This window comes from Lagenorhynchus albirostris, chromosome 18 (genome assembly GCF_949774975.1).
Source record: "Lagenorhynchus albirostris chromosome 18, mLagAlb1.1, whole genome shotgun sequence".
Classification (NCBI taxonomy): Eukaryota; Metazoa; Chordata; class Mammalia; order Artiodactyla; family Delphinidae; genus Lagenorhynchus; species Lagenorhynchus albirostris.
The window spans coordinates 19,023,400-19,311,757 of NC_083112.1; the positions used below are offsets into that span (position 1 = coordinate 19,023,400).

Genomic DNA, 288,358 nt, shown 5'->3' on the forward strand with positions numbered 1-288,358 from the left:
AACCTTGGTCATCATTTACGATCTACTTAAAAAAATTTCCAAAATGTTTTCCTAACTATACTGTTTGAACCACAGAACTTACACAGGCAATCGTTCCAACTGATTACCATCATGTAGGATACCAGTGCCATCCATTTGCCACTGGTACATGTTCTATTCAGCTGGCTTCTACATTAGTTTTCTTTTCCCAGCATGGAAAAAAGCAACAAAAAGACATGATCCAGCAACCTGTTCACCATTAATAGCAGTAATTCATTACCAAATATATTCTGCTATATGTAAAACGCAAAAATCTATGGCTAAGAAGCTAAAAATCTATAAAGACACCAAACATTTGTTTGCATTTTCTCTTGCTCATTTAAATCAGTAATCTGAATTTTATTTTCTCATTTGACTTTTCAGGTAAGATTGATACTATCTCAACTAGGGTGAGAAAGTTCACATGAGAAATCTTATGTCTGAAATGCAAAAAGGGAGCAGCTTTCAAGTGATTGGCATTATATGGATATTAATGTTACTGCATTATTTTACAGTTGGAATAGGGAGAGATTTTTTAAAAGAGAAACTAATCTAAAATTACAATGTCAGGACTTCCCTGGTGGTCTAATGGTTAAGAATCTGTTTTGCAATGCAGGGGACGCCAGTTCGAGGATCCCTGGTCAGGGAACTAAGATCCCACATGCCAGGGGGCAACTAAGCCCACGCCACAACTATAGAGCCTGCGTGCTCTGCAGCCTGCGCACCACAACGAAAGATCCCGCATGCCACAACCAAGACCCAACGCAGCCAAAACATAAGTAAATAAAATAAATAAATATTTTTAAAAATTAAAATAAATAAAATTACTAATTGTCTACAAAACCAATTTCTCATTAATGTCCTTTTTTGTTAACAAATCCTACGACACATAAGCAGCAAAACAGGAATAAAAAAATTAAAATTTTAAAGCCATTGCATAACAGTTCAACTACTGTGAGAAATATGAAATCTGAACCAAATTATTGGCATTATATAAAATTAGCACATGCCTAGGTTTAAAAAAAAAATAGGCCAGAACTATAAAAAAAAATTAGGCTGTAAATGCTTTTAGTGCTGGATTGTAATTTAATCACTTTTTACATCATTAGGGACAAGCAGAGTATCTGGTACATAGCAGAATATTAATATAGGAATACCTTAAGAGTCTTCTATTCTTTTTCCTACTTATTAATATTTTAAAAGATGACCATCATTTAAATATAGTGTTTATTCAATCTACACTGAAGAGAAGTGTACTAATGATAATACTTTTGAAATTTCATCAGGTTTTCCAATTCATATTGGTGAGATTAAACAACAGCATTATATACAAATGATATTTACTGTTAATAACCACCTTTACTAGGGATTGATAAATTGGTCAAGATAGATTTCTTCTGCCACTGGCTGAATCATGAGTTCATATTGTTCCTAATAAGAATATCAACTGTCTTCCTAAAAATTTTAAGTATGATAGGAAGGCTCTACTCTATAATTCATCATAAAATTATGTGTCAAGATTAGAGGGGGAAAAAAGCAAACCTGTTCTGGACTCATTTTTGTATAAATCTTGGATTTTAATGTCATTCAACGAGATAACTATACATTTGTATTCAAATGAGTCATTCCATGTAAAATGCAAAACTTTTGCAGAGAAAATTCCAAGTATATTCTTCTAAAAACATAAAGTAATTCAAATGTGGAAAGTTACATCGCCCATCCAAGTTTAAAAATTTGAAAGTTATATAAAATGACTATTAGAAAACATAATTCCAGTTCTTGAGATCAGAGATATTTGTCTCTCTAGAGTGAACATGTAAAAAGTGCTTTGAACCTATGCCTAGCACCAAATGCATGTACAATAAACACTGAATAGTCATTTCATCTTGCTCCCTTATTCTACCACTCTCCTCACCCTTGGATCCAGGGGGTTGTTTTCTTGTGAAAACAGACACAGATGTTTAAGTAGGCTGTGATTAATTTGGTTTACATGGTTGGTCTCTCTGAGTTACACCAGTGGCCTCCTGAAGGTTGAGGTGTTTAGTGAATTTTAAATCCCTAGTATATAGTCTGGCCATGCAGTAGTAGGTGCCTCTGAATATGTGATCAGTGTACTTCTCAGTAAGAAAAGCTCCTGTATGAAAGAGCCATGAAAGCTTATTTAGTCCAATACATCATTTTACAGATAAATATAATGAGGCCCAGAGAAGTTAAATAAAATTATTTGTGCGGTATCACCAAATAAGGCCTGAATATCATCTGACTCCATGTGCACACCTTAGGGAAGGAAAATCATGGAGCTATTAGGTCAATGACCTACCTAAATAATAGGTTAGGCAAATTAACTCTGGTAATAAGTGATGTGATACCATGTTACAACTGGATAACACTCATATCCAACCAGAAACATAGCCTAGCCTGAGTTTCTACAGATTTTTCCTATCGTAATAGGTTTACTTAAATTGAGCCACACTCCTAGTAAGCACTATGTGTATGTGTTAACCATTACAACAGTAGTGTTCGTATTATTAACATGTTGACAAAATTAATAGAATTTTTCTCTATTATTCATCAAATTACAAAGGACAGTAACAGAAAGTATTAAAATCATATGCACATGAAGGAAAAACAATAAAGAAAAATAACTCAGGCACACTAGCATATAAGTATTTCAAAATCAGTGAAAAAGGCAAGATATTGTTACAAAAATGAACCTAACTTAGAGGAATAAAGCCACAAGGCAAAAACCATGAAGTTGGTAGTGAGTGAGTTGCCTCTAATATTACTCATGAAGAAGACAATTTTGGAACATCAAAAAGGGAGACAAGAAGATGCCTCTTTTTAGGTCATCCTGTCTGACCTTAAACTGGTGTTAATAAAAATGCACATAGTTTCCATTATTATCTATTATTATCATTAAGCCCATTTTTAATGTTAAAGAAAATATTCTAATAAATCTTAAAGCTATGAAGACAGCTGAGTTGAAAGTTCTATTATTGATTTCCAGTTAAATGGTTATCTTTACTTCCTCCTGAAAGCTCAACAGAGTGATAGTAAAGGGATAAATAAATAAACCTTAAGCCAGAAAATGGATATGACAGAAAACAAAGTATGTCAATAACAATTATGAAAGCTGAAGGCATAAGGAAAAAAATCTCAAGCTTTTAGAGGAAAAACAAAACAAAACTGGTCATATTCAAAGAACCAGGAATCAGAATGGCATCAGACTAGACGATAACGGAGCAATGCCATCAAAATGCTGAAAGAAAATTATTGCTAACCTAGAATTTTATGCCCAGATAAATTATCAATTAAATGTGAAGACAGAGTAAAGACTCTCAGACAAGTAAAGTTTAAAAAAATAATTGCACTCAGATGCTTTTTCTTGGATTTATAAAACGTAAGATCCAACTTAGGATGGAGGCAAAGGCAGAACAATTCCAGGATAATAATTACTCCCAGGACATCGGTGTAGAAACATACCTAGAATACAACTAGTCTGGGTGGAAAGACTGAAAAATGACAAATGAAATATCGCCAAGAAAAATATGGAACTCGGTAAGTTATCTGATAAGTTTGTAGATACAAAAGGCAATTATACTGCTGTCAGAGAGTATGAGGATGAATTAGCAATACATAGAAAATTAAGCAATCCTCCCCCTTGACCCAAGAAGTCAGTTATCGAATTCAGGGGAAATAAAAATGGTTTTGTACAAGAAAGGAAGTAGAATAAGTTATACTACTTACTACAATGTAATGCAGTATAACTACATTAACTAGTAGTTATACTGCATTACTACTTACTCTGTGTAAGTTTCATGTCAATTATAATAAAACCATGGACTATCAATTTAACCAGACATTACTATAACTATACTAGGAGAACAGATTATGTATATACCACGTAAATATATAGAAAAGGCTAAATATTCACTTTCCATATTAGGAAGCCAGTAGGTAATATCTAAAATTGCAAAAAACACAAATGAAAACAAAAACCATGAAACAGCAAGTACTTAGAGTAGAAGTTCTCCAAATGTGCTCCAGGGACACCCTTTCAGGGGATCCACAATGTCAAAACTATTTTCATAATAAAAATAAGACAGGGGCTTCCCTGGTGGCGCAGTGGTTGAGAGTCCGCCTGCCAATGCAGGGGACACGGGTTTGTGCCCCGGTTCGGGAGGATCCCACATGCCGCGGAGTGGCTGGGCCCGTAAGCCATGGCCGCTGAGCCTGAGCGTCCGGAGCCTGTGCTCCTCAACGGGAGAGGCCACAGCAGTGAGAGGCCCGCGTACCGCAAAACAAAAACAGAAACAAGCTCTTGGGGTCCTCAACAATTTTTTAAGAGTACAAAGGGGTCCGGAGGCCAAAAGGTTTGAGAACCACTAATTTAAGAAGTGGGTTCCAAAAAAAAAAAAGTGGGTTCCTCAGAGATAGGGCAGGACTAGTATTTGCATTTTAAAGCTAAATTAATACTTTGATTAAATCCAAAATTAGATTTATAAAATTCTATTAACATCTATTACATAATGAGAAATATACTTTTATACAAAAATGGACATAGCTACTGAATGCTAAGGATTTTTAAGTTGCAGGAACAGCTCCTCACCAGAATACCTTGGGGAAACAGGGTGTTATTTATCAACAATCTTGTTATGTAACTGACATGTGAGGTAGGGATAAGCAGTAATGGTAACACAAGAAGTAATATTCCAAAACAAGCATGATGAGGGGGGGAAAAGTGGGACTTTTAAAACATGGGGATGGGGAAAACACTAACATTTAATTGAGTTTCTATGAACTAGGGACAGTTAATTCCATCACAAGAACACTATAAGGTTGGTACCACTATACTATTTTACAAATGAGGAAACTGAGGCTTGGGAGGTTTCCAGACTTGTCCAAGTTATCAGATCCAGGTAACAATATTAACTTTTGCCAGTAGGATCTAACACTATGTGAAAATAGTGTTAAGTTTGAGGTATTAGTTTATGAAAAACAATACAAAATGAATAAATGCTATGCTTCATTAATTTTCTACTTCAATCTTGAAGTCTACTTCTAGAAATCTTTAAGATGTAGTAGTGCCAAATAAAAGTTTGAATTGATAAAAAAAAAATGTAGTAGTAATAATAGCAGCAGATATCTATTCAGTCTTACTCTGTTCCAGGCATTGTGATCAATTTTTTACAGATTATCATATTTCCCAGTTAGCTGATGGAGAATCAGAGAGTTGGAATAATTTATCCAAACTAACACAGTAAGTCGTAGAGATAGGATCTAAATCCTAAAGCACAGACTGCATAGTCTGACTTCTCAATAAGTAGACAGTGTGGTTTCCTGAACTATACGCCTTTTTGGAGTGAGGGAACTAGGCCAAACAAGAGAAATTGATTATTTCCCCCCAACCATTTAAAAATATAAAAAATCATTCTTAGATCATGGGTTATACAAAAACAGGCAGCAGGCCACAATTTGGACACCTGGGCCATAATTTGCCAGCCCTGCTCTCCACTGTAAAGGAGACTGTAAAATGGTGGCCTATGTCAGTCTTCAGTGTTTCCGCCTGAAATTCTGGTATGAATTAGTTGTTAATACTGAAAAGTCAAGTTTTAAATAAAAACCCTGATTGTAGCTTGCCTTTAAAAACTGGAGGATCAAGCAACACTGGATCCTTTTTTTTTTTTTCCGATGAAAATGAAGAATATTCTAAGTTGTTTAATATGGGGGGGAAAAAAAAGCCTAGCTTCACTATATCATTTGCTTGGGCCCAGGAGTATTGAGTTTGCCGTCTCTGCTTAACATGCCTAGCACTGCCCTAGATGGGATTGGGAAATTTTTTCCTAGCACTAATATGAAAGCAAGGTAAAATAGATTGAGGAGAAAACTATAAAATAAAAAATTTTAAAAACTGACATGGTATATATAGTAGAAAAGAAATACTAGAGAGACTGGCTGACAAAATGAATTTTAAGAACTACAGACCTAGGGAATTCGCTGGTGGCCTTGTGGTTAGGATTCTGGGCTTTCACTGCCGTGGTGGCCCAGGTTCAGTCGCTGCTTGGGGAACTGAGATACTGCAGGCCATGCGGCTTGGCCAAAAATAAACAAATAAATAAACAAAATTTTAAATAAACAAATAAAAATTTAAAAAATAAATAAAAATTGCAGACCTCGGTGGACCAACTCTTAAAGTCATTTTTCCCAGCATAAAGAGGATCCTTCTTCTGGACATTGCAGTAAGTCATTTACTTAACAATGCAACTTACCTTTTTGGTTTTTATATTAAATAATTTTAAACATCATAATCATATTTAAAGCAGAGAAAACAATCTAAGATTTATGCTTTATTCTTAACTCGTTATGCAAAACATTTAAGTCTTGAAAAGTAATTTTGGCATTAAAAGTTAAAACATTCAAATATACAGAACTCCATTAAAACTTCTCATTTTTTAAAGTATGAAATTCAACTATGCCAAAAAAGGTTTATGCAAATATTTCAAAATCTTAAAGTATTAAATACCTAACGTCATACTTAGTGTCAATTTCCCAAATAAACTCCCTACATGTTTAACTTGAAAATGTTTAGGATTTATAAACTGTGCAAATTTAATTTCAACATTAATTTCTCTTCTGACAAATATATTTTAGCTTTAAGTCATATAATTACTGCTAGAAACTTATCAAGATTAAAAGATAAATATTAAATGAAAAATTAGAACATCCCTCTATCATAAAAATAGTAATATTTTCATTTCTGAAACTCAAGATTGAAAGTCTTCTGCATAAGAATAAAAAGTCTATGTTATTCTTACTTGCTTTTCCCCAAAATGGCAGAATTATAAAAATACTTCATTCTTTCTTTTCCTCTAATCAATTAAAGAGCTCAAAAAAAACTTCAATTGTTTAAAAACAATTTTGTTCAACTGTTGGTAACACATAAAATAGAGAATTATACTGTAGATTTCTCTAAAGCTATTAAGTACACGTATCATAAATACTGATTAAAAGGGATAATCACAATTAAATGATTTTTTAATGATGTTCTTAGGGTCATATCTACAATAAAATTTCTAATTTTCAACTTTCAGTTGCCTACCCTAAAAAACTTTCATTGTTAAGCTCTGTGCAAGAAAATGAGAGCCAAGGAAATAACTCTACACATAAGCTTCTTGAAAACATAGCTCCAGTGTTGCTACTTTCTACAGCATTTTGACAAAAACCACCACGTGCTGTCAAATCCTTTATTTTAACAGGCAGCAGTTATGGCCTGAAAAGTCCTTTGATGGTAAAGTCCTTAACTCCTTTAGTCTAAGCTCTAATAAAAAATGACAAGTTTACCGAAAAGTTTAAGAGGATGCATTCACTGATGTCATTTTGAAAAGACACAAATTTTTCTGGCTCTTCCTCTACTGACACTATGACATACAAAGGAGTCCAAGAAGTTTTAGTTATACCATGAATTCAGAAAGTGTTTTCCTTTTGGAAAAAAGAAAATGACTTTCAAGTAGACACTCCAGATATTTAAGTTATGGTATGAGAACAAATAAATAAAATGTCCCACCTTACATCAAGCCTTAGCAATACATAATGAAAACTTCTAAAGTTAAATTCTAAATCAATTTAAATAGGCCTGTACCATGTGTTTCAAGAGATATTTCTGATTAAAATAATACTTCCATTCACTTAAACCTCTTATATGGCAGAGCTGATATTCCATAACGTCTTACAGGTTTATGATTTTGCCAAGGATAATATACTTGCTTCTATCTAGTCCGGAGAAAATAAGTTTAAGATGACACTGGGAAGACCCCAAGCAGGTAACCTCCAACTGCACGACATGCAATTTTGTCCACCCTCTGCAGCTGCAGCAGCCCGTGAGGCGTGTGTACATAGGAGGTCCTGTCAAGTCACTTGGTAGGCACAGGGGCAATTAATTTGTCTCCCAGAACTAATCCTTCACTTCAGACATCAATATCCTCATGAAGAACTAAAATGCAGTGACTGTAAAGTGTTTGCTGGCCAATGTTGTTTACAGACACCTAAGTTACACAACTAGGTAATCATATGCACTTTTGTTAAAGGGAACCAAGCTCCCCATCCCTTCTGTAAACATCAAAACATTTCAGTAAATGTCATCATATTTTATGTTCCTTCTCCCCTCTACCTCCCCAAAACCAGAAAATACAATGAACACCAACACCACCAAAAGGCAAAATTACCAGTCCTGTTTATGCAAACAGAAATGCCAGAAAGTGTAAAGAATTAGGACCCAAGTAGCCATTTTGTGACGGGTAACTCAGAACTTACTGGGTTAGCAGTCCTTCACTTATGCTTCCATTCTGCCCCATCTTTTCCGCTCCACGAGCATTTTACTTTTCCTTTTAAGGAGGTCTGCAACTACAACTACGATGCACAGCAGAGAAGAGGCAACACTATTTATCAGCAAAACAACTTGCACGGATACCTATGAAGGAAACTTGAGCTTCTTCGATGCCTGAGATCGGGAAAGCCATTTCCTAATTAGGCATGACAACAGAAGTTGTTATTGACAACTACTGTTCTACAGTGAGGTAACCCAAAATGAAAATTGAGCGTATTACATAATACCTCTATCTATCTCCTTTCTCTGTGACCCATGGCTACTTAATATAAGGAAGGAATGTAACATGCTGAACATGGGGAGGAACAAAGGGAACAGTCTGATTAGGGTGAGGAGGTAGTTATTTTTTTTCACAGTTAAAACAATTTGATTCCTGCCAAATATAATTATGTAATTCTAGCATTTTCATAGAATTTTAAAACTGGAAGAGTCCTTTACAGACCATCTGCTCCTACCCTGTCATCTTACACATAAAGAAATCTAAAAACTTAAGCCCAAGATCAAGTAGTTGTGTAATGACAAAACTGGGACTTCCAACTCAGGACGTTAAGTATTTTCTTTGATATTTACATATATATAACAATTTTCCAAAGTTCAAAGTAGAAACACAAACATTCATGAATGAATTGCTGCCTCTAACATAAAACATGCATATAATTTCAAATTCACCTCTATTACACAAACATAGGGGAAAATGTAGGGCAAGAATAATAAATAGCAAGCTAGTTGAGGTAATATAATCAATAGACATGGCTGTTGGGATTAATAGCTACTGAAAAGACAAGACTGAAAAATGGGACAATGGAGCTGTTTCCAGAGGGTCCTCACCCAGCAGTGAGAAAAGAGATAAAGAAATAGCAAAGGACAGGAGCAGTGTAAAAGTACTGGAATGCGTGTTACATAAGCCAGCTGACTGGAGTGGTAAGAATTCTTCCAGCATAAGGTCTGAAGAATCTGTATTTTTAAACCAGAATCCCAGATGATATCAGGTGACCCTTAAGAGTACATTTTGAGAAACAATGGTTTTCGGAATATCATGGTCTAGGAGAGTTAAAGATACTCAAAATTCTTGTTCAGGGGTTCTGGCCCATTAACTAGCTAAACTGGATCCTCTCCACCAACCAGGCAAGGAAATGCCCCAGGCAAACACAGGAAGCCTGATTCTGTGCAGAATCCAGGGAGTCAAACTCAGTAGTTCCCCAGCACAGTCACCCCAAGGAGCCAGAGAACATTAAGGAATCACTGACCCAGCTCTAAGAGATCTTCCACAAATGTCTATTAAGTAAGGTTTTCATTTACTGTTAAGTGACTGATTATAAGGATTCTAGTTTTAATGTAGAGCAGTATTTTGTCACTCACTTAAGAAGTCTTTGAGCTTATAGCTAGAAAAAGAATGTCATTTTGTATCTGCCAATTCATCCATGACTGCTATGTGGTTACAAAGGAAGACTGGCCCTCACAGCTTTGTTCCAGTATTTTTCTTTGGCTATGGGGATCTGAGAAAACAGAAACAGAAAACATAGCACAGAGCTATGAATGGTTACTTTTTTTCCTGCTGCTATGACCATAATATTTGAATACGGAGAAATTGTGAGAAATTCTGAGAACCTGAAAACAGGGTCACCATTTCAGAAATGACAGTAAATGCCAAAAGTCAGATTTAAAGCTGCCCAGCAAATTATTTCTGATTTTTGTCCAGAGTTTCACATCTCTTTCACTAGAGGAACAGGGAAAAGCCATCTGAAGTGACATCATCCAATCCTTTCTCCCTCTCTCTTTTTTAATAGGAGGAGTTATATTTGTTCATAGGATTTTTAAAAAGACAAATAATAGGATTAAAATCTATCTAATCTCTATCTACGTATTTCAGTCTGTTATGACTGAGTACTTGACTATCAACTTATTTTAGGTACAATGAATGTTAGATAAACATAGAGCTAAGATAATAATTTGCTGCTGGAATTATCCTCTGTGGATTCCAAACATTTTCTCTTAAGATCAAGACGGTTTACAACGGATTCAGGAAAACAATACCAATACCAAAACTCTAATTCCTTTTAGGGAATCAGTCCACTTCCTATTTCAAGGCAAGACAGTAATTTAAAAGTCAACCCCTGACGTTTGTTTTTAACTAGAACATTTCCAAAAAATAAGTACAGGCACATCCAGATTAACGTTGTATTTTCAAACATTTTTTACAGTGTGTTTTCCAGTAGTAGTAATTTCCATTAGATCATATAAAAAACAACGATTATTACTCATACTTGCACAAATTATTAGTTTTTTTAAAGTTAGAACTAAGTTTACCCTACTTATAATAGGTCTTGAAGAATGCTAACGAAAAAATTACGCAACATAAATAACTTCTACAATTGATTTCTACAGGATTAAAATTTTGCAGCCTGAAGAAGATCTCCTAGAAAGAGGCTGTGAGTCTTTCCTTTTTATTCAACTTCTGAGACAATTATAATCATACCTTAAATGAGAATTATTGTAAACCACTAAAACTTAGCACAATCATGGTCCCTCTCCTGATTTTTTGCTTAGGGCTAAAAGGGGGATTTTGTAAAATAAAGGACAATTTTACAAGGGACGTAAGACAAGTTTGTTACGTTTAGTTTCACTTAGTGTAAGGGACTCTCGTAAAGATACTGATATCATTTAAAAGTCAATTGTCGGTTTTACACAGACATCCACATAGTAATTAGCGATCTTTACCGGGAATAATAGTTTTAATAATACAATTAACAGCCAGAACCTACTCTGAGCAGACCGTCACCTTGCTTTCTCCTCTCGCCCGCTCCCTCACCCCCCTCTCCCTCCCCAGAGCCCACGGTGAAGTTCACCTGCCAATACCGAAGGGCCGTGGAAAAAGAGGAGGTAAAGAAGAAAATGCTTTTAAAATTAACAGGCTTTTACAGTAGCCGGACTTAGTGCAAGGACTGTTCAGCCTAGAAACGAAAGTAGGAAGCTACAGAGGTGTAGGCTTGTAATGATGTCAGCCATTTTAGGCACATTATACTGGGAGGAAGTGCCAAACTCCGCTGTTGTTTTTGTTGTTTTGCGTGCCGCCGCCGGTCTCCAGATCGACCGAACCCAGTCCTGGCCCCGGGCACATTCCCGGACTGCACCAACGACCGTGCACTCGGCACCGTTCTCCAATCCTCCTCCCCGCAGGCCTCCCAAGCTCCCTATCCCGCGTCAGGCGCCGCTTTCCGCACACGCACTTTCTCACAAAGAAGCTGAGCCGGACAAGCAAGGGGAGCGGCCCGAGAAAAAGGAGAGCTCGGCCCTCTCGGGGACTCTGTCCCGCGCCCCGCGCCGCTTCGGGCGCAGAACAGCACCGGCCCCTCGCAGCTCACCCGCGGGCCCAGCGCCCACTCCTCCGACCCCCTGGCCCTCGGACCTTGCAGTCCACGGCGACCGCGTTGTGGGGGATGATGAGCGCCTCCTCGCTGCTCTTGGGCTCGCCCTTCTTGGCCTCCTTCTGGGCCAGAGCCGAGTTGAACGTCACCTTCACCATGGCGCGGTCTGGGGCGCCCTCGGAGGGCGGCGGTGGGCTCGAGACGCGGGCTGCGGGCTCCTGGCTGCGACTGCAGCTTCCTCGGCCGGGCTCCGAGCACGGCTAAGTGGCGGTGGCGCAGGATACTGCAGCACCAGCCCTGCACCCTCGCAGCTCCCGGACGAAGACCAAGACCGTTCGCTTTCCCCCGGGGGCGGGGCCCGAGGAGGGTGGACGGGGGTGGTGGGCGGGGGGCGGGGCCGGAGGAGGGCGGGGTGGGGTCCTGCGGGCGGACCCGATGTGCAGATCCGAGCCGAGTCAGACCCTGCTCTCTCCCCGGGTCGGAGGAGAGATGTAACCGGGAAGGGCGCTCCTGCGTGCGGGCCTGGATTTTGCAGTTTTGAATTAGCTTCCAACCAGTTTACCTCTGTGCACAATGTTGCAGCTGTGTAGCAAAATCGGGTGAACTTTACCGGTCTGTCGCGGATAATGGGTTAACCTCCGGCAGCGCCAGGCGGACCCTTCCCTGCCAGCTGCCCGCACCGAGAACCTAAAGGCCGTGGAATTTGGGGGCCTCCACATTTCCATTTTCTAACTTTATTATGGAACCGACTCGGTGGAGCACAGAAATGTTTAATGCTCTCTATCCTTGTGACTTGTGATCGGACCTCACCCAAGGGCGTTACCTGACTCAGACTGGCCTTGTCTTTCTTCCCCCGGCCCCCGCCATCGCACGGTCAACGGCTGCCCTGCCTAGTCCCAGAGCAGTTGGGAGGAAGTTTCTAGGCAGATTTGCATTTCATACATCTCACATTTCTAAAACAGAATGTTCCCCTCCCGTGTAGATTTGGACAAAATCCACAAGCACACGGGACTGATTTGCGATTCATATTCGATGATGAATCTTTAGTAGCTTTGTCCAAAATTTAAAAAAAATTATGGGTAAAGCAATATTATGTTTTGAAGAGATTTCGCTTTCACCTAATTCAAGAGAGGCTAATGGCCTGCAGTGTTACTGGGTTAATGACTGTGTCAACAGATGGCCCTTTGGACAAATGGTTGATCTTGAACCCTTCTTCCACTCGGCTGTGTCCTGATTCAACCAGAGATGTGGGTGCGCTCTAGAATGTTTCAGCTGCAGCAGCTCTGCCCTGAGTCAAGCGTGAAGAAAGTAGGTTGAATCTGAGTTTCTGGGGAATTTGGCCATGCTCAAGGAGGGGGTTAGGTCTCTCAGACCCTCCATAGAATCAAACCACAATTCCCTGCAAAACATCCCAAGATCTCAAAATCTTTCAGATTATATATTTCCAAGAGTCATACTGGACTGAGGTAGAAACCCAGCCTAAACCAGGAGTCGGCTTAGGCATTCTGAAATTCGAGTGAAAATGAATTAAATGTTCAATTGAAAATAACAGTAAGAGTTAGGTTCCAGTCCTGGTGCGTACTGATCCTAGCTAGCCATGTGACTTGCAGCAGCTTATTTAAACTCCCTGGGCCTCCCTGGTTCAGGGATCAACTCTGTGGGGTTGACTCTGTGAACTGGCATAGTGTCAGAGATTTCTTGAGACACTACAATTGAAGACTAAGAAATTCTGGAAGCAAGATCTAGATGATTATAAATGATTATACTATATCCTTCCTGCTCCTCTTTTTGTTATGATGGAATGGTGGGGAAATACCCAAGGCATTTTGCATTAGAATTAGTAAAGAAAACAAAATTATGAACAGCACTATTAAACAAATTAGGAAACTGAGACAAAGAAGGAACAAAGGAGTTTGACAAAACCAGAAATTAACCACCCCCCTCCCATTTCTAGTCTAAAAGACTCAGGAATAAAAGTCTACTCCTTGTTTTGTGTACCAGCAGTGAGCAACAGTTTAAAATCAGTTGGCAAACAGTCTGGGAATAATCTCCTGGTTTTGTTTCTCTACTTTATCTGGTGTGTCTACAAAACTGTGTAGTACACAACAGAAGAGATAATGGAGAAGCTGGATCAAGACAAAGCAAAGCAAATCCAGTCTCGTGATTTGTAAAGGGTCACCCAGTGACCCTGGAAACTGAATGGGGGAGGAGGAGAGTCAATGACCCAACCGAAGAAAGTTAAAAACATAGTCATAAGTTACCACTAACCACTAAATGTAAAGGGAGTCTTAGAAGACCTCTGTGTGCCTTTTTCATATTGATTTTGAGAGAGTAAGAAGATGGGAGGAAAACGAGTCAGAGAAATAAATTCAAGAATCTTAGATCATTTAGATTTGTGTGATGTGCTTGGAAAGGGATTTCTTTTTCCTGGGTTCTTTTTTTTTTTTTTTAATATTTATTTATTTACTTATTTGGCTGAATAGGCTCTTCGTTGCCACGTGTGGGATCTTTGTTGCGGCATGTGACCAGGGATGGAACCCGGGCCCTCTGCATTGGGAGTACGGAGTCTTCACCACTGGACCACCAGGAAAGTCCCTCTCCTGGGTTCTTTTACATCTCCATACTTTCTGTGCATTCTCCTTCAGATTTAGCAGGTTAATTGGGAAAACAATTTTGCAAATATGGGACCCTTAGTGAAACAACATCCCTGAATACATCCTTTAAAATGTGCTCTTGATACCTTCCCTCCTAACCCAGTGTGTGGCTATAGGTGGGCACATTGTGGCTTTGTCTCAGCTTTTATAAAAAAAAAGTGTTTCTTCTAGGCAAAAGGTGAATGCTTCTACTGAAGTTGCCTCCCTTCTGACTTAAGCAAGCACTGTTTTTCTCTCTCCTTCCTAACTTCAGATAGCCTTTATTGTTTCTAAATTTCTCACCTCCCAAATTTATATTTCTTATCACCTTCCTACCTCAATACTGTATATCTTTTCCAATTATTTTATTTTATACCATGTCACTATTTTCCTTGATAAACTGACTAAAATAGTTTTTTGGGCGATTGTAACATGCCAACCCTTTGGGAATTGTCCTGTTCATAAATGCAGTTCTCTCTCTTTTTTTTTTTTTTTGTACGCGGGCCTCTCACTGTTGTGGCCTCTCCCGTGGCGGAGCACAGGTTCCGGATGCGCAGGCTCAGTGGCCATGGCTCACAGGCCCAAGCCGCTCCCCGGCATGTGGGATCTTCCCGGACCGGAGCACGAACCCGTGTCCCCTGCATCGGCAGGCAGACTGTCAACCACTGCGCCACCAGGGAAGCCAATGCAGTTCTCTTTTGATTGTGACATTGGGGTTTTTACTTTGTTTTGATTGTGAAAAGAGTGGATATGTTCCATTCTGGGTGCTTTAGTTTTCTAGTTGCCATCTATTGGTTGCCCTCCTCCAAAGCCCGGCTTTCTAGTGCATCCATGCTTAGGATATGAGTCTTCACGTTTTAAAGAGAGGGAGAAAGAAAGAAAAGATAAGCAAGTTTAAAAAAAAAAAGAGAGAGAGAGAGAGATGACAGAAAGGCACAAAGATAGTACAACAGACAGAATCGCTCAGATCTGAACCCTAGTCTTGCTTAAATGTCACCATGCCTCAGATTTTATCAGTAATTCTCAACAAATAAACCAACTGTTCAGAGTATGACATTGGAGACTAGAATGACCTGGAGTGGCCTGGTAAGTTTTCAAAGAGGAGATGGGGTTTTAGTTGGAAGAATAGAAAGGATTTGGATGAAGAGAAAGGAAGGGGAAGAACACGTGAGTGGAGGAAACAGCGTGAAGTACACCAAGACCATGAGAGAGGACAGAGCCAGGGAAAGAGCAGCTTCTGGGAGAGGATATATGCTGAGTAACGTGGGGAATAACAGCTGCATAGGGCGGATGGAGCCATAAATCTGCATGTCCTGTTAGAACTAGTAGCGTGGAATTTTTCACGGAAGGGATTGCTGAACATTTCTGCAAATAACCTGTTTAAACAAAATTTCTCTATAAATGGCATTCTGAGCAAATGAGAAAGAAGGAAACACCAAAGACAGAGAAGTTTCCAGACCATTGAAACAGCTTCCCCTCTTTCTTTTTAAATGAGGACACATAAGTTTCTAATGTGTCATAAGTTTCTTTTATTTATGTTAGAAGAAAGGATACCATATAAACCAGCAACACTAATAATAAAGTACGATAGAATGTGTGTTTATAGGTCAAATAAGTTAAAAGACATGTGCACAAAGGCTGGCCAAATACCATAGAAAGCCTGCCCTACTCCAGTTAAATCTTACCAAGCGTCGTAGGGCCTTCAGCCAGGAAGGCTAAGGACTTCCAGGCAAATGGTGAAGAGGCACCGCTGTTGTCATAACCATTATTTTGGCAACATGGATTGTGGGAGAAGGCACTAATATTTCTCAATCGTGACTGCATATGTGCGTACCTCCACAAACACACACGCAGAGTGTGTATGTGAGAGTGTATGTGCACGTGTATAATCTAAGCTTTTCAAGGCCTTCTATTCACAAGCCAACCTAATGTCCCCAGTGAACTTTCTCTTCAGTCTATGCTGGGCAGCCCTCAGTGTAGGAATTTGTCCAACTTTTTTTTTTTTTTTTTGCGGTACGCGGGCCTCTCACTGTTGTGGCCTCTCCCGCTGCAGAGCACAGGCTCCGGACGCGCAGGCTCAGCGACCATGGCTCACGGGCCCAGCCGCTTCGCGGCATGTGGGATCTTCCTGGACCGGGGCACGAACCCGTGTCCCCTGCATCGGCAGGTGGACTCTCAACCACTGCGCCACCAGGGAAGCCCAGGAGTTTGTTCAACTTCTATCTTTATCAAAATTATTCTAATTAATATACAGAAGGCAGGTCGTCTGCCGTTTTGAATCCAATTTTGGTACAGCAAAAGAGGAATATAAAATCAGTACGAAGAAATTTCTTTCCATGAATTTCTTAGATGCTTGACTAAATTTCCAGAGAGTTAGTTCCATCTTTTCTGTGTACTTTTAAAAAATTAGACATTTACGTAGTGTTACTGACCCTTTTGAGCCCCAACAAAAGTTCTCATGCCCAGGGTCACTAGAACCAACAGAACAAAACCGAGTTTGGTTCAGGAGCAAAGGAAAGATGTTTTTTTCTTTCATCAAAGCATGGAGAGCAAGGGGCGAGCTCGGCCTCTGGAGCACTTAGCGCCACAGGCTGTGGGCGGGGCTGCGCCACAGGCTGTGGGCGGGGCTGCCTTCCAGGGATCCCTTCAGCGGGGAGGGGGCGGGGTTCTGGCGGGTGGTCGCGGCTGCCCAGTTCGCGCTCCAGGTCGCAGAGCCGGCGCAGCGTCTCTGCACACTGCCCGCCGCTGCCATTTTGAACTCGGGTGTGGAGCGTGGCTTCTGCACACGGCCCGCCCAGCTGAGGTGCCGGCACAGCCATTTTGCACCAGGAACTCTGGTCTGAAGTGTGGAGTGCGAGTTCTCTGCGCGCGGCCCTCTATGAGCAGGTGAAACTAGACTAAGCACAGAGGAAACAAAGGTTAGACTTTATTTTCTATTTTTATTTCCTAGGAATTGTTAATGGGCTTGGCCGGTGACAATAGGACATGTATGAGCACCTGAAGGCAGACTCCATCTAACACTGATTGATCTTTAATTTCTTTATTTTACTTATTTACTTTTGGCTGCGTTGGGTCTTCGTTGCTGCGCCCGGGCTTTCTCTATTTAGTGGTGAGTGGGGGCTACTCTTTGTTGTGGTGCAAGGACTTCTCATCACGGTGGCTTCTCTTGTTGGGGAGCAGGGGCTCTAGGCGTGCCGGCTCAGTAGTTGTGGCACGGGGGCTTCAGTAGTCATGGCGCACGGGCTCAGTAGTTGTGGCTTGCGGGCGCTAGAGCGTAGGCTCAGTAGTTGTGGTGCACGGGCTTAGTTGCTCTGCGGCATGTGGGATCTTCCCGGACCAGGGCTCGAACCTGTGTCCCCTGCATTGGCAGGTGGATTCTTAACCACTGCGCCACCAGGGAAGTCCCTAACACCGGGTTTTTTTTAATGTGTTAGTTACCCTAAGATCTAATTAAAAGTCCCCATGTGATCCCTAAATGTTTTTTTCTTCTTTAATTGTTAACCTTTTCCCCACAACTGAGACAAAAACGATGCTAACCTCCTGTGAATTCTGCTGAGTTATTTAACATTCTGACACTTCAGTGAAATAAAGAAAGAGATATCACTTAAGCCTAACTCTGAAAATATTATTTAAAGTGTAGGTGCATTCATTAGCAGAACATATGACAACATATGTTATCTCCTGGGAATATTTTCATAAACTTAACTTCTAAATAACTTTTAAAATTAATTTGTCTGGAAGCTTTATGAGAATGGCTAAGATAGTCTAACCATGGTTTGAGATACCACATCTCTAAATATTTTTGTATATTATACCTTATATTTCATATATACTCATTAATTACATTTAAGGCATATGTGCAGTTTAAATCTAGGTCAAAATAGAAAAAAAAAAGGGCTGGGCGGGAAATTTAAAAACTAACTTGGCTGGCTTGGGAAGACAAATTTCTGAAAACCAAAATGTGAAATCTCATGTTCTCAAACTAAGTAGCCAGTGGACTTTGCCTTGTGTTCAGTGTTTTACCTAACAGAATCAAAGTCCTGGTAAAAGATTTCAAGAAGTCTTCTGATAGTTCATTTTCTGCCTAGTCCAAGAACAGACTGCAATCCAATCTAATGGGAAGGTCATTCTTCTTTAGACACAACAAAATTACTTTCCTTATGATCATTTAAAAAAAAAGTATTCAAAAATCAAACAAAAACTTGAATTCTTTTTGTCTCCTACACAACTGCAGTCAACTGAGCTGTGGTCAAAAATCACTAAAGTGAACTTTCCAACTTGGGACCCCAAGATACATTGCATCTGACAATAGTTATTAAGCAAGAAAAACATTCATAAAGCAGCATAATTAATAGGCTAGAATCAGTAAGGGCTTTATTCCACACTTAGTCTTCATGGCTTCTAGGTGGTAGCACAACCCCTAGCCATAGATACTAATGAGGAGGCTATTTCCTATTAACGCAGGGATCATTTTCTAGATCACCGTGACAGTCTATGACTAGCTAAAACTGTCCCTGTATTCCTAGCCCTTAGTAGACACAAAGACCTGGGAAAGAACTTACAATGAGTTACTGACAAATAAACCCTTAGAACCTACTGGCACAGTTAACCTGTGTTGCCCAGCTCAGACTCCTTGCTGCTGTGCTCCTAGAGCAAGCAGAGGTAGGGCACATATTCTAGAGCTGTGGTTCGTAAACTTGGTGACAATTGCAAGATCTTTGGGCTGTTTTCTTCTCTTCGGTTCTGCCCCAGTACTCTCTATTTAAAAATATTTTAAGATTGTTGGATGCCAAAGAGGAGACTGTTAAAAATATATATCTTTAGCGAGGTAATAGCTGTAAAACAAATTAGGTTACAGCCAAAGGAGCTCCAGATGAGATAAAGTATAAGAAATGAACTGTGCTGTGTGGCCCATGCCAGGGACAAAAAAAGGTCTTAAAGAAGTATGTTTAAGAGCTCCCTGTTACAGATTGCGCCCTACAAAGCACTCAGATACACAAAAGGAATTATTCTATTCCCCAGTTGGGGAATATGGGTCCCAAACCACTTTAACTGCAAAAGAATATGGGAAATGCAAATAAGCCCACCAAAGCAGCAGAAATCTACTTGGATTTTTACTTTGAATCTGGTATAATCAACTTCCTTCTGCTTTGAATCATTGCATAACAGGGAGGCCTTATACCCAAGAGAAAAATTGTTTGTGCTTTGAGTCAGAGAGCGTCTAAAGAGACTGTTTCTGAGTAATCTTTCATCTAGTTTTCCTCTGGCTAAATTTAAGAAAGGGGGGAAAGTTTTGATTTATGAAAACTCTAGAGAATCAAGATCCAAATATTTATTTAAAACCTCTTTTTTATATTTATAATTTCCCTTAAAGGATGTTTCAGGCAGATAAAATAAGAATAGAGCCAGAATATACCTTTTGAAGGCCAAGAGAAATTTAGGCATGTTAATATACCAAACACGCAGGTTTCTCCTTAGGATGTGTTTGTGGCTGGTTGATCACACTACACAAAAGGCCTGTAATCCCTCTTGAGAAAGTACCTGACCTAAGCCAGAAAGTATTGCTTATTTAACTGCTCTTTGCTCTCAGAGACCACACAGAGGGAAAAAATATTATAAAAGAAAATCAGATAAGATGCTAAAAGATAGACTGAGGAAGTAGTCTGCCTTTGGTTTCATCAGCGACAACAGCAAAGGAATAAAAAATAGTATCTTCTTCCTCTTTCTAAGTGCTCACTCAGGGCCATTTTTTTTAGGCATAGAAAAATTGGAGGAACAAACACAATAAGACATTCCCCGAAAGAACAAAATCTTGGAGAACTGCAAATAAACCTCTAGTCAATAGAAAAGAAAAAAAATTACTAGTAGTTCAAGAAACGCCCGTATACTTAGGAATGTTCCTGAAGTAGCCTAATCTCAGTGATCACCCTTTAAGTTACTAAAAGGAGAAGCGGGGGTGGGGAGGTGATACCTCAGTGTGACTCTGCACTATTCAGAAGAGGATCATTTGTTCTTAACTCTTTCAACGCCTCTCAGCGCTGTGGGTCCAACCACCACCTATGGTGTATGCTGCTCCATATACACCATCCCTAGTTTTTCCTTTCTTTGGGTTATTCAGTTTCCAAACTTTGAAATTCATTTTTAGAGTGAACTAGTTACATTTTTGCAAAGAGAAAGATGATACTTTGGAGGCATAAGCAATTATTGTGTTATAGACCTTCCCAAGAAATAGTATGGCCGGCATTCTAAGACACCAGCTTTAAGTTAATGAAAATTAGAGTGCATGTAACAGACACAAATATATGTATACTGCAGACAAGGAGTCTTAATGGCATTTAAAAATTTTTATTTTATAGCTTTCTTTTCAATCTATTTTACCTTGCTTTCATATTAGTGCTAGGAAAAAATTTCCCAATCCCATCTAGGGCAGTGCTAGGCATGTTAAGCAGAGATGGCAAACTCAATACTCCTGGGCCCAAGCAAATGATATAGTGAAGCTAGGCTTTTTTTTTCCCCCCATATTAAACAACTTAGAATATTCTTCATTTTCATCGAAAAAAAAAAAGGATCCAGTGTTGCTTGATCCTCCAGTTTTTAAGGGCAAGCTACAATCAGGGTTTCTATTTAAAACTTGACTTTTCAGTATTCAATTCAATTCAGTTTTTTAAAAAGCCGTTTGCCACAGTACATATACACTTTATAAAAGTCACATCTAAAATAATGATGAGAAAAGTCCCTTGTTAATAGCAAGTAGGTCCCATGTTAATAGCTAGTTGATAGCAAGTTGGTTGCAGAAAACTGCAAAGATACAGAAATAAGGGAAGAGAGAATTGAGCAAAGAGGGTGAGGCGTATGAGAAGAAAGGACACATGTCATTAAGAACAAGTGGTTCTATGAAGCAAGAATTTGAGCTAATAAATCCTGTTGTCCAATGGAATGCATCCAAAAGGAAAATAAACAGCTGAGTTGAAGGAAGACAGATTTCCAAGGAGTCTTTCTAATGGAGTTCCCAAGGAAAGCCAATCTTTCAGAAGCTCTGGTATCCACGATCCAAATGGTATTTTTGAACAACTGAGGAGAGAGGCAAGACTAACACGCTTGAAGTCATGTCCCTTTGGGAGAAACCTGAGGAAAATCACACACACACACACACACACACACACACACACACACACACAGAAGAGGAAGCCAAAAGAATGTTTTTCGTCTCACACATCCTGTGCCCTTTTCAGCTGCTATTTTGAAGGATAAACATTACATTTGTGGTTGAGTTTTTACCTAGGTTAAAGAAAAACAAAACAAAGCAGTATGGTCGTGAAAAGAAGAGACTTACAGAAGGAGCTGGTGACCTTGGAAATGCAAGCTGCTTTCCTGGTTTTAAAAACAAAATAAAACAAAGAAACCTTAAAAAAAGAGTGCAGACCTTGCATCTCTCTCCAGTGCCCACGGGGCCCCCAGCCGGTAACCTAAGCACAAAGTGTCCATCAAGTGGGAATCTCTGAGCAGAGAAATGACATGATTTACCTGTATAGCTGCATTCCATTTTTAGGCTTCATTCAATTGGCATTTTATAAGGCAGGCCGTTTTGCTCAACTCCGGTTTTACTGAAGCTAGAATGTTTCCATATTCTTCTTAACTAGATAATTAAAGCCAATTTTATTTAGGAAGCTAGCAGAATTTTTTTCTGGGTTTGAAGGCATCCTGCTTTACCAGTGGGTCGCTTCCATATAATCCTTTGTTTTCAGATTAGATACCAAAGGTGGCTCTTACTACTATATCCAGAAACCCTGCTATCATCACACAGGACACCACTAAAGGCTATAGTTTCCTGATAGATTGGAGAATTTGACAGGTGGACAGATCCTTAGAGATCAACTTATATAGAACTGGTGGGGGCAGTGGGTGGGGGCAATGCAGGTCTACATATTACTGAGCCGCCTTGAAAAATGACTCAATGTGGCTGATAACATATGCATTGAAGGGTGCTGCAGAGTGGCTTCCTTAACACAGTCTGCAATGTGATTGACTTGCAATGGTGCCATTAGCTCAGTATTGGAAGATAAAAAGGGTTTCAGGGGACTTCCCTGGTGGTCCAGTGGTTATGAGTCCGTGCAGGGCGCCTGGGTTCAATCTCTGGTCAGGGAACTAGATCGCGCATTGCCACAACTAAAAGCCCTAATGCCGCAACTAAAGGTCCCACATACCGCAATGAAGATCCCGCATAGGGCAACAAAGATCCTGCGTTCTGCAGCTAAGACCCGGCACAGCCAAGTAAATAAATAAATAAATAAATAAAATATTAAAAAACAAAGAAAAGGGTTCAGGAACCCCCAGATGTATAATTCTTAAATCTCCCAATAACTGAAAAAGCATTATTGGATTGGAATCATATTCATTTCTTATGGCTGCTCTAACAAATTATCACAAATGTGATGGCTTAAAACAACAGAAATTTATTCTGTCACAGATCTGGAGGACAGAAGTCCTGAACTAGTATCACCAGACTGAAATCAAGATATTGGCAGAGCCACACTCTGGGAGAATCCATTCATTGACTCTTCCTGCTTCTGGTGGTTCTTGACATTCCTTGGCTTGTGGCCCCATCACTCAAATCTTCAAGTACAGCATCTTTAATCTTTCTCTGGTTCTTCCTCTCCTTCTCCCCCTCCTTCCCTTCTTCCTCCTTCTTCTCCTTCTTTTCTCTCTTTCTCCCCACAACCTTCTCTCTCCCCCCCTCCCTTCTCCCCCCCCCAACAAAAAAAAATCCCTCTGCCTCTCTCTTACAAGGGCACATGTGATGGCATTTAGGGCCAACCAGATGATCCAGGATAATCTTTGTACCAAGATCCTTAACTTAATCACATTTGCAAAGACTGTTTTTCCAAATAAGGTAATATTTATAGGTTCTAGGGATTAGGACCTGTTATCTTTGGGATCATTATTCAGCCTACTATAGGCATACACTTCACACTGTCACACACATGGTAATACACAGTACCCACACTATTCTAGGAATCACCTCTGGGCTACTTGGATAACTCTAATTAATTAATAAATACTTACTGGACTTCCCTGGTGGCACAGTGGTTAAGAATCCACCTGCCAATGCAGGGAACATGGGTTTGAGCCCTGGTCCGGGAAGATCCCACATGCCGCGGAACAACTAAGCCCATGTACCACAACTACTGAGCCTGCACTCTAGAGCCTGCAAGCCACAACTACTGAAGCCTGCACGCCTAGAGCCCGTGCTCCACAACAAGAGAAGCCACTGCGATGAGAAGCCTGCACGTAGCAATGAAGAGTAGCCCCCGCTCGCCACAACTAGAGAAAAGCCCGTGCACAGCAACAAAGACCCAACACAGCCAAAAATAAATAAATAAATAAATTAATTAATTTTTAAAAATGAGTACTTACTGAGCACCTACTCTATGCAAAGTTGCAGCAGCAAAACAAAAAGAGTGGGAGGGACTTCCCTGGTGGTCCAGTGGTTAAGACTCTGTGGTCCCAATGCAGGGGTTGTGGGTTTGATCCCTTGTCGGGGAACTAAGATCCCACATGCTGTGTGGTGCAGCTAAAAAAGAAAAAAAAAAAAAAAGTGTGAAACAAGATCCCTGCCTTGGAATAACACACAAATATGGTTGGGAAGATGAGAGTAATACACAGGTGAAAAAAATAGAAACTCTGTAAGACAGAGGATATTCAAATGATATAGATTATATATGCTATAAATGTTCAAAGAAAGATGTTTATTTCATTTTTTAAATTTTAAGCAATTTAAAAGCCTGCAGTTGTTCAGAGGTAATCCATATGTTTTTCACTATTTGGGGAACTCCATATAAAATCACTTGTAATGCATATAAAATACTGTTGAATAGAAAACTGGATAATAAAATAACCTTAGTGGCATTACTGACTTTTGCAAAAGCTTGAAGTGGTATCCTTATATAGAATTGGTCACCTTCATTTTTAGAAAATCTGATATTGACCACAATGATGTTGATGATACCCCGTAGTGAGTACAAATTGGCTTGTAAAAGATGAATTTCTTCAAAAATACAAATTTCAGGGGTTTATAGGCCCTCAAAGTTCCAGGAAATTAGAGTAAGAATAAAAAAATAAAATCAATAGCTATTTTTTGCTTTTCTGGCTAAAAATTGTTATTGCCATCATTATCATCAAAACAAGAATTAGAAGGCTATCAAGAGACGGTCTTAGTTTCAGCATGTTTGTCCAAAAACAAAACTGAAATAAATGAGAGAGAGTGGAAAGAGAAGGATAAGCAGAAGCAGAGTTACTATATGATATTAGGTAAAAAAGATTTGGAATTAGTACGAGAAACAAGATTGCTATGTGATGGTAAAGCTATATTAACACATAAAATATTAACAACATTAAATCTAAATGCCCCAAGAAATAAGGCAAACATCTAAAACAAAAGCTAATACAGAAATACAGGAGGAAATAAATAGAACTATATTTGTAAGTGAAGACATTAAAAACCCACTGTCAATAGCAGGTTAACCAATTAATTAATTATATAGCTGAACAAAGAAACAAGGAATAATTAACAGACATGGAGAGAAATGAATAGATTTTCTCCTTGAGAAATAAAATGCGATTCAAAGATGCATAATAAACACAAAAGACCATAATTCTACATGTCATTTTGTCTACAATACAAAAATAAAGGTAGAATTTAAAAGTAATCAACCACCTGGAAAGCATAGAACAGTGGGGTCAGAGAATAAATCAGAACTATTGATGAAACAGGGTATATTACCAGAAACAAGTTGTATACTCTTGAAAGTGTTCAATGAACATTGTAGTTGACAGTCCAACACCTGTCCCACTCAAATCATATTGAAGAGATTTGGTTATAAATTGGATACATACCCAGTTTTTGCCAATGGACATAAGTCTGTGAAGAAAAACTCTTCCTTTTATGAGAGAACCAAAAGACGAGATGACCTGTCTTCTTCCTCTAGACTTTGCCATATCTGGATATGACTTGGGATTATTTACCTACTTTGTTACTAATAGCAAATCTAAAAGCTAAAGGAACCTGGGTCTTTGATGGCATTATTGAAATAACATACTGACCCATTGCTGATCTTGCCTTACCTCTGATTAAGTTAGTTAAGCTATTTCCTTCTTAAGTCAGTTTTTATTGAGTTTTCTGTTACTGTACTGAAAAGAATCCTGGCTGATACCAGGTATAAAAATAAAGAAAATGTGTATCAGTGCAATTAAAAAAAAAAAAAGGAAGAAAGAAAGAAAGCAACACAATAGAGTGGCTAGCACTTAAACAGGGTTTGCTGTTGGCTGGGCACTGAGCTAAATACTTTATATACATTAACTCATTTTATCCTCAAAATACTCCTAATGAGGTGATTACCATCATAATCCCATTTAACAGATGACAAGCTATCTGTTGACAATTTGTAAGTGATTGGCAGAGCCAGAATTTGATGCCAGGCAGTCTAATTCCAGAATGCTCTTATATGCTATACTGCCTCTCACTTCTCTGTGTTTCTCTCTGATTTTCTTTTAAGTGGTTCTTCCAAATAAAGAGCTAAACAACTACATATCAACATTCCTAACTGCACTTGATAAGTGGTTAAAGGAGATATGCATACTGTATCAGTTATCAATTGTTGGGTAACAAAGCAGCCCCAAATTTTGTGGTTTAGAACAAAAACAATTATGGGGACTTCCCCAGTGGTCCAGTGGTTGAGAATCTGCCTTCCAGTGCAGGGGACGTGGGTTCGATCCCTGGTTGGGGAACTAAGATCCCTCATGCCGCGGGGCAACTAAGCCTGTGTGCTGCAACTACTGAGCCCGTGCGCTCTGGAGCTGAGCACCACAACTAGAGAGAAGCCCACCCACTGCAACAAAAGATCCCGCATGCCGCAACTAAGACCCGACGCAGCCAAATAAATAAATTAATTTAAAAAAAACGAAAAAACGCTCCATATCCACCAGAATAGCTGTGAAAAAGACCAGAAGAGGATGTGTGAGGGTGTGGAGCAAAGAGACCTTTAAAACAAAAACATTTAATTTGCTGATAAATCTTTAATCTGGGCAGCACTCAGCAGGATTGCCCTATCTCTGCTCCCCCTCACAGCGTTAGCAGGGGTGGCTAGTTTGAGAACTAGTGAGTCAAGATGACTCACTCACACGGCTGGCAAGTTGGTGCTGGCTTTGTACTGAGCTCAGCCAGCACTGTGGGTTGGGGACCTCAGTACTGCTCCACCTGGGCCTCCTCGCAGCGGCTTAAGCTTTCTCACAGCAAGATGGCTCACTCCTAAGAGCAAGTATATAATCTGACATACTTACTTTGAACCCAAGCAGACACTGTATTGTATTTTTTTTGGTGGGGGGGAGGTATGCAGGCCTCTCACTGTTGTGGCCTCTCCTGTTGCGGAGCACAGGCTCCGGGTGCACAGGCTCAGCGGCCATGGCTCACGGGCCCAGCCGCTCCGCGGCATGTGGGATCTTCCCGGACCGCGTCACGAACCCGTGTCCCCTGCATCGGCAGGCGGACTCAACCACTGCGCCGCCAGGGAAGCCCCTTGCATTTTTTTAACTTAGCCTTGGAGGTCACATCATGTCACTTCTGCCAGAGTCATAAGGCCACCCAAAATCAAGGGGAAGAGCATAGAGCTCACCTCTCAATGGGAGAAGTGTGAAAGAAGAATGTGTGGGATGGTTTGGTTGTTAAAGACAGATTAGGAAAACACAGTCTGCCACAAACACTTTTATGCCTGCAACAATACAGACAGCAAGTCATTGAGCGGGAAAATGCAGTCACAAATGTTAAAAAAAAAAAAAAAGCCAATTTAAAGACTTCCAAAAGAATAAAAAATTTTGAACCCAGTGTTTGGCAAGGCTGAAGGTGCACTGTAAATTGGCACGCGTATTTGGAAAGCTGCTTGACAGTATTCATACTCTTTGACACAATATAAAAATATTCCTAGTTCTTTTTTTCACAATTTTATATATATATTGGAATCTATGTTTGCCAGGATTTTAAAACAGTAATCAGAGAGCATTTTTCTTCACTGCAAATGATTAAACAAAGAAAGATTAAGTGAAGATGAAATCAAAACTTCAGAGTGCATAATTCTGGAGACCACATAATCACACATACGGAAAAAAGTATTCTTAATTTTTAATACTAACAAGATGTCAGTAAATATGATGGTTTCCATCCTGTATGATAATTATATGAGTAGTAAAAATGGCAACTTTGTAGACTTGGAAATATAAGTAAACACACACACAAGACACACACTAATAAAACAGAACAAAAATAGTATGCATAAAATTTTAGAACAATGCAATATGTATAGATATATACACTGGCAGATTAAAAGTGAATATGGAGCAGTAGAAATAGAATTTAATGGCCTTTGTGGTGTCTTTTTAATAAATTTGCTTAAATGTATAGTATTGATATATAATTTTAATATAGTATGTAAATTAAATATATCACAAGCGCCAACAATCATAAATACAGTGCATTAAAGAAAGAACTCACAAACATAGAGCCATGCTACCTTATCATACATAGGCTAATACATACTACTTATTGCAAATGTTGAGTGTCTAGTTAAGAATAATTTGCTTGCCCTTTAGAATTTAGAAGAATTCTTGGGTTATAAATTGGAGGATTGCTGGCACAATGTAAAATAACGGTCTATGGAAGTTAATTACCACCCCAAAATTTCTTTTAAAATCCTGGTAGAACTCTCTCTCTAGAAGATTGACGTGAGATGAAGGACTATAAGGAAAGACCTCCCTACCCACCTGCCTCAGTCCCTCAAAATTACAAAAATTATAAAGACAAAGAAAAAATGCATACGGTTGCTTAAAAATAACAAAATATGCTACCAGTAGGTCTAAATTTTTGACGAATTCCAGACCTACTGAAAGCTTATATCATCTGATCAATAGAGCGAACATCAGTTTAAAACCTAGTGCAGATTGTAACCAGTGTTGCAGTGGGGATGCAGTGTTGATGGTGGGGAGGCTGTGTGTGGGCTGGGGAGGGAGTGTGTGGGAACAGTCTGTACTTCCTGCTTAATTTTGCTGTGAACTTAAAACTGCTCTGAAGAATGAAGTCTATTCATAAAAAAGACAACAACTAGACACCCTAGTGCATCAGAGATTCTAGAGGTAGGAATAACTCAAGTTATGTTGGAATGTTCTAAGCTTATCAAGTAAGACCCCTTTCCTTTCCTTTCCATTGTCGTGCTATTGCCTTACCATGACTAAGATTGTTTTTTCCATTGCACATCAATAAGCAGGTTTGAAATGATGCAACAGCTTTCTCTAATTTTATTGCGCAATGGTAGTGAGTAGAGCACTGAGTCAGTTGGAGAAAAAACAGCATATCTTAAGTCAGGTGAATAAGACCACTTTAATAATAGTAGCCCTCAAACTGCGTCTTTACTGTACTTTACAATGAGTAGTTAATTGTAATAAGCTAATTGTCCACATATTATAGCATAGCAAAGTAGAAAGCCAGAAGTTGCATGACCTCCCCAAACCTGTCAAACAATAGAACAATTGGAATATCTCATAATTCCTAACTTTCTGATATTCCCTTGGACTTCTAAGAGGGACTTGAGGCTCAGATAGACTTAATTAGACTCTGATAATGAAAATAGCTTAACACGTATTGAGCACTATTATATTCCAGGTACTATGCCAAGTGCTTGATGTGTATTACCTCAGAAGATCCATCCACAGGACAGCTCTATGAGGTAAGTATTACTATTATTATTCCCGTTTTACAAGTGAGAAAACTGAGGTCCAGAGATGTTTAAGCAATGTGCTAAAGTCTTACAGCTGGTTAAGTGGCAGAGTCCAGTGTGACTTGGGCAGTTTGGCTCCAGAGCCCATGCTCTTGATTTTATGTGTAGGGGAGACACTTTGGGGCTATGGACTGGAGGGATGGAGAGCTTTGAAGAGTTTTTATGGGGTGGGAGTCGAGAAATGAATCATACTGTTGGGCAGTCCAGACGCTTCAAGAGGAGTTGTTGCTGCCTGGAAGTAAATGCTGATTCTCCTTCCAACAGGTTATTATCTTACTCGATTACTCTTTCTCTAGACATCTTTTCTTTCTTTTTTTCCTGTGGATTGATATCAAGCTTAAGGAGGGGTGGCCACCAATAACAAGCCAGCAGTCCTCATGTGCAGAACAGTGTGTACACATGGAAAAGCAGTTTAGGCATAGCAGAGGGAGGCTCACGTATGGTGATCTTTCAAATTTCAAAGCAAAATATGGGGAGCATAGTTTCATTCGTTTGCCACGTTGATGTGTTTAAAATTACGTCTGTTATTGGTTTTGTTTTTGTCAAGATTTTCATAGAAAGCTATATATCTGTACTGTACTAACTGGTGACCATATTCTTAAAACTGTAATACTTATATAGGCTCATTGTAACAAAAAAAATCAAAGAGTACAGATTTGTATAGAACAAAAACTTTTCACTTGGATCAGAGACTTAAATGTAAAGATGAACCTATAAAATAACTGGAGGAAAACATTGGTGAATTTAAATAATAATCTTGGAGGGAAGGAAGAACTCTAAGTATAAAACAATATCCTGACATGATGAGGGAAGACGTCAACACATTAGATTGCATAAAACTTTTTCATGAAAAATGTACCATAAACTACAGTGATTAGCAAAAGCAGGAACACAAAATTTAACACCTATAATAAACAGCTATTTGAAAAATATATACAAAGAGCTACTTCAAATCAGTAAGAAAAATAAAATTAAGTAGAAAAGTAGGCAAAGAATATAGTTTACAAAAAAAAAACCATAAAAATGCTTTGACCTAACTCATGAATAAAATATTAATGCACTAATGAGATGTAATTTTCATCTGATTACCAAAGGTTTAAGCTTTTTATAATACCCAGTATTGGCAGGGGTGTGAAGAAAAAAGTATGCTCACATATACGTATAAGAGTGTAAATTATTGAAACCTTTTAGAAGACAATATAGCAGTATTTATGACCATTTAAAATTCTCAGTCTTATAGACCAAGCAATTCTATTAGGAATTTATCGTACGTACATATTAATTCAGACACTCCAAAATATGTGTCATTGTGCCATTGTTTGTTTTTAATAGGGAAAAGCTGTAATAACCTAAATGTTCTTCCGCAGGAAAGGATAAACTCTGACATTTCCCTTTGACAAAATACCATCCAGTATTTAAAATAATGAAGCAGGACTAAATGTGCTTACTTGAAAAGGTGTTTAGAATACATGATTTAGTGAAAAAAGCTATTTGCAGTATAATATCTATGAAATGATCCCATTTGGGAATGTGTGTTTTGTAGTGTATGCATGTATTGGTTAGGATGCTTTTGTTGTAAGTAAACAGATAATCATGAAATTGATCAGATCCCATAATTTGAAGTGTAGAGGCTGGTTGGGTTTACAGTTTAGCTTTAGTGGCTTAATCTGCTGTCTCAGCTCCGTTTCCCTGATTCTCCTGGCTCAGCCTCCTCTGCTGACTTCTCAGACTGGTTCTAGCAGTTCTGACCCTCATCTCCAATCATGGTTCTCTTGAGAGGAAGCCCTCCCCCCAGCAAATTTCCCCTTGCATCTCATTGGTCTGAACTGAATCATAGCAGTGACTCGGGAGCCCATTCTCAGCTGGATCCCCCGGACAGGGAAATACCCTGCATGGATAGCTTAGGTCTGGCTTTCTGAATCAGGTACCAGCAAGGGAGGATTTAACATGATTGTCTGAGACCCATTAGAGTTCACCCAAGAGGTGAAGTCAAGGTCATCCTACCCCCACCCCTCCCCCCAAAAGTCCCAAACAAATAAATGGCAACTGAACGTGAAATGGAATGGAAGGGAATTAGGGCTATGGGGTAGAAAGCGATTTCTTTTTTTATTTCTTAGCCTTCTACACCATTAATTTTTTTTTTTAACATAGCTGCATGTGTCTGACTCAGGATCACAGCAGGAATCCTGTGAACAGATGGCATACTCAAAAGAGTTTAATGAAGAGACTAATAAAGAGATGATTTACCAATGCATGGGTGAGGTTAAAGGAACAAAAAATGGGATGGGAAAGCTTGCAGGGACTAGCAACAGCAGGAAGTTGTGCCTAGCCCTAGGCCTGCAGGGGCCAGGGGTGTGCAGTCGGAATGGGGAACGGTGTTAAGGGGGCCTAGAGTGAGCTGGTGCTGAGGAAGAGGAATGAAGAGCAGCCGCTGCCTGAACAGTTGTGAGGCAGGAAGGTAGTGCTTGTGTGGGTGATAAATGAATACCTCATGACCTTCAGTCTCCTGATGGTGCTTTCCATTTGCCAACCCAGCTGCAACCAGAAACCAGAGGGTGAGGGGAAGGCAATCTGTAGAAGTCCGCCTCCTGGGACTCAGAGCAGGGAGTGGTTAGGGAATGGCTGACTAGGGACAAGTGGAGCAAACAGCCAGCACAGCATATATTACCTAATTGAAAACATTGATACTTTTTTAAAATTAAAAAAATGTGGGAAATCCTACACATGCTACGACATGGATGAACCTTGAGGACATTATGCTAAGTGAAATAAATCAGTCCCAAAAGGACAAATACGATTATGATTCTCCTATATGAGGTAACTAAAATAGTCAAATGCAGAGAAACAGAAAGTAGGATGGTGGTTGCCAGAGGCGGGGGTGGGGTGGGGGGTGGGGGGTGGGGGAGGGGAAATGCAGAGTCATTGTTCAGTGGGTATATGGTTTCAGTTTTGCAAGATCAAAAGAGTTCTGGAAACTGGTTGCACAACAGCGTCAATATACTTAACACTACTGAACTGTACACTTAAAAATGATTATGATGGATTACGGCCATTTTAATAAGTATGAAGGGTATCTCATTGTTTTAATTTGTAACTCCTTCATAACATACTAAGTTGAGCATCTTTTCATATGCATATCTTCCATCTCTACATCTTCTTTGGTAAAGTGTCTATTCAGGTTTCTTCCCTATTTTTTGATTGGGTTGTTTGTCTTATTATTGTTGAGTTTTAAGGGTTGTTTGTATATTTTGGATAACAGTCCTTTATCAGATATATCTTTTACAAATATGTTCTCAGTCTGTGGTTTGTCTTCTCATTCTCTTGCAAATGCCTTTTGTAGATCAGAAGTTTTAAATTTTAATAAGGTCCAGTTTATCCATTCTTTCTTTCACTAACAATACCCAAAACTAGGAGCAACAGGAATTCTCATTCATCGCTAGTGGGATACAAAATGATGCAGCTTCTGGAAGACAGTTTGACAGTGTCTTGCAAAACTAAACATTCTTTTACCATATGATTTAGTAGTCATGCTCCTTGATTTTACTCAAATGAGTTGAAAACTCATGTTCACACAAAAACCTGCACACAGATGAGCAGCTTTATTCATAACTGCCAAAACTTGGAAGCAACCAAGATGTCCGTCAGTAGGTGAATGGCTAAATAAACTGTGGTACATCCAGACAATGTAATATTCGTGCTAAAAAGAAATGAGCTATCAAGACATGAAAAGATATGGAGGAACCTTAAAAGCATATGACTAAGTGAAAGAAGCCAATCTGAAAAGGCTACCTACTGTATGATTCCAACAATACGATATTTTGGAAAAAGCAAAAGTCTGAAGACAGTGAAAAGATCAGTGGTTGTCAGGGGTTAGCAGGAAGAGAGGGATGAAGAGGTGGAATACAGAGGATTTTTAGGGCAGTGAAACTAGTTGGTGTGATACTATAATGGTGGCTACATGTCATTGTACATTTGTCTAAACTCAAGGAATGTACAATACCAAGAGTGAATCCTGATGTAAACGATGGACTCTGGGTGATGATGATGAGTCAGTGGAGGTTCATCAATTGTAACAGATGCAACAGTCTGGTGGGAGATTTTGATATGGGAGAGGCTGTATGTACATGGCAGGGGGAGGTATATGGGAAATCTCTGTACCTTTGACTCAGTGTTGCTGTGAACCTAATACTGCTCTAAAAAATAAAGTCTCTTTTTTTAAAATGGTTATGATAGTACATTTATGTTATGTGTTGTTAACCACAATTTTTTTAGAATGTGAGAGTCTTTTCTTTCTTCCTCACTCCCTAATCTCACCAGCAAAAAAGACCGTCAAAGTGTTCATATTTTTAATCAAGTTTTAAACTTCACACTCTTTTATTTTCTGGAGATGATGATTTTAAAGCAATACTGTGCTCAGAGAGGGGTCCTGACTACAGAAATACAGATTTGTGAGTTACCAGCATGGGTGTGATACTTCTATCATGGACATGGATGAAATCTCCAGGTACTATGTGCAAAGAAGGCAGGAGAGGCTGAGGAGGAACCCAGGGAACCCAAATTAAGGAACCCAGGGAAACTCAGAGAGAGAAGGAGGAGTCGGCCAAGAAGAATGAAAAATTAACAAAGAACCAATATGAAGGCAGGAACCAAGGACAGAGAGCTTTTTAAGTATAAACGCATACATCCAAGTCACAGTGAGATGCCACTTCACACTCTTTAGGATGGCTATTATTTTTGAAAAGAGAAAAACACGTGCTGACAAGGATGTGGAAAAAATGCACTGCTGGTGGGAATGTAAAACGTTTTAGCCATGTGGAAAACAGTTTGGCAAGTCTTCAACAAGTTAAACATAGAATTATCATATTGTAATAGGGAAGAACTTTTGTATTCTATTGTAAGTTAATCACTAAAGGGATGTTGCCTATAAGCCTGAAGTATACATAATGGCCCATCTCTGGGAACCCTGTCTCTAAGGTAATAAACATTAAGCTAAAATACCTTTGTTTAGCTGACAGAAAACATCCTGACCAGGCCCACCTATTGAATGACTACAGGAAAGAAGAAATTAATACATCTCCTCCTGAGTCTGGCTGGGACCAGGACTTTACCCCCTTCCCTTTTAGTATAAAAGAAGCCTGAATTCTAACTTCAGGGAAGGTGGTTCTTTGGGACACGAGTCCACCATCTTCTTTGTGTGCTGGCTTTCCAAATAAAGTCGCTATTCCTTGCCCAACAACTCATCTCTTGATTTATTGGCCTGTTGTGCAGTGAGCAGTATGAGCTTGGACTAGGTAACAATACGATCCAGAAATTCCACTACTCAAAAGATTGAAAGCAGGGACTCAAACAGATATTTGTATATGAGTGTTCATACGGCATTATTCACAATAGCCAAAAAGTGGAAACAGCTAAAAAGTGGAAACATCGTAAATGTCCACTTTTGGATAAACAAAATCAATAAACAAAATGTGGTATATACATACAATGGAATATCATCTTAAAAGGGAATGAAATTCTGCTACAACATGAATGAATCTTGAAAACATTATGCTAAGTGAAATAAGCAGACACAAAAAGGCAAATACTGTATGATTCCACTTATATAAGGTACCTACAATAGGCAAATTCATAGAGACAGAAAGTAGAATAGAGGTTACCAGGGGCTGGAGGGTAGGGGAGACTGGGGAGTTATTACTTAGTGGGTATAGAGGTTCATTTTGGAAAGGTGAAAAAGTTCTGTGGATGGATGGTGGTGATGATTGCATGACAATGTGAATGTATTTATGCCGCTGAACTGTATACTCACAATGGTTAGAATGGTACATTTTGTTATGTATATCTTACCACACAAAAAATAATAAAGGCATGAAAGGAGCCAGACACTAAAGAGTACACACTGTATGAGTCCATTTATATGAAGTTCAAGAACAGGCACACCTAACTGGAGGTGGGTAGGGTCTGAGCAGCAGCTACCTTAATATATGTGTGTGTGTGGGGGGGAGGAAGGAAGTTGGAGCAAAAGAAAAACACAGTGTACATTTCAAGGAGTTTTGAAAAGGGGGCAAATCGGGTAATGTTAGCTAGGAAAGCCTAGAATGAAGTTTTTTTTTTTTAGGAAAAAGAAAGTCGAATATATTTTTAGTTTAAGGAACAGATGGACAGGGAAGGATGACACAGAGGGGAAGAGACGGATGACATTCTGAGATATGAGGGGAGAGGATGTGGAGGGGAATGTCTGGGGCCATCCTCGGAAAAGCATAGGGCACCTCTCCCACTGTGACTATGGGACAAAGGGCAAGGATGGGCAAGGATTAGCCAGGTGAGGATGTAGAAGAGAAGCATAATAAAGTTGCACGGTCTTTATTTCACTATACTCAATGGGCTTCTCCTAGCCTGTTTAATATCTCCAACATCTCTCCAAATTCTAACCATTCTAGTCTGTTGCTCTCTCTAAAACTGAGCTTGATCAGTATCCACCACCTTAAAATCATTTCTGTTGAAGTTTTCCTTGTCTGAACGTATAAGTATTTGATGAGAAGACCTCTACAGTTTATTCAAGGCTCATGATTTTGTTTTAACATGGATGTGAATTTTAGAATAAAACGGTTGGAAAATACATGTATTTTTTTACATCTTTATTGGACTATAATTGCTTTACAATGTTGTGTTAGTTTCTGCTGTATAACAAAGTGGATCAGCTATACATATATCCCCGTATCCCCTCCCTCTTGCAACTTCCTCCCACACTCCTTATCCCACCTCTCTAGGTGGTCGGAGAGCACCGAGCTGATCTCCCTATGCTATGCAGCTGCTTCCCACTGGCTATCTGTTTTACAGTTGGTAGTATACATGTCAATGTTACTCTCTCATTTCGTCCCAGCTTACCCTTCCCCCTCCCTGTGTCCTCAAGTCCATTTTCTATGTCTGCATCTTTATTACTGTCCTGCCTCTAGGTTCATCAGACCATTTTTTTTAGATTCCATATATACGTGTTAGCATATGGTATTTGTTTTTCTGTTTCTGACTTACTTCAGTCTGTATGACAGACTCTAGGTCCATCCATCTCACTACAAATAACTCAATTTAGTTTCCTTTTTTTTTCTTTAATAAATTTACTTATTATTTTTGGCTGCGTTGGGTCTTCATTGCTGCGTGTGGGCTTTCTCTAGTTGCGGTGAGTGGGGGCTACTCTTCATTGTGGTGCGTGGGCTTCTCATTGCAGTAGCTTCTCTTGTGGACCACGGGCTCTAGGTGCGCAGGCTCCATAGTTGTGGCTCGCAGGCTCTAGAGTGCAGGCTCAGTAGTTGCAGCGCACGGGCTTCATTGCTCCACAGCATGTGGGATCTTCCCGGACCAGGGATTGAACCCGTATCCCCTGTACTGGCAGGTGGATTCTTAACCACTGCACCACCAGGGAAATACTCAATTTCATTTCTTTTTATGACTGAGTAATATTCCATTGTATATATGTGCCACATCTTCTTTATCCATTCATCTGATGATGGACACTTAGGTTGTTTCCATCTCTGGGCTATTGTAAATAGTACTGAAGTGAACATTGTGGTACATGACTCTTTTTGAATTATGGTTTTCTCAGGGTATATGCCCACTAGTGGGATTGCTGGATCATATGGTAGTTCTATTTTTAGTTTTGTAAGGAACCTCCATATTGTTCTCCATAGTAGCTGTATCAATTTACATTCCCACCAACAGCGCAAGAGGGTTCCCTTTTCTCCACACCTTCTCCAGAATTTATTGTTTGTAGATTTTTTGATGATGGCCATTCTGCGTGGTGTGAGGTGTTACCTCATTGTAGCTTCGATTTGCATTTCTCTAATGATTAGTGATGTTGAGCATCTTTTCACGTGTTTGTTGGCAATCTGTATATCTTTGGAGAAATGTCTATTTAGGTCTTCTGCCCATTTTTGAATTGGGTTGTTTGTTTTATTGATATTGAGCTGCGTGAGCTGCTTGTATCTTTTGGAGATTAATGCTTTGTCAGTTGCTTCATTTGCAGATATTTTCTCCCATTCTGAGGGTTGTCCTTTACTGCTTTTTTATGGTTTCCTTTGCTGTGCAAAAGCTTTTAAGTTTCATTAGATCCCATTTGTTTATTTTTGTTTTTATTTCCATTGCTCTAGGAGGTGGGTCAGAAAGGATCTTGCTGTGATTTATGTCATAGAGTGTTCTGCCTGTGTTTTCCTCTAAGAGTTTTATAGTGTCTGGCCTTATATTTAGGTCTTTAATCCATTTTGAGTTTATTTGTGTGTATGGTGTTGGGGAGTGTTCTAATTTCATTCTTTTACATGTAGCTGTCCAGTTTTCCCAGCACCACTTATTGGAGAGGCTGTCTTTTCTCCATTGTATACTCTTGCCTCCTTTATCAAAGATAAGTTGACCATAGGTGTGTGGGTTTATCTCTGGGCTTTCTGTCCTGTTCCATTGATCTATATTTCTGGTTTTGTGCCAGTACGATACTGTCTTGATCATTGTAGCTTTGTAGTTTGGTCTGAAGTCCAGGAGCCTGATTCCTCCAGCTCCATTTTTCTTTCTCAAGATTGCTTTGGCTCTTCGGGGTCTTTTGTGTTTCCATACAAATTGTGAAATTTTTTGTTCTAGTTCTGTGAAAAGTGCCATTGGTGGTTTGATAGGGATTGCATTGAATACGTAGATTGCTTTGGGTAGTATAGTCATTTTCACAATGTTGATTCTTCCAATCCAAGAGCATGGTATATATCTCTCCATCTGTTTGTATCATCTTTAATTGCTTTCATCAGTGTCTTACAGTTTTCTGCATACAGGTCTTTTGTCTCCTTAGGTAGGTTTATTCCTAGGTATTTTATTCTTTTTGTTGCAATGGTAAATGGGAGTGTTTCCTTAATTTCTCTTTCAGATTTTTCATCATTAGTGTATAGGAATGCAAGAGATTTCTGTGCATTAACTTTGTATCCTGTTACTCTACCAAATTCATTGATTAGCTCTAGTAGTTTTCTGGTAGCATCTTTAGGATTCTCTATGTATAGTATTATATCATCTGCAAACAGTGACAACTTTACTTCTTCTTTTCCGATTTGGATTCCTTTTATTTCTTTTTCTTCTCTGATTGCTGTGGCTAAAACTTCCAAAACTATGTTGAATAAAAGTGAAGAGAGTAGGCAACCTTGTCTTGTTTCTGATCTTAGAGGAAATGGTTTCAGTTTTTCACTATTGAGAGCGATGTTGGCTGTTGGTTTGTCATATATGGCCTTTATTATGTTGAGGTAGCTTCCCTGGAGAGTTTTTATCATAAATCGGTGTTGAATTTTGTCAAAAGCTTTTTCTGCACCTATTTTCTGCACCTATTGAGATGATCATATGGTTTTTGTCCTTCAGTTTGTTAATATGGTGTATCACATTGATTGATTTGCATATACTGAAGAAACCTTGCATTCCTGGGATAAATCCCACTTGATCATCGTGTATGATCCTTTTAATGTGCTGTTGGATTCTGTTTGCTAGTATTTTGTTGAGGATTTTTGCATCTATGTTCATCAGACGTATTGGCCTGTAGTTTTCTTTCTTTGTAATATCTTTGTCTGGTTTTGGTATCAGGGTGATGGTGGCCCCGTAGAATGAGCGGGAGTGTTCCTCCCTCTGCTATATTTTGGAAGGGTTTGAGAAGGATAGGTGTTAGCTCTTCTCTAAATGTTTGATAGAATTCACCTGTGAAGCCATCTGGTCCTGGACTTTTTTGGAAGATTTTTTTTTTCTTTTTTTTTTTTTTTGGCGGTATGCAGGCCTCTCACTGTTGTGACCTCTCCCGTTGTGGAGCACAGGCTCTGGACACGCAGGCTCAGTGGCCATGGCTCATGGGCCTAGCTGCTCCGCGGCATGTGGGATCCTCCCAGACCGGGGCACGAACCCAGGTCCCCTGCATCAGCAAGCGGACTCTCAACCACTGCGCCACCAGGGAAGCCCAGTCCACGCTCCCTTCTTTTGATCCCCTGCCCTCCCAGTGGTTCCCCAATTTCCCCCTTCAGGAGTGGGATCCCTTCCTCTGCCACAGCCACCCCTCAGGGGCGCCGGTCCCGTCCCGCCTCCACTTCTCCCCCTTCACTTCCCCCATGCCCCACGTCCTACCCAGTCACTGGGGGTTCTTCCCGTCCCCTTAGGTGCCTGGTAGGTGCCCTAATTGTGCAGAGACGCGAATTCCATGTCCTCCTAGTACACCATTTTGACTCTGCCCCCCAGTATATGTATTTTTAATTTCCTCTGTGTCCTGAATTTAATAAATGCAGCTAAGAAGTAGGCACATTTATGCCAAAATTATGTTGGAGGTAGAGAGCTATCTTCCTTCCTCACAAAAGTTTGGTTGTTTTATTACTATTTTTTTGAAGTGAGAACTTTCTTTTCATTCCACAAAGAAAACTGATTTCAGACTTAGATAACTAAATTAAGTATATCCACATGTATTTGATGTATCAAAATTTGTTAGTAGGTGATGATAATTGGACAAGTTTGTCTATTCAGAACTGTGAAGACTTCATTACAGTTTGGCAGCCTGTGATAAGATTCTGGGACTGCTCTAAGATGTGTGGTCTCATTAGCTCAGAATAGAGGCCTCTGTTGAAAGGCAGGCAATATTGCAGTAGGAGCCTGGCTAGAAGACTACCTCCTAAAAATCATTCAGAAAAGCCCCTTTCAAAAGGCACACAGACAATTCAAAAGGCAAAATTATAAATAGCTAATGCATAGAGGAAAATGGAAAGCTCCATTAATTTTCAAAGGATGAAAATTTAAATGCCACTCAAGATGCCATTTTATCTTATCATATTAATAACATTTGTAAAATCATACTTGAGGGTAAAGTGATGGCAAATCTCATGGATTTCTTGTGAGAGTATAAATTGGCTTATCTTTTCAAAAAACAATAGAAGAATAGGGATCAAAAGCCTTAACAATTGATTCAAATGGCCATACCTTTTGAATCAATTATTGCAGTGCTAGGATGTCATCCTTTAAAGACTTCAGAAAAGTGGATAAAAGCGTTTTTGCGCAAAGAAATTCACTGCAGTGCTAATTATGATAGAAAAAATTAGAAACACCTGAATGTCTAACAATGGGGGCTTCAATTATGAAAGATATACCTGATATTACACATTTTATAGTCATTTAAAATGTTTATGAAGAAGTTTTAACTCTGGGGAAAATGTGACATAGGGTAAGTGATACAATATTATTTTACTGTATTGAAATATGTATGTGTGTGTGTCAAAACTTAAAGTGGTTATCTCTAAGTGGCAGGGTTTTAAGTGATTGTTTTCTCCTTTTTTTATACTGCTCCCTATTTTTCACAATGGATGGGCAGCATTTTTAAAATCAGAATATAAAGTTATTTTTTAATAAAGGGAGAAAGTTACTTCTGATCATTTTTGGTAATAGTTACATACCTGTACTCCAGTAAAATGGGCCAAGATATCCAGCTGCAGTCAGCTATTCATTCAACAATATTTATTAAGCACCTGCTGTGCAGCAAGCTCATGATATGTGCTGGGGATACAAGGGTAGAGAAGACACCTGGACATAGGCTGGCCCTTGCCAAGCTTACAATCTGGTGGAAGGTATAGTGCAGTAGTTTGCCAGGGTTGCCATAACAAAGGACTGCAGACTGGGTGGCTTAAAAGAACGTAAATTTATTTTCTTACAATTCTGGAGGCTAACAAGTCCAAGATCAAGATGTTGGAGGGTTGGCTTCTTCCAAGGTCTCTCCCCTAGGCTGGTAGATAAGCATCTTCTCCCTCTGTCTTCACATCTTCAAACTGAGTGTGTCTGTGTCCACATTTCCTCTTCTTACAAGTCATATTGGATTAAGGTCCACTCTCATGACCTCATTTCAATTTAATTACCTCTTTCAAGACACTATCTCCATTGCCTCTCGGCCTTTTGACTAAGAAAAGAAAAGACCCTATCTCCAAATAGAGTCGTCTTCTGAGGGGTCACCTGTACTGGGTTTAGGACTTCAGCATATGAATTTGGGAGAGACACAGCTTAGCCCATAACATAGGCAATGGCAGTAAAACAAGCAATTGCATCAGGAAGAAGAACTGGAAAAGCTGAGACCAAAGACTAGACACTATCATCACACTCCAAGATCTACTGGTCATTTCTAGGGAAAACGTTGTGCTTACTCTATTACAACACTTGCTGCTTTCAGTCTTCTTTCTCAGTGTGTCTGTATGTTTTGGAGCTTCTTTATTTAACAGGTTGACAGGAATGAAACAAATTTTCATCTAGTTAGGATGAAATGCAGCTGACATTTAAAATTTATCTTCTCTTCAGAGTGTCAGAAAATGAATATTCTTTGATCCTGATATTACAAAGTCATTCATTATCTTTCAGGGACCAGATTGGGTTGTGAATTGATCCTGCTGAGTTCCCAGATGAGCGTATGTCATGATTCCCAAGATGGGCTTGGCTGGTTCTAAGTCTCTAGAGCTGTAAACAAACAGAGGTCTGGGGAATAAACTCTTTACTTCTCTGTGACTCATTTTCAAAATTCAAAAGAGCATTTTTTTTATCGTATCATATATAGAGTCTGCCTAATTCACAGTCCACTTCCTATAAACCTGTATTTCTTTTGGTCTCAAATCCTTCATGGCATGTGGCAGGCTAAAAGTAAATTTATTAAATTCATTTTAAGTTCTTTAAAAATAGAGCAGATTGTCGAGGCTGGATAGATCACGGCTGCAAAATGTTTGTTAGATTGCATTCATATATACAACTCATGGCCGTTCCATTCCAAGAACAGACAGAATTTCACATAATCATTTGAAAAGCAGTAGAAGGTTGGTGTAGCCTAGTGGTTAAGGGCCTGGGCTCTAGGGGCAGCAGCACCACTTTCCACCCCCAGGAGGATTGTGAAGATGAAATGAATGAGCCCTTGGAGAGCCCTTGGAATCGTGTCCAGTGCACAGTGACCTGTGCAATCTGCAGGAGCTGCTATTATTAGACTTTGCAGAGCAGACTTTCTATCTGATGGGATCTCTTTCATACACTGAGTCCAGACTTAGCTCTAGTCTGATACTCAAGATCGAACTCCGACTCAAGAGTGAGTGCTCTATGACAACTTTGAGCCCCTTCTGATGGTTACTTTTTTTAAAAATTTTATTTATTTTTGGCTGCGTTGGGTCTTTGTTGCTGCACGCAGGCTTTCTCTAGTAGTGGTGAGCGGGGGCTACTCTTTGTTGCGGTGTGCGGGCTTCTCATTGCGGTGGCTTCTCTTGTTGCAGATCACGGACTCTAGGCGCATGGGCTTTAGTAGTTGTGGCTCGCGGGCTCTAGAGCGCAGGCTCAGTAGTTGTGGCGCACGAGCTTAGTTGCTCCGGCATGTGGGATCTTCCCGGACCAGGGCTCGAACCTGTGTCCCCTGCATTGGCAGGCGGATTCTTAACCACTGTGCCACGAGGGAAGCCCTGATGGTTACATTTTAATAAGGTAAATTTTTGACCTATTTGAAGGTCAGCCTTTGGCTAGCTGGATCCACACAATTACAGTGATTCCCCTTTCTATGACTAGCAACATTAAAATTCGTACAAATTTGGAAGTGTATTGTTAGGTGCCTTTCCATGAACTTATAAGTACTTCTTAGTCCCCTGAATTCCTCTAAGTCATCTGTGAATAGTCACCTTATAGGACAGACACTTTCATGCCTGCTTCCCCTTATAGTTCTTGTGCAGGCTTCTGGGACTTTGTTCCAATCTCTGGGGCTCTTTTGTTTTCAGTTTGCAATGCCCTTGTTCTTCTTCACCAACATTATCCCTCCTTTATTTCCAAATTGGACCCCAGACCTCTGGGATCTTATTTTTTTATTCCTCTGCTTGATCCCTCATTAATACTTATGTATTTTTACACTATATTATTTTATGAATTATTGCTTGAAAAATGTGTTTGTTTCTTATTTGTGCCTTTTGTCCCTCTGTTAGACCGTACAGTAGAATCCTTAACAATAAAGCACATGTCCTTGAATTCTTTTGTAGTTTATCCTACTGTATACACTAAATAACACTTACTGCTTACTGTGGTCATTTTATTATGTTTTCCTCCTAATCCCAATTGCTCTTCTCTACTTTGTAACCCAGCCTTTCTAGATGGTCTTCTTATAGTTAATGTATACCATCTAGAGGGTTTCCTGTCCTCTTGGATTTTATATTGTCAAGTATCTTCTGATAACTTGTTTTACTTTTCTCTATTGCCCAATCTATTTACACATCATACCGGTGAAATTAAACAGTTGATACGTTTCTCAGAATATACAAAGGAAAAAAATAAGCAAAGTGCCCTTTTTGCTTATTTTTTGCCCTTTTTTGCTCTGGGTAGAAGTGAGCCCTTCCTCTTTGTGGTCCCTACAGTATTGTTTGTCACACATTTTTGTGTAATAAAGAATTTTTATCTTTTCCATTTACCTCGACTAAACTCTCCAAAAGCCACGCATAATTCACCTGTCAGCTTTGGACCTAGTTTTGGGACCGTGAGTTTTTATCCAGATAGATTTAATTTATTCATAATTAATTTTTTTATTTTAAAAAATTTTGGGGAAAATGTACATAACATAAAATTTACCATTTTAACCTTTTTTTTTTTTTTTTGCGGTACGCAGGCCTCTCACTGATGTGGCCTCTCCCGTTGCGGAGCACAGGCTCCGGACGGGCAGGCTCAGCAGCCATGGCTCACGGGCCCAGCCGCTCCGCGGCAGGTGGGATCTTCCCGGACTGGGGCACGAACCCGTGTCCCCTACATTGGCAGGCGGACTCTCAACCACTGCGCCACCAGGGAAGCCCCATTTTAACCATTTTTAAGTGTACAGATCAGTGGCATTAAATACATTCACATTGTTGTGCAACAATCATCACCATCCGTCTCCAGAATTCTTCTCATCTTCCAAAACTGAAACTCTGTGCCTATTGGACAATTACTAACTCCTCATCCTCTTCTCACCTCAGCCCCTGGGAAGCACCATCCTGCTTCCTATCTCTATGAAGTTGACTACACTAGGTCCCTCATTATATTAAGAGGATTCATATAGTATTTGGCCTTTTGTGTCTGGCTTATTTCACTTGGCATAGTGTCTTCAAGGTTAATCCATGCTGTAGCATGTGTCAGAATTTCATTTGTTCTTAAGGCTGAACACAATTTTTATTTTAATGGTTGCAGAATGTTCCCTTTCTATTGTGTGTGTTTAGGTATTTCCTCTTTCTTAGCAACTCTTGCTAATGAAAGTCGAGCTCTGTCTTTAAATGTACCTATGTCTTTTGAGGCCTGAAATAACAGTGGAAAATTAAAAAGAAAAATAGACAAGTCTGGTATCCAGGAAATCTCATTAAAAACATGTCTTCTTGCTTTTATCAGAAATACATGTATTTTAAGATGCATTTAAGATTTTTCTTTAGAAGCAGAGGAAGCCAGGCGTTCAAATGTGTGACTTTCTTGTTGTGCTTCAGTAATGATTACCGCGTCATCTTGGTCAATGTATTTACCGACCATAAAAGGAGAAAAATGTGCATTTCCTTGATAATACTGAGAATGAGTTGGCAAGTGATCTCTGAGCTCTGGGATGGGCTGAAGGGTGAAAGGGAAGATGTTTTAACCTTCCAAGATTTGAGTTAAAGCCTTTAAAACTGTTTTTTTCCCAATAATTGCTAAGATTATTAAATGCAAAACTGGGTAAGGAAGCTTCTGGCATGTATTTATTTCAGACAGCAAGCTATTAAAACAGTGAGACATCAGGGACATAAAAGGCAAATTACATATAACAATCTTGGTAGTTTAAAATATATTTTTCAATATGAATGAAGTCTCTGATAACAAGCCTGGAACTTCACAGGGTATGGATGTTCTCTTTTTTCTTACAGGAAGGGAAACTTTAAATTGGATTTTATTTTATTACCCCAGGTGGAAGAAACATTTTTGCAGTCATTATTTATACCCTGCCTACTACAGAAATTATTTGAGAAAATATTAAAGGATGTATTTAAGAAATCTGAATATAAATTCTCCAAATATCTTTTCTTGTTCAGGCACTGACCTTTTCTTTGAAAAGATTAACGGAAATCTTAATGAAGAACATTAACTCTGATGACTGGGGAAATAGTCTAGCAGCCCTTCAGATGGTGTGGCTGTGTCTTGTCTACCTGGGGTCGGTTACTTCAGCCCTCTCTTGTATTAGGATTTTCTTGGCCCGTAAATAGAGTCACCATATGTTCTAGATTTTCTGGTACAGCCCCAATTAAAAATATTCTTTCCTGTTGTTAGACCATGTGTCCAGCCATACGTCCGGATATTTTTATGGAAAATGTGGTCAGCTTACTCATAATTTTCAGTATTTCTCTAACGGGCCTTTCCTTTCATGGTACCCAGAGGCCTCTGCGCCTGGGATGGGCTGTGCGTCCATCCTACTCAGTCTGTGAGAGCCAGCTGATGTCTCTGCATCTCTGTAGAGCCCAACCTGCCTTTTCCAACCATCTCCAGAAACCTTCTTTCTCTCATTTCTTAAACCGTTGTTACACTCTCCCTAGCATTTGATTGTATGTGGTCTTATAGTTTTCTTATTGTTATATTTGTGTTAGTTTCATCTCTTCAGCTAAATTGTACAGTCTGGAGGAAAGGCACATCACCTGAATTTCTTCCATAACCTTCACAGTGCCTCAGTCAGTGCTTGGCATGCAACAGCTCCTGTGAAAGAAAGAAAGGGAGGGAGGGAGGAAGGAAAGGAAGGGAGGAAGGAAAGAAAAGATTCATTGAATTTTTTTGTCATTCGAAGCAGAGACCCCTTTGAAAAAATCTCTACCTGAACCCTGCTGTGAAGCTCTCTATATATTAGGCTGTTGGTTAAACCCTTACTACATTCTTGTTAGAATTCACATGTAGATTTTTAGCATGAGATTTCTATTCTAAGGCATTTCATAATAAATATAGATACATATGTAGGGGTGGAGGGGATACAGACCCAGATCTTGGTTTCTCATATGTGCTGAGTACAAAAAGTAAATTTCATGACTCTATTAGGCTTCTCTTCTTTCTGTCCCCTTGATATGGGTGTCCTCCCAAGCCCTGGTGCTCTAGTCTCTAAACATTCGCTCCACGGGAGCTGCTTACAAAGGAGATACTATCCAGGTGATTGTATCAAATCGACATTTCTTGAAGGAGCTTTTCCCTGAACTCCGACCAGTGACTCACAAGCAGGCTGAGGGTGTAAAATGTGGGATTATGGGACTGGAGTGGGAGTGGGAAGTTTGGGGATACTTGGGCAGCATCAGGATTCAGGGAGCCTTTTTGAAATATTCGTGGTATATGAGATTGAGCAGGTCTGTGCTGGGGTTTGGGCATGTGTATGTTGAAGGACTCCTGTGATTCTAATTTCAGAGAACCTCAGTCCCAAACCTCTTAGTAACAGTTTCTTTCCTTTTGGCCGTGCTGCGCTGCTGGCAGGATCTTAGTTCCCTGACCAGGGGTTGAACCCTGGACCCTGGCAGTGAAAGAGCAGACTCCGAACCACTGGATGGCCAGGGAAATCCCACGTAGTACCAATTTCTTATGGCGCATCTTTAAGGCCTTGTGTCAGCATGCCTTTATCATACCACTTTCTCTTTCCAATTTCCCCATTTCTTTCAGTATTAACACTCTCCTTTTCTCCAAGTAAGTAAAATGCCTGAGAGAATTTAATTTGCCATATTTATGCATTTAATGCTTTTGATTAATAAGGGGAAGCACTCATAAGGTTATGAATTTGGTCTGCAGGCTTTTGAAACGTTTAAAATAAAAGACTCTATTAAATTTATAAATGCAGTTTAAAATGTTTAAGGAGATTTAATTATCCAACTTTGTACTTATTGTTTAATTTAATTTAGTTTCTTGACATGAGCAAACCAAATATTAATCAAAGAAAAGTGAGAGAAGAATTTGCATAACAAGATGACTAATGTAAACTCAAGGAAAAGTAGATTTTTAATTTTGTAACTTTAAATAATGGAATATCAATTTGATATCCCAGTAAGTAAATAGTTTTTTTTCTACTCCTGAAGATTCCCTTTCTGTCCAAGACATAAAAACAAACAAGTAAGCCTCTGTCAATATTAAAAGACAGACCCTAAATATGTTTAAATGTAAATGACCGCTTATTCTGCACAGTCTCTTTGCTCTTTATGATCCTGAAATTTCTGGAATATAAATGATCCAACAGCCTTCTTTAATCTAAGGAAGGGAATTATTAGCACTTTAAAAAATTTCTCTGCTAACTACAGTGTTCCTTCAACCATCAGGCATGTAATATGGAATATGTTTGTATTACAAAATGAATTTTGCTCACTTGGTTTGTAAATGATCTGTGTTAATCCAAGCCTATTACTAAATAAATTACAAAAACTCTTCTATAGCTGGAAAAAAATCTCAGACCTGGCACCTTCTCCTCTTCTCCCCCTGCCTGCCTTAGTTTCTCTTCTTGGGGGTAATTCAAGTAAAATAAAGAATTATGACGCCAGCAGATTCAAACATAAACGCAATGACTGTCTTTGATATTGGGAGAGCTGAAACTGTTCACTGCTCTTTTTTCACTGTGGACTGCGCACGTCTGCTCCGGTGAAACTGCAACCTTAGCCACTACTATGGCGCAGGCGCGCAGCGCTTGGTTAAACGCCTGGCCAGGCTCCAGAGCGTCTTTTCTGCGCTTGCTCTTCTCACACAGCGGTTTACTACGCTTTAGCAATCAGCCTACACCATGGCCCATCATGATAATCTCACACTGCAGGTGGCTATGTACTTATTCGCTTTGGAGGCTTCTGGCTCTTCATATTTTTGTTAAGAAAAAAAAAAAACAATCCTGCTACACTACGTTCTGGATTAGTGTTAATTGAAGAGCGCCCTGTGATTGCAGGCCAATTGTAAAATACAAAAAACCAAAAACAAAAATTACCATATTATCAAGTACTTGTCTCCGTAAATCATTATGTATCAGGATTTTCTTGCTATTGTAAAACCAGAATAAAATTCAGATATAAATTGTCTGGTTGAATGCTAAAGCTAATACAAGAAGCAACTCTCTTCCATCATCCCAGAATGAAAACTTTTGTGTTTATTTAATACACTTCCTTTATTTTCGTTTTGACATTATTATAAGCATGTTATATATTTAAAACCATAAAATAAATTCTCCTAATAAAAAGAGCACTTTTTTTTTTTTTTTTGCTTAGTATGTTAGGATTTCACATAAGATCTCATTTTTAGAAAGGATTCCCTGCTAAGGAAAGTTTGAAAAGCCACTGATTTGCATCAAGCTGATAGCTTCCTAGTTTTCCTCTAGGAGTCCAGTCCTTTCAGTCTTATGTCACACACCATCAACAATATGCACTTCCTGAAGATTTCCTGGTATTTCTTCCCTCTTCAATCATCTATAAATGCTTCTTGTGAACTACTAAACTAAGTTCAAGATTTTCCACCTGGCTTTGCAGGCAGAAATAATCTGACCTTACTTTAGCTACCCAAATATGTTTTTTCCAAGTCACACACAGATCCTCGAGTCTGGGAAAGGTAACGGTGGAGACCTGCCCCCACTTCCTAACCTCCTGCTCTTGACAGATCTTGCTAATCCCCCTGCACTGAGCCACGACCAATCTATTAGAGTTGACGTGTGAAACGAAGCCGATTTGCCATCAGTTCTTTTCTACGCCCTGGTGTGCTCCGCATCTTGGTTCATCATATCCTCAAATCTGAGAGTTTTTCCCCTTCCCTTTCCCGTATCCTAATTCCTCCTTAACATTCACAGTCCACACACCCATAGACTCTTTATTAGCTCTCTGAGTTCATGATGATCTCTTCTTCCCACAGGTTTAGAATTTAATTTTGCCTAATAGCTTTCTTTGTTCTGTGGTCTTCCCACCAGGGTCACGAACCTCTGTGTTTCTTCACAAGCTCGTGATGTCGGCAGGGATCTATTCTTGAAGGGTGGGAAGAGTTTTCAACTGCAATGACATGACCTGAATTTAGACTCAATCCTGTCTGTCACTCACTGACTGCAATTTTAACCAAATCACTTAAACTCTCATAGTCTCACTTTTCCCTTTGTAAAATGGGGATAATAATATCTGTTGTGTTTTAGAAGAGGATGGAGTGGTCTGCTGCTTGTTTTGGCTAGCTACTTTACCACAGTCACCATGGATGTAGAAATGATCATCAACTCGTTGGCTTCAGAAACCTGATCTTATTAACCTACCCGGAGTTGATAGGTTCTAAGAATCTGACTCATGAGATTCTCTTTGCTTCTTGTCTACATTTTCTCCCTAGGTGGCCTCTCTAATCCCAAGGCTTCAGATGCTTTTTATACACCAGAGTGCCCAGGAAAGTCCAGATCTCTACTAAGCCTCATTACTATATATTGAAATGGTCACTTGACACTTCCCGTGGGAGATTTCATGTCCTTCTCAAACTTAACATATTCAAACCAAACTCTTCTTCACTCCTTGACATCTACATTCCCACCCAGAGCCACATCTAATCTAGTCCTCCTTTGTCTCTGCTCATTTTAGTGAATCGATGGCAACTCTTCAACCCAGTTACTCAAGCCAGAATCCTGGAACTGCTCCTTCTATCTGCTTGCCTACGTCCAATCTATCACCAAGTCCTCGTAATCCTATCTCCTAAACGTATCATAAATCTGTCCCCTTCTGTCTACTGCCAACACTGTCGTCCAGGTGACTATTATCCCATGACTAAACTATTGCAGAATTCTCCTACCTAGTCTCTCCATTTCCACTTTAATGCCCCCTCCAATCCATTCTTTACATAGCAACCAAGAGGATCTTTTGAAAGGACAAATGTCATCATGTCTAATGATGGCACCTTTCCAGGCTTATTTCACATGGCCCTTCTCTCCCTTGATCCTTCCAATCTGTATTGGCCTTTCAGATCCTCAAACACACCAAGCTCTTTATTACCTTCTGCCTAACAGCTGACTCTCATTCCATTGTCTGGTTAACTCCTAGGTCCACTTAAAGTGTCAGTCAAGCCTGTGTTAATTATCTAGTCTAATATAGCACTTAGCACAAGATGCAGTTATGTTTTTGTTTGTGTGGTTACTTACTTGTCTGTCTCCCCTCTGGACTGTAACAGGAAGGCAGGAACTACTTGCCATTAACTTACCACTGCATGGTGCCTGCCATATACTAGGGGCTCAGTAAATATGTAACGACGGAAACAATGAATACATTTATTCTTTATAGTAATTAGTATACAGTTTATTTCTTTTCCTGATACCTGCAAAACTGATCAAAGGAAAAATACTTGCTTGATGAACATGGACAGTTAGAACCAAGATATTTGCAAAGTGTCAGGAGAAACTTTGTTCTGTGAATTTTTTTTAATTAATTAATTTAGTTAGTTTTGGCTGCATTGGGTCTTCATTGTTGCACGCGGGCTTTCTCTAGTTGCGGCGAGCGGGGGCTTCTCTTCGTTGCTGTGTGAGGGCTTCTCATTGTGGTGGCTTCTCTTGTGGAACACGGGTTCCAGGCGCGAGGGCTTCAGTAGTTGTGGCTCGCGGGCTCAGTAGTTGTGGCATGCGGGCTTCAGTAGTTGTGGCTCACGGGCTCTAGAGCGCAGGCTCAGTAGTTGTGGCGGATGGGCTTAGTTACTCCGTGGCATGTGGGATCTTCCCGGACTAGGAAGCCATGTCCCCTGCATTGGCAGGCAGATTCTTAACCACTGCGCCACCAGGGAGGTCCCTGTTCCGTGAATTTTACCTCTCCTGTCTCCCATGAGCATACCTCTTGATTGGGTTGTGCTGGATAAACATTACCTATTTCTTCCTTCCCACTACAGTTCCTCTGCCCTACTAACAGGTCCTTGTGATTATGTACTATTGATTGGGTAATAGAATTACTCTACTACTAATAACAGTAATTATAGCCACAAACATTTATGTCATACTTTATGATTGTCTAAGTGCTCCTAATATGCATTATTTCATTTAATCTTGGAGTCTGGGCCTGAAGATGCATCCTGCTCCCTTGATTCATTGGGATGGCTCCCAAAGCTTTATCTGCAGTAGCCTCTACCCAATCCATCACTGAAGGAAGGACTACTCCAGCTGAGGACTAAACTTACGCTTTTTTATGTTGACTTTTGTTAGTTCCACCTCAAGATGATGACGTTTTCCTCAGCACATCCTCAAATTCTGGAGACTCTTACTGTGTATATGCCTTAATTTACTGACTATAATTCCTTCTGGGATTGTTGGGACAGATAAATAAGATAATAATAATACCTAATATTTGTTGAGTGCTTACTCTGTGTCAGACAGTGTCCTAAGTGCTTTATACATACTAACTTATTCAGTCCTCATAATTGCCCCAAGTTATAAGAAGCAGATAGCATTGCTGTATCCACTTATAAAGATGCAAAAAGTTTATATAATTTGTCTCCTTGCTAGTAAGTGGGGAAGTTGAACCCAGCAGACTGATCCAAGAGTCCATATTCTTAAGCAACATATATGTGAATATTTATTCTTTAAGACATTTCTCCTTTTTTTAAAAAACATCTTTATTGGAGTATAATTGCTTTACAATGGTGTGTGAGTTTCTGCTGTATAACAAAGTGAATCAGCTATACATATACATACATCCCCATATCTCCTCCCTCTTGCGTCTCCCTCTCACCCTCCCTCTCCCACCCCTCTAGGTGGACACAAAGCACCGAGCTGATCTCCCTGTGCTAAAGACATTTCTTCTTTAATGACATTATTCTTTAATGCATTCATCAAAATTTTAAGGTGAGCTTACTGTGTGCTAGGCATTAAACTTAGTGCAGGAACATAGCTTGCCCTCTAGTAGGGAATTTGGATTTGAACAAATCATTATGAGTGTGATGTGTGTAATGAAAATGAACGAACATTGTACTGTGAGAGCACAGGACAAGAGGACCTGGTCTAATTGGGGTCAGGGAAGGCCTCCTTGAGGAAGGGACAGCTTAGCTGAGGCCTGAAGGATATATATACATAGGCTAAACAAAGGGGAAGTGAGGGAGATCAACAGCGGGACACACCCTTCCCTGAATGCTTGAGGAACTAAAGGAAGTCAAAACAGCTGGAGTTTCTAGAGCAAAGAGGCAAATGAAGTGAGGTGATGGTGGAGAACAAACCAGTTCCTATAGCAAAAGGCCTCGGGTGCCATAATAAGGATTTGGTATTTTATTCTAAGGGCCTTGGGCAACTGTTGAAAAGATTTGAAGTGCAGAGTTTTTTTTAAAAGACTGCTTCAGCTGCAGTGAGGAGAAGGGGAGATCAGTGGGAGGTTGTTGTAGTTTTCCTGGAGAGAGAGGCTGGCTGTGTGAGCAAGGAGGGGGGTGAGAGGGATATAAAGAAGTGGATGGGGTCAAAACATGTCTAGGAGGTGCAATGAACAGAACGTGCTGACTGACTGGATGTGGAGGATGAGAGGGAAGGAGGAGTCAAGGTTTCTGACTTGAGCAAGGTTTTGCTAATGGAAATAGAAATGGGAACAGATTTGCGTGAGGGGATTGATGGGATGAAGGATGGAATTTCAGGGGTGTTTGAACAGAGGCAGTTGTGTCCAGCAGGCAGTTGGACTTTAAGGGTCTAAAGATGAGAAAGAAGTAATGAGCTTAGAATTTAATTCTAAGACAGACATTTTTCACGTTTACCACTTCGAAAATTAGAATGGGTCTTAAAAAGTTTGTATATTAAAAATAGTGTTTTAAGGGTGAACTATAATGGATGGTGTCTTAAAGCAGAGGATATTCTGTAGAATAAGAATAGTCTGTAAAACCGTAACTAATTGGTATATAATGGTGTTTTGAGAAGGAAGGTCTTTAAAACACTCTTTTATCTTGAAGAAAGATTGTATTTAGTGAAAGTCAAACTCAGCACGAGCACTGAATTTTGGCACAAATGCCAAACTGGTAAAGTTCAACTTAATGATGCTTTACCATAATTGTTAGTAAGCTTGAAGGGTTTGTTCTTTTTAAGTAAGTCCGATTCATTCCTTCCTCCATTTCTGCCTCCAACACAACTTTTCCTACACCATTAACTTGATTAGCAATCTCTGTCTCCACATTACAAAGGTATGCTTTGTCAACCTATGGTGGAATAATGTGTCTTTGAATTATAGGAACTGAAATTAATAGGGTTTTAATGTGGTGTGTTTACCTTTTCCCTGAATGTAAAATGCTGAGTCTTTTCATGTAATTGTGGCAGTGTTTCACATACCCATTGCCCACATCCTTGACCATCTAGGTAGGAGAAGAATTAAGGAAAGAGTACACTTCGTTCAGAAGAAGAAGAGGACTCACACACATCACTTTCCTCAAATTCTACATCATTTACTGTCTGTAAGGTGTTTTTCTGGCCAATATAGTATCTTCCATTGTGAATTTAATTTTCATTACTGTGTATATAACCTTCAGCAACCATAGTTACTCCCTACAATGCTTGGTTCCAGGGTCGTTCCCTGGTTTTCTGCTCCTTTTCTACTAGATCTTTCTGGATCCTTCAACTAAGGCCCTCCAGATCTCACATAGACCACTACTTAGTATAACCAAAGCTCAAGAGAACTTTAAAAAACAGACTTGTTTCTTTTATTGTGGTAAAATATACATAACATAAAATTTGCCATCTTAACTATTCTTAAGTGTAAAGTTCCGTGGTGTTAAATATATTTATAGTGTTGTGTAATCATCACCACCATCCATCTCTCAAGGGAAGTTTTAAAAATAAACCTTTGCTTTCTAACTTGTTCTGTGAGGCCAGCGTTACCTTAATACTGAAACCAGATAAAGACATTAAAAAAAGAAAACTACAGAATAAAAGAAAGATAAAAGAATAAAAAACCGAAAAAGAAAACTACAGACCAATGTCTCTCCTGGACATAAAAGCAAAAATTCTCAACAAAATATAAGCAAATAGAATCTAACAATACGTAAAAAGAATTATATACCACAACCAAGTTGGATTTATTCCAGATATGCAAGACTGGTTCAATATTTGAAAAATCAATGTAATCCACCAAATCAACAGACTAAAGAAGAAAAATCAGATGATGACATCAATGATGCAGAAAAACATTTAACAAAATCCAACACCTATTTATGATGAAAACCCTCAGCAAATTAGGAATAGAGAGAAACTTCCTCAATTTGATAAAAGCATCCCCCAAAATCATATATCTAACAATCCACTTGGGAATTCCCTGACACTCCAGTGGTTAGGACCAGGTACTTTCACTGCCGGGGCCTGGGTTCAATCCCTGGTTGAAGAACTAAGATCTTGCAAGCTGCGTGGTACAGCCACAAACAAAAACAAAAACAAAAACAAATCCCACTTAATTGTGAGGAACTATATACTTCCTTTAAGATCGGAAAAAAGGCAAGGAAGTCCTCTGTCATCACTGCTATTCAACAACATACTGAAAGTCCTTGCTAGTGCAATTAGACAAGAAAAGGAAATAAAAGGTAAACATTGAAAAAGAACTTGTACTTCCCTGGTGGCAGAGTGGTTAAGAATCTGCCTGCCAATACAGGGGACATGGGTTCAAGCCCTGGTCCGGGAAGATCCCACATGCCACAGATCAACTAAGCCCGTGAGCCACAACTACTGAGCCTGCACTCTAGAGTCCATGAGCCGCAACTACTGAGCCCTCGTGCCACAACTACTGAAGCCCATGCACCTAGAGTCAGTGCTCTGCAACAAGAGAAGCCATCGCAATGAGAAGCCTGCACACAAAAAAGAGTAGTCCCTGCTCACCACAACCAGAGAAAGCCCACGTACAGCAACGAAGACCCAATGTGGCCAAAAATAAATTAAGTAATTAATTTAAAGAATTAAAACAAACCTTAACTGAGAAACAAAGATAAGCACCTCAAGTCCCTTTTAGAATGGATAGACTTTCTTCATTCCATATTTATTTTCTATTTCAAAGATTTCTACTCTTATCTTTATTATAGCCTTCCTTCTATTACCTTTGGGTTTAATTTGCTGTTCTTTTTCTAGTTTCTTAAGATGGAAGCTTAGATCATGTGGATTTTCGATCTTGCTTCTTCTCAAATATATATTTAAAGCTATGAATTTCCCTGTAAGCCCTGCATCACAAAAGTTTTGATATGTCATATTTTCATTATTATTTACTTTAAAATAATTTCTAATTTCACTGCAATTTTTTCTTAGACCTACAAGCTATTTAAAAATGTATTGCTTAATTTCCAAACATTTGGAGATTTTCTAGTTTTCTTCCTGTTATTGATTTCTAGTTTGATTGCTTTGTATTGGAGAACATACTTTGTATGATTTCAGTCCTTTGAAAATTTTTGAGACTTGCTTTATGGCCTAGCATATGGTCCATTTTGAGGTGTCCATATGCTTTTGAAAACAACATCTATAAGGCAGTTAGTCAGTAACTGTAATGTGCCATATATCTCAATTAGGTTAATTTGATTACTTGTGTTGTTCAAATCCTTTCCCTGTTTTTGCACTTTATTTTTACATCTTTATTAGAGTATAATTGCTTTACAATGGTGTGTTAGTTTCTGCTTTATAACAAAGTGAATCAGCTATACATATACATATATCCCCATATCTCCTCCCTCTTGCATCTCCCTCCCACCCTCCCTATCCCATCCCTCTAGGTGGTCACAAAGCACTGAGCTGATCTCCCTGTGCTATGTGGCTCCTTCCCACTAGCTATCTATTTTACATTTGGTAGTCTACATATATCCATGCCACTCCCTCACTTCATCCCAGCTTACCCTTCCCCCTCCCCGTGTCCTCAAGTCCATTCTCTATGTCTGTATCTTTATTCCTGTCCTGCCCCTAGGTTCTTCAGAACCACTTTTTTTTTTTTTTTTTAGATTCCATATATATGTGTTAGCATACGGTATTTGTTTTTCTCTTTCTCCCTTAACTTCACTCTGTATGACAGACTCTAGGTCCATCCAACTCACTACAAATAACTCAATTTCATTCCTTTTTATGGCTGAGTAATATTCCATTGTATATATGTGCCACATCTTCTTTATCCATTCTTCTGTCCATGGACACTTAGGTTGCTTCCATGTCCTGGCTATTGTAGATAGAGCTGCAGTGAACATTGTGGTACATGACTCTTTTTGAATTATGGTTTTCTCAGGGTATATGCCCAGTAGCGGGATTGCTGGGTCATATGGTAGTTCTATTTTTAGTTTTTTAAGGAACCTCCATACTGTTCTCCATAGTGGCTGTATCAATTTACATTCCCATCAATGGTGCAAGAGGGTTCCGTTTTCTCCACACCCTGGGCAGCATTTATTGTTTGTAGATTTTTTGATGATGGCCATTCTGATTGGTGTGAGGTGATACCTCATTGTAGTTTTGATTTGCATTTCTATAATGATTAGTGAGGTTGAGCATCCTTTCATGTGTTTGTTGGCAATCTGTATATCTTCTTTGGAAAAATGTCTATTTAGGCCTTCTGCCCATTTTTGAATTGGGTTGTTTGTTTTATTGATATTGAGCTGTGTGAGCTGCTTGTAAATTTTGGAGATTAATCCTTTGTCAGTTGCTTCATTTGCAAATATTTTCTCCCATTCTGAGTGTTGTTTTTTGGTCTTGTTTATGTTTTCCTTTGCTGGGCAAAAAATTTTAAGTTTCATTAGGTCTCTTTGTTTATTTTTGTTTTTATTTCCATTTCTCTAGGACGTGGGTCATAAAGGATCTTGCTATGATTTATGTCATAGAGTGTTCTGCCTGTGTTTTCCTCTAAGAGTTTTATAGTGTCTGGCCTTATATTTAGGTCTTTAATCCATTTTGAGTTTATTTGTGTGTATGGTGTTAGGGAGTGTTCTAATTTCATTCTTTTACATGTAGCTGTCCTGTTTTCCCAGCACCACGTATTGAAGCAGCTGTTTTTTCTCCATTGTGTATTTTTGCCTCCTTTATCAAAAATAAGGTGACCGTATGTGTGTGGCTTTTTCTCTGGGCTTTCTTTCCTGTTCCATTGATCTATACTTCTGTTTCTGTGCCAGTACCATACTGTCTTGATTAATGTAGCTTTGTAGTATAGTCTGAAGTCCAGGAGCCTGATTCCTCCAGCTCCAATTTTCTTTCTCAAGATTGCTTTGGCTATTCAAGGTCTTTTGTAGTTCCATACAAATTGTGAAGTTTTTTGTTCTAGTTCTGCGAAAAATGTCATAGTTTGATAGGGATTGCATTGAATCTGTAGATTGCTTTGGGTAGTATAGTCATTTTCACAATGTTGATTCTTCCAGTCCAAGAGCATGGTTTATCCCTCCATCTGTTTGTAATATCTTTAACTGCTTTCATCAGTATCTTATAGTTTTCTGCATACAGGTCTTTTGTCTCCTTAGGTAGGTTTATTCCTAGGTATTTTATTCTTTTTGTTGCAATGGTAAATGGGAGTGTTTCCTTAATTTCTCTTTCAGATTTTTCATCATTAGTGTATAGGAATGCAGGAGATTTCTGTGCATTAATGTTGTATCCTGCTACTTTACCAAATTCATTGATTAGCTCTAGTAGTTTTCTGGTAGCATCTTTAGGATTCTCTACGTATAGTATCCTGTCATCTGCAAACAGGGACAGCTTTACTTCTTCTTTTCCGGTTTGGATTCCTTTTATTTCTTTTCCTTCTCTGATTGCTGTGGCTAAAACTTCCAAAACTATGTTAAATAATAGTAGTGAGAGTGGACAGCCTTGTCTTGTTCCTGATCTTAGAGGAAATGGTTTCAGTTTTTCACCATTGAGGACAATGTTGGCTATGTGTTTGTCATATATGGCCTTTATTATGTTGCGATAAGTTCCCTCTATGCCTACTTTCTGGAGGGTTTTTTATCATAAATGGGTATTGCACCTTTTTTGACTGCTTGCTCTATCAGCTAATGAAAAAGGTGTTAAAATCTCCAATAATGATTGTGGATTTATCTATTTCTTCTTTTAGTTCTGTCAACTTTGCTTAATACATATTGAAACTTTGCTACTTTTTTTTTTTTTTTTTTTTTTGCGGTACGTGGGCCTCTCACCATTGTGGCCTCTTCTGCTGCGGAGCACAGGCTCTGGATGCGCAGGCTCAGCGGCCATGGCCCACGGGCCCAGCTGCTCCGCGGCATGTGGGATCCTCCCGGCCCGGGGCATGAACCCGTGTCCCCTGCATCGGCAGGTGGACTCTCAACCACTGCGCCAACAGGGAAGCCCTTTGCTACATTGTTTACAAATTACTTATGCATTATAAATTCTTAAGTGTATTACAAATTTAGGACGTTTTATCTTATTGGTAATTGACACTTTTTTCATTATGAAATGTCTCTTTTAATCTCTAGAAATATTTCGTTCTCTAACATCTCTGTTGCCTGATATTAACATTGCTACACTAATTTTCTTTTGGTTAGTGTTTGCATGACATATTTTTTTCTATTCTTTCTTTCTTTAAAACTTTATGTCCTTACATTTAAGTTGAGTCTCTTGTAAATAGCATAAGGATTTTGCTTTTTTATCCAAAAGGAATTTTTGTCTTTTAATTGGAATAATATGGAGTAATAATCTACTAACATTTAATGCAATTATTGAAATGTTTATATCTACTGTCTTGTTGTTTCTATATCTGTTCTTTATTCCTTTGTTTCTCCTTTCTTCTCTGTTTTTGGTGGAGGAATCAAGTATTTTCTGTTATTCTGTTTTTTCCTCCTATTTTAGCTTACGGTTTATTTGCTTTTAGATACTCTGTATTATTTTATGTTCCTTCTAAAAGGGAGGCAGCTAGTGCAGGCAGATCACCTTAATCCTGTCAAGGGTTAGTTTTGCCTTCACTACTAGGCTTTCGGTTTTGCCTTCACTACCAGGCTCAGGTCTTTCTGAGGGCACAGTCAGAAGTTTGAGTGTTGCTATTTCCCTTTGGTGTGCCTTGTACTCCCACGTCTATCTCATTAATACCACACTGCTGCAAAAACGTTGCACAGTGCATCAGCCTCCCAGCTGCTGCTTTCTGTGGGTTTTCTTGCCATCTCTGCTGTGCTGCTCAGCTTAAGAGCTGCCAAACATCTCAAGGAGAGATTGCATATAGCCTTCTGGGTTTGCTTCTCTGACATTTCCTTCTCTCTGGGATTATATCACTTGAGTCCCAGCCACTTTGGCAGCTTTGAACTGCAATCTGGCTCCTTAGCCCAATAGAGTAATAGAGTAGCTGCCCTGTACTCTGTTTCCTGCCCTGTGAATTTGGCCAGGGTGAATATGGAGCTCACCTTGCTATGCTTACCTTCTCTTAGGGATAAACTGTGTTGGTCGCTCTCCAAATTCCTTCAAGTGATGTGTTATGTACTTTGTCCAGCTATTAGCAATTTTCACTTGGTTCGATATAAGCTACTATGTTATGGCTGGAATCAAAAGTTTTCCTTTTTTTTTTTTTTTTGCTGCACCCCGTGGCATGAGGGACCTTAGTTCCCTGACCAGGGATCAAACCCCTGCCCCCTGCAGTGGAAGCACAGAGTCCTAACCACTGGACTGCAAGGGAAGTCCCAGAAGTTTTCCTTTTTTAAATACAAATATCGAATTATAATGCTGTACAGCTGAAACTAACAAATGTTATATGTCAATTATATATCAATTAAAAATAAATAAAATAAAGATATCATCTAAAATTTTTTCCTCTTTTACATTTTGCACACTCTATATTATAAATAAAAAACCTAAAAGAGCTCAAGAGACTGAAATAAGGAAATTACAAAAGTATAAAAATTGAGTTATTGGACTTCCCTAGTGGCGCAGTGTTAAGAATCTGCTAGCCAATTCAGGGGACACAGGTTCGAGCCCTGGTCCAGGAAGATCCCACATGATGCGGAGCAACTAAGCCCGTGTGCCACAACTACTGAACTTACGCTCTGGAGCCCATGAGCCACAACTACTGAGCCCACATGTAACAACTACTGAGCTCACATGCCACAACTACTGAAGCCACGCACCTAGAGCCCATGCTCCACAACAAGAGAAGCTACCGCAATAAGTCCATGCACCGCAATGAAGAAGTAGCCTCTGCTCGCCGCAAGTAGAGAAAGCCGGCGCACAGCAACGAAGGCCCAACGCAGCCAAAAATAAATAAATTTATTTAAAAAAATTGAGTTATAGATCACAGAACTCTAGTCCTAAACTAAGACCATCCTCAAGTCTTCTGCACTCAGCATTCTGTCTGGATCAAATGTTCTTCCCGTCTCATCTTCAGTTTGGTTCTTTGGTGAAAGCTTTGTACTCAGACTGAGAAAGCCAGTGTTTGGTCTCTGAACTTCTATATAAAAATTATCTGATCCTGGACAAACCTCTTCCTTTTACCACTTTGGGTTTGTCATTAGTCAAGGAGGATCACCATTAATGTCTGCCTGCCTTAAGTCTTTTCAGGAACAAGCAGGACAAGTGCTTGCCCTGTCTTCCTAACAGAGCTGGTATGAGATCAGCTTAGCTGAGAAGGCAGGGGTCGCAAAGGTGCCATCCCCGTAGAGATGTGGGTGCTTTAACAATTTCCTAGCTCTTGGACAATTTCTTCTCATGCTCTGTTTTTCTTTTCTCCCCTTAATTGGAGCTGTAGATTAGACACAAATATGATTGCTGTTTCCTCCCCTATCTGGGAAAAGCCAGATGTCAGTCGTGTAGTGGAGCTGAATTGTGCTGGCTCACAAGAGCAAACTGTTTGTGTCTTGTCCCAATTCTTTATTCAGTGTTGGGAATATTTATACCACAGAAATTGGCAAACACTACAAATCAGTGTTTTGTTTTTTTTTTCCCCCTGGGGAGTCATTTGTTAAAACCTTTACCAGCACATCGGGTAGTACCGTGCCCCAAGACAAAGGCATGCCAGAAGAAGAACAAGCTGGGTTTTTATTTCTCTGTTGGGATTCTGCTCATATTTTTAAAAAATTGAGATGAAATTCACAAAGCATAAAATTCACCGTCCTACTCATCCTTTTGGAAGTTCATTCAAGCTCATGGGTTATCGCCTCTTTATTTATTCTTCATTATAATATTTTATTTTTGCGACAGTAATACATTTACATGGTTCAAAATTCACAAGGTACAAAAGAATATCCAGTGAAAAGTCTCCCTCCCACTTCTGTCCCCCAGCCATCCCATTTCCCTCCCTAGAGAACACCAATGTTACTGAATTTTTTGGTGTACTTTTTGGAAATTATTAAATTAAAAAGTTCTTAGACTGTTTAAACTCTCTCTCTCTGTCTCTATGCTCTGACCTCGTTTTTCTTCATTTAACCAAGTATCTTGAAGATGGTTCCATCCCAGTACATACAGAACTTCCTTATTCTCTTTTATAGTTGCATGTAATCCATTTACACATAAACAGTTGTTGTGCATTACTTTGAACGTATCTACTTCTGCATTTGTGTGGATATATCTGTAGGACTAATTTCTACAAGTAGAATTGCTTGTCAAAAGTTATATATATTTGGAATTTGGACGACATTGTTAAATTGACTTTTGTTTAGACAGTACTAATTTACACTCTCATAAGCAATGGGTAAGATGCTTGTGTCCTCACAGCCCTGCCCACAAACTGTGTCAACAAACTTTTTGTTCTTTGTAAGTCTGATAGGGAAAAAAAATGATCTATCAGGGTAATTTAAATTTCCTTTCTTTTTATTATGATTGAGGTTGAGCATCTTTTTATGTTTATGTGTTATATCTGTATCCTTTTTTGTGAACCCTCTGCTTGTATCCTTTTCCTATTTTTTTCTATTGGGTTTTGTTACTCTTATTAAATTTTAGATGTTCTTTTTGAAACAGACTCACAGTTATAGAGAACAAACTAGTGGTTATTCCCAGTAAGTGGGGTGGGGGAGGGTCAAGATAGGGGTGGAAGTTAAGAGGTGCAAACTACTATGTATGAAATAAATAAATTACAGAGATATATTGTACAGCACAGGGAATATAGCCAATATTTTATAATAACTATAAATGGAGTACAACCTTTAAAAATTGTGAATCACTATGTTGGACACCTGAAACTTACATAATATTGTAAATCAACTCTACCTTAATAAAAAAAAACTAGGAGTTCTTTTTATCTGAAGGAAATTACCCTTTTGTGATAAGAGTTGCAAACACTTTTTCCCAGTTTGTCATATGTCTTTTGTCTTTGTTTCTGGTGGTTTTTCTCATGTATTTTTAAAAGTTTATTTCATATACTTGAATCTACCAGTTTTATATAGTTGAATCTTTTATGGCTTCTTGGTTTTATATAATACTTCCTCACTCCCAAAACTATTAAAAAACCATTTAAAAAGTTAACCCATTTTTTTCTAGTACTTTTATATTTTCATATATATATTTAAATCTTTGCTTCATAAGGGTTTTATTCTGTTTTTTTCCATGTGGCTATACAGTTGCCTCAATATTATGAATTGGATAATACATCTTTCCCTCCACTGTTTTGAAATTCCATCTTTAGACATTAACTTGTAGAGGAGAAAGCTAGAAGGATTGGTACCTGCCATTTAGACAAAAGAGAGCTCTTCCTGTCTTTGGGAAGTGACAGTAGAGGCATACACCTACCTGCTTATAACAGTAGGTTTCTATGTTTGCTCTAATTTCCTATTATGAATTCTGTGTGTGGCAAGGATGGGACAGGGGACACCAGAGTTCTTAGGACAGGTGGGAAACTGAGTTCACAATTTGTTGATTTTGCTGTTCCTATCGTTCTTCTTTTAGGGAGGGGGGAAGTCATAGAAATGAGAGGAGTAATTGAATGCAGAACTAAGCTTCTTTCTGGGCCTCTGCTTTCAACCACTTGGTTAACTTCCTTTATCAGGAAGTTCCTTGTCTATTTCTTGGGTAGCATCGATTTTGCTATGAACTATAACCACACAGAACAAAAACAGAAATGGTGACTCATAGATTTTGTAATGCATATTACAGAGAAAGTAAAGTTCCTGTTCATAAAATAAAACATTTTGACCACTGTTTTGGAGAACGTAGAATTTTTCTCTTAACCAAAGCTAACCTTGACTTAGAATCTGTAGATAGTGGAACGCTTCAACGGTCATTGTTTATCAGGTCAGGAGAAGAAAAGAAAAAGAGGAACTGGGCTTCCCTGGTGGCGCAGTGGTTAAGAATCCGCCTGCCAATGCAGGGGACACGGGTTTGAGCCCTGGTCCGGGAAGATCCCACATGCCGCGGAGCAACTGAGCCCGTGCGCCACAACTACTGAGCCCGCGGGCCACAACTACTGAAGCCTGTGCGCCTAGAACCCGTGCTCCGCAACAAGAGAAGCCACCACAGTGAGTAGCCCGCGCAACACAACAAAGAGTAGCCCCCGCTTGCCGCAACTAGAAGAAAGCCCATGCACAGCAATGAAGACCCAACTCAGCCAAAAATAAATAAATAAAAGAAAGAAATAAAAAAAAATTCTTAAAAATAAAAAAGAGGAACTGCAGATAGCTGACAGAGTGACTGGAGGTTGTGGTTCTGTCACATGCTGGTTCCTGGAAATGGTGTAGGACCAGCAGAACCAGCAAAGAGCCTTGTTGTCTGGGAAGGTGAGCAGCCTAGGCAGTTTGCTCACTCTGCATTGCACTTTATCCTCAGAATGGAGTGCTGAGCTGCTGACTGGAGCTGGGAGGTGTGACAGGCAGTCTATTGGATTTGGCATCCCTATAGGGGAGAAGAGGGTTAGGAAAATAAAAGTAAGGTAATCCTCCACAGTACTCCTAAACACTCCTTAAAAGAACCTGAAATGACCTGCCCCTTCTTCTACCACGTACTCTGCCTACATGGCCCTGTAGTAGCTTCTTTACCCTTTGTGGGGTCCTTGGTGTTAATTTCAATTTGATTTCACCTGCATGCACTGAGGTGGAGAAAAGGAGGCCAACAGGGAGGAGAGGCACATTGTGTTGTCCCAACCCTATAGAATGACTCTGGGCTCCAAGTAGGTCTCCACCCAAGGGAAATCTTAGGTAGGGTATAAGTAGTGAGCAAATTGTGGGACCCCTGGCTGCTGCTTCCTCCCAGTAGATTGCTGACCAGAACTGACTTTAGCATAATAGAAGCTTGTTCTTTGAAAAACTGGGAGGTAGGGGAATCTTGTCCTTAGTCTTATTTTTTTCAACCCCCAACTTACCCCTTACTGCCCTTGCACGCTCTCTAGGTTGTCCTGCAATCGTCAGCTACTGATACATGATCCCTTTACTCTGAAGGTCATGAGACAGAGGTAAGGACCTTTTTCCTTGTCATAGCCACTGGCCCATCAAGTAAGAAAGGCCAAGACAGTGAAATAACTACATCCCCAAGTGAAATATTAAACCTATGTGATGTAAAGAAAGTACAAAACAAGTAAGTATGTATAACACAAACACAAATTACATTCCTAATACATTTGCCCATTGAGGAGGAGGAGACAAGAATTGTACCAGTAGAGAAAGTAGGGAGAAAAGAAAGAGACAGGATATGAGAAGGGCCATGGATTCAGTGCAGGAAAGTGACAGTGTTGACTCTTGTATATACTCCCCTCTGAAGTGTCAACATTTTAAAACCAAGTATTTCCAGTTTTCATTGCTTTCATCCTTAATTATAAAGGGTCAGTTTTTTTATTTCTTTTTTTTAAAAATATTTCTTTATTTAGTCTGTGCCAGGTCTTAATTGTGGCATGCATGGGGGATCTAGTTCCCTGACCAGGGATCGAACCTCGGCCCCCTGCTTTGGGAGCCTGGAGTCTTACCCACAGGGCCACCAGGGAAGTCCTGAGGGACATTTCTGATTGAGGCAACCAAATCATCATCCACAGTGGAAATCATTTTCTAACCTGCAAAAGTAGGTCAGCTACTTACTTTGAACTAAAGTTAATTACCCCAAGGTTCTATCAGAAGCCAGCTGTTACCGGCTAAATGTGTGTGTCCTCCCAACCCCACCCTGACAAATCCGTATGTTGTAGGTCAGGCTACAACAGTGTGATGTTATTTGGAGGTAGGGACTTCGGGAGATCATTAGGTTTAGATGAGATCATGAGTGAGGACCCTCATGATGGGATAAGTGTCTTTATAAGAAGAGGAAGACAGAGAGATCTTGCTCTCTCCATGTACACAGACAAAGCCATATGAGGACACAGCAAGAAGGTGACATCTACCAGCCAAGAAACATTCTCACCAGAAAATGTTGGCACCTGGGTCTTGGACTTCGACCTTCCAGAACTGTGAGCAATAAATGTCTGTTGTTTAAGTCACTCGGTCTCTGGTATTTTGTTATAGCCTGAGATGACTAAGACACCAGAGGACTGAAGACAGGCTAAACGTCATGGTCATAGTAGTAGGGTGTGGGGGGATGGAGTATGTGTGTGTGTGTGCGCGTGTGTACGTGTATGTGTGTGCCAGGAGTCTGCATTTAAAAGTCATCTCAAAAAAAAAAATTGCAGAGGAAGGAAAACTCCCAAACTTATTCTATGAGGCCACCGTCACCCTGATACCAAAACCAGACAAAGGTACTACAAAGAAAGAAAATTACAGACCAATATCACTGATGAATATAGATGCACAAATCCTCAACAAAATACTAGCAAACAGAATCCAACAACACATTAAAAGGATCATACACCATGATCAAGTGGGATTTATCCCAGGGATGCAAGGATTCTTCAATATACGCAAATCAATCAATGTGATACACCATATTAATAAACTGAAGATTAAAAACCATATCATCTCAATAGATGGAGAAAAAAAATAAAGTCATCTCAAAGAGTCTGATTCCAACAAGAATCATTGGCTGGCCTCATATTAAGTATCTTCATTTTGATATAGGTCTCTTAAATGCCAGGTTGCCTACAAAACACAAAGGAATTAGTCACTAATGGTGGAATTTCAGGTGCTGCTACAAGTAAAGATTTGTTTCGTTGGGGAGAGGAAAGAATTTTCCAGTCTTTGTCAAAGAAAAAAAAATTTTTTAAAAAATTTTCAACTCTGCCATAGGTCAGAGATGTTCTTCCTATAAGAGACCTTTTCTGGACCTTTTTATGTCAAAATATTTTTCCCTTATTTCTCATCTCCTTTCTGACCTTGTACACATGCTAAGTGGTGCTTATTAAGTAGCTCTTGCTGGGAAAGGGAGAGGTTGTGTGTGTGTATGGGGGCAACCTCTCTTCAGCTATCATCAGCTACTCTGGCTCTGCTTCTGCAGGATGACAGGGAGAGTCCCACCCACTGTGACTAACACCCTGTTAATGCACTTAATTGCTGTCCCCCTGAAGCATCTCCTAGCATAAGCACAAATGTGGTACATCCCCCCTTCCTCCCATTCCAACTGATAACTAATGAAGCTGGTGGTGATGGTGTTGGGTTTGGGGGGGGGTGTCGATACTGAGGGTGAAGGTGGAGAGTGAGTCACTTTCTACTCATTTTCTAGAACCTTCCACAGCAGAGTACCATTATTGAGCTGGCTAATGTAGGCTCTTAAAAGTCAGTGAAGCCAGTGCCAATTTCATCCCTAAGAACATTGTTGGTTTGGGGGCAATGATTTGCATTTAATGAAAACAATAATTTTCCACAGCCTCTAGAAAACACAGCTTGGCTCTATTGTGGTGGAAGGGGCTTACTTTCTTCCAAACCAGCGCAGGGAAGTTTTCAAAGCTCAGAAACTTTCGTAACTATCTGTGGATTAGTAACTACAGATGGAAATTTCTTCAGCAGCTGGTTGAGGAGCGATGCGAGGGTAGCCAGCACTGGGAAGATTCTTGCCTCGTAAAGCAGGAGGAACTGATGTTCTGTAACCGCTTTTGTAATACCAGTGGGGAAACCGATTACCCTACAGGTAGGAGCACTGCGGCTGGTTTGTTCTGGATTGTCATGCCTGCTTCCTTCTCAGCCCTTGCCTTGTGTCAGCTGCAGTCCCATCTCTCTCTCTGTTTCAATTCCAGAAACGCGATTTCCCTGAAATGACTCTTCTCTGACAACCTGGGCACCCCTGGCTGCCTCTGGCCACACCCTGCTTAGACGGCAAATAAACAAATTTCATTTGGGCTCCCAAGTGGAAATAACAGAGAGTCATCAAAAACAGAAGGCTGTTGCCTGGGCCTGTTCAGAAAATCCCCTTTGCCGAGCAGGGTGCAGCTGTCTCTCCAGCTCCCTGGTTATGCATCCCTTGTCAAATTATCAGGAAGTTTAATTCTGTCAGATGCTAACCCTTGTCCTGAAGGCCTCAGTTAGGAATAGAGATGAGGATGGAAGGTAAAAGAAAAGAAAAGAGAAAGAGAAAGCACTTGTAGAAAGCAGACAAAGCGGGAGACACCAAGTAAAGGAGGATCTGACGGGGGGAGGGGAGAGAATGTTAGACGACCAGGCCATTTGGCAGGACTCAGGGGGCTTCAATGGCACTACCTGCTCCGAGCATGCGCACCAGCTGTCTCATCGCTGTGGCTCTTATTTCTTGTCATAGAAAAAATACAGTTACCAAGTGAAAAAAAGTCAGGTTAAAAACAATGTGTACAGTATCATCCCCCTTTTAAATATATGTTGGCATAAATATCTGGAAGGCTACAAATAAAAAGTTCAAGTGTTATCTTGGAATGGTAGGGTTCTAGATGAGTTTTAATTTTCTTCTTTTTGCTTATCTATATTTTCTAAAATGAATGCCTATTGTCTATAATAGAAAAGTTAAACGTATACTAAAACGTGAAGGGAGAGGACAGATACAGAGGAAGAAAAATACGGAGCTGAGGGAAAGAGGCAAAGTTTTTTGTCTGTGAGGTCTGTGATAATCCAGATATTTAATCAAGCTGTTCATTTCCCAGTATTAATTGTCTGCTCTTTGCAACTCAGGGTAGCCATTTGACTACTAGTTAGAGTTTTTTAAGGCCTCTAATTTTTAAATCTGTGGAGCTGTATTTCTTAACCAGAAGTGCACATGGGAATCATCAGGTAAACTTTTTCAAAATGTCTTCACCAGGGTCCCATCCTCAGAAGTTCCAATTCAGAATGTCCAGGTAGGTGCCTGGATAAGAGTCTTTGAAAAACCTTCCCAGGTGTTCAGATCCTCAACTCATCCTGGTTGAGAATTACACTGTGTGCAGGATCTGGGATACTGAAGAAAAGTATTAGAACTTCTAATTTTATTTATTTTCTATTGCACCATTTAAAAATCTCTAGTTGTTTATGTATTAATACTGTATATGATATTGTTACAGTAAGATGTGTATAATTTGCAAATAAATTTGCATATTTGAGGGCATGTTAAAAATGTTTTTCTTATAAGAGTGTCAATCAAAAGATTTGGAGACAGCTGCTTCAGAGAATTCATTGTGAGTGGCTAACTCAAGTATCCAATCAAACTGGAAAGTCTCCTCCTGGCTGAGATAGAGAAATGTCACATGACTACCTATGACTCATTTTAACCTAACTTGTTTCCTTCTTAGAGGTGTATTGCTATTTACTGGTCTTGTGTCATTGTTTGTGGGTATATGATCTTCCCCAGGTAGGCTGCAGCTATCTCGTTGGTAAATACACATGCACATACGTGCACCTACTACAGAGGTCAGCATTTGGGGATCTCTCAAAGCCCTAAAAAGGCTGATCATTATTTCATGCTTGCTACGTACTATATTCTTAATAGCTGCTATGAAAAAGATTAGATTGTCTTAACTTGAAAAGCAAAACACTGAATAATAATTAGTAAGCAAATATTGGTTAAAAAATAAAACTATAGAAAAGTGTAGAGAGTGAGAAGTAAATCTTCCAGGTGAAGATGGAAAACTGAACAAGCACACATCTTCATTTTCTCTTTTCTGAAATCTCATGAAAATGATGGTAAATGAATTTTTTTTAACATCTTTATTGGAGTATAATTGCTTTACAATGGTGTGTTAGCTTCTGCTTTATAACAAAGTGAATCAGCTATACATATATATATATCCCCATATCTCCTCCCTCTTGCATTGCCCTCCCACCCTCCCTATCACATTCCTCTACGTCATCACAAAGCACCAAGCTGATCTCCCTGCGCTATGTGGCTCCTTCCCACTAGCTATCTATTTTACATTTGGTAGTCTACATATGTCCATGCCACTCCCTTACTTCGTCCCAGCTTACCCTTCCTCCTCCCCGTGTCCTCAAGTCCATTCTCTATGTCTGTGTCTTTATTCCTGTCCTGCCCCTAGGTTCTTCAAAACCACTTTTTTTTTTTTTTTTTTTAGATTCCATATATATGTGTTAGCATACGGTATTTGTTTTTCTCTTTCTGACTTACTTCACTGTTTGACAGACTCTAGGTCCATCCAACTCACTACAAATAACTCAATTTCGTTTCTTTTTATGGCTGAGTAATATTCCATTGTATATATGTGCCACATCTTCTTTATCCATTCATCTGTCAGTGGTCACTTAGGTGGCTTCCATGTCCTGGCTGTTGTAAATAGAGCTGCAGTGAACATTGTGGTACATGACTCTTTTTGAATTATGGTTTTCTCAGGGTATATGCCCAGTAGCGGGATTGCTGGGTCATATGGTAGTTCTATTTTTAGTTTTTTAAAGAACCTCCATACTGTTCTCCATAGTGGCTGTATCAATTTACATTCCCACCAACAGTGCAAGAGGGTTCCCTTTTCTCCACACCCTGGGCAGCATTTATTGTTTGTAGATTTTTTGTTGATGGCCACTCTGACTGGTATGAGGTGATACCTCATTGTAGTTTTGATTTGCATTTCTCTAATGATTAGTGAGGTTGAGCATCCTTTCATGTGTTTATTGTCAATCTGTATATTTTCATTGAAGAAATGTCTATTTAGGCCTTCTGCCCATTTTTGGATTGGGTTGTTTGTTTTTTTGATATTGAGCTGTGTGAGCTGCTTGTAAATTTTGGAGATTAATCCTTTGTCAGTTGCTTCATTTGCAAATATTTTCTCCCATTCTGAGTGTTGTCTTTTTGTCTTGTTTATGTTTTCCTTTGCTGGGCAAAAGCTTTTAAGTTTCATTAGGTCCCATTTGTTTATTTTTGGTTTTATTTCCATTTCTCTAGGAGGTGGGTCAAAAAGGATTTTGCTGTGACTTGCATCATAGAGTGTTCTGCCTGTGTTTTCCTCTAAGAGTTTTATAGTGTCTGGCCTTATATTTAGGTCTTTAATCCATTTTGAATTTATTTTAGTGTGTGGTGTTAGGGAGTGTTCTAATTTCATTCTTTTACATGTAGCTGTCCAGTTTTCCCAGCACCACGTATTGTCTTCTCTCCATTGTATATTCTTGCCTCCTTTTTCAAAAATAAGGTGACCATATGTGTGTGGCTTTTTCTCTGGGCTTTCTTTCCTGTTCCATTGATCTATACTTCTGTTTCTGTGCCAGTACCATACTGTCTTGATTAATGTAGCTTTGTAGTATAGTCTGAAGTCCAGGAGCCTGATTCCTCCAGCTTCATTTTTCTTTCTCAAGATTGTTTTGGCTATTCAGGGTCTTTTGTGGTTCCATACAGATTGTGAAATTTCTTGTTCTAGTTCAGTGAAAAATGTCATTGGTAGTTTGATAGGGATTGCATTGAATCTGTAGATTGCTTTGGGTAGTATAGTCATTTTCACAATGTTGATTCTTCCAGTCCAAGAACATGGTTTATCTCTCCATCTGTTTGTAATATCTTTACCTGCTTTCATCAGTATCTTATAGTTTTCTGCATACAGGTCTTTTGTCTCCTTAGGTAGGTTTATTCCTAGGTATTTTATTCTTTTTGTTGCAGTGGTAAATGGGAGTGTTTCCTTAATTTCTCTTTCAGATTTTTCATCATTAGTGTATAGGAATGCAGGAGATTTCTGTGCATTAATGTTGTATCCTGCTACTTTACCAAATTCATTGATTAGCTCTAGTAGTTTTCTGGTAGCATCTTTAGGATTCTCTACGTATAGTATCCTGTCATCTGCAAACAGGGACAGCTTTACTTCTTCTTTTCTGGTTTGGATTCCTTTTATTTCTTTTCCTTCTCTGATTGCTGTGGCTAAAACTTCCAAAACTCTGTTGAGTAATAGTGATGAGAGTGGACAACCTTGTCTTGTTCCTGATCTTAGAGAAAATGGTTTTGGTTTTTCACCATTGAGAGCGATGTTGGCTGTGAGTTTGTCATGCATTGCCTTTATTATGTTGAGGTAGGTTCCCTCTATGCCTACTTTCTGGAGTGTTTTTATCATAAATGGGTGTTGAATTTTGTCAAAGGTTTTTTCTACATCTATTGAGATTATCATATGGTTTATATTCTTCATTTTGTTAATATGGTGTATTACATCGATTGATTTGCATTTATTGAAGAATCCTTGCGTTCCTGGGATAAGCCCCACTTGATCATGGTGTATGATCCTTTTTATGTGCTGTTGGATTCTGTTTGCTAGTATTTTGTTGAGGATATTTGCATCTATGTTCATCAATGATATTGGGCTGTAATTTTCTTTTTTTGTAGTATCTTTGTCTGGTTTTGGTATCAAGGTGATGGTGGCCTCGTAGAATGAGTTTGGGAGTGTTCCTCCCTCTGCTATATTTTAGAAGAGTTTGAGAAGGATAGGTGTTAGCTCTTCTCTAAATGTTTGATAGAATTCGCCTGTGAAGCCATCTGGTCCTGGGCTTTTGTTTGTTGGAAGATTTTAATCACAGTTTCAATTTCAGTGCTTGTGATTGGTCTGTTTATAATTTCTATTTCTTCCTGGTTCTGTCTCAGGAAGTTGTCCTTTTCTAAGAGTGTGTCCATTTCTTCCAGGTTGTCCATTTTATTGGCATATAGTTGCTTGTAGTATTGTCTCATGAACCTTTGTATTCCTGCAGTGTTAGTTGTTACTTCTTTTTCATTTCTAATTCTATTGATTTGAGTCTTCTCCCTTTTTTTCTTGATGAGTCTGGCTAATGGTTCATCAATTTTGTTTATCTTCTCAAAGAAGAAGATTTTAGTTTTGTTGATCTTTGCTATTGTTTCCTTCATTTATTTTTCATTTATTTCTTATCTGATCTTTATGATTTCTTTCCTTCTGTTAACTTTGGGGTTTTGTTGTTCTTCTTTTTCTAATTACTTTAGGTGTAAGATTAGGTTGTTTATTTGAGATATTTCTTGTTTCTTGAGGTAGGACTGTATTGCTATAAACTTCCTTCTTAAAACCCCTTTTGCTGCATCCCATAGATTTTGGGTCATCGTGTTTTCATTGTCATTTGTTTCTATGTATTTTTGGATTTCCTCTTTGATTTCTTCAGTGATCTCTTGGTTATTTAGTAGTGTAGTGTTTAGCCTCCATGTATTTGTATTTTTTACAGATTTTTCCCTGTAATTGATATCTAGGCTCATAATGTTGTGGTCAGAAAAGATACTTGATATGATTTCAATTTTTTTAAATTTGCCAGGGCTTGATTTATGACCCAAGATATGGTCTTTCCTGGAGAATGTTCCATGAGCACTTGAGAAGAAAGTGTATTCTGCTGTTTTGGGATGGAATGTCCTATGAATATCAATTAAGTCCACCTAGTTCAATGTATCATTTAAAGCCTGTGTTTCCTTATTTTCATTTTGGATGTTCTGTACATTGGTGAAAATGGGGTGTTAAAATCCCCTACTATGATTGTGTTATTGTCGATTTCCCCTTTTATGGCTGTTAGCATTTGCCTTATGTATTGAGGTGTTCCTATGCTGGGTGTATAAATACTTACAATTGTTATATCTTCTTCTTGGATTGAGTGTCCTTTTTTGTCTCTTGTAATTTTCTTTGTCTTAAAGTCTATTTTGTCTGATATGAGAATTGCTACTCCAGCTTTCTTTTGATTTCCATTTGCATGGAATATCTTTTTCCATCCCCTCACTTTAAGTCTGTATGTGTCCCTAGGTCTGAAGTGGGTCTCTTGTAGACAGCATATGTATGAGTCTTGTTTCTGTATCCATTCAGCCATTCTGTGTCTTTTGCTTGGAGTATTTTACCCATTTACATTTAAGGTAGTTATCGATATATGTGTCCCTATTACCATTTTCTTAATTGCTTTGGGTTTGTTATTGTAGGTCTTTTCCTTGTCGTGTTTCCTGCCTAGAGAATTCCCTTCAACATTTGTTGTAAACCTGGTTTGGTGGTGCTGAATTCTCTTAGCTTTTGCTTGTCTGTAAAGATTTTAATTTCTCCATCGAATCTGAATGAGATCCTTGCTGGGTAGAGTAATCTTGGTTGTAGGTTTTTCCTTTTCATCATTTTAAATGTGTCCTGCCACTCCCTCTGGTTTGCAGAGTTTCTGCTGAAAGATCAGCTGTTAACCTTATGGGGATTCCCTTGCATGTTATTTGTTGTTTTTCCCTTGCTGCTTTTAATATTTTTTCTATTTAATTTTTGATAGTTTGATTAATATGTGTCTTGGCATGTTTCTCCTTGCATTTATCCTGTATGGGACTCTCTGTGCTTCCTGGAGTTGATTGACTACTTCCTTTCCCATATTAGGGAAGTTTTCAACTATAATCCCTTCACATATTTTCTCAGTCCCTTTTTCTCTTCTTCTTCTTGGACCACTATAATTTGAATGTTGGTGTGTTTAATATTGTCCCAGAGGTCTCTGAGACTGTCCTCAATTCTTTTTTTCTTTATTCTGCTTTGCAGTAGTTATTTCCACTATTTTATCTTCCAGGTCACTTATCCATTCTTCTGCCTCAGTTATTCTGCTATTGATTCCTTCTAGAGAATGTTTGATTTCATTTATTGTGTTGTTCATCATTGTTTGTTTGCTCTTTAGTTCTTCTAGGCCCTTGTTAAACATTTCTTGTAGTTTCTCCATTCTATTGCCAAGATTTGGATCATCTTTGCTATCATTACTCTGAATTCTTTTTCAGGTAGACTGCCTGTTTCCTCTTCATTTGTTAGGTCTGGTGGGTTTTTATCTTGCTCCTTCATCTGCTGTGTGTTTCTCTGTCTTCTTATTTTGCTTAACTTACTGTGTTTGGGGTCTCCTTTTTGCAGGCTGCAGGTTCATAGTTCCCGTTGTTTTATGTGTCTGCCCCCAGTGGCTAAGGTTGGTTCAGTGGGTTGTGTAGGCTTCCTGGTAGAGGGGACTGGTGCCTGTGTTCTGGTGGATGAGGCTGGATCTTGTCTTTCTGGTGGACAGGACTGCATCCGGTGGTGTGTTTTGGGGTGGCTGTGGACTTAGTATGATTTTAGGCAGCCTCTCTGCTAATGGGTGGGGCTGTGTTCCTGCCTTGCTAGTTGTTTGGCCTAGGGCGTCCAGCACTGTAGCTTGCTGGTTGTTGAGTGGAGCTTGGTCTTAGTGTTGAGATGGAGATCTCTGGGAGAGCTTCTGCCATTTATTATGTGGAGCTGGGAGGTCTCTCGTGGACCAATGTCCTGAACTCAGCTCTCCCATCTCAGAGGCACAGTCCTGACACACGGCCAGAGCATGAAGACCCTGGCAGCCACACGGCTGTGGCGCAGGGAGCTCCCCAGCTCCTACTCCCCGAATCGTCCTCCTCCCCTCCTCTTTGTCTCCTTCAGTCTCTGCCGGGTGCTTGTGGTGCCGGCCGGCCCAAGCTGACCAGAGAGAGAACAGGGCGGGAAGGGGTGGCGGCAGCGGTGACCAACGGCCACGTGACCATGCCCACGCCGTAACAGCGGCCGCCTCCTGCCTTGCGCCCTCCCCGCACTCCACCTCTAATAACCCCGCGGCTCCTGCGCCCAGGATGCTGGTGCGCAGGCGCCCTCTGGGGCTGAATTTTTTTAAAGGGAAGAAATAATAGCATTAAAAAAATTTTTAACTCCCCATAGCAACAAAATTTCAAAAGCTGGAAAGTAAGAACTGTGGCCAATGACAGAGCAGACAGAGGAAAACTGAATCCAAAGCCAGCAGTGGAAAAATTTGAGAAACCACCCAGAATTCCCCAAAGGCTCAGGAATGGGCTGCACCAGATACCTCTGGAAAAGAGGCTGGGGCATGCTAAAATCAGAAGCAGTGGTTGAAAGTTCATTTAGGAAGCAGTTAGACTCCTAGATCTCCTCCCCTCTCTGCACAGCCTGGCCAGTGCCCCTTTCCCCACTGCAGGGAGACTAGAACAGAGGTCTATAGATTGGAGGACACCAGGCAGAGTTGAGGACTGGGTGCTGTAGCAGAAACAGACGGGTTAAATGAAAAGATGGAGACCCATGGCTCTTTCCCCACTGTGCTTCCACAGTGCCTGCAGCCAGAACTGTATCCTTTGGGCATGAGCCTGGAAGAGTCCTCTCTGGGGAATTTGGTCTCCCCAAGAGGAAAAACTTAAAGGTACTGATGTGGGCATTCTCCAACCAAACAGTCCAGCCAGAGCATGCAGTGGAGCTGCTGGTCAAAAAGCCCCTACAGGTTCAGGCTTTCCACTCAGCTTTTCAGCTCCCCATTCTTAAATAGGAGCAGACAATCCACATTTACCAGAGATTGAGGAAGCCTCTTCCATGAAATACAAAGACCAAAATGAATAGAAAAAGGCAACCTGGAGAAAAGAGAGACCGTGCAGCTTGAAGAAAACGTCAAATATCCTCTAATTAATATCCTCAGAGCTAAGATATGTAACCATCAAATAAGAATATGACCTTAGAAAAAGGAGCACTCAGGGACCAAATAAGACTTCTTGGAAATTAGAAATAGGGTAATATAAATAAAAATTCAATAGATAAAGAAAATAAAGAAGAGTGAATTTCCCTACAATTAGAGCAAAAGAAAAAGAAATGAAAGATAAGAAAAATGAGAATTCAGAACTTGAGATGTAATATACGAAAACAGATATCCAAAAAGTGAGAACAGAGAAACCAGAAGAGAGGAAGTCAGTAAAGACATAATTCAAAAATATGTCCTGTAACAGAGGAGCATGCATTTCTAGAATGAAAGGGCCACCAAATGCCCACACAAGGATTGAAAATAGACTCACACCAAAGTACACCAATGTGAAATCTCAAAACAATGAGGACAAAGAAAAGATGCCACAAGCTTCCAAAGAAGAGGAAAAAATATGTCCTATGTAAAGGATGATGCATCAGAACCAGTTCCTACTCCTCAGCAGCAACCCTGAAGGACAGATGGCAATAGTCTTCAAAGTTTCAAAGAAAATGATTTCCAATTTAGAATTCTATATGTACCCAACCCAAACTATCTATCAAGTGTCAAGATAGATTAAAAACATTTCAGACATACAAATTCTCAGAAATTCATATCCTGTGCCCCTGCCTCAGGAATTCTCCAGAACAAATGTCAAAACATGAAGCGAATAAAGGAAGAGGGCACAGAATTTACCCAGGAGGGGAGCATCCCTGGGATGCCAGAGAAGGGAGGGCCCAAGATGACAGCTCTCTCTCAGGTCCAGGCTGCAGCATTTTAGGAGGCTTTGGGAAAGACTTTTTGGGAGATTGGTGAAATTATTAGAATACCTGAAGATTCAGAATGCCTTGAGACCAGACATAGACAAATGGCAAATATAAATACATCGAAAGGGAATTCCCTGGCAGTCCAGTGGTTAGGACTCAGCGCTTTCACTGCCGTGGGCCCGGATTCCATCCCTGGTCAGGGAACTAAGATCCCGCCAGCTTTGTGGCACAGCCAAAAAAATTAAAAATAAAAATAAATACATACACAATGAAGCAAAGAAAAAGCAAAACAATTACTAGTTCCAGGAACAAAAAAAGGTGTGCAGGAAAGGAAGAGATATCATAATTTACTATACTTCAGCCGTGAATAGTGCCTATAGCCACAGTAACACACACACTGAATATTCACCTAACCGGGATCACACCGTAAATGCGTCGGCAGGGGGATGGATGGGGAAGCAGGAGCATGTATGGTGGGGGAAACCGGGGGGAAGACACCAAATCCTTATCTTCTATGGTGGGGACAACTCAGATAATGGCCAACATTGAAAGAGCAAGGAAGAGTATTTCAAATATGTTAATTTAGAGACCTTGTGGTGGACTTCTCCGGTGGCGCTGTGGTTAAGGATCCACCTGCCAGTGCAGGGGACACAGGTTCGAGCCCTGGTCCGGGAAGATCCCACATGCCGCGGAGCATCTAAGCCCGTGAGCCACAACTACTGAAGCCCGTGCTCCTAGAGCCCGTGCTCCGCAACAAAAGAAGCCCCGACTCCCTGCAACTAGAGAAAGCCCACACGCAGCCAAATAAATAAATAGATAAATAAACTTGTAGGGACGTGGGGGTGGATGCCAGAAGAATCATCTAAAATAGGTGAAAGGGTGGAAAATCGTGAGGAGGAGCTAAGGGATTTCTGTTTTTCACAGCAAGTCTTGTAGAACTATATGACATTTTAGATTATACACATGTATAACTCTGGGGGGAAGAAACAGAAAATCAAAAAAGTACCTATTAATACTTTCTTCAGGAAAAATTGAAGTAAATCTCATTTCCTCACAGAGACCCTCACTGCTCCTTGTGGATCCTTCTAAAAATACTCCGTGGCTGCACACCTATGACTGCAGTAGTGAACATGTGATCCACCGTGATTTCTAGTCAGGACTCTTAAAGCTGAGACATCTAGGCCACTTTCATGTTTTGAGGCTCCCAATACATTAAGAAAGGAAAAGTTGCAAAAAATTGGGATTAGAAAACTGTGGTGAGCTTTACATTAAGAAGTGAACACCTTCATCACATACCAAAATGATGTAGGAATTCTGAATTTCAGGATCCCTGTGAATGTGAGGCCCAAGCCAAGTGGCCTTCCTGCACACCCTCCCAGCACCCCCCTCTCTGTGATCAGCCTTACTGCAGGATCCTTCGCGGATTTTACAGTCTGCTCCCACCCCGCCTGTTATTGTGCTATTTCCTTCCCTTCTACAGAATGTGTATTATTCTGTTTGCCTTCATTGAACTTCATTCCGTTCCTAGCAACTCCTCCAGCATTTCCTCACCCTGCTGTCACCTGTCCTTTGAATCAATATGCTCTCCATCCTAACAACCCTCATTAATTAATTAATGCCCTCCTCCGCCTGCTTTCCATTTTGGTACCACATTCACATTTAATGAGCTCACCATTTCATTATTCAGGTCATTGATGAAACGTTACATCACCAGGCTTAGTCTCTGTGGACACCACACTGTTATGCTCTCCAAGGTTAATAATAATCCACTGTACGCATTCTCTAGGCATGTGGCAACTCCTAATTATGGGGTTTAGAATTTAAATTTTAGACCAGTGGTTTGCAAACCTGGCTGCCTACTTAGAGACACGGAGGGAGATTTTTAAAATATGGATCCTGGATCTTCCAGCAATCCTATCATACTATATTAAAAACTTGGCCCAATAAATGAGCCTGGTTGTCTTAGATATAGAATCTTCTTTGTCTCTTCAAAGAAAAGAAAAGGAAAATACCAGAGATGGTTGCAGGGCCTTGCAATCCAAAGAAGTGACAGGCTCTCAGATTTTAAGTTCTAGTTTTCCTTTTCTTGCATTCTAAAGAAAAAAAAATTAAGAACTTGGTCATGGGTATTGTATTAGTTTCATATTCTTGCTGTAAAAAAATTTTGTGTTGTTTACAACCCAGATTTAGTGGCTCAAAACAACACAAATTTATTATCTTACAATTGTGGAGGTCAAAGTCTGACACAGGTCTCCCTGGGCTAACATCAAGGTGTCAGCCATGCTGTGATCCTTTCTGGCTCTGTTTCTTACCTTTTCCAGCTTCTAGAGGCCACCCACATTCTGTAGCTTGTGGCCCCATTTCTCCAGCAATGTGGAGTCCTTCTCACGCAGTTATCTCTCTGGCTCTCTCCTTCCTCCCTCTTCCATTTTTAAGAACTCTTGTGATTACATCGGGCCCCACCCCCAGATAATCAGGATAATCTCCCCACCTCAAGGTCAGGGGATTACAACCATCTATTTGTGCCATGTAAACTGACACATCCACAGTTTCAGGGAGTAGGACTTGGACATCATTAGGGGTGGAGGCATTGTTCTGCTTACCACAGGGCACATTCAGTTTTCCCCTAATAATTTTTAGGCAACATAGGCATCTTGTATTAGGGGCCTTCTCCAGGGGCTGAGGGACCTACTGTGACCAGGGCCTGCCTCCACGTTGGGCTGCACACAGCTGCCCGCCCTCGGTTCTGGAGACCGTTTTATTAGGCCAGTAGCCAACCTCTCCCCGACCACATTGATCACTGCATTCAGTGTAAGCTGGAAATCTGTCCCCTGGGCACTGGCTGATCGTCTCTGTGTTAACCTCCGTGTGCTCAATCTCCATGGCTGCACAAAAGGTTCTAAGCCACAAGCTCCCATCTGGAGACCCCGAGCCTTCCTATGTTTCCTGTTGACTCAGAAGCTCAAGAGGTGGGACCCAGGGATCTGTGTTTTGAACACTCCCAGTTTAATTCTGTGTATAGTCAGGTTTGGGAAATTCTGGTTTAGACTATATTTTTTAGTTTAATGAATATATGGTAATGATTAAACTTTAAACCTGGGACTGCCCTCGTGGCGCAGTGGTTGAGAATCCACCTGCCAATGCAAGGGACACGGGTTCGATCCCTGGTCCAGGGGGATCCCACATGCCGTGGAGCGACTGAGCCCATGTGCTGCAACTATTGAGCCTGCGCTCTAGAGCCTGCAAGCCACAACTACTGAGCCCGCGTGCCACAGTTGCTGGAGCCTGCATGCCTGGAGCCCGTGCTCCACAGCCGGAGAGGCCACCACAGTGAGAGGCCCGCATACCGCAGCGAGGGGTAGCCCCCGCTCTCCGCAACTAGAGAAAGCCCGCGTGCACAGCAACGAAGACCCAAAGCAGCCAAAAATAAATAAATAAACATAAAAAAAATTTAAACCTTGCTAACTTAAGATGTATTAGTAGCATCTATTTCTTTTTTGGAAATGTCAGATCTATATCTATATATCTATATCTATATATCTATATCTATCTGATAGAAGGAGACCAGATTAAAAGGATGTCCTATTTAAGAAAATCAATGGATTAAAACCAGACTTTCAAAAATAGCAACAACAATAATAAGTAGGAGGTAATGATTCACATTACAAAAAGCATTCACTGTATCATTTCCTTTAAACAACAAATCCCCCTAGCTCTCTGTAAGTATCAGTCAGCTGACAAACGTTCTGTGTATATATTGCTTTTCAGGACCTGCGTCCTGAAGGAGTCGGGCTTGCAGTTTGTAGGATGTGACTGGTCTGTAGGGTCTGTCGCCCAAGTCTTCCTCCTGCAGTGTCCCCGCTGCCAGTCTCCCACAGGTGTGCTCTGTCGGCCTGTTTCGATAGTTAGGCTCACCTGGCTCCACCTCTAGGCTCAGCCCTGTGCTCATCCCTGGGATGAAACCTGAGGTCACAGGCATTTTAGGATCCCCAGCTCAGCACTGAAAACAAGCATCAACTTGCCCTGAGGTCCTCCCTTCTGATAATTGGACTCTCCATTTTCTTCCCCAAGTCTACAGTTTGAGCTTCACTTGGGATCTCTGCCTTCCTGGGAGCTTTCTTACCTCTCCGCTCAGTGGCAGGCTCTGAGGACATTTAACTTGAAACCTTAAACATGTGCAGACCCTGAGCTTGTCCCTGACCGGACAGGCCCAGACTCACCCACCAGGGGTGTGGGAGTGGCGGCTACGATGGCCAGGCCATTCTCGTACCCTCACTACTCACTGTAGACTCTCGGTAATGGCCTCATGTTGCTCTGAGTGCATAGCCTGAGCTGGACTTTCCTCATCTGGGCTCTGTTTGCAGCCTTGTCCTCTCCCTGGTCTGCTGGTCTGGAGCCTTAATTCTCTGTTCATTTTTGCGTTTCTTCTCCTTTGAGGATTAGACCCTATTCTCCACATCCTCTGCTGCTCATTGAGATCCTGCTTCAAACGAAACAGACACTCTGGATCCATCTTACTGTGAGCAGATCCCCTCTTCCCTCTGAGATGGGATGAGCCTCAAACTTCAGCACCCTCGGGTGCAGTTGTTTGCTCTGCTGTCCATCCCTCATGAGACCTGCCCTGAGACAGGTTAGCTTCCATCTGGCCTTGTGGTGTCCTATTGTTGAATACCAGTTTTGCCTTGTAATAAATGTGAAACCCTGGACAGTTTGTTGAACCTGTTTGATCCTTGATAGATTGATGGGTTACTTCCCATCTAAATGATCTGATCAACTTCATAAAGTAGTTGTGGAATAAGGTGCGTGAAGTGCCTTGTGGGTGGCATATGGCAGGACAATATGACTATTTCTTTCTTCTTACTTGTTCACTGGTGACTACTGGTCTGAGTGGCTCAGAGCCCCTCACATCTCATGGCCAAACAGGTCCAGAAATTCTTATCTGGATAACCTACCTCATCTGTACTTCCTCAGAAGTCAAGAAAGGCCTGAGCCACTTGCAATTTTTGAGGCTCTTAGTATATCAAATAAATGTTAAAAGAATGAAAAAACAAGACACACTGAGAAAAAATATTTGCAAAACATATCTGATAAAGGACTGGTGTCAAAATTATACAAAAAAAAACCCAACCCTCTTAAAATGCAAAATAAGAAAACAAACAACCCAATTAAAAAGTGCACAAAAGATCTGAACAGAAACCTCACCAGAGAAGATATACAGATGTCAAACACTGATAGGAAAAGATGTTTAACATCATATGTCATTAGGAAATTGCAAAGTAAGACAAGATATACCACCACTTACCTATTAGAGTGGCTAAAATCCAAAACACAACACCATATGCTGGTGAGGACATGGAGCAAAGAAACTCGCACTCACTGCTGGTGGGAATGCAAAATGGTGCAGCCGCTTTGTTTTGTTTTGTTTTGTTTTGTTTGTTTTTGCGGTACGAGGGCCTCTCACTGCTGTGGCCTCTCCCGCTGCGGAGCACAGGCTCCGAGGGCCTCTCACTGCTGTGGCCTCTCCCGCTGCGGAGCACAGGCTCCGGACGCGCGGGCTCAGCGGCCATGGCCCACGGGCCCAGCCGCTCCGCGGCGTGTGGGATCTTCCCGGACCGGGGCACGAACCCGTGTGCCCTGCATCGGCAGGCGGTCTCTCAACCACTGCGCCACCAGGGAAGCCCTGGTCCACCCGCTTTGGAAGACAGATTGGTGGCTTATTACAAAACTAAACATACTCTTACCACGTGATCCAGCATTTGCACTCCTTGATTTTACCCAACTGAATTGAAAAGTTATGTTCATGCATAAACCTGTACATGTAACATCTTTGTTCATAATTGCCCAAACTTAGAAGCAACCCAGGTATCCTTGATTAGATGAATGGATAAATAAACTGTGGTATATCTAACAATGGCATATTATCCAGTGATAAAAAGAAATGAGCCGTCAAGTCATGAAAAGACATGGAGGAACCTTAAATGCTTATTGCTAAGTGAAAGAATCCAATCTGAAAAGGCTACAAACTATATGATTTCAGCTCTATGACATTCTGGAAAAGGCAAAACTATGGAGACAGTAAAATGATCACTGGTTGCCAAGAGTCCAGGAGATGGGCAAGTCCAGGGGGATGCGTGAGGGTTGAATAGGATGGATAGAGGATCTTTAGAGCAACAAAACTAGTCTGTATGATACTGTCATGGTGGATATATGACTATGCACTTGTCAAAACCCATAGACCAATTACAACACAGTGAACCTCAGTGTAAATCATGGACTTTAGTTAATCATGTATCAACATTGGTTCATCACTTGTAACACATACACCACACTAACACAAAATGTTAATAAAAGGAACTGTGTGTGAGAGTCAGGGAGGGGAGGTTATGGGAACTCTGAACCATCTACTTAATTTTTCTGTAAATCTAAAACTGTTCTAAAAAGTAAAGGCTATTAATTAGATAAAAATAAATACTAGAACAAGGTTCATTTTAAATGTGGTATTTTTAAAATATCTCCATTTAAAAACTCAGTGATTTTGAAACAAACAAAAATATATTATGCAATATCATTGTGCTGCTCCTCAGGTAATTGTGGGATTATGAATATCTTAATTCATGATGCATGACAGATGAATGGTCTGGTAATGGGAGGCATGTTCCAAACTGTAGGATGAGAGTTGCCTTCTTTCAGTCCTCTTAGTGCCTCTCTGTAATGTTTATGAAGCTTGTCAATAACCAGCGCAGAGACCTTCATACGTGTGAGGCCTGTTACATGGAACACCGTGATGGGCCCTATTTGGCCTTAGCTTTGTTCTTCCAAGCCCCCTCTGACTCTACCAGTTCTGCTCTTGAGCTCCAGTTGGGTGGCTGCCTGCAGGTAGACACTTCTAGTGCTGACTTCCAAGCGTCACCTGCTTGTGATGCCCCATTCCTATCCTCTGCCCACCTATCAAGGCCCCAGGAGTCTGCCTGGGCACTGACAATTCTGATCAACCACCATGACTCTAGCCACTGTGTTTTGCCTGCTAAACTGCACTTCCTCCTTTATCTGTCCCAACAGAGAGGGGACGACAGATTAAAAAAGAAGAAATGGGGCTTCCCTGGTGGCGCAGTGGTTGAGAGTCCGCCTGCCGATGCAGGGGACACGGGTTCGTGCCCCGGTCTGGGAAGATCCCACATGCCGCGGAGCGGCTGGGCCCGTGAGCCATGGCCGCTGGGGCTGCGCGTCCGGAGCCTGTGCTCCGCAACGGGAGAGGCCGCAACAGTGAGAGGCCCACGTACCGCAAAAAAAAAAAAAAAAAAAAAAAAGAAGAAGAAATGGTTTTGTCCTAAACAAGTCCTTCATGCAGGGTCACTTCTGTGTCTAGCTTGTACTTCCTGTCTTCCCACAGGTGGGCCTAGTTCCAAGATAGACAGAAATGAACACACTTGCTGACTTCCCCTTTCTCTCACTTTTTTCAAGTTTTTTCTAATTATGATAGTGGTAGGTACTCCTCGAAAATTTACAAGTCACAGAAATGCAGAAAGAAGCACAGGGAAAAAAAATCATCCCCAATTCTGTGTTACCCAGGGGCAGCCATTACTGTCATTGTACTTGGGTCATTTTCAGCTCACTCCGTATTCACTCCTGAACCCCTCGCACAATTGGGTTTTGCTTCCTCCGCTTTCCTAGACTCCTCTCCCAAAGGTCCGTGTGTGTCACAGGCAACCTTTCTGGTGTGCTCTGTGTTCTATCTCATCTTCCTTCTGCCATTGATTACCTTTTCCTGCATTATCAGTTTCTCTCCTTTATTGGATCACCCCCATCGATCTGCAAACCTGCCTTAATATTGCTCATCTTAAATTCTTTCTTAACCCCATTACCTCTTCTCTGCACCTCTTTATAGTAAAACATCTCAAAAGAGATATCTATATTTGCCTTCTCCACTTCCTCACCTCCAGCTCTCTTCAATTTGCTCCAGTAGGGCTTGTCTGCATCACTCTACCGAAATGACTCTTACCAAGGTCATTAATGACTTATGTTTTGCTAAATCTAATGGTCAATTCTCTGTCTTCATCTTCACTTCCGAGTAGTATTTGATATAGTTCACTCCTGCTTCATTCCAGAAATAGTTTCTACTCTTAGCCTCTGTTGACAGCACACTCTCCTGGTTTACCACTTATTTCACTTTTCCTTTTCAGTCTTCTTTGCTGGTCCCACCTTCTATGTCTGACTTCTAAGCCTTGATTCCAGGACTTGATCTCAAGACTGGTCCTCTCTCCAGTCTCTACTTGGTAATCTCACCAATCCCATTGTTTTAAATACCATCTCTATGATACTGACTCTCAAATCTATATTTCCAGTTATAACTCTTAGGATAGTTTAGTTTGCATGCATCAGAAAAAATCCCAAATAATAGTGACTTAAAATATGTGTGTTTTTATTCAATATATGAAAAATTTTAAAGAAAGCAAACTAGGACTTGTATGGGGTACGGTAGCTTGATAGTCATCAGAAACCCTGGAACTTCTTTTTATGTGTTTTATCATCCTAGCCCTTGGCTTCCATCTCAGGGGTACTCCATTATTTCAGGATGTCTGCTGGAGCTCCAGCTAAATCATCCACATTCCAGACTGCAGAGAGGAGAAAAGAGGGAGGACACATTGACCCAGCTGAGTCAATTTCCTTGAAGTAGCCTTTGAGTTTCTTCACAAAGCTGCTGCTTACATCTCATTGTCCAGAGCTGCAAGGAAGCCTGGGAAATGTAGTCTTTATTTCAGATCGCACTTTACCTACCTAAATATCCGGGTTCTGTTACTAAGAAAGAAGAGGGGCTATCAGGTAGGAAACTAGTAGTCTCTGCCACACTAGCCCTGACATTTCCCCTGAGCTGTAGACTTACCTATCTTTTAATTTTTTTTTTCCTTTGGTACGCGGGCGTCTCACTGTTGTGGCCTCTCCCGTTGCGGAGCACAGGCCCCTGACGCGCAGGCTCAGCGGCCATGGCTTACGGGCCCAGCCACTCCGCGGCATGTGGGAGCTTCCCGGACCGGGGCACGAACCCGTGTCCCCTGCATCGGCAGGCGGACTCCCAACCACTGCGCCACTAGGGAAGCCCTAGACTTAACCTATCTTGATGCCCATAATATATCCATTTGGATGTATAATGGGCATATCAAACTAAACTTGGGCAAACCTCTTGATCCTTCCCACCCTCAAATCTAGTCTCCAACCTTTTCCATTCAGTAAAAATGACCTCATTGCATTGCTTAGATTAAAAACCTAAAGTCATTAGAAAAAAACAAAACTTTTGTCTTGAAAGCTCAAACATACTGAAACGTAGAGCAAATAGTCTAATGAACACCCATAGATCCATCATCAGCCGTGCTTATTTCACTTACTACTTTTGTTGTGATGTAGTATTTGAAAGTGAGGTGCAGTCATCATGACATTTAACTCAAATTTTTCATTTTGCCTCTCTAAAACATAAAGGCATTTTTGTATGTATTCGCAATACTATTATCACTCTTATTAAAATAAACAATTCCTGAGTCCTCTCTTTTTCTCATCCTCCATAGCTAATCAGTTTGCAAGTGATGTCAGTGCTCCAACCACTCCCCACTCTCTCCAAGGCTACCTCATCCCAGCCACTGTCATCCCTTACCTAGACTTCTCCACTTGATTCTTCTCTCTGTTTCTCACATGGTACCAAACTGGTCTTCTAAAAACTTAAACCATGCTATCGCTTCCTTGATTAAAACTCTCCAGTTATTTCCCTGTATGATTAGACTGGAAGCCAGGCTTCTTTAAGACCTACTGGATCTGCCTCCTGCCTGTCTTTCTAAGTTCTCCCTCTTTCCCCTCACTCGGGCCTAATTTTGTTTTTTGAGCACAAGGGTCATTCCTGCCTGGAGTGTTTCCCCCAGATCTTTGTATGGCTGGTTCCTTCTCATCATCACTCAAGTCTTCTCTGAGATGTCACCTCCTCAAGGGGAGCTTCCTCTGCCCATCTTATCTAGAACAGTGCCCTGCTCCCATCTTCAATCAGTTCATAGTCTATTATCTTGTTTTATTTCATGTGGCCTTTTATTGTTATTTTAAATTATATTATTTGTTTGTTTACCTATTTAGGGACTGGCTTCCTCTCGTGAATGGAAGCTCCAAGAGAGTGCCTAGGACAATGTATGGTGCAAAATATACACTCAGTATATTATGTTGGCAGATAAATCAATAAATTGATCTCTGGATATTGACAGACTTTGCTTTAAATTTCAGCTTCGCTACTCACCAGACGTGGTGGGCAAGTTACTTAATTTATCTGGACCTCACTTTCTTCAAAACGGCACTAGGATACCTATGTCACAGGGCTATTGTAAAAATTAAGGGGGATAATTATATAGAGCACTTAGTATATAGCACTTGATACACAGTAAGCATTCAGAGTGATAGATGCTATTATTATTATGATTACTATTAATTATTACATTTCTCTGCTACATTTGATACTTGTAAACATTGTCTGATTAAGACTCTCTCCTCTTCTGGCCTTCTGGATGCCGTATACTTCTAGTTTTGCTACTCCTGGGAAGCCTCAGAGTACCTGCCATGGTACAGCCCCCATCTGGTGACTCATTAATTATTCTTTCCACGCCTGGTACCACGTATTTCTTGGCCACAGCTGACTGGACAAGGGACGGGCACCCGATCCAGAGGCAGCAGCTATGAGTTGACCTGGGAGCTACCCAGGCTCAAGAGCGTTAACCAGATGTTCTCTGTAATGGGTGATAACCAGCCATATGAATTAGATCATTTCTCCTGTGGAATGTGGACAGAGTGCAAGGGCAGGAGAGGGAGCAGGACAGAGAGGTACTATATCAGGAACAGTAGAAGCAGAGACAGAGAGTAGCTCAGTGACAATAAGGATGCCTGGGCTGGGCACATGAACAAGTAGCCTGATCAAGAAATACAGTGTATCCTCATGAACTTTCAGGCTCCCCGAGTCCTGCTGTTATTTAATAATGTGTTCTAGCTTCCTGTGCAGCTTTGCTCTAACCTCAGTATCCGAGGTCACTCATCTGTTCCTTGCATGGCAAAAGAACCTAACCAACTCACTTCCTGAGCAGTTTCACTAGGTTGTTTCAACAGCCATTTATTAGCCTTTGCTATTGGTCATCCACTCCTTCACTCCATAATTGGAGCACTGCTTTATCTGCTGGTAATTCACCAACTGCATCTCCATCCTGACCTGTTTCCTGAGGTACCATCTGTAACTTCTGGGGCCCCATTTGCACCCCAAAAGAACTACCATCCAAACAAACTAATGATTTCTCCCCTTTGTCTCCTCTAATTTCCTCCCTGGCACAAATATATTCCTCGTCTTGTGTTTCCTGTCTCACTAATGACACCACCTAGCCCCAATCACTCTTAAGGGTGATCTTTGCCACGTCTCCCTTTATCAGCTTCCACAGCTAGTCAGCATTTGCTGGTGCATTTGTCCCCTTTGTTCTCTTTACAACGGGCTTTAAGACTCTATGTGTTAGCATACAGTATTTGTTCTTCTCTTTCTGACTTACTTCACTCTGTATGACAGACTCTAGGGCCATCCACCTCGCTGCAAATAAAAAAAATGGTTCTGAAGAACCTAGGGGCAGGACAGGAATAAAGACACAGAAATAGAGAATGGACTTGAGGACACTGGGTGGGGAGAAGGGTAAGCTGGGACGAAGTGAGAGAGTAGAATTGACATATATACACTACCAAACGTAAAGTAGATAGCTAGTGGGAAGCAGCCGCATAGCACAGGGAGATCAGCTTGGTGCTTTGTGACCACCTAGGGGGTGGGATAGGGAGGGCGGGAAGGAGACGCAAGAGGGAGGAGATATGGGGATGTATGTATACGTATAGCTGATTCACTTTGTTATACAGCAGAAACTAACACAACATTTTAAAGCAATTATACTCCAATAAAGATGTTAAAAAAGAAAAAAAGACTCTATGTGACCTGACCCACCCTCACTACCCTCCCTTTGGTCGCTCTGCTCCAAGCCACCCTGACCTCCTTGCTGTTCCTTGACCAGGCCACATACAGTCCTGCCCAGGGCTTTTGTGTTTGCTGCTCCCTTTGCCCAGAATGCTTTCCTTGAGGTGTATTCTCATCTTCTTCACATCTTTGCTTATATGTCCCTGTGCTACCTTTCCTGATTCACCTTATTGAAACTCTTAAGAATCTGACAACTGACTCTCCTTAACTCCTCCCACCGTTTTATTTTCTCCACAGCTGTCCAACGTCCTGTATAATTTACTTGTTCTTATTTATTGTGTCCCCCTTCTCCCCACCTTGTAATCCTCCACCATAGAATATGTGCACCACGGGCACAGGACATTTTTTCCCTAAGGCTCACAATAGTGCCTAGCACATAGTAAACACGCAATGAGTATGTGTTTAATGAATTAATTAACCACCAGATCTCTCCCTGACATTTTTTTTTTTGTCTTTTTAAACTATTTCAAGACGCTTTATTTTAAAAACAGGTCACAACCCTCAGCTTTTGGCCCATTTGGCCATTGTACAAACTACAAATGCTTACTCAGCAGCTGAGGGGTACTCTTTACTAGCATGTTTGAAGAGTCAATAAAATTCATATGAAACAAATGTGCAAATAGTTTCCATAGCCTGCCATTCTTGTAGTCTTGCTACTCTGCTGCATCATGGGCATATGTTTCTGACCCACATGGAAAAATGACAAGTCTGGCCATTTGGAACCGCCATCTGGCCCAAGCTTTCTCTAATAAGCTCTGTGTCTTGGCCCTTCTCGGCCCTGAAGGGCTTAGTCTTGTCAGAGAGTCTTGTAGTATCTTAGCTACCCCAACCTTTCTTTGTCCTTGCCACAAAAGGCAGTATCCTGAACCTTCTAGGAAAGCCAAGTCCCATCTGGTTTCTCGAGGAATATGTTGGAGACCAAATCCTTTCAATCTTCAAGATCTTTTTCTCTGAGTTTTCTACTCACACTGAAAGCTTTGTCCCTCCCTCTTTCCTAATAAGTAAATATCACTTTAGGATGATTAATTTTTTTCTAAAGCTATGTTGTATTCTGCTTTTTTTTTAAAGCATTTTTTCCATTATAAAAACAACATGTGCACATTTCATTAGAAAGTTTTAAATGCAGGGGGAAAAAAATCACCCAAAGATAATCACTATTCCTTTTTAAAAAAAATTTTTTTATCAGAGTATAGTTGATTTACAATGTTGTGTTAGTTTCAGGTGTACAGCAAAGTGAATCAGTTATACATATACATATATCCACTCTTCTTTTTTAGATTCTTTTCCCATATAGACCATTACAGAGTACTGAGTAGAGTTCCCTGTGCTACACAGCAGGTTCTTACTAGTTACCTGTTTTATATATAGTAGTATATATGTGTATATGTCAATCCAGATCTCCCAATTTATCCCTCCTTCCCTTATCCCTTCGTAACTTTGTTTTCTACACTGTGACTATACTTCTGTTTTGTAAATCAGTTCATTTGTACCCTTTTTTTTAGATTCCACATATTAGCGATATCATATGATATTTGTTTTTCTGTGTCTTTCACTCAGTATGACTAGGAATCACTATTCCTGTTGTACCATTTCTTTCTATGAATATTTTTCACGTGAATATATATTTCTTGCTTTTTTCCAATTAAGATTATAATATAACAATATGTCAATGTTAACATAATTATATGTAATTCTGAATAAAGTAGTAATTAGATTAATTAAAGTTTTTAATCTAATTTAAAATTAAAAATAAATAATTAAATAAAATTAGGATACTTCTCTCTCTCTTTTTTTTCCTTTTTCTTTTCCACATTCTCTTAAATTGGACACACATTTCCAATTTCTTGCATTAAACTAAAATTGAGATGAACTTTTTTGTGCACATGGCTTTTCCTGACTTTGGGATTATTGCCTTAGTTTGCGGTTCCAGACAAAAACTGCTGAATCAAAGAGTAGGACTGATTATAAAGCTCTAGATAGCTACAATCTAACTTCTTTTCAGAGGTGTTTTCCTGAGGCATATTTGGATGCAAGGAATCACTCAAGTTACCTCAGTCATTGGGAAGTTTGTAGGAATGACAACTGTAGAAATATTCAGGGCAGGAATCCAAGACATAAAGCCAGACCTCATGTAACATCACAGAATGAACAAGAACTAGCTGAACCACATAGGCTGCAGCTGAGGTCATTCAGGATGTAGGGGAGCTCTGGGGACCAGCTTGTCACCTTGTCACCCATCAGCAGTTGCAGCCCAGGAAGCTCTGCCCTAGGGATCTGCTGTTAACAGCTCATCTATTTCCTCATCTGCTCACATTGCCAGCTTATCGACTTCCCTTCATATTTTCAATTCACTTTCCCCATAGAAGCAATACGATTGGCTCAACTAACAGTCGTCATGCCTCTTTAGGTTGAATTTTTACTGCAGGCTTTGTAGGTTTAAGAGAAGCAAGAACATGCCCCCTGTGTTCACTTTATGGTAATCTGCTCGTAATTATTCAAAATATTTAACCACTAATGGCAGAGGCACTGACTGGTCAGTACCAGCCAATGTGCCATGGTGGAGTGTCCCTGCCAGATTCCATCTCTGGATGTGGGCCCAGCAGGCTCGGTGGTCAGTCTGCTCAGTACCAGTTTACATGCCCATCTAAAAGGTGGGAGATCATAGCAGCACTATTCACAATAGCCAAAAGATGAAAACAACCCAAGTGGCCATGAACATTTGAATGGTTTAATCAAGGTATGGCATATGCATATAGTTGAATAGTATTCATCCATTAAAACAAATGATGTATTGATACAAGCTACAATGTGGATCGACCTTGAAAACATTATGCTGAGTAAAAGAAACCAGACACCAAAGATCATATACTGTGTTGTTCCATTTATAGGAAATATCTAGAATAGGTAAATCCATAGAGACAGAAAGCAGATTGTTGGTTGCTAGGGGCTGAGGGAGGAGAGAATGGGGAGCAACTGCTTAACGAACATGACCTTTCTTTTTGAAGTGATAAAAACGTTGTGGAACTAGATAGAGGTGGTGGTGGCACAGTGTCGTGGACATTCTAAATGCCACTGAATTGTTTACTTTGAAATAGTTAAATGAAATGGTTCACTTTGATGGTATGTGAATTTCACCTTAAAAAAAAAAGAAAAAAGATACTCAACAATGCTACTTCTGGGAATATATCCAAAAGAATTGAAATCAGGGTCTCAAAGAAGTATTTGCACACACATGTTTATAGCAGCGTTATTACAATAACCAAGAGGTAGAAGTAACACAAATGTTCATTGATGAAGGAATGGATAAACAAAATGTGGTACATACATACAATGAAATATTATTCAGCCTTCAAGAAGGAAATCCTGTCACATGCTACAACATGGATGAATCTTGACAACATTATACTAAAGGTGGAATAAGTCAGTCACAAAAAGACAAATATTGTACGATTCCACCTACACGAGATATCTAAAGTAAATTCATAGCAACGGAAAGTAGGATGGTGGCTGTGAGGGGCAGAGGAAGGGAGAAATGAGGGTTTGTTGCTTAATGGGTATAGAGTTTGTATTGCAAGATGAAAATTTTCAAGATATGTTGCACAATAATGTGAATATACTTAACAGTACTGAACTATATACTTAAAAATGGTTAATTAAGGCGATAAGTTTTATGTTATATGTTTTTTATTCTTATTTTTAGAAACCGGAGAAGGGTTCTGCACACCTGCTAATGACAAATGGACATTGGCTTTCCTTTTTACTTTTACCAATTTTATAGGCTAAATTTGTATCTAGTTGTTGTAAGGTCCATATTTTTTATTGTCAGCGATGCTCATTCATTTATTCAACAAATGTCAGATGCTGTGCTAGGTCCTGGGGATATGGTGGTTCACAGGACAGCCCTGCCCTGGTGGAGTCACTGGGAGAGACAGTCCCTACCCCCTCCAATTTTTCATACAGTGAATTAGAATTACACCTGTGCTAAGTGCCGTGGAGGAGCTGCATGGGTATTTTACGAATTTGTATGGGGGTCATGGCCTAGTCTGGGAGATCTCCCTGAGAAAGTAGCTTTCAGGTGAGAGCTGAAGAGTGAGAATGGGGTTTGGGTGGTGGGGGAAACATCATTGTTTAAAGGCCTGGGATTGGGAAGGAGCCTTAAAGGATTTTTTATCTTTAAAATGGGAGGTTAGTGAAGAGTGTATTTGAGATATTTTTAGTTTTTAAAAAATGATCTCTCTATGCAGCGAATGAAATGACAGGGAGCTAAAGAATGTGCAGGGAAGCCATTTAGTGGGTACTGCACTGGCCTTAATGAGAGAAAATTGTGACTTGGCCTAGGGTAATGAGAGTGACAACGGCAATGATACTTACGAGGTAAAATTGACACTACCTTGCAATATATTGGGTTTGGGGGTGTAGCAGAGGAGAAGCTAACAATGACTTCCAAGTTTAATAGTTCTATGTGTTTTCTTCATTTTTGGCTAGCCTATTCATATTCATTGCTCATTATTTATTGAGTAGTTTTAAGAGTTTCCTTTTGTGTGAATTGGATATTAAAGATAGTAAATCCCAAGTTTGTTTGCCTTTATTTCTTTCGAAGTGCAGAAATTTAAAATTTTCATATAATTAAATATTTTCATTGGTGTTATGTTTTCTTGTATCCTTACATAAAATTCACTCAGGTTGTTTTCAAAATTCTTTTGATTGAAGACTATTATAAACAGTGCTGAAATGAATAGATATGATGAATTTAAGGCTGACAGCTAATGAGCGACTAAATTGGCATTATTTAAAATATTAATATTTATTTATTTATTTATTTAGGCTGTGCCGGGTCTTAGTTGCAGCATGCATGCAGGATCTAGTTCCCCTACCAGGGACTGAACCTGGGCCCCTGCATTGGGAGCACGTAGTCTTACCCACTGGACCACCAGGGAAGTCCCTAAACTGACATATTAAAAAGTTGTCAGGGAATTCCCTGGCGGTCCAGTGGTTAGGACTTGGCCCTTTCACTGCTGTGGGCCCGGGTTCAATCCCTGGCCAGGGAATTAAGATCCCACAAGCCCGTGGTGCGACCAAAATAAACAAAAAACAAAAAACAATCTAATTCCCACCTCTGTGTCTGTTCCACTCGGTGCTCCCTCCCTGTGATCACTTTTATTCAACTTCAGAACCTATTTATGCCCAAATAAACAAATGTTAATGTATTTTCCCATTCTTCCTGCTTATTTTTAAAATAAAAAGTGATATATTGTACACATTGTTTTGCATCAAGATTTACTCACTGAAAAATATATCTTGTGGTCCTTTCCATATCAGAATATGGAGTATGCCCCCTTTTTAGAGCTGTATAATATTCCATTATATGGTTGTACCCATAATCTGTTCAGCCTACCGAGTTCAACCTTTTTCTATTACAATTTGGGGCTGAATAACCTTGCGCAGACATGTGCAAGAACAACTCTAAGATAAATTCCCACATTTGAGGTTTTCTGGGGCATTGGATAATTACAAAGACTGCTTCAAGTTATGTGGAGCCTGAAGATTATAATTTTGTGGGTCTTCATTAAGAAAAAGAATACAAAATTATCCAATTCAAAGTAGGTATGAAAATGAATATTTATATAGAAAGGAAATCACAATAGACTCCTAATTTTGAAAAGCTAAAAAATACCATGAATATTTTGAAAAATAACATAATAGTTTTACTAATTAACTACTGGAGATATCTCTATAATGCTGTCTTTCTCCCTCTCTCTCTCTCTCTCTCTTTTTTGGTTGCTTACACTTTACCTCTTCATGTGGCCACAATTTTGTAATAGCATTTTTTTTTTTTTTTGTGGTACGCAGGCCTCTCACTGTTGAGGCCTCTCCCGTTGCGGAGCACAGGCTCCGGACACGCAGGCTCAGCGGCCATGGCTCATGGGCCCAGCTGCTCCACGGCATGTGGGATCCTCCCAGACCGGGGCACGATCCCGTGTCCCCTGCATCGGCAGACGGACTCTCAACCACTGCGCCACCAGGGAAGCCCCTGTAATATCATTTTAAAGAGAGAAAGCAGAAAGATAATTCAGGCTCTCCTTTAGCATGGTTGATTGAAATTTTTAAAATTATTTTTTGACAGTTGTAATGCAAAAGCATTCAAATCTCATAAACACGCTTGCCGTTTGTCGTGCTGCTGTAGATTTGTGCCCTACAGACATTCTGGTAAATTCTATTTCACATGATTCTCATTTTTAAAAAGATTGTAAATACATGGTGCATTTATAATTGCTACATTGTCAAGTATACCCTAACAGGCAAGAGTATCCATTTTGACCAGATATCTGTTAAAAACTAAATATTCTGCTTATAATTTTACATATCTAATGATTAAAAGAATTTTCCACAGATTGGCTTCTGGCTCCATGTATTTCAAGCCTTGTTTCTTTTCCACTGCCTACATAATTCTGGTATCAGGCACCATAAGACATGTTCATATTTCAATATGACTCCTGACCCTGTAACTTCTAGTCGGAATGGCAGGTTGTTGGCAAAGTGGGTGGTAGGAATATTGGCGGAAACCATTCTTACACCAGGATATCAGGCGATAACCTGGCTATAATGGAAGTGACTGCATACCACATAAATATATCTTACTAAATCCAAACTAAATGTATCTCCAAGTCAACTTCCCTTAAGCCTGACCCCAAAAGTTCCTGATGCCATTTCAATGCCACACTTCACAAGAAAAAGTGTGATAGAGAGGGCCTCTGAGTGGAAAGGGAACAGTGGTCTTAACCAATCGTGATTAAAAATCTTATTTTTGCAAAGTTTTCAAAAACAACGTAATATGTTGAAAACTTATTGAGACTCTTCTCAGGGCCTGGAAAGGGGCCTGTGCAAGTGAGGAGTCCTAAAACTGGCCTTGGCTTGTGTGCATTTGTAATTTTGACAGATATTTCCAAATTGCCCTCCAATTTACTTTTCTACCCATAATGCTTTCCTTCTCAAGATCTTGACTATAGAGTGTGTTATCAAATTGGTAGATTTTTGCCAATCTGATGGGTAGGGCAAAACAACTTAAAATAGTTGTATCTTGCACTTCTTGCATTATGAGTTAAACTGAGCATCTTTTCTTAGGTTTAAGAGCCATATGTGTTTCTTTATCTGTGAACTCTCAGTTCATTTTCTTTGCCTTTTTTTTCTCTACTGAGTTGTTGATCCTTTCCTTATTGATTGCTAGGAACTCATACACTGCTACATTGACTTTTTATCTTGATATGAATTGCAAACTTGTTTTTATCTGTTTGTTGTTAATCTTTCATTTTTTAAAAAAAAGTGTGTGTGTGTTTTTGTTGTGGTTTGTTTTTGCCAGACTGAAGTTTTCAATTGTTACATTGTTAACTTTATCATAACATTATCACTTTTCATTTATGATTTCTGGACTTTTAGTTGTAGTAGAAAGGTCTTCCCCACTTCAGGCTTATAAAGAAATTCTTCCATGTCTTCTTCAAGTATAAAAATTATTTCATTTTTTATTCCTGAATCTTTGATCCATGGAAGGTTTTTTAAAATTGATGGTTTAAATAAAGATTCTAGGTTCTGTAGAAAATGGAATTCCAGGTATTATTTATGGAAAGGGTACTGTTCCTAAGCCTTACCTTAGAAAAAAACTGTACTTCTAATTAAAGCTAAATGTTAATATGCTTCCTTCATTGAGCTAATATTATGTGCTGAATCATTACATTTCCCTGTGTTGAAAAATACAATACTGGGCATGAAAGAGTTCCAAATAAAGACTACGCTACGCTCAGAAGTAGAAAAAAAAATAAATAAATGTAATGCTCAGTGGCCAGAAATAAAAATTCTTCATGCTTCCCAGGCATCTTAATATTTATAGCATTACAGATGGTTCTGTCCTTTCTTCATGGTTGGTGCCACATGTTTCCTGTTTGAGGAACTTGTCCTTCTGTGGGGAAGAGCAACCTTCCTTCGTGTTGCAGGTACTTATTTTCCAAGAAAAGATCAAATGCTCCTTGCAGCTGCAGACACCCACACCCTTCATGTTCTTTCAAAGGGTTTCTTACTCCTGTATTCTAGACATGTCCAAACTAAACCCCGGTCAGAAAAAGACCTGGTCCTGCTTTCCAATGCAACTTGTCTTTTACTCTAGAATTAGATCAGAAAAAATATATTATTCTTCATTCACAATTATAGTTTTATAATTACTTAATAATTTTACATTAGTTAATACTTATAAAATATTTATCATTAACATAAATAGTCTTTATTCTTCTCTGGTGTTCAAAGATGACTCACAAACTGAATTCACGTAACACTCAGTTCCATGGTTCTTCCTTTGGTACTTAACAGAGCTCTTTGAGCAGATTTCAGGAAACTGGAATCTACTTATTGTTGAAGAAAAGTGCCATCTTTGAAGCATAAGCAGAAACGAAAGGACTAAAGTAATGTTAGAACTGAAAGGTGCTCTGCGCCCTCTTGGTTCAACCCGTCATTTTAAAGATAAGGAAGCAGAGATCCAGAGAACTCTGAGCTTGATGACACATTACCTATATTTATCCTAAGTCATCACGCCCATAAATAAAGGGCGACGTAGCCCTCTTCATTTTTATTTGATTAACTCATGTCGTTAATATGTTAGTTTTGTTTCTTTTAAAAAATGTGTACGTGTAAAAAGTTTGGGGAAAAAAATCATCCCAAATTTCTCTATCTAGGCACAATCACTGTTAAAAGGCAGCATGACCGTCCTTAAAGGTTGGAGCCAGACAGTGCCGGACAGAACCCCATCACTTAAACTTCCTGAGTCTCAGCGTCTTCATCTCTAAGAGGGGGATGATAGTTTTCACCTCATAGTGAAGTTGAAAGTATATGACATAGGTAAAGCATTCAGCTTACTGACTGGCATGGTTGAATTCAATTCGTGTTAGCAATTATTCATATTATAGTTGAGATAATACTCTCTACTTTTTTTGTTGGTTTTTTAAAAATTAATTTATATTTTTTACAGTAGGTCCTTGTTATCTATTTTAAATATAGCAGTGTGTACATGTCATTCACTCTCTACGTTTTTGTACCATGCTTCTTTCACATACTGTATCATATGCATTTTTCCAGGTCATCAAAGAATCTTTATTAATATACATCTTTGATGTTGTGGCCCTGTTTGTAGAGAAAAAAAAATGGAGTTATTTTCCATTCCAAAGCCAGGGTTGCCTATACCTTCTCCCCAACAGAAGAAAAGCTGAATTGGCAGCTGCCAACAAAAGAGAAAGGAAACAGGGTTAATTAAGAGGAACTGTTTTGGAATAAACAGCTGGATTTACAAGGGTGTGCATGAGAATGCTTTGATGCATGCATTTAGAGAGAAAAGGATATAGAATAATTGATGGCTATATTGGCAGATCAAAGTGTCTCAAGGGCATTGCAGGCTATGGAGGTAAATCATTTGCACTTTTCCTGCATTTAGTGTACGCATTTTGTGAGCATAATGATAATTTGTACTCACACAGGACCTTTCATCTGGGGAGGAGCTCAAAGCACTTTGAAGATGTTAATCAGAAAAAGACCTGCTAATTAAGATTGCTTAAAGAGAAAACCTCTCCTTTCAGCATGTTTACACGATTGCTGGGAAGGTTCTGACTTAAAGAGGTTTGTTATCACAGGTGAGTTATTTCATGTCTCCTTTTTTAACATACTGTTGGATTTAGTGTACTGATAAAATGTCTTTCTCTGGACAGTCACACCAGATGTAACAGATAATTCAACTGTGATGTGCTTGATTTGGAGATCACACATTTGCCCAGAAAATTTGAGGATAGAGCAAAAAGCAGTACCAAGTTGAATATTTGTAATGAATTTTCAGGTTATCAGACAAAGTTGTAGACTAAACCCAGCAAAACGAACTTAGAAGAAGGACAGAGTGTTCCCAGTCCTATCTGAGATTATATTTGTTAAAGGAAATTCAAAAGCAAAAATCATGGAGTCCTTTGTCCCAGTCAACAGCATGATTTTAAGAGTTCTACAAGCTTCCAACTCAACTTGCCTATATCAAACACCCTAAAGCAAATCCCTACATAGATGAAGTCAACTCATGAGACCTTCTCTAATCCCAGTTGTGAGAACTGGATAGCTCCTTTCTCTCTGCTCCCTAGTCAGGGAATATGTTATATGTTTGAATATCTTACTTGTTCAACTTCTTAGTATTTAAGTCATTTTTTTCTTATGTCAGTTAGATGTTTATAGTTCTTCCCCACTAGAGAGCAAACTCCAAGAAGGCAAAAGAAAAAAAAATTTTTTTTTATTCACCTTAACATCCTGTAGAGGGCTTAGCACAGGCAAGGTCTGAGCCTTAACACAACATACCCATTAATAATTATTTCTTGGGCTTCCCTGGTGGTGCAGTGGTTAAGAATCCGCCTGCCAATGCAGGGGACATGGGTTTCAGCCCTGGTCCGGGAAGATCCCACAGGCCGCGGAGCAACTAAGCCCGTGAGCCACAACTACTGAGCCCGTGCACTGAGAGCCTGTGCTCCACAGCAAGAGAAGCCACCGCAATGAGAAGCCTGCGCACCGCAACGAAGAGTAGCCCCCACTCGCCACAACTAGAGAAAGCCCGCGCACAGCAACGAAGACCCAACACAGCCAAAAATAAATAAATAAATATTTCTTTTAATTAAGAATTGTATTATAGCATTTTTGTAATAGGAAAAGAAATTGGAAGCAACATAAATGTCCATCAACAAGGTACTGGCTAAATAACGCTATGGCGCATCTGCACAATGTGACAACCCAGTGTCACTGCTAAATAGACTGGGGTAGACCTGGAAAAACGCAATGATTTATGGAATGAACATCTCAAGTAGAATAATATCTATTTTAGGATCTCTGTTTTTTACAAAACAAAAAACAGTAACAATTAAAAAAAAAAACCCAAATGGATGATTGAGAGCGCATGGGATGAATAGATGGAAAGCTAGCGTAGACGGATCAATATTTTGTAACTCATATAAATAGGAAGCCCTGAAAACTATGAGCCAATTACCCACAGTGAGCATTTCTGGTGAGCGGGGCTGAAGGGAGTAGGCCGGCTGTGAGCGAAAAGTGCTTCACTTTTTACTTTACCTCTGTGTTGTTTGAATTTTTAGCAATGAGCAAGTGTTATTTAAGATCATTTAAAAAAAAGGAAACTATTGACTTGAAGTTTGGGTTTGTTGAACCTGCCTTCAGTTGGGCAGATGACCTAATATCCCATATTTCTCAATTTCACAGGCTTTTTCCCCAACGGAGCTGCTGGCAGTGAACAAGCCAGAAGGGACAAAGTCTTCCTTTCTCCGGAGTAAGCATTTGGCCGGATTCAAACTGACTCCCTTGGGCATCTCCCTGGGGCATCTTTCCAGGGCCTTGCTTTCTAAACTTGGTGTACTAATGGGCTGGGACAGATTCCCTGGCTGACTTTGGACCTTGTCAGATCTCTCTGGTAACTTTCCTAGGCTTTCTGGTCGCCAATGAGACAGCGACTTTTTCAATTGCAAATTAGCCTAGATCAAAATTCAAGCAGGAGGCACCGCTGCCCCCGAAATCCCTCTGCTCTTTCTTTCTAGCCAGTGCGTTCTCCCTTTCTTGAAAGCCCTGCTCCACCCGAGGGGGATGATCAGAAATAGCCACCTGGGCTAATTTCCTAAATGACTATTCTCTTGTTTTGACCAGCAGGAGGGGTGTAATCTGTCTTCTGCAGTTTGTGTAGGTTGGCTTGCTGCCATCGTGATTCTCTCAGCTGAAGAAAGTAAACACTCTCTAAAACAGGAGGGCAGGAGGGAATTTTGCGTGAATATTATAAATTAATTCACTTTCCTGTGATCTGGCCTGGCCCATTTTTACGGGGCTGGTGTAGGGTTAGTTTGTGGTTACATAAACTTGTCCACAATCCTGAGGAGGAAAGAATACCCTCTGGTGGTAAGATTCCATCCCTGCACTGTATACCCTAAATTTCAGCTCCCGGCCAAGTTGCCTAGCCTGCGCTGGTGCGGGGACACATGTGTGCATTTTCAGTCAAAGGAATCTACACTTAAAGAAATCAGCTCCACCTTAATCTTGAGTGATACACAGAGATACAGGCAGTAAAATTTCCATTTCCCAATTATGCTTTTTTTTTGATTCTGAGTTACTGGCTTATACATTTCATGCAGATTAAAAAGTTTAATTTTGTTATTTTATAATGGAAAAATATCCTTATCATTATAGAGCTTGAATTGATTTTTCTGTGTACCATTATTAATGGTGTCTATATTGTGACGCTTATTTCAGGCCCCTTTGGGTTTTCAGAATGTGTCTATTCTGTAGTGTGGGAGATTTCGGTTGCTCAGAATGTATCAATACTTACTGCTGATTGTTGCAACATTCGGACGTATTGGTAGTCATAGATTCCAGTCTTGTTCATCCAGCCACTCGAATTGTGACAGCTGGCTTGATTACCCGGCAACATTATCAAAACAGATGCTTTGGAGATGCAGTGAGCAGGCCTGGTATGGAATGTTCAGTGTAAGCTGGAGTTCCCGTGGACTCTGGACTTTTGCCTTCCTGAGTCTCTGCCTTTGACTTTCCCTCTGGGAATCATGCCATAAAGGTCTCTGTTTCCTGTTCCAAATATTCCTTTTAGTTTCTGTTTTGTGAGAACTCCGTACAAAGCTTTTTCCCTTGACCATTTGTCCTCCCAGGCCCGAGATTGCTTCTGAAGTGAAGAGAGTTGATTAAACCCAAGGCTCCTTTTTGGGAACTGGGCATTATTACCTGCTCCTCCACTTGTCACCGAGAGTGGAGTGCCCTTGGAGAGGCTGTGGCACCAGTCTCTGGGATGAGAGAAGAGAAAGAGGGCTCCGTCCATTATTTAAAACTTGCATTTGCTTCTTGTCAAAATGTGCATTGGCCACCTGGTAAGTGACCAACTGTCCAGGTCTGCCTGGGATTGAGGAGTTGCCCAGGACACAGGACTTTCAGTGTTAAAACTGGCAAAGTCCCAGGGAAACGGGATGAGGCGGTCACACCAGTGTGAGTTGAGGGCCATGTGAATCAGCTCTTTGCTCCCCTCTCTCTCCCTAGTAAGTGTCCTTCCTTTTACCCCAGGATTGATGAGTGCTCTTCCTCATGCCTCCTTAATAAACAAATCCATAATGTTTGAAAACAATTACACATTAAGGATTTACTGCATTTCAAAAGTGCTAACCATGGGAAATTTTCCATTGGGGTTTAAAAATTACACAAACATGAACTCGCATCAGGCATGCCTAACCCACTCTACTGTAAAGATGTATCATCGTTCATGAGCACGTTGTGAAGGCTGACTGTTTTGGACAAAGTCCAGCAATGGGGCTGGGGAGCTGAATGGATAAACAGATAAACCACAGAAATGACCAAGTGCTAGGCGAGTGGTGTAGGAGGCCAAAGAACAAAGTGATGACTGTGCGCTGAGACAGCTGGGAGAGGCTCAATACAGGAAGTGGGACGTGGAGAGGGCTGGAGAGGAATCTAGCAAGAAAAGGTAGCTTTAAGTGAGAAGAGCCTCTTCCAAGCAGAGGAAACAGCTGTCCCTAGAGGCAGGAGTGCCTGTGTGAGAGCTGCATAGACTAGTTGCCCTGAAGCTGAGTTGTCAAATGGGTGACCAGGTTGAAGAGGGTGTGTAGGACCATTCCTGTGTTTCTGTATCGCTGCTTTTGCAATTATTATAGGCACAAGGAACACGCCTTCTCCAAACAGAGGGAGCACTTCTTTCTTCTGTCCCTCTGCCAGCTTTTGCAGGTTAGGCCCATCCTCTCTAAAGAATGACTTGACTATCTCAGTAAATGTTTGGGGTGCAAAGAACTGGAGCATTGTCAAAACTCTGTGTGCCTGTCCAACCCTTCCTGCTATTGAGTCCAGCGCAGGGTGGAGCAGCGCACGGAGCGTGGGCAAGGAAGCTATCCTTCACCTCCCTGTAAACAAGCTTTGACACGGAGACTCGGAGCGTCAGCCCCCGCGACCGCGTTCTCAGTCAATGCGATGAACGTTTCTACGTGGAATGGAACGGTTAACGACTACTGGTCTCCTTTCCACGTAAAGCAGTAAATGCTCAATAAGGGGCCTTCAGTGACCTTATCATTGATTGAACATAACAAAGTATCACAGAGTTGCAGGAAAATGGGGGCATGAGAGGATGCTTACGTCCCCGGTCTCGGGCGAGTCTCTGGGACAGGCCACCAAGGGAGGGTCCTTGGCTTTGCTCAGGAAGGGATTCAAGAGCGAGAAGAAGTGAGTGAAAGCAGATTTATTCAGGGAGATACACGCTCCATAGACAGAGTGTGGGCCATCTCAGGAGGTGAGAGGTCCCTGAACATGGGATGGTTAGTTTTTATGGGCTGGGTAGTGTCATAGGCTAAGAAGTGGGAGATTTATTCCAGCTATTTTAGGGACGGGACAGAGATTTCCAGGAATTGGGCCACCGCTTACTTTCTGGCCTTTTATGGTCAGCCTCAGACTGGCCATGGAGCCTGTGGTTGTGTCATTTAGACGCTAATGTATTACAAGGAACATAAAATGAGGCTCAAGTTCTACTGGAAGTTGACTCTTCCACCGTCTTGGGCCTGTTAGGTTCTAACCGGTTTCTGTGGTATCCTCAATGGCTATGTCATTCTTTTAAGGTTGTGCCCTGCTCCCTTCCCTCCTGTCTCAATAGCTTGAGTTTACCTAAATGGCCTCTTCCTTACACAAATCCCATTGTTCCCATCCCGTTGTTTAGTGAAAGGAACCTCTTACAGTCCAACAAAGACAGTGTGAAGATGTGTTTGTCAACCAGATAAATGGGATCAAGGGAGACAGAGGCAAAGCAGAAGCTGCCTTCAGTGAGATTTGGGAGAAGGGACACCAGGAGGGTCCTTGTACCTCCTCCACCAGTCTTTGACCTGAAAATTCCTTCTCATGTAAAGATGATGCTTTAGTCTGCAAATACTCCTGGGAAGATTATACCTTGCCCTACTTTCACACCAAAAAGTCTACATCACTGTTTTGCTTTGGTGAGGAGTAGATAGGGCCTTGAATGTTTAAAGAGAAGAATCTGCAGGTACAGTGCCGAAAGGGAAGAGAAAATACTGCCAAAAAGGAAGCCTTAGCATCTTAAAACCAAATCTGTATCTAAATTGTTCTGAAATTTGTCATAGCTTTTATTTGAAATGGTTTGAATTACAACAGCACTCTGAAACACTGTCTCTTATTTTTCTTGTTTTGGATTTATTGCTCCTTAAGACTGTACGGTCTTGACCATCTTTGCTTCCTTCTGTCATTCGATTTCTTTTCCTTGCTCTCAAACTCCTTCTGTAAACTATTTGAATCTGCCCTATTTCTCCTCCTGAATTTCCACCTTGGTTCCCACTGGTCATGTTTATTTGTTAGCTCACAATGCTTACTTCCTTCCTCAGGTCAGGAGAGGCATGACCGCCCCAAGATATGACTCTATCCTTAGAAGACATGAATTCAAGGTTAAATCATTGAGTTGCTAACTGCGTCTGTTAAAAATATTATGGTCACCCTCCTGCTTTCATTTGTTTGATTTGAAGACATAGGTTGGTACCTAATATTTCTATGCTTTAAAAAATGGAAGGGAAATTCCACTAGATAGTGTGGATTAATCAGACATGTTTTTCTTTAAAAAACCGTGGCTTTATACTTCTTTTGTGTTCGCTATTTCTTAATTGTAGCTGCAACTGAGACTCCTTCTTTCCCCATTCTCTTTGTCTTGGGCAACTTCTTAGCCACATCCCTTTGTAAAACATCTTTAAAAAAAAAAAAAACTTTGCAGTGGTTCTGCCCTTGGTGGTGTCAATTAGATCACTGTCATTTGAATTGAATGCTAAGATATGGTGTTTGCTATTAGGTTAAAGGTTTCCTTGGAGTAGATCCAGTTCTTTTTAACCTTTTTTGATAAGTAATGGCTTTCAAAGTCCTGGCTTGAAGATTGTTATTTTGAATTAGGAATTCTTATCTCTACATAATTTGCACAATCCCAGACTATATGGACATCTCCCAAGTCTACCAGACAGTCGTCCTTCATTACAGCAGTGCCATTTAAAATGTCTAGAGAAGAATTCAGGCGGCCATAGTGGACCAGGCAGCTGAACCAAGAACATCTAAAGAAGCTACTAGGAGAATATTCTACCACTTCTGTCAATCTAAATACCACTGCCAAGTTTTCTAAAAGTTCAGTTAGTCCTGGTTTATGGCTCAAAGCACTTCGCATGTGTCAGCCCATTAGCCCTCTGCATTCCTCTGAGTCAGGAAGCTGACAAGTGGAAAATACCCAGTTTCCAGATGTACGCTCAGAGGCACAGAAAGCTTAAATAACTGCAACAGGATCACTAATTCAGGCAGCAAAGCAGTACACACATGGGAACCAAGGAGCTATCAAAATGTTCCATAGGACTGAATGTAATAACCTCCCTAGCACTGGTGTTCCTTTAAGTAGCAGATACACAACTCTGTGGCAAGATAAAACACCTCTGCATGGGACTCCTTCTCATTCTAACACTCAGAAGTAGACAGGCTGACTTCAGGCAACACCGTCCACTCCTGTGCCATCTTCTCTCTGAGCCAATTTCCTTTCAGCTATGGCCAAGAGTATGGGCTCTAGGGCTAGAAATGCCAGAGTTCAAACGTTGGTCCCACCACTATGACCCTGCGCAAGTCACCTAATCTCTTTGTGACTCAGTTTCCTCATCTGTAAAATACGGATTAGTAATAATACCTTCCTAAGACAAAGTGCTGTGGGGAGGGAATGAGTTAATCCATGAAAGCACTTAGAACAGAACCTGGCACGTAAGTACTCAATAAATGTTAGTTATTTCTCTTGTTACCATTTAATATGCTTTCCTTCCTTTCATTCTCTTACTTCCTCTTCCTATCAAAATAGCAAAGGATCCAGTAACAGCCATTAACATTTTAGTGAGAAAGAGTTTCATCTTACTTCTGCCAGCTGGTTTGCTTATCAAGCTTTGTCTCTAATTGTGGAGACAATTATTGTTTATGGAATTTTGGATACCATAAATGTTTTGAGGGAGTGGTGAAAGGTGGGTGATGAGAACAGGAAAAATCTCAATTACCCTTGACCAAAACCCCCTCCTTTAAAAATAAATCCCTTCTCCATCTCCATCTTGTTCCTTCCTGCCTTATCATGAACAACTTTCCCTTCACTCACCCTAGTATTGTATCCAATTCCTCCAATTGCCAGGAATGCAGGGTCTCTTTTCATGGGTCCTCTGCTTTGTCAGCTACTTCTGGCCTAGTTCTCTTCCCCCCAACGCAGCTTCTCTGTGATGATACTGTTGTGTGGACCCAAAGTGAGAAGATCTAAGCTGTAAAGGTACAATTTGCGTATATCAAAGTAACACAGGCTACCTATATGATTACTTACCTATTATGCCTAATTGTCTACCAGCATAATAATATAGGTCTATAGTATTAAATATTAATAATATTAACTTTATTAGCCTTTATTTGGAAATAGCAAAACTCTGTTCACGTATACTGGGCTTTCCTAATTAGTTGCTGTCATAGCATTATCATTTGATCATAGGCTTGTCCATTGTGGTTTTGCTTCCAGGCAAAACACAAAATTCATGCAATTATTTCATGTAATTAAACACATGAAACTCAACTTCCAACCCTTTGCTACATGGAAGAGACACAGGGTAAGGAATGGAGAGGAGAAGGGACCAGAGGGGAGGGTAGATATGAGACAAAGAATTTCCAAGGCCTGAGATTACTTTTTCCCCAGTCCTTTCCCTTAACTTCACCACCTAGAGGTAATATTTATAAAACACAAGGCTTAAAAGTCAGTGAGTCTCAGACTTACGCTCCAGTCATCTTTAAGTGACAATCTATTTTCAAACCTTCTTTTTTTTTTTTTTTTTACAGAAATAGCGATTACAATTCATGTCACAGTTTTAAATGACATAAATAACTTGACTCAACAGAAGCAGTGGCCAGTTTTTCTTAGAGTTCTGGGCAAATTGGATGTAGTTGTTTATCTGTTAGTCTGTTTTCATACCTGCTCATCACTCTGTCTTTTTATGCCCTTTGTTAAAACCCCATTATTTGTATTTTTATATGAAGTTCACAGGCGCCTACATTTTTTACTCAGTAGCTCACCAACAGTCCACTATATATGTTTTAAAAGTTTCTGCAACTATTCATATTAACCCCAAATAACAGATTTTTATTTCCGCTAACCTAATGTCTCCTGCTAACTGTTTTCCTGGCAGTGTCAGTCATATACACTTCAGATAGGATCAGGGTCATACCTGCTTGCATAGGCACCAAATGTTAGAAGGAATGTCCTCGATGGAGCCAACTTTAGAAGTTGTCTATGGTTATCCTAGCATGAGTGGGCCAGATATAAAGTACTTGAACTCACTATAATTAGTTTAGGACATATTGCTTTTATTTTTGGTCCAAGAAAGCAATTATTTCCAAACTATGTTCTGTAAAAACTTCAGAGGTTCAACAAGGGATTTTTGAATATCTTAGAAAAAAAAAAAAGAGTGTATTGTAATTTATGTTTTTTATTTGTGTCCCCAGTTCACCCTCTTCAATCACCACCCCATAACAAACTTATACACTACGGGTAATTATGTAGGAATCACGGGTATGTCTGGCCAAATGCGACATGATTCCAATTTTATCGTTCGAGTCATATGTTACATGAATGTTAATTTACTGAGTACTTATTATGTGCCTGCACTTACCTGGATTATTTACATTAGTCTTCTTAACAACTCTGACATAGGTGCTCTTATTATCCCCTTCCACAGAAGAAGCAGAGACTCAGGAGGTGAAGAAGCTTGCTCAAGGTCTCAGAGTCAAAAGCAGCTAAGCCAGGACTGAAACCTTAGCATTTGGCTCACATGCTCTTAAAAAGGATGATCTGCTACCTCCTCAATGGTTAGAAGGACAATAGTCTGTAAAATCAAGCTTTCCTTCTGTACAGTAGGTTTGACCCCGCCCTCCAATATCCCGCACCCGGTTGAATGAATAGATTATAAACTTGGAATTTCAGACATTCATGTGAATCATGTAAGGGACGGGGGAGTGGAAGGGGTGCCCTTTTACTAGTGTATTTGTAAGGGCTGCTTTCCATGCAGTTAGTTGAGAGCCGCTCTAGTTTTTCAAGTTCCACTGGCCAATAAAAGGCAAAGACTAAAAAAAAAAAAAAACAAAAGAAAAAAAAAAAAGGCAAAGACTACCTTCTCTAATGACCATTCTCGGGTCACAACATCCTGCAGGGGACCTGCAGCCCCTCCCTCGCTGCAGCTCTTTAAGTTCCTGGCCGCTCTGCAGACCAGTGAGTTGTCCCGGTAGGCTGCCCTCTCCTGGCTGTTTGCGGGTCTGCAAGGGTTTTCACTAGGGGGCCATTTCTCCTTTCCTTGAGGTCTGATGGATTACAGTTCTCTTATGACTCCATTTCAGTCAGTCCCAGTCTGAGATGCCCTGGAGGTGAAAGGTTTATGCTTTGGGTGCCCCACGGCTGCTGACCTGACCAAATCCCGTCATATGAAATATGGTGGTCTGGAACTCACACGGCCACTCTGAGGTCTGCGGGCAAGTCCTCACGGACTCCGCTCCCAAAGCTGCTCTACCCCGCACCTCCCCACAGGCCATCCATTATGAGAAGCGACGATTTTGAGGCTGTCATCGTGATGACTGTTCAGTGGCCCAAGAAACCTGTAACCTTTCTACCTCAGGCAGATGGAGCCCTTGCCTCTCAGGATTACAGCTCCATGGACCGGGATGAGGTAGACAGGCCTCTGTCCTTCTCAGAAAGACCTGGAGCTCTTACTAGTTCTTGGTCCCCACAAGGTAGCCTTGTTTATCCCATAGCAGCTTCCCCTACTGAAGCACAGACCAGAGTCCCAACAGGATGGATTAGGAGAAACTGTGACAAAACTGATCCAAGTTTTCTTCTCCTTAATGACTCTAAAATTGGATCCCTCCTCAGTGACTCTTGGGCCCAAATCAATCGGTCTATCTTGTCTTCCCTTCACTCGAGCACCATTTCCTGTATTGTTATGGCAATTTTTCCTTAAGGTCAGGAACCCAAGGTTCACCTGTCCACCTATCCATCCATTCCTCTATCCATCCGTCCATCCCTCTATTCCCTGATCCCCTTGCTCACCATAAAGCATTTACTGAGCCTCTCTTATAAGGGGCTTTTCAAGCAGTTGGGATTACAGCGATTAATAATACACAGCCCTTGTCCTTGAGGAGCTAATAGTCTGTTGGAAAGATTGAAAAATAAATAGGCAGTTACAGCTATCACCCAGTGTAATAAGTAATGTTATTGTCTTTCAGAGCAATAAAGGGGCCCTTGCAAGCGGCTTTGATCTTCCTCCCTTCTCTCTTTGGGCATCAGGTATATCCTATTTGATTCTGACTTCTGACCAACCTCATTAAGCTCTTCAGGGTCTGGGCTAAAGTTCAGTTTATAAAAGGAAGGTGGAAAACGCCTCACCCCTTGATAACGAATCCACTCACTTCTGAAGTGAAAGTAGTACTGAGAGAAAACATGTTTTCCAGCTTGAGTCAGATTTTCTTCCTTTACTTTTTAACATGGATTACTTGGAGCACTGGAAAGTGCTAATAATATATGAATTATCAGGGCCCTGACCAGTTAATTTGAAATACGTATTCTGAATTCCAAGTTCACTGCCCAGGCTTCAGTGAGTGCATGGCAGTGTTTACAGTTAAAGACGTCTCAGAAGAAGAATCATTTTGTCACGCACCTTAACTCTGAACGTGTTGACGAAGCAAACTACTTTGTAGTTCTTTCTTAATGTTCTAGACCTACTAGGACAGTCACATTTCCAATGGGTCTTAACTTGGAACGTCTGTGCTGCTTCATTGCACCCTCTGAAGACTTCCCAGAATAACTCTGACATAGGGTTCACTTCCCCAAGGACAACATTTTGCCCTTCATCCTACTGCTTCAAAAATGTATCATTGAATTAAAAGTCTTTTCATTCTTGGAACCCTGATGCAGTCAGTCCTTTCTCTCTGCAAGATACCCTGATATTAACAGCAAGCACTCTGAGTGTCTTGGCCCATTGTTGGCCTGACCCAATGTTGGCTCAAATGCCCGCTCTTGTTCTAGTAAAAAACTTCTCTTGGATTAAAAAAAAAAAATACAATTGGCGCCTGATAGATTCTGGACACGATGCTATGCACTTTCACTTACGCTGTTTCATTTAATTCTCGAGATAACTCTATAAGGTGGGTAGAATCATGCTTGGCATACAGTAGAGGCTCATAAAATATTTGTTGAATGAACGGAGAAATTACAATCAGTTCGCATTTTACAGACTAGAAAACTGAAGATAAAAAAGGTGACGCCCTTTGCTTGAGATCACTCAGTGGCCAAAGCAGGCCTGTGTCTTCGTTCTCCAGGCCCTCTGTACTACGTGCCTCAGAGCCGAATGTGTTCTAGAAGTCTTATGCTGCATCACCACTCGATGCCCTAAGGATTTTCTAGGTCATTGTAATCAACACTTACTAAGCCTCCTCAAGTAATCAAAAGTCCTTTAATCCTCAACTGTGAACACATAAAGCAAAGCTTTATCTTTGTGTCTGTGTTGGATAAAGGTCTCTGCTGAATCTCCTCGGTCTTGGATATCAATTATCCAAACAAGTGTAGAGAAACTCTCAGGAAAATTCACAGGGCAAAATTAATTTTAATGACTTTAATTTACGTAAGAGCCCGTGAAGTAACTGTAGCTTACTGACCCCATCTGCCACATCGCCCTTTGTCTGCCCTGCTGAGTCCTGACCCCTGTCCGGGCTGCAGGTCCATCCCCTCTCCTCCCCAGTGCCCCTTTCTGGGTCCTGATCCTTCCACCCAAAGCTTATTCCATCTGTGGGCCACTGTCTGTGATCTGTCCCAGCACCTAAAAGACTTCTGTGTCTCCCCATGACATGTGAAAAGCAAGGCCACTCTCTTGGTTTCGCCCAGAGTCCTGCGTCCTTTTCTGGATTTACTATTGCATTAGTGGACATTTGTGTCACTTGTTGTATAGTCCTTAGTCTTGTCTTCCAACTGGTGTGGACATTTACCACCCCATCTTTTTTTTAATTTTAATTTTTGCGGTATGCGGGCCTCTCACTGTTGTGGCCTCTCCCGTTGCGGAGCACAGGCTCCGGACGCGCAGGCTCAGCGGCCATGGCTCACGGGCCCAGCCGCTCCGCGGCATGTGGGATCTTCCCGTACCGGGGCACGAACCCGTGTCCCCTGCACCGGCAGGCGGACTCTTAACCACTGCGCCACCAGGGAAGCCCTATCACCCCATCTTAAGCATTCTCCTAAACATGTCAGGCAAACTCTGGGCGTAAGAGGCAGGTGGTGTGAAGTCCTATTAAGTACTTCTGATAAGCAGTCCATCCCCTACCAGGCACCAAATAAAAGAGGAGTGCTGACACTCTCTCCCCTTTCATGACCTGAGTTCTGAATTTCCTCTACAAAAAAGGAGAATCTTGCTGGTAACGGCGATGTACACAGTTTTCTTTCTCTTCATAAACTGCAGTACAGGCCGTGTTCCTCAAACCCAACCAGCCCAAAGAGAACTCCCCGTTTCCCCAAGACCTCTCCCTTCTCCGGTATATTCCTCACCTGAGTTAATGACACTGCCTCTACCAGGTCATCACCCAACCTCATCATTTAACTTTTTTCCATCCCCCTGCACGTCTCTCTCCTCTCTCTCTCTGTCTCCCCCCTAAATTCAATCAGTCAGGCAGTCCTTATTTTATCTGCTAAATATTTCTTCAGCTGTCTACTCCTTTTCATTCCGCACAACTGTCTTGGTTCAGACTCACACTACTGCTTTCTTAGGCTGTTGCAATGTTTCTTTAACTGGTTTCCCTCCTCCCATGTCTCCCAACTCCTGCCCCAACCCATTCCTCACGTGGTTGTGTCACTGATTTATTGCTGATTTCTTTTTTTTTTTGGGCCATGCTGCACAGCTTGTGGGATCTTAGTTCCCTGACCAGGGATGGAACCCAGCCCCACGGCAGTGAGAGCACAGAGTCCTAACCACTGGACTGCCAGGAAATTCCCCTTATTGCTGATTTCTAGCTTAGAGGCTAATCAGAGAATATGGTCTATAACATCTCTGTTTAGGATATTCTATTAATATTTTCTTTGTACCTAAATGCACGATCAATATTAGAAGATGCTCCAACAAAATAGGAAAGAATGTATATTTTCTGTTTCTGATTTACAAAAAGAAAGGTCTATATTCACTATTTACAGTGTCCATATCCTGTTTCTACTAAATTGATTTCAATGATTATATTCTGCAATATCTAGTTTGTCGTTTTTTGTTGATTTCATATTTGGAATTTAAAAAGCTACATATTGACAGCTATAGTTTAATGGTGTTTTGTCAAAATTTCCGTATATTTCTAGCTTTTTTTTTAAGTTGGAAGATACGGTGTTTGTTGCATAATTTTTGTATGCTCTGTGAATAAAATGTTTACCAATATTTATTTATAAAAAAGAACAAGTCTAAGATATTTTCTCAGAAATAAAAATGCCTTTCATGGAATGGCTTCTCTTTACACTCCCCAGCCTTCTCTTCTGCTATTACTTATCTCTCACTTTCATTTTAATAATACAGCCTGCTTTGGGTGCTTCAGATCCTTCTAGATACACCTGAAATTTTGCTCTTCCTAAAGTTCCGTGCATAACTATGACTCAGCTTTATATCTGAGCTCAGCTGTGGTGTCTTGAACCTCCCAGATTAATCTAAATGCACTTTTGTAAACTCATAGCGCCTGTGTTAACCTGCTTCTCACCACATTTTGTAATCTGTGTATATGTCTGGGTTTCTCACCAGACTGTAAATTCTTAAGAACGTGGACCAGACTTTCATCTCTTTTTGACCCTCCCAAGGCCTGAAAAACCTGGTAGGCTGCTCAGTTCTCTTGCACTGTCCCTGACCAAACAACTTCCAGCCAACACCCCAATCTGAGCCTTGTCTCATCTTACCCATCCTCCCCGTGTCCAATATGCTTGATCATGTTGGGTTTCCATAAACCCTTCACTCCCCCTTGCTATGTGATCTGACTTCTCCAGAATATTCTGGAGTGCTTCTTAACAAGAGTTGGCTTCTCTCCCTGTTCTTTTTCCTTATGCTTCCTTGGGTAACTGCCTCCGGGTTTGTGTTCTCTTGCCTCAGAAGTGGTTTCTTGTGATTCAGCCCCATCCCCTGGAGAAGGAGTTGGAGAGAGATCAGACGTTATGACCATTCAGTACTTTTTGTTCTGAAACTGTGCTCTCCAAGCCACTTTTTTGATCGCCGTTGGGCTTACCGAATTGAAAAATAGTGGATCCGTGGACAGGGACATGTATGAACACTCAGAAGTTATAGTTCTCATTATAACTGCATCAATTTGCATTGTTTTAATTAATTAGCTTCTTGAAGAATTAGTTTGTATAACATCATTACTGATTCAGATTCTGTAAGTTGCAAGAAACAAAACTTAGTCAAGCTAGTCTGCGTGTGGAGGGGGAGAAGCTCCCTTATGTGGAGCAATAAGAGAGACAGGGGTCATGAGAATTCATGAATAGGACACATGATAGAGCTGAAGCTTATGGGAACTGAACTTAGAAAGTTGCCAGGAAGTGGGCCGGCCCCCGGGACTATCACTCGCCCCACTCCATCTCTCATGGGCCATATCATCTCTTTCTCCCCATTACCTTTTTCTTTCCTATACTCTGCATATCTTTCACCTTCCTCATAGCATCTACATATTCTTGGGCTTTGCTCCTTTATAAATTTGGCGTACACAGCCCATCATGGTCTGTTCAGCTTCTCTCTGCATCAGTTTCATTCTCTCCATATTTTTTTTGGCTTCATTTCCGTAGAGAGAGTTGGCTCCAGGTCATCTCTTTAAGCTGTGGATGGATGTATCTGTAATCTGTCAACTTTGCTCCATCTCCATGGCTACTATTTTGGTCAAATCACTATCATCTCCCCCCCTGAATTAGTACAATGACTTTTCCTACCACCATCTTCCCCCATTCCCAATGCATTTTCCATACCCTTCAGAGAATTCCCATTGCCTTCATGATAAAGTACAGATACTTTAGCACCCTGACATGACCCTTCATGATTTAGCCTCATGGCCTGGTCCTTAAATACATTTCCAGCCTCAATTCTTCCCACTTCTCAATCTTGTACTCTGCTTCCCATCTTACTGAAAATATTTAAGTTTCTTAAAATATACCATGTTCTCTCTTACCTCTGGTTATATGCTGTTCCTTCCAACTGGAAAACTTTTCCTCTGCAACTGGCCTTCTTCTACTTAATCTTCAGCTCTCAGCTTAAACATCACTTCCTCCAGGAAGTCTTCCTTGACCAGGTTACTTGACTACACTGCTATATGCTCCCCTAGCACTGCACTTTCCGACTTGACCCTTTCTCCTGGCAGCCCAGGGAAGTATCAGACCTCAGCACACTTTCTTTTTCCCTACTGTCTGGGGCCACCCCGAGCCTACCCAGGCCCCTGGGGTGCATGCCAGACAGAAACTGCATGTATATCAAGTGTGACTTGGAATAAGAGGACTAATCAGAGCTTTGTATCCCTGGACTTCTCCCACCTCACTGTCCTTGGTGCATAGATGTGGGCCAGGCCCTTCACTCATGCTGGGGATGTGAAGTTTATTGACCAATACACTAGGATGTAAACAAACCCAAAAGGCCTAGTTTGCAGAGATTTAATATGCATCTGTCAGCATGGTCACTTGCCAAGTGATGTCTGTGATCCATAATTCCACCATTTCACATCTCAATCCACCGTTAAACACACTGTGGGCTGGGTGTCTGAAGACTCAGAGAAGAACCACTGACACTGCTAAAATCAAGGGATCTAAACTCCCGTTGAAATTGTAAAGCCTTTGTTGAGGAACGTCACAGTTGTTCTGCCAGAACCTGAGAAATACCTTTGGGGCACTTTGTACAGCCCGTTGGTCCGGCAGGAGCATTGGGTACATACAGGGTTGAAAATGGATTGCCTGGTCATCCAGCAAATGAAGCTTTATTATGTGTTTGTCTGGTTGAGAAGAGATAAAAAGCATGACTCAGACAGAGTAAAATGTGACCAACGTTTGGCCAGGCCTTGCCAGTGAAAATAAAAATTGTTAGCAAAGAGGGGCTTGCAATTTCAGATCTCCTAGGAGGGAGAATTTGGTGTCTGTAATTAGAAATTTTATATCAGGTGTTAGGTTCACAAAATGGGCAGGCGACTTTCTGGAAGCCCAGCCTTGGAGGACAGGGAGTCCGTGTGGTCACCACCGGCGGGGCTGCCCCAGGGGAATGACTTGCGGGGAGGTTTGAGGACCAGACCTGGCCGAAGCCCAGCATGTCCAAGAACAACGAGTTATCCAAGAAAAGGCAAGGGCCAAGCCCCAGAGAGTCTGGAAACACAAAGGGGCCACTGTTCTCCCTGATGAGGGCCAAGAAACCTCCTTCAACCTCATGCTTTTAGCAGTAAACTCATCCGTCTGTCTTTAACAATAAAAATCTGGCCAGCATCAGAATCAGATAACATGAGTTCAGAAGTATTTGAAAGTCAGTAGAAAAATGGGAAATGATGATGATGTCATTATATCCAGAAGGCTAAATTGTCTGGGAATTTGGTGGTTTTGAGGAGGGTTCAATTCCTCATTTCCTGACCCTTCAATGTTTATCTCTTTGCCTTTGGGGAGAGGTGTTACAGTGACTCATCTGCACACAGGGTCATGCAGTACGTTCTGGACTGTGATAAGCATTCAGAGAGAAGGTGAAGGCGATCTGAAGCCAATTTTGCCAATTGAACTATAGCGTTTAGTTCATGAGGTGTTTTTCTAAATTAAATCTGTAAACATTTATCAAGCATCTGCCTATCCTGTGAGAGGCTGATACACAAAAATGAACAGGATTTGAAATGCAAGGAAGTGAAAAACAAACCAGCAGCCTGGAGATTATAGTTAATCTTTTCTGAATTGTCCCCACAGAGTTAGAGACAGGAAGTGAACTAACTTACTAACAGCCCAAAAGGAGAGTTTTTCTGGGAAATCTCCCTCAGTATAGCCAAAACAAATATTTTGATCTAGGGGAAAACAAAAGTTAAAATGAATGTAAAATGACCTTCACATTAAGATGCTAGATAAGTCAACTAACTTCAATAAAAATACTGAACATTTGCTATGTGGTAGGTACTCGTTTTATGAAATTAAAAAAACGTGGCTGGCATTCATGAGGACAAATTTAAACTCATATTATTCTGTGAAAAGTGGGTATTATATGAAAATATGTTCCTTTTTCTCAAACCTCTTTTTTGTTGCTGTTATTGTTGTTTAGGGATGTTAGCTGGAGAAAAATTAAAAATCATTGTAACTGAAGTTCGTGAATTTGGTAGAGTCTGTCACGAATTCCTTGTGCATCAGACAAAGAAATGTGGACAGGATGATGGTATAGTAGGTGGATTTGTATGGTTCATTGTTTATAGCCCAGCAGCCTTGATTTATTAACTGATGGCTGCTGCATCCCAGAAGGTTCTTGAAAGCATCAGGCTATTGGGCTAACTGAAAATCATACCTCTTTGCTTTGGATTGGAATTATATCAACTTTACCCAGCAAATACTAGCTAAGAAATGCAGGAAAGGACATTTAGAGTGTGTGCGATTCATTCACTCCTCCAGCTTCATTAAATTCTATCCTTAAATCAGGTTAGACTACCAGCAGTCCAGACATGTGGTCTTCTGATGGCTCCAGGGCCTCATTAAATTAACCTCTCACAAGGTAGCCTTCACTGGCCCCAGAGGACTCTGGGAGGCAAGTCTTCCAGAAAAAGGGGGTTTGAAAAACTACTGGATATGATGGAGCTTTTGGAAAAATAAATGGAGAATTATTACAAAAGGTTACCAGAAGAAAAAGAAATAGAAACACCAGAAAAACTAAACACTGTATAGGAAGAGAATTAAAATAATAATATCCTACTTGGTTCTGCCTTGAGCAACAATTACCTAGGCTACAATATTGTAAACACTGGTGAACACTTACGCATGGTTTAAGGGGAGTTCATCTGAAAAACATCAAGAATTTTTAAAATAAACTTTTATTCAGAATAGTTTTAGATTTATAAAAAAAAATATTGTGTAGTAGAGAGAATTCCCATATATTCCACATTAGATTCCTCTGTTATTACTATCTTCTATTAGTATAGTACATTTGTCACTATTAATGAACCAATTTTGATACATCATTATTGACTGAAGTCCATACTTTTTTCAGATTTCCTTAGTTTTTGCCTAATGTTCTCCTTCTGTTCCAGGATCCGTCCAGGATACCACCTTACATCTCGTTGTCCTGGCTCCTTAGGCTCCTCTTGATTGGGATAATTTCTCAGACTTTCCTTGGCTTTGATGATCTTGATATTTTTGAGGAGTCAGTTCTGTAGACTGTCCTTCAATTGGGATTTGTCTCATGAGGTTGTGGGTTTGGAGGAAGATCAGAGGTAAAAAGCCATTTTTATCACATTATATCAAGGATACTTACTATCACCTTGACTTATGACTGTGGATGTTGACCGTGACCACCTGCTGAAGTAGTGTTTGTCAGGTTTCTCCACTGTGAGTTTACCCCTACCCCCTTTCCATACTGTACTCTCTGGAAGCAAGTTATAGCTAGCAGTGTACACCTAAGGAGTGGGGAGTCACACACCGTCTCCTTGAGGGTGCAGGACCTACACAAATAACTTGGAATTCTGCACAAGGGATTTGTCTATTCTCCCCGATTTATTTATTTATCTAATCATTTATTTACATCAGTGTAGACTCATGGATATCCATTTTATATTCGAGGTTCTAATCCAATACTATGTTACTTATTTTGTTACTCAGATTGTTCCACTTCTAGCTTTCACTAGAAGGAACTCTTTCACTTGGCTCCTATGACACTTTGACATACTCCCATCATTGTAGGTTTTTTTCTTTTCTTTTTAGCATCTCCTTACTTTCCGGCACTGCAAGATGCTCCAGGTTCATCTTGTATATTTCCTGTCCCAGTGTTAGAATCAGCCACTTTTCCAAGGAGCCCTGGTTCCTTTTTTTTTTTTTAATTTATTTACTTAATTTATTTATTTTTGGCTGCGTTGCGTCTTCCTTGCTGCACACGGGCTTTATCTAGTTGTGGCAAGCGGGACCTACTCTTCGCTGCGGTGCACGGGCTTCTCATTGCGGTGGCTTCTCTTGTTCCAGAGCATGGACTCTAGGCACGCGGGCTCAGTAGTTGTGGAGCACAGGCTTAACTGCTCCGCGGCATGTGGGATCTTCCTGGACCAGGGCTCGAACCCGTGTCCCCTGCATTGGCAGGCGGATTCTTAACCACTGAGCCACCAGGGAAGCCCCCTGTTTCCTTTTAACAAAGAATGGTTATTAGAAATCCAGAGCCAGGAGCTAGACCCTAGGTGGGCTTGTTGCTACCAGGCAGCAGGGGTCACTGCTTCTAGGCCCTCTCAGCTGACAGATCAAGGAGATATATATGAGTCTACTAATCAGTGTATACACACACACATATCAGTATTTCTACTTGTAGTCATCTGTATCTCTATTTAGTAAACATGAGTTCATACGGATGTGCCCAACTCTAATCTATTACCACATGGGTCATTCTAGCCTTCTAGCCTTGCTTGTCTGTAACCTTCTCCAACAGTGAGAAACCTGGTTCCCACATCTGCCATCTGTTTAACTGAATTGTTCAATCCCAATATACATGTATAGTGACTTCAGAATTGTTAACCTGTATAACCTTGAGAAACAACTTTATCACCTAGACTATGGTGTTTATATACCATTTATTTTGCCTTGAGTCTTAAGGATGAAAGTTACTTAGGTCAGTACCTTTTACACTCACTGCCTTCAGTGAGGTTGTTCCATGCATATATACTACAGATAGAATATTTTGTCACATTCTTCATCCCATCCTGGGATCTCCCAACCTCCCAAATGATTTTTTTAAATTTGCACATGTTAAGGTTCACTCTTTGCGCTGCACAGTTCTATGAGTTTTTACAAATGCATAGTGTCGTGTATCCATCATTGCAGTATCATACAGAATAGTTTAACCATCCTAAAAAACCCTCTGTGCTTCACTTTTTCAACCCTCCCACCTCCTGAGCCCCTGGCAACCACTGATCTGTTTACCATCTATATAGTTTCGCCTTTTTCAGAATGTAATGTAAATGGAATCATATGTAGCCTTCTCAGACTGGCTTCCTTCACTTAGCAAAATGCATTTAAGACTCCTCCTTGTCACTGCAAGGTTTGATAGCTCATTCCTTTTTATTGATGAATAGTATTCCATTATATGGGTATACTAATGTTTATCTATTCTATGGCTTATCCAACCTATTGAAACACGGATTGGTTGCTTTCCATTAAGAATTTAAAAAAATAAATTGCAAACTTAAAATGAATCAGCAAAACTACATGACTTCCAAAAAAGTTACTCTTCCACTATGATGCATTGGGAGAAGTAGAGCAGCTGCAGTGTTAGTTGCTGTAAGACACAATGTAGTGGTGAAGAACACAGCCTCTGAATCCAGACTGCTACCTCCCAAGATATGTGAGCTGAGCTGGACTACCTACCATTCCTGGGCCTCATGTCCTTGTTTGTGAAAAGGAATAGTAACTGTACCCATAGTGGCTTAAACAGTGGTTCAATAGACGTTGGTTATTGTTATAACTTATAATAATATGTTCACGTATCATGTAGCAAGCACTTTATATATATTCTTTTATGCCTTCCAACAAAATTTCAAAGGAGCATAATTATCCCCATTTTATAGATGGAGAACCTGAAATACAGAGACTATACCTCAACTTGAACTGAAATCTATCATATTACAAAGGCTCTGATCTTCTAGCTTTACTGCAGTGATTCTCAAGAGCATAAGGAATGTCTCCTTTTACTCAGCTCTGGACATATCATCTTCACTATGAGTTGCCACACATTATGAAGGACCAACGAGAATGTGAGAAAGAGATGATGATCAGGGTGATGAAAGACCTGGAAATCCTTTCAAATGAGGCACAGCTGAAGGAACTAGAGATGGTTGGTGTGGAAAATGAAAAGTTGGGAAGGAAATACAGCAAAATGTTAACAATGTGTGTCTCTTAATGGTAGGATAACAGATGATTTTATTTTCTTTATATTTTCTAAATTTTTTAAGATGGAATGCTTATTTTGTTTTTTTAATTTATTTTTATAATTACTCTTATAATAAGAAAAAACACTTCAACAAATCACAGTTAAAAGAAAAATTTGAGTGATAGATGTTAATGAAATATTATGGTAATCATTTTGTAATTTATATATATACCATATCACTATGTTCTACACTTTAAACTTATACAATAATATGTCAATTATATTTCAACAAAGCTGGAAAAAATAACACCTATATATACACGTCTAGCACAATATTTAACCCCTTTTTGAAAAGAGACTTATTCACATTTTATTTTGAAATCTAAGACAGATTTTGAAATGTGTATTTGAAAATATAACCTTTTTTTCCCTTGTGAATTCTATGAATATAGGTTACATTGAGCAGAAAGAAAGAAAGAAAAACTTGATAGTTTTTTTCTGTGAAAGACAGGTTAAATGTTTTGCTTATGACCTCAGAAGACAGAGTTTGGTACCAATGTGTGACAATTATCTTGAAGCACATTTGGGCTCAATATGAATGGAATTGGTTGACATGTGAGGTGGCCAGCTTCCCTTTTCCAGAAAGGGATTAATCAGAGGCTGGGGTTGGGCTAGACCAGATGACCTCTGAGATCTCTTTTGACTCTTACTCTATAACTTGGGCTACTACTTGTGACCACAACATGTTTCTAATGGTTTTAGCTCATGATGTACAAACGGATGCTGTTAATAGAAATGCATTTAGTTTATTAATAGTCAGGCACCCAAGAAACACTTAGCAATTTGTTTTACATATAAGAAGAAATGTGATTGTATTTCCTTAGAATCTAATTTAGAATGTCTATTCATTCAAACTAGACTTCTTCCTTCGTGTATTAGTTTCCTAGGGCTGCTATAATAAATTGACATAAACCAGGAAGCTAAAAACAACAGCAGTGTATTCTCTCACAGTTTTGGAGGCCAGAAGTCCAAAATCATAAGCAGAGCTCTGACCCCTTGAAGGCCCTAGGGAAGTATCTTTCCTTGACCACAGGCATTCCTTGGCTTGTGGCTGCGTAACTTTCATCTCTGCCTCTGTCCTCACATGGCCTTCTTCTCTTCCCTGTGTCTCTCCTCTATGTGTCTCATATAAAGACTGTTATCATTGGGTTTAGGGCCCACTTGGATAAGCCAGGGTCATCTTTTTTTTTTTTAATTAATTTTATTTTTGGCTATGTTGGGTCTTAGTTGCAGGCATGCGTGATCTTTGTTGTGGCATGAGGGATCCTTCACTGCGGCGGGTGGGCGGGCTCTTTGCTGTGGCACACTGGCTTCTCTATAGTTGTGGTGTATGGGTTTTCTCTCTAGTGTGGCATGCTGGCTCCAGAGTGCGCAGGCCCTGTAGTTGTGGTGTGCAGGTTCCAGAGCGCATGGGCCCTGTAGTTTGTGGCATGCGGGCTCTCTAGTTGAGGCGTGTGGGCTCCATAGTTGTGGCAGGTGGGCTTAGTTGCCCCGCGGCATGTGGGATCTTAGTTCCCTGACCAGGGATCAAACCCGCATCCCCTGCTTTGGAAGGCAGATTCTTCACCACTGGACCACCAGGGAAGTCCCAGCCAGAGTCATCTTATCTTGAGACCCTTAACTTACTTAATTTTCCAAGTACCCTTTCTCCAAATAAAGTCACATTCACAGGTTCTGGGATGTGGACATATTTATTTATTTATTTATTTATAACATCTTTATTGGAGTATAATTGCTTTACAACGGTGTGTTAGTTTCTGCTTTATACCAAAGTGAATCAGCTATACATATACATACATCCCCATATCTCCTCCGTCTTGTGTCTCCCTCCCACCCTCCCTATCCCACCCCTCTAGGTGGTCACAAAGCACAGAGCTGATCTCCCTGTGCTATGCGGCTGTTTCCTACTAGCTATCTATTTTACATTTGGTAGTGTATATATGTCCATGCCACTCTCTCACTTCATTGGGTTGTGGACATATCTTTATGGAGGTCCACCGTTGAATTCACTATGCATTTGAATCAAGAAGTTGTTGAGATATTTTAACCATTCTCTTTCTGACATTGATTCCTTACTCTAGTTCTCCTTTTCTCCATCCCTGCCTATCTTCCTGCCCATCTCCAACACTTAGCCCAGCCAACTTTTACCTTCTTAGGAGTTTCTGATTTCACCTCTTCCAGGAAGCCTTCCCTGACCAGTGTTGTTTTGTTTGCCTTCTACAGGCCCAGCATTTAGTGTGATCCCTGGCACATAAACAGAGCTTAATAAATATCTGTTGAAAGAATAAATGAATCTATCAAAGGAGGCCAATGATGATTCCTACCTTTCTTTGGTATTACTGAGAAGTGGTAAGTTTTCAATGATACCTGGAGAACTTCAGGCAGGAGATAAGACTTAATCTTTGTAAATTTTTTAATAAATTTATTGATTTATTATTTTTGACTACGTTGGGTCTTCATTGTTGCGCGTGGGCTTTCTCTAGTTGTGGTGAGTGGGGCTTACTCTTCGTTGCTGTGTGCAGGCTTCTTGTTGCGGTGGCTTCTCTTGTTGCGGAGCACGGGCTCTAGGTGCAGGGGCTTCAGTAGTTGCACCACACAGGCTCAGTAGTTGTGGTGCACGGGCTCTAGAGCGCAGGCTCAGTAGTTGTAGTGCACGGGCTTAGTTGCTCCGCAGCATGTGGGATCTTCCCGGACCAGGGATCGACCCCGAGTCCCCTGCATTGGCAGGTGGATTCTTAACCACTGCACCACCAGGGGAGTCCGGAGACTTTATTTTTAGAAGGTTTGTTAATTCCAGAAAACCTTTGCATTGAAACCACACCATGAATATTTAAAAAGAATGAGATGTTTAACTTAAACTGTTTTTTGTTCTCAAGGCACAAGAATGTAGGGAGTTAAAGACAAATTGCCACACTTTCCACAGGGCTAATGACTTTAATTAATGTTGAAGAATTTTGGACAGTGGGAGTTTTTTGTTGTGTTGTGTTTTGGAATGAGGAGGATAAGGTTCTTCTGATGAAAGCTTCCCAGTGTAACTAGGACAGGAGGATGAAGAAGATAAGGGGCTTTGTTCAGCTTGTAAAACTTCTCTTGATGTAGGACAGCCCCAGCTGGATTGACCAGAGATAACTCGGCTTATTAAAAGTAGTTAAAATGGCACATTTTGAGGCTTTGTAATTGATTTAAAATTTGAAGTTGCTAACACAACATTGTAAATCAACTATACTCTGACATAAAATAAAAACTAAATAAAGTTTTTAAAGAAACATATACATATAAATTGAAGTTGCTGCCCTAAAACCCAGCAACTTAATGGGAACCCACCCCTTCCCCTCAGTAGCTTTTTGAGAGGTGATTTATGGTTCAGAAACCATAAATGTGATTCTTGACATCAGAGCTTGCTCCTGAGTTGAGTGTTATTTTTACCTGGGATTAGGGACTCTGAGGCCTGTGCTTTGAGATACAGTCTCAAGGCTTTCTGCTTTTTGAAGAAGGAGTTAATCAATGCCGTGGGCCTGTTTTCCTTTTCTCACTGCCTGACCACTGGGAGAGAAATGCCTGAGTCTGACTCTCCACCTCCACCCCTGTGGGTTTGACCTGGAATGTGAGTCTTCAAGCTTACTTTGGGGACTGGCTGCGGGAAGGAGCTTCAGAACAGAGGAAGCTGGAATGAACCATTATTTCTGGAGTTACAAGGTACCAGGGACAGTACCCACCACTGCGCTGCCGAATATTCCATTTTTGGTTGAGGATGTTATAAATATTTGGAGTTGCTTTTGAGACTCTTCAAGGAGAATATGGACAGAAGTCATTGACAGTAAGGCTTTACCAGTTAGAAGCAAAATTGTAGACAACTACAGTTTGTTTTCAGTGTCTGATGATTTCAGCATCTCTGTCAACAACAACAAATCCAATAATTGTTATTGGTGTCCACTCCATTTCAGACAGTATTCTAACACTGGGGCTATGTCTGTGAGCAAAAGGGCCAAGAGACCCTGTCCTCATGGAGCTTACATTCTAGTGGAAGAGACAACTGGCAAAGCACACATCAAGTGAATTATATAGAATGTTAGAAGATGACAAGTGCTGTGGGAACAAAGTAGAGCAGGGTAAAGGCGATGGAAGGTGGGGTGAGACTGCAGTAGTAAACAGGGTGGCCAGGCTGGGGGTCCTGGAGAAAGTGACGTTTGTGCAGGAAGTGAGAGGCTAGCCATGGGCCTAGCTGGGGGACAACGGGTGAAGACAGGGAGAATGGCCAGTGTGAGGGCCCTAAGGCAGGAGTGTCCTGGTGTGCTTGTGGACCACAATGGCTAGAGCAGAATGAACAAAGGGAAGACAGAAGAGCCAGAGAAGTAATGCCAAGTCAGAGAAGTAATTACTTCTGTGAAGACAGAAAAGCCAGAGAAGTAATGCCAAGTCAGATGACGTTGGGCCACAGAGCTAACAGTGTTCGGTTTTCACTCTGAGTGGGATGGCGAGCTGCTGCAGAGTTGTGGGTTATTTTGGCGCAGCACGTGGGATCTTAGTTCCCGGACCAGGGATCAAACCCGCGCCCCCTAGTGGAAGCGTGGAGTCTTAACCACTGGACCGCCAGGGAAGTCCCAGCTGCAGAGCTTTGAGCAGAGGAAAAACATGACCTAACTTGAGTTTTAAGAGGATCACTCTGACCGCCATGCTGAGAATGGTCTGCAGACATCGGGGGAGAAGCCGGGAGAACGGTGACAAGGCAATTTCAGGAAACACCGGTGAGAGATGATGGAGATGTGGACCTGCAATTAGAAGTGGAAAGGTGAGGAGTGGAAAAGTTCTGGGCACGTTCTGGAGGCAGAACCACCTTGATTTCCTGATGGATCGGCTGCGGCGTATGAGAAACAAGGAGCGGAGTCGAGGATAACCCCAAGTTTTTTGCCTGGACAACGGAAATGAAGAAATTACCATCAACTGAGTCGAGGGAGGCTGCAGGTGCTTTGGGTGGGACGGTGAGGGGCGTAGAACAGGAGCTCTGCTTTGCTTATGTCTTTCAGACACCCAGGTAGAGGTATCTAGGGGGAGCTGCAATACAAGTCTGAGTTCAGAGGACAGGTCTGGGCAGGAAATAAAAGTTTGGGAGTCGGTTTACGGGTAGCATTTAAAGCCACTGGACTGAATGAGGTGATCAGACGTGAGTGCCGATAGAGATGAGGGCCTAGCAGTGGCCCGAAAACACTCTTGTGTGTAGAGGTCAGGAGGAACCGGGAGGAAGCAGCCGGAGTGATGGAGAAGAGAGACCAGGGAGGAAGCAGAAGAATGAAGAGGGTCTGGCATCTTAGAAATCAAGTGAAGAAAGCGTTATCGAGGAGAAGGGGTGATGGACTGTGTCCAGGGCTGCTGAGAGATCAAACACAGCGAGCACTGACCGTTAACATTAGGCAGCACGGAGGTCTCCGGTGACCTTTACGAGCTGCGTTTCGGTGGGGAAGTAAGGGTGAAAAGCTAACTGAAATTGACACAAGGAAGGAATGGACTTGGTAACAAAATAGTCTGAACTCTTTGCTGCACAGGGGAGCAAAGAAGGAAAGCAGTTGCTGGAGTGGGAAGCGGTGTCAAGAGAAGAATTTTTAAATAGGAAAAATAGCAGCAGGTATGATGAGCAGGATGAGTAGGGGGTGGAAAATACCGCAAACTGGGTTTTGCTTAAACAGTAGAATATTTTCTCACAGTTATGGAAGCTGGAAGTCCAAGATTAAGGTGTCAGCAAGGTTGGTTTCTCCTGCAGCCTTCCCTTGGCTTGCAGACGGCCGCCTTCCTGCTGGGTCCTCACACCATCTTTCCTCTGTGCCTACACATCCCTGGTCTCTCAGTATGTCCAAATTTCCTCTTCCTATAAGGACACCAGTCAGCTCACCCTAACAGCTTCACTTTAACTTAATTACCTCTTTAAAGGCCCTACCTTCAAATACAGTGGCATTCTGAGGTACTGGGGGATAAGGCTTTGACATATGAATCTTGAGAGCAAATAGTTTGGAGCCCATAACGACACCCTCCATCTATACAGTGCATCATAGATGATCATCTCAACACACCACTTTATTTGTACATGTTTGCTTTGACTTTCTGCCCCTGGAACACATAAGTTACACAAACTTTCCCTTTGGGGACCTTCAGGTAGAAGGTGTTGTTTTTCTAAGACCTAGGGTTGGTATCATCCTTACCCTCCAATGCTTGCAAACTTTTTCAATCCACAGTAAAAAATATATTCTGTGTTTGACCTAGTAGCCACATACATAAATATACAACCGAAAAAAGTGTCCACAAAGTAGTGATATGCACTTTGATGAAATGTTCTGTTCTATTCTGTTTTTTTAAAAACCTCTACAGAGATATCTGTTAGGTATCTCAAACAAATGATAATTCCTAGTTACATGTAAATAATAGTGTAGTAATGTAAGCACTGACTATCGATTTAACAAAAACTTGGATTTTATAGTAGAAGGACCAATTAAAGATGTTGAGAGTGGTTGCCACTAGGGTGAGGGATGTGACAGGATGTGGGAGTTGGGGAGGTGGTGACTGAAAACTCTGTTTTTGTGAGCTTTTCAGGGCTGTTTGACTTTTTAATCATGCATTATATAAAAAAGTATATACATTGATAAAAATAAAAAATGATTTTAAAAAGACATGTAATGTATGCAGCCACCTCTGTTGACTCAGGGGCAGCCTGATTAGTTTCTTGTTCTCACTCAAACGTCCACCAAAGGTTGTAGCTGCTTTTTGCTCAAATCTCTGAACTGTGTGTTTGACGGTGCTTGTGTTTTAGACAAGAGGTGCCCAACCCATTTTCTGTACATGAAGGCAACTCTTGCTGTAAAAAGAGGCAGGACAACCAGAGGCTAAGAGCACAGACGTTGGAGCCGGTCCCTGGGTTCAGATCCCAGCTGTGCCACTGACCAGCTGTGTGGCCTGGGGCGAGCCTCTCCACTTCTCCGCCTCCAGCTTCATTATCTGTAGCATGGAGATAATTACAGTGCTCACCTCTGGGAGGTTGCTTTGTTTTTTTAATTTATTTTTTATTTTATTTTATTTTTGTCGGCGTTGGGTCTTTTTTGCTGTGCGCGGGCTTTCTCTGACTGGGGTGAGTGGGGGCTACTCTTCGTTGCGGTGCAAGGCTTCTCATTGCAGTGGCTTTTCTTGTTGCGGAGCACGGGCTCTAGGCGTGGGGGTTTCAGTAGTTGTGGCACACAGGCTCAGCAGTTGTGGCTCACGGGCTCTAGGGCGCAGGCTCAGAAGCTGTGGCGCATGGGCTTAGTTGCTCTGCAGCATGTGTGATCTTCCCAGACCAGGGCTTGAACACGTGTCCCCTGCATTGGCAGGCCGATTCTTAACCACTGCACCACCAGGGAAGCCCCATCTCTGGGAGTTTTATGAAAAGTAAAGGAGTTCATTTTTTAAACATACTTAGAACAGCACCTTGAGGTTGCATACATAAATATTCATAAGAAGGTGGTACTTACCCTTTTCGATTCTATAGATTGAGAAAATCTTTTGCACTCAAAGTTACCATGAATTCAGTTATCATAACAATACAAATATATAAAGTATTCATATTTAATTACAGTTGACCCTTGAACAACACAGATTTGAACTGCGGGGGCCCACTTATATGTGGAAGTCTTCCAACAAATATAGAAACTGCATTTTCATTTTACAGATCTTTAAATTAACTAAGTGTGGGGAAAAGCTTGTGTTTGATTACAGATCACAATATATAGAATCAAAAGAACTAGGGTTTGAGTCCTGATTCTGTCCAATCTTATTTCAGCTTTCTGCCTTGGGTGAGTCATTTAACCATTTCTTTGTTTTTGAGGCAAAGATAGCAGTATTCCGATTGGCACCCTTAACTCTCACGTTGCTCAAGGCTCAGCTGTATAATATATTATAAAATAACTCATATTTTGTTTCTCACGCTTAGGTCTGCACAGTTTGCAAAAGAGTGTATCAGTAGGAAGTGCCGTTACTTATCAGTCTATAGAGACTGTTCAGTGTGCATGTGAATTTGCACAAATCTGAGGGGTATGGAGTTCACAACACACATATACTGTCCACATATTAACCCTCATTATCTGTAAAGTAGGACTTATAATTGGTCATTTTTAACTAATTAGAACCCTCCCAGAACTTTTATGTGGAAGCTACGCTAATATGACCTCTCTCCCCCCACCGGAATCCTGACCCAAGACAAACCTGTAAGAGTTGAGTAAACAAAACCCACACAGGCTGCAGGAGTTTAGCCCGTTGGAAACTTAACATAAGAAATTATTGACTAGAGCTACTGGGAGGCATGCTTAGAATGCAATTGTAATTAAGAAAGCTTAAATCTAATTTAGTCCATTGCCTGAGAATTGACTGTATTAAAAGAAGGGGTTAGCCCAGAGCAGAAGTGGAGGGTGGTTGGAAAATAAAAGGTGTCCACGAGTCTCTTGCACTGTCTAGGGAAGGAGGCACGCTGACTTATGAACACAAATATGCCAATCTCTTTAACGCACATATCGCTACACTATGGAGGTGCAAATCCATATGATTGCATCAATTAAGTTTTTATTTATGTTCATTTGTTCTGCCAAGTTTATCAAGCGACATTCTGGTGATAATTTATGGCTTCCTGTGTGGGTTTGTCTATGAGTATAATTGTGCTCATTGTAAGAGAATAAAGTGGCATTCTGGATTATTATTATTATTCGGCAGTTACCATGAATGAATTTATTTAGCATGAGTCCCAAGGAAATCCTCAGCTCTGGGTGTCCAGCAGGAGTCAGGTTTGGCACGTTCAGAAGGACAGAGCAGAGGACAGGACTGGAATGAGGGGACCACAGGTACTCCTGCCTCACTCCCAGCTGTTGTCTGTAGGTGACAACTTTCCAGCTCACCTTCTGTGACAGCAACTTGGGCCAGATACAGAGCTCCCACTGCCAGTGCTGTTTAACTTCGAGTTTTCCTAGTAAGGAAGGTCTCCTACTGCATTATTCTCCCCCAGAAAAGTGGGCTAAGGTACATTTTTGGTTGATTTGGAATGTGTGCTACATCAATTATTTAAACTATTTTCAACAACCATTTTCATACTATATTGATGGATTCAGTTCGCTGGTCATCTTGAGCAATGAACAAAACAGTTTGTTGGGGGATGTATGATTATAAAGATGGAGTACGAAATTGTGGAAGCAAGCCAAGTGTCCCTGACAGATGAATGGCTAAGCAAGGAGGGAGGGAAGAATGGGAAATTGTTGATGAACGGATACAGAGTTTCAGTTTTGCAAGATGAAAAGAGCTATGGGGAAGGAGGTGGTGATGGTAGCGCACAGTATGAAAGTACTTCATGCCTCTGAACTGTACACTTAAACACGGTTAACATGGTCCATTTTATGCTAAGTGTATTTTACCACAATAAGAAAATAAGATGGATTTCGGTTCCTGTCCCAAAGTGCTTACTGCCTCCCTGAGAGCCCAAGCAGGAGGGTAGGAACAGTGTTATGGGAATGCAGACTAAAGAGAGGTTAATATGAGGAGACCCCGGCCTATTTTACGAAGAAACGACACAAGAGGCAGGCCATTATGTAATTCCCTCAAATGGTTGAAATCCGTTGAGCAGAAGCTTCCCATTCCAGCTGAATAACCTAAGGCTTAGGAGACCCTGACCGCGATGGAACCCCTCCCTGTTCTCGGTTTGGCTCTCGCTCCAAGGGTTAGACCCGAGAAGCCCTCGCTGCCCAGCAGATGGCGCTGGAGCTCGCAGGGCACCTCCAGGAGCACAGGGGGCGCTCCCGCCCGCCTCTCGTCCCCCGCCTCGGTGACCCTTCCTTCCGCTTGCCGAGCCCGCCTCTCCACGCCTGCGCGTAGCTGCGCGCACGCTGGGCCGTTGCGGAGAATGGCGGCGTCTTCTAGTGGCGAGAAGGAGAAGGAGCGGCCGGGCGGCGGCTCGGGAGCTGCAGGCGGTAACAGTACGCGTGAGAGGCTGCTGTCTGCGCTGGAGGATCTGGAGGTCTTGTCGAGGTGAGGCCGTCGGCCTGAGGGCCTGGCTGGGGCTGGGCAGGGAGGTCTGACTCGGGACCACCGGCCTGTCTTGGGCTTGGTGGGGAGGGCCACGCTCGGGGCTGCGGCGCACGCTCCCAAGGACAGTGCACGAAGGTCGGGACGTGGGCCTGCAACCCTCAGGGGCTCGGACGGCATATTCCCCCTTTAGAGGACATTTTAATACTGACAGTGACTCTGGAACCCCTGACTGTCACAATCGTAGCGAACCTTAGAGGTCGCTGGGTGTGAGTCCCTTCGTCCACCGACACTCGACAGACATGTCAGGAACTCCCCTGGGTGCTGCGCGCTGGGAGAGGTCTTGCGGGGGAGGCTGGATGTCGACGAGAAGGAGCCCAGTGTCAAGGGGGAGAGACTTACATGTCAACAGTGACTGTGGCACGGAGCTTGTTTTGATAGGTAGTTAGGGCAGGCTTCCTGGAGAAAGGACTGTATGGGGCGAATGAGTCCCGCAGACCTATTAGGCGGCATGTGCCTGGAACAGCATGTGCAAAGGCCTGGAACAGGAGCACGCACGACTTGGTGCTGGAATTACCAGTTTGGGGTGGCTGGAGTGCAGTGTGTGTGGCAGAGGTAGGAGATGAAATTGGATGTCCTCCTCCTTATTCTGCCATTTTTCATGGTAATCTGTCAGATTGAAGCGTTCCTTAGCTCCAATGCATTCACTTGGATGTTAAAATTGTTCTGGTTCTTACTCCTAAAATGTTCCCATCCCCACTGTTATAATTAATTCTTAATGCAGCTTTCCAACAGTTTCACTTGCCTTAATGCTTCTGCATTTTATCCTTCTATATTACCTGAGAGCAGAGCTATCTTTTTAAAAAAGCCTCTGGTATTACTTTTCTGCTTTAGAATATTTGGTAGCTTCCCATTGCCCAGTGAAGTAAAGTTCAAACTCTTTAGCTTATCGTGCAGTAAAGCCATTCTCCACCCCTGTTAATCCATCTTGTTGTCCTTACTTACTGCCGCATCCCTCTGCCCTCCCATACCCTTTATTCCAGCCTCGGTGAATGCTCCCCATTCTCAAGCTGGCTAGCTTCCTCATCTTCAGTACCGTTTTTACTCCACCTCCAACTTGATGAATCATTCATTTACCCTCCAGAATCCAGTTCAAGTGTCACCTTTTCTGTAGTCAACATTCTTTGACGTTTTTGAATAAGTCTTATATATAGGCATACCTTGTTTTATTCCACTTTATTGCACTTTGCAGATTTTTTTTTTTACAGATTGAAGCTTTGTGGCAACCCTGTGTCAAGCAAGTCTGTTGGTGCCATTTTTCCAACAGCATTATTTTTAAATTAATACTGTTTTATTTTTTAAACTTTCTTTTTTTAATTTATTTTATTATTTTTTTTTAATATTTATTTTATATTGGAGTAAAGTTGGTTTACAATGTTGTCTTAGTTTCAGGTGTACAGCAAAGTGATGCAGTTATACATATACATCTGTAACCAAGTCCAGGCTCCTACTGCTAACCACATGACAGGCTAATAAATCAAGAGATGAGGTGTTGGGGCAGGGAATAGAGACTTTATTCAGAAAGCCAGCAAACCGGGAGGATGCTGGACTCATGCCCCGAAGAACCATCTTGCCTGAGTTAGAATTCAGGCTTCTTTTATACTAAAAGGGGAGGGGCTAAAGTCAAAAATTTAGGTCAGCCTCCTGCGGGGATGTGTTCATTTCTTCCTCCCTGCAGTCTTTCACAGGTGGGCCTGGTCAAGATGTTTCACATGAGCTCAGCAAAGGTGTTTTAGCTTAATGCTCATTACCCGGAGGCAGGACTCCCAGAGATGGGCCATCATGTATAATTTAAGCTTATAGGCAACGTCTCTTTAGTAATTAACTTGTAATAGAATACAAAGGTTCTTCCCTATTACAGATTTTTCTTTTTCAGATTCTTTTCCCATATAGGTTATTACATACAGAGCTCCCTGTGCTATACAGTAGGTCTTTGTTGATGATCTATTATATATAGTGGTGTGTATATGTTGATCCCAACACCCTAATTTATCCCTCCCCCCCACCTGTCCCCTTTGGTAACCCTAAGTTTGTTTTCTAAATCTGTGAGTCTGTTTCTGTTTTGTAAATAAGTTCATTTATATCGTTCTTTTAGATTCCACGTATAAGTGATATCATATGATATTTGTCTTTCTCTGTCTGACTGACTTCACTTAGTATGATAATCTCTAGGTCCATCCATGTTGCCACAAATGGCATTATTTCATTCTTTTTTATGGCTGAGTAATATTTTATTGTATATATGTATCACATCTTCTTTATCCGTTCGTCTTTTAATGGACATTTAGGTTGCTTCCATGTCTTGGCTATTGTAAATAGTACTGCGATGAACATTGGGGTGCATGTATCTTTTTGAATTACGGTTTCCTCTGGATATGTGCCCAGGAGTGGGATTGTTGGATCATATGATAGGTCTATTTTTAGTTTTTTAAGAAACCTCCATACTTTTCTCCATAGTGGCTGTACCAATTTACATTCCCACCAGCAGTGTAGGAGGGTTCCCTTTTCTCCACACCCTCTCCAGCATTTATTGTTTGTAGACTTTTTGATGATGGCATTCTGACTGGTGTGAGGTGATACCTCATTGTAGTTTTGATTTGCATTTCTCTAATAATCAGCGATGTTGAGCATTTTTTCATACGACTGTTGGCCATCTGTATATGTTCTTTGCAGAAATGTCTATTTAGGTTTTCTGCCCATTTTTGGATTGGGTTGTTTTTTTGATATTGAGCTGCATGAGCTGTTTGTATATTTTGGAGATTAATCCCTTGTTGGTCGCATTGTTTGCAAATATTTTCTCCCATTCTGTGGGTTCTTTTCGTTTTGTTTAAGGTTTCCCTTGCTGTGCAAAAGCTTTCAAGTTTGATTAGGTCCCATTTGTTTATTTTTGTTTTTATTTTCATTACTATAGGAGGTGGATCAAAAAAGATCTTGCTGCTATTTATGTTAGAAAGTCTTCTGCCTATGTTTTCCTCTAAGAGTTTTATAGTATCTGGTCTTACATTTAGGTCTTTAATCCATTTTGAGGTTATTTTTGTGTGTGGTGTTAGAGAGTGTTCCAATTTCATTCATTTACATGTGGCTGTCCAGCTTTTCCAGCACCACTTATTGAAGAGACTGTCTTTTCTCCATTGTATATTCTTGCCTACTTTGTTGTAATTAACTGACCATAGGTGCATGAGGTTATTTCTGGGCTTTCTATCCTGTTCCACTGATCTGTAAATGTGTCTTTGTGCCAGTACCATACTGTTTTGATTACTGTAGCTTTATAGTATAGTCTGAAGTCAGGGAGTCTGATTCCTCTGGCTCTTTTTCTTTCGCAACATTGCTTTGGCTGTTTGGGGTCTTTTGTGTTTCCATACAAATTTTAAGATTTTTTTCTTCTAAAGATCTGCAAAAAATGCCATTGGCAATTTGATAGGGATTGCATTGAATCTGTAGATTGCCTTGAGTAGTATAGTAATTTTGACAGTATTGATTCTTCCAATCCAAGAACATGGTGTATCTTTCCACCTGTGTCATCTTCCCATTTCTTTCATCAGCGTCTTATAGTTTTCAGAGTACAGGTCTTTTGTCTCCTTAGGTAGGTTTATTCCTAGGTATTTTATTCTTTTTGATGCGATGCTAAATGAGATTGTTGCCTTAATTTCTCTTTCTGATCTTTTGTTGTTAGTGTATAGAAATGCAAGAGATTTCTGTTTATTAATTTTTGTACCCTGTAGCTTTACCGAAATCATTGGTGAGCTCTAATAGTTTTCTGGTAGTGTCTTTAGGATTTTCTTTGAATAGTATGTCATCTGCGGTGACAGTTTTACTTATTTTATTTCTTTTTCTTCTCTGATTGTCATGGTTAGGGCTTCCAAAACTATGTTGAATTAAAGTGGTGAGAGTGGACATACTTGTCTTGTTCCGGATCTTAGAGGAAATGCTTTCAGCTTTTCACCTTTGAGTATGATGTTAGCTGTGGGTTTGTCATATGTCTTTATTATGTTGAGGTAGGTTCCCTCTATGCCCACTTTCTGGAGAATTTTTATCATAAATTGGTGTTGAATTTTGTCAAAGGCTTTTTCTGCATCTATTGAGATGATCATATGGTTTTAATTTTTAAGTTAATGTGTATCACACTGATTTGTGGATATTGAAAAATCCTTGCATCCCTGGGATAAATCCCACCTGATCATGGTGTATGATCCTTTTAATGTATCCTGGATTTGGTTTGCTAGTATTTTGTTGAGGATTTTTGCATCTATGTTCATTAGTGATACTGACCTATAATTTTCTTTTTTTGTGGTATTTTTGTCTGGTTTTGGTATAAGGGTGACGGTGGCTTCATTAAATGAGTTTGGGAGTTTTACTTCCTCTGCAGTTTGTTTTGTTTTTTTGTTTTTGCGGTACGCGGGCCTCTCACTGCTGTGGCCTCTCCCGTTGCAGAGCACAGGCTCCGGATGCGCAGGCTCAGCGGCCACGGCTCACGGGCCCAGCCGCTCTGCGGCATGTGGGATCCTCCCAGTCCGGGGCACGAACCCACGTCCCCTGCATCGGCAGGCGGACCCTCAACCATTGTGCCACCAGGGAAGCCCTGCAATTTTTTGAAATAGTTTCAGAAGAATAGGTGTTAACTCTTCTCTAAATGTTTGATAGAATTCGCCTGTGTAGCCGTCTGGTCCTGGACTTCTGTTTATTGGGAGTTTTAAAATCACAGTTTCAATTTCAGTACTTGTGATTGGTCTGTTCATATTTTCTACTTCTTCCTGGTTCAGTCTTGGGAGATTGTACCCTTCTAAGAATTTGTCCATTTCTTGTAGGTTGTTCATTTTATTGGCATATAGTTTAAGAACAGCTAATGGTTAATTGGAAAATACCTCCCTTGCTACTTTTTGAGCCAATTTTTTCCACTTGCTTGAATTCTGGGTCTTGTTCTGTTTGAAATATTCCCTTGAGCTCTTTCTTCTTTTGGGAGAATTCTCACCAGAAGCCCAAGTCTAATACTTGATTGACTTCTAGAATTTTTGCTAAGGAATCTTGATGACACTGATGAGTGTGAAATTAGTTGAGTTAAAATGATCCTTATTATTTGTTCATTTTGACTAACCACATGGTATGGATGGTGGTAATTAATTTTTCTGTAAATATGTTGACTTTGTGAAGAAGTAACACCCCCTTTGGGAAGCAATGGATGCTGCCTTTTGTTCTGAGTAGGTCTTAGTCTGAGAATTTCAAATCTTTGCCTTAGTATAACCAAAGAACTGTTACATCTCACCCTTCTACTCTGGAGTCCAGTAAATTCGTTTCTTTTCTCAGCTTTACTTGCTGTAACATAATTTGTCTGTTTTGCTGAGTAACCCTAGTATATATTTCATGTCCACCAAGTTCAGGAACTGTGTTTCTGAGCCTACCCATTCAGTATAATGGTCTTTGAGAACATCTCCTGACATTGGACAGCCCAGTAGTCAATATTGAGATCTTGCCTCTAGATTGGCTCCTGGGCTGTCTATCTATGGTGTGTTTACCTGATGCTGTCGGTACTATAGGAGTGCATATACTTGGTATTCATGTACTCTTTGCTTGAGATAGCATAGCTAAGTAATTTATCAGTTATGTTAAATTTGAGACTAAATTGAAATTCTCTTGTATCTAGATTTGACCAATTTATCCCTCTCTATATTTGATTCTTGATTGTCAAGTATAGCATTTTCCGTTTGATGAAGTGTATTTATCCACTGAAATTCTGAATCATTTAAATTTTCCTCAGGAACCTCGGTGTTTCTGAAACTTTCTCCTTCAGCTTTCCCGTTGTACATGATCACCTGAAGTGCTGAGTTCTCTTTTGCTTCCTCTAAAAGAAGCTGTAGTTCTTCTGCTTCCCATGCTCCAGGAATGCCAAAAAGACTTGGATTTCTCATTAATTTGTAGTCCTCACTGAATCTGTTGACAGATTGGTTAAAGCCTTCTTTCTTGAGGCGCTCTGCTGCCTGTGGTAATAGCCATTGTCTTAGAAGTTCGTTTTTCTTTTTCTCTGATTTTCTCATGCCGTATCAGCCACATTGTTTTATTTGTTCATCTCTAAAGAAAGACTGGGTGACAGTAAGCAAGTGAGAATTTCTCTCTTTTATAATCCTGGAAATGGTTGTTGGTGGTGATGGAAGAGATGTCACTTTGGTTTGCCACCTAAGACTCATTGGAACTCCTCCACAGAATGAGGCTGCTCCAGTGTGACTGGCTTTCCAAAAAGTCCCATTATGTGGCCAGTCACACATAGATACTTATACTGATTCTGTGATATGTGAAGTTTGTCATTATCCTATGAATGAACTTATTCTCTTTGCATTTTTTTATGAAAAATGAAAAAAACCTCATTATTGTAACCTCTTGACTTTAGAAAGTAGTGGTTGTGAAATTTGGCATATATTTTTTTACTCTTACCTGATTATATAGGCTTCTAGTATATTATTGGGGTGGCCAAAAAGTTCCTTAGGTTTTTAAGTAAAAATGAAAGACACATTTTTTATTTTCACCAAGAACTTCATTGAACAACGTATTCACCCTTTTGTTCCACTACCTTCTGCCATTTTTCAGGCAACTTCATAATTCCATCTTCCCAAAACTTTTTATCTTTTTGAGCAAAGAACTGTTCCAGGTGCCTTTTACAGTCTTCCAGGGAATTGAAATTCTTTTCATTAAGAGAATTTTGTAAAGACCGAAATAAATGGAAATCTGAAGGTGCAATGTCTGGTGAATACCGCAGAGGAATCATAACTTCCCAGCCAAACTGTAACAGTTTCTGCCTGGTCATCAAAGAAACATGCGGTCTTGTGGTATCCTGATGGAAGATTATGCATTTTCTGTTGACTAATTCTGGACGCTTTTCGTGCTTTCAGTTGGTCTAATTGGGAGCAGTACTTGTTGGAGTTAATCGTTTGGTTTTCTGGAAGGAGCTCATAATAGAGGACTCCCTTCCAATCCCACCATATATACAACATCACCTTCTCTGGATGAAGACCGGCCTTTGGTGTGCTTGGTGGTGATTCATTTCACTTGCCTCATGATCTCCTCCGTTCCACATTATTGTACAGTATCCACTTTTCATCACCTGTCACAATTTGTTTTAAAAACGGAACATATTCGTGACGTTTCATTAGAGAATCACATGCGGAAATATGGTTAAGAAGGTTTTTTTTGCTTAACTTATGTGGAACCCAAACATCAAAGCAATTCACATAACCAAGATGGTGCAAATGATTTTCAGCGCTAGGTTTCGATATTGTGTGTCAGCTATCTCCCGCGTGGTCTAACGTTGATTGTTCTCAATTAATGTCTCGGTTTGATTGCCATCAACTTCAACTGGTCTGCCTGACTGTGGAGCATCATCCAGCGAGAAATCTCCAGCACAGAACTTCACAAACCACTTTTGACATGTTTGATCAGTCACAGCGCCTTCTCTGTACACTGCACAAATCTTTTTTTGCATTTCAGTTGTGTTTTTACCTTTCTTGAAATAATCAAGCATAATGTGCTGAAAATGTTGCTTTTTTTCTTCCATCTTCAGTATTAAAATGGCTACACAAAAATTCACCAGGTTTGGTAAGTGCTTTTTTAAATGCATGCTGACATGACAGCTGTCACAGTACAGTCTAACAAGTTCTTTTGAATGAAGTTAAAGACCACTAAGCGCTGCTAGAGCCATCTACGGAAAAAACCGAACGAACCTTTTGGCCAATCCAATACTTTGTAAGATGTGATAGAATCAGGTAGTCTTTGGAGGAATTTAAAAAAATAGAAACCTATAGGTAGACTGTAGTCTAAAAAGTTTTTCTTAACCTGTTTGTAACTCAGAACTCATTGTGGAACAGAAACCACATTGATAGGAGTCTTGAGGTTTCCCCACCAGCCTATTAATTGTTTACCTGGGGCTTCCCTGGTGGCGCAGTGGTTAAGAATCCGCCTGCCAATGCAGGGCATGGGTTCAAGCCCTGGTCCGGGAAGATCCTGCATGCCGCGGAGCAACTAAGCCCGTGCGCCACAACTACTGAAGCCCGTGCGCCTAGAGTCTGAGCTCCGCAACAAGAGAAGCCACTGCAATGAGAAGCCCGCGCACTGCAACTAGAGAAAGCCCGCGCACAGCAATGAAGACCCAGTGCAGCCAAAAATAAATTTAAAAAACAAATTAATTTAAAAGAAAATTGTTTACCTGAAGTGTAGTATCACAAATAATATAGGACCTAACCCTGTATAAGTTATATTTGTGTGGAAATGTGGGAGGATTCTAATTTGGCATGCCAGGAGTACAGCTGCTTCCTTTGTAGCGCTACGGGCCTCCCACTCCCATAATGAGAGAGAGGACAGGGGGTCCTTCAGCCTCTCTTCACCCTTGGAGTGGACAGAGGTTTCCACTTTGTCCTAGACAGTTAGTGAAGAGCACTGAATCTTACAGACCTCTCCCTCCCTCCCTTAAAGTAAGCCCTTGTAAGGTTTTCTGTTGATTTATACTCCCAGATTGGCAAGAAAGGGTCATTCTGCATCTCCCACCATACCCCCAACCCCTTACCACCATCCCTTCCCCACAGAAACCAGCTTTTATTTAGGCCAGGGGTTCTCAACTCTCTTCATCTCATTAATGGGGTGCAGAAAAGGGCTAATATAACATGCTATTTTCATAAAATGTCTGTTTAATCCATTAGCAAGTCCTGTCAGCTCTGCTTCCAAAATATATCCTAAATCTGTCCATGTTTCCCCATTTCCATTACTAAATCCTAGTGGCTAGGACGTAGTCAAAGCCAGTGTCATCTTTTGCCTGGGACACTGCAAAAACCACCTAACTTGATTCCCTTTCTAGCTCTCTTACAGTCTGTTCTCCAGATAGTTCAGCAGTTGTTTAAAAATGTAAATCAGGTCATGTCCTTTGCCTGTTTAAAATAATCCAGTAGCTTCTCTTTGCACTTAAGAGTGAAATACTAATCCTGTACCCTGACCTACAAGGCCCTACACAATCCAGCCCGCCCCCTCCCTCTCTCTTTCACTCCCTCCCTCCCTCCATTGTCCTTATTTTGTATCCTGCTCCCTGGTGCCTGCTGTGCTCTGGCCACATTTCCTCAAACCCGTCTTTGAGCCAGTGAGCTAGCTGGGTCTTTTACCAAGCATTCTTTCCTCCCACATCTCCTGGCTGGCTTCTCTTGTTTAATTCATGTTTTACTTCAAAGATATTCCCATAGAGAAACCTTCCCTGACCACCCAGTTTAAGTAGCCAAAACTACCTCACTGACCCTCTCTGGTTTAACACTGCTCTATTTTCTTCCTAACCCCTGTCACTCTGGTTTTACTTACATATTTTTTGTCTTCTCTATTAGAATTTAATTGCCATTGTTCACTTTACTAACCCAAGCATCTAGAAAGTGCCTGGCACGTAATAGGCACTCAAGAAACATTTGAATGAGTGAATGAAGACTTTTTATTCCCTTATCTACTTTTTTCATTAATTAGGTAATTAATTCATACATAATGGTGTATGGGAGGGAGGTTGAGTCCAATTTGCACCATCCACTAAAATAGCCTGAGGCTAGTGAGTGGAAGGTGGAACTATGAAGGTAAAAATAGCATGGCAGCCAGTGAGAAGGTACAAACCCTGGGCTGACTAGTAGTGTCAGGTAGTTAATTGTGAAGCTGTCCTCTCCTGGATAATTTCTGAATTAAGTCCCATCTATCAACAGTTTTGAAACTAATATATAGAATATTACCTGCTACACATTTTTCCCCAATCATTCTACTGTTTTTCATGTAGAAAATTAGCATATTTAACAAATGAGCATTCTAGAAATGTATGATTTATTATGTGTAAGTATCCCTCTTAGCTGATACCTGTTTGGTTAATTTAAAAATTTGCAGGTGAGAAGTTTTGTGTCACAACTACTCAGTTCTGCCATTGTAGTGGCAAAGCAGCCTCAGGCAATATGTAAATGAAGGGGAGTGGCTATCATCAAAGAAAAGTTATTTACAAAAACCACAGATGGGCTGCATTTGGCCTGTAGACCCCTTATGTAGGAGTTTTTCTTGCATAAACCACGCATAATGCATTGTCTGCATTTTCTACTTTGGTTTCTTTAAAGTGAAATGAGCACTTGGACACTCATCAAGCAGACTTAGGGCAGGCTCTTGCTGAGTTTTTATGACTTTACTTCTCCTGGTTCCATAGTTATTCCTTACAAACCTCTGTTAAGTGTTTCCAAGCTTAGGTTTTTATAGAAACAGTTTTTCCTATTCACAGTCATACTTCATTTGTATTTATATACTCAATTTATACAATTATAGTAATAGTAAAGTTTGAATAAATGGGCCTGGTAATGAACACAGCTGAGTCTTGGTGAGAATGTACTGTGCCAGTGAGAGCTGAAGTCCACAGTCAAAGTGGCCTGTGGGGCAATAGCTCTGAGTACTCAGCTTGCTGTGGGTACTGTGAATCCAGCAAGTCAGGTGGAGATCAGGTAGAGCCTCTATTGTATTTACTTTGCAAACTTTGGTTTTGTTTTATAGAGAACTTATAGAAATGCTGGCGATTTCTAGAAACCAAAAGTTGTTACAGTCTGGAGAGGAAAACCAGGTAAGTGGTTTCTTTTTGAATTAAACACAAAAAAACCTCCCATCATTTCTACAATTTCCTATTTATATTTACTTTGTGTGAGAACAGGAAGATCAGATTCTATTAAATTATTAATTGCAGTTTTTAAATTGAGTTTTTTTCATCATTTAGGTAAGGTATAATTGACATGTAATATTGTTTTTTTTTGTTTGTTTTTTTGTTTTTTTTGCGGTACGCGGGCCTCTCACTGTTGTGGCCTCTCCCGTTGCGGAGCACAGGCTCCGGACGCGCAGGCTCAGCGGCCATGGCTCACAGGCACAGCCGCTCCGCGGTATGTGGGATCTTCCTGGACCGGGGCACGAACCTGTGTCCCCTGCGTCGGCAGGTGGACTCTCAACCACTGTGCCACCAGGGAAGCCCGACATGTAATATTGTATTAGTTTAAGATGTATATCATAACAATTTGATATAGGTACATAATGCAAAATGATTACCACAGTAAGTTTAGTTAACATCCATCACCTCACATGGTTAAGTTTGTTTGTTTGTTTGTTTTTTTGCCACGCGGCATGTGGGATCTTAGTTCCCCAAGCAGGGATGGAACCCACGCCTCCTGCAGTGGAAGTGTGGAGTTTTAACCACTGGACCACCAGGGAAGTGCCCAGTTTTCTTTTATTTTTTTTTTCCTTAAACAAATTTTATTTATCTATCTATCTATTTATTTATTTATTTTGGGCTGCATTGGGTTTTTGTTGCTGCACATGGTCTTTCTCTAGTTGTAGTGAGCAGGGGTTACTCTTTGTTGCGGTGCGCAGCCTTTTCTTGTTGTGGAGCACATGGGCTTCAGTAGTTGTGGCGCACGGGCTTAGTTGCTCTGCAGCATATGGGATCTTCCCAGAGCAGGGCTCGAACCTGTGTCCCCTGCATTGGCAGGCGGATTCTTAACCACTGTACCACCAGGGAAGTCCTTTCTCTTCTTATGATAAAAACTTCTAAGAAAATTGCAGGGAAAGTGGCACCTTTTCATGTACCTGTTGACCATTTGTATGTCTTTGGAAAAATGTCTGTTCAGTTCCTCTGCACATTTTTTTTTTTTTTTTTTTGCGGGCCTCCCACTGTTGTGGCCTCTCCCGTTGTGGAGCACAGGCTCTGGACGCGCAGGCTCAGCGGCCATGGCTCACGGGCCCAGCCACTCCGCGGCATGTGGGATCTTCCCAGACCGGGGCACGAACCCGTGTCCCCAACCCGTGTCCCCTGCATCGGCAGGCAGACTCTCAACCATTGCGCCACCAGGGAAGCTCCTGCACATTTTTTAAGAACTTTTTGAAGTTGCTGAGATTTATTCTCTTAGCTATTTTCAAATTTGCAGTACTGTATTCTTAATTATAGTCACCATGGTGTACGTTATATTTCCAGAACTTATTTATCTTATAGCCTGGAGTTTGTACCTTTTGACCACCTTTACCCATTTTGCTGCCTTCCCCCTGGCAGCCACCAATCTGAGCTCTTTTTCTATGTGTTTGGCTCTTTTTACATTCCACATATAACTGAGATCATATGGTGTTTGTCTTTTTCTGTCTGACTTATTTCCTTTAATGCAGTGTTCTTAAGGTCCATCCATGTTATCCCAGATGCCAAGATTTCCTTCTTTTTTTGTGGCTGAATGATATTCCTTTGTGTGTGTGTGCATGTGTATAGATTTACATCACGTTTTCTTTATCCATTCATCCATTCATGGACACTTAGATTACTTCCTTGTCTTGGCTATTGTGAATAATGCTACAGTGAACATACGAGTGCAGATATCTTTTCGAAAATAGTGATCTCATTTCCTTTGGATAAATACTCAGAAGTAGAATTGCTGGATCATATGGTAGTTCTAATTTTAACTTTTTAAGTAACCTCCACACTTAATGGAATGTTTTCCACAGTAGTTGCACCAATTCAGATTCTAAGGGTTCCCTTTGTCTCCACATTCTCACCAACATTTGTTATCTTTTGTCTTTCTGATTATAGCTGTTCTAGCTGGTGCAGGGTCATATCCAGTTGTGTTGATTTGCACTTCCCTGGTGATTAGTGAAGTTGAATACCTTCTCATGTATTTTTGGCCGCTTGTATATGTTTGGAGAAATGTCTGTTCAGTTCCTGGTGTCAACTAATAAAATCATCTCAAATTTTACCTTCCCTGAGAAATGAATAAACCTGCTCATTTTGGCATATTGCTAGTTCTGAAAGGTTTGTTTTATTTTGTGTGAAAGAATAGCATATAATTAGAAAAAGCAGAAAACCTTGATATTAATCTCTTCTAAAATAATCATAGGTAGGCTATTTTTAACAATGATTAGTAAACAGTACTTTGAAGGTGTTAAGACTTTATGGACTAGCCAATTCACATGTGGATTCTTTGTTTCACTGGAATGTAGTTCTTCAGTATTCTGTTGTCTGCTTTAATCACCTATTATCTGACAGGTCCTGGAGTTGTTAATTCATAGAGATGGGGAATTTCAAGAACTAATGAAATTGGCACTTAATCAGGGAAAAATCCATCATGAAATGCAAGTTTTAGAAAAAGAAGTAGAAAAAAGAGACAGTGATATTCAGCAACTACAAAAACAGCTAAAGGAAGCGGAACAGATACTGGTAAGTTGATAGAGGCTGTTTCTTAATGTAAAAAAGGATACTATTTACTCTATTTCTGAAAAATAAATCTATTACAATTTTGAAGTGGTAGAAAACTTGAATTTCCAAGTCTAAAAGTGACCCCTTGTCACTTTGGTTAGATGAAAGACCATGTCATTCCCTTTTTTTTTAATGTTTATTTATTTTATTCGTTTATTTTATTTATTTATTTGGCTGCATCTTGTCTTAGTTGCGGCACGCAGGATCTTTTCGTTGTGGCATGCGGGCTTCTCTCTAGTTGTGGCATGTGGGCTCGAGAGTGAGTGGGCTCTGTAGTTGCAGCACGAGGGCTCTCTCATTGAGGTGCACGAGCTCAGTAGTTACGGCACGTGGGCTTAGTTGCCCCGTGGCAACTGAGATGTGGGATCTCAGTTCCCTGACCAAGAAGAAGGCGGATTCTTTACCACTGGACCACTGGGAAGTCCCTCCCTTTTTAATTATTGTTTTCCGATAGTCTGCATTACTTTTGAGCCATATTTTCATTATTTGAAGATTTCACAAGTTTGAATTAATAGAAATGGGAAGTTTTACTTTTATCCTGTCCTAAGTTTTCATTTGTTAATAGTCTAAATCTCTACTTCAGTTTTAGAAATAATTTTTGAAATCAGTAAAAGTATATACCAATTTTATATATTGATTAAAATTTACATTTATTTAGTCTTCCATCCTAAACTAGATGGGATTTATATGTAAATAGATATAGATATATGTTAAGGACTCTAGTTTTTCCTTTCTTGTTCTTGGCTACTATTTCAAAGAGACAATTTATTTGTTATTATTTGCTCAGTTATTTCACTAAATACTAACTAATGTAATTGTTATGTGGTGGTATTGCAGGAAGACTTGAGTTTGATTCTCATATGGACCAGACATTGCTGGCTCCTCTCTAGATTAGATTTCCAAAAGACAGTGAACACAGGGACTATAAAAAGACTAAATTTTATGATTTAGATAGTGGCAACTAACAGTTATTAAGTACTAGTGCACCAGGCCCTGTACTTTGCACTTCATGTGTATTATCTCAATCTTCATCACAGTTATATGAGGTCAGTACCGTTATTCTATTTTTACAGACAAAACCATAATTTTAAATGAATACCTACCTTGCCCAAGAGGTAAAAGTTGAGAGAGGGAACATAAACCTAGATCTCTCTGACTCCATACTCTTAAATGCTGTGTTACGGTGGAGGATGCATATACTAGGTTAGCTTCATTTTACCCTTTAGTTTGCCTTTGCCCAGGGGAGGGTGGGTGGAAGAGTTCATTATAATAGTCATTAAGCATGGAGGTAATGGTAATGTATAAATGAATGAGACTATCAATCCAAGAATTTATCTTGTAAACTAGAAAAAAAATTTTTTTGGTATTTTATCCTTGAACTAGATATAAGAATAGGATGCTTTGGGAGTAGTACGTGGTCTGTTTTCTGCCTGTTTATGATAGATGACATAAAGAAAAAATGGTAGTGAACAATCCAATTTACATTTTGTTTCTAACAACTAATGTGTATGGAGACTGACTCATAAATGTTTCTTTTTTTCATTGACTGTAACTGATACAAATGATACCCAAGTGGTGGTTCAGAATATTACAAATAAATTGTGGGGATTTCCAAATTTTACATATTGTTTCTATGGGATAAATGATTTTGTGAATTTAGCCAAAAACTGGGCTTGGTATAGTTTTGAATAATCCATATTTCTTTTTTTAATGTTGTTTAAATTAGGCAACAGCTGTTTACCAAGCAAAAGAAAAACTCAAGTCAATAGAAAAAGCAAGAAAAGGTTAGTACTGTGGGAACACTGAATGACTTTCTGAAAAATCCAAATTTTGGTTTCAAGAAACTGATGAGAGGATTATTGGTAATCATTTGCTGCTGTTGAAAAGTTTCCAATAAATTTTCTTGTAAAGTGTCTGCTATATAGCACTATGCTGGGCATTGCTAGGGAGGTGTCACATCCTTTTCCAGGTTATAAAAAGCAATAATAGAAGTTACGGCTATTACCCAAACGTGCAATAAAGACAGTGGGTTTTTTAAATTGTTGGGAGAGGAGAACATGGGCTGGAAGCAAATGGGATTTGAGGTGGATCTTGAAAGACTGTGAAGTCAGAACTAGATAAGGCTTTGGGATGTGTGCACATGTAGTGGTGCTTCGAGAGGCTCAGCATGGCTTCTCGTCCTGTCCTGCTTCTCTCTTTCAAAGGCTTCCATTTTGGATCTTATAGATTGCATACTAAAAGTCAGAATTATAATGAAGACTTTGGTTACTTTTAATGATTTGTAGGTATGATTTACATCTAACTCGCCTCTTGTCCTATTTTAGATTAACTGCTGTTAAATGTTTGATGTGTGTTCTTCCAGATTTTTCTTAGATCTGTAATACATACGTAACAAGAACAATACAAATACATATATTCTAAAATAAAAACCAGGTTGTGCTATACATATTATTTACTAGTGTACTTTTTTAACCTAATGTATATATTTTAGGTATGAAGTGTATCTGTGATGTATGCACTGACAAACTTGTATGTTTACTAGACTGAAATGTTAACACTATCCTCTTGACTCTCTCAGGTGCTATCTCCTCTGAAGAAATAATTAAGTATGCACATAGGATTAGTGCAAGTAATGCTGTGTGTGCCCCACTGACCTGGGTCCCAGGTAAAAGTAATTCTCTTTTTACTAGATACATGTGGTTTTGAAAATTCTTAGGTGACTGTACACAAAAATAGGAAGAAAAGATTTAAATATGGAATGTATTTATCCTTAGAAACATGTTTCATATTTTCACATCTTTAGTGTCTTATAAGTGATAATATAGGCCATGGGGTTTTATCAGTTTGGTTTTCTACAAAGCTGTTGCCACTGGAAACTGTGTTTCTTTCCTTTTTAAAAAAAAATAAGTAATTAATAAATTTTAAAAGTATAATATGTGATGATTCTAAAGGTATAGATTTATATACCTGTAAAACCCAGGCTGGCCAGAAGCTAACTTTTTTGAGCCATTAGGATTTCCACAAGGGTTCCAGCCTGAGAAAGAGACAGTCCCGACTCTTAGGGGATAAAGATGAAGCACTGGACACCCAGCAGCAGACACACAGGACTGCAGAGAGCTGGAGTAATTAGAAATAGCAGAGAAATAAACTGCCACATATATATATATATTTTTTTAACTTTTATTTATTTATTTGGTTGCATCAGGTCTTAGTTGCTACACGTGGGCTCCCTAGTCACTGCAGGCGGTCTCCTTAGTTGCGGCATGCCAACTCTTAGTTGCTGTGTGGCATGTGGGATCTAGTTCCCCGACCAGGGATTGAACCCCGGCCCCCTGCATTGGGAGCGCAGAGTCTTATCTACTGCACCATCAGGGAAGTCCCTTGCTACATATACTGACAGCAGAGACGTCAGGTAGAGCAGCAGCCTTTTGGGAGGAATGGGAGGTAGTTATCTCAGCTCTAGTCAGTCCTGACGGTGGTATTTTGCCATACCTGAAACACTAAGGGTAGCTACGGTTTTGGAGGATAAATAATCTGGAGTTGGTGAGAAAATATTACCAAAAAATTGGTCCAAATCTGGCCAAGTTTTCATCAACCCAGAACTAAAAAGTGTGCTTTCATGATTGGAAATGAATGTTATTGGCTCCTGATACTCCACTGGAATGTTACAGGAATTAGCTTTCCTTCCAACCTCCCCCGCAGCATGCGGCGTGTGGGACCTTAGTTCCTGGACCAGGGATGGAACCCGCGCCCCCTGCAGTGGAAGCGCGGAGTCTTAACCACTGGACCACCAGGGAAATCCCCAGGAATTAGTCTTTAAATTACGTGATCAAAGAGGTTGGTTAGGAAAAGGTTTTAATTTAGAAGACTCAAGATTATACTTTTCTTTGTCATTTGGAATGTTTGCTTAAATGAGAGACTTCTTTTCATATAGAGAATAGTGTATTATTGTGAAGATCTAGAGAAGAAATAAAAATACATGTATTAAAAATTTTAATATATTATGTCTTAATAACAATTGATAAGATGACCTTCATATTCCAAAATTGAAAATGTGGCTTGAGTTCTTCAAAGTGAACCAAGGAAAATCAATATTTCAGAGAAGGTATCAAAGCTTATTTTCATATGTGACTGAATTAAAAGCAGTCTTATTTTTTAGGGGACCCACGGAGACCATACCCAACTGATTTGGAGATGAGAAGTGGATTATTGGGCCAGATGAACAACCCTTCCACTAATGGAGTGAACGGTCATCTACCAGGGGACGCACTTGCAGCAGGCAGATTGCCAGGTAACGTTAATCAGAATAATGCTTTCAAACAAAGGTTTTTTTCAGAAATGATGAGGAAGACAGAGATCTGAACAAGTTTGAGGGTCTGGACCCAACTCATTTTAGTTGCTAGGTTCTCTACCAGTTTATCCTCTCTGCTTCCTCTAGTTTAAAGACTGTTCTAGATGGAGGCTATGAAATTAGAATAAACTGATTTATGTGCCATTTTCCTCAGGAATTAGGCCTCATTAACTAAGCTCCAAACATAGCTTTTTAAAATGAAGTATACTTTATAAACAGGATAAGATGTATGTATGTTCAGTTTAAAGAATACCAAGTGAGCACACTTGTGAAAAAACCCCAGATTAACAAAGTGACTAACAAAGCTTTTTATGGGCGTTTTAATACCTAAATAGAGTATCACTTTTTGTGAGACTCAGCTCATTCTGAACTTCAGCCTTCCTCAGATTTTGCATATAGGTTTGTACTGTTCTTATGTTTATTTTATGTTCCCCTTTTACCTTTTGTAGGTGACTTGTTTTGTTTTGATCTGGTAGAACATATTAAAAGTTTTTTAAAAGGCATAAAAGGGAAAATTGCTCTTTTTTGAGCAGTTTTAATATTTTACATATTTCATGTTTTTTCGTGTATTTTTTACATCGCTAAAAACATACTGTAGATGATGCTTTTTTATGCTTAACATTTCATTGTAAGGCTGTCCCTGTGTTATTAAAAATAATTTTATAAACATCGCTGTTGTTAACTATCTAAAGTACAAACTGGGAAGTCACTGTGCATTAGTTTCCCTTGGTATCTCCTCATTTTTCTCATTGTGGTTTTACTGTGTCATAATATGCCAGTCAGGTCCAGGCAGGAGGCAGAAACCACACCAGCAAATATGAAGGAAAATGTAAAGAGCTACTGAGTAGTAACCAGGTACTAACTACTAGACAGTAAAGAGAAGTATATTTTCTAAATGCAGTAATAACAGATGCAGGGGGCAGCTACTGCATGTAGGATGAGGCAGATAGCCAAGGAAGGGAACGACTGAGAAGAGGCTTCCCCCCCCACCCCCACTCCCCATCCCAAGGCTGATATTCAGCCCGGAGTGGAAAAGGTGTAGCTCTGGCCTGTTGGATGGCAGAGAAGTTAGATGAGGTGTCACAGGCCAGAGCCGGCAAGTAGGAAATTATCCACTAGGGTCCAAGGGAGACTTGCTGGGAAGTCATCCAACTGGGATGCCACTGATGTCCTACACACCCACCAGACACCACAGGAGGGAAACGCAGGATCCCGGAAGGGAAGCCTCTTCCTCCTGTAGAGTCCTTGCAGTGCCCTCTACTGACAGAGCTTAACATTGTGGCTGCTGGCAAAGGAGAAGTGTTTTCAGGGTCCAGGGAGAAGAGTGGAATTGAAGCTTAAGAGGCAGTTTAAACTGGAATACACAGTATAGTTTACATTAGCTACTTATAATATATATAGAGAGAATATATAGAAAGTACTATATATGACTTATTATATATGTGCATAAAATATGTATAGACATGAGACATTCGATTTGAAATTATGAACATCTTGAATAGTGACTATAGGAAAGTATGATTTAAAAAAAATAAACCAGAGTCTAAACATCACGTTACTAAAACATCACATTTTTCCATGATAAATTTGATTATTGGCCAAATGTATATTTTGATTTCTAGCCTTTTAAGAAATTTTACTTCAGATTATTTGCATGAAGGAAAGTATAACTGAGAAGTAAATTAATTTTTAGTAAAGATGTTCTCATATGTGCTTCTTTCTTTTCTCCAGATGTCCTTGCCCCACAGTATCCATGGCAGTCAAATGACATAGCAATGAATATGTTACCACCAAATCACAGTAATGACTTTTTGTTGGAACCTCCAGGACATAACAAAGAAAATGAAGATGATGTAGAGGTTATGTCAACAGACTCCTCAAGCAGTAGTAGTGACTCTGATTAAAAAAGCATAAGACAAAAACATACAGAATTGAATACTATAGAATTCTGTTTCTTAAATAATTGCAAACCTGTAAAAATAGCCAGGTGATAATCGGCTATAGTGGAATTGTGCTGCCTATTAAAAATCACAGTGGACTTTCTTTTTAAAGCCAAAAAGCATGGTTTCAGTTCTAAACCACTAGGTGAATATTTAGAGAAAATCAAAATTTACTGTTGGAAAAAAAGATTATTCAGTTCATTGTTGTCTTGTTCTATTTCAGTTGTGTTGGACTTTGTGCATAAGAGTTCTGGAAATAAGATTTGAGGGAAATGACCCATGTACATATCACTAATAGGCCTCCTGGAATTATTTAGAAAAGCATAAACAAAGGCAGCAGATCACTGAATGTGCATAACTCAGAATAACAGAAACCCTCATTTGAAAGTAAAGGCCGTTAGCTTCTGTCTCAGGAACAGGAGAAATTGTCTCAATTTGTACTATTTGTAATTATTGTATATTTTGTAAGTAAACTCACTTTTGTTTGTACTTTCTATGCTTTTTTTTTTTAAATTTCAGCATAGGTAGGATATTTCTGTAAATCCAGTTGCATTTTGTACATACTTTAGAATTTGGAGGATGAATGAACATGAGGTAATGTATACATCTGAACTAGTAATACCAACTTTGGTAGGTTTCTTAAAGGCACACACTGCCATTCTTAGAAGAAATAAAATGAAGTAGTTTTTTAAACTAATTGAAAACTTACCATAATGTCATAACAAGCATAACAAATTGTATGAAAGGTTGTAGAATGGAAAACACTCTGGCCTTCACCTTCCCTCTTATTTATGGCAGTTCCCAGAAGGAATCACTTTTAACTTCTGGTGGTTAACATCCATGTTTAAATGTTTAAATAATATGCTTATACAGCTATATTTTGACTTATCAGTTTTAGACAGTATTGCACTCTTTACTCTTTTTCCTGATCTTTTGTGGAAAATTTAGCAAATATGGTTCAGCATAAAGGAGACACAATGAAATTAGCATTCTACCCAGAGATTATATCAATTAACATTTTGGTGTAGACTTTTATCTTAAAAAAAAATACACATTATATACATTTTGTTTGAAAAAAATAAGAATATTGTAAAAAGAAAAAGCATACCCCATATGAAGGATGTCAGACTTGTGCAAAGCACAATGGCCATGTTGGTTACATTTTAACTGTCTTGAAAGTGGTATTTCTCAAAGTCTGGCCACAAACCAAGCGTATCCAAATTACTGTGGTGGCCGTTAGAAGGCAGATTCAAGAACCTGCTTCTTACCTGCTGAATGGGAATCTGTGTGAGGCCTTCACATCCAAATCTAAGTACTGGGACCTTAAAGCCTTTAAGATCCTTGTCAGTCACTTGCCATTCACAATTCAAGAATCTTAGCACCTCTTCCCTCCAGGGATTTTTACTTATAAACCAACAGAGACTAAGAACATAAAAAAAATAAACCCAAATGGAAAAATAGGACTAATTAATATATAGATTCCTTATGAGTTGATGGTTCAGTGGATTAGAAAACAAGTGGAAATTTCACATGTACCTCAAAGAAATCACGCTGCTGTATACATGCTCACTTGGCGTTTATCTGTACAGCTCTACAACCCCTCATCCAAAACCCTCGGGTCTAAATGTATCTCAGAACTTGGATTTTTAAAAATATTCTAGAAAGTTAATAGGACTTATATATCATATGTTATATAATACCTCCAGCAAGATCTCAAGAGCCATCTTATAAATTAAGCACATTAAACTTTCATTTTAAGGCACGTTTCACATACACGTTATTTAGCATTTTCCCCCAAAACACAGGAACTTGTCCTCATTATTCCTCACTGTTGGTAAACGGACGTTTGGATTTCAGCTTCCCCCACCTGGTTTCGGACTTTGTGCAGGTCTTTAACCTCCAAGGCAACTCTGTTTCTATTTCAGACTCTAGCTCCTCTCTCCCTACACCTATAGAAACAGTTCTCCTTTATGTCCCTCCAAATACCTGGAACAACATTTGCATTCCCTTCTCTGAGTATGCTCAGCACTACTTGTCTTGTTCCAGCCCAGGACAAGGACTAGTTAAGAACTACTAGAAGGTCAATTTTTCACTCAACCAGCACACACTGGGCATTTAGTACTCCCAGTCACCACTGGCTGCTGTGTGTATAATACACACAGTCTCCAGCCTGAAGTTTACTTTCCCCGGGGAGGCAAGCAATCAACAGAACACAGCAAGGCATGTGCTGCAGTTCACAGGCACTGAACCAAGCTCAAGACTGCAAATAATCAACGGTGGTGCTCAGCCACAGTAAATACCCCGAGAATCACACCTGATCCCTGAAATGTGGACATGTTTCCTCTTCATTCATACAAACAGTGCTTATGCAAACTATGCACTATAAACGAGCACCTATTTTCAGCCATTTTTAAGAAGGCTGATTTGGGAGCATTTTATCTGCAGAATCTATCATTTCACAAATGCTTTGGGAGTGAATTCAACCCATTAGAAATTAAACCAAGTTATACAAGAAGGCAAAAGTAGATGACTTTAGAAGAACACAAGTGTCACATATCACTTAAGCCTACAGCCTCACTAATTCAAAAGCCACCACTGAAGTTAAACTGCAGCAGAAATAGTGTAAGGCGTGGTATGTGAAAGTCAGCCTGGTTGAGTCTAGAAAGCTTCACAGAGGAAGGGACCCTTGAAGTGCAGTATGAAAAATTGGTAAGGTTTTGTTGAGGCAGACTGAGGGTGGGAGTGACATTCAGTTCACAAGGAGCTGCAGACACACTGGCGAAGTACACTTGAGGAAGCACAAAGAAACACACCTGGAATGTAGTAGAGTGAAAAAGTGATGTGGATATGGTGGGAAAGTTACTATAGAGAAATTATGAAAGACCTTGCATGTCAAGGATTTTTCATACAAGCAATGGGGAACTTCTCAAGAAGTTTGGGAAGACAAGAGACACGACCAAATTTATGATTCTGAGAAGTCATTCTAGGAGTACTGTCAAAGATGAGTCAGAGGGTTAAGATGGTAAATTTTATGTTGTGTATTTTACCTCAATCAATCAGTCTGAGGGTACAGCTGCAGGAACAGGAGAGAAGATGATGAAGGACCTGGACCAGGGGAGAGGCAACCAGGACAATGTGATAAGAATGGATCCAAGAGGCATGAAAGAAACAGAATGGACAGAGACTGCTTTATGTGGGGAAAAGGAAACTAATCTGAGCAACTAAGCAGATGGTAGAGGCATTCCCTTCGAGGAATACAAGAGGAAATTCAGTTCGTAATGTATCAAGTGAGAAGGACAGAGAAAATCTCACCTAGAGATGACTGGTGTGTGATTGGTGTGTGATCTGGAGTTTAGGAAAAAGGTTTGAGCTGAAGATAATGTTGTTTGCGGAGCCATCAAACAATAGGTGGAAAGTGAATCTGTAAAGAAAAACAGAAGAATAGAGGACAGAATACCAAGGCAAATTGAATCTGGTGATAAGCTTGGCTTGCTTGCTACTTAGTTCTGTTTGCCCATAAATTGTTCTTGTAAATAAAATGAGGAGTGATATAACTTAGTGCATATAAAGCTATTAAGTGACATTATGCAGAAAGCCAAATACTTAAACATTTTAAACATAAAAATGGGAAATCTAGAATGGGAATTTGGCATTAAGGAAGTGTGATAGATTCAATTTACAGTGTAAATATTATTAAGCATCTACCACAATATTTGGCACATAGTAGATGCAAATTAAATGTTTATGGGGGGCCTTAACTTACGTGTTCAATTTCTTGAGGTACATAAAATGGAAAGCTTAGTACACACCTCTCAGTCAATGCCTACTGTTATTTTTAATTTGCATTTTTCACAAGCACTACTCAAGTGCAACACTGATTTCTAAGTACAACATAAATAATTTAAAAATAAAAGAGGCAGCATCAATATATGATTGAGTTTATGTTGGAAGACTTTGTTTCCTCCCTTACAGATGACTCCCTGAGCTCTCCTTCTCCACGATCCCTAAATGATCCTTGATGCCCCCAAGAAGAGAATATTTCATCTGAAGGAATATTTGCCTTATCTGGAAAGCTGGCAGTCCAGATAATGAAGAACTGCCTCTTCCAGGTGGATCTCAGGGAGGCCGAATTCACATGATGCTCCGCTGGGCAGACCTCTGCTCGGATGTTGTGAGGGTCAGTGTAGGAGCACTTGCCTATCTTGGGATAGAGGACACCTCGGGGCTTGATTTAGCAAATACATGAAGAACTATTTCAGACTTGCCAGTATCCTGGCAGAGTGAGGTATAGACATTTCATGAGAATACTGCGAGTAGTAGTAGTTTTTTCAATTAAAGGCAATTCTCAAAACATTTAAGAATTAACTGCTTACTTAAAGAGCTCTAAATCCTGCTCTGGTCATTCACTCTTTTAGAGAGAAATTTACAGAGTGATTATTGGATGCCACTGAGCATGCTGGGTGCCGAGTAAGTGCAATCCCCCTCTAACATGAAACTTAGCTTTTTACTTTTTACTATAAATAAGGGCCCAGGTTGGTTTTTTTCTTTTCATTGAAATAGACCTTCATGTCTAATTTGGTGAATTTAAAACAAACAAATGGAAAACCTCACAAGCTCCTAATGAGTTTGTCTACTAAAAATTGAAAAGTAGCAGACAGAAAAAACTCCTCAGGTTTGTGATAAGTTTCTGAAACTATAAAACAGCTGCTTCGATAAGTACTGGCATAAAGACATATCTCAATGAATTCCCAATCAACTATATTTGGGATAAAGCCATGGAGGAGTTTCACCTACAAGGCTGCCTGGGTTCTTCTTATCAAGCCTCCCATGTCTATCATTTAGGGAGGAGCCAGGGACAAACAAGGATTATGTCAGTTGAGGAAGGGAGTAAAACTAATGAGCAAGCAACAGAAGGATATGGAGTAATCAAACAGGAGTAGGAAAAACTGTGAAATTCATAAGTTCAAGGAATATACACTAATTTCACTTGGGCTCCTCTCACACTCTTAAAAAAAAGTCTGTTAAAATAGAAAATGAGATTTGTAAATGGTAAACTATACAATGTGCGTATATAACTTTGAAAACGTAAGCAATTAAGAAAACAACTTTAGGGACTTCCCTGGTGGTCCAGTGGTTAAGAATCCGCCTTCCAATCAGGGGACGCAGGTTCGATCCCTGGTTGGGGAACTAAGATCCCGCATGCCACAGTGAAGATCCCGTGTGCCGCTACTAAGACCTGATGCAGCCAAATAAATAAATATTAAAAAAAAAAGAAAATAACTTTAAAAATGATCTTCATTCACTGAAGAAAGATTCTTTTGTAACACATATTACAACAGTATTTGAGTCTGTTGAAAGGGCAAAATTCAAATGTAACCAGCTTTAGGAGAAGCAAGGGATTTTACAGAAATGGGCTCATAAAGAAAAGGATGTGAGTTCATGGCCTAATCCAGCAGTTCTCAAACTTTTTGGTTTTGGATCCTGTTACACTCTTAAAAATTACTAAGGACATAAAGACTCAACACAAAAACTATTAGAACAGATAAATGAATTCAGCAAGGTAGCAGGATACAAGATTAATATACATAAATCTGTTGCATTTCTTTACACTAACAATGAAATATCAGAAAGTGAAAAAACAATCCCTTTTAAAATCATGTAAAAAAACCCACCTAGGAATAACCCTGACTAAGGAGGTGAGAAACTTATATGCTGATAACTATAAAACATTGATAAATGAAACTGGAGATGATTCCAAAAAAAAATGGAAAGATAACCCATGCTCTTGGATTGGAAGAATATTATTAAAGTGGCCATACTACCCAAAGCAATCTACAGATTTAATGCAATCTGTATCAGATTACTCAAGCATTTTTCACAGAACCAGAACAAATAATCCTAAAATTTATATGGAAACACAAAAGACGCAGAATTGCCAAAGCAATCCTGAGGGAGAAGAACAAGCTGGAGGCATAACCTTCCCAGACTTCAGACAATACTAGAGTATCAAAACAGCGTGGTACTGGCACAGACAGACATATGGATCAATGGAGCAGAACAGAGAGTGCAGAAACGAGCCCGCACACCCATGGTCAGTTCATCTTCCACAAAGGAGGCGAGAGTATACAACGGAGAAAAGAGTCTCCCTTCAGCAAGTGGTGTTGGAAAAGTTGGAAAGCAGCATGTAAATCAATGAAGTTAGAACACTCCCTCTCACCATACACAAAAAGAAACTCAAAATGGCTTAAAGACTTAAATAAGACACGACACCATAAAACTCCTAGAAGAGGACATAGGCAAAACTCTCTGACATAAACTGTACCAATGTTTTCTTAGATTGGCTTCCCAAGGCAAAAGAAATAAAAGCAAAAATAAGCAAATGGGACCTAATCAAACTTATAAGCTTTTGCACAGCAAAGGAAACCATAAACAAAAGGACAACCTACAGACTGGGAGAAAATATTTGCAAATGATGCAACCAATGTTGGGCTTGATTTCCGAAATACACAAACAGCTCATATAGCTCAATATCAAAAAAACAACCCAATCAAAAAATGGGCAGAAGACCTAAACACACATTTCTCCAAAGAAAACATACAGATGGCCAAGAGGCACAGGACAAGATGCTCAACATCACTAATTATTAGAGAAATGCAAATCAAAACTGCAATGAGGTATCACCTCACACCAGTCAGAATGGCCATCATCAAAAAGTCTACAAATAATAAATGCTGAGGAGGGTGTGGAGAAAAGGGAACCCTCTGATACTGTTGGTGGGAATGTACATTGGTGCAGCCACTATGGAGAATATGGAGGTTCCTTAAAAAACTAAAAATAGAGCTGCCATATGATCCAGCTATCCCACTTCTGGGCAGATATCCAGAAAAGATGACAATGAATTAAAAAAGATACACACACCCCCAATGTTCACAGCAGCACTATTTACAATAGCCAAGACATGGAAGCAACCTAAGTGTCCATCGACAGATGAATGGATAAAGAAGATGTGGCACATATATACAATGGAATATTACTCAACCATAAAAAGGAATGAAATAATGCCATTTGCAGCAACATGGACGGACCTAGAGATTATCATACCAAGTGAAGTAAGTCATATGATATCACTAATATGAAGAATCTAAAAAAATGATACAAATGAACTTATTTACAAAACAGCAACAGAGACTCACAGATATAGAAAAAAAACTTATGATTACCAAAGGGGAAAGAGGGAGGGGAGGGACAAATTAGGAGTTTAGGATTAACAAATACACTAATATTAGATATAAAATAAACAACAAGGACCTACTGTATAGCACAGGGAACTATATTCAGTATCTTGTAATAACCTATAACAGAAAAGAATCTGAAAAGGAATGTGTGTGTGTGTGTGTATTAATATATATCTGAATCACTTTGCTGTATACCTGAAACACAACATTGTAAACAACTATACTTCATTTAAAAAAAAAATTACTAAGGACCCCAAAGAGTTCTTGTTTTTGTAGGATTTTATCTAGTGATAGGACCATATTAGGAATTAAAACCAAGAAATTTTAAGAATTCTTTTATTAATTTATTTACAAATAACAAAAACCCATAACTCAAAACCATTATATGTTAACATAATTTTTATAAAAAATATAGCTATTTTTCTTAAAAAAAAAAGCAAAAGAACCAGTGAGAAGAGTGGCACTGTTTTACATTTTTGTCAGTTTCTTTCACATCTAGCTTAATAAAAGAGAGCTACACTCTCATGTCTGCTTTGCATTCAGTCTGCTACAGTATCACACAACATGCAAACTCCTCTGTACACTCAGGAAAGAATGAGAATGAAAAAAGCAAATGAAGTCTTCATATGACAAAAACAGCTTTAACCCTGAGGGTGCTTGAAAGGGTCTTGAGGACTTCCCCGGGCCACACTTTGAGATCCACTGCCCTAGTCTAATCGCATTTTACACATAAGGAAGCTGAATCTCAGAGAGATCAACTGAGATCCCAAATGACAGGGCCTGTTAATGACGGGATACAGATCCTGGATGGTTTGTCTCACTTCCCTTGCTTTAGATTCTCAACTGGAAATCTGGGAAATACACCCTAAAGACCTGTCGTGTTTGCTCTAGTTGCAGGGACTGTCACAATATATTACCAAAAATTTTTTTGACTTAAATAAAACAAAAGAGGAAAATCAACAAATGTGATAAATTCTGCAACGGGCATACTGTGTTAGCACCTGAATTAGGTTCTCTATTAGAACTGAAACACTAAGACAAATTCTGCACTCTCCTCCACACACACTGGTAATGACAAACAGCACAGTCAAACCACAGAGTAATACGGAAAGCAGAATTACCACAACATCACCATTTATCACGTTTTCTGAGTCTGAAATATAATTCATGACACAATCCCCGAAAATTGTTCACGAGTACAGGCTGAAAGGGTATTGGGTATATTAAGAGACTCCAAATAAATAACTGGCAATCGTGTGGGACTTTTCAGCTAAAATGGAGCTGTTCTGAAATGAAGATATTTTTCATTCTTTTACAGGACCTTATTTTGCCTTTTATGTATGGGTTGGCCAAAAAGTTCCTTTGGTTTTTTGGGTAAAAATAAAAGACACATTTTTCATTTTCACCAAGAACTTCATTGAACAACGTATTCACCCTTTTGTTCCACTACCTTCTGCCATTTTTCAGGCAACTTCATAATTCCATCTTCCCAAAACTTTTTATCTTTTTGAGCAAAGAACTGTTCCAGGTGCCTTTTACAGTCTTCCAGGGAATTGAAATTTCTTCCATTAAGAGAATTTTGTAAAGACCGAAATAAATGGAAATCCGAAGGTGCAATGTCTGGTGAATAAGGTGGAGGAATCAGAACTTCCCAGCCAAGCTGTGACAGTTTTTGCCTGGTCATCAAAGAAACATGTGGTCTTGTGGTATCCTGATGGAAGATTATGCGTTTTCTGTTGACTAATTCTGGACGCTTTTCGTCGAGTGCTGCTTTCAGTTGATCTAACTGGGAGCAGTACTTGTTGGAATTAATCGTTTGGTTTTCCGGAAGGACCTCATAATAGAGGACTCCCTTCCAATCCCACCATATACACAACATCACTTTCTTTGGATGAAGACCAGCCTTTGGTGTGGTTGGTGGCGGTTCACTTCGCTTGCTCCACGATCTCTTCCGTTCCACATTATTGTACAGTATCCATTTTTCATTGCCCATCACAATTTGTTTTAAAAATGGAACGTTTTCATTACGTTTCAGTAGAGAATCGCATGCGGAAATACGGTCAAGAAGGTTTTTCTCGCTTAACTTATGTGGAACCCAAACGTCAAAGCGATTCATATAACCAAGCTGGTGCAAATGATTTTCAACACTTGATTTGGATATTTTGAGTATATCGGCTATCTCCCGAGTGGTATAACGTCGATTGCTCTCAATTAATGTCTCGATTTGATCGCTATCAACTTCAACTGGTCTACCTGACCGTGGAGCATCGTCCAGCGAGAAATCTCCAGCACGAAACTTCGCAAACCACTTTTGACACGTTCGCTCAGTCACAGCACCTTCTCCATACACTGCGCAAATCTTTTTTTGCGTTTCAGTTGCATTTTTACCTTTCTTGAAATAATCAAGCATAATATGCCGAAAATGTTGCTTTTTTTCTTCCATCTTCTATATTAAAATGGCTATGCAAAAATTCACCAATTTTGTTAAGTGTTTTTTTAAATACACGCTGATATGACAGCTGTCACAATACAATCCAACAAAATTGTTTCGAAAGAAGTTAAACACAACTAAGCACTACTAGAGCCATCTTACGGGAAAACCAGATGAACTTTTTTTTTTGGCTAACCCATTAAAAAAAAAAATCAGGGAGTCTCCTTGTTCACCTCTAGGTGATTTCCTTTGTATCCTACCAGATGATCCAAATCTTCTCTAAATGGATCGTAGCCTTGTTCCTTTAAACAACGTAGTGGCCAGAAAAGCTGCTCTAGGGGAGGAAATTCTTCCCAAGGAACCCACTCCCAACCTAGAAAAGAAAGGTATCAAAGCAATTTCTTTAGATGAAAGGAAACAAAGGATATTTATTTTGGCAAGTTAACCTATACTAAAAAAAATTAATTAAATTTAAAAATGATGGGCTTCCCTGGTGGCGCAGTGGTTGAGAGTCCGCCTGCCGATGCAGGGGACACGGGTTCGTGCCCCGGTCCAGAGAAGATCCCACATGCCGCGGAGCGGCTGGGCCCGTGAGCCATGGCCGCTGAGCCAGCGTGTCCGGAGCCTGTGCTCCGCAACGGGAGAGGCCACAACAGTGAGAGGCCCGCGTACCGCAAAAAAAAAAAAAAAAAAAAAGATTTGCTACTAATGAAGTGCAATAGTGATGCTATGCATTAGCTTGGCTATACAAACATGATTTGCATTTAGAATGAAGATCTTAAGAAGGGAATGATGATCATTTAAAACATGCTGTTATTTGAATATGATGCCAAGTTTACAAAGGCCACATTGTGGTAAAACCCAGATTTAATGCCCCTGGAGAGAGAGAGAGAGAGAGAGAAGAAGGAGGGGGAGGGAGACACTCACAATGTGCTGCAAGATGCTCAATTAACTGAGTCGCAAGAGAGCTGAAGTAAAGTTTATCCTAGGGGCCCCCTAGAAAACGAAGCATCTGGATAATCCTTCTAAGTATAAACAGATGGCTAGAGGAAACTGAAGCAGGCAATCCAGATCCAGGACCTGATGAACATGGGGCAGAGGCTGCATGCTTATATTATAAAAAACGAAGACCCCCGAGTGCCTGCACCTTGGCCAGGTTATCAGCTCCCCCAGTGAACCTGGTACAATCCTGCCTCCCACTTCCTAAGGCATGAATAATTTCTGTTGTACCCTAGGCCAGCTGAAGGCCTTTGCATACTTTCTGTGTGTTTCTTTGTGTGACATCGTGATATAAGAAATAGGTATTTGGTCTTTATCCCTGTTTCCTGGCAGGGTTCCTAAAATCTTTGTAATTTCCTGAGTGATAGGGATCAGAGGAGCATCTTTTGTTTCCATAATAAGCTCCTTTCAACCAATGCTGAGTTTATGCTAATGAGATGGCTGGTGGCTGAGGACCCCTGGAGAGTTTCAGGATGGGGGCTGGTGACCAGGAAGACCCAGGCGTGATCACAGGGTTGGAACTTTCAGCCCACCTCTCACCCCACACTCCACCTTAGGGGTGGAGAGAGGGGCTGGAGACTGAGTTAACAGCCAATGGACATTGATTTAACCAATCACAGTAATAATAATCCCATTACATAGGAACCTCCATAAAAACTCTACACAGCTGGGTTCAGAGAGCTTCCGAGTTGAACACATCGAGGTGCTGGGAGGGTGGCACATCCAGAGAGGGCATGAAAGTCCCGTGCCCCCTCCCCAGACCTGGCCCTACCTCTTTCATTTGGCTGTTCCTGAGCTGTACCCTTTAAAACAAACTGGTAATGTAAGGAGAGTGTTTTCCTTAATTCTGTGGGACATTCTAGCAAATTACCGAAGAGGGGGTTGTGGGAGCCTCGATTTATAGCCAGGCCGTCAAAAGTACAGGAGGCCTGGACGTGAGATTGGCATTGGAAATGGGGGCAGTCTCATGGGACTGAGCTCTTTAACTTTTCGGATCCAAGTAGACAGTGTAAGAATTGAACTGAATTATAGGACACTCAACTGATGTCTGGAGAGTTGGAGAATTATTTAGTGTGAGGGTAAAAGTCCACACATTTGGTATCAGAAGTGTTGTGAGTAAAAACAGTTCAGACTTTGCTAGCTCATTTTAAAGGATTCCAAGTAGTTACCTATTTTACAAAAAATCTTATATGACTCAACGGGCCTTCGGGTAGAAGATGCCCTTCTGTTCATTCAATCAAGTCAGTCTGTAAAACACTTCAGACATGACTTATTCATTCTAGCAATGTCACTTCCTTCTGCACAGAAGCCCTCCCTGACCACCCCACCTGACACAACACCCATGCATCACTATCTTTACACAGCTTTATTTTTATTCTTACTCCTATCATTACTATCATAAAGTATCTGCTAATTTGTTGCCTTTCCCCCCAGATAAAATGTAACGTCCAGGAGGGCAGGGACTTTGTTTTAAACACCACTTTTCCTTTAGTGCTTAGAACAATGTCTGGTACACAGTACTCAGCAAGTATTTGTGAATGAAAAGATTTTCGCTATTAGAGGAGAAATTAAACGTTTAGAGGAGTGATCCTACATGAGACCACTTGGATAAGGTTTCTTATGGCAAATAATATACTGAATAAGTTTGATATTTTACTCTTTAGTTCCTTTTATCATGCAGTTTTACGAAATCTGAAGAGAGATGATACATGCAAAGCCCTAAGAACAATGCTTAGTACACAGTAAATAACAGAATATCAGTTATTGTCATTAAAGCTTTCAGAGCACTCAATTCAACGCAGAAGGTAACAGCTAAGTGTTTTGTCAGGTTAAGCATTCTCTATAAAAGGAAGTTTTACCTCTCTTGCACAGGTGAGAAAACTGAGGAAGTCACGTTAAATGTTTTGCTTAAAAATCAGTGTGAAACAAAATTAAACACTAACAATAAAACTAACACTTACTGAGTACTTACTGTGTTCACTAGGCCAGGCCCGTTGTATGTATTAACTCATTTTATCCTTACAACAACGCATCTGAAGTAGGTACTATTGTCACAAGTGAGAAAAGAGGCCCAGAGATCTAAATAACTTGTCCAAGGTTACAAACCTCTAAGTAGAAAAACCAGGATGCGAACCAAGTAGTCTGGCTCTAGGCCCAGTTCTCTTTCCTGTTCTGTCCTTATGTATCCAGGATTTAAGTATATTTACATTCTAACTGAAGTATAATTATATTCTAATCTAATTCTCTTCCTATGGCAACATAATGTAATCTTCCTTCAGACCATGTGCTCTCATAGAAAATGCATTATTTATAGTTCTCTTACTTTCATTTTTCTCAGGCTCTACATTCTTTGGTTCTGAATCATGAGTCACATCCACCTCTCCTTTCATTAAAATAGTGACATAATGGTAATTCTCTTCCTCAACGAAAGAATTCACAACCGAGGCAAAGTGAACATTTTTCAGGTGAAGAGCTGCTTCTTCCCAGGTTTCCCTTTGAGCACATTCTTCCCAGCTTTCACTGAAAAACAGAAACACACCGCCGTATTCAATTCTATTTATGCATTTTTTTTTTGCCATGAAATTCCTGGCTAGAAATTCCTAGTGTAAAGCAAAAAGAGCTGTAATTGGTTCACGCTTTACAACAATAAATCAACAACCCTCCTTTGACACTCTGTTTATCCTATATCAAGTATCTGAAGACCAAAAGGACTTCATATTGAACAAAAAAATGAACTTTTAGCCAATTCAGCACTACTTCATGTGCCTGGAAGCAGCATGCAACCAGGAGGTGGTTTAATATATCAGTTAAGAGTACAGCTTTGGAGTCAACTAGACCTGGGTTTGAGTTCAAAGTCCATTATTTTCCACCTTAGACAAGTAAGAAGATAATACTACTTTCTCATGGGGTTGTGTTAGGTGTACCAAGAAGCAGACACTGTCTTTTCTGAAGGCTCAGAAGGCTCAAAACTGAGGGCAATAGGCAACAGGCATTCACGAAATATTAAAATACACTGATGTGATTAGTTCACCTTCAACGTATGATCCATAACTAGATATTGACAAAAACGCTGATATTCCAAAAGTTACAAAAACCTGTATATAAATTAAAACATTTCACTGCAGTTTTCATACATGAGACAAGACTAAAAATATATATCTCCCTTTAGAAATTGTTCCAAATGAAATTTTATACAGTCAGATAAAATATGAGTATTGAATGAAAACAAATATTATTAAAAGAAATCATTAGTGTGATACAGTTTTTCTAAAAGTCATTTCATATGCACTTTAGATTAAATTTCCAAATATTTATGAAGCACTTTAGTGTGATATTCAGCAAAAAAGAATATTGTTTCTCTATCTTTTCTACCTTGAATATTTTTGTATCTCTAATTATCTAAACTACCGTCACTACCCAGTCTACATAAGAAGACAGATCTTTGGGAGGGAGGAGAGTTGTGCGTTTTCAGCCTGAAGGAACGTTCCTCTTCCTCCTGATGAGGGGCCAGCTCTGCCTTGAAACTAAGTGAGAGGCCCTCCAAGAGAATTAGTCACAAAGACTGGGTGAGACTCTCAAGAAGGAGGTACTGGTATGTTACTCCCCAGTTAAAGACTGAGCTGTGGAACCTCATAGGTCTACCCCAGTGCATCAGAGCAGAGGTGTAGGAGGGAAAGAGCTCTTGTGTTAATCTGAGATGTGTCCCGTGGTGTTTAGGGATGCACGTGAATACACAAGGTGTATTCCCACTTTAGGAATTTGGAAGGCAGGAGAGTGGCTAAAGCAGCCCACGATGGCTGAGCAGAGAAAATGGGTAGCAGTGAAAGCGTCCTTCCCAACGTGTGTTTGCTTTGGGCCAAGCAGATGCTACAAGAGACTGCTGGGGGGCCCGTCACAAAGAAAATGTAGTGTGGTGTGCTAACAGCAGGAGCTGGTGGCCAGCGTCACAAAAAGTCAGTCACCTATGTCAGGGAACTGTGCAGTGTAGAACTCCTTATAGGACTTCCAACCAACCAATAAACACACCCTAAGAAAGAGAGCACGCAGACTTCCCTGGTGGCGCAGTGGTTAAGAATCCGCCTGCCAATGCAGGGGACACGGGTTGGATCCCTGGTCCGGGAAGATCCCACATGCCTCAGAGCAACTAAGCCCGTGAGCCACAACTACTGAACCTGTGCTCTAGAGCCTGCGAGCCACAACTACTGAAGCCCGCGCACCACAACGAAGAGTAGCCCCGCTCGCCGCAACTAGAGAAAACCCGTGCGCAGCAACAAAGACCCAACGCAGCCAAAAATAAATAAATTTTAAAAAAGAAAGAAAGAGAGCACGCCTGTGAATACTGCACCCAGAGGGCACATAACATAGATCACAGCAGCACCACTCAGGTAAAAGTTTTGCTCCCTCTCCTCCTTCCTCAACACACCAGAAAAAGAAACCAGAAACAGTGAGAAGAGGGGGAGGTAGAGAAAGCAAAACAATGGCCCACACCTCCTTTCCCCACTACAAAGGAAAGCTAAATGCCTGGAAGAGGATCATAATAACCAAAATACGATTTACTTTTATAATCAAGTGAAAGTGAGACAGGCTGGGAATGGGACCCTTTACTGCACTGCTTGCACCTGGCCTAACATCTCCTCTCCCTGAACAACAGAATACAAAGAAACTCTAAGGGACGACGAAAACTAACTGCACCCATGTACAGTTAGGGCAAACTGTGAACAAAGATACAAAAAGGCCAAAACCCAACTGCCACTTTTGAGGCACCAGGAGCAAAACCAGGGTACCACACACGACACAGGCACCCGGCACCACCAAGGGGGTGGAGAGATCACCTAAGCCACCCCTCCAGCCCAAAGCACCTATCCACTCCCACCCTCACCCCGTTTAAGGGACCAGCTCGCCTGCCTCAGAGAGCGAGCAAGGGCACCTGTTACCTCTCATGCTGTAGCATGAGTCCCAATAAAGTCTTGCCTGAATTCTTTTGTCTGATGTCTCATCAATTTCTATTGATTAAAGAGTTCAAGAACCCAGGTTGGTAACAAGAGCAAAACAACTGAATTTGCAGAAAACGTCATGGAGAAGCAGAGAAGGGAAAGACAAATCATATTTGAAGACAATGAAAAGAGAAAATAAAGCTACTTGTTTCCCATCGATTTAGCCCACTCAGCTTACCAGTTATACAAAGATAAGTGAAAGCATACATGTGAAGAGCTTAGCATAACACCTAGCACTTAGTAAAAAGGTCATTAAAGTTCAATTTTGGCCATTATCATTCAGTATGAGTCAAGACTCCAATACTGTCTTGTGTTACTGTTAGGACAACTATCTCGAACCACTACTCTAGAAATTACACATTCTAAATAGTGCTTAGTTTGTGATCTAACTTTGGCTAATGTTCCCCCGCCCCCCAAACTGACAAAGTACAATATGGTGTGCTTGTCTGGGCAATTTGATTCTTAATCTAGGCATTTTATTATTTATTAAGTGATAGCTTATCTTACTTATCTAAAAACGAGAAACTTATTGATGCTTTTAAAAATTCTGAAGACCATTTAAACAATTCCCTGTGCTAGAAGATAAGAATTCCATATTCTATAAAGATCTGAGTCTGATTAAAAGGCACTAGGATCAAGCCTCTACTTCTAACAACCACTTTATAAGAAATACATGAATTAGAAGAATACAGTCATAATGTGAGAAATTCAAATGACCCATATTCAACATGGCATAGGAAGAAGGGGAGGGCGGGTACTGCTAGATTAAGAGACTTAAAAATGTATCAATCACATGCAACATGTGCCCTTCCTTTAATCTGAATTGGTACAGAAGAGTAAAAAGACATTTTCAAGACAACTGCAGAAAACAGTACAGACTGGGTAACAGATGCTATAAAATATTTTAAGGTTTGAAAATGGTATTGTGGTTACTTCTTTTTAAAAGCCTATTACAGATAGATACTGAATTACTTAGGGGTGGTGTAATAAGATGCCCGCTTTCCTTTAAAATAGTTTAGAAAACAAGGGGTGTGTGTGTCTGTTTGCCGGAAGGGAGGAGCAGTAAAGACGAAACAAGAACAAACTGAGTAACGGGTACATGAGGATTCACTGACTATTCTATTTTTCTGTATGTTTGAAACTTTCTATACAAAAGGAAAAACAAGCTCTGTGTCTTGAACGCTTTATTCTCACTTTGAGATAGATCATCTACCAGAGCGCTTGCACCTGGACAAAGGTAGAGGCTAAAAAAAAAACTGCACGCATGCGCAGTTGGGGCAATTATAAACAAGCTATAAAAAGGCCACAAACCAACTGCCATTTCGGAGCTGCTGACAGCAAAGCAGGGTACCACGCATGATTCCCACACACACCAAGGGGGTTAGGCGGGCCACCTAAGCTGCGCCTCCTGCACAGCCCGCAGATCCATCCCTATTCTCACCCCATTTAAGGAACCAGCCCACCACCACGTCCCCTCCAGGGGAGCCGAGCAAGGGGCACCTGTGTCTTGTTCTCGCTCCCTCTTGCTACAGCACGAGCCCCAATAAAGCTTCGCCTAAATTCCTCATCTGGCATCTTATCAATTTCTATTGATTAAAGAGTCCAAGAGTCTGGGTGAATCCACCTTCTAGCACAATCTCAGCCTTTTTACACCCCTGTGTAGAACTAACTTTCTTTGTCGGTCTGACACATCATCAAACCACAACATGCCAAAGCAGAGAGGGACCTTAAGGAGTACAGCATCTAACTTCCCCATTTTAAAAACAGAAACTGAGGCCCAGAGTTTCAGTCGCCCATTCGCTTGGTTAGAGCGCAACTAAACTTACTGGAGCAGGAAACACGGAATATATCCATGTGCGTTTAAATCACCAGCAAACCGTGCAAAAGCCTTAACTGACAGAACTACATTGACCGCGGCCTATAAACACCAACTTCCGGTCTCTCAAGCGCAAGCAGTAAGAAAAACACAACTCACCAGCCAACTCCCAGCCGCGTCAGGTCTCGCGAGGAGCTGTGGCGCAGGCGCAGCTCACACGGGAACGAGGAAATCTCTCCTTCAGCCATACCCAGCGCAGTGCCCCCTCCCGGCCCGAGAGGAGAAAACAGGAACTCGCGAGAAACGACGCAGCGTCGGCGCGCACGCACGGACGCACGCAGGGAGCGAGGTCGTCCTTCCCGTGCACTTCCCGCTTTCCCCGTCCGCCAGGCGGCTGCTTACCCGAACTCCAAGTGGCCCCCAGGAAGTTGGAATTTGCCGGCTCCAAATGACCCTTTCCTCCTCCCCAGGAGGACGCAGCGAGGATGCCTGCAGCTGGTCACCACTACTCCTACCCCGACTCCTGGGCGCCGCCCCCGCGCCTCCGCACTGGCCGTCATAGCGCGAGAGAGCCTCGCGGGCCGAGGCCGGAAGTGACGTTTGCTTTGCCCCGCCCTCGGGGCCGCCGCCAATCTCCCTGAGCAGGTGAGGGACCGTAAATCACTGTGGGATCCCCCGGGCTTCCGCCGCTTTTCCTTTGTGCTTGGTGACTCTCGCATCTACGGGTCCAAACTTGTGAAGGTTGTTTCCTCCCGAGAGGCTCTGTGGCCAGAGTTTGGCTTTAACTAATGCTGTTTACTGTTGCGCTTTCAACATTCATTATTTATCTACTCTTAGATTCCTCCATGCACTTAACCAGCCATCTATTTTATAAACCTCTGTGTCTTTGCACATCTTTTTTTTTTTTAAAAAAATAAATGAGCTTCACCACAGTAAACTCATTCCACTATAGCTCAAATCAGTGTGGTACTGGAGCAAGGACAAATAGTATAGAAATATCCTGGTATGAATAACTGAGTATTAACAAATCATGGGAAGAAAAGCACTAGTCAGTTATGCTGGGACGAATTAGTTACCTATTTAGGAGGAAAAATAGACGCTGTTCCAGTTGTTTGCATGCCATGCACCAACAAAAAATTCCCAACTGAATCAGAGTTGTAATGAAAACAAAACAAATGACTGGTTTCTGGTTGGAGACTTTTTTAAAAAATTAATGTAAATTAAGTTTTACTTCTAAAATAATGTGCACATAATTTTTAAAAGGCAAATGGTACAAAAACTATAAGAAGAACAACCTTACTTTCTAGTCATGCTTCCATTCACTTTTTTTTTGGTACGCGGGCCTCTCACTGTTGGGGCTTCTCCTGTTGCGGAGCACAGGCTCCGGACGCGCAGGCTCAGCGGCCATGGCTCACGGGCCCAGCCGCTCCGCGGCATGTGGGATCTTCCCGGACCGGGGCACGAACCCGTGTCCCCTGCATCGGCAGGCGGACTCTCAACCACTGCGCCACCAGGGAAGCCCTGATTAAACATTTTTATAGCATTTCTCTTTCCACCTAGAAACTCAACAGTCTTCAATGTGGTGTGCACCACAAAAATACTCCATGATGTTTTCCCAAATAAAAATTGGCAACATATGAAAAGGATAATACATCACGACTGAATGGGGTTATTCCCAGAAATACAAGTCTGGCTTGAAATTTGAAAACTCAATGTATGTAATTCACCATACTAAAAGAGGGAGAAAGGAAACACATATTATCATTTTAATAGATGTAGAAAATAATTTGATAAAATTCAGTACTCATTCAAGATTTAAAAAAAAGCAAACTAGAAATAAAAGGGAATTTTAACAACCTTAGGTAAGGTATCTACAAAGACCTACAGCTAACATCATATTTAATGATTGTTAGGGCTGAATCATGTCCCCCCAAAATTCACATTTTGAAATCCTAACCCTCAATACCTCAGAATATAACTGTATTTGTAGACAGGATCTTTAAAGAGGTAATTAAGTTAAAATGAGGTCATTAGGATTAATCCTAATCCAATATGACTGGTGTCCTTAAAGAACAGGAGATTAAGACACAGACACAGATACAGACAGAAGACCATGTGAAAACAGGAAGAAGACAGCCATCTGCAAGACAATGAGTGAGGCCTCAGAAAAAGCCAACCCCACTGACACCTTGATCTTAGAATTCTAGACTCTAGAGTTTGAGAAAATACATTTCTGTTGTTTAGGCCACCTAGTCTGTGGTACTCTGTTATGGCGGCCCCAGCAAACTAATACAACAGTGAATGACTAAGATTTGAGAGAAGCAAGGATAGCCACTCTCAGCACTTCTAGTCATCATATTGCTGGAGGTTCTAGTTAAAACTAGAAAATCAAGAAAAATCGCTAAAGGATAGTTAAACGGGAAAAGAAGTAACTGACCTTATTCACAGACAATCCTAAGGAATCCACAAAAAAAAGCTACCAGAATAAGTGAGTTTAGCAAGTTCATAGGATTCAAGGTCAATATACAAAATCAATTATATTTCTATACACTAGCAATGAATAATCAGAAAATTCTAAAATTACCATGAAAAATGGAAAATATAAAATACAAGGGGCTTCCTGGTGGCCCAGTGGTTAAGACTCTGCACTTCCAATGCAGGGGGCGTGGGTTCGATCCCTGGTCAGGGAACTAAGATCCCACATGCTGTATGGTGTGGCCAAGAAGTAAATAAAATAAATGGACATGCTACTAAACAACACGTACTAGACAACAATGTGGTGTGCTCCAAGGACAAAGAACAAGATAAACTCAAAGGGCCAATATTGCCAGAACAAAGAGTTACAGGACTCCTATCACTGTCAGAATGTGACCATCGCAATGTTCCAGAGCCCTCCCAGGCAGCACGCCCTGTCCCTTTCCCATCCCATATAAGGAAAGATATTTGCCCTGTTCTTCTCACGCTCCCCACACTGAAAGTATACATACTCTGCCCAGTCAGCAGATGACTTACAGGTTCCCTGGCTATAAAAACAGACCAGAAACCCATGCTCATGGTCAACTTTCCCTGGCTACCAGGAATTCGGCCCACTGTTCTTGCAGCAACTCTTTTGAATAAACTATATCTTCCTTACATTCTGCCTTGTGTCTGGAAATTCTTTTCCAATCTGTGCTCGGACCACGATGAACAATAAATGTTAAAAAAATTTTTTAAAGTAAAATACTAAAAGGTAAATTTAGCAAAAGAGGTTCAAGACCTGTACACTGAAAACTATTAAACCTTACTGAGGGAAATTAAAGAAGATTTAAAGAAATGGGGAGAAATACTGTGATCATGAATCAGAAGACTCCATATTGTTAAGCTATCAATTTTCTTCAAATTGATTTGCATAAACTCAATGAAATCCTAACCATAATGCCAGAAGGCTTTTTTTTTCCAGTAGAGACTGACAGGCTGATTCTAAAATTTGTATGGAAATACAAAGGGCTAGAAAAATCAAAACAATTAAAAATTTTTGGAGGATTCATACCACCTGATTTCAGACTTAGGATAAAGCCACACTAATCAGGAGAGCATAGTACGGGTAAAAGCATAGACACATAAATCAATGGAAAAGAAGAGAGAAACCAGAAATAGACCTATGGATTTTTGGTTAATTGATTTTTGAAAAATTTTCAAAGGAAATTCAAGAGAAAAGATAGTCTTTTTTTTAACAAATGGCGCTAGAACAATGTAACATACAAATGTTAAAAAAAAAAAAAAGAGCCTTGATCTATACCTGGCACCATGTATAACAATTAAAATGGATTGTAGACCTACATAAAAACAGCTGAAAGTATAAATTTTCTAGAAGAAAATATAAGAGAAAAGCTTTGTGATTTGGGGTTAGGCATAAACTTCTCAGATAATGACACCAAAGGCATGATCCATAAAAGAAAAATTGTTAAGTTGGACTTCCTCAAAATTTAAAATTTACTCTCTCTGAGAGACATTGCTATGGACATTTTACTATATGTAATTAAATCTCAACAAATCTGAGTTAAAAAAAAAGAATAATGCACTGTGGACTTGAGAAAGGAAAAGTCAAGATGCCATTCAGCAGTGGTGAGATTCAAGACATCGCAGAGCTAAACTGCTCTTTTAACAATATCGGAAGTTGTCATCGGAATTGTATCTCCCCACAGACTTACACGTTGAAGGCCTACCCCCCAATATATCTGATTATGGAGCCTTTAGGAGGTAATTAGATTTAGATGAGATCATGAAGGTGGGATCCTCATGATGGGATTAGTGACTTGATAAGAAGAGACCAGAGAGCTTGATCTCTCTCTCCCCACCATGTGCGGAAACAGCCAGAAGGTGGCAGTCTGCAAGCCAGAAAGAGAGCTCTCACCAGGTACTGAATCTGCTGGCATCTTGATCTTGGACATCTCAGCCTCCAGAGCTGTGAGAAATAACTGTCTGTTGTTTAAACCACCCAGTCTACAACATTTTATTATAGCTGCTGAGCTGCTAAGACAAAATAAGAAAATGAAAAGACAAACTACAGGCGTGGGAGAAAATATTTGCAAAGCATATTTCTGCTAAAGGACTTGGATCTAGAATATGTAAGGAATCCTCAAAACCCAGCAATAAAGCAAACAAGTTAATAAGTAAATAGGGGAAAGAATTGAAAATATATTTCACCAAAAAGAAATATCGGTGGCAAATAAGCACGTGAAAAGACTCGAGTCATTAAAAACTTAAACTACACTGAGGTACCAGTACACATCCATTACAATGAATAAGATTAAAAAAAACCAACAACAACAGAAAAACTGGTATTACTCAGTACTACTGTGGATACAGACTAGTTAGAACTCTCATACATTGTTGGTAAGAATGCAAAATGGCACAAACACTTTGGCAAACAACTTACTATTTCATATAATGTTAAGCATATGCTTATCACACAACTCAGCAGTTCCATTCTTAGATATTTACCCAAGAGAAATGAAAACTTATCTTTATTCAAACACCTGTATGCAGATGTTACAGAGGCTTTGTTTATAATCATCAAAAACTGGAAATAACTCAAATGTTCTTCAACTGGTGAATGGATAAATCTACTGTAGTACGTTCATACAATGGAAAATGACAGCAATGTAAGGAGTGAACTTCTGATACACTTAACAACATGGATGACTCTCAATTGCATTATGCTAAGTGAAAGAAATCAGATATAAAAAGCTACCAGCTGTTTGGATCCATTTGTATGACATTCTGAAGGAGGTAAAACTATGGACACAGAAAACAGGTCACTATCTGCCTAGGGCTGAGGGTATAAGAAGGTTGACCACAAAAGGACACGAAGGATTTTTTTGGGTGAAGCAGCTGTTCTATGTCCCGATTGTGGTGGTGGTAACATGGCTATGTGTTTGTTAAAACTCAGAACTGTACATTAAATGGGTGAATTTTACTATATGTAATTAAATCTCAACAAATCTGAGTTAAAAAAAAAGAATAATGCACTGTGGACTTGAGAAAGGAAAAGTCAAGATGCCATTCAGCAGTGGTGAGATTCAAGACATCGCAGAGCTAAACTGCTCCTTTAACAATATCGGAAGTTGTCATCCTTGCGGGTGGAGTTGTGTAGATGATGATGTCTCCCAGAAAGCTAGCCTTAGGCTGGAGCTGAGCGGGGAGACAGGTTCCTCCTCTCACTGGGCCTTAGAGGATTCAAGGAGCCTGAGCTCTGGGGAGGTGGGGAGTGATGTTCACGGTCACAGGCATCTCCTCTGTTAAGGAGAGTAGGCTACTCGTAAAACATAGTAGGAAGTCCGGGTCTAAAAGGAGTGGGTAGGTAAGGACATTGACATTCAGAAGTCACATTTAGTAGACAGTTTAAAGTTTTCCTTTACTACATTGTAATTCCATTTTGCTATCCTGAAACCTTCCATAAAGTCTAGTTATATGTTACAGCCTGGTCCTAACTTGCTTTGAAGGGTTGGGATGGGCCTGAGTTTACCCTCCCATGAAGAAGTGAAAAAAGAAAGGCATAGGGCCAGAGAGCTTTGAGGTCAAGGAGAATGTCTTTGATCTCACTGCCCCGTGTACTCAGAACAGTGATTAACACATGAGTGCCCTATAAATGAATACTTGAACGAAAGCTTCTCTCATTATCATTTAAGCAAACTAGAAAACAACTTCTCTCAAAATCTTTATGCTGATTTATGTGAAATACAATGGTTATGAAAGGAAAAAGGCACCAAGCTGATGATGTTTAGGACTCCTACAAGAGAAACATAAATCAACCCACATAGATGTTACTTATTCTAATTAGAGAATCCACACACCAAAATTCCTTTCTGCGGGACCCCCAACCAGTTGAACAGGGTATACCAGTAGTTATTGCAACATTAGAATCTGACAGAGCTTTTTATCACCACATCTCCTCCTAGTTTATCCAGATTGCCAGCTGAAGGGTAGGTCACTCAGGCCCAGGGGCCCCTCCCCTGCCCAATTCCGGGACTTTACCAGGAGAGCACCCTTCTCCTCCTGCCCCATCCACATGGAAATATTGCACACTCAGCCTGGAGGGTTCCCAAACTGATTATTTTGTCAAGCTTCAGTACATCATTTTTTTTTTTTCCCCACACTGAGCAGCATGTGGGATCTTAATTCCCTGATGAGAGATCAAACCCACGCCCCCTGCATTGGAAGCACAGTCTTAACCACTGGACTTCCAGGGAAGTCCCAGTACATCCTTATTTTAATGAAAGCCTGTTTAATTTATTTTCCATACCTCTTCTATTTATTTATTATAATTGAATCAGCTTTTTACCGGAAGGTTATCTGATCTTACTTCACAATTTATACTTAGGCTGAGAATATTCCTAGCAATGAATTATGAAGTAGACCCTCCTTTATTTTCTGAAAAAAAAAAAAATCTAATACAGTTAGGGCATAAGATGGAATGATACAGTTAAAGCAGTGCTTTTTCCTCTTTCCTTCACCCGTAACTCCTACTCAGGAGCTTGATTTGGAAGAGAGAGCCCACTGTAGCTGGATCAAGTCCTTCACCCCACCCTGCCCTGGACAGCCCTGTGCTGATTGGATGTCCTTAGTTCTTATCCCACACCCTTATGTAGTATGGTATGGTATGTATTGCAGAAGAATCACAAATATAACTCATACTGCAACTCAGACATGCAAAAATAATGACTTTCTTTCCCTCCCTCCCTCCCTCTTTCTCTTTTCCTTCTTCCCTCCCTCCCTCCCTTTCCCCCTCTCTCTCTTCCATTTTTCTCCCCAAACCTTGCTACTAGTTAGGGTATGAGTCTGTGCAGAGTTCATTAAATGTTCAATTTAATTCAAAACAGTTCAGTCTAATAAGTTTAATCAGTCTCTTTAAATCGCGTTCAGGCTGTCTTAGTTTTTTTTTTTTTTTGGCTGCACCCCACAGCATGTGTGGGATCTTAGTTCCCTGACGAGGGATCGAACCTAGGCCCCCTGAAGTGGAAACACAGATCCCTAACCACTGGACTGCCAGGGAAGGCCCCAGGCCGTCTTAGCTTAAACAACTGACCTCTCAGTCAGCTTTCTCTTCTTTATTTCCATGGAAGATGTCCAGATGTATGAGGTTGATGTGTGTGGTTTGTGCCATATTGTAACATTCTTGAATCCATGTGGACTCAACGTGGTGCCCAGGGATCAGGCAGGCAAGAAATCTCAAGTGTCCGCACAGAGGAACCAAGGGTGACTAAACCCTCTTCTCCCTATGATACAATTACCAAGTATGCTTTGGTTCAAGGGACTCTTCAAGGCAATCTTCTCTCAAAGCCTTAAAGGGGAAGTGTGACAAGACTGGGGCAGGACAAAAGAATCTTCCTCCACCTCCACTCACTCCTTTCCTCTCTATTTACAACTATCCTCAAGGGACAGAAAGAGAAGGTTGCTACCTTCCATTCTTTACAATTTATGGACTAGCCCTAGTCTTTCAGATTCTTAAGGAAGAGGTAAAGGTCTGATTTACAATATGATGTAAAGCATAGTGACATACTTCATGATTCTATTTTGAATGTTGGAAACTGAATATTCCATTGGTCTATCTCTTTGCATTCCTTCTGTAACACACACTAATTTTGTCCCCACAAAATGAATGTATCAGGTGGATATTACCTAGTGATAGATTAAAGATAGTATTAGCTAAATTCTTTGCTCTTCCTTCCATTGGGATGTGGAGTTTAATTTCCCTTCCCTTTTAGCTGGGCTAGCCTTAGCGACTTTCTTGACCAATAGAATGTAATAGAAATGATGTTCTGTGATTTCCCACGTGAGGTCGTAAGGATCCTTGAATTTTTTTTTTCCCCAGGCTCTTAGACTGCTCACTGTAGAGAATGCTGGGCACCATGTGAAAAGTCTGATTACCCTGCAACAAAAAGAGGCCACTTAGAGAGAGGGAGAGAGATGCTTGGCCATCCCTAGCTTTCCCAGTCATCCCAACACAGGCAACCAAATATGTGAGTGAAGAAGCCATCTCTGACATTTTAGCCCAAGCAGACATGACGTAGAGAACAGAAGAACCCAGCTGACAACGAGAACTGTGGGACTGACTACATATTTTGAGGGACCCAGTGCTAAATGAAACTGTGGAGCCCTTTTTCAAAAATTGTTCTGAAGTTCAGGATGGTGACAACCCAAGAATTAAACCAGGCATGATTTAATGAGTACGGGACCCTTTTATTTTTGAGTCAGCATAGTTCACACACCTGTGAAGCCAGACCTTCTCCACATATATAAACCATATAATGGCTTCTTCTGCTTGAAGCCATTCTAGCAAATCTCTAGCCTTTTGAGCCATCCTAGTTATTATAAATCAAGAAAAATTCCCTGCTGTGCCCTGTGCAAATTCCTTACCCACAAAACCATGTACATAGTAAAATGGCTGTGGTTTTATGCCACTAAGATTTAAGGTGGTTTTTTACATAGCATTACATTAGATACAGTTCCATTACAGAATGATATCTGTCTGTCCCAAATGTTAACCTTTATGTGTATTTAACTAACAAAATATTATAAAACCAGTTTGTAGCAATCATTAAAATGTTAGGCTGTGTTACAACACTGGATGACCCTTGAAAGCGTTATGCTAAGTGCAAGAAGCTAGACACAAAAAGCCACTTGTTGTATGACCCCATTTATATGGAATACCCATAAAAGAGAGATTCATAGAGACAGAAGATAGGCTACTGGTTACGTAGGGTTGGCGAAGGTTGAAGGGAAATGGGTAGTTATTGCTAATGGGTAGTGACTGCTTTTGTGGGCCATGAAAGTGTTCTGAAATTGTTGCACAGCACAACTCTGAATATACTAAAAACTATTGAATTGTACTGTTTAAATGGATAAAATGTACAATATGTGAATTATATATCAATAAAGCTGTTATAAAAATGTTTGGCTGGGCTTCCCTGGTGGCGCAGTGGTTGAGAGTCCGCCTGACGATGCAGGGGACACGGGTTCGTGCCCTGGTCCAGAGAAGATCCCACATGCCGCGGAGCGGCTGAGCCTGTGAGCCATGGCCGCTGGGCCTGCGCGTCCGGAGCCTGTGCTCTGCAACGGGAGAGGCCACAACGGTGAGAGGCCCACGTACCGCAAAAAAAAAAAAAATGTTTGGCTGGTGGGAATTCCCTGGTGGTCCAGTGGTTAGGACTCTGCACTTTCACTGCCGAGGGCCCGGGTTCAGTCCCTAGTTGGGGAACTAAGATCCCACAAGCCACACGGCATGGCCAAAAAAAAAAAAAAAGACCTCTACTACTTTGTATTCAGACCACAGGCTCTTCCAGCTTCTTTGAGTGTCACTCAAGAATCAGCTCTGATGCATATACCCTGCTTCTGCCACTTGTACTCAATGTAGTACTGGAAGACCTAGCCAGAGCATTTAGGCAAGAAAGAAGAAACATGGCATTCCAAATAGAAGGAAGAACTAAAATTATCTCTGTTCACAGATGACAGGATCTTATATGTAGAAAACCCTAAATATTCTATAAAAAAATGATTAGAACCAATAAATGAATTCAGAAAAGTTGTGGATACAAAATCAACGTGCAAAAATCACTTGTATATGAATATATTAAAAATGAACAATTTGAAAAAGAAATTAAGAAAATTACATTTACAATAGCATCAAAAATACTTAGCAATAAAACTTACAAAATGTTGTTGAAGGAAATTAAAGAAGACACAAATAAACGGAAAGAAATCCCGTGTTCATAGGTTGGAAGACTTAATGTGGTTAAAATGTCAATATTATCCAAAGAAATCTATAGATCCAACACAATCCTTATCAAAATGCCAATGTTGTTTTTTTGCAGAAATAGCAAAATCTATCCTAAAATTCGTAAGGAATCTTAAAGGATCACAAATAGCCAAAACAACTTGTAAAAGAAGAACAAAAGTTGGAGATCTTACATTTTCTGATTGCAAAACATATAAAACTATAGTTATCAAAACACTATTGTACTGGCATAAAGACAGACATATAGACCAATGGAATAGAATAGAGAACCAAGAAATAAACCCTTGTGTGGTTAGCCACATTGTCCAGCCGTTAGCTTCTTCAGGGTCTCCCCCCTTCAGTGTTTGGCTGAGGTCACATTCTTCTCATGGTGTTCCTCAGCCAGTGACTGAGGTCACAGTTAGAGTCAGAGGTACAAGGCATTTTTACCTCATGTAGAATTTATCTAACAGGGCATTTTTGCTCCAGAGTGCCCTATTGGGTTAGCAGTCTTGTGGTCAGGTTATTGCTTGATGGTTCTCCTGCCCAATATTTCTCCCTCACTTTTTCTTAAGAAGCATCACTCTCCAATAAAGCTTTTGCACTCCTAACTCAATCTCTATATTTGCTTCCAGGGGAACCTAACAAGCACAACCTCCTTAGAGGGGCCTTCCCTGCTCGCTGGCAACTCTACATAAACTACAGCCCTTGCCCTAACCCCGTCTCTTTCTCCCATCCTACAAATTTCTGCTGTTGATACCTAATTATGTTGGTGTTCTTTATATCTCTTATCACAATTAAAAATAATAAATTCTTTGTGTATTATTTGTTGTTGCTTTCCCTCTAGCCGTGATACTGTAAGCTCTTAATGACAGAGGCTATTTACTTCTTGTTCAATACAGTGAAGGTAAACATAGTCAAGTGCCTGACATAAGCTAGGCCGGTCACTCATCAATATTTGTTACAAGCATGTTGCATGAATGAATGGCATGCATGACTTTTCAAGGTCCCTCTTCCACCCTAGAGAAGAAGTATAGCTTAGCAGAAAGAACAGGGGCTTTGGAGACAGACAGACTTGTACCCAAACTCCTTTCCTGTTCTCTCTTCCTGCGTTTTAGTTAGCTTTTGCTTCATAACAAACCACCCCCAAACTTGGTGACTTGAAACAACTATTTATTTAGCTAATGATTCTTAGGCTCGCTGGATGGCCATCTCAGCTGGTCTCTACTGGGCTGTCTCATGCATCTGTTGTCAGGTGGTGGTTTGTCTAGTGGCTAGATGATTTAGGATGGCCTCACTCACTTGTCTGGTCATTAGATTAGCAGGCTGTTAGTTGGGACAAGAGGAGCAATGAACCACATGTCGCTCATCTGGAAAGGTAGCCTGGACTTGTTCTCATGGCACATGATTCAAGAGCAGCAAAAGGACAAGCCCCAGTGTGCAAGCACTCTTCAAGCTTGTCACATGTATTAATGTCTCATTGGCCAAAGCCAGCCACATGGCCAGCCAATCTGATTTAAGAGTGGAGAAATAGTCTCCATTCCTTAATGGGAAGATCTGCCAAGTGACATTGCAAGGTGTTGATGCAGGGAGAAGATTGTGGCCATTTTTACAATCTACCAGAGAGACCTTGGAAGAGTTAGCCAACTCCAGTTTTCTCTTAAATAAAATGAGAAAAATGAGTACCTATAATTCCTGAAAGTGTTGCTGAAAGGCTTAAATGGGACACAGTAGGTAGAGGATCTAGTGTAGTATATGCCGCACAGCAGGCACTCTAGGTAGCTCCGCATTGAGCTCCTAAGAATACAAATGATGTTTTTCATCTTCTCTGCATTTTTCCAGTTCTCGCCATCATAGTAATTGCTCAGTAAGGGAATACATTTTGTGAGAGATTGTATTATTATTCCCAGATATCCACTGATCCCTTCCTTGTAAAATGATTATACACTTCTGCCTACTGCCATGTAGTGCATCCCTTGGAAGGAGTATAAGTCACTGCCTTATCACTAGGCTTAGCCATGTCTCTTCAACAACAACAACAACAACAACACAACAAAACCCCACAAAACCCAAAAACAAACAAAAGGGAGATTACAATATGCCAGTTCTTAGCCGAAATGTTAAGAGCCATTGTTGTTTCCCACTAACTCACGTAATATTTTCCTCTGCCATGAGAATGTCAGCTCCAGATAAAGACCATTCCTTCAGCCCGGGTCTTAAAATGAGAAGAAAAATGGAGCAGAGCCACAGCTGACCTGCAGCCCCTCACGTGTAACATGAATGAGAAATAAACTTGTTGTAAGCCATTGAGATTTTGAGGGCTGTTCGTTACTGCAGCATGATCTAGCTAAATCAAATACATATTTCTAGTTCTTAGTTGTGTTGGAATAATGGATGTATCCTTATAGGTGCTTCAAGTAAGGAAAAATTCTGTTTTAATTTAAAAATTTCTCATCTAGTTTCAAACTAGTATCACTCTGAGACTATTTATAATAATAGCTATTTAGTTATTTTCCCTTGGGTAGCTTGTCATGCAGATTTCCTAAAATGTGTGTCTTTCTCCCATTAAAAGTAGCAAGGTTTCTTGTGGCCTTGAATCTTCCTTCTTGTACGCTGTAGATCAATATCAATATTAACTCAGCTGGTGTTTTGCATGTTGTTTGCTTTCCTAACAACTTTCATTTTATTAAATTTACTATGTATTGATTCTTCACAATTACTGCACCACTGCTGAAATTACTAGAAATAATTCCTTTTGAAGCCTTATAATCCCTTTAGTTTGCAACTAATTTTGCCCTAAAAAAAGATATTCTGGGCTTGTGAGAAATTTAGAAGAGGCATAATATATTTCTACAGTTTTTTCTAAGAAAATCGAAGTCAGATATATACAATATAGAATACGCAGACATGAAGAAATGTACAAAGAGGAAAAACAAATCTACCAGCCAGAGATAACTACTGTTAACATTTACGCTGTGTCTCTCTCCAGTCCCTCTCCTAAGATACTACTGGAAAATTAATAAGCATCTTATGTATCTACTGCTCCTTCTAACTTTATATAAAACATAGGATAAAATCAATATGGGCTTGAATTTCCATCTTTGAATTTAGATGAGTACTAGTTACACCCTCTTCTAATAGAGACAACGCTCTCTCTTTCTCTCTCCCCCATTTTAGTTACTGCTCAGCCTCTACTGTAGTACTTGAGAACTCATCTGGGGAGGAGGCATCCTGGGGTACAGTCCATTTCTGGAACAATGACTTTAGAAGTCAGGGGACAAAGGCACTTTGCAAAGCTTCTCTTGAGGGCATTGACTTTCAATCTCCTTTGTGCTCTATATCCACACCTTATTTCTAACTATGGAGGTTTAAAGTATTGCTGTTTTGCTCACCCATTTCCCTTCCAAACTACAACTCTAGTAATAGGAAGTTCATTCCTACTTTTAACTAATGTTATTTCAGGAACTTGCTCTCTGCTAGAGATAGTGCTGGGCCCTGGGGCGACAATGGTTAACAAGCCACAGCTTGTCCATCCAGCTTTCAATCTAGAGATAAAACCTTAGAGTTTTCTCTTAAATGACTGAATGACTATTTATTCTACTGCACCCTTGGCTAATCCATAATCAGCCTTTCTTTGCCATTCCTTCCATCTCCTTGCCTTCACTGAAATCTGACTCTTCCTTAGGTCGGCACTTTCTCAGCCAAGGTCACAGCCAGTCTGGAGGGTGCATTCGGCAAATCTGAAAGACATGCCTTTGGGCTGATACAGTCCACTGGGGCACAGCTTAGGGAATGATTCTTCTAATGTGTCCCTTTCACTAGATTGAATGTTGACTGTTGATGCCCTTATACCCACTGTCCTCAGGAACCAGCATTAGGTTTTGTGTCTGCCTTCTTTCCACTGCTTCTTCCAGACCATTACTCCCTCACTCTCCTGCAAAAAAATCTCCTTTCCTATGGGTCATGTGTTGTCCCATCTGTCTTCAGGTCCCTGTCATATGCCCACCTTGGGGTTACACTCTATCATTCAGTGAAGACGTTTATGCTTAACTCAGCCTTCTCTACCAAGTGTACCATCACCCTGCACGGATGACCCTCCAAGATGCTGAATTCCTCATTTCCAATGGCCTTTCTCCACTTCTGCCACCCACTCCCACAGCCATACCCCGAATTTTGTAACCATTTGAAACTGTCCAGAATAACGAATTTAAGCATTGATAAATGTGTAATGACCTGTAATTGTGTCCTTCCCTCCTCACCAGTCTGGTCAGGCTCCAACACTGGGGAGACGAAACCTGGGAGTGGGCAGGGTGTGGGCTGAGGTCTGGGGCTTATGCTAATGGTTGACGGCGGAGCAAAAGTGATGCTAAAAAAGCACCGCTCTTTTATCACTTTATTGATGGGTCGTGGCTCTCACTGCCTTGCTTTCATGCTGCTTCCTCTAATATATTTTCGTCATGTCTTAATATCTGATATTGTTGAAGAGGTTCTATGTTTGGAGGATGTGTTCAGGGATAGCCCCCCCATCCTGCCGTCTTCCAGCTGTGCTCTTGTCCGTCCTTCCAGCCTACTGTTCAATCACCCTCACTATAGTTATTCTTCCATCTCCTTGGCAACTCCAGTCCACTGACACCCCTCCCCTTTTTCCAATTAATCAGGCTTCTCCTCTTGGATTCTGTGGTCCTTTATTCTTACCAATTATCCTAAACTCCCTTGACCCACTGGCACTTTCTCATCTCAATTTGGCAAATCCCCAACCCTGAATGAAACCAACTGTATGCTTTCTCTGTGGTTTCTGGGGAAAATTACACAATAGGCAGACTGTTGTTAGTATATAGTCACCATCACCTATCTCAGATGGGTTCTTCTTAACACACCCCAACCATTCTGCTGCATTTCTCAGTTGACTTGCTTTCCTGCAGTCCATGATGAAAGCTTCAAACCCTCTCCAGACTCTTTCAGATGTCTGACTTTCTCCTCTTCTGCCTTATTTCCAGTAGACAACTTTGACTCCTCTCCCTCAGAGAAAATCCAAGCTTTTGGACAGGACCTCATTCAATTTTCTGGTACAAAACCTGCCACCCCCCTACTTCTGTATCCACTCTCTCAGTGTTCCCTCTTGTGGCTTTAGAAGACGCCAGTCCCTCCCCGAGGGGTGTAAGATCCTCCTTATGCTCTCCAGAAGCGTGCTCTGTTATTTAATCCTTTTCTCTCCTGTATATTATTTAACCTCTTTCACTCACCTGAATTGTTCCCATCCAGTCTAAATATACTCAGATCTATTCCATCTAAAACCAAACAAACAAATACAAACAAAATAAAAGAGATAAATAGTCTAGATCATGGTCATTTTTTTAAAAAATTTATTTATTTATTTTTGGCCGCGTTGGGTCTTCATTGCCATGTGTGGGCTTTTTCTAGTTGTGGCGAGCGGTGTCTACTCTTTGTTGCGGTGTGCGGGCTTCTCATTGCGGTGGCTTCTCTTGTTGCAGATCACGGGCTCTAGGCGCATGGGCTTTAGTAGTTGTGGCTCGCGGGCTCTAGAGTGCAGGCTCAGTAGTTGTGACGCATGGGCTTAGTTGCTCGCAGCATGTGGGATCTTCCCGGGCCAGGGCTCGAACCCGTGTCCCCAGCATTGACGGGCAGATTCTTAACCACTGCGCCACCAGGGAAGTCCCAATCATGGTCCTTTTTAACTGCTCTCATTAAACTGTGCTCCTTATTTCAAAGCACACATTTTAAATTTGTTTATTTTTTATTTTTTGGCTGCACGGTGCAGCATGTGGGATCTTACTTCCCTGACCAGGGATCAAACCCGTGACCCCTGCACTGGAAGCATGGAGTCTTAACCATTGGACCGCCAGGGAAGTCCTAAAACATACATTTTAGTTTCAGTTATTTATTCGTTACTATGGGTATTTAGCTCATGCCTCCTCCTCCACGTGAGAGGTAACGCTGTGCTGATTTTTTGCTTGCCATTGTTTCCCCAGGTGCCCAGATCCACAGTTTCTAGAACAGACATTCAATCAATAGATATTTTGTGTTGAACTCCTTCATCCGTTCAACATGTAATTTTTTTTTTTTGCCGTACGCGGGCCTCTCACTGCTGTGGCCTCTCCCGTTGCGGAGCACAGGCTCCAGACGCGCAGGCTCAGCGGCCATGGCTCACGGGCCCAGCCACTCCGCGGCACGTGGGATCTTCCCAGACTGGGGCACGAACCCGCGTCCCCTGCATCGGCAGGCGGACTCTCAACCACTGCGCCACCAGGGAAGCCCTCAACATGTAATTTTTGACCAGCTGCCAGGCACTGAATTAAGCACCAAAGATAAAAGTATAGACCTTGCCTCAGAGAGCTCAAGTCCAGTGAGAAAAAAAGATCAAACACTTCAGTGATTTCGATATAATGCTATATGTGCTATGAAAAGACATATACAGTACAGGGGCTTCAGCCTCAGCCTGGGTGGGAGTGGGGAGTGAGAAAGGGCAGGTAGAGGCAGTGGGGAAAGTGTTCCAAGAAGCGTTGCCCATTGTAGAGTCCTAAAAGCCAACTAGGAGGCAGTTGCCCAGTGAGAGATGAGTAAGACAAGGAGCAGCATGTACACCGGCCCAGTGCCACGACCTTTAATTGCAATATACTTTTTTTTTGCGATACGTGGGCCTCTCACTGTTGTGGCCTCTCCCGTTGCGGAGCACAGGCTCCAGACGCGCAGGCTCAGCGGCCATGGCTCACGGGCCCAGCCGCTCCGCGGCATGTGGGACCCTCCCGGACCGGGGCACGAACCCGTGTCCCCTGCATCGGCAGGCGGACTCTTAACCACTGCGCCACAAGGGAAGCCCTTCTTTTGTTTATTTTAAATTGATCTTGCCCTTGAAGGGCTTGGTTTTTTGTTGTTATTGTTTTGTGGTTTTGCTTTTTGGTTTTTTGGCCACGGGGCTTGAGGGATCTTAGTTCCCCGACCAGGGACTGAACCCGCACCCTCGGCAGTGAAAGTGGCGTGGAGTCCTAACCACTGGACCGCCAGGGAATTCCCAAGTCTAGTTGATCTTTAACTGGTAACATTAGAATAGCTTCTCTCCAGGCCAGACAGTTAAATCTTCAGCTTGCCATCTTTCAACATTTATTAAAACCTCAAATGAGAGATAAATGATGTTCTAGGTCAAGAGATTAAAAGACCTACATTCAGTTCACCTCCTAATCCAGACTCCAAAATACATCCCTGCACTGGCCTGGGTATTTGGATTATCGTTGTATTATTCTCCCCACCTCCCCAACCTCTGTTTATTTTGGTTCTGTTTTTTTATTTTTTGTTTGTTTGTTTTAATATTTATTTATTATTTGGTTGCACTGGATCTTAGTTGCAGCAGGAGGGCTCCTTAGTTGCGGCATGCATGTGGGATCTAGTTCCCTGACCAGGGATTGAACCTGGGCCCCCTGCACTGGGAGTGTGGAGTCCTATCTGCTGTGCCACCAGGGAAGTCCCTACTTTTGTTCTGTTTTGTTTTTGTTTTTTAAGTTGAATTGACCTTTGAATTGAGGACTATAAGAAACAGCTCTGGGGCTTCCCTGGTGGCGCAGTGGTTGGGAGTCCGCCTGCCGATGCAGGGGACACGGGTTCGTGCCCCGGTGCGGGAGGATCCCACATGCCGCGGAGCGGCTGGGCCCGTGAGCCATGGCCGCTGGGCCTGCGCGTCCGGAGCCTCTGCAGAGGCCACAGCAGTGAGAGGCCCGCGTACCGCAAAAAAAAAAAAAAAAAAAAAAGCAATAACCCAAAATCCTCCACCAAATTCATAGAAAAAGAAATCAGATCTGTGATTATCAGAGGTGAGGACTGGGGTGGAATAGGGGTAGGGGGAATTGGAGGAAGGTAGTTGAACAAACTTCCAGTTAAAGATAAATAAATACTAAGGATGTAATATATAATATGATGACTATAGTTAACACTGCTGTATGATGTATAGGAAAGACATTAAGAGAGTAGATCTTAAGAGTTCTCATCACAAGGAGAATTTTTTTTTTATTGTATCTATATGAGATGATGATGTTAGCTAGACCTATTGTGGTATCATTTCACAATATATATAAATCAAACCATCATGCTGTACACTTAAACTTATACAGTTCCTTCTAGGCAGAAGGAACGACAATTGTCAAAAGCTCAAGGCAGAAACATGCCTGATGTATTCCAAGAAGAGCACAGAGGCCAGTGTGCTTGGGGTGGAAAAAACAAGAGAGAGTAACAGGAGATACAGTCTTATTGGTTATCAGGTCTAGACCCATGGCTTTGCAGGACATTTTGAAGAACTTTGGCTTTTACCCTAAGATTCAGAGAAGTGGCACGATCTAACTTATGTTTTAAAGGACGATTTTGGCTGCTGGGAGCAAGGGTGTAGCTGGGATGCCAGTTAGGAAGCTGTTGCAATAATCCAAGTGAGAGTTAATAGTGGCTTGGACAGCAGTGTTATTAATGGAAGGATTGAGAAGTGGTTGGGTTCTAGATATATTTCGAAGGTGGAGGCAACAGAATTTGCTGATGGTTTGGATATGCAAGAAAGTGTGGGATGTGAGCAACTGGAAAAGTATACTTGATATTAAGTTTCAGGAGGAGCAGGCTTGGGAAGGAAACTCAGTAGTTAAGTTTTGGACACGGTAAGTGTGAAATGTCTGTTGTACACAGAAGTGGAGATGCTGAATGGGTGCTGAATAGGTGCTGAATATATGAGTTTAGACTCTGGGGCAAGAAAGAGCTGGCTTGGAGATGGAGATGTGGGCATCATGATCATATTGATTATATTTAAAACTAAGAGGCTGAATGAGATCACCAAGGGCATGAGTGCATTTGGAAAAAGGGAATGGTACAAAACCTGAGTTTTGGTCAGAGAGATGTGGAGAAACCAGCAAAGGAAACTAAGGAGATGCCAGAGAAATGGGAGGGAAACCAGTGGAACGTAGTATTCCAGAGACCTAGGGTACAGAGTGTTTCAAAGAGATTGATCAAATACTGCTGATAACCTGGTAAAGAGTACTGAGAAGTGACCCTTTGATTTAGCGATGTGGAGGTCAGAGGTGATCATGATAAATGCAGTTTCAATGAAATGTAGAGGTGTGGGGAGGATCACCTTTGTGGGTACTAAAATCATGAAGAATTATCATTGGATGAGAGTGGGGAGGGGAACAGAGAACCAGGAACTAAAATCTTGAAGAAATAAGAGTGCATTAATCAGGGTAAAACACGGCTGTTATAACGGTGAAGGGGCTTAAACAATAAAAAAGTTTGTTTTTCTCATTTAATAGTCCCGATGTGAAACGTCTAGGCTGGTGGGGTACCTCTGATGTCTGGGGGGTCATCTAGGGATACAGATTGCTTACAAGCAGTTGTTCTGTCAGGTTCTAGAGCATCGTCATGGTCAAAGAGAAGAGCATTGAGTGGTCTGCTGAGATGTCTTCTGTTTACCGTTTACCATCTTCATGGAGGCAATTTCTGCGATGTATCAATATTTTATTCCCTTTGGAGAAAATCTCCCAAACTTCAAGCCCACTCACGGGCCAGTTTCTGCAGTTCCCGATCCTGTCTCATATGTGAAGATTCCTGTTAAATTCAGCACGAGGCGTGGATTGGGGATGTGGATCAACAGAGGACAGGCTACAGACATATTAAGGAGGAAAAAGAGAAGCAGATCTTTGTTCCAGGGTAGAGCAGAGAGGAAATGTGGTATTGTGGGAAAAACTCTGCACTTGGAGTCAGAAAGTCTAGATCTGAATGCTAACTCCATCACTTACTAGCTAAAATGACATGTTGTCATTTCTGTTAACTCAAAGGATGCTTCCCTATGTGTGTGAAAAACAATGCCAGCTTCACCTAACACCTCAACAGGGCCTTGTGAAGGTCAAATGAGGTAAGGCATGAGAAATTATGTTGTAAGTTCCTACATAAACACAAATTCTTATTTTGTCATTATCATTTATGACTTGACTAGTTTATTTCCTTCTGCAGCCGTTAAGTCTAACAGATCCATGAGGCCAAAACTATTTTCATAATAATACAAAGATTTGTTTGGTTTGTTTTTACCTTGTGCTGATATCTGCAGTGTTGATCAAAAGCTATGGTGGTTAAAACTTTTAGAACTTAGTAAGAATCAAGGTTTTGGCACAAAACCATAACGATAGTCATTAGTCTTTTAATTCTTCACCATGACACACATGTTATTATTAAAAAAAGAAAGCACAAGCCTTGAGAACATCCTTGATGAAGCAGTAAAAACTATTAATTTCATTAAAACTCAACCCACGAGTACATGTCTTTTTAATATTCTGTGTGATGAAATGGGATGTGTTCATGAAGTGCTTTTTGCTGCAGCGGGAGAATGATGGTTGTCTTGAGGAAAAGCAATTGTGGGAATGGGGCTGTGAGCTGAACTAGCAGCTTTTTTTTTGTGGCTCATCAGTTTTACTTCAAGGAAGGAGTGATAGACAAACAGCGATTTTCAGATTTGGGTATTTAGTACATATTGTCTCAAAAATGAATGAAGTGAACCTGTCACTTCAAGGTAAACAACTGATACTCTTTGTTGTTAAAATCCTACAATTCAAGCTTTCAAATTAGAATTTTGGAAAACTTCTTATCTGCCACTCTGAGCTGGACAGCTTCCCAATATTTAAAGGCTTTTCTGATGAAATAAGTGGTGATATTAACAAATGTCATTGTAAAAATATTTCATAATGAATACGTCAATATTTGCAAATGCTACATAGCTCAGTGAACAAATACTTTTTCAAATGATCAATACATACTGGTACAAAGTCATGCATGGGTAAAGATTCATTCAACATTTACAATAGATCAGTGGATTTCAAAATGACAGGCTGAAAAGTTTGTTGATATAGTTTCAGATTGTACGTTGCAGCACATCTTTAAGAAACTACCACTTGTTGAGTTTCAGTACAGTGTCAAAGACAAGTATCCATAATTATCTGAAAAGGCTAGTAAAATACTCCCCTCTTACCCAACTACATATCTGTACATATTTTCTTCATACACTTCAACCAAAACACATATTGCAGCAGATGGAATGCAGAAACAGATATGAGAATCTTGCTGTTTCATGTCTTCTATTAAGCCAGCCATTAAAGAGATTTGCAAAAAATGTAAATGCCACTCTTCTCACTAATGTTTTTTGTTTTGGAAATAGTTTTTTTCACAAAAAAGTACACTATTTATGTTAACATGCAATAGGTCATTATAGTTATTTTTAAAGTAAATCTAAATTTTCTCAGTTAAATCAAAATTAAGATGGTAAACATTGATAGATATAACCACATCAACAAAGACTCTTTGGGATCCTCAACAACTTTAAGGGTGTAAAAGCATTCTGAGACCAAAAAGTTTGAGAATTGCTGGTTTAGTCTGCTTTGCATAGCTAGCCTAGATTCTTATAATGATTGTAAACTTACCTCCTTTGGAAATCTTGATCCTTATCAGGACCAGAGCCAAGGAGTTAAGACTCACACCAGCTGGCACTGTTACTATTCATAGAAGATGGAGTAGACATTGGAGGCTTTCCCTTCACTTCTGTATCCTTCACTTAGGGTGCAATGGGCCGAAGAGTACCACAGCCCTTGACCATGGCCAGTAGCCAAAGGGAAGCCATTCTTCATGTTAATGAGATGGATTTCACATTTTAAAACTAGCTGGAACTGTCGTATGGAGCGATTTTAGATAAGCTTTCCTAAACAAAGAAATTATTTCAAGGCTCATTTAGAATAGGATGTAGGTACAATTTTGATACCCCACACTCCAGTGAGGATTAAGTAAGCCTCTTTTGTCTGTTTTTCAATGGGGTTGTTTGTCTTCTTTTTCCTTTTAGTGCACTAATTATACAAATGTGTTAGAGTGTTACAGGTCAATCTACAATAATTAAAATTAAATTTAAGGTCTGAAGGAATTTATTTTCAAATGCCTGCTCACATCAACTGATGAGTATTATTTCATTTATCAAAGTTAGATACAAACACAGAAGATGCAACAATTAATTCAGGTATATACTAGCTTCTATAGATTTGTCATAGAAATGATACTTCTGTTTCATTTGATGCATAAATTCTATGAACAATTCCTGACCAATAGATAGGATGGCTGCAAACCATTTCTTAACAATTTTTCCCAGTGCTTGGATCACACTTTGAAACACTTTGGTTATAATGCACTTACCCAAGGCCTTGCAATGCCATGATGAAATGTTCTACTATTTATCAGAGTAAGCTTTATAAAATTCTTGCTCAGATAATAAAAAGACAAGAAATTAAAATGACAAGTTTCCTTTACCAGTTAATTTCAAGATAAAATTCTTAAACTCAAAATTGATATTTACATTCAAATCAACAATCTGAAAATTATCCATGTGCCTGGCTAACCTGCTGTCTAATTTTAGATTAATTTCATTAATTAGGTCATTGACTTATTCAGTGAACATTTATTGAGTGTCCAAAATATGTAATTGACTCATAAACATCCTATGGTAATGAAAAAGACAAAACCCTCCTGCTTATGTTCTATATTCTAAGCATAATCATGTAATTCCGAAGTGGTTTATTTATTTGGAAACTTAGGACCTACAAATAAGGGTAATGATAACAGGGATTTCCCTGGTGGTCCAGTGGTTAAGACTCCGAGCTCCCACTGCAGGGGGCATGGGTTCGATCCCTGGTGAGGGAATTAAGATCCCGCATACTGCATGGTGTGGCCAAAAATAATAATAATAATGACAACAATAATAAGTAATATATTTTGAGAGCTATGTGCCAAGCACTGTTGTAAATGCTAAATATTTATGAATTTATTTGGCCCTCATGACAATCCACTGAAGTAGGTACTCAGCAGTCATCCTCAGCTTGTCAATGAAGACACTGAGGCACAGAGAAGTTAATGTCCAGCATCACATGGATTTCTTTTTTAACATCTTAATTGGCATCACATGGATTTTAATGGTAGAGCTGAAATTGTAGCCCAGGTTGTCTGGCTTTGTAGTCCATGCTCTTCACTACGACATTGCTCTGCTTGGATGGGCACTAAATGAATGAATAAATGAATGAATGAGTATCTAGTTTAGCCCTGGTACATAGCCAAGAATTGCATACCTAAACCTGGCCAGCAATCTTGCAAATGCATACCTCAAGTAATAAGGGCCTCAGGCCTGTTGTAGCGACTAGCATCATGGCCAGAGGATGGACAGTATGCTCTACTTTCAGTTGGCACTGTCATGTTTGCACAAGAAAGAGAACTCATTTTCTATATTCAATACCTATCTCCACCTAGGTGTGCCATTCTCCTTGGACAAAGTCTCTCAGGAGTGGGGCATTGTTTTCTCTGCCAGATCACAGGGCAGGCTGGTCAGGAAAAAGAATGATCATTTGTAACATGTAATACTTTGGTGTAGCTTTTCCGAATTTGTTAAAGAAACAAAGGAGAGCTAGCAGGGGTTTGGAAAGCCTTGGATTTTAGGAAACAACTTTAGTTTGTCCTGTGTTGGTTGTTGGGGGAATAAGGGATAATTTATGGTGGTTTACAGAATGGGAGCACTTTAGCACCCAGAAGGGAACCCAGAGGATACCTAGTCCATTCTCTCATGTTACACATAAGAATCTGAAGCATGAGGTGGTTACTTGACTGCCCCAAGGTTACATTGCTAGGTAATGGGAAAAATCTGTTCCCATTGCCAGATCCTCCCCTCCCCTGCATCTTAAAAAATTACTTTTTGCTCTTTGGAGTCCTAGGACAACTTAACAGAAGACAAAGATCACTATGGCAGATACTCCCTTGGAAGATTTTATTTTCCTACACTCAAAGAACCACATGAGAAACAGCCATTCTAGTGAGCTAAGCTGGTTTCAAACGTGTACTTTTTTTTGCGGTACGCGGGCCTCTCACTGTTGTGGCCTCTTCCGTTGTGGAGCACAGGCTCCGGACGCACAGGCTCAGCGGCCATGACTCACGGGCCCAGCCGCTCCGTGGCATGTGGGATCTTCCCGGACTGGGGCACGAACCCGCGTCCCCTGCATCAGCAGGCGGACTCTCAACCACTGGGCCACCAGGGAAGCCCTCAAAAGTGTACATTTTTGACAGACATTCAGCTCACAAGGAAATTCTTCTCCCAAAACATCACTGCACACTGTTCTAGTTTCAGCCTCTTCCTAACATCACACCCTCATTGTATCAGGGTGGGGGATGGAGGAAAGACAAATACTCTTCTTGCTGTGACTTCTGCCATTTACCCTGTATGTATGTGTGTGTGTGTGTGTGTGTGTGTGTGTGGTGTGTGTGTGTGTGTGTTGGGCAGGGGCTGGAGAGGAGGGAGACTGGATTCCCTTTTTATCTTCTTGGGCATTTTTTGTATTGTATGCTCTTTCCCACTAACTCACATTTCTGGTTTTACTAGTCATCTTGCTCCTTGGGTTTCTCTATTAGGTGAAACCTCAAGTTAACTTGCCCTTAATACTGCCTAGGGGAAGGGCAAAGAGCACTGAAGACAATGGGAGTAGAGTTATTTATAACAGGCGGCTCTACTTAATAACTAAACACAGAAAAACATAGCATTGTTTAATCTTGTAGTACCCTGGTACCACTCTTCTCCTATTTGGGGGGAGAAAATAAAATATAATCCATTTTTCAATAGAGACCATACTACCAGAAATAGATCTGGATTCCAGAACTATTAACTTTGTATTTTTTTCATGTTCCTTCACAATTTGGGCTAACATTTGTTGAGCACTTACTCCAGCCACTATTTCAAGTACTTTTACCCAATTTAACTCACTTCATTTACATGATGACTTTAGGGCTGGTATTGATGTACACTTATTTTTTTTCACTATTGTGTATGTGTGTGTGTGTTTATTTTTGGCCACAAGGCATGTGGGATCTTAGTTCCCAGACCAGGGATTGAAACTGCGCCCCCTGCATTGGAAATGTGGAGTCTTAACCACTGGACCGCCAGAGTAGTCCCTGTACATCTATTTTAAAGGTAGAGAAAATGAGGCATGAAAAGTTGAAGAAACTTTCCCAAAGTCATAAAGGGGTAAAGCCAGGATTTGTGTCCAGGCAGTCTAGCTCTATATTCCACACTATTATCCACATGCTAGATGCATGCATAATTGTGTCCTTTTCATTGTATCACATGTGTGTGATTAGTGCACTCACAAAAGGTGCATGTTCTGATGACAAATTGAAATTATCATGGAGTAATCACAGTTCAGGTAGACAAAAATAGAGCCGGGTGGCCATTGAGAATCTGGTCTCAGATACATCTCTGCATCATGGAAAACCTGAACTTTCTTTGAACTGTACCAGACCTAAGGACACCACCAGCTGTATTCAGAATAACGCCTGCCAGCTGCAAACTTATGGTCTCGAGGTCTTCCCTTGTAACTATGCCACTATTTTGGACCCCAACCAATTGTTACTTAACAAGCACCCTTACTTCTTGCCATCTCCAATTATAACTGTTGATACACAATTCATGTAACTATCATTTATAGATTAAACTAGGATTTTGAGATGAGGAGATCATTCCGGATTATGGTTGGCCCTAAATGTACATGTATCCTTATAAGAGAAAAGCAGAAGGAGATTTGACACAGATAGAAGAGAAGGAGGCAGAGGTTGAAGTAACGTGGCTACAGGCTAAGAAGTGCCAGTATCCACCAGAAGCTGGAAAAGTCAAGGAACAGATTTTCCCCTAAATCTTCCAGACGGAGCATGTCCCTGCTGACACCTTCAATTTGGCCCAATGATAAGCATTTTGGACTTCTGGTTTCAGAACTGAGGATAAATGTCTGTTGTTTTAAAGCCACCAAGTTTGTGGCAATGTGTTACAGCAGCTATTGGAAATGAATACACCCACGTTTACAAATGTAGAACCTGAAACTCAGGGAGAGTAAAAAACTTGTTTAGGACCATACTGCTAGCAGGTGGCCAAACTGGAATTCAAATCCAGGTCTATTGACTTTAAATCCAATGCTCATCCACGGCTGCCTCCTCCCTTACTGAGCTCCTTCCCTCAGTGAGACAGAGAGGATCATAGAAAGAGCAAGACAGAAGTGGTTGTCACCTTTGGGTGCTTATCAGAGACATTAGGGGAACTTTTACAAAATACCACTCTAGGACCCACCCTGGACAACTGAATTAGACTCTTTGGTGGTGGGGCCCAAGTAAAGGTATTTTTAAAAGCTCTCCACGTGATGCTAGGGGCAGCCAAGGTTGAGAACCAGCGGTGCAGTGATTCCAAGTTCATTCCATATATTCATGTTTATGAAAATATTTGTATATTTTTCTACATTTGAATTTGAATTCTATTATTAACTGTTATTGCATCAAGTGCCAGAAACTTACCCTTTATTAAATTAGGATCTCTCTCTCTCCCTCCTCTTTAGATCCAGGAGATACGTGCAGGACAGATCAGCAGGGAACATCTAGTCCTTGGCATATACTTAACTAAGCTGGCATACACTGATACACCCTCTTCTTGTATGCTCTGGGTCATTTCTCCTTACAGGTCTATCCTTTCTTGTTCTGGCCTGCTGGCTCTCCATGCTTGTCGACATAACTCTCAAGGGTTCAGAAAGCCCTTGTAGACTTTCGCAAATCCTGAGAATATTATTCAGCTCCATCTGCAGGGGTGCACCAGCCTGCCAGAGGTTTCCACCCCTGTGCCATCCCTGTACTCAAGGGATTTTGAATCTCCCTCCAGTGCTCCTTGTTTTAGATTCCTGAATCTCTTTGGGGGTGGAATTGCCTTTTGTCCTGGAGACAGTGGCATTGGCAAGTACACAGCAAGGGGACCTTCCTCAAGGAACCACCAGACAGTGTCTTGCTTCCCTTCTACTCTCCTGCCCATTGTCTCGAGGGGCAAGGTAATTCCAATTCTATTTCTGAGGCATAAACCTTCCTTGAGTCCTACTGGACTTTGACTTAAAGTTCAGTCTCTTGCAATTCAAGGCTCTTAAACTTGCAATTCAAAACCTGTCCTCTGCTGGTCTGCACTATCATTTTTTTCTTTAGGTGATGAATACTTTTATCTAAATGGTGTGAAAGGTAAAGGATTAAAGAAGAAGATTTGAATCTCAGTTGTTATCTCAAATTCTCATCCTGCCACCCAGAATTGGGTTCAACTATTGTGCTGCAACAGCCAAGTAAAAGCTGTGACACTGGGCAAGTTACTTACTGTTTCTGAGCCTCAGTTTTTCTTTATGTAAAATGCAGGATTTGTTGTGAGGATTAATATGCAAATGTATGTTTCTCTCTCTGTTGCCACTGCCATTCAAGGGTGGGCTAGATGAGGTTTCTCCTTCTACCATTACTGAGACTTCAAGAGAACTAAGAGAAATCTTGTGTAAACATCCAGCTGTCCCATGTTGTGTTACTGATCTTCCTTCACCCCCAAACTTTAGTTCAAGAGACTGTATATATCTGGTTAGTTTCTTTCTCTTGCAGAGGTTGGATGTGTAAAATGGAGTAAGATGAAAACCAGAGAATTCTGAAAATGTCTCACGGCAAAATAAAGGATGAGGAAAAAAAGAAAGAAAATGGATGTAAGAATCTGGCACTAAAAACTAAGTGTTCAGTAGATGGCTGTTATTCATCTTAGCCCTCAGAAGTTTGGGGTAAGCAGGAATGTTGCAAGTTGTTTCTACAGCACTTTGTAATTGTATTAATTCTATAGTTAACAATAGGACAGTTTAGCTAAGGCTTTGCTCTGGGCATTGAAATGTAGAGGGTGTAAACCTTTAATGTTTTTAAAAAACTGTGAAAATTTTAATTTAAAAATTAAAATTAAATTTCCCTCAGGAAATTTCTTTTGCCTTTCTTCCTGCATACCATCCTACCATTAATCACCTAGTAAAAGGAAGAGACAGACAAAGTGGGAGACTAAAGGTTAAGGATAGGAATGCCATTGTACCTGAAGAACAATTCTTCCTCTCCCCTCTTCCTCAAGGATTCTCCCTCCTACCTCTCCCAACTTAAAAAAAAAAAGCAAACCAAGACCTCAGCGTCTATTTTCCTTAATCACACTCTGCTATCCTTTACTGCTCATTACTAGTTTCTAAGATCCTTGTAGATAAGGACTGCACAAGTTTTTGCTGTGCAAAAAGTAGTTTCTTGATAAAATGATTTCATTTTTTAAGGCTCGTTGTGTAGTGGTGAAGCACTTAGCAGGTATGACGCCATCATCATTTTACCTACCTATCTAGAGGTACAGAGCTCTGAGCACAGCCAAGAAATGCTGTGGGACGAGTTTGCTCCCACTTCCTTGCCTACACTTCCAAAGGAGCTGGGGCCCATGGGACCTGCATGTGCTCTCTCTCACTCCTGCTCCTATTCCCTACTTCTGCTGTTGCTGTTCTCGTTTTTGAGCTAGTATTGCAGAGGGCATGGCAGTGGAGATGTTTTCTTTAATGAATCACCTATGACCGACTTGAAGCTTGTGAAGCCAAGTTAACCCAGTCAGGATCCTAGCAGGGCTATAGCATTACATCTTATTTTAGTATGCTGACTTACTCTGGGTTTACCCACGTGCCCTTTAAATAGCTGGCCTTGGACTCAGATGGTTGGTGGTACTTGGTAGCTCAACTACTGTGTCTACTGTCAATTAAAAAGAGCTGGCTTGAAAATAAGTATAAGCTCTATTCGTATCTGATGGGATAGCTGTTCCTAACAGAAACCGGTAGGTCTCAATGCTGGGTTTTGGGACATTATCCCAAATTGGTTAGATTGGGCAGTAGAAAGGTGGAGTAAGAGACATATGAACTGCTAATGTCTGTTTCCCCTCTTCCTGTTTCAAACTGCACAAAATATCAACTAGCGATGAAAGGAGCCTTGAGGTCAGTCCCCGCATGAGTGTCAATGAAACAATAAAGTCTTTAAGAAAGTCCTACCTTTAAGAACCTAAGAGATTTGGGTGGGAGGGGGGAAGGGGGGATGCAAAAAGCTCCTTTCCATTCCCTAATTCAATAGGCTGCTTGTTTTAGATTCACTTTTTCTTTGCACAGTGCTGTTTTGTGGATCGGGTCACTGTGCATCAGAGGTAGGTGCCAGAGCCTGGCTAATGTCTGTCAGCAACGCCCACTTACTCTTAGGTTAAGATCTTGCCCACAGAAATCGCTTTGACACATTTTAAAGCTCACTGTTCAGAGCAGAATAGGCACCCAGTCATTTGTCCAGTGGTCAACTCTTTGGTGGGGCACATGTCATCTCAGGGTTTTCCATGCACAATGTGTGCATGTGATTCACCTGCAGAACTCTAAGAAATACAGATGCCCTGACTCCACTCCTTAGATGGGTTCTGGTGAAAGTATTTTTTAAAAAAGCTTCCCAGGTGATTCTGATACATCCTCTGGGTTGGTAATGTGGATAGCGAATGTTGCCCCCCATTCCACTTACTCAAGGATCAAGCCATCATCAGCCACCGGAGCCCCAGACACACCACCTCCTCTCCTGGGTGTGCCCCGAGGGGAATTCAGGATGGAGAAAAACAGGAAGCATTCTGTGCTCTGGATACTGGCCTAGTTAGTTAAGATGCATTTCTGAGGAATAATTTCAACGAACCCAGATCCTTGCATCTTCCCATACCTAGAAAGGCACTAAAATCATTAACTTGAGATGTCTGCTCTTTGTGATTAGCAGTGATCCTTTTACGTTCGACTACATGTTTTTTTTTCCCCACCAAAAAACTCCTGTACAACCTGGCTCCTCCCTTACATTTTTGGAGCAGTTCCTCAGAGCTGAGAGGTGTCTCCCGGCAACAGTTCTCAGTAACCAGTGGCTGAGCATCTTCTCTTAGAGGACAGAACCGCTCTGTTTTACTCACTGCTGTATCCGAAAGCTCAACTGCAGTGTTTGGCACAAAACCGACATGCAGTTCTTATTTTCTGAATCTTAAAGAGATGAGGCACCTGAGGCTCAGAGAACTTAAGATCACACAGGTGGTGGCGCTAGTCGTCTCCCTATTACATTTCGCTAGGAAAACTTCAGGTTGCTGAGCGATGGCCGAAGGTCGTTTATTGAGGCTGCGGTGAACAGTTACAAAGGTCAAAGTTTGCTCTACGCCGCTAAGTCCAGCTTCTCAGGAGCAATTCCTGCTTTGCCTGCCTGGGGCGAGCCGCCGCAGCAGTTAACCCTAGACTCCGCCCCATGGGCGGGGCCAGGGGCGGTCCGCGTGTCGGGAGCCGCTGCGTCGACAGCCGCCTAGAGCTTCTGCGCCTGCGCGCGGCGCCCAGGAGCCTGGGTCGGACTCAGAAATGGCGGCCTCCATGTTCTACAGCCGGCTCTTGGCTGCCGCCACCCTTAGGAGCCACCGGTCCCGGACGGCGCTGCGGGCCGCTGCCCAGGTATTGCGGCCCAGCCCGCCCTCGCTTTGGGGGTCGGCAGGAGAAAGGGCGAGGTGGGGGACTGGCTCCTGTGGGCGAGGTGTGAGGGGGTCCGGGGCCCGGCTCGGGGTCACTCCGCAGTCGGTGACATTGGGTATCAGGGGGTGCCCCGCCGGGCCGGCGGGCGGCTTGCCCGGGAGTGCTGCCCGCTAGGACTGCGAGCGGGCTCTTGTTTGCGCTTTTCTGTTCCACGCTTAAGTTTGCGAGGAGCTCCAGCATTCTGGCGAGGGCTGCTCACCCAGTTATTGAGGGGGCGGCGGGGAGCCAGGGTGGGCTCCGTGTGGAGAGGTGGCGGCCGGACGCTTTCTCCTGCTGCTCCGGCGTCCGGCGCGGTGGGCCGAGGTTTCCGCGGCTCCTCTTTGGGGAGGGGGAAAATGCCCTTCAGATGTACTTTTGTGTCTCTTGGAAGCTGTCACACGTAGGAGTGGCTTCACAGAACCAGCCGTGCTTGCTGACTGGCCTTTTCTGGGACGAGGCCGGGAAGTTTCCCATCTCCGCCAAGTAGTGGTGTACTGTTCTGTTTAATAGCGGTAATGACATGATGTTTACTAGCTTACCAACTGGGGAAATAAGATAGTCTTTTGGAGCACTTCATTTTTGCATGGAATATAGTATAATAGACGCAGGGTGTGTGCGTGTGTGTGTGTATAATAGACGCAGGATGTGTGTGTGTGTGTTTATGATAGACGCAGGATGTGTGTGTGTGTAAGTGTGTAAGTAACGGAGCAAGGGCTTGTGTGCCCGTGGCACAGAAAGCCAAACTGTCAGGGGTTGTTTGCAGCAAAGTAAGCGTTTATTTGCAGCGCGCCAAGCAAGGGAGTGTGAGACAAGACACAAATCCACTACAACTTGGTCTTTGAGTTAGGAGTTGTTTTTAAAGGGGAAGAACAGGGCTTCCCTGGTGGCGCAGTGGTTGAGAGTCCGCCTGCTGATGCAGGGGACACGGGTTCGTGCCCCGGTCCGGGAGGATCCCACATGCCGCGGAGCGGCTGGGCCCGTGAACCATGGCCGCTGAGCCTGTGCGTCCGAAGCCTGTGCTCCGCAACGGGAGAGGCCACAACAGTGAGAGGCCCGCGTACCACAAAAACAAAAAAAAAAAAAAGGGGAAGAACAAAGAAGCTGGGATTAATCATTGGCTTGTGTAACTTCTGTGACATTTCTTAATTCTGGTTTCAGAGGGTCAGATTGTCTCCTGTTTATGGTTCTCTGGCCAAATGGTCCATGGCTTGGGGGCCTATTAGCTCATCTTGCCCTGGAGAAACAACCTGAGTTTGTACTTTAATGATGGTATCTGCAATAGCAGTTTTAGTGCATTAATGATGTTATCAACACAGCAATTTTAGTCATATGACTCTGGTTGATTAGTGTTCAGTTAGCACAGAATTGAAGTTGGAGGGGACAAGAAAGGGAATAAGCTTTTGGGTAGAGAGATTAATCATAAGTTCAGTAAGGGAACTTGGTTGTAGGAGGGCTCAGTTGGAGCATTTATTGTAGGCCAGGGACTGTGCCAAGCATTTTACATGTAATCTCTCAGTAGGCTTTTCAGCAACACTGTAAGTCAGTCATTAATTTCCACATCATTGATGGAGAAACCTTGGCTAAGAGAACGAGTAATTTGGTCTAGGTCACCAAGCAGGTGAGGTCATAGCTGAGGCTTAATTCCAGAAGTGTCTGGCTCTAAAACCTGTGTGCTTGAATCTGCTCTACGGTTTTTCCTAGAGCATAAGAATTAATTCTTTCCAACATTGACACTGATAAACTTGTGGAAGGGCATGATTAACTTCCTAAGTCAATTCCAGAATTTTAGGTTGTGTTCTGAAGTAACCTCAGACATGTCATAAATGAATTGATTTAGACTTTTTTTTTTCTTTTTAAAGCTATTCATACTTTCAACCTAGTGAATTCTGTGAGTTTGCTTCCTAATAGGAGAAGTGATACTTTTTTTGGCCTTGAACTTCCCTCTTATGGGTCTTAAAGGGGGCTGTCTAGTTTTTAGAAAATGAGACTTTGGTGAACAAATATGTTTCCATTCTTAACATTGTTTTTATACTTTTGGAAATTTACCTTTAAAAGTCTTTATCTCTCCATATAGAGATGCCTAATATATTGTCTTAAACACCTTCTCTTCCACCCTCACATTAAGTAATATAGCTTTAGAGTTTGGAATCACCTTAGTCCAACCCCTTGCTTTTTTTTAAATTTAATTTTTGTCTTATATTGGAGTATAGTTAATTTACAGTGTTGTGTTAGATTCAGGTGTACAGCTAAGTGATTCAGTTATACATATATCCATTCTTTTTCAAACTCTCTTCCCATACAAGTTATTACAGAATATTGAGTAGAGTTCCCTGCGCTATACAGTAGGTCCTTATTGATTATCTATTTTTTTTTTTTTTTTTGCGGTATGCGGGCCTCTCACCATTGTGGCCTCTCCCATTGCGGAGCACAGGCTCCGGACGCGCAGGCTCAGCGGCCATGGCTCACGGCACAGCCGCTCTGCGGCATGTGGGATCCTCCCAGACCGGGGCACGAACCCATGTCCCCTGCATCGGCAGGCGGACTCTCAACCACTGCGCCACCAGGGAAGCCCTGATTATCTATTTTATATATAGTAGTGTGTATATGTCAATCCCAATCTCCTAATTTATCGCTCCACCTCCCCCCCCAACGTTTCGCCTTTGGTAACCATAAGTTTGTTTTCTGTGTCTGTGAGTCTGTTTCTGTTTTGTAAATAAGTTCATTTGTATCAATTATTTTGTTTTTTAGATTCCGCATGTAAGTGATATGATATGGTATTTGTCTCTTTCTGTCTGACAGACTTCACTTAGTATGATAATCTTTAGGTCCATCCATGTTGCTGCAAATGGCATTATTTCATTCTTTTTTATGGCTGAGTAGTATTTCACTGTATATGTGTACCACATCTTCTTTATCCATTCGTCTTTCAATGGACATTTAGGTTGCTTCCACGTCTTGGCTATTGTAAATGGTGCTGCAGTGAAAATTGGGTCTAACCTCTTGCTTTTGTACATGGGGACATAGAGGTGCAGGGCCTAAGGAATCTTGTTCAAGGTCACCGACTGAGTTTAGCAAATTCTCTTAAACGTTTTGTTTAGTTCTCTGACCCTTTTCTAGTTTCTCTGTATCTTTTTTCCAGTGTATATTTGGTAAAAATAGTTCAGGTTAAATAATTTAAGGTATCTTCTTGTTTGTTGTGAATCATACTCCCCAGTAACTACATTTTTCCACTTTTGACTAAGTATTATTTAAACTAGGTATGTGATTGGATAGGTGGTGGGGTAGGAATTTGGCCAGGAATTTGTGGCCTTTTGGCAGTAGGAGTCTTCTAAGTGATAATATCAGGAAAGAAAAATACTTAAATGTGGGAATCTTTGTGATTATGCAGTGATTTGTATTACCAACATAATTCACAGCTGATGATATTTCAAGTTACCACTTCTAGTGGTGCAAGGAAAGGATTATCAAAATATTTCAGATATTTAAAAAAAACTTTAAAGTGGTATAAAAAGCTATCAGCAATACCTTATGAGTACTACTAATTCTTTGTAAATAAAGATATTTGAAAATACATATAGATATCTGAAAGAAACCATAAAAATATACTTAGAGTTTTTTCTTTTTTTTTTTTTTTTGTTGCGGTACGCGGGCCTCTCACTGTCGTGGCCTCTCCCGTTGCGGAGCACAGGCTCCGGACGCGCAGGCTCAGCGGCCATGGCTCACGGGCCCGGCCGCTCCGTGGCATGTGGGATCTTCCCGGACCGGGGCACGAACCCGTGTCCCCTGCATCGGCAGGCAGACTCTCAACCACTGCACCACCTGGGAAGCCCTATATTTAGAGTTTTGCATCATGGATTTATCCTCAGCCTTTTTTGGAAAAATTTCAAACTGATAGGTATGTTCCAGCCAGTACATTGAACACCCATATTGCCTTCACCTACATTTAACTTTATGCCACATTTGCTTTATCTTTAAAAAAATTATATGATATGCAGTCATATAATTTATATACATATGTATGTATGTATAAATTATATTCATTTATTTTTGCTGAACCGTTTGAGAGTAAGTTGCAGGTATCATGGCACTTCTTCACCCTTAGATGTTTCAGTGTATGTCTCTTAAGAATAAGGACATTTTCCTAAATAACCACAATATAGTTATCATACTTAGGAAATTTAAAATTGCTGAAATACTTATATCTAGTGTATAAGTCAGATTCACATTTCCCCAGTTGTCCCTAAAGTGTCCTCTATAAATGTTAGATTTTTTTTTTTTTTTAACTAGGATCAGGCCTCTATGGTATTTTTTTCTGGTCTGTCCAGCTAATTAGGTGCCACTTAGTGACTGTGATTGCTCTTATATGTGTTGCAGCTGTTTATTTATACATCTGTGAACTCTGTGGTTGGCCTCATTCTTTATGTGTTCCTGGTAGTGTCTGGTATATAGGCATTCAAAAATGTTTCAGTGTATGACTATTTTTGTCAAGCTTATGCTAGGTACTCCCCCTTTCCCCCTTATTTTCATTATTTTGAGGTATAGTTTATGTACAGCAAAGTGCATAATTTATGTACAACTTCAGTGGATAGCTAGATTAATTTTTATGTAGGTGTCCATGTACATAATGGTGTAGCCACCATTCAGATCAAGATATACATACAGTGTTTTTAGCCCTCAGAAGGCACTCTCTTTACCAATACTCACCAACAGAAGGTAACCACTTATTCTGACTTCCATCATTGTATGTTAATTCTGACTGGGTCCGAACTATATAAAAAGAAATCATATATGTATGTATTCTTGTGTCTGTCTTCTTTCCCTTAAAATTATATTTGTGAGATTAATCCATTGTTTTGTGAGCAGTAGGTTTTTTCTTTTTTGCTCTGTAGTATTCTATTATATTAATATACTACAGTTTACCCATTCTTCTATTGATGGGCAACTGAGTCATTTCCATTTTTTTGTCTATATGAATAAGCCTGCTATGAGCATTCTTATATATGCCTTTTGGTAGACTAAGCACTCATTTCTGTTGAGTATATACCCAGGAATGAGATTTCACAAGGTAGATGTATACTGAAGTTAGGGAAGTTGTTGGTTTTTAATATTAAAGTGAAACTAAATCAGGGAATTGAGCTACCCAAGAGAAATGTTATCCAGGATTTTAGCTTACCAGATGAATCAGAAATAGCTTGCTATTCTATGTGATTGATTTGTTAGACTAGTGGTTCTCAAACGGTAGCGTGCTTAAGAATCAGCTGAATAACTGTTTACAAGTGCAGATTTCTTGTGGCCCAGTCCAGAGGCTCTGATTTTGTAGATGAAAGGGGGACCCTGGAATCTGCATTTTTAGAGGCATTCCCAGGTAATTTTGATGCAGACTTTTCTCTTTAAGAATCAGACTGTTTTGTATAAGATTTCTTTGAATTCAGTTTTTATGATACTGTTTCGTATGTACAACGTTTCAGTATTCTGTATTCTGTGTGGAGATAATGGGAATGTATGGGTGGATAACACTTAAATGTGTGATTCCAGTGCAGTTTTCCAAGGCTTTCATAGCACTTAATTTGTTCTACATATTGCCATATAAAGTTGATAGGATTGAGGAGTTTGAAAAAAGGGAGGGAGGTGTTTCTGTGTGTTGTTAATGATGGGCTAAGACTAGGCTCTGACTTAGTGGAGCTTTGCGACCATAGATGCTAGAGATCTTCCTGATTGCATCCTTCCTTCAATAGTTCTCATTGTTGTGGCCTTGCCACCGGTGGCTGACAGCTCTCATACTCATTTGTCTTTCATCAGTGACTTATTCAGCTGGTAGAGGGACACCTTATTTGTTTCCTACTTATTTCTTTTTGAAAAAATAATTCTTACTCAGCTCTACTGAGGGATATTTTAGTGGAGAAAACTCCTCCAGCTGTATGAAATAGCACTTCTTATTTTTTTATTTTCTATCTCCTTACTCTTACTACTACTGTTTGATGTATTTTGTTTATTGTCTCTGCCTCCTCCTCCCCCCGACACACAAATACACACTAGATTGTAAGCTTTAGGTGCAAGGGTTTTGTTGGGTTCACCTCAATATTTCCAGTGTCTAGGTGCTCAGTAAGTTTTTGAATGAATGAATGTTCTACGTAGATTGAAAAAGGGAAGTTTGTAGGGCATTTCTTTCTTGGAAGCTTTCGCAGTCCAGTTGTGAAGGACATACACCTGAACTGGGTTTGTAAAGGAGACACCAGTTAAAGGAATCATTTAGAAGGAATGCATTAAAGATGATGTTGCAGATTGGTTCTCTGAGCTGTAATTTGCAGACTATTAGATGGAGAGTTTCATGGAGGAAGTTTACTAGAAAGTGATCTCTGGATCAACAACTGCGGGAGAGTGAAGGAAGGAGGACTGAATAGAGGGAGTCATAGAACTGTGGTGCAGTGCATTGGGGACCTCTGCTCTTCCTATGGAAGGTCTGCAGCTAGGATGGTCCTGAATTGTCCCAAATTGGGCTGAGGTGCCAGGTCTTTACATCCTTCCCTTAACCCTCATTGGCCAGTCATTGGCTGCAGGCTGACAGTGGGAAAGGAGGTATGACTTAAGTCAGGGAGGCTCCAGTGAGGGGACTCAGCTGAGACCTGTCAGCTGCCAACACTCCCAGCAGCTGGGCTATGAATGCCTTGGTCCCAAGGGAGGATCTGGGCAGCACACCACAATGTGCACTACAGATGAAGTAGGGGTTTGAGCTTTGAATGCATGAAAGCTTAATGCTACCAAATCATTCAGTTATCTCTGGTGTCAGGCAATTTGTTAGGTGCCGGAGGAAGGGTGGAGAGAAGAAAGATGGGAAGGATTTTTGATTTGGTGGAAATAGGAGATTGGTTTTAGATCTGCGAAATTTGGCATTGAGGTAGAAATGCTCTGTAGATCATTAGAGATACGGTAGTAAAGCTCAAATAAAAGATAAGGACTAGAGGTGATGAGGAAATAGTTAAAACTACAAGGGTAACATTTGATATTAGCTAGTAGATTAGCTCTTAGTTTTATGTTGTAATTTACTCTGAATATTATATTTTGATATCTTAATATAACAATTTTGTTATAGTTTTGAAGAACGGAGTACTCTAAAGTATTTTGAGAAGGTGTTTTTAACAAGAATTACTGCTAAATCACTCTCTGTATAAATATGTCCCTAATTTCTCTAGGTTCTGGGAAGTTCTGGATTATTTAACAACCATGGACTCCAAATACAGCAGCAACAGCAAAGGAATCTCTCACTACATGAATACCTGAGTATGGAATTGTTGCAAGAAGCTGGCGTCTCCATTCCCAAAGGACACGTGGCTAAGTCACCAGATGAGGCTTATGCAATTGCCAAAAAATTAGGTACTAAATTAAGAAAAACTTATGCCATCTTGACATGGGATATTTGATAAGATATGAACTTTACTTTTGGTTTAATAACAACTTTTGGCTTTTATTTTATATTTAAAAAATAAGTTTTATTAACGTAAAAGAGAAGGTAGAACTTATGATTTTTGGCATTCTAAAATTATTATGAGATTATTCTGCGCCCCGTAGTGCTGATAACTTAAGAATCAAAGCTTCAGGAAGCTGAAGTCCTGTTTTTTTTTTACATCTTTATTGGAGTATAATTGCTTTACAATGGTGTGTTAGTTTCTGCTTTATAACAAAGTGAATCAGTTATACATATACATATGTTCCCATATCTCTTCCCTCTTGTGTCTCCCTCCCTCCCACCCTCCCTATCCCACCCCTCCAGGCGGTCACAAAGCACCGAGCTGATCTCCGCTATGCGGCTGCTTCCCACTAGCTATCTACCTTACGTTTGGTAGTGTATATATGTCCATGCCTCTCGCTTTGTCACAGCTTACCCTTCCCCCTCCCCATATCCTCAAGTCCATTCTCTAGTAGATCTGTGTCTTTATTCCTGCCTTACCCCTAGGTTCTTCATGACATTTTTTTTTTCTTAAATTCCATATATGTGTGTTAGCATACGGTATTTGTCTTTCTCTTTCTGACTTATGAAGTCCTGTTTTTAGTTACAACTATGGGGAAGAAAATTCTGGCTGTGATGATTCTTCAGGGAAATGGTGACAGAAAATCTTACCTGTATATGCGATTGTAAAGAGAGGTCCAGTATTTCTCCCGTCTTTTTTTTTGGACATGAAAAATAGAGAGCCAGAAGGGCGAAAAAAGAAGTTGAGCATTAGAATGTAAGCTCTATAAGAGCAGGGTTTGTTTGTCTTATTTTGTTCACTGATATATCCCAACCTCTTAGAAGAGGGCCTGACACTTAGGTAATCAATAAATGTTAATATCGTTAAATGAATTAAATAGTTGCCTATGTTTATTAGATTATTTTATTGATAACAGAAACAATAGGTTTTGTTAATTTGAATTTATATTAATCTTTTAATTAAAAAATAAATTTTGAGTTTGGAAAGTATGCTTCACTTTATATTTTTAAGGATTTAATAAGAGAACATGATAATGAGTAATGTAATAGCTATACACTGCATTTTCTTCGTAGTAGTATTTAAAATCCCACCAATTTTATGTAGATTACCAAAATTAATCTCTTTTGTATGTACATTTGATTAATATGGTTTTAAATGTGCTTTGGTGGAGACTTTTATTAGTTTTTCAAGAAAGATGTGGAACATTTTAAACTGTTTAAAATTGTAAAAGTCTTCATCTCTATTTGTACTTACTTGTTTCTACAATGGGTTTTTCTTTCAAAAGTGAGAGCATGTAGAAGATCAGAAAGTTGTCATATATTATATGATATGTTTTTGAATGAGGTAGCCTTGATTTCCTTGACTTGGAAGCATGATTTTTTTTTTAAACATCTTTACTGGAGTATAATTGCTTTACAATGTTGTGTTAGTTTCTGCTGTATAACAAAGTGAATCAGCTATATGTATACATATATCCCCATACCCCTCCCTCTTGCATCTCCCTCCCACCCTCCCTATCCCACCACTCTAGGTGGTCACAAAGCACTGAGCAGTTCTCCCTGTGTGATGCAGCTGCTTCCCACTAGCTATCTGTTTTACATTTGGTAGTGTAAATATGTCAAGGAAGCATGATTTTTAATTTACAGTTTTGTTTATTGTTAATCAGAGAAACAATTTTTTTTTTTTTTAAGGACTGATGGTTTTATTTATTTAGTACAGAATCCCAGGAGTGAAACTGCTGGCTTGAAGGGCGTATACATACTTACTTACTTACTTAATTTATTTAACATCTTTATTGGAGTATAATTGCTTTACAATGGTATGTTAGTTTCTGCTTTATAACAAAGTGAATCAGCTATACATATACATATATCCCCATATCTCCTCCCTCTTGTGTCTCCCTCCCATTCTCCCTATCCCACCCCTGTAGGTGGTCACAAAGCACCGAGCTGATCCCCCTGTGCTATATGGCCACTTCCCACTACCTGTCTGTTTTACATTTGGTAGTGTATATATGTCCATGCCACTATCTCACTTCGTCCCAGCTTACCCTTCCCCCTCCCCGTGTCCTCAAGTCCATTGTCTATATCTTTATTCCTGTCCTGCCCCTAGGTTCTTCAGAACCATTTTTTTTAAGATGCCATATATATGTGTTAGCATATGGGATTTGTTTTTCTCTTTCTGACGTAATTCACTCGGTATGACAGTCTCTAGGTCCATCCACCTCACTACAAATAACTCAGTTTCGTTTCTTTTTATGGCTGAGTAGTATTCCATTGTATATATGTGCTACATCTTCTTTATCCATTCATCTGTCGATGGACACTTAGGTTGCTTCCATGTCCTGGCTGTTTAAGTAGTACTGCAATGAACATTGTGGTACATGACTCATTTTGAATTATGGTTTTCTCAGGGTATATGCCCAGTAGTGGGATTGCTGGGTCGTATGGTAGTTCTGTTTTTACTTTTATAAGGAACCTCCATACTGTTCTCCATAGTGGCTGTATCAATTTACATTCGCACCAACAGTGCAAGAGGGTTCCATTTTCTCCACACCCTCGCCAGCATTTATTGTTTGTAGATTTTTTGATGATGACCATTCTGACCGGTGTGAGTTGATACCTCATTGTAGTTTCGATTTGCATTTCTCTAGTGATTAGTGATGTTGAGCATCCTTTCATGTGTTTGTTGGCAATCTGTATATCTTCTTTGGAGAAATGTCTATTTAGGTCTTCTGCCCATTTTTGGATTGGGTTGTTTGTTTTTTTGATATTGAGCTGCATGAGCTTCTTGTAAATTTTGGAGATTAATCCTTTGTCAGTTGATTCATTTGCAAATATTTTCTCCCATTTTGAGGGTTGTCTTTTCATCTTGTTTATGTTTTCCTTTGCTGTGTAAAAGCTTTTAAGTTTCATTATGTCCCATTTGTTTATTTTTGTTTTTATTTCCATTCCTCTAGGAGGTGGGTCAAAACGATCTTGCTGTGATTTATGTCATAGAGTGTTCTGCCTATGTTTTCCTCAAAGAGTTTTATAGTATCTGGCCTTACATTTAGGTCTTTAATCCATTTTTAGTTTATTTTTGTGTATGGTGTTAGGGAGTGTTCTAATTTCATTCTTTTACTCGTAGCTGTCCAGTTTTCCCAGCACCACGTATTGAAGAGGCTGTCTTTTCTCCATTGTATATTCTTGTCTCCTTTATCAAAGATAAGGTGACCGTGTGTGTGTGTGTGTGGGGGGGGTATCTCTGGGCTTTCTATCCTGTTCCATTGATCTATATTTCTGTTTTTGTGCCAGTACCATACTGTCTCGATTACTGTAGCTTTGTAGTATAGTCTGAAGTCTGGGAGCCTGATTCCTGCAGCTCTGTTTTTCTTTCTCAAGATTGCTTTGGCTATTCGGGGTCTTTTGTGTTTCCATACAAATTGTGAAATTTTTTGTTCTAGTTCTGTGAAAAATGCTATTGGTGGTTTGATAGGGATTGCATTGAATCTGTAGATTGCTTGGGTAGTATAGTCATTTTCACAATGTTGATTCTTCCAGTCCAAGAACATGGTATATCTCTCCATCTATTTGTATCATCTTTAATTTCTTTCATCAGTGTCTTATAGTTCTCTGCATACAGGTCTTTTGTCTCCTTAGGTAGGTTTATTCCTTGGTATTTTATTCTTTTTGTTGCAGTGGTAAATGGGAGTGTTCCTTAATTTCACTTTCACATTATTCATCATTATTGTATAGGAATGCAAGAGATTTCTGGGCATTAATTTTGTATCCTGCTACTTTACCAAATTCATTGATTAGCTCTAGTAGTTTTCTGGTAGCATCTTTAGGGTTCTCTATGTATAGTACCATGTCATCTGCACACAGTGACAGCTTTACTTCTCCTTTTCCGATTTGTATTCCTTTTATTTGTTTTTCTTCTCTGCTGTGGCTAAAACTTCCAAAGCTATGTTGAACAATAGTGGTGGGAGTGGACAACCTTGTCTTGTTCCTGATGTTAGAGGAAATGGTTACAGTTTTTCACCATTGAGAATGATGTTGGCTGTGGGTTTGTCATATATGGCCTTTACTATGTTGAGGTAAGTTCCCTCTATGCCTACTTTCTGGAGGGTTTTTTTCATAAATGGGTGTTGAATTTTGTCAAAAGCTTAGGAAAACAATTCTTTTTATTCAGATTACAAGCAAGCTTCTTTTTATTCAGCAAAAGCCTTATGTAAATTCATACTACTTTTGCTGAAATTTTTGTTAATTAATGGTGTCTTGTAGTTTGAACTTGTCCATGGTAAAAGATGTACCTCATTTTAACCTTTAAAATTCTATCTATGTTAGAGGCTCTTAAGGGTCAAGACTTTAAGAAAACTCATGATTGTATTTCTGTAGTATTTCTTGCAAAGGCACTTTATTAACTACCTTCTTGAGATTCAATCTTATACATATCACCTAAATGTTAATTTCTAAAGAAGACCCAGCTAAATAAGAAGGAAAATTTGGAAATGTAATTGAGAAAGTATAAGGTTTTCTTATCCTACCCTTCTATCCTTAAGGATGAATTTCAGACCCTTGACTTTGTTCTTTTATTTTGTTAGTTTAATCTCTTGAGTGATGCATATTTTGTTTACCAGTTCTTTCCTTCTTAATAATGCTGAAGGCATAAACTGTTTTTCATACCACTGATTAAAGGGCCTGATTTAATGAAGTCAGTGAAAGCTAGTATTTCTTTTTTTATTTCCAAATTATTATAATTGGTTTTCTTAATTAGTTTTCCATGTTTTCTCATTTAGTCAAATTTCACTATTTTGTCAGAAAAAAATAATTTGTGTACAAACTTTTTCATAAAATGAGTAGGATTTATTCAGATGCCAGTTTCTTGATTTCTTTACTCATTGTAAAAATCTTTAATGATTTTTAGCTGTAGAAAAAGGAATAGTTAATATATATAGGATATACTGTAACTGTGAGTATTTCTGGCAAGTTCTCTGGAACCAGGACTTACAAGTAGTAAGGAGCAGATAGGCAGCTCTGATTTTCAGCTCCTTGGAACAGAATGTATCTTGTTTATCTAGAAAGTGTGTCTTTGTCAAAGAAGGCTGCAAATGATGATTGTAGTATGGGAGTGGGATTAGTGACTAATTAAGGACCTTTAAATCTAGAGGAGCAGAAATACTACTTTTTAAAAGCTGTATTCCTAGCTACTTTGAGGATGTTGAGCCAGTTGTTTTTTTTTTGTGGTGAGTCATTAATATCAGAAGATATTGATTATGGGATATAATTGCACAGGGTGTGATATGAGGTGCCCTAGAAATATACCTGGTTTTTTCCATCTAGCTAGCAATTCCCAGTGCTGACTTTGGCTAATTTTTGCTTCTCAGTTACTGCAAAATTCATAAAATGTTAATTCCCATTTATTTAAAAAGTCTTATCTCATCAAGCAATATACTAGGGCATAAATGCATTACAGGTGTGACAAACTATTGCTTGTCGTTGTGGGTGGCAAGAGAAGCTGAGTTAACATGGAGACTGGGGCCACTGAGCCCTATAGCTGGTAATTCCTCCCAAAATAGCTCTGACCTCTTTCCCCAGGATTCCCTACAAATTCTGTCATTTTCTGTGTGTGTCATAACGTGACAAAAGTTGGAAAACACTGTCCTGGAGGCAAGTTTTACCTGCTGTGAATAACTGAACTTAGGGATGGAAGAATGGTTAGAAAGAAATCTAATTCCAATATTTTAAAAGACTATATGAGTCCACAAATGAAGGTTGATGAGCTGGAAGATCATGGAGACGTTTCTGGAATGGATTATCAAAGGGATGGTTGTTAAGCACAGAGAAATGAAGTAGTTATAATTTGGGGTCAGTTCTAAGAGCAGATTCCCACCTCCTTCTTGTAGTTACAAGAAAATATGATTTCAGTAAGGCATTTGGCAGAGTTCTTATGATTTCCCTATTGACTGTGGAAATATAGTTTGGATTCTAGTATAGTTAACATAGAATTTCTCTCTGGGTGAATAAACATGCAGAGGGTGTCGATTAATGAATGTCAGCCCAGAGGGAGATTTCTAATGGCATACAGTAGGACTTTGCCTTCTTTTTCCTTTTTCCAGTGTTTTATTAGATGACTGTAAATGAGGAATACTTACAACATTTGTGAATGACTAAAGCTAGGAGGGATGGTGAATATATTTTAAAGACAATCTTGGGATCCATAAATGATCTTGTCTGGCTAGAGCAAAGGGCGAAATCTAGCAAGACTGATTTGCTCATCGTTGTATCTACAACTCCAGTGCAGTGTCTGGTATGTAGATGTAACTGTTGACTGAATTAATGGAATTGAATAAAATCTTTGTTTTAGTCAGTTGTCCTCAGATTTATCTTCTAATTCTTCTCCCTGTCTTGATAGTTGATGAGATTGTATGTCATTACTTTTTTTTGTTTTTCTTTTGTTGTGAAGGTCTTTTTTATTTTATTTTAAAAAAATTTATTTATTTATTTATTTAGGCTGTGTCAGGTCTTAGTTGAAGCACATGGACTTCTTAGTTATGGCATGTGAACTCTTAGTTGCGGCATGCATGCGGGATCTGGTTCCCTGGCCAGGGTGGACCACCAGGGAAGTCCCCGTGAAGGGCTTTTTTAGAAGGAATTTTTGAAGAATCATCTGTGTCCTTACGGAGTTTATTTTCTTAAAAAAAGAAAATTGACGCTTTAGGGAAGAGCCTTCTTCTTATAAAATGTTTTTGAAAAAATAGAGCTTCATTACTCTTACTTAATAGCTCAGTATGTTAAGTTCCTAGCTTAATTAATAGGAATGTTTGAATTTAGCCCAGCAGAGCACCAGTTTAACTGTTGTCCATTTTTACATTACATTTACACTGTTTGGATTATAGGTATCCTTTTTGGAGATAAATGAATATTGCTGAAGTACTAGAAAACTGACTTGACAGGTAACCAGAAGCAGGTAGAATGACTAGTGGCTGCTCCTTTTAGTTCGGGCATGAACTCTCTAATTTGCCATAGTCCCTGAGACTACTTGTTGTCTTCTCAGTAAGAAAATTATTGTTACTTTTAAGGAAATTTCTAAACTTTCTCTAATCTTCATCTGATATTAGTTGTGGCACTTGGGAATGGTGGGGACTATGGCAAATTGAAATGATGTCTTGTGTAACAAGGCACTTGCGGTCAGTTCCAGTTGCAGGGCCCAGGATTTCCAGTTCTGTGTTTCTCAAGAGCAGTGGAAGATCTAGATTCATAAGAATTCTCTTGATTTCTAAATGTTCTTTTATTTATCATTCAGAAAATATTATGTGCTAGGAACCCTCCCAGGACCTTGCAAACATCAATGAACATAACAAAGATTCTGCCCTCCTGGAGTCTATATTTTAGTGGGGGAGCAAAACAAAAATGATAAACATGGGAAGATTATATGTTATGATTCGAAGGTGGTGACCTCTGTGGAAAAAAATGAGCGGGCTAAGGGGGATTGGTCATGGGTGGGCAGTTGGTAGTGTTAAGTAGGGTGATCAGGGTAAGTCTCATGGACAAGTTAGACTTAAAGAAAAACTGGAAGGGAATGAGGACCTTTCCCAAACAGATACCTGGATGAAGAGTATTCAGGGAGAGAGGGAACATCAGTGCCAAGTCCTAAAGGAAGGGAGGGACATGCCCAGGAACAGGAAGATTAGAGTTGCTGGTGTGGGGTGAACAATGAAGAGGTCATGATACAAAGGGCAAGGGTGCTGGGGGATTACACAGGGCCTTGAGGCCATTGTAGGGACTGTGGCTTTAACTCTGAGTGAAGTGGGCATTCAGTGCAAGGTTTTAAGTAGAGGAGTTATATGCGCACTTTGGCTGCTGCTTTGAGAATATTCTTTTGGGGACAAGGGTAATCTAGGTGAGATGTAATGGTGGCTAGGACCAGGGCCTAAAATGGAGGTGATGAAGAGTGGTCAAGATTCTAGATACATTCTGAAGGTGGAACCACTATGATTTCGTGACTGAATGGATGTGGAGTATGAGAAAGAGGGTTTTTTTTTAAAAGAAACTGCCTGGACTGATTCATAGGGCTGTCTTCTGACTTAAGTGTACATTTCCAGTGTGGACACATTTATATCATTAATTTTCTAAACGTTTTGTAGTAATTGTTTAAGTGTTAACTTTTGGTCATTTCTTATTTGTTTGATCACAAACTATTTGTTACCTCCTTGATCAGCTCTCGTTCAGCTTGGTATATGTGCATTAGAGAGTGGCCTTTCCCCAGTAGTAGAATTCCCATCTTTAGCCTATTCAGATACACATTTATGGAGTGTGGTTATATCCCAGGAACTGCTTTGTGCTAGGGATACAACGAATAAGACAATGTCCTTAACCCTGACCTCAAAGTTTAATTGTTTTTCATAATGTAATATTGGTGTTACACTGCTAGTATGGGCAAAATACCATGAGAAGCGACATGAGGAGGCTTTGAAATTCTGCCTGTCTTGGGAGACAGAATGCCCCTCTAAGATGTATTGCTCTGGGTCATGAAGAGTAGTACCTAGGCTTAAACAGCTAGTTTGGTAATTTTCTTCAGCATGTTAGAAAGGGGAAGAAAAGAGAGAGACCAGCTTACCTGTTAAAGAAGAAAAATTCAGAGTATTTCTTAAAAAATGTTTTAAAGACTTAGAAGTGTAACATTCTAGAATCTTTTGATAAACATACCTTAACTCCTGATAGTCCTCTCACAACAGTACAGCTCAAGAATGTATATTAGCAGGACTTTCTGTTAGTGAGACAATGTGAATTGGTATCAATAGTGGCACTTTCCCTGAAAGTCATGGTACATTTCTACTCAAAGCAGCATTTATAACTCAAATTGTCATAGTGTAGTAAGTTTACGTATCAGTAGAGGGAAGAAATTGTTAGGAAGACATTTGACCCTCAATTTTGTACTTTTAGTACCTTGCAAAGTACTAGATATTTAAAGTATCAGGGAAAGGTAAAATTATTTTCAGTATGCTTTAAGACATGGCTTAATATGAGTGGCTCATTTTTTTAAGTTTGTGGGTCTTTAGGTGGTGAATGTTTTAGTGTTCTAATCTAGAAAATATATATACATGGAATGCCTCCTTTTTTGACATTGTGGGTAAATGAGACTTTACTACATTTAATAACACTGCTTAATATGTATTTTTAATAACAAAATATTGTGTGTTGCATGCTGCTCCATGCTTTGTATCTAATAGAAGTGTTTTTCTTCTAGGTTCAAAAGATGTTGTGATAAAGGCACAAGTTTTAGCTGGTGGTAGAGGAAAAGGAACATTTGAAAGTGGCCTCAAAGGGGGAGTGAAGATAGTTTTCTCGTAAGTTATGTTTTACACATATAGACACCATTATTAAAGAAAACAATGTATATTTGTAAAAGATGCCCCTTATTATTGAATTGATATAAATACTGAGATTTAAATATTAGATGAGGTAAGATTTTGGCTGTCATGTGCTTTTATTTTTCTCAGTTGGAGGAGAAAAGAGTTTGAGTTCTTTTTCTTATTTTAGTCCAGAAGAAGCAAAAGCTGTTTCCTCACAGATGATTGGGAGAAAGTTGTTTACCAAGCAAACAGGAGAAAAGGGCAGAATATGCAATCAAGTATTGGTTTGTGAGCGAAGATATCCCAGGAGAGAATACTACTTTGCTATTACAATGGAAAGGTCATTTCAAGTGAGTAATTGTAGACATGATACATTTAGGATGATCTTATTACATTCAAGTTCAAAAGTTGATTATTATTTCTATTTGTATGGAAAGGGTTAAAAAGGTATGGTCCATAATCTATTTGTATATGTCATGGGAACAATATTTTTATGTCATTTTTAAAAACCAACATGATTAATGCCATCAGACTTAATACTATAATATTGTGGTAATAAAAACTGTAGGCAATGCCCGTCATCGGATGAATGGATAAAGAAGATGTGGCACATATATACAATGGAATATTACTCAGCCATAAAAAGAAACGAAATTGAGCTATTTGTAGTGAGGTGGATAGACCTAGAGTCTGTCATACAGAGTGAAGTAAGTCAGAAAGAGAGAGACAAATACCGTATGCTAACACATATATATGGAATTTAAGAAAAAAAAAATGTCATGAAAAACCTAGGGGTAAAGCAGGAATAAAGACGCAGACCTCTTAGAGAACGGACTTGAGGTTATGGGGAGGGGGAAGGGTGAGCTGTGACAGGGCGAGAGAGAGTCATGGGCATATACACACTAACAAACGCAGTAAGGTAGATAGCTAGTGGGAAGCAGCCGCATGGCACAGGGATATTGGCTCGGTGCTTTGTGACAGCCTGGAGGGGTGGGATGGGGAGGGTGGGAGGGAGGGAGACGCAACAGGGAAGACATATGGGAACATATGTTTATGTATGACTGATTCACTTTGTTATAAAGCAGAAACTAACACACCATTGTAAAGCAATTATACCCCAATAAAGATGTTAAAAAAAAAAAAAAACTGTAGGCAAAACCATGCTGAAATAAAATCCACAGAATTTCCAAATTGTTAATTTGCTAAGAGCAGCTTAAATCATTTCTGATTCACCTTTAGATTCCATAGACTGAGAAAATAATTTCTAGCACAGTAAGATATTCTAACCAAAGAGAAAGTCTCTGGAACCACTAAGAGAATGTGTATCCCTGGCTTCATCTTTTTCTTTTTCAACCTCTTCGTATTTTTGATAGTTTGCGGTTTGTTTCACAAGAGGATTTGATACTTGGTAAGTTCAAGGATAGCATTCAATAGGAAACAGTATGCTTCTAAGGAGCATAACCTTATTCTGCTCTGCTCTCTTTATGGAACTTAGAATGCTAGCAATGAACTTAAGGCATCACATGAAGAGAAAATTCCTTCATAGACCTAGGGCTTGGAAAGGGCATTGACAGTGATTTTATGGTGTAATTATCTGGCTTTTTGAGTGCATTGGTTAACTTTTATGAGCTGAATCTGTGTAGTAACTAGCTTGTCTTTTGAAGCAGGCTGGGTACATATTTGGTAGCCCTAGTCAGGATTTGATGTAGAACATCACTAATTACGTAATTAGTAATGTAACAAAAATTTTAAGGGGTCATGAAAATGTTTTCTTATATAAAATAGCTTTTTTAAAAATAGCTATTTTCCATATTGTGATTTTTTTTTACAGTTCATTTTCTTGTAATGTTTGAGTGATATTATAAAATATCTTTTGTAACTTTGAATTTTTATAAGAAAGTATTTTTTAAGGTATAACACTAGATGGTAGTAAAAACCCACTCAGAATATAAGATTAAAGAACATTGTTTTGTTTGTAAGTGATGTCTTTACCTCTGTAGGTTTCTTTATGTGATAGAATTTAGTTTTGTAAGTTACTTTAGAAATCCCATGACAATAACCTTATATATTACAAATATTTGCAAAAATTATGTTTTTACAAATTCATTTAGTTTCACTACATTTTCTTTTCCTTTTCATTGATGTTATATATCAACATCTGTCATTTTGTTAGTTGTTAATGTTTTTACTTTCTGTTATAGCCAGGAACAAGGTGTATGTGCCTGGACAGTTTGAGATATGAGTCCTGTAATATTGGATAGAGTAGCTCATCTTGATTAGAATAAATGTAGCAAACTGAATATGTGTTATTAAAGATATGAATATAACACAGTGAATATATTGTATTAAAGATATGTTAAAGCACTATGAAAAATGGTCAAATTTGATTTTAAGAACTTGAATTATTGGAGAACTCTGAGTCTTATTAAGGAAAAATGTTTTTATTTCATTTGCACCAGTAATATATAGTTGTAATAATTCATGCTAAAAATTCAGTAGTACTAGTTGAACTATCTGGCCAAAGACATTATAATGTGCTTTGATGCTATCATATTAGGCCAATGTGGAGTTGTTGGTGTTACTTTTGGGGTAAAAAGAACTATTTTGGGATTCCCTCTGGACAGGTTCCTGTTAAACGACAAAAAATAAGTCGGCTATTTAAAAAGAAAAGCCCATTTTGATTGAACTAAAGTCATATGCTTAGGACTTAACTGATCTTTTTTTATTTTAATATGTGGGCTTAAAAAAAAACCTATTTATTTTTGGCTGCGTTGGGTCTTGGTTGCTGTGTGCAGGCTTTCTCTAGTTGCAGTGAGCGGGGGCTACTCTTTGTTGCCGTGTGTGGGCTTCTCATTGCGGTGGCTTCTCTTGTTGAAGAGCACGTATGGTACGCGGGCTCAGTAGTTGTGGCGCATGGGCTTAGTTGCTCTGTGGCATGTGGGATCTTCCCGGACCAGGGCTCGAACCCGTGTCCCCTGAATTGGCAGGCGGATTCTTAACAACTGCGCCACCAGGGAAGTCGAGGACTTAACTGATCTTTAAAAATTGCTTTTGTTGCTTATCTGTTTTCAGAAGATGAATCATAAACTCTACTGGTATTCTTTGTATGTATTGCATCAGGAAGCCTGGGCAGATATGTACCATGGGGTTGACATGCCAAAAAAAAAAATCAATTTAAATTCCTATTCTGTGTTTTGGTACTTTTAAAAAATCAGATTTCTTAACATTTTCCCAGTGCCTGTTGGGAACTTCTGGACTGAGACAAATCTGATTTAACAAATCACATTTGCTGCTTTATTTTCCTAGTAAAACATTGCAATCTGCTGTAAATGAATGGTACGTTTAACTGTGTCAGTTTTTTACTTTGCTTGGATTAAATATAAAATGTGCCGTGAGAATTCCAAATTTTATTTTCCATACTTTTCTTAAAAAGAGATACTTATTTTAAGTGGCCTCTTTGTCATATGATTTTAAATTCAAATCCATTTTAAGGCAAAACCTTTTGTAAGACCAACAAGAAAAGAGGAATTTAGGTTAAGAAGGTGAAAATAGCATTATTAATTTATTTGAAATTACAGTTCTTTGCTAGAACTTAAATTGTTCTGAAAGCTTATTACTAAGATTTAAAAGTTAAAACCAAATCATTTAAACAGAAGCACCAGTTCATTCAGCAGTCATGATCATATGCAAAACTACAGTCATTGTTTTAACTGATCTCTATTTTATTTACCTATGTAAGCTTTCTTCTGACTAATTGGCTATAAATTTTGGGGTTTCTTTCTAGTTAGTCAGGGAATTAGTACAAAGAGAATTTGTTCACTTTCTTTTATATATTTATTATTTCATATGTATTTTTTTTTAGACTTTTCTCTAACTTATAGCGAACTGTTGGAGATCTAATCATTACTTTAGTGAGAAACGTTTTTCCCCCAGTAGTGCTGCCTTTTATGTGGCTCTTCACTTCTCTTATCAGTAGATATGAAAAGAAAAGGACAGTAAAACTAGAATAAAATGTTCAAATACTTTAAAAGTTTGTTGATTCTACCTTTTCAGTTGAATAAAATTGTATTGGGGGTTATCTGTAGATTAATTTACTTATATTTTACTTCAGTAGCATGACAGTAGATTCATTTATCTATATTTTACTTTAATAGCATGATACTAGTTGATAGATTCTTTTTAAATCTGAGTGTTTTCCTCTCTCTTTAGATCTCTTTAAAAGCTTATAATTTTGAATTGCCTTTCTAGGGGAAAATGAAGAATACCTTTTCATTTGAAGTTTATACAGAAAGTAAAAATTAGACTTTAATTTCAAACATTTCCCTTGACTTAAGCTTGCCATTGTTCTCTTCTTTAGTCTCAGAAATGCACAATGAATTCTTCTATTAAATATTTTTTGTGTTTGTTGCAGTGAGCTCTGACACCAAGTAACCAGAATTGAGCCAGACTTCACAGGTTAAGGGCACAGTCCTCCACATAAGTGCCCTCACTTCAGACATCAGCCTCAAGGTTGGGGGTCCCCAGGTCACCCTCACTTCTGACGAGCTGGCAACAAGTTTGGGAATTCCTAGTACCCCTCAGGTTTCATAATTTGCTAGAATGACTCACAGAACTTAGGAAAATACTACACTTGTGATTACAGTTTTACTATTGCCAAAGGATACAAATCAGAACCAGCAAAATGGACAGATGATGCATAGGGCAAGGTCTGGGAGAGTCCCAAGCATAAAGTTTCCATTTGCTTCAGGGATGTGTCACCCTCCTGACATATTGATATGTGACAATACACAGAATATTGGCAACCACAAAAGCCCACTGAGTTTCTAGTCGAGTTGTATTTATTTTTTAAATTGTGGTCAAAACATAGAATATGAAATTTACTATCTTTAACAGCTTTTATGTGTACAGTACAATAATGTTAACTTTGTGCATATTGTTGTACAACAGATCAAGGACATTTTCCATCTTGTGAAACTGAAACTCCGTATCCATTGAAAAACACCTTCCCCTTTATCCCTTCCTTCAACTCCTGGCAACCACCATTCTTTCTGTTTGTAAGATTTTGATTATTTTAGATACCTCATATCAGTGGAATCATGCAGTATTTGTCTTTTTGCGATTGATTTATTTTGCTTATCATAATGTCCTCAAGGTTCATCTATGTTGTAGCATATGTCAAGATTTCTTTACTTTTAAAGGCTGAATAATATTCCACTGTATGTATGTACATTATTTTCTTTATCTTTCATCTGTTGGTGGACATCCAGGTTTCTTCTGCCTCTTGGCTATTATGAATAATGTTGCAGTTAACATGGGCATGGAAGTATCTATTTGAGGTTCTGTTTTCAGTTTTTTTGGATATATACCCAGAAGTAGGATTGCTGGATCATATATTGAAGTTTTTGAGGAACCTCCATACTGTTCTCTACAGTGAGTCTACTATTTTACATTTCTACCAACAGGGTACAAGAGTTCCATTTTCTCCACTTTCTCACAAAGACTATTATTATTATTGACAGAAATTATCCTGATGGGTATGAGGTTATATTGTGGTTTTGATATGCATTTCCCCAATGATTAATAATATTGAGTACCCTTTCACATGCTTGTTGGCCATTTGTATGTTGTTATGGACTGAATGTTTATGTCTCCCCCAGAATTCATATATTGAAGCCCTAACTGCCAATGTCATGGAACTGTGTAACTGGAAGAGTTTTGAGGTGCATGCTAGAAAAAGCTGAGATTGCCATGAAAGGACTTTTAAAGTTGATTCTGGTGAGGACTCAGAAAGAAAAAAGTAGAGATACAGAGAAAGCTTCCATCTTCTTCGAGATTATATAAATAATCATGAACAGAATGTTGGTAGAAGTATGGATGGTAAAGACCATTCTGGTGAGGTCTCAGAAATGAAGAACATGTCTTCAGATGATGCAAAAAAGATGATCCTTGTTGTAAAGTGGCAAAGAATTTGACTGAATTGTATTCATGTTCCAGTGTTTTGTGGAAAGTAGAACTTGGGAGTGATGATATTAAATATTTAGCTGAGGAGATTTTTTTAACAAATTTATTAATTTTTAAATTTTTGGCTGCTTTCGGTCTTCGTTGCTGTGCATGGGCTTTCTCTAGTTGCGGCGAGTGGGGGCTACTCTTCATTGTGGTGCACAGGCTTCTCATTGCGGTGGCTCCTCTTGTTGCAGAGCACTGGCTCTAGGGGCGCAGACTTCAGTAGTTGTGGTGTGCAGGCTCAGTAGTTGTGGCTCGCGGGGTCTGGAGTGTGGGCTTAGTTGCGCCGCGGCACATGGGATCTTCCCGGACCAGGGCTCAAACCCATATCCCCTGCATTGGCAGGTGGATTCTTAACCACTGTGCCACAAGGGAAGTCCCAGCTGAGGAGATTTCTAAGCAGAGTATTGAAGGGGTGGCTTCATTTCTCCTTACTGCTTATAGTAAAACTTGAGAAGAGAGAAATGAATTGAAGAAGGAATTATTAAGCAAAAAGGAATCAGAATTTAAACGTTTGGAAAATTCTCACCCTGCCTATATTGCAAAAAACTAGAAAGCTATTTGGAAGATAATTATGAAGGGTGTGGCTGAAGAACCATTTGATAAGGAGATTAGTATGGGTATGAACCATGAATTGTGAGAAATAAATGTCTGTTGTTTAAGCCACCCAGTGTGGTATTTTGTTATAGCATCCTAAGCTAAGATGTGTATTTCCTTTGGAGAAATGTCTATTCAAGTCTTTTGCCGATTTTTAAATTGGGTTGTTTCATTTTCTGGTTGAGTTGTAGTTCTTTATATATTCTGAATATTAATCTCTCACATACAGTTTGCATATATTTTCTCCCACTCTCTAGGTTGCCTTTTTGTTGATTGTTTCTTCTGCTGTGTAGAAGTTTTTAAGTTTGATACAGTCCCATTTGTATAGTTTGCTTTTGTTGCCTGTGATTTTCTCTTATTCAAGAAATTATTGCTAAATCCCATGTCATGAATCTTTTCCCCTGTGTTTTCTAGGAGTTTTACAGTTTCAGGTCTTACATTTAGGTCTTTCATCCATTTTGAGATAATTTTTGTATATGTATAAGGTAAGGGTCTAACTTCATTATTATGCATGTGGTATCTAGTTTCCCTAATACCATTTGTTGAAGAGCCTGTCCTTTCCCCATTGTGTAGCCTTGGTACCTTTGGAAGACCATTTGACCATATATATGAGGATTTATTTCTGGGTTCTCTATTCTGTTCCATTGAGGTCTGTCTTTATTGTCAGAACCATACTGTTTTGATTACTATAGCTTTGTAATATGTTTTGAAATCAGGAAGTAAGAGGCCTCCAGCTTTGTTTTTCTTTCTCAAGATATTTTGGTTATTCAGGGTCCTATGAGATTCCATGTGAATTTTAGGAATTTTTTCCCCTATTTTTGCAAAAAAATGGACAGTGGAAAAAAGATTGTATTGGGGAAAAAATACCATTAGGATTTTAATAGGGATTGCATGGAATCTGTAGATTGCTTTGCGTAGTATTGAACATTCTAATAATATTAAGTCTTGCAATCCATGAACACAGGATGTTTACTTATTTGTGTCTTCTTCAGTTTCATTCAGCACTGTTTTGTAGTTTTTAGTGTACAAGTCTTTTGTCTCCTTGGTTAAGTTTATTCCTAACTATTTTATTCTTTTTGACTCTATTGTATCAATAAATTGGATCATTGTCTTAATTTCCTTTTTAGATTGTTCATTGTCAGTGTATAGGGATGCAAGGCATATTTGTGTGTTGATTTTGTGCTGTAACTTTGCTGAACTCATTTATTCTTAGCCAGTTTTGGGGGGGATTCTTGAGAGTTTTGTATATGCATGATCATATCATCTGTGAACAGAGGTAATTTTATTTCTTCCTTTCCTATTTGGGTGCTTTCTGTTTCTTTCTCTTGTCTGGTTGCTCTAGCTAGGACTTCCAATACTATATTGGATAAAATGGTGAGAATGGGCATCCTTGCCTTTTTCCTAATCTTAGAAGGCAAGCTTTTAGTTGTTCACCATTGAATATGATGTTGGTTGTAGGCTTTTCATCTGTGGCCTTTATTATGTTGATGTAGTCCTTCTCTTCCTAGTTTGTTGAGTGTTTTTATGAAAGGGTGTTGAATTTTTTCAAATGCTTTTTCTGCAGCAATTGGGATGGTCATGTGGTTTTTTTGACCTTGATTCTATTAATGTGGTGTGGTACACTGATTGATTTTCCTATGTTGAACCATCCTTGCATTCCAGGAATAAACCCCCTTTGATCATGATATATAATCCTTTTAATGTGTTATTGAATTTGGTAGGCTAGTATTTTGTTACGAGTTTTTGCATCAATATTCATCAGGGGTATTGGTCAGTAGTTTTCCTGTAGTATCTTTGTCTGATGTTGTAACAGGGTAATGCTAGCCTCATGGAATGAGTTTGGCAGTGTTCCCTCCTCTTCAGTTTTCTTTTTTTTTGGAATAGTTTGAGAAAGATTGGGGGAATTCTTCAGTGAAGCCATCTCGTCCTGGGCTTTTCTTTGTCGGGAGGTTTTTGATTACTCATTCAATCTCCTTGTTAGCTCTGTTCAGATTTTTTATTTCTCCATGGCTCAGTCTTGCTAGATTGTATGTTTCTAGGGATTTATTTCTTCTAGTTTACCCAATTTGTTGGTGTTTGATTGTTCATAGTAGTCTCTTATGGTCCTTTTCACTTCTGTGGTATCAGTTGTAATGTCTCCTCTTTCACTACTGATTTTTGTTGTTTGAATCTTTTCTATTTTTCTTAGTCTAGCTGATGGTTAGTCAATTTTGTTGATCTTTTTAACAAACCAACTCTTAGTTTTGCTAATTTTTTTCTGTTTTTTAAAAAATTTTCTATTTCATATGTTTCTGCTTTAATCTTTATTATTTCCTTCCTTTTGCTAACATTGGGTTCAGTTTGTTCTTCTTTTTCTACTTCTTTGAGTTGTTAAAAAGAAAGCCATGAGTTGGGTGCTTTCCTTCAACTTTGGTGAGCTGTGTTGGCTTCTGTCTATAGTATTACAAGTTCTCTGGTGCTGTCACAAGCTGCTGAGCTTTATTTTGTTCTCAGTGCCTCTCCCCCACAAGACATTCAGAGTTTGCAGGTTCCCTGTTAGCCCTCCAAGTCAGGTGAGACAGAAACCAGTTCCTTGGACAGACCCCTGAAAAGCAGAAATGTTAGATGCACATTTCACTCTTCTCTTTCCCTCCCAAGGGGGAAGCCCCACATTGGGCTATTTCTCCCATATTGAGCTGTGTTGGCTTGGGGGAGGGGCTCACTTAGATGAAATAAAATGACTTTTCTTACCCATTTCCTTGCAGTTGAACTTGCTTGGAGTACTGCAACTTCTTAACTGTTTTCTGGTTTTCTCTAATAGGCATTTGGGGTCATATATTGTTGTTGTTAAGTTAGTGTTTCTGTGGGAGAGCAAAATCTGGGGCTTTCTTTTCCACCATCTTGCTGACCCTGATGTCCAGAGTATTTTTGGGTAGTGGCAGTGGGGGTGTGCAGGGGTTATGAAGTAGGAATGATTGACTGAATCATTGCCCACTAAGTTAAACTTAATCTCCAGGCCTCCTTCCCTCTTGGAAGTGTAGGCTGATATCATGTGGCTCAAAGCTCCAACCTTCTAATCACATCATTAGTCTTTCTGACCTGGTCAGTGCCCACCTGAGTCATCTCCTTTGTATTATCTAGGGGTCCATTGTGAGTCACCTCATTAACATAAACTCTCAGATGTAGGGGAGGGTTTAGAAGTTGCCTCCCATGCACTGGGGACAAAGGCCAGCCAAATTCTTTATTACACATGTATATTGAAATCTAGTCAGGCAGTATAAAATTTAAAAGGTACAAAGATGTACAGGGAAATACAAATCTTCCACCCATCCTTGTTCCTCAACCACCCAGTTTTTCTCCTGGAGGGCTGATACTTAAATCTTTTTTTGCCTAAATAACAGTTAACTCTCTTTAAAAAATAATAAATTCCACCACCACCACCACCACCACCACCACCACCACCACTACCACCACCACCACCACCACCACCACCACCACCCTGCCTCCCCCACCCTGGTCCCTTTGGCTATTGCCATATTTTGAGGATTTGAAGGACTGTATTGTTCTCCAAACAGTAATGAATATAATATTATTCCTTTACATTATACCTTGAAATGAATTTGTTACTGAAACGCTTAGGTACTGGGATAGAAAAGTGAAATTAGTCTTTTGAGGTTTTTTTTTTTCTGGATTAAGAATAATATATTCACTGTAGAAATTTTTTTTAAAATAGTGACACATAAAATAACAAAAGTCTTATGATTTAATGTTTTATTTCTTATCTTTTTTCTGCTTGTGTGAATAGTGGGAGGGTGCATATTTAAGCACACTTTATGTTAAAAAAAACACAGTTGAGAATAGAATCTAAGGTTTTGTATCATTTTTCCCCAGATTACACTGCTGAGATCATTTTCCTTTCCAGATGCATTAAATAATCTTTAGTAGCATGGTTTTACCGTTTCCTTGTTTTTGCATGTTAAGATTATTTCTGGTTTTGTGCATAAATTAGCAAATCTATTAGATAATTTTACTTTGTTTTTTTCTTGATTGATTTTAGAAGACTTAAAAGTTAACTTAATTGTTTGGTATTTATCATCTTACCTTCTTATATTGCTCATGATAATAGCCAGAGCTATTCTTTCAAGGTAGGTAGCTTTCTTTTTTACTGACTTCTAGTAGGGCTAGAGCTTATAAAATCAGGACCTTTTGTTCATTAGGCTTTCCCTATTAAATATCAGTAAACTGTTTTATGATTTTTTTAATGTTCTTTAAACAATACTTTAATGCCCCTTCAGTTCTTGTGAAAAATGCATAGGTTATATTTCACATATGTATATGATTATATTAAGTTGTTTGGTATACATTTGTATCTGTTTTTAATCTTTTTCCCTCACAGGTGAGCCATTGTCTTCCTCTTCCTTTTCACTTCTTTTCCATTATTTCAATTGAACACTTAGCGGGGGCATTGTGCAGGTGATGCAAGGATAAATTCTCAAGGGAATTTAAGAATAGTGGGGAGTGATAGATGTATAAGTCTGATAGTGTACACAAATAGATTTTAAGATTTTATTGACGGTTCCAAAATAAAATCTAGATATTTTGGCTGTTTCCCCTCCTGCTAGGGTCCTGTATTGATAGGAAGTTCTCAAGGTGGTGTCAACATTGAAGATGTTGCTGCTGAGACTCCTGAGGCCATAGTTAAAGAACCTATTGATATTGTAGAAGGCATCAAAAAGGAACAAGCTGTTCGGGTATGTTGTACTCCGAAACATTTCTAGCTTTTGATTGGATAATTACAACCCTTAAAGAGAATTAACTGTGTAAGTGAAGTGATTGACAAAACTTCTTAAAAAATTTTTTTGAGTGTCAAGGCATGTTAATATGTAGTTTGAAATTGCAACTTTTTAGAAGTATCTAAAGCGTTTTTCTTCATATCCTTCATAAATATTTTACTATGTATCTTTAAAAGATAAGGATTCTTTTAAAATAGCCACTATACCATTCCATCACTAGTAAAACTAACAATAACTTCTTAATATCATCACTTACCCAGTCATTCAAATTCCCTAATTGTCTCAATTTTTTTTTCTTTTACAGTTTGAGTTGGGATCCACTAAGTTTTTTCATTGTGGTTGGTTAATAGGTCTCATAGGTCTTCTTCTAGTTTATAGGTTTCCTTTCCCTCACTTTCTTCATCCATTTTCTTTCATTTTGTTGAAGAACCTGGGTTAATTATACTTTATTGTTTTTCACAGTCTGGATTTTACATCCCCATGGTGGCATTTAACATGTCCTATCCCCCCTTTATTTCCTGTAAGTTGTATGGAATGGTAGGGACACTGTCTCATATATCCCTACGATAGATCAGTGATTTTATTTTTGGGGGGTTTTATGGACGCTTTTAAGAATCTGTTTAAAGCTGTGGACTTTCTCTCAGTGTATGTACATACTCGGTAAATTTTGCCTACAGTTTCAATAGTTTTCTGTACCATCCTTCTTGTGTGCCTCTTCCTCCCATTCGATTCCCACCCCACCCAAAAAAAGCCCCCCAGAAGAAAAACTTAACCATGAAGTTTAGTATTATGGCCTGTGAGAGTTGCTTGTTAATGTTTGTAATACTGCTATTAAATTGTTTAGCTTATATATAAAAAATGAGTGACCCATCTTAAAAAGAAGTTTGAATATTAAAGTTTGAATGAAATTAACATCTCTTATTAGGAAACTGTCAAGAGAAGCTTATGGTATCGAAGTACAGTAGAGCAGGAACTTTGACTGATACAAAGATTTCCCTGCTAAAGCATGAAGAAAGTCATTTAGGCAAGTGAATGGTATAAATGTTTAAAGGGGACAGAGATTTGATTCATTAGGTAGTTATGTGAGAGTGATGACTGGAGACTTAAATTTAAATGAGAAAGAAAACACTTGATTTACAAGAATACTTGAAGGAATAATCTACTAAGATTGTACCTTTTTGAGTGATGGATGAACAGAAATAGTTCCCAGCACAGTGCTAGACAAACTAATTTCATACTGGGCTGATCAGAATTCTTTTGTAATTCTCAGGTGTTTACATTTAAAACAGTAGATTGTAACCTAGTGAAAATCTTTCTAAATGAAATGGTACTTTATTTCTCATCATTCTTTGTTTTGAAATGTTTTAACCCAAAATTACATTTCTTAGTTTGATCATCCACTTTATTTTCATTTGATTATTTGCATTTGTCTTCTTGCAAGAATCACATTCACTTTCAAAGAATTTAATATTTTCTGTTATTGAAAGTCAGATGTATTGTAGCCTTAGATAGCAATTGGAAGAGAGGAAAAAGCTACTCCATAGGTTTCCTGATCAGCTGCAACAGTTAGGATAAAAAAAGAGACATGTGGCTTCTATACCAGTGGTTCAGAATTGCTTATACAACTTTAAAATATTATGGAGTTTTGGTCCACTATAGAACTTGTGAACCACAACTTCTGGGTTGAGACCTTGGTGTATGCATTTTTAAAAAAGCTCTTCCGGGCTGCCCTGAAGAGCACAGTGGATAAGAATCTGCCTGCCAATGCAGGGGATACAGTTTCGATCCCTGGCCCGGGAAGATCCCACATGCCGCAGAACAACTAAGCCCATGCGCCACAACTACTGAAGCCCGTGTGCCTAGAGCCCGTGCTCCGCAACAAGAGAAGCCACCGCAATGAGAAGCCCGTGCACCGCAATGAAGAGTAGCCCCTGCTCGCCACAACTAGAGAAAGCCCATGTGCAGCAACGGAGACCCAACACAGCCAAAAATAAATAAATAAAAATTGAAAGAAAAAAAAGCTCTTCAGGTATATTTAGGGAGGAATCTCTGCTCAAGACTGTAAACTTTTCTACTAGATTAGAAGCTTAAGTACCTGTATATCTTTTGAATCTAGCATATATTAGGTGTTCAGTAGATTTTTGAATGAATGGGATAATACTTGTTTGACTGGATGTGTCTTCATTGCTTGGTAGACACTCTTCATAAATTACCTAAAAGGTAAAATAGGGTGAATTAATATTTTGGCCATTGGACCATTTGGATTATCAGTCTGCCTTTTATATGTAGTTTTAATAAAATATAAGTCTCTATTTTCAGTTTAGGTTGGCCATAAGGCTTAGTGGTAGTATGGAGGCTATGGAATAACACAGGAGGAACAGGAATTGAGGCGGATGACAAGTCATTTGACCTCTCTGAATCTTTTTTTTTTTTTTTTTGCGGTACGTGGGCCTCTCACTGTTGTGGCCTCTCCCGCTGCGGAGCACAGGCTCTGGACGCGCAGGCTCAGCGGCCATGGCTCACGGGCCCAGCCGCTCTGCTGCATGTGGGATCTTCCCGGACCGGGGCACGAACCCGTGTCCCCTGCATCGGCAGGCAGACTCTCAGCCACTGCGCCACCAGGGAAGCCCTGAATCTCTTTCTTTGTAAAATGGGCATACTACCTGCTTTGTGAGGATTTTGAATAAAAACTTTTGTTTAGCCATTTAGTGATAGTAGATGCTATTTTAGTGATTAATGTTTAACCATAAATGAGTCATGTTTATTATTTAAATGATAAACTACAAGGTTTTTTATTTGTAATAATTTAATGTTGATTGGATGTATACAGCATTCCTATAATAAAGAGACAAATTAATTTCAGCTTGCACAGAAGATGGGATTTCCAGCCAATATTGTGGATTCTGCAGCAGAAAACATGATTAAGCTTTACAACCTTTTTCTGAAATATGATGCAACCATGGTAGAAATAAATCCAATGGTAGAGGATTCAGATGGAGCTGGTAAAGTATCTTTTATCAAACATTGATTGTCTGTTTATCCACTTATCATATTCTTCACTGAGGAAGTTGAACTCATAAGGAAGTGAACTCATTTCTATGTAGAAGCTTATTTTATAATGAAAAGAGTGAATGTGAACAAATATTAAAGAGACCCTTTAAAACAAACACCTTAAATATATATTTATGTACACACAGAGGGGTTAAAGCTGCACTGTATGGTAGCTACCAGTCACATGTGGCAGTTAAAATTAATTGAAATAATATAAGATTAAAATATTTCTCAGTTGCACTAGTTACATTTCAAGTGCTCTGTAGCCCCATGTATTGGACAGCTCTGTATTGGACAGCACGCATAAAGAACAATTTCATCATTGCAGAAATTTCTGTTGGGCAGTGATGGATTAGAGTATCCACTACAGTAGTGAATAAATAGTTGTAGTTTTGGGGAATTAGCCATTTTAGTCTCCCCAGGTTTCAAACTTTAGAGACACCATGATTGTTATTGTACAAAGTGTGTATTCTGATGCTAGAGTCATTTAATATTAGGGAAGTAAGATTAGCTTGTCACTTTGACAGCTTTTCTTTTACGTATGTTTAAAAGGTAAATCAGGTTTTGAATTATCATGCCTTCCATGTATAGTTTTTCTAAAACTATAAGTTGCTTTATTGTAGCCTAAATTTTTCTTGATATTTTACATTAATTGCTTCTGTTGCTATAATTTGTTTGATTTTGTTTCAAGTCTCTTTGGACATTTCTAATCTTCTTAAGCATTTGTAGATCTCTTTCACTTTTATACTTCTAATTAGTTATATTCATTATTATAGAAGTCAATTTTTAGCTGGTCATTTATATGGTTGTATAAAGAAAAATGAGTAAATTTTCTTGTGATTGTAGAGATAGTTTATAAAACTAAAAATAATTAAATTTTTTTAAAGAGTGAGGGCTGATGCACATTTTAAAAATGAAATGTCCAGTGAAGGAGAATTATCTGTATGAAACCGATATTTTTTTTTAAGGGAGGCAGTTCTTACCTATTTATTCTTTTAGATTGGCATTACTTAATCCTTTGTGGGTCAAGGACAAATTTTAAGAAATGCAGTGAAAATTGCATGAAAGCGAGTAACCCTCACCAAGGAGTCTGCACCAGTGTTCCCATGTGTGCATGTGCATATGCACTGTTTTTCATGCAGTTTAGGGGTTCTCAAACTCCTTGAAGCCTTTGGTCCTGCATTTGGTACTTGGATGTCCAATTACTAACTCCTATTGCTAGGCAACCTTTAGAATCCTTTTGTCAGGTTTCAAAACCGATCATTCTGGAATTTTTTTTTTTTTTTGCTGTACGCGGGCCTCTCACTGTTGTGGCCTCTCCCCCTGCGGAGCACAGGCTCCGGACGCGCAGGCTCAGCGGCCATGGCTCACGGGCCCAGCCTCTCCGCAGCATGTGGGATCTTCCCAGACCGGGGCATGAACCCGTGTCCCCTGCATCAGCAGGTGGACTCTCAACCACTGCGCCACCAGGGAAGCCCCATACTGGAATTTTATTGGAATTGTATTCATCCTATAAATTGTTGGGGAAAAATTAACATCTTCCTAGTAATCAGTTTTTCCAACTAGAAATACCTATTTTTCCATTTATGTAAGTCTTGATTTATACTTTTTTAAGTAAGACTTATTTTCTTTGGGTAGGTATTATATTTCTTTTTAGATTTATTTGTAGAAGTATTTTTTTGTTGCTATTTTGATTGGAATCTTTTCTGCCATTGTATTTTCTTACTGTTTATTGCAGTATACAGAGACTGTTGATTTTGTTCTTCATTTGAAGATTTTAATTCTATTGTTGTATTTGTTTTCTAAGTATTCTAAGTATACTTTGGTTTCCTATAGTAGGAAATAGTAGGTTTCCTCTATTTAACGAAAACATAGCAAATACCATATGCTAGGCACTATTGTAAGAACTTTTCAGATATGGACCCCTATAGTTCATTAAATGTTTATAGCAGTTCTGTGAGGTGGATACTATTACTATCCTTATTTTATAGGTTAGGAAACTGAGTTACCAAGAGGTTAAGTGACTTGCCCAGGGACACATGGCTAGTGGTAGAACTGGGCGGTGAATCTAAACAGTCAGCTGCAGAATTTGTGCTCTTACATATGACACAGTTGTATGACAGGGATATTTTGGGTAGAGAGTAGTATATCAGCAGAGATTAGCAATAAGGTATATCTTTTAGGTTAGGAAGCTGTAGCAGTAGTCCAAGCAGGAGGTAACAAAGGCAGTGGGAATGGAAAGGAGAAGGCTTTATTTTACAGATGAGTTCAAGCTCAGGCTCTGTTAGCAGATCTACATTTCTCACAGTACTTTCTTTATATATTTTGAATGGAGGCTTTAGACCAATGCAGACTATGTAGTTATAAACATATGCAGATTGATACGTTTTATTTATAAGGTTCATATTGAGTTTCAAAAGTAATATTTTTAAAAATAGAAAATATAGATATTTGTCTCCTTTTGGTACCAAGTTACCATATGACAAGATAGAATATACATTTGGGAAAATTATCATAGTATTCCTTAAAATAGTAGTTTAAGGATATTTTGAATGACTAAATTTGGAGTTATTTCCTTTGTGCACAGTTTTTTTGGAACATATATGCTGCATAGAATGAAGTATACCTCTTAATTTGTACCGGTTTACTTGTTTGAATAATTGTAAGAGGAAAGCATATAGACTCTAGACTTATTTTCCTAGTAATGCTCTGAAAACATAGGGTAATATAATATATATATATATGTATATATTTGAATACAATTGCTTAAATAGCTAATCATACCATTGCCATCATTGGGGTTTCTGAGAGATCTTCCAGTGATTACTGATCTTCCCTGACAGAGTTCTAACTAAAATGGATCCGACAACTAAATTACACCATTAGACAGACTTAATAAATCTATTCAAATATGAGGCTTTAACAGGGCAGGCCTTTCAGGGATAGACTGTGCCTTGGGAATAGCAGTTGGAAATGGTTGCTCGCTGTGGGAAGCTTACTCCCAAGAGGAAGAAGGATTGAGCAGAATTATGCATGCCTAGTTTTATAATATCTAGATTAACTAGACAGATAATTTGTGTCCTTTCCTCTGGGAAGAATTAAGTAGAGACAGTGAGAGACAGATCTTATACTAAGTGAATGTGAAAGGAAGCATCAGGAGTGGGGAAGATTTGATCCCGCCGCCTCCCCCCCAAACATTCCTTAGTATTTTCTTTACCCACTGAGCTCAACCATCAAGCCTGTGATCTATCAGGGTGGATGTGGAGCTCTTGAGGGAGGAGAGGTTAGCTGTCTGTTTGGGTAATCTTGTTCTGACTTTGAGGCTGCCTTTCCAATCCCAGCCATTGTTCCTCTGGCTATTATATGGGAGCATCTATAGGTAGTTTGGATTTTTACCCCCAGAAATTTCTAAAATGGGTCAAAATAGTACACCAGTATCAGCTTTAAGAAAGTGTTATGCTCAATTCTGAAAATTTATTCTTTTCTGTTTCTGACACCACATTATGTTCAGTCAGGTTGTCTATCGGAATTTCAAAAGTTCATCAGTGAGATTAGATTATGGCATTAAAATACTCTGAAATACTCTAATAGTAGATTACATAAAGACACAGCTGGATTTAAAGTCCAAATGTGATAAAAGTCCAGAGGACCTAGAGAACTGAAGTCCCAAGTCACATTCTCTTATCTGAGTTAGAAGTTCAAAGAAATTAATGTTCTTTCTAATTTTGTAAATATTTTGATTGAATGAGAGGTTATGAATTCTAGATAGTTTTAAAATTCTTTTAGCCATGGCAGTTTGGACTGTCTGTCACAGGAATGGGTAGAGTTTCTTTGTGATTTCAGAAGTTATATTATTTGAATTTCAGATCTCTTATGTGCCTGAATTCTAAAAGTGTACAAAAGGTTAATAATACATATAAGTTTATCACAGCTTTGACCCTCAATTACCAAATTTGGGGAAACCCCTCCCCCCAAACTCAAGCCATTCCCACTGCCAGGACCGTGATCCCACTGCCAGGCACAATAATATTCTCAGAACCATGTACTTCGTTTTATCAAAGATCATGGCAGAAACTCAGTGAAAGCTGAATGAAAGAGAATGGACTGATATTAGTCTCCCCAGGATGCCAGTTGTCTTGATTATCTTACCTATGGACCTGAAATCAGTTGAGAGAAATCTCCAAGTAAGGAATTAATTTTGGCCTGGTGCATTTGTGACTTCTGGGGGGAAGAAACCCAAAATGTACATTTCTTAAAAGTTTTTCCTCTTTTGAACACTAGGAATTGAGTATGGGCTCTGTTTACTGATATTACACATACCCTTGCTGTTAGCAGAATTGTCAGTGGCTGGTTCTACTGACTGTTGCAGGGCTCAGGTCTAGGAAATACGCTTCCTAGGTATTTCACCCCAAGTATGTTTTTATTGGAGAATCACCATCACCTGAGTGAACCTGTCTTTATCTTCTTGAGTCTATATACTTTAGAGGCCTACTAAGGATTAATGCCTTTACTATGTGTTCCTCATTGTTTTTTGAATGGCATGTTAATTTTATTAATTTAATAGATATATGGTTGACTCTTGAACAACACTAATTTGAACCATGAGGGTCCACTTATAAGCAGATTTTTTTTTCAATAAGTATGTACTACAGTACTACATAATCTGTGGTTGGTTGAATCTTTGGATGCAAAACTGCAGGTATGGAGGGCCAACTGTAAAGTTATATGCAGATTTTTTTGCTAACATATCTTGAGCACTTTTTGCATTTACTAAAGCATTCTTCTAAAACACTTATTTTAATATTTGTAAAATTTGTCATATATAGATATGCCACAATTTATAACTATAAATTTATAAATGATTATCAAAATACAAGGGATCTGAAGGATCACAATCCAAGAAACATACATATTATCATTCACCAGTGATTTCAGATATTGTACTTTTTAGTTCCAAATTTTCAATATGGTTCCTTTCATAGTTTTATTTTCTGCTGAGATTACTTATGTGGTGCTTTATTATGACCATATTTTCCCTTAAATCATTAAACATGTTTAAAATAGCTATTTCACAGTCCTCTGATACTTTAAAATTTGAGTCATCTTGAGTTTGGTTTCTTTTGACTGCTTTGTCTCTTTATTTTTGGTTACATTTTCCTGTTTCTTCACAGATCTAATAATTTCTAGTTGTATACTAGACATTTTGGGAGACTGAATTCTGTCAGCTTCCTCTGAAAGAATGTTGGTTTTTGTTGTTAATAGTTAATTTGGCTGACTCTAAACTTTGTCTCTTGTTTTGTGCAACAGCTGAAACTGCTCAGTTCTTTTAGCCTCTATCTGTTCAGGAATAAGGAGAAAGTTGTAGTTACATTGGAGCAAGGAAGGGATAGAATACATATTGAAAGCTAAAGTCAGAGAATTAACCTTCATAAGGGCCATTTTGGTAGAGTGCTGGAGGTAAAAGCCTGATTAGAGTGGATTTAAGAGAGAATGGCAGGAGAAAAACTTGTACTGGTATAGGGAGTTTTTTAAGCAGGGCTTGGCAGATGTAGTCTCAGTTACTGCTATTTCTCTACTTGTTCTTCTCCTTCTTCCTTTACCCTTTCTTTCTTCTTTCTTCTTCATAACATGTTAAAAATATAAAACCCTTTGTAGGCTCACAGGCCATAAAAAAACCAGCACAGGCTGAATCTGGCCCATAGGCCATAGTTTGCTGACCCCAGGTTTAAAGAGACAGCTCTTTCCATGAGTTATGTTGTATAGAAAGAGGAGAGTAAGGGGGTGGGGGGAGGTAGTGAGTAAAGAGTTTTTTCTTTCTTTTTATTGAGGTGGGGGAAAGAACAGCATTTTTACAAGTCAGTTTGATTTAGCCAATAGAAAAGTGGGGTAGGGTGGAATTTACAGTGCAAGAAAGACAGAATTAGCGGAACAGTCCCCTTGAGTTGAGACCCTGGGCCCAAGCAAAGGAGTTAGCTAGGAGCATGGACGGTTAATTCTTGGTAATTAAAAAGAAAATTAAATGCTTTTGAGGGGTTTTTTTTCCCTTCTTTATCTGTTGCTTAGGATAGGTGTAGAACCAGTAACTTTGATGGGGCAGTTTTAATTTTCACATATTCTTTTTCAAGAAACAGTTTGAATTAATTGTGAAGATAAATTGAAATACTTTAGTAAGTAACAAAATGTGTTTTTCTTCTGAAGTCAAAAATATTTGATTACTGTATAGTTTATTGTGTCTATCTTGAAATTAACATCACTTTATTTTTTTCCTTCAAAGTGCTATGTATGGATGCAAAGATCAATTTTGATTCTAATTCAGCTTATCGCCAGAAGAAAATCTTTGACCTACAGGACTGGACCCAGGAAGATGAAAGGGACAAAGATGCAGCTAAGGCAGATCTCAACTACATTGGCCTAGATGGAAATATAGGCTGTCTAGGTACCACCTGTTTTTATGTTAAGAGTTGGATTGGCTAAGCTTAATTTATTTTCTTTGTTTGTTGCTTATACTAATCATTTTCCCTTCTTGATAGTAAATGGTGCTGGTTTGGCAATGGCCACAATGGATATAATAAAGCTTCATGGAGGGACTCCAGCCAACTTTCTTGATGTTGGTGGTGGTGCCACAGTCCATCAAGTAACAGAAGCATTTAAACTTATCACTTCAGATAAAAAGGTAGGGGCAGAACTTATGTTTTAGAATTTGAATGGAGAGAAGTAACTTGATTAATTAGTAAATGTGGTCGTTATAGTAGTTGAGCGTTAAAGTTCAAAAGTCCTCAATAGTTTGGAAAAGTTTGCTGAAATCAATAAAATAAAAGTTAGCAAGAAAGAAAGATAAACTTTCCCATTGTGATTTAGAAAACAAGGTGAAGAAATACTGGATGGTATTAGATAATACTATAAACGGTAGTGATTTGGTATGAGAACCCATTACTATAGAAAAAATTTTGGAGCTGTTAGTTGACTAAAAAAGCCAGAAATCTGGAAAGTCTGTAAAGCTAAAAAGAAAATAAAAATCATCTTTAATTCTATCCAGGCATAGCTTTTGTTACTATTGATTTGATTTATTTTCTTTAAGACTTGTTAATGCTTACATATTTCACACATACACTCATACACATTGCATATGTATCATTCTAGAAACAGCTTTATTAAGATATAATTCATGGGGCTTCCCTGGTGGCGCAGTGGTTAAGGATCTGCCTGCCAATGCAGGGGACACGGGTTCAAGCCCTTATCCGGGAAGATCCCACATGCTGCGGAGCAACCAAGCCTGTGTGCCACAACTACTGAGCCTGCACTCTAGAGCCCTCACACCACAACTACTGAGCCCGTGTGCCACAACTACTGAAGCCTGTGCACCTAGAGCCCATGCTTTGCAACAAGAGAAGCCACCGCAAGGAGAAGGCTGTGCACCACAAGGAAGAGTAGCCCCCGCTCACCGCAACTAGAGAAAGCCCACACGAAGCAATGAAGACCCAGTGCAGCCTAAAATAAATAAAAATAAACCAAAAAAACCCCCAAAAACCTGGCTTCCAAAAAAGAAAAAAAAAGATATAATTCACATGCCATATATTTCACCCATTCATATATATATCTTTCAATACACACATTTTGAGTCTTTTTTTGCTAACATATCTTGAGCACTTTTTGTGTAAAGTATTATTCTAAAACACTCATTGTAATGTTTGCATAATCTGTCATATATAGATATGCCATAATTTATAGTTACGAATTTATAAATAATTATCAGAATACAAGAGATGTGAAGCATTGTGATCCAAGAAACAGACATATTATCAATCATCAGATATTTTTTTAAGGAATATATCTACTGTGTGACCAATGTGGGTTTTTGTTTGTTTTTTTTTTTTTGCTGTACGCGGGCCTCTCACGCTGTGGCCCCTCCCGCCGCGGAGCACAGTCTCCGGACGCGCAGGCCCAGTGGCCACGGCTCACGGGCCCAGCCACTCCACGGCATGTGGGATCCTCCCGGACCGGGACATGAACCTGCGTCCCCTGCATCGGCAGGCGGACCCTCAACCACTGCACCACCAGGGAAGCCCCAATGTGGGTTTGTTTAAGGCTTATGGAAATAAGATAATGGCCTTCATGTAACTAGTCTTACTGAATTTAGACTGAGAATTTGTCATTGGTAGGGATCAAGATACCTTGAACTGTGTTGAGAATTGAATGAGTTGGGCAAGGGGAAGGAAATGTGCAGAGGCATGGGGTCCAGAGAGGGCCACTGTGTTCATGGATTGGTAAGATGCTTATGCCTAAAGATATAGCATTATTGGGATGAATGATAAGGAGTAATGTTAGCAAATTGAGATCCAAATTGTGAAGATCCCTGTATCTATAGCTAAGGAGTTTTGAATTTAATACTTCTGCCCCAGCACATTTACAAATATATATATCAACTCCTTACCTTTTTGTTTTTTTATTTTTAAAAAAGAAGTTAATTCTGCTAGTAAAGTGTGAAATGGGGAATAGGGAGACACTGGCAGAAGATATCAATTTGGTTATTATACCTGCTTGTTGGGAAGGATGAAGAGGTCCATAACAAAGGCAGTGTCAGTAAGAATAAAGCAATGAAACCTACACTGCTGAGATAGAATCCTTAAGTTCATTTTTTTCCTTTTTGGGCGTGGCATGGGGAGGGATTGGTTAGGACTTCTGGCTGCAGAGAATCATTGGTGATATCTTTTGTGCTGTCAGAAGCAAACTAAAGAAATTTGGTATTTTTGAATGAATGTGTTAAGTTTGCCCTGTGGTGATTATACCTGGTAGATAGTTGTAAAGATATTCTTCCTATAATGGTCAGATGTGTATTTGAGAGTCCTCAGTATATTGAGAAAAGTTGAAGTGTTAGGCGTTGGTGATATGACTCATGCAAGTGATTTGAGGAAACCAAGAATGGAACCTGGCTCCTCCCACCCAGTGCTGAAGGACTGAATAAGGAAGGAAGACCCAATAAAAGAGGGAGAGAACAAACTGACAGAGATGGTTGCAGATCAGGAGAGAGTGGTGACATCAAAGGCCAGGGTGAAGAGTTCTGGGAAGTAAGGGAATGGGCAGTAGTGTTAGATGCTGAAAGAGAGGAGAGGGGGACAGAGGCCAGGCTGCAGTGGGTTGAGTTGTGATTGGGAATTGAGGGTGTGGAGTCATACAGGAGAGTTACTCTTTCGGTGGTGGGGTCTGAGGAGGCACAGGAGGACGTAGTGCTCGCAGTTGAGTGGAGGTCGGCTTGAGAAGAGCTGTGCAGTGTATGCGTGTTTGTGTAGAAGACCAAGAAGATGGGTTGTTTCTAGCTGGAGAAGAGATTTGAAGATAAAGAAGAGAGTGAATATAGCTAAAGGAGTGGAGACCTGGAGGAGACACAGTACAGTAATTAGTGATGAGGTTAGTTTTGGAGAGGAGGTTACTCCTTAAGGTATTACTGGAAAAGGAAGATCATATGCTAGAAGTTAGAGAGTTTGAAGTGGGATAGGAGGCTCATGAAGAAGGTTGAAAGGTATGAGTCAGACTATTGCTGATGAATCATTATTATACTGCTCTTCAGGTTATGCTCGTGTTTCACAGGTTTGGTGTTTGGTTTTGTTTTTTCCCACTCTTTTACTTTTCTTGAAGTTGGAACGGATAAACTAATAGGCTGGAATCATGTATTATTTGAATGGGGACGCAGGTAGACTGGGTATGAGAGAGGAGTGGCTATGAGGAAGCTGAGTGTGCCCACGACAGTGTCATTGGTTTGCTCAGCTGTGGCTTCTAGGCTCTATAGTGAAGCACGCCAGATTGGGGGAGAGCTGATAGACTGGTTGATTAGGAAGGGGTTGAGGGACTAGAGACTTTAAAAGATTGGATTTGTTAGAGTTAGAGATGAAAGGCGTTAAGTGAAAGGAGAGGAGGTTGAGCAAGAGTGGGATTTAGACATTTGATATTGTAGAGACATTCATTCTGGCCAGGTCAAGGATTTGTCCTTGGTAGTAATCAGTTGATACGGACTGGAGGTAAAAGTGACATGGTAGAGCTCCAGTCACTTGAGGCTCAAGTGCTAGATGATGCCTGTGGTGCGTACTGTAGCTATCCCACATGCGGCGGGAGGGTGTGAGATGGGAGGTTGCCAGAGTCCACTGTGAATTCTGTTCCATTATGAATTCTAGACCTTTATTTCTTGAAGTATAGAAATAATAGTGGTAAAGATAAGGAATGCTTAGTATAACTCAGTGTGTCTCAACTTTTTTCCTGTCATGGCATTCACAGAAAGTAACATTTCAGTGGGGCATGGGAGGTACGTGGGGAAGGTTGCTTGTTGTCAGAGGCCCCTGGCTTAAGGTGCCAGCCGTCCCAGAACCTTCCTGATTGCTCTAAGGCAGCGGTCCCCAATCTTTTTGGCACCAGGGACCGGTTTCGTGGAAGACAGTTCTTCCACGGATGGGGTGGGGGTGGGGGATGGTTCAGGCGGTAATGCGAGCGATGGGGAGTGGTGGGGAGCGGTGGGGAGTGATGGGGAGCGGTGGGGAGCAATGGGGAGCAATGGGGAGCGGCAGATGAAGCTTCGCTCCCTCACCCACTGCTCACCTCTTGCTGTGTGGCCCAGTTCCTAAGAGGCCATGGACCGCTACCGGTCCGTGGCCCAGGGCTTGGGGACCCCTGCTCTAAGGGGTGAGGGGAACAATATCTTGGTGTGTCTATAACCCATTTCTATCTCACTGGTTGAGAAGTTCTAGTGTAGCTGAATAAACTAAGCCTCTTTTTAAAAAACAAATAAGGTTTTTTTCTAAAGGATAGAAGAACAGCGATTCAGACTACTGGTGTGATGATGAAAGAATGGCAACCCAAATAGGCCCTGAGGTTTGGATGTGATGTGTAGCCAGGAGTGTCCATCCATACAGATGTTGAGTAATTTTGAGGGCCTGGTTTGTGTGAAGAGTTAGTAGAGTTGATGGGGAAAAATGAAGAGATGATAGTTAATGAGGACTAAATTGGAGCTCTTGCATATGATGTTGTCTTACAACATGGTCTGGGTTAGTAATGTTGGTAATGACTATGCTTAATAGGAAACAAGAAAATGGAATCAAGAGGTCTTGTTAATATGTGACAGGAGAGAAGAGACTGTGAGCCAGGTGTTGAAATTATCCAAGGAGGGGAAATAAGTTTTGCTAGGTGGTGGACTGCACACACTTCAGTGATGAGAGCTGCATGCAGAGAGTATGGCTGTTTGGTCTGAAAATGTTTCCATGAAGTTAACTTTTATCATAAGGCACAGATACTAGTGTTTTCTTGGGAAGGAAGGAAAAACAGTCATTCCTTTAAAATTTTAATCTAAAACATTTTATTGGCAGGTACTGTCTATTCTGGTCAACATCTTCGGAGGAATCATGCGGTGTGATGTTATTGCACAGGGTATAGTCATGGCAGTAAAGGATTTGGAAATTAAAATACCTATTGTGGTACGGTTACAAGGTAAGTGTAAAAGGATCTTGCAGTTGTTCTGTGAACTCTAATTGCTTAAAAGTTCATAATTCCAAGGGGTTTGGTTCATTTAGGTTTAAATTTAGTTTTAAATAGCTGTATATTTTTTTAACATCTTTATTGGAGTATAACTGCTTTACAGTGGTGTGTTAGTTTCTGCTCTGTCACGAAGTGAATCATCTATACGAATACATATATCCCCATATCCCCTCCTTCTTGCATCTCCCTCCCACCCTCCCTATCCCACCCCTCTAGGTGGTCACAAAGCACCGAGCTGATCTCCCTGTGCTATGTGGCTGCTTCCCACTAGCTATCTTTTATACATTTGGTAATGTATATATGTCCATGCCACCCTCTCACTTTGTCCCAATAGCTGTATTTTTAAAATGAGAGTATAGTAGGGAGTTTTTAAAACGTGGGTTAAAAAATTCTAACATTGGAGCAAAATTGTTCATAGTTTTGCTTACTATAAGTTGATACATTATTTATTTATTGTACGTATCTTGAATTTTGACTTGTCTGAATTACCATTAATGTGGTACGGCAAAGTATTTCACAAGGCAACTCCAGGTTTTTATAGTATTTGGTTTAGAAGCATTTGTATTAAATGACCAAAGTTAGTTGAAATTTCATATTTGTAAATGTATATTGTGACAAACATTTTAAATGGTTTTGTGTAGGTATTTAAAATGTCTATATTTGCATAAATCATTTCCAGGTACACGAGTTGATGATGCTAAGGCACTGATAGCGGACAGTGGACTTAAAATTCTTGCTTGTGATGACTTGGATGAAGCTGCTAAAATGGTAAACAGGTTATGTTGATCTGAGGATAAATTTGCAGTGTATGAAAGATTTATAAACATTTAGATTCTAAAATGAACCAGCTAATATTGCTAATAATGAGTGTTTCAGCTAAACACTAGGAGTATTGAACCCCATATACCTATCACCCATCTTAAACAATTACCAGTTCATGCTCAGTCGTGTCTCATCTTATTCTTACCTACTTCCTTCCTTGCCCATGATTATTTTGAAGCAAATCCCAGACATTATATTATTTCATACTTCTCATCATTTATCTGTAAAAGATAAAGGTATTGATGATATAAAGGGATTATTATTACTTGTTTCAGATGGGATAGTGGTATTATGTTTTATAAAAGAAAGAATTGAGTCAGTGTTGAAATTTCCCTGATTCTCTTAAATATTTTTTGCCTAGGTTCTTTGTTAGAATTAGGATCAAAAGTCTATGCTTGCAGTTGGTTAATATATCACTAAATTTCTTTTTATAGATTCTCCCTTGCCTCTTTTTTTATTCTTAACTTTATTTGTTGAAAAAACCAGGCTGATGGTCTTGTAGTGTTTCCTGTAGTCTGGATTTTAATTATTGTATTCATGGGGTGTCATTTAACATGTTCCTCTGCTCCTGTATTTCCTGTAAACTGGTAGTTCAATCAATAGGTTTGATCATATATGTATTTGATTTTGAGGAGTGGGGAGCAAGAATATTTTATGGTTAATTTTGTGTAATTCCATAAGGAGGTATATAAATGTCAGATAACTTCTCTTTTTGTAATACTAGCAGTCATTGACATTCATAACTTAGATCCAATATTTTATTTATGCAAAGTGGTGATTTTGTAACTCTGTGATTATTTATTATATGGCATACTTATAAAAAGCGAAACTTTCTTGTATCAACTGTTTGTTGGCATGAAGTACATTTTTCATAGAAAAAGCAGGATACCTACTTAATTCTTTGGTTTTATTGATCAGTTTTCAAAATAATGGGTTTGTTCCATTATGGCCTACTAAAGTGACCCAGGCTTTTTTGTTTCTTAGTTTTTGTTTTTAGGTGTGTGTGTTGCATGCACGCATGTGTGCACATGCTATTTTGAACTCATGAATTTAAATATATTTGATGTGGTTCAGTCCATTTTAGTTATTTTTATTGATGCGTAGATTATCTCATCTTTGGTCAGTGGGAACCTCTTCAGGTTGACTCCTGAGTCCTTCCTACATGCCCTGCGATATGCTTTCTGATATGATGAGATTTTTCAGGCTCATCTTTACATTTCTTGCTGCAGACCTGGAATCAGCCAGATGGTGTTTAGACAGCACAATTTAAGCTTTAAGGGTGCTTACAACTATTGGGTTGTTCATTGTTTCTAGATATTTTTAAGTGGCAAATCTAGGAAAATATGTATTTTTTAAAGAGATAAATACATGAGTACATAACTTCCAATATTTCCAATGCAAATCCAAGGTACAGTTTTTTTTTCTTATCTGATATCTGTTTCTCTTTTTTCCCATTCTGTAGTAACATAAATATTCCTTTGCTTTGTCCCTCAATACAGACATGACAGTTTTAGAATAATAATACCAACAATATGACTGCTGAAAGTAGTTGAAGACTTGTATGTGCAGTTCTTTTTGTCCTTTGAAGTATTTCCCATAATTTGCTGGATTTTAAAATTCACATGAAACGGTTCTCTGTTTTATCCCACCTTTGATGCACGGTTAGCTTCATTGATTTATTTTAAAGGAATTGCTTAAAAATTTTTTGTTATAATATTTCCAAAGTCAAACTGTAAAACAAGGTATACTTAGAGAATCTAGCCTTTATACCTACTCTTGTTTGTTCCTTCCCCATAGGTAACCAGTTTTTTGGTTTTCTTAGGATTTTTTTGTTCGTCTTTTCACTTTTTAAAAAACAAGCAAATAATGTATGTGTGTATATATAGATGTATGTATACATATATCTCTCCGCTTTCCCACATTATATGATGGTAACATGTATTTTACCTCATTTCTTTTACTTAACACTATATCTTGGTGCACACTCCCTAGTAGATACAGAGATGTTTTTAAATGAGAACTTCTGATTCTTTCCCACCTATGTTTATAGACATTTCACAGAATACTCTTTGGGGCTATATGGTTTAATCAGTAACTAGGCTTTTGAGATTTGCTTTGTTAATGTGATATCTTTTCATAAGAATAATAAAGGTCTTATTTCCTTCTTTAGGACATAATTTGGGAAAAAACTTAGCTAGTAAATAAAATTCAACTGCAGTTTAGAGACAGAGGAATTTACACTCAGTCTTGAGTTTAAATTAAGATTTTGAGCAAGGGAATGAGAAAGTGTTTCAGAAAGCCTGTTTTGACTTTGAGATGTGGAGTCAATTGTTGAAGGGAAGAGTGAAGGACAGTAGGAGTCTGGCTAGTGTAATAAATAGATGTGAGGTGAAGGTAATGGATAGGTTAGAACTTTTCTCTGAAAATATGCTTGTTTGCAATGAGAGCCTGAATTAAGAAAAGCTTTGTGGACATGGAGAGAAAGGAGAAGAATCAATAGGAGCTTGATCAATTAGACCATGAAAAATAAAGTGAACAGTTGATTTTCGTTGTGTCTGTAGTCCTTCTCTACTGAGTAGGAGGTTATGGAAGTCATGACAATATTAATAATATGAATATTAGCAACTGCTACCATTTATAATTTATTGTGCATGCAATGCTAAGCCTTTTTTTTTCTTCACGTATTATCTTATTTAATACAAGTTTGGTGAAATAATCTCCATTTTTATAGATGAGGAAACAGAGGCTAGATAAATTAACTTACTCAGGATCATGTATCGTAAGCATCAGAGTGGGATCTGAACTCAAGGTGTCTAACTTTAAAACCTTCTCTTAACTACCCTGCTGGGGAGGAGAGAAGCTAAATCTGTTGTTTGGTTTTAGATATGTTTAATTTGTATATGTTGTATGGTACCAGCTGGATATTCCCAGACAGATTATAGAGAGAGCATTGGAATTCAGCTTGATAATTGTTAACTTACTGACAGAAAGTAAAATACTAACTCCTAAACCCAAGCTCCTATCCCAACATTGTAAGTTAAGATTATTTACATTTCTTAAAAGATTTATTTATTTATTTATGGCCGCACTGCGAGGCTTGCGGGATTTTAGCTCCCCGACTAGAGATTAAACTGGGGCCCGGCAGTGAAAGCGCCGAGTCCTAACCACTGGACCACTAGGGAATCGCTTTTATTTAGATGTGCTTTACGTTCTGTAGTATCCAGCTAAGACAGTCACTGTTTCTATCTTTAAAGATAAAGGCAGAAGATCTAAATAGACATTTCTCCAAAGAAGACATACAGGTGGCCAACAGGCACATGAAAAAATGCTCAACATCACTAATTATTAGAGAAATGCAAATAAAAACTACAGTGAGTTATCACCTCACACTGGACAGAATGGCCAGTCTGTATTTTAGTCTACAAATAACAAATGCTGGAGAGGGTGTGGAGAGAAGGGAACCCTCCTACACTGTTGGTGGGAATGTAAATTGGTGCAGCCACTATGGAGAACAGTATGGAGGTTCCTCAAAAAACTAAAAACAGAACTACCATATGATCCAGCAATCCCACTCCTGGGCACATATCCGGAGAAAACCATAATTGGAAAAGATACATGCACCCCTATGGTCATAGCAGCGTTATTTACAATAGCCAAGACATGGAAGCAGCCTAAATGTCCATCAACAGATGAGTGGATAAAGAAGATGTAGTATATATATGCAATTGAATACTACTCAGCCATAAAAAAGAATGAAATAATGCCATTTGCAACAACATGGATGGACCTAGAGATCATCATTCTAAGTGAAGTAAGTCAGAAAGAGAAAGACAAATACCATACGATATCACTTATATGTGGAATCTAAAATATGACACAAATGAACTTATTTACAAAACAGAAACAGACTCACAGACATAGAAAACAAACTTAGGGTTACCAAAGGGGAAAGGGAGTTGGGGAGGGATAAATTAGGAGTTGGGGATTAACAGATACAAACTACTATATATAAAAAAATAACCAACAAGGACCTACTGTATAGCACAGGGAACTCTATTCAATATCTATAAGGGATACAGAATCACTTTGCTGTACACCTGAAACTAACACAACTTGTAAATCAACTATAATTTTAAAAAAAGGAAAAAAATATGGATAAAATTTAGGCAATGATGAAGAGATATATACATATATCAGATATGTATCTATTTAATACCTTCTGATATTATGTATATGAATAAAATCCAGTGTGGGTTATGGTGTGGGTTGTGAACAGTGTTAGATTTGACTATCCTTCAAGAGTGGCAAATGCTTATAAGACTGTGAAGTGATTTATAACAATGTCAGAATAGCCCAGATATTTTAAATGAAAAAGACTGAACATGCAATTAATTTTACATTGACCAATCGTTCTGATTCTGTGTTTTTATGAAAATAGAGACAAAGCTTGTTTTTTTCCTTTCAGGTTGTAAAGCTCTCTGAGATAGTGACCTTAGCCAAGCAAGCCCAGGTGGATGTGAAATTTCAGTTGCCAATCTGATTTGAGAACCCAGTGGTTGGCTGAAGATGTTAAATGTGTTATAATTGTTAAAAATACTGAGTTCTGTATTATTATTGTTCCTTTTCTCTTTAGTGTGTGAAGATTGTAATTACCGTCTAGGCACAAAAACTTTTAAAAGCATTTGGTCTGCATTTAATTCTGTACAGAATGGGCTGTTTGTATAAAGAATGTGTAATGCAGTTATCTAGTTTGTTTTGTTGCAGCTTTCTTTCTCAGTTTTGCAGAATGTCACTTGCAATATGCCAGTTTATTGTTGGGTACAGCATTCTTCATTGATAAGAGTCTTATGAATGAAATAAATATGAAGACAAAGCTTTATTCTTTAGTGTCAGAAATGTATTATATCTAATAACTTGTTTCATTAGTAGAGCAGTGTATTAAAACAATGTTTATATAAGAAGTGTCTATCTTCAACACCAAATACCTAACTAAATATATCAGTCACTATTTATAAACAGACCTTTCAAACACTCCCCAGAATATTCTTTTAAGTATTTCAGGAAAGTAACTTGTGAATTATTTGAGCATTGTTTTAATCATTACAGAACATTGATATCTGCAAGTCCTCATGATCTTGTGGTATTGAGAAGAACCTGTAGGTTTGTATCATGTAAGGATATATTTACTAAGGACCTTGGCAGACAAAATTAACAATGTCAATTTAAATTAATAAAAAATCTCCCAATGTGATTTGCATTAATGTTTTTTTTTTCTTTCTTAAGTAAACACAGTGAAGGTGATGTGTTTATCATTGCACTAAACACCTCTCAGGAACTGATTTGTATATCATGTACTGGGGCATGATATTACATATTATAAAGTGATCTACAGATATTTCAGTTGAATTCTACTGTTTATGTGTGTGCCATCTGGTACCTTCTCGAAAAAGTCCACATTGTCTTTTGTGTCCCAATTTGTGTATGTATGTGTGTGTGTGTGTATGTATATACATGTCCATCTTTTCTTCATTGCATAGAACAGTTGATATTTAACTATTAACAATGTTCAGACCATGTGATAATAACAGTGTAAGTACCATGGAAGGAAATACCAGCCAAGCAGTAGACTATGTATGTAAACATACTGGTGAATTTGAGAACTTACACCTATTTCTTAAAACGTGATCTCTCTCTCTCTCCCTCCCTCCTCTCTCTCTCTCTCTCTCTCTCTCTCTCTCTCTCTCTCTCTCTCTCTCTCTCACACACACACACACACACACACACACACACACACACACACACACACAATGAGAGGCCGCATAGCATAATTGATTATGAGCGCAGAATTTGAAAGTGAATGTGGTTTGAATCTTGGCTCCACTACTTACTAGCTATATAAGTTGGACAAGTTTCTAAATTTCACTGTACCTCAGTTTCCTCAAGCTCCTTTCTCATCTTCACTAGAATTATTTAGAGGGGAGAGGGAGACAGAGGCAAAGAGAGAGAGGGAGGAAAATTATATAGAGAACACATGAAATATATATATATTGAAACCAACTATATGTATATCATATGATTATATATTGGTCTGTCTTCCCTGCCTATACATTAAAAGACTAAGAGCCATTAAACCATTTAAAATTGGATAAAGTTATAATTAAAAGTCCAAGTCTTTACCTTTTAATTAAAAAAAAATCGTTCTAAAGAATGCCAGCCAGTGATTAGCTCAGAAGATATTGGCATTTGTATTGGTTGGGTCTAGTCAGGAATTAAAGAAAATGCTTGGTATTTCAGAGAGGATGTAATGCCAGTGTTCTAGTTATCTATTCTTGCATAATACATTATCCCCAAATTTAGTGATTTTCAAACAACAAAATTTTAATCTTATCATTTCTATGTGTCAGAAAAATGGAAGCAGTTCAGCTGGGTGGTAGTTCTGGTGATGCAGTTATTTACAAGTTTGAGTACTACTTCCAAGATGGCCCCCACACATGGCTGTTAACCTCAGTTTCTCCCTGTGCCCGCCTATCCTCGGGGCTGATTGAGTGTCCTTGTGATAGGGCAGTTGGCTCCCTCCAGAGCAAGTGATCCAAGGGAACAAGAAGGAAGCTACAATTCCTTCTGTGTTCTAATCTCAGATACTTGTGTTCTCCTCTCGTTCTCATTTCTGCCAAACTCTATTAGAAATGAATCACTAAGTCCAGGCCCCAAGAAGAGGGGAATTCAGCTCCATTCTTTTTTTTTTAATATCGTTATTGGAATATAATTACTTTACAATGGTGTGTTAGTTTCTGCTTTATAACAGGGTGAATCAGCTATAGATATACATATATCCCCATATGTCTTCCCTCATGGGTCTCCCTCCCGTCCACCCTCCCTATCCCACCCCTCTAGGTGGTCACAAAGCACCAAGCTGATCTCCCTGTGCTATGCGGATGCTTCCCGCTAGCTATCGCTTTTACATTTGGTAGTGTATATATGTCCATGCCACTCTCTCACTTTGTCCCAGCTTACCCGTCCCCCTCCCCGTGTCCTCAAGTCCATTCTCTAGTAGATCTGTGTCTTTTTTCCCATCCTGTCTCTAGGTTCTTCATGACCATTTTTCATTTTTTTTTTAGATTCCATATATATGTGTTAGCATACGGTATTTGTTTTTCTCTTTCTGACTTACTTCACTCTGTATGACAGACTCTAGGTCCATCCACCTCACTACAAATAACTCAATTACGTTTCATTTTATGGCTGTGTAATATTCCATTGTATATACGGGCCACATCTTCTTTATCCAATCATCTGTCAATGGACACTTAGGTTGCTTCCATGTCCTAGCTATTGTAGATAGAGCTGCAGTGAACATTGCGGTACATGACTCTTTCAGAATTATGGTTTTCTCAGGGTATATGCCCAGTATATATTTTTAAGCAACCTCCATACTGTTCTCCATAGTGGCTGTATCAATTTACATTCCCAGCAACAGTGCAAGAGGGTTCCCTTTTCTTTACACCCTCTCCAGCATTTATTATTTGTAGATTTTTTGATGATGGCCATTCTGAATAGTGTGAGGTGATACTGTAGATTTGATTTGCATTTCTCTAATGATAGTGATGTTGAGCATCCTTTCATGTGTGTGTTGGCAATCTATATCTTCTTTGGAGAAATGTCTCTTTAGGTCTTCTGCCCATTTTTGGATTGGGTTGTTTGTTTTTTTTGATATTGAGCTGCATGAGCTGCTTGTAACTTTTGGAGATTAATCCTTTGTCAGTTGCTTCATTTGAAAATATTATCTCCCATTCTGAGGGTTGTCTTTTCATCTTGTTTATGTTTTCCTTTGCTGTGCAAAAACTTTTAAGTTTCATTAGGTCCCATTCGTTTATTTTTGTTTTTATTTCCATTGCTGTAGGAAGTGGGTCAAAAAGGATCTTGCTGTGATTTATGTCGTGGACTGTTCTGCCTATATTTTCCTCTAAGCGTTTTATAGTGTCTGGCCTTACATTTAGATCTTTAATCCATTTTGAGTTTATTTCTGTGTATGTTATTAGGGAGTGTTCTAATTTCATTCTTTTAAATGTAGCTGTCCAGTTTTCCCAGCAACATTTATTAAAGAGGCTGTCTTTTCTCCATTGTATATTCTTGCCTCCTTTATCAGAGATAAGGTGACCATATATGCATGGGTTTATCTCTGAGCTTTCTATCCTGTTCCATTGATCAATATTTCTTTTTCTGTGCCAGTACCATACTGTCTTGATTACTGTAGCTTTGTAGTATAGGCTGAAGTCAGGGAGCCTGATTCCTCCAGCTCCGCTTTTCTTTCTCAAGATTGCTTTGGCTATTCGGGGTCTTCTGTGTTTCCATACAAATTGTAAAATTTTTTGTTTTAGTTCTGTGAAAAATGCCATTGGTAATTTGATAGAGATTGCATTGAATCTGTAGATTGCTTGGGTAGTATAGTCATTTTCACAATGTTGATTCTTCTAATCCAAGAACATGGTGTATCTCTCCAGCTATTTGTATCACCTTTAATTTCTTTCATCAGTGTCTTATAGTTCTCTGCATACAGGTCTTTTGTCTCCTTAGGTAGGTTTATTCCTAATTATTTTATTCTTTTTCTTGCAGTGGTAAATGAAAGGGTTTCCTTAATTTCTCTTTCACATTATTCATCATTAGTGTGTAGGAATGCAAGAGATTTTCTGTGCATTAATGTTGTATTCTGCTACTTTACCAAATTCATTGTTTAGCTCTAGTAGTTTTCTGGTAGCATCTTTAGGATTCTCTATGTATAGTATCATGTCATCTGCAAACAGTGACAGCTTTACTTCTTCTTTTCTGATTTGGATTCCTTTTATTTCTTTTTCTTCTCTGACTGCTGTGGCTAAAACTTCCAAAACAGTGTTTAATAATAGTGGTGAGAGTGGGCAACCTTGTCTTGTTCCTGATCTTAGAGGAAATGGTTTCAATTTTTCACCATTGAGGATGATGTTGGCTGTGGGTTTGTTGTATATGGCCTTTATTATGTTGAGATAAGTTCCCTCTATGCCTACTTTCTGGAGGGTTTTTATCATAAATGGGTGTTGAATTTTGTCAAAAGCTTTTTCTGCATCTATTGAGATCATATGGTTTTTATTCTTCAGTTTGTTAGTATGGTGTATCACATTGATTGATTTGCGTATATTGAAGAATCCTTGCATTTCTGGGATAAACCCCACTTGATCATGGTGTATGATCCTTTTAATGTGCTGTTGGATTCTGTTTGCTAGTATTTTGTTGAGGATTTTTGCATCTATGTTCATCAGTGATATTGGCCTGTAGTTTTCTTTCTTTGTGACATCTTAGTCTGGTTTTGGCATCAGGGTGACGGTGGCCTCGTAGAATGAGTTTGGGAGTGTTCTTCCCTCTGCTATATTTTGGAAGAGTTTGAGAAGGATAGGTGTTAGCTCTTCTCTAAACGTTTGATAGAATTCACCTGTGAATCCATCTGGTCCTGGGCTTTTGTTTGTTGGAAGTTTTTAAATCACAGTTTCAATTTCAGTGCTTGTGATTGGTCTGTTTATATTTTGTTTCTTCCTGGTTCAGTTTTGGAAGGTTGTACTTTTCTAACAATGTGTCCATTTCTTCCAGGTTGTCCATTTTATTGGCATATAGTTGCTTGTAGTAATCTCTCATGATCCTTTGTATTCCTGCAGTGTCAGTTGTTACTTCTCCTTTTTCATTTCTAGTTCTATTGATTTGAGTCTTCTCCCTTTTTTTCTTGATGAGTCTGGCTAATGGTTTATCAATTTAGTTTATCTTCTCAACGAACCAGCTTTTAGTTTTATTGATCTTTGCAATTGTTTCCTTCATTTCTTTTTCATTTATTTCTGATCTGATCTTTATGATTTCTTTCCTTCTGCTAACTTTGGGGTTTTTTTGTTCTTCTTTCTCTAATTGCTTTAGGTGTAAGGTTAGATTGTTTATTTGAGATGTTTCTTGTTTCTTAAGGTAGGATTGTATTTCTATAAACTTCCCTCTTAGAACTGCTCTTGCTGCATCCCATAGGTTTTTGGTCATCGTGTTTTCATTGTTATTTGTTTCTAGGTATTTTTTGATTTCCTCTTTGATTTCTTCAGTGATCTCTTGGTTATTAAGTAGTGTATGTTTAGCTTCCATGTGTTTGTAGTTTTTACAGATGTTTTCCTGTAATTGAAGTCTAGTCTCATAGCGCTGTGGTCGGAAAAGATACTTGATACGATTTCAGTTTTCTTAAATGTATCAAGGCTTGATTTGTGACCCAAGATATGATCTATCCTGGAGAATGTTCCATGAGCACTTGAGAAGAAAGTGTATTCTGCTGGTTTTGGATGGAATGTCCTATAAATATCAATTAAGTCAATCTTGTTTAATGTATCATTTAAAGCTTGTGTTTCCTTATTTATTTTCATTTTGCATGATCTGTCCATTGGTGAAAGTGGGGTGTTAAAGTCCCCTACTATGATTGTGTTACTGTCGATTTCCCCTTTTATGGCTGTTAGCATTTGCCTTATGTATTGAGGTGCTCTTATGTTGGGTGCATAAATATTTACAATTGTTATATCTTCCTCTTAGATTGATCCCTTGATCATTATGTAGTGTCCTTCTTTGTCTCTGGTAATAGTCTTCTTTGTTTTAAAGTCTGTTTTGTCTGATATGAGAATTGCTACTCCAGCTTTCTTTTGATTTCCATTTGCATGGAATATCTTCTTCTATCTCCTCACTTTCAGTCTGTATGTGTCCCTATGTCTCAAGTGGGTCTCTTGTAGACAGCATATGTACGGGTCATTTTTTTGTATCCATTCAGCCAGTCTGTGTCTTTTGGTTGGAGTATTTAATACATTTATATTTAAGGTAATTATCGATATGGATGTTCCTGTTACCATTTTCTTAATTGTTTTGGGTTTGTTATTGTAGGTGTTTCCCTTCTCTTGTGTTTCCTGCTAGAGGAGTTCCTTTAGCATTTGTTGTGAAGTTGGTTTGGTGGTGCTGAATTCTCTTAGCTTTTGCTTGTCTGTAAAGTTTTTAATTTCTCCATTGAATCTGAATGAGATCATTGCTGGGTAATCTTTTTTTTTTTTTTTTTTTTTGCGGTACGCGGGCCTCTCACTGTTGTGGTCTTTCCCGTTGCGGAGCACAGGCTCCAGACGCGCAGGCTCAGCGGCCATGTCTCACGGGCCCAGCCGCTCCGTGACATGTGGGATCTTCCCGGACCGGGGCACGAACCCGTGTCCCCTGCATCGGCAGGCGGACTCTCAACCACTGCGCCACCAGGGAAGCCCAGGTAGAGTAATCTTGGTTGTAGGTTTTTCCGTTTCATCACTTTAAATATGTCCTGCCACTCACTTCTGGCTTGCAGAGTTTCTGCTGAAAAATCAGCTGTTTACCTTATGGGGATTCCCTTGTATGTTATTTGTTGTTTTTTTCCTTGATGCTTGTAATATTTTTTCTCTGTATTTAATTTTTGATAGTTTGATTAATATGTGTCTTGGCGTGTTTCTCCTTGGATTTATCCCATATGGGACTCGACGCTTCCTGGAGGTGATTGACTATTTCCTTTCCCATATTAGGGAAGTTTTCAACTATAATCTCTTCAAGTATTTTCTCAGTCCGTCTTTGCCTCTTCTTCATCTAGGACCCCTATAATTCAAATGTTGGTGCGTTTAATGTTGTCCCAGTGGTCTCTGAGACTGTCAAGTCTTTTCATTGTTGTTTCTTTATTCTGCTCTGTGGTAGATATTTCCACTACTTTAACTTCCAGGTCACTTCTCCATTCCTCTGCCTCAGTTATTCTGCTATTGATTCCTCCTAGAGAATTTTTCATTTCATTTATTGTGTTGTTTATCATTGTTTTTTCTTTAGTTCTTCTAAGTCCTTGTTAAACATTTCTTGTATTTTCTCTGTTCTGTTTCCAAGATTTTTGATCATCTTTACTATCATTATTCTGAATTCTTTTTCAGGTAGACTGCCTATTTCCTCTTCATATGTTTGATCTTGTGGGTGTTTACCTTGCTCCTTCATCTGTTGTGTGTTTCTCTGTCTTCTCATTTTGCTTAACTTACTGTGTTTGGGGTCTGCTTTGCGCAGGCTGCAGGTTCGTAGTTCCTGTTGTTTTTGGTGTCTGCCCCCAGTGGCTAAGATTGGTTCAGTGGGTTGTGTAGGCTTCCTGGTGGAGGGGACTAGTGCCTTTGTTCTGGCGGATGAAGCTGGATCTTGTCTTTCTGGTGGGCAGGACCGCGTCTGGTGGTGTGTTTTGGGGTGTCTATGACCTTACTATGATTTTAGGCAGCCTCTCTGCCAATGGGTGGGGTTGTGTTCCTGTCTTGCTAGTTGTTTGGCCTAGGGCATCCAGCACTGTAGCTTGGTGCTTGTTGAGTGGAGCTGGGTCTTGGCGTTGAGATGGAGATCTCTGGGAGAATTTCGCTGTTTGATATTACGTGGAGCTGCGAGCTCTCTGGTGGACCAATGTCCTGAACTCAGCTCTCCCACCTCAGAGGCACAGGCCTGATGCCTGGCCGGAGCACCAAGACCTTGTCATCCACACGGCTCAGAATAAAAGGGAGAAAAAATAAAATAAAATAATTATTATTAAGAATAAAAAAATTTTTTAAGTAATAAAAAAAAGAAGAGAGCAACCACACCTAAAAACAAATCCACCAATGATAACAAGCACTAAAAAGTATACTAAAAGAAAAAAAATAGAACCCTAGGAAAATGGTAAAAGCAAAGCTATACAGACAGATCACACACAGAAGCATACACATACACGCAAAAAGAGAAAAAGGAAAAAACATATATATATCGTTGCTCCTAAAGTCCACCTCCTCAATTTGGGATGACTCATTGTCTATTCATGTATTCCACAGATGCAGGGTACATCCAGTTGATTGTGGAGCTTTAATCCGCTGCTTCTGAGGCTGCTGGGAGGGATTTCCCTTTCTCTGTTCGCACAGCTCCTGGGGTTCAGCTTTGGATTTGGCCCCGCCTCTGCGTGTAGGTCGCCGGAGGGCGTCTGTTCTTCGCTCAGACAGGATGGGGTTAAAGGAGCAGCTGATTCGGGGGCTCTGGCTCACTTAGGCCTGGGGGGAGGGAGGGGTACGGATGCGGGGCGAGCCTGAGGCGGCAGAGGCGGCGTGACGTTGCACCAGCCTGGGGCGCGCTGTGTGTTCTCCCGGGGAAGTTGTCCCTGGATCACGGGACCCTGTCAGTGGCGGGTGCACAGGCTCCCGGGAGGGGAGGTGTGGACAGTGACCTTTGCTCGCACACAGGCTTCTTGGTGGCGGCAGCAGCAGCCTTAGCATCTCATGCCCGTCTCTGGGGTCCGCGCTGATAGCCGCGGCTCGCGCCCGTCTCTGGAGCTCCTTTAAGCGGCGCTCTTAATCCCCTCTCCTCGCACACCAGGAAACAAAGAGGGAAGAAAAAGTCTCTTGCCTCTTCGGCAGCTCGACCTTTTCCCGGACTCCCTCCCGGCTAGCCGTGGCGCACTAGCCCCCTTCAGGCTGTGTTCACGTCGCCAACCCCAGTCCTCTCGCCGCGCTCCGACCGAAGCCCGAGCCTCAGCTCCCAGCCCCGCCTGCCCCGGCAGGTGAGCAGACAAGCCTCTCGGGATGGTGAGTGCTGGTCGGCACCGATCCTCTGTGCGGGAATCTCGCCGCTTTGCCCTCCGCACCCCTGTTGCTACGCTCTCCTCCGCGGCTCCGAAGCTTTCCCCCTCCGCCACCCGCAGTCTCCGCCCGCGAAGGGGCTTCCTAGTGTGTGGGAACCTTTCCTCCTTCACAGCTCCCTCCCACTGGTGCAGGTCCCGTCCCTATTCTTTCGTCTCTATTTATTCTTTTTTCTTTTGCCCTACCCAGGTATGTGGGGAGTTTCTTGCCTTTTGGGAGGTCTGAGGTCTTCTGCCAGCGTTCAGTAGGTGTTCTGTAGGGGTTGTTCCACATGTAGATGTATTTCTGATGTATTTATGGGGAGGAAGGTGATCTCCACGTCTTATTCTTCTGCCATCTTGAAGCTCCTCCCAGCTCCATTCTTGAAGGGGGAAGTATCAGGGCGTTTATTGACATATTTTAGAACCACCACAACTCCTGCTGGGTGCTGAAAGCAAACAGTGCATGATGAGTTCACTCAGAGATTAGTAGCTGCTAGGACTGAGGTAGTAATGAGAATCTAGGAGCTTGGAAGAGTTCTGATGCTCAGACCACTGAGAGGGAGAGGGCCGTGGCTGCTGATGTTCAAACCCTGCTTTAACTGGTGGACCCGGAGCGATTGATAGTATCAGTTACTGCTGAGAAGTCAGGTAACGGGACAAAAACTGTCTAGTGGAATTGAAACAGGCTACAACTAATCTTGGTAAGAATGATTATAATGTAATGATGGGGAAGGAAGTCTGTTCTGTGGAGAAGGGAGAGTTGAAACAACTGGCTGGTGGCTACTTATACACCCTTCTACCTCATCCCCCCAAGCACGCATAGAGACACACCTCAGCCATATCGTGGGTTTGGTTCTAGAAGACTGCAATAAAGCAAATATCCAATAAAGGGAGTCACAAACGTTTTGGTTTCCCAGTGCGTATAGAAGTTATGCTCATCCTATACTGTCGTCTATTAAGTGTGCAATGGCATTGTATCTAAAAAAACAGTATACATACCTTCGTTAACATGTCTTTATTGCTAAAAAATGCAAACCATCTTCTGAGCCTTCAGTGAGTCATATTAGTGACATCAGAGATCACTGATCACAACAGATCACCATAACAAATCAAATAAAAATGAAGAAGTTTGAAATATTGCAAGAATTCCAAAATGTGACACAGAGACACTAAGTAAGCAAATGCTGTTGGAAAAATGGCACCGGTAGGCAAGGATGCCACAAACTTTCAACTTGTAAAAAACAGCATCTGTGAAGCACAGTAAAGTCAAGTGTAGTAAAACGCAATGTGCCTGTATACCCATGAATATTCTTTATACCGTCTTGATGCTTCCTTCCCTACAGCTCTACCTGCTTCATGGGGAGAAACCTACTTCAACACCTAAATTCTCTAAGTTACAATTGAGTAGATCCATATAAACGTCTCCAGTTTCTACATAGAATATAACCAACTTTGACTATTACATCAACTTTATAGCTACAGAACCTAGGACAGTAAGCCCAATAGATACTGGTGCTTTGTAGCAGATGGGATTAAAAAACCGACACATGCTAACGGAGAAAACAAGCAAAAACCAAAAAAGAGAAACGACACTCACAACCCCAGCAGGACATTGAAGCTATTTACATTTTAGTGAGTTGTTTCTGCCTGGCAAAGAATTCTCTTTAGAGAAGTTAAAAGATCACGGGTGTAAATGTTAGCAGGCTGTGGGTCAGGTGTGCAGGGCTGTAATTAGAATCATGCTCTTTGGTCATGTTGAAATGTAAAGGGTGAGAAAAACCTGTGGAAAAATCAATTTTCAGATTTATGTAATTTATCGTGTGGTGATAACCTGAAATGAGATTTAGAGGTTTGCAATCTAAAATGAAAGATAAGAGGTTGGTAAATCAATTTTTGTTTAAAGTTTGATTTAAAATGAAGCGGTGAAGGGATAAAATAATAATGATGTGAAAGTTGGTGTCTAAGCGACAGCCTGGTGAGGAGAAAACTGAGCAATGAAGGCCTGTCTGGGATGATGCAGAAGAGACTGGAGATAGAGCTGACTGTCCTTGAGCGCCAGGATTTGACCTACTGTCTGAATGTTCTCGGATCGAGGCTTTGGCAGTCTTTGTTCTTTTCAAAAAGCCGGCTTTGTCAGCATCTTTTTCTGCTCTGAAGAAATTGAAGGGCTTTGTTATTCATAACTTTGCCTCATAAGGAGGTAAGATCGTGGACAACGTTTTGTTTCTTCACACATAACCAGCTTCTTTCCATTTCTCGTTTCTTTCAGTTGTGTGTGTACTTTGCTGTTTTCCTGTGTATTGCCTCCCCTTCAGCTTTAGTCAGGGGGAGCCACCGCCACTTGTCTTCCTTCCCTTGACAATCCCACTGATGGTGCAGTCAGCAGCGAACTCTACTCAGTAAGCAGCCATCCTGGAAAAATGAGACTGGAAGGGCCTACCTTGCCAGGGTCAGGTCGGTCAGCTTCCTGTGGGAGTTTGATGTGTCCTCCATGGTCACTTCCACTGTTTGTCATTCCATCATTATTGTTCATTCCTTTCATTTAGGCTTTAGGTTCCCCACCGGAAGAACAAGTACGTGAGGACTCCTGGACTTCACCTTGCCCTGTCTGTGGTTGGCAGAATAACGCCCCCTTCACAGATGTCCACACCCTGTGGTTCCTATCCCTGCAACCTGTGCCTGTGTTACATTACGTGGCAAAGGACTTTGTAGGTGTGATTAAGGCTGTGGCCCTTAAAATAGGAAGATTATCCTGGATTATCCCTGTAGGCCAATTTTTAGTCTGTTTGGGCTTCTATAACAAAATACCATAGACTGGGTGGTTTATAAACAACAGAAATGTGTTTCTCACAGCTCTGGAGGCTGGGAAGTCTAAGATCAAGATATTGGTAGATTCATTGTCTGGCAAGAGCCCGCTTCCTGGTTCATAGATGACGCCTTCTCACTGTGTCCTCACGTGGTAGAAAGGGTGAGGGAGCTCTCTGGGGTCCCTTTTATAAGAGCACTAATTCCATTCATGGGGGCTCCCCACTCATAATCTGAGCACCTCCCAAAGGCTCCATTTCCTAATACTATCACACTGGGCATTAAGTTTCAACATGAATTTTGGGGGACACAGATAATCTGTAGCAAGGCCCAATCTAAATCACACGAGCCCTTACAAGCAGAATACAGTCACCAGCTGGAAGCAAGAGCGATGCGGCTGAAGGGGAAGTTGAGAGATTCCAAGCATGAGAATTCAGTGCATCACTGCTGCTTCTGACAAGGAGGATCCACGTGCAAGGACCAGAGAGAGGCCTTTAGCTGAAGATGGCCCTCAGCTGACAGCCAGCAAGGGAAGGGTGACCTCAGTCCCACAGCTGAAAGGAATTGGATTTTGCTAACAGTTGGAATGCATTCAGTAGTGGATTCTTCCCAGAGCATCCTGATGAAAGTGTAGCTGGCTGACACCTTGATTTTGGTTTTGTGAGACTGAGCAGAGAAACCAGACAAGCCCACCGGGACTTCTGACCCACAGAAGCAGGAGATAATAAATTTGTGTTGTTTTAAGATGCTAAAATTGGTGGTAATTTGTTACGACAGCAATGGGAAACTTAATATGCTAACATATCCATACTGCTGGAAATTAGTTTCACCCCTGAAAGGGGCTTTCTTTAAAAGTTAGCAATTTAAACATTTCTCATCTGTCATGGACTGATTCTTTTATAACACACAATAAAAACTACTCCTAAAGAAATAAAAATTTAAAAAGCATACAAATGATAAGCCCCGATTCTTTTATTTAGTTTGGATTCAACAGCATAAAATTGCTCTTTCAAATTGCTATGAGAGTTTCTAATTACTCTTAAATATCTTCTTATGTCTTCGAGATTTGCGAACTGTCCGTGGATCAGCATCAGTTCACACATATCACATTTGGAGTAGGACCAAGGAAGACTCTGTCACACCGATTTGTGAGGATGTAAACACACGAATTGGAAGTAGGATGTAAACGAACATCTAGGGTTGAGAGGCTCACCATTGAATAGTCTCTAGTGAACATTATGGTACTTGCAGCTTTGTAAATCTCTGAAGCAATTACCATTCATCAAAAAAGCCACGTGACTTCTGTGTGCTCTAGAGTCTACTTGACTCTGATATAGAAATCGATCAGTTTAGTGAATTAGAGGGAGATGCAGTGAAAGCCAGGGGTGGCCTGAGTTTCATGTCTGGTTTGTATGATGCTAACTGAATACTAACATTATCAATGTATTTGGTAGGAGTTATCTGACCACCAGTTGAGATCTTGCATGTTCAGGCAACATGTTCCAGGGTAATGGGATGGACATTTCATAAGAAGGAAACTAGAGACAAACCTTGAATAGTGCGTGATTATTCCTCTGATGAGTTCCAAATACAGAAAGCATATTTTTATTCTGGTTTTGATATATGTGTTTGATGAAACTAGCATCGTCTTACAAAAAGAGACCTTTGATTTAGTGAAAATGATACACACTCATTGTAAAAACAAAACCCCCCAACAATGCAGAAAGTGCAAGACAAGTAAAAATCAACTGCAATGCCAGATCCCAGAGATAACTTGTTAACAGTTTGGTAAACATACTTCTGGTCTTCTCTACATATGAACATATGTGCCCAGACATACGAATATACTTTTACACAAATGGGATCAAATTATATATAATGTTTTACAATTTGCTTTTCTTCAGTAAACACTTAGGTAACTTTCCGTGGTGTCCGATATAGGTCTGCATCTTTTTCAATGGCCACACACACAAGAGAATGCATGTACTATCATCTTACACAACCCAGTCTTGCATTACTGACGTTTAGTTTCTACATTTTTAGCATTATAAATAACAGAGGTGAATGCCCTGGTGCCTATGTTTATCACGTGGTTAATTTCTCCTTCAGATAAAAACCTGTAGGTGGAATAGCTGTGTAGAATCATAACTGTATGTAATATTTTCATGGCAGTTGCTGAGCTGCTTTGCAGAAAATCTGTACTGGTTACTCTCCCATTTGCAGTGCGTAATGGTTTTTCCAAACCTTTGGCAACAGCGCGTCACTAATTCCAAATGGGCAAAAACCATGTTCTTCCTGTTGAATGTTGACTAGGCTTTCATCTGTTTACTAGTCCTTTGTGGAGGAGTGTATGTGTATGACTTCCATTCCATGCTCTTTGACTATTTTCCCAATGACCGTTTATTCTTTGATATTTAAGAACTTTTTGCATATTTGAGATTAACCATTTGTTATACTACATATGTTTTATCATTTGTAGTTTTTTATCGTGGTGAGAGCACTTAACAGGAAATCTACCCTCTCAACAAATTTTTAAGTGCACCTACATTATTGTTAGCTGTAGGCACAGTGCTGTTCAGCAGATCTCTAGAACTTGTTCATCTTGTATAACTGAAGCTTTATACCCATTGAATAGCAGCTCCTCATTTCCCCCTTCCCCAGCCCCTGGAAAACCACCATTCTACTCTGTTTCTGTGAGTTTGACTATTTTAGATACCTCATATAAGTGGAATCATATAGTATTTTTCTCATATGTAATTTTTTAATATAATCAAAGGTACAGTCTTTGTGGTTTCTGGTTTCTGGTGACATATTTTGAAAGGCTTAATTTATTTTGGCATAAGGTCTGAACTTGAGTTATGAATGCATATATTTATTCCCCCTAAATGGCTGGCCAACTTCACAAACACAATTTGTTTACTCTTTCATCCATTTCCCACCAATTTTAGAATACCATCTTTATTATATACCAACTTCCTGTGTGTTCTTGGATGTACATGAAACTAGCATTTACAGACACACTCTTTATTTAACTTTTACTTGCGGTTGGAGAATGTTGAAACCATGGCACAAGTTATCACAGGCGAAGGAGTTTCCCCTTCAGTCATTTAGCTATCAAAGTAATCACTGTTTATTTGTGAAAAATTTAACTTTCCTCTTTCTGATGATTCAGATTCTACTAGAGGAAAAATAAGCTGTAATATTTGACACCAGATGTATAAGCCTGTGCGGGCAGATAAGGAAGAAATGGAAATACTGGTTTGAGTGATGATTTACTTTGTGTCTCGTGCACCAAGACGCTTGTGAAGGGGGAAGGCACAGATCTGAATCTTTCTATCTAATCCTTTTCTTGCTGTTGGAGGTCCTCAAGAGGACCAGATAAGGAACCGTATCTGACACCTTAGGCAAACCCAGCATTCCTGACATTTGGTGTCCGGTATGATTCCTTCCTGTGGTGCTTCCGCCTGTGGTTTAGATTCTGCCCTTTGATACCTGTTCTGTACTTGACTGTGGACTGAGACCAGCTGCTTAGCTGAGCATTAATGCCACAACAGGCAAAAGTTACTTTTTGCGATACAGCACTTGGCCTAGTGCCCATCTTACAGAGGTATCATTGTTGATAAGACTGTGTAGCGAGTGGGATTATAAAAATCGACATCCCGGCTTACCTTGTCACTGCAATGCCAAATAACTTCTAGTAGTGCACTCAGCTTGCTTACTTGAGCAGGGCTTGGCAAGACAGTCATTTAGGGGACTTGTGAGTAAAATGTTATTTGAAATAAGTCCATCGTTTTGAAATTTCCTCAGTGAGAAAAAGACCAGTTGAATTTCAGGCTGGTTCTAAGGTGAGGAAGTTTCATTAAAAAAAAAAAAATCAGGGACTTCCCTGGTGGTCCAGTGGGTAAGACTCCAAGCTCCCAATGCAGGGGGACTGGGTTCGATCCCTGGTCGGGGAACTAGGTCCTGCCTGCCGCAACTAAGACCTGGCGCAGCCAAAGTAAATAAATAAATATAAAAAAAAAATCAAAACCAAAGAAACCATTGTTTCTCACTTCAGTGTAATCAAATATCCAGTATCTTACTGAGAAATGGGCTATCCAGTGTCAAGAATCCTTTGAGGTTAATGGCAGTTAAACATGGGCCAGGAAATCATCATACTTTTGGTTTGTTTAAACAATAAATGGTAGACGGACTGTAGGGCAAGGCCTCTTTATAGATTAAGCAGTATTTGCATCAGTTGATCAGCTACACTGTACTCACATAGTTTCTGAAATAAGTGTGGCAGGGACACAAACTTCTTTGATGCCCACTTTTGGCTTTTATTTTTGTTTCCTTTGCAGCTGTAAAACTGTGTAATAAGATCTCTTCTGCAGTCTCGGCTGACCTAGTCCAGTGGTTCTGGATTTTAGTATACATAAAAAAATCTTTCAGATGCCTGTTAAGCATGCAGCTTCCTAGTTCCCATGCCTAGAGATTCTAATTCAGTTGACCCGGCAACGTGTATGTTTATTAAACCTCTTAGGTAATTCTAATGCGGGTGGTCCTTTGCAAAACACTGGATTGGGGCAGAGGGTAGGAGAAAATGAGTTGATACTGATTTACGCCCCTACTAAGTACCAGACTCGGTCATGCCAGGATACCCCATTTCAGTGGTTCCCTCCCAAACCTCAAGTACTGTGTCTACCTTCTAGAAATGATTTTTTTTGTGTGTTAGAACCCCTACCTAGGGAATTGTTTCTTTGATTTTAAGCTTCTTATTGTCCGTTAGCCCCAGGAGGAGATACCATTTTATGCCTTAGCACAATGCCATTCCCTGAAGCTATTTGTTACTGATTTGCAACCAGGCAAGGATCTTCTGCCAAGATGTACATCAGTTACATCGCTAAGCACACTATTTAGTTCAGCTGATATGTATTTTTGTCTTGGTAGTAAGATTTTTCCAATGAAGGAAGCTTCAGTGCTTTCATTTATGTTCTGATGTAAGTTCTTACCTTGTTGCATAGACTGGTAACAGATTCAGGGACCAGCTTACAGACATTCAAGCTTTCTGAGGGCAAAAATAGAACAGCTTTGAGTGGAGGGATGGAGAAGAGTCTGAGTGGGAGAGTTCCAGAGAGACAGCACTAGAGCCAGGCTCAGGAGTGCTGGCTTTTATTATAGTTGCCAAACTCATGCCCATAATTTTTTTTTTTTCGTTATGCGGGCCTCTCACTGTTGTGGCCTCTCCCGTTGCGGAGCACAGGCTCCGGACGCACAGGCTCAGCGGCCATGGCTCACGGGCCCAGCCGCTCCGCGGCATGTGGGATCTTCCCAGACCGGGGCACGAACCGGTGTCCCCTGCATCGGCAGGTGGACTCTCAACCACCGCGCCACCAGGGAAGCCCATGCCCATAATTTGACTTGATTTATTTTCTCTGCCCAGCCTGTCCTCCAGCAGAAGTGGCAATGAGAAGAGAAACCCAATTAACTTCCCGGAGAAAAGGACTAATTTAGTTAATCTGTAGCCCCCGGATTGACTGTGAAATCGGCTTGCAGATGGAAGTTGTTGACTAGTAAAACATTTCCCTCAAAGAACTTGAAACAGTCTTGGTTGGGACTCTTATGAGAACTTCTGAACATCAATGAAGAAGAAATATCCTTGATAGTACTATCACATCTTTGCATGGTCAGGTCACTGTGACCTGAACCCAGCCTTTTGACTTAAATGCCATGTTTTTTCAAACGATATTTCCACACACTTCCTCTATACCTTGTTGGTTTTAAAGTGAAAGTGATGTTAGAATATTCTGTCATTTGATGGTAGAATATTCTGTCATTTATATTCTGACGGTAGTTGCTGGAAGATCTCAATTCAGCAAGATTCCCTTTCTGAATAGGAGGAGAACTCGCACAGGGGCTGTTCCTGCTGGGGCTCCCCTATTCCTCACGAGCTTCGTGCTGTTTCAGTTCTTCCTCTTCCCCTCTTCCCTTCGGTTGCCCACCTGTCCTCTCTATTCTTTAGTTTTCTTTTTGCTCTTTCCTTCTGCTAATGCACAGGCTTTCATCTCCCAGACTGGAAAGGTTGACGACCTCAGAGCTAGAGCATTTTCTGTCATCGGCAGGAGTAGGGGTCGGACTCCACCCTGAATCTGCAATCTCTGGGGTGCAAAGATAAACATACTCCTAAAGCCACCAAATCGAAATGTATTTGGAGTAGATTTTATGCCCTAAGTTAGGAGACAGTGAGAAAAACTCGCCCAAAGGAAAATAAGCTGCTTGGCAAACTATAGCAAAGCTGGAGTGAGCATTAGTTAAGAACACAGATAGCAAATGTATAAGGGGGCGGTGCTTTTATAATCACATTCCAAAAAAGCTGTTAACGCTGCGTAGGGGTAGGAAGAACACCAGATCTTGTGTGAAGAAATGAGACATGAACTCCTCAGAGATGGCAAAATCAAATGAACATCTCCCTCCTGAATTTGTAAGGATAGGACATCTCTTCTGTGTCTGGCTAAAAGTAACTCAAGTAGCTCACTGCTGCTGTGTCTTTAATCAGCAAAGAACACAAGCTTGGGCAGTAAATAACTTACGGGGAATATGATTTGTGCTTAAAATTGACTTTAATGTTCCTACAAGCTGTCACCTTAGGTCAACACAGCTCAGTATATTACTTTTACCATTTCTAGACAAGACAGTGCTATAATTAAGCACCCAATAATTAGCTGCTTTTTCTCACATGAAAATCCCAGTCACCCTGAGAGATGGCACTAGAGGTTGATTTTCCACAAGTCAAACCAGCCTGTTCATTATCAGATAAAATCCCTTCCTTATTTTCTACTGTGACACCGACGATTCACCAAAGGGAGTTTCTGAGAAGGATTGTTCCTTTTCCTGAGAGGCAGAGCTACTTCCTTCCACCCACCAAATTTCATATTTCCTATTTATTTATACTCTTCTTTCCGCAAAAACTCTTCGGTGGCTTACAACAAATGACGTGGAATTCAGCTGAGTTGAACGAACATTTGTCAATTGCTAGACTCTTTAGTAAGTACTGGGGATACAAATGTGACTAACGTCTCTGTCATTTTAGGGGCTTTAAGGGGAAAATTTACTACATTTGCTAGAATGTAGTTTCCACTGTGATAAGGGTGTGCTCAGGGCGATGAAGGGGAAGAGATGGTGCAGAGAGAGAGGGGGCAGTACTTCACCACCCTGGGGAGATCAGGGAAGGTTTGGGCAGCCAGGTCTTCAAGGAGGAGTAGGATGGGGACAGGTAGGGCAAGGGCATTCCTGGTGAAGGAGCGGCCTGAGCACCTGCGCAGAGGTGAGGCAGGCAGCTCTAGTGCCGGCACCACACGCACGGTGACATTAGTTAGCTTGGGAATAGAAAATCACAGTCCAGGCAAGGAGGTGCAGCACCTATGTGAAGCATGAAGGTAACTGTGTTTCTCAACTGGTCTCTGAGCTTCCTGGCAGCCTGCAAGGCCCAGGGTTCAAAGGACCTTATTAATGGCTTTTTTTTTTTTTTTTTTTTGCGGTATGTGGGCCTCTCACTGTTGTGGCCTCTCCCATTGCGGAGCACAGGCTCCGGACGCGCAGGCTCAGCGGCCATGGCTCATGGGCCCAGCCGCTCCGCGGCATGTGGGATCTTCCCGGACCGGGGCACGAACCCGTGTCCCCTGCATTGGAAGGTGGACTCTCAACCACTGTGCCACCAGGGAAGCCCCTCTTTTTTTTTTAATTGAAGTATAGTTGATTTAAAATATTAGTTTCAGGTGTACAGCATAGTGATTCAATATTTTTATAGATTTTACTCCACTTAAAGTTACTACAAAATAATGGCTCTATTCCCTGTGTTGTACAACATATCCTTGTTGCTTATCTATTTTATACACAGTAGTTTGTTCCTCTAATTACTCTACCCCTATCTTGCCCCTCCTCCCTTCCCTCTCCCCACTGGTAACCACTAGGACTCACAGATATAGAAAACAAACTAGTGCATATGAATGGTTCTTTTCTTGTTTTAAATTAATTAATTAATTTATTTTTGGCTGCGTTGGGTCTTTGTTGCTGTGCGCGGGCTTTCTCTAGTTGCGGCAAGCGGGGGCTACTCTTCATTGCGGTGCACGGGCTTCTCATTGCGGTGGCTTCTCTTGTTGTGGAGCACGGGCTCTAGGCGTGCAGGCTTCAGAAGGTGGAGCACGTGGGCTCAGTAGTTGTGGCTCATAGGCTCAGTAGTTGTGGCTCGCAGGCTCAGTAGTTGTGGCGCATGGGCTTCGTTGCTTCGCGGCATGTGGGATCTTCCCGGACCAGGGCTTGAAGCTGTGTCCCCTGCATTGGCAGGCGGATTCTTAACCACTGCACCACCAGGGAAGTCCCATGAATGGTTCCTGAATGCCAGCACAATTGAAAGTCCCTTCTACTTCACACTTATGAAGGCTAATTTAAATCTGTTTTGTAGCCACTTGATGTGGGATCTGGGATCATTCTCATTGCCCTTGAGTCTCACCTCGCCTTTAAAATGTGCTTCAGATTTACTTGGTCTCATGTGGCATAGATGTAAAGTGACCTATGAAAAGCACTAGAGGCCCAACAAACTGTTCAAGCTGACAATAGAAAGGAATCATGTCACAGACGGAAGCTGTTTTTGAATCCGAATCAATATTCGAATGTCCTTCCTTCCACAATGAGAATCGTGTATTTCAACAATATCAATATATTCACTCTTTTTCTTAGTCTAATACTGCATCCAAGGTAGTTTCAGAATTGTTTTGCCCATCCCACGGCCATAAGCCAAGCTACTAAAAAGAGTTTGGCTTTGTTTGCACTCCTTTCCCTTACTCCCTATCCTACCTGTCCCAGGTGGGGGGAATATAGTCAAACACTTTGCTGTACTGTGTTCATAAGTTACCTGGATTGGTTCTTTTCATTTTTTACTTTCAGTGTGATTAAACTATTCATCCATATGATTAGGTTCATTTGTTTCAGTTTGCTTTCAATTTTGGGGTTTTTTCCTTCCCATTCTTACTGATTCCACTTTATCTTTTGGGACAAGTAAGAGATCAGTTGACGCTTTCAAAAGTGAAAGCTACACAAAAAGACAAATACAGAAGCACCATTATTTCCCATTTCTCTCCCCTCCCCTCTGTAGGTAACCAGTTTCATTGTTTACTGGTTTATTAGTTCTTGGGGTTTTTTTGAATAATAATAAGAAAATCTGTGCATTTCTTTTCTTATTTAAAAAAATTTACACAAATCGTGGCATGCTATATATGCTCTTTTTGCAACTTGCTTAAAATTTTCTTTTTAACTTAATACCTCCTGGAAACTGCTTTACTTCAGTTCATAGGCATCTTCCTCTTTCTTCTTTATGTGGTACTCACTTGGATGTACATACCATAATGTATGCAACCAATTCCCTTGGTCTGGACATTTAGGAAGTTTCCAGTATTTTGCAGGTACAAGTAATGCTGTAATGAATAACCGTGTGCATGTATATGTTGGTGTTATTGGACGTGTATCTTTAGGATACATTCCCACAAATGGGATTACTGGTTTGATGTAGTTTTAAAATTTTTATTTATATTTATTTTTTTTTTAAAGATTTTTTTTTCATGTAGGCCATTTTTAAAGTCTTTATCAAATTTGTTACAATATTGCTTCTGTTTTATGTTTTTTGGTTTTTTGGCCACGAGGCATATGGGATCTTAGCTCCCCAACCAGAGGTTGAACCCACACCCCCTGCATTGGAAGGTGAAGTCTTAACCACTGGACTGCCAGGGAAGTCCCAATGTAGTTTTTTAGATATTGCCAAATTCCCCTCCATGGGTACTATTCCACTTTTCTTTCCCTCAACAATGTATGGAAGTGCCTGTTTTCCCCACAATCTTGTCCAGAGAGGGCATTGCAACTTCTTGATTTTTTTTTTTTTTTGCCAATCTTATAAGTGATAAATGCTATCTCAGTAAAGTTTTAAAGTTTTGCATTTCACTTATTATGAGTGAAGTTAAACATCTTTTCATTTATTGAAAGTCCATTTTAAAATCCTTTTATGAATTGTCTGTTCATGTCTTTTGCCCATTTTACTTATAATTTTCCCTCAATTTAAAAAGTTAAAAAAATAGATTGGGGATATTAGCTTTGGTATATGTCGCAGGTATTTACTACCAGTCTGTCCTTTGTCTTTTGACTTTGCTTAAAGTATTTTTTTTAACATCTTTATTGGAGTATAATTGCTTTACAATGGTGTGTTAGTTTCTGCTGTATAACAAAGTGAATCAGCTACACATATACATATATCCCTATATCCCCTCCCTCTTGCGTCTCCCTCCCACGCTCCCTATCCCACTCCTCTAGGTGGACACAAAGCACCGAGCTGATCTTCCTGTGCTATGCAGCTGCTTCCCACTAGCTATTTAACATTTGGTAGTGTATATATGTCCATGCCACTCTCTCACTTTGTCGCACCCTACCCTTCCCCCTCCCCGTGTCCTCAAGTCCATTCTCTACGTCTGTATCTTTATTCCTGTCCTGCCCCTAGCTTCTTCAGAACCATTTTTTTTTTTTTTTAGATTCCATATATGTGTGTTAGCATATGGTTTTCTCTTTCTGACTTACTTCACTCTGTATGACAGTCTCTAGGTACATCCACCTCACTACAGATAACTCAATTCCATTTCTTTTTACAGTTGAGTTATATTCCATTGTATATATGTGCCACATTTTCTTTATCCATTCATCTGTCAATGGACACTTAGGTTGCTTCCATGTCCTGGCTATCGTAAATAGTTCTGCAATGAATATTGTGGTACATGACTCTTTTTGAATTATGGTTTTCTCAGGGTATATGCCCAGTAGTGGGATTGCTGGGTCGTATGGTAGTTCTATTTTTAGTTTTCTAAGGAACCTCCATACTGTTCTCCATAGTGTATCAATTTACATTCCCACCAACAGTGCAAGAGGTTTCCCTTTTCTCCACACTCTCTCCAGCATTTATTGTTTGTAGGTTTTTGATGATGGCCATTCTGACTGGTGTGAGGTGATACCTCATTGTAGTTCTTTTTTTTTTTTTTTTTTTTTTTTTTGCAGTATGCAGGCCTCTCACTGTTGTGGCCTCTCCCGTTGTGGAGCACAGGCTCCAGACGTGCAGGCTCAGTGGTCATGGCTCACGGGCCCAGCCACTCTGTGGCATGTGGGATCTTCCCGGACAGGGGCACGAACCCATGTTCCCTGCATCGGCAGGCGGACTCTCAACCACTGTGCCACCAGGGAAGCCCCATTGTAGTTTTTTTTTTTTTTTTTAAATGGGGAGTTATTGTTTAATGAGTACAGAGTTTCAGGTTTTTGTTTTTTTTTTTTTGCGGTACGCGGGCCTCTCACTGTTGTGGCCTCTCCCGTTGCGGAGCACAGGCTCCGGATGCGCAGGCTCAGCGGCCACGGCCCACAGGCCCAGCCGCTCCGCGGCATGTGGGATCTTCCTGGACTGGGGCACGAACCCGTGTTCCCCGCATCGGCAGGCGGACTCTCAACCACTGCGCCACCAGGGAAGCCCCCCTTTGTAGTTTTGATTTGCATTTCTCTAATGTTTAGTGATGTTGAGCATCCTTTCATGTGTTTGTTGGCACTCTGTGTATCTTCTTTGTAGAATTGTCTATTTAGGTCTTCTGCGCATTTATGGATTGGGCTTTTTTTTTTTTTTGATATTGAGCTGCATGAGCTGCTTGTATATTTTGGAGATTAATCCTTTGTCAGTTGCTTCATTTGCAAATGTTTTCTCCCATTCTGAGGGCTGTCTTTTCATCTTGTTTATGGTTTCCTTTGCTGTGCAAAAGCTTTTAAGTTTCATTAGGTCCCATTTGTTTATTTTTGGTTTTATTTCCATTTCTCTAGGAGGTGGGCCTTACCTTTAGGTCTTTAATCCATTTTGAGTTTATTTTTGTGTATGGTGTTAGGAAGTGTTCTAATTTCATTCTTTTACATGTAGCTGTCCAGTTTTCCCAGCACCACTTATTGAAGAGGCTGTCTTTTCTCCACTGTATATTCCTGCCTCCATTATCAAAGATAAGGTGACCATATGTGCATGGGTTTATCTCTGGGCTTTCTATCCTGTTCCATTGATCTATATTTCTGTTTTTGTGCCAGTACCATACTGTCTTGATTACTGTAGCTTTGTAGTATAGTTTGCTTACAGTATTTTTGACCATGTGAAAGTTTTTATTTTTTTCTTTATGTAGTCAAATTTATCAATCTTTTCTTTTATTGCCTCTGAATTTTAAGCCATAATAGAAAACCTTTCTCTACTCCAACGTTAAACAGGATTCACTCATGTTTTCTTCTCATATTTGTACAGTTTTACTTTTTGCATTTAGATCTCTGATCCATTTGAAGTTTATTCTTTTCTCTTGTATGAGGAGTGGATCTAATTTTTATTTTTTCAAAAGGCTATCCAATTGTCCCAACACCATTTATTACAAGTGACTATCTTTGCTTTAGTGATTTAAGATACTACCTTTATCATATACTTGATTTTTATATGTAGTTGAATCTGTTTGCGGGCTTTTCATTCCATTTCTTTCATTTGTTTTCTGTTCATGTACCAGTACTACACTGATTTAATTATAGAAGCTTTGTAGTATGTTTTAATACCTGTTTGGGCTAGTCTTCCCCAGAACTCTTCCTTGTCAGTGTTTTCTTAACCTTTATTTTCCCATGTGAATTTTAGTGTCATCTTTTATGACTTTTATTTCTTGATTCTGTTTATTCCTGAAGGTGTTCTGCGACTCTTTGTTGGAAGCTGTCTATCTCTAGGAATCTCCCTCCCTCTGCCCTATGAAAGTAACTGTAGTCATGAGAACCTGTTACTGATGGCATACATCACAGCTTGCAGGTATGTCAAAGTATTAGAACAATAATTCTTAACCTTGGCTACACATTGAAATCACCTGAAAATCTTTTAAGAATTACTGATGTCAGGGCCTTCCATTAAATTAGAATCTCTGAGGTTGAAGCCTTGGCATTTGCGTTTCAAAAAAGCTTCCTAAGGCTTGAAATCCATGGCTTCAGAGATGTAACAGGGAATATCGTTGTTTAACCCTTAAGGTCCACAAGGGAACAGAAATAGTATGTACTAGGCTATGATACAGGCATACAGCCACAGTATTAGTCCCATAGCAGAGTGGAGGTGACTCTGAGCTAGTGGAAAGTGATATAATAGTGATATCTGTGAGGGAAAATTATGGGAAAGAGAAGATGGTGACTGCCCAGGTGGCCCAAGAACTCTCAGAGAGGATATAGAACAAAAACTTCATGCTTAATATCTACATCATGTGGTGTGCTTTATAATTACACTTATTGAAATCAGTCAGGTACAAATGTTTTTCTTAAACTTCACATATTCCCAGGAATGCTAAAAAGTGGTTTGGATTTGTGTGGGGAGAGGGCAAAGGTATTTACCCAAATAATAGCTAGAGGGAATTCACACAACTAACCAGAAGTGACTCGCATGATACAAGAACCTTACCTTTATTTCTGAAGGGTATGGTACATGCCTCATGGTTCTCTTCTGGAACATTTCCAAAGCATACTAGGTTATCATATATCTTAGCTCAGGCTGCTATAACAAAAATACCATAGACTGGGTGGCTTAAAAAACAAACATTTATTTCTCACTGTTCTGGAGGCTGGGAAGCCCAAGATCAAGATGCTGGAAGATTCACTGGCTGGTGAGGGCCTGCTTACTGGTTCTTGGTTTTTTCTGTGGGCCCTCCCATGGCAGAAGGAGCAAACTCTCTGGGGTCTCTTTTATAAGAGCACAAGTCCCATGCATGTGAGCTCTACCCTCATGACCTCATCACCTCCCAAAGGCCTCACCTCCAAATACCATCACGTTGGGGGTTAGGATTTCAACATATGAATTTTGAGAGGATGTAAACATTGAAATCACAACATCATCGTCGTAAAGACATAATTTCTGACCCTTGCATAAGAATAATCATTCTAATGTTCATGCCACATGCTCCTGTTTTGTCAGTTATCCCTCTTTAAAGAGTAATCCTTGTCCTTCTACTTACAGTTTTAACAACTGCAGTTGAGATATATTCAAAGAGAGATAGAAAGGAAGAATGAGACTGTTTTGAATGAAAAAAAATTGGACACTGCTTCCCAAGAACATGCTTCTCACTATAAACCTTTTGCAGGATTATGTCAGCCACATTGTCCACAAGTTGATTTAAAAAACCAATCTCTCTAACTGTATTTTTCCCTGAAGCAAATCCTCTGGGGGAGCTGATGATTGAGCTGTTCTTCTCTTTTAAATCAGAGGGTTAGCATCAGAAATGGTATGTTGCTTTTCCTTCCCTTTTATTTTATCCAGTCTTTGGCACAGTATGTCAATTAAAACAAGTATAATTTTATATGACTTTCCCTCTTTTCATGGCTTATTATTTTTCCTCCAGTCTAGGAAATTGCTGTACACATCATTTCTTACTCTTCCTCTTTCTCATAGAAAATGACCAATTTGAAAGACATTTTTAGTTTACTTCTATAAAAGTCATCTAGTGACCTTCCTGCTTGCCAACAAAAGAGCCGTCTCCTGTCCAGCATCAGCAATCAACTCTTTTACAGTTGATTCCGTTGGAGGTCCTTGCTGGCCTATAATATAACACTTCAATAAATATAGCTTTAAAGAAAATAGAGGTAATGTGTGAGAATGCAAGTGAAATCTCACATCACAGAGTAAAGCAGTTCATTTTCTGATGTTTTTAAAGCAGTAGCCAACGGTGTGGTGTGATCTTTTTAAAGAAAGCTCGCACCACCTTGGAAGCCACTGGCCACATCCTATGACCAGAAAGTTCCTCTGTATCTTGTGCTGGGTTATTCAGTTCAGTTCCTCCCAATGTGAAGTTTCAAGAGAGATGCTGAATGTTAAGGGAGCCAGAAAAAAAATATCTTGTTGAGAATATTGCAAAAGTTTAGCTGGGAATAGAAAAGATAGGGCGGACATGATGACCAGTGTCATATCTTTGAAAGGGTAGTTTGTTATGAGAGGTAGTCTTTTTTAAAAAATTGGAGACCAGTTCTCAGGAATATGCTTTTCACTATAAATCTTTTGCAGGATTATGTCAGCCACATTGTCCATAAGTTGATTACAAAAACCAGTCTCTCTCACTGAGTCTTTCCTTGGAGCCAGTCATCTGGGTGAGCCAGTGATTGAGCTGTCTCTATTTTAAATCAGAAGGTTAGCATCAGAAATGGTTCTTTTTGCTTTGGAAGCATAATAAGTACCAAAGGATATAAGTATAAATATGGCAAACAGTAGTAAGGATACCTGTAAATTAGTGAGTAGGTCCCCATCACTTCAAAATATTAAGTGAGAAGCTAGATGATCATTTGCAGGACTGTTGTAAAGGGGTTTCCTGTGCTGGGTGGGTTTCTATGATTCTCATGTGAACACACTGTGTTTTTCATGATGCTAAACAGGAAATCCCCGCTTTTTCAGTTTGAAATGGTTTAACTTAAAGAAGACTTGAGTCCTTTCCCAACATAAAATGTGGGCTAGAATTTTAGGTTGCAGATACATTCTTCATTTACCTAAGGAAAAATTATTCAGTATAAAATGCTAATTGTATGTGGGCTGTTTATAAACAAAACGCTACTCTAAATTTGAATATGATAGACACACATGTACCAGTTTCTGGCAGACTCTGTAGATGGAGCAATTTCTCTGGCCTTCATTCAGCCTCAGAGAATGGGAATTATTACAGATCCTAATGTGAGCAAGAAGTTGGTTGTTGGCTGTGCTGGGAATTCTAAGCCACAATATGTCAAATATGTTAAACTTTAAGAGACTGGCCTTTTAACAAGACACTTTCTCAAGGCTCTGACATGCTGTGTTCAAAGTCAATATCTGTTGTCTTTGTTTTCTGAAAATACCATCTTGATATTGATAACATGAAGCCAATGCATTCACGTGTTAAATCAGGATGTATGTTTGAGATACTCCAGGATTTCCTAAAGTAAGAAATGGTTCTCTTCGTTCTATGAAAAGCGAGAAAAAGAAAGAAGTACTTCCCACCTGCCTCTCCTGCCAACCGTAGTCTGATAAGCTTTTCGGTCTCTTCAGATCTTTCTTATTTATAGCTTATCACTGACAACTTACTGCTTATCATTCAACAAATCCAAACAGCCTAAGGATGAAATTTACTGCTATCTGCATTGTAGGGAGGGGTTAGCTTGGGTACCTGAAGCACGTTACACTCTTAGCCTCTTACTTTTTTTGCAGCAAGAACTAAGGTAACTCACATGTATCAATATTTTTTTAATGTGTTTTTTAAATATAAATTTATTTTATTTATTTTTGGCTGCATTGGGTCTTTGTTGCTGCGTACAGGCTTTCTCTATTTGCGGTGAGCAGGGTCTTCTCTTGTTGGGGAGCATGGGCTCTAGGTGCGCGGGCTTCAATAGTGTGGCGCATGGGCTCTGTAGCTGTGGCTCACGGGCTCTAGAGCGCCTGCTCAGCAGTTGTGGCACATGGGCTTAGTTGCTCCGCGGCATGTGGGATCTTCCCGGAACAGGGCTGGAACCTGTGTCCCCTGTGTTGGCAGGCGGATTCTTAACCAGTGCACCACCAGGGAAGCCCAATATCTTTTTGAAAACAAATTTTTAAGAGCATGAGATGCCCCAGTGAAATGCCATAAATTAGCAGGCTGCGTAGCTAATGATTTCCCATGATCAAAGGATTGGTTAAGTTCGGCCACGTGGTAGATGCCCATCAGATTGTTGTCCACCATCTCTTTTCTACTAGTTTCTTCTTCCCCCATCCATTCACCTGATTGTGGTAGGAGATGCCCTGATTAAATGTGATCCTGACCCCTGCCACATTTTTTGGGTCTAGGGGCATTTGATCCAAGCTGGCCAGTCAATCCTTTCCTGGAGATTTTGGCCTTGGGAATAAGAGCTAGAGATGGGCTTCTTATTGGGCATATGAGTTTGAAACGTATAACCGCTGGGAGCAGTATGGCTGCGTCCCACCAAGTGTATGAAAGAGCTGAGGAGGCTGGTCTGTAGTAACAGGGAGAAGTAGGGCAGATGTGTAGGGAAAATAGAGGAAGTGATGCAGAGAGAGGCCCCCAGGCTCCCTACAGGGCTCTAGGCCATGATTCCATCCTGGGGCTGTGTCCCTAACAAATTGGGTTCTTTTTACTGTAGCCAAGAGCTCTAACTGTTAACAACACAGGTTTGATTGAAAAGATCCTGGGGCAGTTCACAAAAGGGGAAGGAAAGTGGTGCAAGCAGTGTGGGAAAGGCAGGGAGCCGGCAGCCCTGTGGCCTTGGCCACAGGAGTTCTGGTCCTTGAATGACAGTGTGGCTCTGGTCCCTCTTGCATCCTTGTGTCAGCACTAGTGCTTCATGTGCCCAAGGAAGAGACTCTGACGGGCCCTGCTGGGTCACTGTGAAGCCTGTTCCAGAAGAAAGGAAGGAAAAGTGCTGGCTGACAAAAGCAGAAGCCAATCATATCTGGACCTGATTTGTCCCCTTAGAACATTCTTCATTTTCATGTATTGATTGCTTGGTTGCCTAGGGCAGGAGTGGAGTTTCTGTTTCTGAAGTTTTGCTTAATCTCTTACCAAGAAATGTAAAGACCCAGAGCAGGACTTCCCTGGTGGTGCAGGAAACACAGGTTCCTGCCAGTGCAGGAAACACAGGTTCAAGTCCTGGTTTGGGAAGATCCCATATGCCTCGGAGCAACTAAGCCCGTGCACCACCACTACTGAGCCTGCACTCTAGAGCCCGCGTGCCACGACTACTGAGCCCATGTGCCACAACTACTGAAGCCCGCGCGCCTAGAGCCTGTGCTCCGCAACAAGAGAAGCCACTGCAATGAGAAGCCCGCGCACCGCAACAAAGAGTAGCTCCTGCTCGCCGCAACTAGAGAAAGCCTGTGAACAGCAACAAAGACCCAACACAGCTAAAAAAAAAAAAAAAAAAAAAAAAAAAAAAAAAAAAAGACCCAGAGCAGAGGAACCTGGAAAACCCATTTTCCCCCTCTTGGTTAGTGTCCTGGCTTTGCCATTCACTGCAGCATGACCTTGAGGGAGACATGTCATTATTCTATAAAATGGAGATAATACCAGCACCTACCTTATAAAGTTGTTGTAAGTATTAAGTGAGGTGTTTGTAAAATGCTTTGTCTAGAGCCTGGTGCCTGGAACGGGCTTCACACGGTTACGATTATTCGCCTGCAGATATTTCCTTCAGTTACAGCCTCTGAATCCAGAGCCTGTATCCAGATGCGGGGCCTGAGGGCTCCAACCTGAGCACCTCTACTGGAAATCTCCCCTTATTCCTCATCATTTTAAGACTGAAGTCCTGGGTCTCAAAAGCCTCTGCCTTATTTTTTTAAATAATATAATATTCATACAGAAATATACAAATTATTTGAATTTTCATCTACATATATACCTATGTAATCACTATTAGGACAAATATCCAGGACATTTACAGCATCCTGGAAGGTTCCTTTATGTTCCCTCCCAGTCGATACCCACCCTCTGTCCCTCAGACTTGACCCATATTCTGACCTCTTTCACTACAGATGTGTGTTTCTCCTTGAACTTCCTATAAATGCAGTCGTACAGTATGCACTCTTGGTGTCTAGCCTCTTTTCACTCCATGTTATATCCATCCATACTGTTGAAGATAAAAGTGGTTTACTCCTTCTTATTGCTGTGTAATAATGTATGAATATGCCGTAGTTTGTTCATTGTATTGGTGGACTGCGTCCGGTTTTTGCCCATTATGAGCACATGTCTTCTGGATGAGACATGCACACATTTTTGTTGGGTGGATACTTAGCAGTAGAATCACTGGGTTATTGTATGTTTCGCCTTAATAAGTTCAAACAGTTTCCCTGAGGCTCTTTTGAACCTTGGACTCTGAGCGTTTGCCTCCTGTCTCAGAACTCTCAACTTCCTCACGATATGTACGAGCCCAGAGGTTGGAGAGAGACTAGGAAGTAACTAGGAGTTAAATGGTGGCTTAACCGGAAGGTCTGTGGGAACTTGCAGGGGTGTCAGGAGCAATCCCAGCCTCAAAAGTCAGGCAGGGTAAAGCAGGTGACCTCACACTCTGTGAGAAAACCAAGGCCTGGAGAAGGGATGTATCCCATCCAACCCAGGCAGGGAAAGAGCTCAGATGGACTTAATTCCATTCTTAGTGTGGGAGGGGATGACGGAGCTTAATATGATTCTGGGTGAACATACAGGGAAGTACCTAGTTTCAGCACTAAATCCTGCAAGAGAGGATTCCTACCTGAGATTGGGAGGGCAGGGTCCAGCTGCCACAGCTGATCCCCGCTTTAGAAGCTCCAACAGACAATTTGTTACTGTCACCTACTCTGTGGGCTTCTTCTCAATATTTTTTCAAAAATGATGCTATGATTCTGATGGTGACATGGCTGCCAAGCTTGAGAACGGACATTTGTTCGGATACTTTGGTTTTCACAGTTATCAGAATTTCTTGCTGAACAAGATATTTTATCTCTTTTCACTGTACATATTTGTTTTTCCAACTGTTCTCATTTGCCAAACAGGGGCTTTACAAAGTGTCTCAGAATTTGTAATGGCTAACACTTTTAAAAAGGAATTTGGTTTTATAAGTCAAGCTGACGCAACACAATTTCTCAGATAAATTAATTCCCCAGCTTTACTGCCTGAATAATTTGTGGCCTAAATTATTTAGCTATTTACATCAATTTCCTTTGGACCATTCCCAGAAAAGTAGGGAGTTCCTAGTTCATTTCTCTTCCTTCAGGGAAAAGCACATGTAACTTTTTCCAGACAAATAGACATCAAGGCAAACTTAACATATTGTTCTGTAACTAGTTCAGAATCAGAACCTTTGAATTTTTTCTTAATACTGTCATTTAAAAATTTCATTTTCAAAAAGGTAAATACCTGAAAGTTTAAAAAACTTTATTATCAGTATTGCTCCAGAGAGCTCCGGTACATATATTATAGTCAGAACGCCTGGGTTCAAATCCCGTATTTGCCCTCTGCTAGCTCCATCTCTTGGCAAGTCTCCAAACACGAGTTTCCTCATCTATGAAAGTCAGAAAGCCTAGAGGTGCTGCCGTGTTCAGGTAACAAACAGGGAGCTTGGTAAGGGCCCGCTACATGGGCTGTGTTCATTAAATGCCTAATTGTTATTTTGATATTCACAAAATATATGTAGTATATTAAATTGAATTGTTTTAGAAAGTTGTGTGATTTATATAATATCACTCAGTTCAGGGTTTATTCAACACTGACGAATACTAGAGACCTACTTACTGCGTGTCAGGAAGTGTTTTAGGCTGGCAGCAGAAACCTACTCTGGTTAATGGAAGTAGAAGGGAAATTTATGAGAATGCATTGGGTCACTTAGGAATCTTCAGAAGGGCCAGACTCAGAGTTCTCCCCGGTGTCAGGATGCAGAGCTCGTCCTGCAGAGACACCGCTGCCCTTGCTGTCCGACCCAGCCCTCGCCGTTGGCACTGCAGTTTCCAGCTGGATGCGCTGTTGCAGCTTCTGCTGTAACTGCCTCTGGGACCTGTGTGTAGTGGCTGCCACTGCCACTGCATGTCATCTAATGGGATTTATACGGTCCCTGCTTCTCTGCATCGCTAGCTGTGCAGATTTTTCTGATCAACAGAGCCCAACCACAGGCAATGCTGGGAAGATGGGGAGCTGGCATCTTCAGCTTTACAGCAGGAAATGGGTTTTACCTCCTCTATTAGTTTGCTAGGGCTGCCATAACAAAGTGCCACAAACTGGGGGGCTTAAACAACGAAAATTTATTGCCTCACAGTTCTAGAGGCCAGAAGTCCGAGATCAAGGTGTCAGCAGGGCCGTGCTCCCTCTGAAGATGCTATAGGGGAAGGGTGTGTTCCAGGCCCCTCTCCCAGCTTCTGGTACTTCCATGGTTTATGGCAGTGTAACTCCCATCCTCGTGTGGTGTCTCCCTGTGCGTGTCTGTCCCTTTTTATAAGGACACCGATTACATTGGATCAGGGCCTGATTACTCCAGGATGACCTTATCTTAACTGTTTACATCTGCAACGAACTTATTTCCAAATAAGGTCACATACCAAGGCACTAGGGATTAGGACTTCAACATAGGAGTTTTCGAGGGACACAATTCGACCCATAACACCCCCTAAGGTGGGAGATTGCTCCAATACAGGAAGGGCAGCCCCAAAAGAATGAGAAATACCAAGTGTAAATTAGGAAAATAGTATTGCCAATCCATGACAGTTGAATAACTTATTGTTGATGAGAGTCATAATCTTATGTGGGCTAAATATTGTTTTCTATGATTATCAACCAGAGCAAATTGAAGAAACTGAAGCCCTAACACATTCAGAGCTGGAAAGAGCCTTAGGGATTGATCTGACACTTGCTTTCTTCCAGTAAAAAACACAGACGTCCAGACAAGTTAGGTGACTTGTTCGAGGTCACACAGCAAAGATGGAGCTAGACCCTAGAGACTCCCTGTCCAGTACTCTTCCCTCTAGAACACACAGTCTCTGTTATATGTTCGCTAGCAATTGGGTTTCTTTCAGACCAAACCACCAGCTTTGCATGTACACAAATTCCAGACTCTGATTCTCTAAGAGGATTGTCCACAGGGCCTCCCTGTACCCCCATGCTGCTGCCCAGGTTCAGGCAGATGAAGCCTTCCTGCCCAGGGCTGCAGGCCTGTGATGGTCGGCAGCCTCGGTTTGGCCTGGGGTTGCTGAGTGCCCTGAGGATTTGGCCGAAGGTCCTGGCGTGGGCTGTGGAGTGAGGGTGGATTCTGGGAAGTACAGACCAGGTCCTGGAAATGACTGCCAGCTTCTCTTGAGAAAGGAGAGAGGACCCCAGAAGGACAGCAGCTGCCTTTCTCTGCTGGAGAAGGATATAAGGACAGAGAATTTCAAAAGGAACTTTAAGAAAAAAAATCTTTATGCTGTGCTCTCCTGCTAGGAGCAGGCTCCTAGAATTGAGCTTAGATATTTGTCACTTGAAAAGCAAGAGATGAGAGGTCACCTTCCTGAGATCTTGGTGGAGCCTAGGTTCCCAGTGGGTATTCCAGAAGCCTTTCAGGGGTATGTGTGGGACTTTGATGTTTAAGATGTTGAGATAGAATAGTTAGCCTCTGTGTTTTCATTTTAATGTTGTTGAGGGCTGAAAGATTTGTGATAATAGAGTGGCTTCTAAGGATGTTCATCTCTGACAGGACATTAATTATAAGAATAAAGCAAGACCCAGAGCTTTCTTTCCTCCTTGCCATTTTCCAGTCCTCTTTGTCTCCGTTTCATCATATTTTTATCCAAAGAAAGAGCTCCGATGTGAAATTTCCTTCTTCTCCACACTTTTCTGGGCATATCTGAGAAAACGATCTAAGGGCTTTCTAAACAATTCTTTCCTATTCAGTGGATTTCCACCTTAGTGAAAGAAGCTGCTCTGATGATAAACACTGGGAAGTTTTCATAGGTCCTTACCCTTCCTGAATTTTCTTTTCCCTTTGAGATGGGGACTCCCTCACAGGGAGCAGCCGCAGCTTCTCCTTTGTTGGGACAGCCATTCTGAGTCTGTGCATGTCTATACTTTCTTCCTTCTCATACTTACTCATGGCTTATCAGCACCTCTGGGAGAGACTGGGCTAGTCCTGAGGGCCGGGAATCCATCAGTCGTTTCAGCTCAGGTTACATATGAAGGAGGGAGGGGTTTGGGTTTTTTGGCTAGTGTTAGATTTTTAAACATTTATTGTTTAAAAAAAATTTTATTGAAAATTATAGTTGATTTACAATGTTGTGTTGTTTCCAGGTGTACAACAAAGTGATTCAGTTGTACATATATATATATATGTATCTCTTCTTTTTTTTAGATTCTCTTCCATTATAGGCTATTACAAGATACTGAGTATAGTTCCTTGTGCTATACAATAGGTCCTTGTTGGTTATTTATTTATATATAATTGTGTGCTTATTTTAATCCCAAACTGCTAATTACTCCCTCCCCTCCCATTTCCCCTTTGGTAAGCATCAGTTTGTTTTCTGTGTCTGCGATCTATTTCTGTTTTGTAAATAAGTTCATTCACATCATTTTTTTTTAGATTCCACATATAAGTGGTATCATGATATTGTCTTTGTCTGACTTATTTCACTTAGAATGATAATCTCTAGGTCCATCTATGTTGCTGCGTACTGTTAGATTTTTGATTGACCTGTCCTTTCTTCCTCCCCGCTTAATCCCCATGACTTTGCAGGATTAGATGTGTACCGCAGTGCCTCTCATTGTGACCGTCGCTTAGTCAATGTTTGTTGTATTGAGCTGAGTCTTATTAGTCATGGCACAGAGCCCCAGGTGAACTGGCTAAATGTCAGAAGAACCAGAAGCTGTTTTGCTTGAGGAAGTTCTCTTCCTGGACAATTTTTTTAACAATTGTTCTGTTACCGTATGTATTTGCTTGCTAGGGCTTCCACAGCAAAATACACGGACTGGTGGCTTACAAAAGAGGAATTTACTGACTCACAGTTCTGGAGGCTGGAAGTCCAAGATCAAGGTGTTGGCAGGTTTGATTTCTCTCAAGGCCTCTCCCTGGCTTGCAGATGGCCGCCTTCTTGCTGTGTCCTCACATGGCCTTTTCTCTGTGCATCCCTGGTGTCTCTTTGTGTGTCCCAATTTCCTTTTGTAAGAACATCTGTCAGACTGGATTAGGGCCCACCAATATGACTCATTTAACCTTTTTTCTTTTTGGGCTCATTTAACCTTAATTACCTCTTTAAAGCTCTATCTCCCAATACAGTCACAATCTGAGGTACTAGGACTTATGGGTTTAACATATGTGTTTGGAGGGGATACAAGTCAGCCCATAGCACCGTATATCTCTACACCTGTAATGGATCCTAGATCAGAGAGTCAGAGACTAGTAGGATTGGAATGGACTTCAAACACCTGGTCCTTCCACCCACTTTACAGATGAGGATCCTGAATTCAAAAAGGGGAACTGGAAACATCTGGATTAAAAAAATCGGGTATCCCAACCTCCTTCCTCCACAACCCCAAACCTCGTTTGGCTCCAGTCTGGGCCCTAGTTACAGGCCCTACCTGCCTCCCTGGGGACGAATGACAGTCAGGCAGAAACCTCCTCAGGGTGATACCACGTCCCAAGGACAGGAGGGCAGCGGCGTCCAGCTCCTTTCGTCATACACGGGGCTCCTCTCGGCTCCAGGCGAAGCCTCCCAGCTCTCAGCCATTGCTCACTCCCAATGTGTTCCCCCCAACACCACGCCACCAGCCCAGCCTCCTTTTAGGGTTCTCCCACGGGGACATGCGGAGGGCAAGTTAAATTTGCCTTTAGCTGCGCACCCCCGGCCTTGACATTTATGTTCTTCCTTCTTCAGCACCTTAGCTCCCATGCTGGCACCTCCTGTCCAGCTCCTCTTTCCCGGGACGCCGCCTCCTGACCCGCTCGGTGGCCCTTTCCTGAGAGTCTCTCCGCCTGCTATTCCTTACCCCACCGCAGGTTGGCTGTCCCTGTCTGAAATACCAGAATCTTCTGTGGTGCCCATATCCGTTGCTCCCAGAGCCCTCAGCTCACACCTGCTCTGTGGCTCTTCCCATCCTGCAGTGTAATTGTAGGCTCACACTCCAGTCTCCCCTCCTAGACTGTCAGCATCCAAAGCACGGGGCATTCCATTTCCTTGGTACCCTTAGGAGGGTTTAGTACAGTGTCTGGAACAGACTAGGCATTCAATAGGTGCTTCTGGGATGAGTCAAATCCCTAGTTCCCCGGCCACCACTCAGCAAGGTCACAGCTTGACTTGACCTAATGATCCGCTTGCTGTGGGTCTGAATGTTGAAGGCGAGGCCCCCAATGATTGGCATGCAGACCTATGAGGCAGGTGCTCTGGGCCTTCATTTCTTCAGTCATTCATCACTTCGAACATCCTTTTTTTTTTTTTTTTTTTGGCGGTACACGGGCCTCTCACTGTTGTGGCCTCTCCCATTGCAGAGCACAGGCTCCGGACGCGCAGGCCCAGAGGCCACGGCTCACGGGCCCAGCTGCTCCACGACATGTGGGATCTTCCCGGACTGGGGCACAAACCCGTGTCCCCTGCATTGGCAGGTGGACCCTCAACCACTGCGCCACCAGGGAAGCCCCACTTCAAACATCTCTTAAGCACCACCTGTTGTCAGGGATTGGACAGTGAACAAAACATATTCTGTTCTCAGTAAGTTCAACACAGGGCATGGCAGAGCTGGAAAATTTCCCTTTTCCACTTGACGCCACAGGTGCGGTAGGATAAAGACTTGAAGTTACATTTCTGGGTGAGTACCAGGCTCTTAAAGGTTTGTTGATAACTTATTTTGGTGTGTGTATGTCCAATATCTTGGATGAACACTCTGGTATCATGGAGCAAAGTGTCAGCCAAGGGATAGAGGCTGACTAACCTGTTCCTTTGTGGTTCATTTGATGCTATTGGAAACCCATTTTGGTTGTCTGCACTCTCCTGGCCAGTCACAGCTTCAACATCCTCCATTGTTCTCTACCTTAGGAAAAAAAAAGACTGAAAATCTTTTTGTGACAGTCCTGCCATTTTTGCTTGCCTCCTCTAAGTAATATTGAGACATTAAAAATGTAATTTGCATTGTGATTTGGGGGAGTGATAAATCTTGTGCCAAGGACCATTTTTGGATAAGGGATCACTAGAATTATGAAATTCTCGAGGTGTGTGACAGGAAACTGGGGCTGGGCTGTGAGGAGAGGAAAGAGGGCAGTGAGTCTGTACTTTGCTCTGGTGGGAACAGCAGCAATGGATCAATTTATTTACATTGATGAATATATTTACACACAGATGTAGTTTTGGGCTTTTGTGTTTTTTTTCTCAATAATTTGCCATTTCTAGATACAGTAGAATCACTTTTCCAGAGTTGAAAGCACATCCTGTAAATGTATAAAAGTTAATCCCTTGATTTAAAAAAAAATCTACTTTAAATAGGTAATGCATGCCTATGATATGAATGTACAGAAGAATATACAGTGAAAAGTGTGTTGTGGGTATTTGCAATTCTTTCTTATTATTCTGGTAAAAATACATATTTATCATTTTAACCATTTGTAAGTGTACAATTCAATGACATTAAGTACATTTGTAAGGTTGTATAATCATCACCAGTAACAATATTCACAACTTTTCCATCATCCCCCCAAACAAACACTCTGTACCCATTAAACAATAATTTCTCCTTCCTCCCTCCAGTCTTTGGTAACTACTATTCTACCTTCTGTCTCCAGGAATTTGACTACTCATAAAAGTGGAATCATATACTCTTTGTCTTTTTGTGAGTGGCTTGTTTCACTTCGCCTGCCTTAGCGGTTCACCCACATTCTAACATGTATCAGAATTTCATTTCTTTTTAAGGCTAAGCAATATTCCATGGTATGTATGTACCACATTTTTTTACCCATTTTTTCATTGATGGATATTTGGGTTGTTTCCACCCTTTGGCTAGTGTGAGTAATGCTGCTATGGACATTGGTATAAATGTCTGTTTGAGTTCCTGCTTTCAATTCTTTTGGCTATATACCTATAAGTGTAATTGCTGGGTTGTGATTCTTTTTGGTTACTTAGATTCTAAGCCACTGTGCTGTGTTGGAGGATTCTTCCATCCTTTTGAGGCAAAGCCTGCTTCTCACGGCAGAAGGTAGAATTGATTAGGGGAATCGTTTCTGACATTTTAGTCCCCTAATTCGGAACTATCTAAGCCTTACAATATCCTTCTAACAAACTCCCTTCCTACTTAAATCAGCCAGGGTTGTTTTTGTTGCTTGCAATGCAAATGCTGACTGACACAGGTTCGCTCAAATTCCCAGCACAGCAGTTCCACTCCTTCAGGCAGCTGTTGTCATCAGTTTCCTGTGCCTCCCTCCAGATTATCCTTTAGTATTTGTAAATGTAAAAGAGAGTATATTATTGCCTTGTTCACGAGCCCACACCTAAGACTGAGGCCTTGAGGATGTAAACTATGGGCTGTTAAGTGTTAACTCAATAATTTCCCATTATCTATGCTTGGGGGCGGGCAGATGCTTTGTCAGCTCTCTGATGAATTAACATGCATGGCAAGGCTGTCCTCAAAGAGCTCAGCAGGAAGGGCAAGAAGGGAAAAACAAGATGGGGAGCTATGAATGACATCAGAGCCTACAGAGAGAGGCAGAGAAGACGGATGTCAAAGAGACTTTGCTTTGTTGCCGGGTTCTGTGGCTCATCTCTCACTAGAGCTTTGTCAGCAGGTTCCATAACTATGGAAATTCTTGATTTTTAATCCCCAGTCCCAGTGGGATAGAGAGCTGAATGGAGCTGGTTTGGGTCCTAGGTACCTATGTTACCTTGGCTTGTATCCTGTGAGTCTCTTTTCAGGCAACTTCTTAGATCTCAAGCTGGGACGCCTACCTTGATGTGTCCCACCTAGTGGCTTTGCTCCTGAACTGTTCAGGAAGGAAAGGGAAGGAAAAAGGAAGAGAAAAAGAATGAAGGGATTTGTCTTTTGCAAAGGGCACTCTTGCCATAATGTGGAAGGCAGATTGAAGGGAGCCCAGAGTCCATGGGGAGATCCCGTTAGGAGGCGGCTGCAGTCATCAGGTGAGAGATGGTGGCAGTTTGGACAAGGGTCGAGATGGTGGAGGTAAAGAGCTGTGGGTGGATTCAGAATCCTAGGAGGGGAAGCTATTAGGATTTGGTGATGGATTCTCAGGTGTGTGTCAGAGGCGGCTGTGGTTAAGGAGATGCCTAAGTTTCTTGCTCGTGCCAGTGTTGCTTGGTGGGCCATTCGGAGACAGGGAACCCAGAAGAAGATCAGGCTCGGTGGGGGAGTGACCTGTCCAGGGAGCTCCTGGAGGTAGACTATGACAACGACGCAACAACAGAGTAAATGCATTAGAATTCTTCATTCATTCATTCATCCATTCATCAGTTAGTCATGGACAACCTAGTGACTGAACCTTTCTGAAAATGGGCCTAAGTACAGTCTACTCCACGTGACTGTGGTGAGGGGTTATGAACTATTTGGGGGTAGTTTTCGTTTCCTCATCTGTGAAAACGAGGCCATCCAAGTAGATACTCTTAAATGTGCCTTCTAATTATTGCACTATGAGAAATGAAAACCATTTCTTCTCTCTGCCTCTGTCCTAACAGCCCATGGACTATAAGCTGGAGGAGGTCAGGGCACTGTCTGGTTTTGTTCACCAGAGTCTTCTATATGTTAACTTCTCCTGGCGCGGGGACTGGAGTGTTTACCTGTCTCCTTTACCCACCAGCCTCCATGGGGAATGGACATTATTCAGCTGAACATTCATTACAAAAAACCCAACATCTTTCTTGTTTTGCTTTCTGACATTAAATAGGAGACCCTTTTCTGTGGGCTATTCCAAGTCCCAGTCTCTTGAATATATTTTTATCTGCAGTCATTTCTGGCAGTAAACTTGTTTCAGATTCAAGAGAGCAAAAAAATAAACAGCAAGTTTTTATTATCCTATCTCTGTCTCTGAATAATCAGGAGCACTAGATCCAATTTAACTATTCTGAGCTCCTTACCAAAATATCCCCTGGGGAAAGCATCTTGGGATACAGTCAAAACAACTCAGGGTAAAACAAAAGACATTCAGGTGCAGAACCCACTGCATGGAACAAACAGCAAAACCCAAACCCCCAAATCTGCCCCAAACCACAACCTCCAAACAAACAAAACCAGGTCCCCACCACCTCCAACACACACACACACACACACACACACACACACACACACACACACACACACACAGCGTGCTTCCCTCAGTTGTGCTGTGTTTGGGGGACTCTGATGCAGCCCAGTCCCAGCGAGGGGCTGGAACACTTTCCAGGTCAGGTTCTCTTCTGTTTGTCAGAATCTTCTCCCCTCTGCTCTGCTGTCAGTGACTTCTGAGGACTTTCTAGTGGTGGACATAATCGTAAGCAGTTCAGATGCTTTTGTTGGCCCCTCCAATCTTCTACAGTCATCTCTTGCCATCCTTGGCCCTGAGTCACCACAGTTGTCACCTTGGTGACATGAATATCTAGGTCTTTGTTTAACAGTCTCTGGAGGCAAGACTTTCTTCTTTAAGACAATTGGACTTTTCCTCCATGTTTCTGAGCTGGGGGATGGAGAAGAGAGAAGAGGAACTAAGGGGTCTTGCTATAGCTGGAGCTTCGAGGGAACTGGTCATCTTTCCAGGGGCCCCTCAGCAGTGAAGCAAAGTCTTGGCCAGCTCTCTGTTTGAGGTTCCTAGGGCATCTTTAAAAGTGAAAACAAGTCCAACTTGTATTAGAATTCACATGTTTACATTTAATAAGAAAATACTTTAGCACATGTAAGTAGAGTTGTTTTAGTTGTAAGATAATATTTATTATAAAATTAATAAAACATTAATTAGTAGTTTTTATAATATGGTTCTAATCAGTGGAGAAGAGATGGATGATACAATGAATAGTGTGTTGAGATACACTGTTACACCAAAAATAGTTTCACAATGGAGCAAATATTTAAACTTGACCCACTTGGAAAAACTATGGAAGAGTTAAAATGATTATCCTAGTGGGAAAGGCTTCAAAATGTGACACAAAACGCAGAAGCAGAAAAGATATTGTTGATATTTTTAAATATATGAAAGCATAAAATTTCTGCGAGGCAAAATCCTGTATAATCAAAATCTAAAGACAAACAAATGAGAAAAACCGTTTGTAACTCATATCATAGATTAAGCACTGATGTCCCTCATATATTAAGGGCCCCTATGATTTAATCAAAGAGCAACAAGCCCATAGAAAAATGGCCAAAGGATATAAACTGAGGTAATGAAATGGAAATGGCTCAAATATATAAATAAATGCCCAACTTTACTCCTAATAAGAAAATGTAACCTGAATTCTAGGACATCATTTTTCACCTATTAAACTAGAAAATATAAAACTGTTTGATAACATACTCTGTTAGAGAAGCTGTGGGAAATACACACTCTTACAGATTGACGGTGGGAGTACAAACTCCTTGGAGACCAATTTGCTACCATGGATACATATTACAAATGCATGTGCCTTCTGGCCTGCGTATGCCACTCCTAGAACTTTATCCTGCAGTTACACTCATGCAAGTATAAAATGACAGATGTAGGCAATCCTTCATTGGAGCACGGTATAGAATATTTAAACCATTTAAATGTCTACCAAGAGGGGATGGATTAAAATAAATATTATAAACGTGTACGATGGTACATTATACAGTCATTAAAAAGTGAAGTATATCTTTATATACTGATACGGAATTAGCTCCAAAACATATTGTTAAGGAACAGTAAAAAAAATCATTTCATGATGTATGTAAATCAAATCATTATGCTGCACACCTTAAACTTATACAGTGCTGTATGTCAGTTATAGCTCAATAAAACTGGAAGAAAAAATCAAACAACGTGCAGAACAATTTGTATAGGATGTTTCCACTTTAAGAATATATATTATGCATATAATACCACCCCCCACCCCGAACACACATGTTTGCCTGCAGATGTATAGAATATCCCGTTTACAAACAAACTCTCTTGGTTTCGAAAACAATAGGATTACTGGGAGACAGAGATGGGAAGGAGATCTGTTTTTTACTGCTGCACTAGAACTTTCTAAATTTTTATATCATGAGCATGAATTACAGATTTAATAAATAAGTTAAAATTAAAAAATTGTTCACTCCT

General features: G+C 40.2%; 4 protein-coding genes across 10 annotated transcripts in view; 2 read left to right on the forward strand and 2 right to left on the reverse strand.

Moving 5' to 3' along the window:
- Positions 1-12,080, reverse strand: part of ITM2B (integral membrane protein 2B) — a 24,532-nt gene extending 12,452 nt beyond the window's left edge. The window contains exon 1 of the mRNA XM_060129572.1: positions 11,808-12,080. Within this exon, the coding sequence (XP_059985555.1) occupies positions 11,808-11,924 (117 nt within the window). The 5' untranslated portion in view covers positions 11,925-12,080. The remainder of the gene's footprint in view (positions 1-11,807) is intronic.
- Positions 12,081-26,636: 14,556 nt separating this feature from the next.
- Positions 26,637-149,902, forward strand: MED4 (mediator complex subunit 4). Of its 3 annotated transcripts, none has more exons than XM_060129505.1 (8): positions 26,637-26,713; positions 29,104-29,167; positions 140,398-140,464; positions 142,913-143,083; positions 144,849-144,906; positions 145,701-145,787; positions 147,282-147,413; positions 149,205-149,902. In XM_060129505.1, exons 2-8 carry the CDS (start codon positions 29,163-29,165, stop codon positions 149,375-149,377), a joined length of 693 nt encoding a protein of 230 aa, XP_059985488.1. In that variant the 5' UTR covers positions 26,637-26,713; positions 29,104-29,162; the 3' UTR covers positions 149,378-149,902. The 3 variants fall into 3 exon arrangements, with proteins under 3 accessions (XP_059985488.1, XP_059985487.1, XP_059985489.1); XM_060129506.1 differs by lacking the exons at positions 26,637-26,713; positions 29,104-29,167 and adding exons at positions 129,684-129,816; positions 137,420-137,454; XM_060129504.1 differs by lacking the exons at positions 26,637-26,713; positions 29,104-29,167 and adding an exon at positions 129,675-129,816.
- Positions 149,903-153,070: 3,168 nt separating this feature from the next.
- NUDT15 (nudix hydrolase 15) lies at positions 153,071-167,459 on the reverse strand. Of its 3 annotated transcripts, none has more exons than XM_060129509.1 (3): positions 167,291-167,459; positions 162,402-162,598; positions 153,071-154,649 (listed from the first exon to the last, which is right to left on the reverse strand). In XM_060129509.1, exons 1-3 carry the CDS (start codon positions 167,446-167,448, stop codon positions 154,567-154,569), a joined length of 438 nt encoding a protein of 145 aa, XP_059985492.1. In that variant the 5' UTR covers positions 167,449-167,459; the 3' UTR covers positions 153,071-154,566. The 3 variants fall into 3 exon arrangements, with proteins under 3 accessions (XP_059985492.1, XP_059985490.1, XP_059985491.1); XM_060129507.1 differs by lacking the exon at positions 153,071-154,649 and adding an exon at positions 159,259-159,452; XM_060129508.1 differs by lacking the exons at positions 153,071-154,649; positions 167,291-167,459 and adding exons at positions 159,259-159,452; positions 167,048-167,281.
- Positions 167,460-197,365: 29,906 nt separating this feature from the next.
- Positions 197,366-246,394, forward strand: SUCLA2 (succinate-CoA ligase ADP-forming subunit beta). 3 transcript variants are annotated; one of them, XR_009536774.1, is made up of 12 exons: positions 197,366-197,521; positions 204,769-204,949; positions 214,276-214,375; positions 214,569-214,731; positions 225,583-225,711; positions 228,617-228,755; positions 235,079-235,240; positions 235,335-235,477; positions 240,153-240,273; positions 241,001-241,089; positions 244,398-244,954; positions 245,609-246,394. XR_009536774.1 is itself a non-coding variant. In XM_060129173.1 (11 exons), the coding sequence occupies exons 1-11, from the start codon at positions 197,432-197,434 to the stop codon at positions 245,681-245,683; spliced, it is 1,392 nt and encodes a 463-aa protein (XP_059985156.1). In that variant the 5' UTR covers positions 197,366-197,431; the 3' UTR covers positions 245,684-246,394. The 3 variants fall into 3 exon arrangements, 1 of the variants encoding a protein (XP_059985156.1); XR_009536775.1 differs by lacking the exon at positions 225,583-225,711; XM_060129173.1 differs by lacking the exon at positions 244,398-244,954.
- Positions 246,395-288,358: the final 41,964 nt, after the last annotated feature.

Bases quoted from the DNA above. Each gene is read 5' to 3' on its own strand.
- MED4 (XM_060129504.1), top strand. From the start codon at position 129,692: ATGGCGGCGTCTTCTAGTGGCGAGAAGGAGAAGGAGCGGCCGGGCGGC. The intron at 140,465-142,912 runs GTAAGTGGTTTC...ATTATCTGACAG, and splicing joins AGTCTGGAGAGGAAAACCAG to GTCCTGGAGTTGTTAATTCA. The intron at 147,414-149,204 runs GTAACGTTAATC...TCTTTTCTCCAG, and splicing joins TGCAGCAGGCAGATTGCCAG to ATGTCCTTGCCCCACAGTAT.
- NUDT15 (XM_060129507.1), bottom strand. From the start codon at position 167,448: ATGACGGCCAGTGCGGAGGCGCGGGGGCGGCGCCCAGGAGTCGGGGTA. The intron at 162,599-167,290 runs GTAAGCAGCCGC...TCTGTTTTTCAG, and splicing joins GGGGGCCACTTGGAGTTCGG to TGAAAGCTGGGAAGAATGTG. The intron at 159,453-162,401 runs GTAAGAGAACTA...TTTCTTTTCTAG, and splicing joins AGAGCCTGAGAAAAATGAAA to GTTGGGAGTGGGTTCCTTGG.
- SUCLA2 (XM_060129173.1), top strand. From the start codon at position 197,432: ATGGCGGCCTCCATGTTCTACAGCCGGCTCTTGGCTGCCGCCACCCTT. The intron at 214,732-225,582 runs GTGAGTAATTGT...CCCTCCTGCTAG, and splicing joins CAATGGAAAGGTCATTTCAA to GGTCCTGTATTGATAGGAAG. The intron at 228,756-235,078 runs GTAAAGTATCTT...TTTCCTTCAAAG, and splicing joins AGAGGATTCAGATGGAGCTG to TGCTATGTATGGATGCAAAG.